General features: G+C 35.7%; 2 protein-coding genes across 2 annotated transcripts; one reads left to right on the forward strand and one right to left on the reverse strand.

Annotated features, from left to right (window-relative positions):
- Positions 1 to 23714: 23714 nt before the first annotated feature.
- Dhfr (dihydrofolate reductase) lies at positions 23715 to 42569 on the reverse strand. Its single transcript, XM_077800457.1, has 6 exons — positions 42484 to 42569; positions 42076 to 42125; positions 40485 to 40590; positions 33923 to 34049; positions 30415 to 30530; positions 23715 to 23886 (listed from the first exon to the last, which is right to left on the reverse strand). Exons 1-6 carry the CDS (start codon positions 42567 to 42569, stop codon positions 23808 to 23810), a joined length of 564 nt encoding a protein of 187 aa, XP_077656583.1. The 3' UTR covers positions 23715 to 23807.
- Positions 42520 to 234698, forward strand: Msh3 (mutS homolog 3). The gene is made up of 24 exons (XM_077800452.1): positions 42520 to 43002; positions 44705 to 44825; positions 51299 to 51519; positions 54552 to 54746; positions 56583 to 56699; positions 57104 to 57221; positions 62124 to 62269; positions 65741 to 65907; positions 109688 to 109800; positions 112632 to 112746; positions 121181 to 121265; positions 122644 to 122753; positions 141179 to 141311; positions 148900 to 149087; positions 149858 to 150026; positions 166311 to 166375; positions 168403 to 168519; positions 173921 to 174028; positions 179690 to 179801; positions 201146 to 201303; positions 217913 to 218099; positions 222498 to 222627; positions 231231 to 231402; positions 233924 to 234698. The coding sequence occupies exons 1-24, from the start codon at positions 42520 to 42522 to the stop codon at positions 234024 to 234026; spliced, it is 3633 nt and encodes a 1210-aa protein (XP_077656578.1). The 3' UTR covers positions 234027 to 234698.
- The last annotated feature ends 53660 nt before the right edge of the window (positions 234699 to 288358 follow it).

The following is a 288358-nucleotide window of genomic DNA, read 5'->3' on the forward strand; positions in this document are numbered from 1 at the left end:
TAGGCAATCTTTTAGTTGCCATATTGATGAAATAAATCATAATAGAATTCCTTAAAATATCAAGTGCTTTTAACATTTTAATGATTTTTTAACATTTTTAATTGTTGAAGTGTAGCATTTATTACAAAGGGGCATAGTTGGTTGGTACTTGTGTTTCAGAATCTTGATAAGAACCTTGTTTAGTGCAACATTTTTATTTTTACTTTCTTCCAAGCCCTATGACAATATGCATTTATCTTCAGAGACAATCATGAAGTCTTTTTTTAAATTTATTTTTTAGGTGTAGATGGACACAACACAATGCCTTTTATTTTTATGTGGTGCTGAGGATCGAACCCGGGTCCTGCCCATGCGAGGCGAGCGCTCTACCACTGAGCCACAATCCCAGCATGAAGTGTCTTTTAAATATATTTTTTCTGTGCTTTTAGTGGTAGGAACTTTCATTATAAAATTCCTGTTTTTCAATTTTAGGATTTTTTTCCTTGTGTTATTTTTTTGATAGTTTTCTTTTTTTTATTTTTTGGGTCTCTATTTTTAGCACATTAATCCTCTTAGACTGATCACGTGTCTATGTGACTGTGTGTGCGTGCATGTGAGTGTGTGTGTGTGTGTGTGTGTGTGTGAGAGAGAGAGAGAGAGAGAGAGAGAGAGAGAGAGAGGAGAGAGAGAGAAAGAGAGAGAGAGCTCTTCTACTATTCATCTGTTTTTGTTTTTTAGTTCTACTTTTGGTAAGACCTCCTCCAATTTGTTTTTCAACTTCATAGGTGATTTTTTAATTACTAAAAGCATGTTTCTAAGAACTCTTTCTTGGTACCTGAACGTTCTTTTTCTAAAGCACCATGTTCTTCTTTCACAGATAAATCTTTTTAAATCTCCTTTAGACTATTAGAAAAATCATATTAAATTTTTCATCTCTTCTTTTTATAATGTCTGAGTTCATATTATCTGCATCACATTTTCAAAACTTTGTATCTAGTAGAAAAAAGAGTCTTCAAATTTTGAGCAAAAATCTAAGAGTTTAATTGGCTGATTGGCTTAACTCAGTTATTTGCTTATTCTTGAATCAGGTACTATATAGGGAGACCACAGTTTTCCGAATGGTTGGGAGTGAATCAGCATTCCTCTCTAAATTAGACAGGATGTTGGCTCTACCAGAACTGAGATTGAGGGAAGAGTAGCCCTTCAAAGAAAACTAGAAGGCATTACTAAGGAAAGAGCCAAAGAAAGCTGGACAGACAAAAAAGAACTTGATCTTTAGGCACCAGGTGCAAGGGTTTCTTCTGCAGCAACCTACCTGACCTAGACATCAAAAGCCAATGTCTGAATTCCTATGGAGACCAGTTACTCAGAATGTCATGACATCTCAGTCTGTCTCTTGATAGCATTGCTTCTTAGAGAAGTCTTCATATTATGCCAAAGTCTGGCTTCCTGTAGCTATCATCCATGACCTAGAGGGGCTTTGGTGCACCCTTCAGAGATATGAAGGCAGATCTCATGCTTTCAGGTTCTTTCTTTTCAGACTTAACACCCTCTTTTGCTATAGCTGTTCCAATCTTGCAAAATGCTGAGTCCTTTCCTTTCGTGCTCTGTTTTTACCTCAAGGTTTATGCAGTTTGGTATAGCATGAGCAGCCCCGATCACCTGGCACCATCATTTCCACTTTCACAGTTGATTCACAGCACTTTGCTCAAAATTAGTTCTGAGTATGATCTGAGACTATGTGAAGAGTTCATTTAGTTTCTCCAATAATACGTATTGAACCTTTATCACAGCAATTTTTAAACTGTCATTGCACATTAAAATCACTAGAGAAACACAAATCCTGATGCACATACCACACCCCTGACCAAAACTGGATTGTTTGGGATGGGCAGATGCGAGCTCAGATACCAGTATTTCTTAAGCCTTCTAGAACTGGGATTCTATTGTACAGCCAAAGTGAAGAGTCATCTCTCTGCTGTATAGCAGGACTTCCTAAGAATCTAAAGTCAATGGTAACAGGCTTCCTAAAGGTAGATATTTCAGAAAATAAGTATGAGGCTTATCTCTATCATTTGCCTCTAGCTAACCATGTATGTTTTCTTATATAATTATTCATCAACTCAAATCAGGTAAAGCAATCTGGGGATAAAAAAGCTATTTGGTCATGGATAATATCAGAGTTTTTGAAAAAAGTGGTTATATTGGTACTTAGCTAAAAACTGCTTTTATATAATCTACTGTTTGGTTGACATCAAGGGGTGGACAGTGTCTGAGTTTATTTAAATGACTTTCTGCAGAGTCAAGAGCAGCATTATGTTCTGGTGGGAACTTAAGAAGAGCTTCTTGAAATTATTTTCAACCAAAAAAATGCATTCCTGTCTTTTGTAACTATGGATTAGACGCCATCTGTAGAGCTCCCGAGTTTTACAAAAAGCCTACATTTAGACTGACATTTATCTTATAATATGGCAGTAGAAAAAATTCTGAAACATTTACTGAACAAAGGTTAAGGCCAAACTTTATCAATGTGATGTTTATAGAGCATAAATCTGCACTAAAAGGGGTAGATTTATTATTTATATTTAACCACTGTGTCTATTGTATATTTAAAATCCAATATTAAATAGATTCAGGGATGAAGGGAAGGAAGGGAGGGAGGCTGAAAATTAAGGCAGAAAGAAGCCCATTGAATATTCTTAGGAGCTTTCTCATCACTTGCTGAGTTCAGAACGTTTTCCCCAATTTTTTAAAAAAATTTTTCAAACATAAAGAAAAGCTTTCAGAATGTTGTAATGACATTTGATGACCTCGTGTATGATCTAGGGTTCTCCAAAGGAACAGAACCAATAGGATGGATTGATTGATTGACTTTAATTGGCTCATACAGTCATGGAGTCCGGCAAGTGCCAAGATCTATAGGGCGAGTTGGCAAGGTGGAGAGCCAGGAGGACCTATGACTTAGTTCTAGCCTGAGTCCAAAGATCTGAGACTCAGGAGAACTGATGGTATTAGTTCCTGTCCAAAGGCCAGCAGGCTCAAGACTCAAGGCACACATTTCTGTTCAGATCCAAAAGGAGGATAAAAGCCAATGTCCCAGTTTAAAGGCAGTAAGGCAGGAAGACTTCCTTCTTACTCAGGGTAGAGTCACTGTTTTGATCTATTCAGGCCTTCAATCGATTAACCAATTCACATCAGGGAGGATGACTAGTCTCAGGAGAAACTTGCTTTTTTGGTTGACGTCTTGGTCTTCTCATCTAAAACACTCTTGCAGAAACACCTAAAAGAATGCTTAACAAGGGCTGGGATTGTGGCTCAGTGGTAGAGCACTTGCCTCATTTGTGTGAGGCACTGGGTTCCATCCTCAGCACCACATAAAAAAATAAATAAATAAAACAAGAATGCTTAACAAGAAGTTCAGCACCCCTGTGGCTCAGTCAAATCAACATGTAAAATTAGTCATCACATTTCATATTAACTTTAAATTGGTTCAAAACAATATCACCATAAACTTAGCAGCTTAAAACAACACACATTTATTATTGCACGGTTTCTGTGGGTCAGGATCCTGGGCATGGCACAGCTGGGTTCATAGAGTCTCACAAGACTGCACACAGTGTCAGGCAGGTTTTTGATCTCTTCTGAGGCTACACTGGGAAACGATTCACTTCTAAACTCACTTAGGTAGTTGGCAGAATTCACTTCTCTGTGTCTGTAAACTAAGGGCTTCAATTTCTTACTGGCTGTCAACTGCAATCTGCCCTCAGCAGCTGTAGGCTACAGTGGTTTCTTGCCTTGTAGAAGTCCCCTACGTGGGCTCTTTCTTCCTCAAAATCGACAAGTCTCCACAAGGACAGAGGGTACAGTCTTATGTACCGAGGAACATAATCATGTACATCCTGTCTTCCTTATATTACTGTTCAGAAGCAAGTCACAGATCCCATGTACACACAAGGGAAGAGGGTCACATAGCAGCACAAACACCAGAGAATATGATCATGGGAACCTCTCCAAGCCTGTGAATCATAATTCTCCGTTTACTTATTTTCATTTTTCTTTTTAAAATTATTACAAAATGTTTACATGTTAGGGGGTACCATGTGACAATTCTGCATTTAGAGTCAAGAATTGTTAGCATTTTGCATGTCTTCTTTCTCTCCTCATGTCTCTTTCTCTTTGTACACGCACACACACACCACACACACATACACATACACGTGCACATGTGCATACACACATACACACACACACCCTTTTGCTGAACTATCTAAAAATACTTGTCATGACAAAGGTACCAAAAACATACTTCAGAGAAAAGACAGCTTTTTTTTTTTTTTTAAGATGAACACAATATCTTTATTTTTTTTATTTTTTTATTTTTTTTTATTGTTGGTCGTTCAAAACATTACATAGTTCTTAATACATCATATTTCACAGTTTGATTCAAGTGGGTTATGAACTCCCACTTTTACCCCGTATACAGATTGCTGTATCACATCAGTTACCCTTCCATTGATTGACATATTGCCTTTCTAGTGTCTGATGTATTCTGCTGTCTGTCTTATTCTCTACTATCCCCCCTCCCCTCCCCTCCCCTCCCCTTTTCTCTCTCTACCCCTTCTACTGTAAATCATTTCTTCCATTTGTATTGTCTTGTCTTACCCCTCCTTTCCTCTTATATGTCATTTTGTATAACCCTGAGGATCGCCTTCCATTTCCATGCGATTTCCCTTCTCACTTCCTTTCCCTCCCACCTCTCACCCCTGTTATTGTAAATCTTCTTCTCAAGCTCTTCGTCCCTACCCTGTCCTTGTTTCCTCCCCTTATATCAAAGGAGTCATTTGGTATTTGTTTTTTAAAGATTGACTAGCTTCACTTAGCATAATCTGCTCTAATGCCATCCATTTCCCTCCAAATTCTATGATTTTGTCATTTTTTAATGCAGAGTAATACTCCATTGTGTATAAATGCCACATTTTTTTTATCCATTCATCTATTGAAGGGCATCTAGGCTGATTCCACAATCTTGCTATCGCGAATTGTGCTGCTATGAACATCGATGTAGCAGTGTCCCTGTAGCATGCTCTTGTTAGGTCTTTAGGGAATAGACCGAGAAGGGGAATAGCTGGGTCAAATGGTGGTTCCATTCCCAGCTTTCCAAGAAATCTCCATACTGCTTTCCAAATTGGCTGCACCAATTTGCAGTCCCACCAGCAATGAACAAGAGTGCCCTTTTCCCCGCATCCTCTCCAGCACTTATTGTTGTTTGACTTCCTAATGGCTGCCAATTTTACTGGAGTGAGATGGTATCTTAGGGTAGTTTTGATTTGCATTTCTCTGACTGCTAGCGATGGTGAGCATTTTTTCATGTACTTATTGATTGATTGTATGTCCTCCTCTGAGAAGTGTCTGTTCAGGTCCTTTGCCCATTTATTGATTGGGTTATTTGTTACAAAGACAGCTTTTGAAACAAATAGTTCTGTGAAAACTGGCTATCTGTATGTAGAAGAATGAGACTAGATCCCTTCCTCTCACCTGCATACAAGTCATTTCAAAAGGAATCAAAGACCTGGACATTAGAAGAGAAATTTTGCAACTCCTAAGACAAAATGTAGGGTCAATACTCCAACACAAACATGCAAGCTATGATTTCCTCAATAGGACCCCTAAAGCTCAGGAAATAATACCAAGAATTAATAAATGGGATGGCATCAAATTTAAAAGCTTCTATACAGCAAAGGAAATGAGAGCATGAGGAGAGGACAGACCAAATGGGGAAAAAATCTTCACTAGCTACTGTTCTGACAGAGGATTAATATCCAGAATATATAAAGAACTCAGAAAACTAAACACTCCCAAAACAAATGATCCAACCAATAAATGGACAAACTGAACAGACAGCTCTCAAAAGAAGAAGTACAAATGGCCAGTAATTTTAAATATATTAAATATATTTAAAATATATTTAAATATATCAGCAAAAATTTAAATATATTTTTTTAAATGCTCAACATCTTGAACAGTTAGGAAAATGTAAATCAAAACTACACTAAGATTTCTTCTCACTCTAGTTAGAATGGCAGGCATCAAGTATATAAATAATAATAAATGCTGGTGAGAATGTGGAGGGAAGGGAACATTTTTACACTGGTGTGGGATTGTAAATTACTACAACCACTTTGGAAATCAGTATGAGTTTCCTCAAAAGATTAGGAATGGAATCACCATATGACCCAACTGTACCACTCTTTGGTATTTACCAAAGAATTAAAGTCAGTGTTATATGACAATACTTGCAATTCCATGTTTATAGCATCTCAATTTACAGTAGCCAAACTATGGAACCAGCCTAGATGTCCATCAATGGATGAATGGAAAAACTAAAAGTGGCACATATACACAATGGAGTTTTATTCAGCCAAATAAGAATGAAATTATGACATTTTTTGGTAAATGGAAGGAATTAAAGAATATCATACTAAGTAAAATAAGACAAACTCAGAAAGTCAAATGGTTGTATGTTTTCTCTAATATGTGGAAGCTATAGAGAGAAGAGAAAAATAGGTGGGTCAGGATATTATGAAAATAGAAGGGAGACCAGTAGAGTAGAGGACGGGTACCATGGAAGAGAATGGGCAGCCACTGGGGAACGAAATTGGCCAACTTATACCCTTATGTTGAGTGTGTGTATGAATATGTAACAAGAAATCACATTGTTATGTGTGATTATAAAGCAACAATAAAGAGAAAAAATAAATAAGAAGAATTGATCTTATGGAAAAAAAATTATTGTTATTATCATTTCCCTCAAAATAACATTCATCTTCTAAGAGTAGTATGTATCACTATGCTCAATCATTTCAATCATTTAATAATTTCAATCATTTAATATTCAGATGATATTCACATTTCTCCAATTGTAAAAACAAGACTTCTGTAAATTTTTTAGAACTAAGGTCCAATCAGGCTTCATGTATTATATTTGGTTATGTCATTTTATTCTAGCTCAGTTGTCATGAAGTTAAAATTTTTTTTCAGTATGTCATTCATATATACAGAACAATATCTCATATATACTAGATATTGTAGCAAGCATTATAAGCAAGAAAAAGAAAATAGGTCTAAACTTTGGAAAAGAATAAAGTAAACTGTCTAAATTTACAAATAATACGATTGTTTACAAAGAAAACCCAAAAGAATCCATAAATTTAGTATTAATGAATCTATCAAGGTCTCTTTATACAAAGTCATTATGCAAAAATTATTTCTATGTTACCAACAATGAGCAAAAATGAAATTTAAAAAAGCAATGATAATACTATCAAAAAGTTCTAAATTCCCACAAAATAGACCTAACTAAAGATGTATAAGACCTCTCTTACACTGAAAACCATAAAATATTGATGAGAGAAATTACAAAGTCAAATAAATAGAGCTATTAACTGTCAAAAAATAATGTCTAAACTGGATCTGGTGGCGCACTCCTGTAATCCCCGCTACTCAGTAGGGTGAAGCAGGAAGATGGCAAGTTTGAGGCCATCCTGGGCAATTTAGTGAGACTTTGTCTCAGAATAAAAAATAAAAAAGGCTATATCTGTAGCTCAGTAGTTGAGCTCCCCTTGGGTTCCATCCCCAGTACATCCCCCACCCCACAAATGTCTAGATTCAATTAAAATCTCCAAAGGTATTTTTGTGGGAACTGACAAAATAATTCAAATTTATGTGGCACTGCAAAGAACCTAGAATAGGCAAGACAATGTGAAGAAGAACAAATTTTGAGAACACATACCATAAGATTTCAAGATTTACTATAAAGTTAGAATCATCAAGGCAGTGTTGTTTCAAGGACAAAGTGATCAGTGTAACCAGAGTCTATGTACAGGTCCAAACATATACAGTTACTTGACATGAGACAAAACACCACTGCAATCCAAAGACAGAAACATGGATTTTTCAATAGTCCTGGTGCAGGGAGATATTTCTATTTAAAAAAGAAAAATACTTGAGCGGTTGGGATTGCGGCTCAGTGGTAGAGTGCTTACTTGCCTAGCACATGTGAGGTACTGGGTTTGATTATCAGCACCATATATTAATAAATAAATAAATAAAATAAAGGTATTGAGCCCATCTACAACTAAAAAAAAAATTTAAAAACTTGATCCCTATAAGGTAGAATAATAAAATTTCTAAAAGAAAGTGTTGGAACAAGTCTTCCTGATTTAGGGAAGCATTTTGTGTGTGTGTGTGTGTGTGTGTGTGTGTGGTGCTGGGAATTGAACTCAGGACCTTATAATTCTAGGCAAGTGCTCTACCATTGGGCCACACTCTTAGCTCAGAAGCAAATATTTATAAACAGGAAACAAAAAACATAGTAACTAAAGAAAAAAAAAAAGACAAATTATATTTCACTAAAATATAAAATATTTGTTCATCAGAAGATCCGAGATACAATTAAGATAGTAAAAAGAAAGTTCTAGATTGAGACAATAGCTTCAGTGCTTATATTTGATAAAGTTCACAGATATCCAGGAAACATACAGAATTCCTCACAAATTTATTTTTAAAAAGACAACCCAAGTTTTAAAAAAATATGAGCAAAAAATTAACAGGCACCTCACAAAAAAAGATATCCAATTGGCTAATAAACTTATGAGAAGATGCTCTGCATCTTTAATTATAAGGGAAATACAAATTAAAACCACAATGACATATACACCCATCGAAAGGGCTAGAATTTAAAAGATGACAAATCCAAGAATTTTGAGGTTATAGAAATATTAAAACTCTCATTTTTTGTGTGGTTGGTACAACCATTTTAGAAAACTATTTGACATTAACTACTAAAGTTACCTTCTGCTTCCCAATGACTCAGCAACTTACCTTACCTTGTCCTCCTCTGAGGTTTATCACCAAAGAGAAAAAGAGTGTCTACTGAATGAAGCACGTGTGCAGGGAGTGTCCCTAATTCAAAACTGGAAAGAGCCCAACTAGCCACCCACAGGGAGCAGATACACATAATATGCTCTATTCCTACAATGGACTAACAGACCACTAGAAATTAATCCAGTGTGATAGAAGTCAGAATAATGATTATATGTATGTGTAGCGGTGGGGGGTCTGTGTTGACTGGGAAGGGGTATCATAGAAACTTCTGGAGTGCTGTTTTATGTCTTCAACTGGGTAGTGGTTACAGGGTGCATCTATAAGTGCATCTAATTGTGTATTTTAAGGTTATTGTACTTTCTATAGATCACTCCCAATGTTATACCACAATAAAAACGTTTTTAAAAACAAACATACACAAATCTGAAGTTTGACTCTGAATTTTCATTAATTGAATAGCCCTGTTCTCTTCTTGTCACTATCCCCTAAATGCAACCTCTTTCTTGGCTTCTAATATCATGTATTAATGTAATGTATTCATGAGCTTTATACAAATGGAAATTTATAGTATTAATTCTTCTGTTTCTGTTACTAAACATATTTGGGGGGTGGATACCAGGGATTGAACTCAGGGGCACTCAACCACTGAGCCACATCCCCAGCCCTTTTTTTTTTTTTTGCATTTTATTTAGATAAAGGGTCTCACTGAGGCGCTTAGTGCCTCACCATTGCTGAGGCTGGCTTTGAACTCATGATCCTCCTGCCTCAGCCTCCCAAGCTGCTGGGGTTACAGGCATGTGCCACTATGCTCAGCTAAGCTTTTCAGTCTTATAATGCAGTTTTAATTGGTGTTTCTCTTATTTCTAGTGATGTTGAGCCGCTTATCATATGTTTAAAGGTCTTTTTCTGTGATAACTGTTTAGGTCATATCTTATGCCCACTTGTGCTCCTTTTTTTTCTTCATTTTTCATTACTTTTTTTAATATATTGTGGAAACTGAAACTTTAAAAAAACTGTACTTTCCTGCCAAAACCACAGTCATATGTATTGTCATAGCATTGCCTGTGAATTATTCTGTATTTATTACAGAAGAAACAATGACTTTCCCTGGGTCCTTTTCCACTAAAAGACTAAAATACAGAGATTTTTGTCGGTCACAATTTTTTTTTTTTTTTCAGTGCTGAAGACTGAACCCAGGACCTCCCACATAGGCAAGGGCTCCGTCATGGAGCAACTCCCCAGTTTACATTTTGTCCTTCACTTTCATTCCCAAATGTACATACCTTGACAGATGTACAAGATGCTCTTCTCTGTTACACCCTGTTGGCCTGTCCGGTATCTATCTATGGTGTTTGGCCAACTCTATTTCATATCACTGCCAGCCCCGGAGCTCACATTCTTTAAACATGTGAATTCCCCCAGGTCCTCAGGGAGCCTTTCTCCATCTCTCTATATTCATGGGGACTTCACACATGACCTACCTCTTCTTCCACAAATGCCTTCATCCCCCTTCACCTACGCAGTGAGCTGGGCCCCCTCCCAACTGCTTCCTTCTTGCTTCCTTTCCAAGGCAGTGGGGCTCTGGGGTCCTCTGTGTCCTTCACCTCCTCTCTGTGCGACTTCAGTCTCTGCTTCGTTAAAGTCTTCCATTTCAGCTGATCTGTCTATCCATGCCTTAAATCCTTTCTAGAACGATGTTCCCTAATGCATTGCCTGTGTCCACAATGGAGATAGCCAAGTAAATTATAGGGCAGAGCAATGAGAGTTCCAGACTGGACCAGAACCCCGTGGAACACAAGAAAGACCATTCATGACTGAACTTTCCCAAGAACCTGTAACCCTACAACCATTACACACATGTGCACACACACACACACACACACACGCCTCCGGAACTTTGAAACTGTATTTTATTTTAAACCTCGGTCAGACAAATTCTTGCTTAACACCATGAATCTTTGTCAGAAAATAATGATTTTATTCAGTCCCTGTCAAAGCACACACCTAAGTGGCAGGATGGGAGTGAGTAGCTAGTTTAGGGATGTCGGTTTTGCCTTTCTATTTCAGTGAGTGAGCCTCCCTTAACTATCCCCACGTCCTCACCCCTGCACCTAGGGGTGCCCCCCATACACCCCGCCATGGATCCTTTCACTCTCATACCCACTTTCTCTTGCCCCAGTCTCAGATGCCTCTGCATTCTGACAGCTCCACACCTGGATTCCAGCTCAGCATCCTCCACTGAGCATGGGCCTGCCATCCAGCTGCAGAACCACAGCGTCTCTGCCAATTCTGGACACACCTCAGATACCACCTGTCCAAATGGGAGTTCTCACCTCCCTGCCTCTTTCTTTCCTAATCTCCTTCTCTGGGGTTCAACAACCCTCTCTTCCCCAGTCTCTCAAGCCAGAAACCTGGGAGTCAGCTTCTTATTCTTTCTTTTCCTCACTTCCACAATTAAAAGGTTCTAAAACCTGGCTGGGGCTGCTCCCCTCCTCCCCCTCCCCACTGTGGCCCCATCATTTCAGGTCCCCATCTTCTCTCCTTGATGTTGTTACAGTTCTCTCTTGACTGCCACTACTTCTGCTCTTGCCCTTCTTCTTGCTCTGTCCCTCAGTGTTCTTTTTCTAAAAAGAAAAATCTGAGATTATTCAGATTGACTATTGAGATTAATTCACCTCTCTGAAATTCTTTCGTGACTCCCCATGGAACACAGGATAAAATTGAAACTGCTTAGCAAGAAGTTCAAGATTCTACAGGATAATTTGGCCTCTACTACTTTTCTAGCTTCATTTTTCACATATTCCTCCTTAAACTTTATGTTCCAGCAATTCTAGCGGGTTTACATTTCTTGGAGTTAACCGTAATCTCTCCAATTTCCAAGGGTTGCATGTCGTTTTCTTTGCTTGTTCTATGCATAGTTCTATGCATAGTTCTTCTTCCACTACTTAAGCATCAAAAAACTCTTCCTCATGCTTCAAAGATAGGCTTAGATGTTGTCTACTCTGGAAAGCCTTTCTCAAACTTCCTCAGCCAAAGTGACTGTCCTATTTCTAAATCTTATACTCTTCCTGTTAACTTTCTCACCAATGCCATTTGCTTAAATGTTGGTACTTTAAATAAATTTTGAGTCCTTGAGTTCAGAAAGCATGTCTTTTTTATCTTTGGATGTCTAGTGTGTTTATGATTTGCAGTGAACATTGAATAGATCCTTAATGAATGAAATAATGATTGAAGAGATCTTAACATTGGGTCTGTGGGTACAAGGTGGGCTCTGTTTTTACAGACATGAGCTCATTTAATTCTGGACTCTTGATTCCATTTTGCAGATATGGATCAATTTTATTCACCCTTGTATCCCTCTTGCTGAACATAGTACCAGGAAGTAGAAACTCAACAAATACCTGCTTCTTAAATTGGGCTGCCCGAGTGAAGTATCATAGATTGAGTGGCTTAAACAACAGAAATTTGTTTCACACAGTTCTGGAGTCTAGAAATTTGAGATCAGGGTGCCAGCATGGGCAAGTTGTGGAGAGGGCCCTTTCCTTGTTTGTAGATAGGTGGCCACCTACTTCCTATGTCCTCATAAAGTGGAGAGAGAGCAAGCTCCATTCATCACCTCCTCTTCTAAGGATGCCGATCCCATTACAGGGCCCCACCTTCATGACTTCATCTAAAACTAATTACTTCTGTAAGACCAAACACCATCACGTTAAGGGTCAGGGCTTCAACATATAAATTTGGGAGTCAGGGAGGAACATAAACATTCAGTCCATAGCATTGATATTTGAGTGCATGAATGAGAACTCTGTGGGCTAGGGGAGGTATTACCATCATGTACCATTGAAGAAATGGGGTCTGGGAAAGGTTAAAACTTGTCCTTAATCACAAGCTAAGGAAGCCAAGGCTTGGCGTGCCTGCCCTGCCACATGGCATTCAGAGAGAGAAGCAGGATGCTTCTCTGGACCAGGCAGTTCATTGACTGGGGAGAAGCTTCATTCCACAAGCAGCTGTTGGGCTATTACAGGGCCTGACTTAAGAAGATGCGCTGGGTCAATCACATTAAGAATTTGAACCAAGAAACTGAAAAAATGGGGCATTAGTAGTGAGATCCCAGATAAAAACTTTTTCAGGGTGGTAGGCTGGAGTTACAAGGGGGTATGTAGACTAAATTGGGAGACCACAACTGATTCCCAGTGGAACCCTGTGGTCCCAAAGGCCTTCACATTCAGGTTCCAGTTTGTTTCTGTATAGTCTACACCCTGTCCTGCCCAGCATTCAAGGTGACGCTGGTGTTTGTTCTTTGCAACTAACGGTTTTAACAAAACTCCAAGGATTGAAGGATTAAAACCCAGGCCTTCTCTCTCTCTCTCTCTCTCTCTCTCTCTCTCTCTCTCTCTCTCTCTCTCGTTTAAAGCTCTGTTCACTGTTTCACAGCTGGAGACATTGTCTTTGTACAGATGTTAACGGAAAGCCAGGCCCAAAAAAAAAAAAAAAAAAAAAAAGCACATATTAAATGTATTTTGATGACAATAAGAAAAGCTGTAATTGTGAAGTGAGTGGGAAGAAAGAGCCAGGGAGGCAAACCAAATCCCCTCTCAATTTAAGCTAGACCAGTAGGAGGGTCCCAAGAAACCTAAAATAGGCCTTTAATGGAGTCTGTTCGCTTAAGCCTCTCTGCTTTCTTTGGATCCAAATCCCTAGGAGTTGTGCTGGCCTCCTCCTGCCCCCTCCACTTGCTGTCCTGCTTGCCCAGCACAGCGGGAGAGGGAGACTGGGGAGACGGAGTGGCTACTCAGCACGTGGACTTCCACACCTCAGGGCTGTGAGGGTGCTAAGAATACATAATGGTTTCTCTCTGCGCGTGGCCTTTTGACACACAGCTAATGAATATATGCCAGGTACAAATCGTTCTTTCCCACGAACTGTTCTGCAGGTCTCCAGCGAAACAATTACCCTGTTCCACTTAGAATGACTCAAGGACGGATCTGAGGGCTGGCTCGTGTTGCAGCCTGACTGTTTTCCTGCCCTCTTCCCTGCTTTAGCATTTGCGTTGAAAAGTTAAAATACAAAACTCTGAAGTTCTCCCACCCCACCCCACGCATCTGCATGCAGGGGCAGCTGGCTCTCCAGTCCTTCTGGTGGCAGCTGGGGACACTTTTCATGCGCTGAATGGGCAGGTTCACGATGCTGGGCAGTGACAATGGCCAGCTCAGAGGGGTTGGTTCACCCCCTCACTTCTGTGAAAAGATCCTTCTACTTGATGTTACCTACTTGGGGGTCATCTTTTGAAAAGTCTGAAAAGAGCTTATCTTACAATCAACATTTCCCAGAATCAATCACAAGCCACAGGCCATGAAAAGAAACAGAATTTGATATAAAGTGCATTCAATGTACATTATTGTTCAAAGTTTGCAGAGCTGAAGGCCAGTCATTGGAATGTTTTCAGAGGGATGATTTTTAGAAGATGTAAATACCTGAAAGCACTGATAAAAATCAAGAGCAAGTTGTCCTGTTTGAGCTAGAATTTCAGGGGTGACGATCTTAAAATTTGAGTCAATTTTTCATTTTGGAGCTAAGCCTGAAAAAAGCACTGAACTATGGAAAAAAAGTGACAATTAAGATCCAATCATAAACCCCAAACCTCCAGAGTATGGTTGTCATTCTGTTTAGACTGAACCCACAGTATCCTGATAGATGTATCTTTAAGAAAAGCATCTTGGTAGAACTGCAATGTGACTTTCGTGTCTAAGAGCATGTTGCCATTTTCCAAGAAGTTTTCAGATATGAAAGCAGAGTAACTCCAAGGAGGCATATACACAATTACATTTTCAATTACTTGAATTAAAACTATTTTTAGTTTTCTCTGTTAACGTGGCTAGCCCATAATACCAGTGATTTAATAGAACACTAATGTAGCTGTTGCTTGAAAGTATTTTGCTGATGTGGTTAATACCTACAGTCAGTTGACCTCAAATTTAGGACCCTCTAAAATATGGGTGGGCTTCATCCAATACGTTGAAGGTCTTAGGAGCAAAATCTTAGGTTTTCTGGGGAAGAAATTCTGTCTCCAGTTTGCACCATCAACTCCTGGCCAACTATCAGTCTGCTGATCTACCTTTTAGATTTCAGGCTTGCCAGTCCTCACAACTGAATGAACCAATTCTTCAAAATACACCTCTCCTTATTTATTTATTTATTATTGGTTTGGTTTCTGTGGAAAACTCTGATCAATACAATCATACTTATGTACAAGTCATACATAATAACTAATAATAAAATTATTATTTTTTTTTTTTAGTGTTTTTGGGGATTGAACTCAGGGCTTTCTTACATGCTGGGAAAGTGCTCTACCACAAAGCTATACTCCCAGTCCAATAGGTAGAGCTAGAAATTCAGGTAGGTTCAATCTGGATGAATCTGCATTCTGCTCCTCTATGAATTTGAATTTAGCACATTGACCACATTCTTAATTTTAACCCCAGTGCCACAAAATGCAAGAGAGATGGGAAGTGAGGAAGATGTTTGGGTTGTCAGGCTGCCTGGGGATGTGCACAGAAGCATGTAGGGTGTAAAGAGCCAGCAGGGGCTTTCAGCAACTGAGGCCACATGGTCACTCTTCCCTCTCACATCCCAGAGCAAGGAGCTTTCAGGAGGAAGTTTTCATGCCTGTGTCTCTGTGGTGTCGGAGACAGAACCCAGGGCCTTGCACTTGCTAGGTGAGCACTGTATCACCTGAGCTATACTCCGGCTCTGGAGTAAGTTTTGGGGACAGAAGGTGGAGAAATCTCTATTACTAATGGACTCTTGGACAAGGAGAGGCTTCCTATTCTAAACGAAAGGCCAAACAAGAATATACCTCACACAAGAAGAAATATATTTATATTTTACTAAATATAATGACATAGACAAAGGAAATATAGGTAACACAGAACTAGAATCCAAGCCCAATTTATGTCTTTTAAAAATAAAGGCTCCCTATGATAAAATTATTTTCAAGTATCAAGAATGGAATAACTTGTTTCATTTTTTATAAGAGAAATAATTCAATATCTAGTCTCTGCCCATGAGTTAATCACTTTCCTAAAATACACAGTTCTTCCCTAAAGCCTGAATTCTGCTTATGTTTCTCACAACCATTAAAGAACAGTTAACGTTAACATGTTTGAGACTTCTGTTTTCAAACACCTGGAGGACCTTCATTAGAAGCAAGATGCATTTCTAATCCACCCATCTAAATCTCTTAATCCCAGAACAAAGTCTCAAAAATTGAAAAATGAAGGAAGCAGGAGTCAAGCTGTAAGCATGGTAGATGTCTATTTTTGTTTATGTGTGGCAGAACTTGGCTACCTGTTCACCAAACCTGTTTCTTCTTTCTCCTGGCCCATAGCTAGGCTTTATTTCCCAGTTTCCTTGCAACTGGTGAGGTTATGTGACAAAGTTTGGACCAATGGAATGTAAGCAAAAGTGGTGCGTGCCATTTCTCAGCCTGTTCTCCCTGCCCAACTTTCCACACGGGGGTCCTCCATTCTCCTTCCAATTTGGCAACAACCCTGGAAACCATTGGTGAAGAAAGAAGCCAGAGCTGGAGGGAGCCTGGATCCCCGAATCACCAGCTGAAGAGATACTTATTGATCAGAGACACCTGTATTGAAGTTCATGTGAGTAATAAATAAATGGCTATTGTGTTAAGTCATTGAGATTAGGGGTCCATTTGCTAAGACAGCTACTGAGTCCTTAACCAACACAGTGGGGGGATAGCACAGTTTTTCACTTTTAACATACAGCAGAGAAGGTGTACATCAAGTTTGCTTAATCTATTGATTGGGAATGCAATTTATAGCAATGTAACTAATTAATGAAATGCCAAATCAACTCCAAATGTGGGTGCCATATAGAATTTATTATCAGGAGCTTGAATATATGATAGACATTAAATATGACATTTCAGCTCTAGATTTTGACCAGGAATTTTTTCTCAAGCACCGGATTAGTATGTTATGAGTATTCATGTGTCAGATGGTCTGAAATTTTTTTTTATCAGTGTAGAAAGTGGACTCAGTGGTAACCTAGGAGGATACATGATGGCTAGAGGTATGGGAAGGTATTTACCCTATAGGTGTTTGGCCTACACTAAGGGCACATAGCCACCCAGTACGCAGTGAATAATAGATAAGTTAGTATGGTCTCCTGCTCATAGAATATAACCAACACACGAACACACTCATACACTGCTGGTGGAACTGCAAATTGGTGCAGCCAATCTGGAAAGCAGTATGGAAAACTTGGAATGGAATCACCATTTCACCAGCTATCCTACTCCTCAGTCTATACCCAAAGGACTTAAAAACAGCATACTACAGGGACACAGCTACATCAATGTTTATAGCAGCACAATTCACAATAGCTAAACTGTGGAACCAAACTAGATGCCCTTCAGTAGATGAATGGATAGGGAAACTTTGGTATATATACACAATGGAATATTACTCAGCATTAAAAGAGAATAAAATCATGGCATTTGTTGGATAATATAATGCTAAGTGAAGTAAGCCAATCCCCCAAAACCAAAGGCCGAATGTTTTCTTTGATATGAGGATGCTGACTCATAATGACAATGGAAGAGGGGGAGCATGGGAGGAATGGAGGAACTTTAGATAAGGCAAAGGGGAGGGAGGGGAAGGGAGGGGGCACGTGGATAGGAAAGACAGTGGAATGAGTTAGACATCATTACCCTAATAACATGTATGAAGACACGAATGGTGTGAAAATACTTTGTGCACAACCAATGACTTGAAAAATTGTGCTCTATATGTGTAATATTCTGCTGTCATATAAAACAAATTACAATAAATATATAATTTAATAAAAAAAGAGCTGAGCATTGTTTCCTACTGAAGTCCCCCCCCCCAAAAAAAATAGTTCATTTGTAAATTGATTGTTTAAAACTTGAAGTTCGGGCTGGGGCTTTAGCTCAGTGGTAGAGAGCTTGCCTAGCACATGTGAGGCAGTGGATTCAATCCTCAGCACCACATAAAAAATAAATAAATAAAATAGAGGAATTCTTGTCCATCTATAACTAAAAATAATATATATATATATATATATATATATATATATATATATTGTGTGTATGTGTGTGTGTATATATATATATATATATATATATATAAAACAAACCTTGAAATTCATTCTCCTAAAGTAACATTATAAAGAGTTTCTAAAGATAATACACAAATGTTTTATAAGTCATATTGTAATATATATCAATATATCAATATCTTTATCACTCTAATTTACAAAATTTTTGAGATGCTGGATATCTTGAGGGGAGACAAAGGTGAATAATGATGGGTTCTGTCCTGAAACAGCTGGCAGTCTGGCAGGGCAGCTATGTAGGAAAAAGTAAATACTGTTAGTTGTATTCTCATTCCATCCTCCTTGCTAAGAGAGATTACTGATTTTGTAGTGTGGGGAGGCTGTATCACTCCCAGATGCTGCATCAGGACTGGCTAATTTAGACTCTGGGTAGCGGGTAAGGCCTGACATTAAAGAATCCCAAATGTGCATCTAAAGTTTAGACTGACTCTGAGTCAGTCACTGCAACCCTGTGTCCCACGTTCTTAGCTTGCTTTGCAGCTAGGAGTGGCCATGCTCCCCAGTCTGGCCACTGAAATGCAGGAGGAGAGTCTGCTGGGAGAAGTAAGATTTGGGGCAAGTTTTGATTTCTGAATAAAAGGGAAACATGTGCCTGACATTGTTCCCTTTCTCTCTTCTCCCTGTGAACACGGATTTGATCTCTGGAGCAGTAGTAGCCCCCTTGAAGGAAACCTAGAGTAAAAAAGAAGCATAGAGTAAAAAAGAAGCATAGAGTAAAAAAACCCTCAATTTGTTTTACTATCAGTTGGGTTTTCTGGGACCTTCAGGTGCAAAGTTCCTAATTACTAAAGGAGAGGAAATGAGAATAACAGTTGTTAAGCCATAACAGTACTGGGAGATAAGAAGGAAGACTTGGTGAAAGAGGTACAATTTGGAATTTGGGTCAGATTTTGAGGAATTGGTAGGATTTAGACTGGAGGATATAAAGGAGGAATTATAGACAGGAAGAATAGCATTAGGAAGGGCACAGGAGTGGCAAAGTTTGGGTCTATCTGGGGAATTTTGAAGGATATATATATATAATATATATTATATATATTATATATATATAATAGGTAGAGAGGGCAAATGGTAAGCAGTAAGTGCACAAATGTTGGTCAATGTTATCTGCAGAATGTCCTTAAGGTCAAGGTGGAGTTTGGCCTTAGTGAGGTGAGGACCATTTGGGTGAGACATTGATATCATCAAGGTGCAGTTCAGATAGCATTTGTGACCATGTTTATGATAGATTGATAGGGAGGGAGATCAGACATTGAAAAATCACCAATGTAGGTTACTCCAACAGTCCCAAGTGAGAAAATACACACCTGAACTAGATGTGGTTTTGAAAAAGTGAAAGAACAGAGCAGGGACTTGAGGCTTGTGGGAGAGGGCCTGAAGACACCTTTCTCCTGCCTTGTTAAGGGACTTTGCTGTCTTGGAATCTAGAGATGAGGTTTCTTTGTGGCTCTCCCTCTGCCTGGAGCATATGTTTACCTTCAAGGGACTTTGCTGTCTTGGAATCTAGAGATGAGGTTTCTTTGTGGCTCTCCCTCTGCCTGGAGCATATGTTTACCTTCATCCTGATTTTCAATTACCACCTCTTTAGACCTGTCAAGGCCACGCTCAAATCCCCTCTTACAAGAATCCCTGTGTTCATCGAGAAGAGAATGGATAAACAAACTGGTGCATTCATTCAATGGAGCACCATATTAAAACTCAGTAAAATGGAGACCAAGTCTCTGAATTCCCTAAGCATACAAAACCAGTTAAACCATGGAGACAACCTTGATTGCTTGATTTGAAAACATAAAGTAAACATAACTTGGGCTATTTATTATAAATGTCTATTTTTAATTTAAAAAGTGAAACTTAAGTTCAACCAACCAAAAGCTGCCAACTGAATTATTGTTCTATAAGCATGGATTTCCCAATGGGATAGACTAAATAAGACGATGCTATACTTGCAACCCAGCAATTATTTTCTTTGCCTTGCTTCTGAGTTCATCCTATAGAAAGCCTTGCATTTTCCTGGTGGCAGAGTCCTGAACCACTTTTGGTTTGGAAATGCCTGATTCATGAATTGCTGTTTGTTCAAACTCTATGATATTTAATATGCCTTAGTTTATCTTTTAATACTACTCAGTAATAAAAAGGAACTAATTACTGATACATACTACCTGGCTAAAACAAATAAATTATGGTGAGTGAAATTAGCTAGATCAAAAGAGTACATACTGTATGATTCTATTCATGTGAAGTTCAGGAATACACAAAACTAATCTATAATGACACAAAAGCCAGAATAGTGATTGACTCTGGTGTCGGGGATGGCAATTGACTGGGAAAGGATATGAAGGAGTTTTTTGGAGTGACAGAGAGAAGTTTGGGTTACAGTGGTTAAATATAGAACGCACCAGGTGTGGCAGCACACACTTGTAATCCCAGCTGTTTGGGAAGCTGAGGCAGGAGGATCCCAGGTTCAAAGCCACTATCAGCAACAGCGAGTCACTAAGCAACTCAGTGAGACCCTGTCTCAAAGTAAAATATAAAATAGGGTTGGGGATATGGCTCAGTGGTTTAGTGCCACTGAGTTCAATCCTCCCCTACCCACCCACACACACACAAACAAAAAACCCAAGTAGAATGCTACGCTTAAGATCTGTATTTCACTACACAAATTTTATCAAACAAATAAACAAATACCTAGGTGTAGTTAATGATGTGCAAACTGAAGAATGAAACATGAAGTATTACTTTGAAATACAGCAAAATGCAAGATGGGCAGCTGGCTAAATATGTGGGAGCAGAGATAGCAAGTATTAAAAATAGAATCTAGGTAGTGGATAGATGGGTGCTTACTGTACCATTCTTTCAACTTTTCTGTGTAATTAAAACAGTTCATAACAAAATGTTGGTGGAAAAATAGTATGTAGTTCAGGTTTTGCTAATTCACCTGTCAAGAGTAAAGACAGCTGGCAGCTTTGGGCAATGCTAGGCAGCTCTAAGCCTTTGTCTTGCCATGAAACCAAGTCTTCTTCCCTTAGAAGAGGACCATGACCAGTGGCTGAAAAGGGGTAGTTTCATTCAGAATTCCAGTTTGGTTTTCCTCCAGTTTTTCCTGAGTTACAGCACTGTCAGGTCTAATAGACTAAATTCCATTCTGTTAGGGCTTGTCCTGAGTGTGTGTCCTGTGACTCATGGGGCACAGAATTAGAAAGCACCTCAAATTTACCTTCCAATAATTTAGTTTTTATGTACCTTGATTATTGACTATAAAATTATTCCAAGTATCACATACTGATGTGATTTTCTCTTTTTAGTTCCAGAAAGAACATGGTTTAAGAGAAATGTCAATGTATTGTCTGAGAACATTTTGGTACACAAGAGGTCTCCTGAGGGACAGAAAAGGCTGGGACATATCATTAAAAATGATCACTAATGTAATTTTCCTTTCCACATAAATAGCCCAACTTCATGTAGATTGGTTATAGCCTTTATCTCCTTTGTGAGTGCTAATGTTTTCACTAGAATTTCTACTTCTATTCCAGGTACTCATTAAATTATGCATTTCTTCTTCTCCACAGCCAGAACATCCTTAATCACAGGGTTCAATCTTTCAGAGGTAATTATTTTTCTAAATCCTTTCAGCAGTTGGCCAACATTGCCCTCACAAAGTCATCTTAGCTAATTAGGTCATGTGCTTTGCAATTTTTTGTTTATTAACTATTAACAAATACATTTTGTTGAGACATCTATCAGTGAGGTTGCTTACTATGTCTCTGACTTCCATATGCATTTTTTTTACTATATATTTAAGAAGTCTTTAGTTTTTAATAGATCAGCAACATGTAAATCTTAAGTGGGGTGTACAAGAAATAACAGAAGCCCAGCTTTCATGAATTAGTGCATTTTTATTAGGAAAAAATTGTTTTTACTAAAGAAATACATGAACATGGGTTAGTAAAATCAAAGGGTTCTAAAGTCTTTAGATGAAATGAAAACAGTCCCTTGTTTGTTTTTTTAAAAATATTTTTTAGTTGTAGATGGATACAGTCTTTATTTACTTATTTTTATGTGGTGCTGAGGATCAAATCATGTGTGAGGCAGGCACTCTACCACTGAGCCACATTGCAGCCAGGTTCTGTCTTTTTTTACCCTTAGTTGCTCTATCCAGGGGTGCTCTTCATTCTCTTGGCTTTCTGGTAAGTACCTTCATGTTTTTTTTTTTTCCAAATTAAAATTTCTCCCAGTTTTGAAGCAAATGCATGTATTCATACATGTAAGTATTAAATCCTCTTGAAACTTATTAATGATTGCCTAATCACCTCCCCTCATCAACCTCATGTTTACATTTGCTTTATCTTCAATGAACTTACTTCTTTCCAAATGTCCCAGATTTGTCAATAAGCTATTATTTTTACTGTTTGTTTTCAAAGCAAGCTACACAGTTGTAAAATTGCCTGTGTTGGATTATATTTATTGCTAATAAATATTTATTATTTATTTGAAATTTATTTTATTGATGAACATAAAGGGCCCAGTTTGTTATCTTAAATAAGTCTTTGTGAAAATATGCACAGTTGCCCACAATCCTAATCACAGTAGATGCACCTAAGCCAGAAAATAACACTTGTCAAACTCTCATTCTGTCAACTGTTTGAAGCGTACTTTTTTCTTAGAAATATTAAAATTAGAAAATCTGTTACTACACAAAATTATTTCATTCACTAAACAACCTCTGACATTATTCTGATAGTATCTCATTCTTTTTAACTGTTGCAGAATTAAAAATAAAATTTATAGACACATTAGTTATTCATTTCTTTATTTATTGACATTTGGGCTCTTTCCAAGTTTACAAGAGAATGCTACAACAAATATTCTGGAGTCCGTCTCTTTGCTCAGGATTGAGTTCTAGATGTGGAAGATCTGGGTCCAAATCCAGAATCTTCTGAATTTGAATTGATATTGCTAACTTGCACTTTAAATGGTGGTATAAGCTTACAAGGCAGAAAATGCCATTTCTTTTGCATACCTAGTTTTCTAAATCTTTGCTAACATGATAGCTCAGACAGGTTTTACAGTGCATTTTGTAAGGTTTAGTTTCTAACTTACTGATTTTGGTTTCTAGCAATAAATATCCATTCTCAATTATCTCTTAGAATTTTTAATTGCTGCTATTATACTTGTTATTACATTTTCTTTTGCAAAGAGCAGCCCATCAATGTAGTATCTCCTGGAATCTCAATGAAGATCAAAAACAAATTTTAAAGGTCTCAGAGTTTTCCTTTTGGTAATCTCCTACTTGCTTCTTTATTGTCCATATTTGAGTTCTTAATTTACTCATTCCCTGAGTGAAAACAATGTTTATTTAGAAGTAGGATGTGAAAAAAAAAATTCACAGTTTTTAACCTTGATCTAATTTTCTTAAAAAAAAAATGAGTTCTAGCACTTCTGTTTATAATCCATTTCTGCCCTTTGGACTAATCTATCTAGCTCCTATCTCTAAGGACCCTGGTGCCAACTCATGCTATAAGTTGACTGCAGCTGTCTTGCAGATAGGTAGGCAGGTGTTAGGTACTCAGTCCAGACTTTGGGGGAGAGCCAATGAAGGAAACTTATAGCAAGAAATGCTTCCTAAATGGTATTTAATATGACCTAGTAAGACTGATGGAGAATAAAACATGCTGCTTAGAAATCATTAACCATAGATCTAAAGTCCACACAAGTCTTTTTATTCTAATGTAAAAATACAGAATTTTTTAGAGGGAGGGATAACATGAAATAAATCAGAAAACATCTTCACATTAATCAGTCTTTTCATATACTTCAAATTTGTACTTAATGCCTTTCTCCTCCTGGACCTCAGAAAGAACACCTGGGTATCTGTAAAAGAAAAAGAAGTATAATTAATCCCTCAAAAACATAGCTTCCCTGAATCTCAATCAAAAGGCATCAACAGTGATAAAGCAAGGTAAGATTTTTCTTCTTGTAGGTAAGCCACTGTTAAGGTAGACAAATATCAGGCAAATACAATACATATGCAAATAATAAGAAAAAAACCCTACAAAACTATGTATATAAATTTAGAAAATGAAAGTTGTGATTTCTCCTCCTTTTCTTCTGATTCCTAATTCTTTCCTCAAAAACTAACCACCATAGCAGTTCCCTAGTATATTTCTATTCTGTCATCAAGGGAATATGAAAATTCCTAAGAATTCTTTGTAAGTTTTATAGCTGATAAAAATTTCTTATGTAAGCAAAAGAAAATGAAATATAATCTATAGTTGTTTAAAGCAAAAACCGAAGTCATGTGTCTGGCATGGTGACAGATTCTCAATTCCTGTTTAGTCAAGAGATGTGCATCATAAGGCTCTAATTCTGCAATGTATGGCACACTGCAATTTCTTGGCTAGAATCAGGATGAATTCAATCTTTCCTCTTCCCTCTCACTTGACTCTTTACTCCCTTTAGTTTCCCATTCAAAACCCAGGTTGTAACCAATCAATAAATGGGCTAAGGAACTGAAGAGATACTTCACAGAAGAACTACAACTATCAAACATGAAAAGATGTTCAACATCTCTAGTGATTACAGAAATGCAAATCAAAACTACTCTAAGATTCCTTCTCACTCCAGTCAGAATGGCAATCATCAAGAATACAAGCAACAGTAAGTGTTGGTGACGATGTGGGAAAAAGGCACACTCATACATTGCTGGTGGGACTGTAAATTGGTGCAACCACTATGGAAAGCAGTCTGAAGATTCCTCAGAAAACTTAGAGTGGAACCACTATCTGACCCAGCTATCCCACTCCTTGGTTTATACCCCAAAGACTTAAAAACAGCTTATACTACAGTGACATAACCACATCAATGTTTACAACAGCTCAACTCACAATAGCTAAACTATGGAACCAACCTAAATACCCTTCAACAGATGAATGGATAAAGAAAATGTGGTACATACACATAATGGACTATTACTCAGCTTTAAAGAAGAATGCAATTATGGCATTTGCAGGTAAATGAATGGAGCTAGATGATATCATGCTAAGCGAAATAAACCAAAACCCCAAAACCAAAGATGGAATGTCTTCTCTGATAAGCAGATGCTAATCCACAATGGGGTGGGGGGGCGGGGAGAATGAAGGAAATTTAGATTGTGCAGAGGGGAGGAGGTGTGGTATGGGAAGGATGGTGGAATGAGATGGACATTATTACCCTACATACATGTATGATTACACTACTGGTGTGACTCTACACCATATTCAGCCAGAGGAAGGAGAGGTTGTGCTCCATTTGTGTACAATGTGTCAAAATGCATCCTACAGTCATGTATAACTAATTTGAACAAATTAAAAAAAAAGTCTCCTAAAAGCATCTCCCAGTCAATACTTAACAATCCTCACTCTAATTATTCTTTATCTGGAGGGTAACCCAACCCAACCCACACTTATGATAATAATTCACTTTTGTTAATGATAATAAATTCACTTTTGTTTGCTTGAGGGGAGGGAAAGCCTATTATCCCTCCCCCTCAACACACACACTTCTTTTTTCACAACTTAATAACTCGTCAAGTAAAAAAGTACAATGCAAAACAAAAACAAAAACAAAAAACCCCAGGTTGTCAGCTGAAGACTGCTCTGACCATTCTGCCTCCTATCAATATTTTTATGTCACTCTAGATCTTAGTGTGCTTTCTTAGTGTCCTGGAGGCTGCACCCATTTGCTCCAGTGGGGGTCAGCAGCAGCTGTTTAACATTCACTCTGTGAGTGTCCCTGGATTTGCTGTGTGACCCTATCTCCAGGCCTGACTGGTATAAAAAAGGCTTCATTATGGTAAAGAATTCTCATTATGGTAAAGAATTCAGCACTACGCCTGACCCAGTAAGTTTTCCACAAATGCTACCCATTACTACTGGTTTATTTTGTCCCCTAACTATTAGACAAGGGTGATACAGGAAAACTTTTTCTCTCATAATATACATAAACATTGCTCAGTAAAAATAAGCATTAATTTTTGTTAGCTATGTTTTTATTTAGCAACCATTTCCTTAGCTATTGCTGTCCCACTATTTTAGTAGTAGCCTCTTTTTTTTTTTTTTGAACAAATGATTTTTACTAGGCCAATTTTAAACCATAATTTTAGTCTCTTTGAAATGAGTCATGAAGAGTAACATTTACATATTTTTTTTTCATGTGTAAAATTCTCAGGAGTGTCAAGACTGTCAGTTAATAAGACAAAAACAAAGCAGTAAGAAGTTCTTTCTAAAATCATGAATAATAACACTTAAAATGACTGTGCTTTTGGCTGAATATGATCAGTAGCCATGGTATTAATGTAAATCTTCTCTGTGAAAATAAAATTTATTTCTGCTTGTTTCATTTTTCTTTCTCTAATATCTACACATTCAGTCTATTTTAATAACAGTTATAATTACATTTCCTAATCATCATTCCAAACTTTTTAAAGAGCAAACTGTCTGAGATCCACACTTGGATGCTGAGTTCAAGTCTGACAGGATTTGGAAATACCACCTATTTGTTAGGAACCACCCACCCAGAGACTCCCCATTTAGCACCTTCAGGCACCAAGAAAGCCAATAAGTAAGAATCAATATCAGATCTAAACTGACAAAGCGCCACAAGAATAACCCAGAGACGATTTGATGGAAGGTTTAAGAGGTAAACAGAGTTCCTGAAACAGTTTCCCATAAAAAACAAATTGCAGCTAAAATAAAACCAGGAAGCACAGGTGTTGGAGGGAAGGGATATAAAAATACTGTGGACAAATATGCCAGGAACTTGGACAGTCAGGAAGTAGTGGGGTCAGAAGAGGAGACATCAGTTCACCTGAAATCTACTTCCACCTATAAGGTTTTCCTGTGTCAGCTCTGGAGCCAATTACCACTTCTGTTATAGTTTGGATATGGTTTGTCCCTGAAGGGTTCACGTGTTGGTCCTTAGTGAGGTAATATTGGGAGGTGTCTTTATGGACCTTTAACTGGGGGCAGGGGGACAGGGACTACATGACAACGATGACGACCCTTGGTGGGAAGAACTCAGATTAATTAGAAGTATGCCCATGGAAGGGACTGTAGGATTCTACTCTCTCTCTGGCTTCTTATTTTGAGATGTGATCTCTTCTTCCCAAGTGTGCCCCCGCCCTTAGATTCTCACCAGTACTGAGCTGATGCCAGCAGCATGCCTTTGAACCTCCATAACTGTGAGCCAAATAAACCTTTTTTTCTAAAGTTAGCCTGCCTCAGGTATTTCATTATAGTAATGAAAACAGACAATTATAGACTCTAAAGGCCTGTTTTGGTCTTTATCTTTGACTAGGTGGTCACATGGAAGGTTTTTAAGTGGACAGCAAATTCTGTTTGGAGCTCATTAAACAGAAAACTGCTGATATAAAACACTTGGGCCTGCTGGCTGGGTTGGGCCTTCATGTGACAGTCTGAGATAGAAAAATTTCTTCCAAGATGAATGAGGACAGAGCTTGAGAGGACAGGCTAGCATAGTGTGGTTGAAAGAATAATTGCACAGAAAATGACCTATGGGAAAAAAGGCAGCAACAAAGTAAAACCATCTTATTTTGTTAATATTAACTTCTGCTCTTCGGTGTCTACCATTTGTGGCTTTATCTATTTTCTAATTTTATTCTCTTTTCATCTCACAATAGTTCTCGATGTCATTTTTATTTCATTATACTATTGCTTTCTTTTTTTTTAAACCAAAAAGTATGGTGTTAATAAAAGACTGTGTTTGAACTGAAACCTATACAAACACAAGAAAATGGGGGTCCAAACTAAGGGGTTACTGTGGGGAAAAGGTAAAAAGTGATCAAAGCTCACTTTTGGAGAGTAGGGAACGATAAGTTCTCTAATGTAGACAGATTTGGAGAGAAAGCTCTAGAATTGAGCATGGTTACAGACTTTAGGGACAAAGTACATTTACTTCGCAGGTTTCCTTTTTCTCTTCTCCTTGTTTTCCCCTTTAGAAATTCCCTCTACCCCATGTTAAGGGGGCTGTTGTGATGTTAGTACAGGCCCAAAAGTACAGAGGACCATCACAACTTGCAGTGGAAGAGTTTCCTTCAAAGACTCTTCTGAAAAACAACAGAAAAATGAACACTTTCCAGCTCATTTTGTGAGGTTAGTGTTATCCTGATACCAAATCCAGGTGAAGACATAACAAAGAAGCTCAATATCCCTTTTGATTACAAATGTAAAATTCTCAACAAAATTCTAGCAAATTGAATCTAGCAACATATAAAAAGGCTTATACACAATTACCAAGTGAAGTTTATCCCAGAAATGCAAGATTACCATGAAAATCAGTGAAGGTAATATAGTGTATTGATGGTATATTAAATTATTAATTAGCAAAAGACAAAGAACACATGATCACCTAACAGACTTAGAAAGTTACATGGCAAAATCCAACACCCCTTCATGAAAAAAATACTAGATGAACTAGAAATAGAAGGAATCTTCCTCAGTCTGATAAAGGACATGTGTGACAACTCAAAGCTACTATACTTTATCGAGGAAGACTAAATCATTACCCTCTAAGACATCTGATCTTTTCATCTTCCAGATAACATCATACTGAAGTTCTAGTCAGGCAATTAAGCAAGAAATAAAAAAAATCTAAACTAGAAATTAAACTATCTCTATTTGCAAATGACATTATACCTTATAAATAAAATCCTAAGAAATTTACTAACAATTAGAACTATTGAGTTCAGCAAGGTTGTAGGATATCAGATTAATAAACCCAAATCACTTGTATTTCTAAACACTAGCAACACACAGGAAATAAAAGGAAAAATAAAAGGAATTAAACATTAACAAAGAAGTACAAGACATACAACCAAAATTTTACTGACAGAAATTAAAGAGGACCTAAGTAAGTGGAAAGACATCACTGGCTCAAAGTCTGGAAGACTTAATATTGAAATGGTAATACTCTCCAGAGTAACCTACAGATGACACCTATCAAAATCACAACTTGCTTTCTGGAAAGATGGAAAGGTATTTAAATGAAGCTGATTCACACAGTTGTTAGCAGCAAAGAGAAAGGTAAGAAATGAAGAAAAGTTGAGTTCAATATCCATATAATGTGACACTCAGTAATTAAAGCAGAAGAGAAAATACGTAAGGTATGACAAAGTTAAACAATTGATATTTACATAAATTTATAAAAAATTTCCAAATGTAATTTTTCTAAGTAGTCACCTTTGGAGCCTAAGCAAAAGCCTGTATTTCAGCTGCTTAGAGTTCTTATACTTTTCAGTTTTCTTTAGAGTTAAGAGCTCAAGAAAAATCATTCACTTCATTTGATCCAAGGCTATTACTCCGTAGAGTAATAGACTATTATTCTAAAGCTTGGCCATCCATTTATTGACTTTGCTCTGAAGGTTCATTTAGGGGGCATTTCAAAAACAAACTCACACTCAAGGGATAATTACTAGATACAACTGAGAACATCTGAAAGAATGCTCTAAAAGCTGGTCTAAAAGGGTTGATATAATTAATCTTTTTCTCTCTATAGAATATGGCTGAAATGTGCTTTTAAACTAAAAATGTTGTGAGCTTTCAAGATTTAGCAGCCTCATGCTGGAGTCACAACTGCACAGGAAGGCAAGTATAACTTCTCTCCATCTCCACTATTGCTACCACCTTTATCTGAGTCCCCTCAACCTTCATCTGAATTACTAACTGGTCTCCTTGCTTCACTCTTATCCCCCTGCAGTCCATTCCCATAAAGCAGCTAGAACATTGTCACTCTCCTTTCAGACTCTCTAAACCTGCACCCAGTTTGACCCTTGTTGGCCTCCCCCTTGCTCCCACTGGCCACAGTAGCTGTCAAACTCAGGGAAGAGGCCAACCTCATTTCTGCCTCAGCCTCTGAACTAGCTATTTCTGGTTCCTGGAATTCTCTTCTTGCTATTACATGGCTGGCTTCTTCACATTTAGATCTCACTATGGATGTCATTCTTCTGAGAGGACTTCTCAGACTACTGCATGTCTATCATATCCCAATGTTTTAGTTCTCTACCCAACACCTCTTTTGATGACTGTCACTTGTCACTCCCCCTGACTAGAAAGTGTATCTCCAGGGGGTCAGCAATATCATCAGGCCTAGTCAACACTATTTCCCCAGTGCCTAGGACATGTCTGATTCTCCTAGGATGAACTGAATACATTAATTCTAGATTTTATTGACATCATTAAAACCTGAGCATTTCCAAGTATACTGAAGACGTCTAAAGATTCCTAACTTTATCTATATACAATAACACATTCCTACCCTGAACTCAATCTGAAAGAAGAAAATGTTCTTTCCTATAATTCTTACATAGAAAGTCCAAAAGCGCTTTAATAAGAACTTTATACTTACTCTGGAAGAAGTTTATATTTCTCCAAATCAATTTCTGGGAAAAACGTGTCACTTTCAAATTCCTGCATGATCCTTGTCACAAACAGTTTAATATGACCTGGTTGAATCATGGCTTCCTTTGAAACAAAACAAAAAAGGCATCACTTTCCTTAATCTATATCATAAGACATAGACACTCTAAGATTTTTGTTTGTTTTAGTTACGAAAGAAATGCCTTATACTAGGCCTTAAAGACTTGTTTATTACTGCCAAAGTATACTACATAAATACCCTATTCTTAAATCTGGGATCCTCTAAAATGTGCCTTAGTTACCTTAAGAATGGAACTAATCATAATCGATAATTATTATATTCTGGTCTCTAGTTTGCTTATGAGAAATACTTTTTAATTTAAGAATTCAGTTTGGTTGTTTTCCTTTAGCTGCTCTTTTAAGAGTTAATCTGGGGCTGGAGTTGTGGCTCAGCGGTAGAGCACTTGCCTAGCATGTGTGAGGCACTGGGTTTGATTTTCAGCACCACATGAAAATAAATAAAGATCCATCAACAACTAATAAAATATTGAAAAAAAGAGAGTTAATCTGAATGTGTAAGGCCCAGGGCCACCAAAAATAAATAAATAAATAAATAAATAAAGGACATTAATCCAAAGTTATCAAGTTATTTTCCAAAGAAAAACTTACATATGTATATCCATACAAGACAGTACAGTTTCATGTGATCTTGACTACTGAACACCAAGGGCCTACTCAGTATACTCATGTAAAATTTAATATTGCTTTCTTTCCTCAATACAGTAATTTAACATGTCTCTTGTTGCTAACAACTATAGCCTTTTTTGTTAAATGATTTTTCTAACTACTATTTACAGTTCTTTGACAGTTTCTACGGAAAGGATTGCTCTCAAACAAATATCTTAAACATTTTAATAAACAGTTTGAATCCTTTACAGACCCAACAAAGCAATAACGCTTTTTGTGTATTTTGCTTTGCAGTAATAACTCGATTCTCAAACATGTATAGATTAAAAGAAAAAATATTTTTATATGCCTACATACATATGTAAAATTCCAGGTGTTTGTTATTCTTAAAGTTCCAAATAAGGGAACTGAACAAATTTTATTTTGAAAACTTACATTTATATTAAACCATTGTTATCTTTGCTACAACCAAATAAATATTCTTTTTGTGTGTGTGTGTGTGGTGCTAGGGATTGAATCCAGGGCCTCATGCATGCTAGGTAGGCATTCTACCACTGAGCTACATTCCCAGCCCCTAGTAATTCTTACTATACAAAAACAAAACAAAACAAACCAAAAAACAAACAAACCAAAAACCCAGAAAAACTGAGTGGGACACTGTACAAATTTTATTTTGAATACTTACATTTGTATTAAACCATTGTTATCTTTGCTACAACCAAATAAATATTCTATTCTTTTTTTGTATGGTGCTAGGGATTGAACCCAGGGCCTCATGCATGCTAGGTAGGCATTCTACCACTGAGCTACATTCCTAGCCCCTAGTAATTCTTACTGTACAAAAAACAAAAAAACAAAACAAACAAACAAAACCCAGAACAACTGAGTGGGATTAACCAATCACAGCAGCATTTTATGTTCTGTATCAAAGTTGATGGTGTGAGGCAAACTTTCTGTGAAGAGTCAGGCAGTAAACACTTTAGGGTTTGAGGGTCATACGGTTTCTTACTTTTATAGGCAGAAGCAGCCACAGATGACACTAAACAAACAAGTGGGGCTGTGTTCCAATGAAACTTTATTTATGTGGTACTTGGGAAGATCAGCCTGAATGACTGATGAGCAGCTGTGATGAGAGGCACGTGAATAACGCAAATCACCTGAAGGCTTTATTTCCTTATACAAAAGTCATTTTATATACATGCTTTTAAGTACTTAGTGCTTATTAAAAAGTACATTTTCAAGTGATACGATTTGAGTCACTCAAAATGTGATAATAAAATGAACTTGTTTTCTAGAAGAAATTCATATGTGGATGGAAAGATTAAAGAAGAAAAATGTTCATTTCCCCTTATTACAATGGGGAAAAAATAAGAGATTGTGGAATCAGGAACATAAGAAACTGAGAGTTTTTATAATCCCTTCTAAGATCCTGGAATACCTCTTCTTTCTCAAATAATTTCAGTATATATTTTACCCTAAACCCCAAAAGGTAGGGACTGATTTTTCTTTTCCTTCTAAATGTTACCCTTTCAATAGTGCTTTTTTTGGGGAGTGGGGTGTACCAGGGATTGAACTCAGGGGCACTCATCAACATTCTCAGTCCTTTTTATTTAGAGATTTAGAGACAGGGTCTCACTGAGGTGCTTAGTGCCTTGCTGTTGCTGAGGCTGGCTTTGAACTTAATATCCTCTTGCCTCAGCACTATACCCAGGTCAAGAGCCAAAGAATTCTATTTAGTATCCTCATTTTTTTTTTTTTTTTAAAAGCTGGAAGTCAATTTGTATCAGGAAAAAGAATTCTTCTTTAACACACTATTTACCCCCCCTTTTTTTTAAAGAGAGAGAGAGAGAAGGAAAGAGAGAGAGAATTTTTTAATATTTATTTTTTAGTTTTTGGCAGACACAACATCTTTGTATGTGGTGCTGAGGATTGAACCAGGGCCGCACGCATGCCAGGTGAGCGTGCTACCACTTGAGCCACATCCCCAGCCCAACTATTTACCCTTTTGATCCGAAATCATGAAACCCTTCTCTTATGTCCTTACATTAAATGAAAATTATGGAGGAAAAGCTTTCTGCTTTTAACAAATTCATATATATCTAGTTAGTATATATCAACTAGACCCCTACTCTTTTCTCAGTGAGATTTTCATCCTGTAAGAGAAGGTACATAACAGCTTATTTAGGGCATGGGGATGGGGGTGGGGGTAGAAACTAGTACAGTGCAAATGCAAATCTTGGGGAGACATTTAGAATGATTCTTAAGCTGTAAATATTAACTAGTATTTTGAATTGAAAATAAAGTGGTATGTGGGGAGATGTTGTTTAAGGGACACAAAATTTCAGTTAAATAGGAAGAATAAGCTCCAAAGGTCTATCATGCAACGTGATGACTATAGTTATTAACAACCTTATATTGTACTCTTGAAAATGGCTCAAGAATGATTTTAAGTGTTCTCACCATAAAAAGTGAGGTGTTATATATATATGCTAATTGGCTTGATTTAGCCATTCCACAAAGTATACATATTTCAAAACATGTTGTACACAATAAGTAAATACAACTATTAGTCAATAAAAAGAAAATAGACTCATATAGACCAAACATTTTACTTTTACATTTTTATTTAGTTTATGTTGCAGGGACAAAATCAAATAATTCAGAATGACAAAATATCTAACTTTTTTAGAGATAATGTACTGTTTCTTATGCTTATGGCTTAATGTTTCCTCCCAACCTCCCTTTAAATATCAAGAGAACTAAAAGAAAGTAGGGAACATTTCTTTTTATCTGTAGATAACTCTACTTACCTTATAAACAGAACTGCCTCCTACTATCCAAATCATGTCTATTTTACTTGCTAATTCTGGCTGCTCAGTAAGTTTTAAGGCATCGGTCAGACTTTTGGCAAGAAAATGAGCTCCTTGTGGAAGTTCTCTAAAAGTAAAAGAATTACATACAATTTTTGTAAAACCCATCCATATTAATCAAATTATATGAATAGGAAGCAGTGATTATAAAACCAAAATCATCATAAATATGAATCCTTTAAAAAAAAGTATGGCCTACAATCAATACCTACCTACATTTGTACATCTAGGGTCCATATGTTAATCAAAATCACATGTGATATAAAGTCACAACAGTAGTCTCTAAAGTAGTGGCATAAAGAATTGTGAGGGGACATGAGACAACTTTCTGGGGGTTATCTTTTCTGTATCTTTGATAGGGGCTGGGTTACACAGGTATACACATTTATCAAAACTTTAATAAATGTACATTTAAGACTTGTGCACCTCATTGTAATATTTACCTTAAAAGAAAAAAAAAACTGTAGAGAAATACTGAATTCTAGTTAATTATATGTATGAAGAATAGAAGGCTGCAATTAATTTTGACATGCAAATATGAACAAGACAAAATGAACAGATGGATATGTGATAAAGTTAACACAAAAAAATGTTATTCGTAGAATCTAAGTGGTGGTATACAGCTATTTAAAGTTCTTTGTGTATGTTTGAAAATTTTCATAATAAAATATTGGAAAGAGAATGTTTGAATGTAGAAAAGTTTGCAGCAATATTCAAACTGCTAATACCTCTGGGGAGTGGAAAAAAAAAACTTTACTGTTCCAAACAAACAGAAATGGGTGAACTATTTGAATATCAGTTTTTTGCTACTTATATAATTAAAAACCCACAAGGGAAAAAGTTCAATAATTTTACTGTTTATGTGAACTAACAATCTCTCTCAACCTCCAAACCAATTATTGTTTTGGCAGGGAGGAGGGGGTCTAATTCCCTTTATAAATAAGGAAACATGCAGAACTAGGCTTTCATAGTAATTAGATATGGAACAAAAATTACAATTCAATGTCAAGGTCTTAGGCTGGTGCTTTAAAAAGATTACATAACTGCCTTTGAACTAGAGGTTATAACAATGATTAATCAAGAACTAATGGGGATTATTCATTCTCTTGGTTGCATCCTCCCTCTCCTCCTGAAATTTATTTTGCTTATTTCACTCTTTGTCATCTGGTAAAGGAGTTAGGATAGAGCAAAGAATATACTTTGACTCAGGCTAGAAAAAGAAATGGAGACCAGGGTGAAGTTAAATGAACTATCTCTTAAGAAATCAGGGCAGTCATAAGGGCTGAGTTGGACTAGGCTGTTCAGGGAGAAAACTTAGAAGACAAAATTTGGAATTGGAGAAGATAGTCTAGTTAATAAAGTACAGGACGACTGAAATAGTCATGGTGGTTTTAGTAAGTAAAGATGCTGAAGTAAGGATGGATAATAAAGATGGAGTAGAATGGAAAATGGTGATACAGGAACTGACATGAGGAAAAACTGAAAGAAGCATTCTTTTTTTATTTGTGGTACTAGAGACTGAACTCAGGGGCACTTTACCATTGAGCTACCTTCCTGAAACTTCCTAAAATTCTTCATTTTGAAACAGGGTCTCACTAAATTGTCCAGATTGGCCTTGAATTTGTGATCCTCCTGCTTAGTCTCTTGAGTCACTGGGATTACAGGTGTGTGCCACCATGCTCAGACAGGAAGCAGTATCCTTAAAGTGGGTGTATAATAGCAATATGACTTCCAAGGTGTTATAAATGGTTGGTGTGGACCTCAAAGAAAGGGGTGATAATTTTGTGAAGATTTCATTGCCCTTTGTAGTGAGTTTGCAAAAGCAAAAACCTGATTAAGGATTGGTTTCAGATTTACGTTTTAGCAAAGGCTGGAGGAAATGCTTCTGCAAAATGTTGCTAAAACATTAGTTTAGAAATGTTTCACAGGAAACACTAGACCCCTAGATGGCTAAAAAAGAACAGGCAAAAAGTCCAGCTAATGTTTGAGTCTGTTAGTCCCTTTGCAGCACACATTGTAGAAAAGAACAGTGAATAACACATAGTAAACATTTTATATCATGCCTTGTTTCAGTGCTAATTTCCTGCCTATAATCTTTCTTCAAACCAATCTAGATTGGATTTTCCAAGAAGGGAGAGCTGGTATGTAACAGTACATGTATTCTGTGTCAAGACCCATGTGGGTATTCTTGGTATCTTGTTTCTGACCAAGAGTTTTGTGATGATGAAATAATATAATGCACACAGTAGGCATTCCACTTAATATAAATACTAATCTTACGTAGGTACTATTCCTTTTTACAGGTGAGATTAAAGATGAGGGGTTAAGTAACCAATGATCACACAGCTAGGAATTGGTGGGCATGGTAGTTGAACTCCAGCAGCCTAACATTACAACAGATATTTAATGGGTGACCAGGGGCTTTAAGTGCCTGAGATACCAGGCCTGAGACATTGGGATGCTGGGGCTTAGATTAGGCAACCCCCCTACCCCATGTCCTCTGGCCTCAAGCAGCCTTATCTGATTACTCCAGGCTGCTATAGAGACCTTATCCCTTTCCACTGTGCTTGATGTGAAAGATAAGTGCATGGCAGATCAAATTCTGGCCTGATATCTTTGGGGACTGCTGGGATACTACTTAATCACAAAAGCCTCAGGCTAGAATGGTGTCTTATGTAGAATTGAGAAATAATGTTCAACTTGAGACCATTTATACTCAGCCTTTAAAAATTTGATTTCCAACAATTACCAACTGTTTGAAGTATGATCTATCCTCATGTGACCACTACAGATATTTATAGAAATTTATTTTCTGTAAATAATTAAGTGGGGAAAAAAACAGGTTGCAAACTTTTCCCAAGTGGGATTATTCTCTTTCTATAAGTAACTTGTGGAGCATTCCTTTTGAAGAGTTCTGAATCCCTACTATGCTATATCTATGTTAGATACTGGGACAAGAGATTTCAAAAACAAAACAGTAGTCCTGGCACCCAAAAGATCATGATGGTAGTCAAAAGAATTTCTCAGCAGTGGCCATAACATATGAAAAAGACACACAATGAAGATGCGTAGAGGATACTTCAGGAGTCCAGAAACAGTGCATCATCTGGGTTGGGGTGAAGAGGGAACAATGACTCTTTAGCTGGGTGTCAAAGAAGATAAAGACGTGCAAAAGCACAGAGATGACAGACTAATTTAGAAAAAAGTGGGAGTTGAAGAAAATAGTAATTTAGATAGGATGAAATTTTTGTCTCACAATCAAGGAAAAAAAGAACAAAGTGTTATATTAAAATGAAAATGAGGGGATGGGGTTGTGGCTCAGTGGTAGAGTGCTTGCCTGGCACACGTGAGGCACTGGTTTGATCCTCAGCACCAAAGAAAGAAAGAAAAAAATTATTAAAAAAAAAAAAAGAAAAGAAAATGAGAGCATGAATGTGTTCATTGTGATTTTGTTCATGTTAATATTTTCTAGAAGCTATAAATTTACAAGGTGTGGGGGTAGGAACTGACATGTAAGGTATCTTGTGAGCAGAAACTTTATATATAAAATTTCAGTGAACCTTCAAAAACTGTCATTATTAATCCACTTAGTATGTAAAGAAGTTTAGGTTTAGCAAACTTTTAGGTTTAACCTGCTGAAGGCCCCAAAGTTACTAGGTACCAGAGTAGATTTAAGAAGCAAGGTCTGTCAGTGTTTGCTATGCTAAATTTATGAGTTGGAGAGATAGGCTTTAAGAAGCAGAGAGTGTTTTAATCACTAGAAAAGATATGAGAGTGAGATGAAAAATATATATACATGATATAAAATTTAGATAACTTTCATGGATTGAAGATGATTTACAACATCTTAAATCATGGAAGATATTTTGGATTTTTTAGAGATGGTGTCAAGATGCACTGTAGTAAAAATTCTTTACTTAATTTTTGGTACCAAATACTTTAAAAACCTGCTTTGTGTGATATAAATCACAATACCACACAATTCACCCTTTTAAAGTGTAAAAATTGGTGATTTTCAGTATATTTAGAGTTGTGCAACTACCACTAGTTCACAACAAAAAGAGACCTATTAGTAGTCACCCTCTCCATCCTTGGTTCTCTTAAAAAGTCACAATTTGTCCAGAAAGCTTTGGAAAAACACTTTCCCCCATCCCTCATTAACTAAATAGTTACCACAAATAAGTATGTTTGGCACTGAATTGAGGTTACTTAGAGGATTCAATTTCTTTCTGTACTGGGGAGGAGGTTAAAAAAAAAAATTAAGTACCTTTAAAAACTTGCACAAAAAATAGTGGTTTCTGACTGTTAAACTCTGCCCTTTCGTGCAGGACCCAGCAGGTTCTCAGTATATGTGTGGAACTGGCTAACAAGCAGGGAGACAGGAGAACAACAACAAAAAAACCCTAGTAAAATATTTTACTAACTGGCATTACTGTTTCTCTGGTATGCTTGATAATAAAGACTTCAAATTTTCTCAGCCCTAAAAAAAAGTGAAATACACCAAAAAATGTTATATATACATACGTAAGAAGCAGCTAAACCCAATTACATACACCACAGGGGGAATCATAAAAAAAAAAATTAGACTCATCATTTAAGGAGAAATCCTGGCTCAAATGAACATCCTCCCCACTGAGATTTCTTTATGTTTATTTTAGTTGAAGATAGTCATAAATAAACTTGAATAGTATTCATGTTATTAAAAGTCTCTGGGAATGGCAATATACTCTGTGAATTTGGTTTCTATGAAGAAAAGATATCATCAGAATATCCTAGCAACCAGGAGAAGGAATAGCATAAAGACCAAGGCAGATGGCAGGACACATATCAATGTATTTCCCATCATCCGGAGGCAATCAATGCAAACACCCTGGTAAATCTAGTTTTTTACCTATGACATTCTAGGACAGATGTGGCAGAAAATCTCTATGAACCTGAATCTGTTAGCCTATAGCTGTGCAATTTTTTTCTTTCCAGGGTATATTAACTTGGGTAGGCCATAGTTACTGGTTATTAAAAGAGTATTTCAAGTGGTGCTGCCAAGGTATTTTGTAGATGTGATAACATCTGTAATGAGTTGACTTTAATCTGGTTAGGCCTGATTCATCAATTCAAAGGCCTTAAGAACAGAGCTGAAGTTTCCTAGAAGAAGAAATTTTACCTGTGTTGTCTTAGCCCTGGCTAGAGAATTTCAGCCCAATGGCCTGCTCCAAAGAGTTTTGGTCTCACATACAACTGTGAAAGCCAATTCCTTGCAATAAGACTGATATAAAGTGCCTGTATCCATAGTGACTCAGAAGGTTGAGGCGGGAGGATCACAAGTTCGAGGCCAGCCTTGGCAACATAGTGAGACCCTATCTCAAAATTTAAAAAATAAATAATCCTATGACCTGGGAGGCTGAGGCAGAAGAATTGCTAAGCCCAAGGCCATTCTCGATAACTTAGCAAGACACTGCCTCCCCCAAAAAAAAAAAAAAAAAAAAAAAGTTCCATATAGATAAATATTTTCCGGTTGAACCCTAACTGATACATGCAGGAAAGGAATATTATGACCATTATGATCACTGTTGTCAAGCAAGTAGTACCTTATGATACTGCACTCTTTTTGGTAACTACACTATTAGTTTAAGGAAGAATGCTCAACATTTTGATCCCAAACTTTCCCTTAAGTTTAATTTGCATTACCCCTCCACCAAAGCAAAACCATGAGGTATGGAAAATTATTTTGGTAGGTTAGGACCAATGCCACTATCAACAAAAAGAAACAAAATAGAAATCAGGATATACTACATGTGGTGTAAATGACATAGAAGCCACCGGAGATGACTTCATGGGGCAATAATTCCCTACCCTGCTTTTCGCCTAGGCATTTCTGGTGTCAGGAACTATCTACTCCATTGTTAGCAGAAACCAACTAGACATGCTCCCTTCTCTAGACAATCCCTAGAGCCATTTTCAATGCTTTAAAATATTTTACCTTCAGACACGGGGAAATGAACACAAGTGCAGTGATATTCGGGTAATCCAGTTAACTAGGAATAGCAGGGCATAAGATTATAACCACTTTTCGTCCATCCTAAAATTCACATCTTCTTATGTTTGTGTTAAGTCAACTGAAGAGATAGGATAATTGCTTAATTTTGGCAATTCCCAAAACTTGGATATTGTGATTTTATGTGAAACTAGGAAAAAGTTATTGATTACATTGTATAACTGATATTTAAGTTTATTGAAGGTTCAAGGTAACTTGCAAATCTATTACTATAGTGAGATTTAATGTTTAATATAACATTTCAAAGTGTTAAAATCCATTAGTCACTTAAGGAGCAGAATAAGTTGCCATGTGGTGTAACAACTTATTCATTTTCTGTAATCACCTTTGTGATATTAGGTAGCTTCACTAATAGCTACTTTTATACTATTTCATCTTGTCATATACTGGTATGCACTTTAATAAATGGAACATGACTTTCCTGTAGTGACTTTATGTTATAGTACTTACTTGAGTTCTCTACTGAGAACTATATTAATTCTGTCCTTTAAAGGTCGATTCTTTTCAGGAATAGAGAACCAGGTCTTCCTACCCATAATCACCAGATTCTGTTTACCTATAAAATCACATGGAAAGGATAAATATATTTTGGGACTATACATATATTTTTAATCATATACATGTAGATATTTGTCATAGTGACATCTAGTGGATTTGCTTTAAAAATATTAAAACAGCTTTACCAAAATTTACATTTATCTTTCCTAACCTAAATATAGTAATTATTTTCCCCTCAGACTTGACCCAACTTGTATCCAATATTTAATTATAATCAATTGCAACTACGTATGATGTAGTAAAGAGGAAAGATTTTGGGTTGAAGTGTTCTAATCCAATGCATTCTATCGTTATTAACCAGGCATCAATCGGAGTACTCCTCCGTCTTACTTTCCTTGGCTATGAAATAGGGATAAGAATAGTGCCTACCTCTACAATTGTTGGGGGGATTAGACTTAGAACAATGTTCAGCATATGAGTAGTTATCATTGTTGGATAATTACACTATTCATATTTGGGTACTTTGTAGATTTCCATCATCATATTTAAAAAAAAACAGTTCCTTAACAGTTTCCTCAATTTATCTTAAAACAAGTTAAGTTGAACTCTTGCCTTTTCAACATTATACTTCCACAGATAATGCTTTTGTAAAAACCTGATATATATATAGATTCCATTTTTGACTTCTCAGGAGGAAAAAAAAACCTTGAGTCAAGACATTTGGATCAAAGAAACATTAATATTATCAGATCATACTTAAGGATTCTTGAGAGGGATTTATGTCCCTGGAGCTTTCCGCTCTTGCCATTTTGTCTCTACTAGCGACATAATAGCCAATTCCAAGGGCCTTATATCTTTTATTAATGTTATGCAGCATCTGATCCCTCTGACTTTCCTTATTTATTCTGCTATTCCTCTTCCTATACCCACAAATACACGTTTCTTAGGTTTTAAGCAGGGTATTCCTCCATTTTCATATTTTTTTCTTTGTTTATCCTCTTTTCTCCCGTAGCTCAACTCACCTAGCTCTCTCTGAAATTGTCCTGGATGTCCTTACAGACAACTCAAAATCATCCTCATCACAATTGCACACCATTCTCCACTCCTTAATTCTTCTAGTCACTGAGACTCTCCCACACTGAAATGCTGAGAGTTCATCATTGATGCCTTCATGCATCATAATTACATTCCAAATAACTCATGTGGAGGATCCTGTAGCCACTCTCTTCTTCTTTGCCCCAGTTCAGGTTTACCATCTCTCCCAGCAGCTCTTCCAAAGACCTCCTTTGGCCTCCATTTGGAGAGCTAACCTCCAATGTGAAGACCTCTGTTCAGCTGCCAATTTTGCAATACCTGAACTGTACATGTGCCCAGAATTTTTAAAAAAGGGACGCTTAATGAACCTTGGGAACTTCAGACAGATTTTTAGTAAGATTAAAGATCCCAGATTAACGTGAAGCTTTCCATTTAAAACAACATTTGCATTGGAAAACTTCAAGAAAAATCCTTGACAATCCCAATCATTTAAAAATGCCTTCATTACCTTCTACTGAAGGGGTTGTCGTCATTCTTTGGAAATACTTGAATTCATTCCTGCAAGTTAGAGAAACACAGCGTTACTCAAAACATTATCTGGTTGGCTCAGGTTCTAATGCATGACAAACATTGTACTTCACAGAGGGTGGTGTTCTCCAGGCCAGGGACTTTGCCCTAGGCCAGAGCACCACAGGGCAGAGGCCTTGGCAGGGAAGCAGGATCCGGTGGGAAATCAACAATTTGGCTTTGTGCTGTAGCCATGGAGGCCACCTAGGGTCTACATGCCCTTGTCCTTTGGAACTGGCTCCAGTTGGCCAGTAGGCCCCTGTGCGTCCCCGCCCAGGTGACTAGATTAAAGCCAGTGAGCGCAGCCTTTATACCCTCACCTCCAGCCCACCTCCAGCCCGGCTGATACCTGAGCGGGGGCCAGGGCAGGTCCCCGTTCTTGCCGATGCCCATGTTCTGGGACACGGCGACAATGCAGTTTAGCGGACGAACCATGACAGCAGCAGTGATCACCCAGCTCCCCAGCTACACCCGGATTCCGCTCGGATTTTGGCGCGAAATGATAGCCACTCCGCCCTCTCTGTCTTATTTGAGGAGGCAAGGCCCCGCCTCCGCCCCGCCTCACGGCAAGGTCGCGGCGTGCTCGCTCCCGCAGACTCCCGGGAACGGCGGCGGGCTCGCGCTACCGGCTGGGCCCTGTAGGCGGGCCACCACTACCCGTCCTGCAATGTCTCGGCGGAAGCCTGTATCGGGCAGTCTTTCTGCAGCCGGCCCAGCCCATGGGAGACAAGCAGTTTTGAGCCGATTCTTTCACTCCACGGGAAGCCTCAAATCCACTTCGTCTCCCACGGAAGCCGCCGCGAAGGCAAACCACGGCTCCGCAGCGCCCTCAGCGTCCACCGCCCAGCCTCATTTGCCGCCGCTGGTGGTGGGTTCGGTCCAGGGTGGGGCGGGGCCATCGGGTGGGGCGGAGCTTGTGAGAGGAATAGGAGGAGGTGGCGACCGTGCGCGAGAATCCCCGAGATGATGGGGCCGGAAGAGAACGGGAGAGGCGGGGCCGGGGAAGCAGAGGCTGGGAAAGCCCAGCTGGGTCCACGTCGTGGTGTGGCTGAGATTGCATTACCTCTTTTTTTTTTTTTTTTTTTTTTTGCATCACCTATTTTGAGGGAATAGATTTGAGGCCAAGGTCCCTCTGGTTGTTAAGAGGAGACCTGAAGGGAATTTCCATTCTGACGAATGGAGAGTGCCAGTTGGTCTGGCATACTTGTGTCTTTTAATTCTCCCTCTTTTCTTTCCTGGACTGATGTTTGAAAAGGGGCTTCTCTCCACACGCTTGGTTGGTGACTTTAAGAAAGCTGCTCATATGTAGTTCTTAGGACTGAACAGCATTGCTGAATATTTCAAATCACTGTGGGCTGAAGCTGAGTAGTGGTCACGATGTTCAATTTGGATGGATAAAGTGTCTATAAATGCCAATGGTTAATCATTGGATACTCTGTTGCTTGCCAGTCTTTTTTTTAATATTATTTTTTAGTTATAGGTGAACACAATATCTTTAATTTATTTTTATGTGGTGCTGAGGATGGAACCCAGTGCAGCAAGCATGTTAGGCGAGCGCTGTACCTCTTAGCCACAACCCCAGTCCCTGTTGCTTGCCAATCTTAAGTGAAATAAACTAAGATTTTTTGTTTTGTCCGTCCGTCCGTCCTTCCTTCCTTCCTTCCTTCCTTCCTTCCTTCCTTCCTTCCTTCCCCCCCTTCCCCCTCCCCTCCCCCTTCCCCTTCCCCTCCCCCTTCCCCTTCCCCTCCCCTTCTCCCCCCCCCCCCCCCCCTCCTCCTCCTCCTCTGGGCTTTCCCAAGAGGGAGTCTTCCCTAGGGTACCCTGTACACTTCCCAAACTAAGGGTGTGTGGAAGGGGATTACAGACTGAATTTTAGTCACAAACCACATTTTAATGGAGTTCCAACTAACCTGCTTTAAAAAGTTCTCTTCATTTACATTTCTTTCCTATAGTAATTGCTCCTCTCTTTTCCTTTTTTTTTAAAGGATGACCTAATTTTCATGAATTCACCAAAATTTTATTTTGTGTCTACCATTTAGAGACTATTTGGTGAAGGACTTAAATTTTTGTCAGGTTTCCTGCCAATAGATAGTTCATAGTCTTGTGGCAACTTTAATGGTGAACATATTGTATTTAAACAGGACATAGTTAAATAATGATTAGTATTTAAAAAGTGATATTGTTTATTTAATCTTTGGCTCCTAATTTTGGCTTTGATAAGTACTATTTTATTTCTTAGGGGTATTTTATTTAACATGTAAGTGGGGTGAATCAGGTTTTATAATTTGAGATAAGTTAAGGCTGATTGAGTAAAGGAAGGTATTATATGGCTTAGTTTCATTTATTCTAGTAGGACTAGAGGTTCTGAGGCTCATGACCTGCCAATTTCCACCCTGTCTTTGATGGGGGTAAAAACAGTTAACTCAGGCCTTTCCAGAGCTAACAAATAATTCTATGAGGAATGGATTGCAGGGAAGTTGGTGTCATTCAGAAATAATGTTTAAATTACTTCACATACATCAAGCTTTCACAGAATAGATAACACCTCATTTTGTGACCTTTGTATGTAGGCTACAGAAGTTAACAAAGGAAAAAAAAGACCACTGGAGAAAGATGGGCCTGTTAAAAAGAAAGCAAAGAAAGTCCAAGAAAAGGAAGAAAGAAATGACTTGGTAATGCCTGGTAACCCTGGTGAGTCTGGGCGATGATTCTTCTCAGCAGTCATGGCTCTGATATTCTTGAGTTTTTCTGGACGGCAGAGAAAGCTCTTGGAGGGTTGAACCTTTGTTCTTTTTGGACAATGATCACTATTGTGCTTGAGTTTGTGGTGATATGTATAGGAGGCGAGGGGGACGCTGGAGGAGCTGGAGTTCTGCAATTTGGCTATAGTTCTCCCAACTTTCTCTTTTTTTTCCACTCTAACCATTTTTGTCATGTTTTTAAAAATGAGATATTCTTGTTATAAAAATTTCAAACAGTACAGAAATTTGGATGGTAGACAGTGAAAGACCTTCCCTTTCAGTGAGGTCTACTGCTCATTGTTTGGGTATTGTGTGTTGTTCCAGATTTTTCTATATTTACACACACATATGTGTGCACAACATAGACCCACAAATTAGTTAATTAGTAATAATTTCATAGTTTACATATTATATTATTAACAAGAAATGTTAATTAAAACAAAACAAAACAAAACAAAAAAAACAGCATTGCTGAGCTTCTGGACTTCCAGAGGTGATTTTGGGTGTAGATGATTGAGTGAGCAGATTTTTTCTAGTTTTTGGCTCCAGAGATTTTGTGATAAGAAGAGACAGGAAATCCATCTTTATTCATAATTCCCAGAACATAAAACAAACAAATTAACAAAAAGTCCCATTTCATTGAAGATAACTTGTCTATACTGCTAGAGATAATAAGTCGGATACTTATTTTTCCATATAAATGGTAAAACTTGGATTTAGGGCCAACATGAATAAGAACTAACTACAAAAATGGAGATGTATGACTAATGAGAAAAATATATCTGATAACATCTGATAATACCATAGTCCTTTTCTTTTCTGGAGGGGGCTCGAAGGAGGCATGACTTGACAGATTTGCCACTGGTTAATTTTGCATTTTCTAGGGCTCTTTGCCTTTTTTCTTTTTGTTTCATTGCTCTATATAGACCTGATTGTTCAGTTTTTCAGTAAATTCTATTAGCAGTGAGTGCTCTTTTTTTAAAGTCTGCTTTTATTCTAAAGCTTCTTGTAGCTCATTTATTCTTCCTAAAAACTTTGTTTTATTTTCTTTTATAGAGGAAAAGGTAGATGACAGGTGAGGAGAACTGAGGGCTGCCATAGTTAAGTGGCTTAACAGGGGCCACACAGGACAGTTGAGATTGGAAATTGTTGAAATTAAAATGCTTGTCATTTGTTAATTCAGGGTTACTGGGGTTGTGACTCAGTGGTAGAGCGCTTGCCTAGCATGTGTGAGACACTGGGTTCAATCCCCGGCACCACGTAAAAATACACAAACAAAGAAAAAAGATATTGTCTCCATCTATAACTAAAAAAATATTTTAAAAAATTGGCATTCAGAAGGTGGGTATCTGTTCTGTCCCAGGGTGGTTGTCATCATCGTAGTCTTCTCCTCCTCCTCCTCCTCCTCCTCCTCCTCCTTCTTCATGATCATTAAAATACAGTTCTCATACCATATAGTTCACCAATTTAATGACTTTTAAGTTGTTCTAAGATTTGTGCAAACATTATCAAAGTCAATTTTAGGGCCTTGGGATGTGACTAGTGGTAGAGAGTACTTGTGTAGCATCCATAAGGCCCTGGGTTTGATCCCTAGCACTGGGGCTGAAGGCTGTGGCAGGGAGTCAATTTTAGAACATTTTCATCATCCCAAAAGAAGACCTATACCCAGTCGCAGCTACCTTCTTTTCCTTATAACACTCTCCAGCCCTAGGCAACCACTAATCTACTTTCTGCTGTAGATTTATCTATTGAAATAATTTCATATAAATGGAATCATACAATTTGTGGCTTGTTGTATATGGTTTATTTTCTTTAGTATCATATTTTCAAGGTTCATCTGTGTGGTAGCAGTACTTCATTCCTTTTTTAAAATTCATTTTTTTTAAGTTGTAAGAAACATAAAATTCACCATCAACCATTTCTAAGTGTGCAGTTTAGTGGTATTTAGTACAATTAAATTGTTCTCTCATCCCTACTATTCATCTCCAGAACTCTTTTTTCCTCTTGCATTTCTAAAACTCTACCCATTGAATAATAACTCCCATTCTCCCACCTCCAGTTCTGGCAGCTACCATTCTGCCACAACCTGCCAAGCATCAACAAAGGATCTTGAATAGGGGTGACTGGAGATGGAGAAAAACACAAAGAAAAAGAAAACATTTTTAAGCAAAGCTAAGGCCAGGTGGGACACAGCCCTCTAATGGAGGAACAGTGACCTGGAACTAGCTCTGCAAATTTATTATATAGGGTCTCATAATCAGGAAGTTAAACTATAGGGGCATTGTAAATTGTTCAAGGCTTCTGAGTTATCAAGAGGCTTCTTTGTGCACTAAAAAGTTACAGAGATAGAAACATTTTTATGACTATCCTGCTGCACCCAGGAAGCCCACTGTACTGGAACGTCTGATAACTGTTAGCATTAGAGCCAAGTGTCAAGGCTGTTAACCTCTTTGCTTTTTGGCAAGAAATGTTTCCCAGGCTTGGCTTTTTCCAACACTGCAGGATCAGCCAATGACTATGGGTTCATCTGCTCTCCACACCATTCTACTTTCTGCCTCTATAATTTCGACTCTTCTAAACTACATTCATTCTTTTTATTTCTAGGTAATATGCAACTGTATAGATTCATCTCATTTCTTTTTATTTTTTATTTGTTCTTTTTAGATATTCATGACAGTAGAGTATATTTTGACATATTATACATACATGGAGTATAACTTTCCATTCTGTGGTTGTACATGATGTGGAATTACACTGGTCAGGTATTCATATATGAACATAGGAAAGTATGTCTCATTCATTCTACTGTGATTCCTATTCCCATCCCCCCTCCATTCCTCCATTCCCTTCATTCCTCTTTGTTTAATCCAGTGAACTTCTATTCCCCCTCCCCTATTGTGTGTTAGCATCTGCATATCAGAGAGAACATTTGGCCCTTGGTTTTTGGGGATTGGCTTATTTCAGATAGCATGATAGTCTCCAGTTTCATCCATTTACCAGCAAATGCCATAATTTTATTCTTCTTTATGGCTAAGTAATATTCCATGTGTATAGATACCATATTTTCTTTATCCATTCATCCGTTGAAGGGCATCTAGTTTGGTTCCATAGCTTAGCTATTGTGAGTTGAGCCGCTATAAACATTGGTGTGGCCTCATCACTATAGTATGCTGATTTTAAGTTTTTTGGCTATATGCCAAGGAGTGGGATAACTGGGTCAAATGGTGGTTCCATTCCAAGTTTTCTGAGGACTTTCCATTACTGCTTTCCAAAGTGGTTGTACCAATTTGCAGTCCTACCAACAATGTATGAGTGTACCTTTTTGGCCACACCCTTGCCAACATTTATTGTTACTTGTATTCTTTATAATTGCCGTTCTGACTGGAGTGAGATAAAATCTCAATGTAGTTTTAATTTGCATTTCTAAAATTGCTAGGGATGTTGAATATTTTTCATATCCGCCTCATTTCTCAATTTTTCAATTTACAAGGGTTTTTTTTTTTTTTTTTTTTGGTGCTGGAGATGGAACCTATGGCCTCATGCATGTTAAATCACATTTTTTACCACTGAGCCACATATCCAGTTTTTACAATTTTTTTATTGTGTTTTGTTTTTAAATCTGGTTTCCATAATTCATGTATTTAGAAGAAAGAGAGTCACCATGTTCAAGGATTTTTGATTTTTAGCATGTGACAATCTAGTTTTTTTTGGTTTGTTCATTTGTTTTGTTTTAATTATAGAGGGCCAATTTTCCTGTCCATTTTCTCTTGGCTAGGATTTTCTCATCATTATAGATTTCCACAGATTAGATTTTGTTGGGCCTTAGACCACTTTGAATTGATTTTTATCCTGCTTGAAGCTCATTTAAAGCTTCTTGGGTCTATGGGTTTAAAGCTCTCATCAAATTTGGAAAGCTCTTTTAGGCATTATTTTCTCAACTGCTTTTTTTCTGTTTCCTTCCTCTCTCTTCTTCTCAAAGTTTATTTCAGGGATATTGAACTACTTGACATTGTTTCTGAAATCACTGAAGCTTTGTTTTCAGGTCTTATTTCATTTTGGATAGAATGCTTTCAAATTCAGTGATCTTTTTTTCTGTAGCATCTAATCTGCTATGAAGCACTTTCAGTGAAATTTTTGTTTTAGATATTTTATTTTTTTTTTAAATATTTATTTTTTAGTTTTCGGCGGACACAACATCTTTGTTTGTATGTGGTGCTGAAGATCGAACCCGGGCCGCACGCATGCCAGGCGAGCATGCTACCGATTGAGCCACATCCCCAGCCCTGTTTTAGATATTTTAGATGTTATCTCTGAAGTTCCTTTTTTTAAAAATATCTTCAATTTCTCTGTGTGAATTATATCTCAGTAAAATGAAAAAGTATCCTTTTACCCCTCTTTTTGCTTATGTTTTTCTTTGCCTTCTCGTTATGTGGAGTGTATTTATAAAACGTGTCTGTATATATTAATTTCATCATGTCTGTCCTCTCTGGATCTGCATCATTGAACTGATTTTTCATACTTTTCACATGTCCAGCAATTGATTGAATCCTGGCTGTTTTGAATTCTTTATTATTTTCTACTGGATTTTTTATTTCTTTAGAGTGTTGTACTTTATTCTTGCAATTAGTTAACTTCCTCATGGGTCATTTTGATTGTTTTCAGGATTGTTTTTAAATTTTGTCAGAGTATGTCTAGCACTAGGTGAGCCTGTCCCTAAAGTTTCACCTTTCTTGAATCAGAAGGGTTGCAAAGTAGCAGCAACATACCATAATGCGTATTTCCACCATACAGAGATAAAAGACACTAATAATGTTAAGACATAAGTAAAAATAAAATGTAATAAATCTTTTAGGAAGTGATGAAGTTTGAGTTTTACTCAATCACAAACATATACCATGCAGTAGAGCCTTAGTACTTCACTTCTGTTTTCAGCACTTCAGCTAAAGATCCGTCTTTTGTTTTGTTTTGTGTTTTAAAAAACTACAACCCCAAGATTTTCACTGACCTACATTCTGGGAAAGTTTTTTTTTTTTTTTTTTTTTTAAACCACAGGAGGGAAATCTGTGTACACACTTAAAATATAAAAGTTTTATACGTTCAGAAATGAACAGAATATCACTTGTGCCCTCAGAATGTTCTTGCTTTCATAGGAAGGGTAAAAGATGATAAATTCATGCAATCCCAGTTCCCTTATATTTGCTAATAGCTACCTAATACTATTGCTTTAAATAGTGAAATAATATATTGTGGTACATGGTAAAGATCCAATAAATGATAGATCCCTTCTCTATGGATTGCTTGCTTATAAACAACTCCTACTAGGCAGACTGTGTACTATATAAAAATTTGAGCTTCTTATAGGAATGTAAAAGAAAAACGATTTAAAGCTGGGAGAATTAGAGAATTTCATGGAAAAGATAGCTTTGAGATGGAACTTGAAGAAAGAATACAATTTTGATACGTAGAAAGTATAGCATGTGCAAAGCTTAGAAGCAGGAAAACAGGTGTTTGAGTGGGGTGATTGGATTTCCTTGGTGAACCCTTGATGTCATTATCTAAGACTTTCCCCTTAATCTGGTCAGATTCTTCAATTAGAAACCTCCTAGCTTCCTAGGTTCTGGAGAAGCTGGGGGTGTCAGCATATAGTCAATGTACATTCCCATCACCTTTCTGAGTTGCTGCTCCATCAGCTATGCCTGTTTTGCCTTTCCAGAGCTGTCTCCCGTCTGCTGCTGAGGTGAGGAAAAGATAGTTGCCTTTAACTTTGGAGTGTGTTTGGGGGGTCTAGAAACCAAATTACTTGAAGTCAGTGCCTTTATTTTAGATCTTCCCGTATTCCATTTCCACAGTTACTGGTGCCGTAATTCCCCAGTCTCTTGATCATTTTGTGTTGCAAATAGGATTGGTCCTTGGATTTCTTAACTATTGACTTAGGACTTAGCTTGAGTTGGGTGGGCTGATTGGTGAGAGCTCATCTATTTTCCCTTCTAGCTTCAGAGATTTCATTTGCAATTGTTGCCTCTCCTCTCCTGTCTGTCCTTAAATGTGAAAACAAACTAACAAATAAAAACCAGAATCAAACTGCAGTGTAGTTTTCCTTTCTTTGTCTCTCTCTTCTTTTGTAGTGCTGAGATAGAACCCAGGGCTTTGCATGTGAGCAGGAGAAGCAAGAGCTCTACCACTGAACTCTAGCCCCAGCTTGCTACTGTAGTTATTCAATGGGGTCTCAGCAGTGAGTGAAATCAGGTGTATGCTTGAATATGCCACCTTTACCCTGAACTTGATGTTCTTTATTCCTTTATTACATTATAGTTCAGTCCATTAATGGGAATCTCCCTTTTTAGAAAATTCTGTGTTTATTATAAGTTGACATAATGAGACCAAAATACCGTGGTTATATTTTCTTCTCATTTGTTTTCCAAGAGCCAAAAAAATGTCTGAGGACCAGGACTGTCTCAAAGTCTCTGGAAAAACTGAAAGAATTCTGCTGCGATTCTGCCGTTCCTCAAAATAGAGTCCAGGTAGCACCTCTTCAAGAGAGGTTTGCAGTTCTACCAAAATGTACTGATTTTGAGGATATCAGTTTTCAACGTGCAAAGAATGCAGTTTCTTCTGAAGACTCTAAATCCCAAGTGAACCAAAAGGTATGTAATTGTTATATAGATGTATTTCCAGTTACCCAGAACAGTAGGTTCTGAAATCCTTTAGTTTCTGTGGGGTCACTGAGGACACTTGACTGATCATCTGAGTTACCTGACAGATCTTTTGTTTCACAGATATATTGTGAAACATAAGAAATTCTAACATATGGATATTCTAATTTGCTCTGTATTATGAGGGATGAATTGGTTTGTGTTCAAACAAAACAAAAAATTAAAAGACTCCCAAATTATTTTGAGCCAATACTCTTTATTTTAGAACCTCCCTTATTCCACAGTCTCTGATTGTGATATACTTACTGCCTGGATTAGGAACCACTGACTTGGGGGAATTTTTTAGATTATTGATACATGCATAATTTTATTATAGCTCTCCTTAAAGTTTTCATGATTTGCATGGAAAATAATAGATCTATCTATCTATCTATCAATGTTTTGAGGTTTCCAGTTGAAAGCTTGGTATGTATTAAGTAAACTTAGAGATAAACCAAATAAATATGTGTTTTTACTTCTTCTACTGTTTATTTTGTGACTTATTAATGGTTCCTATCATTGCAGAATCTGGTCTGGCACCATCATTGAAATCTATAATTCAGACGAATGGTTGACTTTCAACCTTAGCTTTACATTAGACTCATCTGGAGAAATTAAAAACAAAACAAAACAAAAATTGGTATTTAGAACCTTCCTTCAGAATCTTCTTTATTTGGTCTTCACTAAGAATTGTGCATGGCTATTTTCTTAGAAGCTCTTATTTTAATGTGTAGACATGGTTGATGATCATTGAATTAGAGAAATGATTTTTGGATTTATATGTGTGTGTATATATATATGCATATATATTTATTTATTAAAATTTTAATGAAATGTACTTTTTCTTAGAAAAATGATTAGGACAATAGAATTTTGCTTACAGTTTTCCCTTCCCACAAAGTTCAGATCTATGGACTTCTGTCTCAAATGGGCTACTATAGGTTAAACTCACTTATCTTAGGTCATCAGAAAAGGAAAGAATGTTTTCTTTTCTATTACCTATCAATACTGAGAAGCAGTTCACCATGGTATAGGGTGATCATTATGGATAGAAATCATAAAATCTATGAAATCTCATTTTATTAAATGGAACATTTACCCTGGGGGCTCAGTAGAGCCTATCTACTATTGCTTTGTACATAAAATGACCAACTTGATTTTTCTGTGAAATTAGAAATGATCAAATAGAAGGATTATCTAGAAGCAATATAAGGACCTTATTATAAGCAATAAGCTATTTGAGAGCTTGAAAAGACACAGATGAATGGTAAAAATCTACCAATTGAACATAATTGCCCAGTGGTCTAGGGATATTAATGAAGGGTCAACATGACTCTGGATAGGTTCTGAAATTTATTCTGATCACTCTGAATTGTCAAGACAAGGTTAAGTTGAGTTCAACATGCTGCCTCTGTGAATATTAAAGAAAATATAGTATATCTGAGAAATATTTCCACCCAAATCATATAAAAAATAAGTTGCTTAATAATCAAGTACTGAGATTTACTTGTTAGTATCCCACATGGAGAGAACTCCCCCCTCCACCCCACCTCCCAGAAGTCTGTCTTATTTAGTAAAAGAATAAGTTAAAAAAAAATGAGAGCAACTTTTTTTCTAGGAAATATATTTTTGTAAGTATTAATTAACTTTTATATTATGTAGTATTCCTGGAATTTATGTAAGAGTCATAGAAACAAAATTGAAAATCCCTCAAAATGAAAAACAGTTGCATTCTCAGATGTTACGATGAGCTACATTTCTTTGGCCATTCCTCTCCACACCTTACCATCTTCCTATTGCGAATCTTTGCAAGTTTTCTGGGCTATGTTATTTAGATAGATTGAGTCTTTTTGAAATTAATGTCTTTCTGTGCCGTCCCAGCTAAGCTGTTTTTTTTTTTTTTTTTCTTAAAAACATTTACTTGACATCCACAGAATACATGTTTCTGGGGTTTCTATTGATATGAGACTACACTGTTCTGCTCTCTGTCCCTTCCTCTTCTTCTGCTCACTAGTTTTTTAGGGCATATTTTTTATTCCAGTGGTAGTTGAGTAACTTTTTAGATATTGAGAGTGACAGTATGGCTCTTACTTAGAAACTAATTTATCCTACCAATTTGTCTCATTTTTCCATTTCTTAGTCAAGTCTAATAATCAAGGGATTATCTCTAAGCTGTAAGTTGGAATTAATTATGGTTTTATATTACAGGAAGTTCAGGATAGTAGGAGTACTAATATTGAAAATGTAGCCCAATGCTCTTTGTTTCCCAAAACTTCTTTCCCCTATTTATTTACCAAAACAATGATGATTCTCTCTTGTAATACAGATTTATAGAATATACTATCTTTTAGAGCATGCTTGGAAACATGAAACATTAAGTGCAGCTTTAGATGTTGGCATGCTTGCTGCAAGTGTTTTTGCCCAAGATTTATCCCCAGTTGACTTTTATTCATTGTATACCTGGGAATAAATAAGAAAATAAATGTTTATTAATTATAGGTCCAATAACATCAAATTTAAAAAGAAGTATATAAAACATTCAGGTTGGTTAGATTTGCAAAATTTACTTAAATACTGGCAGTTTTTGTTTTTTTGGTTCATAATTTTTTAAAACGTTTTACTTTGAAAAAATTTCAAACCTTTGTACATATTGCTTTGTACATAAAATGACCAACTTGATTTTTCTGTGAAATTAGAAATGATCAAATAGAAGCGTTATCTAGAATCAATATAAGGACATTATTACAAGCAATAAGCTGTTTGAGAGCTTGAAAAAGACAGAGATGAATGGTAAAAATCTACCAAATGAACATAATTGCCCAGTGGTCTAGGGATAATTTGCCTGAATACTACATTGTGTCTTGGGAAACCTTTCACCTAGATTTACCAACTATTAGCTTTTTGCTAATTTTGCATTTTCTTTCTCTGAGAATTTAGTATAATAGTTTATTCTTGTTAAACTATTTAAATTTTTTGGTTGCCAGGACAGTCAGTTTGGCCTATCACATAGGACTCACGAAAACTTACAGAAAACTTCTGATAAACCATCTAATAGACGATCGAAAAGCATCTACACACCATTAGAGTTGCAATATATAGAGATGAAACAGCAGCATAAAGATGCAATTTTGTGTGTGGAATGTGGATATAAGTATAGATTCTTTGGGGAAGATGCAGAGGTAAGTTGTTTTCATGTTTTTCTTGTTCAGCTTTAGATATTTTTCAATATTTTTGTTTTATTTCTTGACTTTGTGAAAAGCTAATTTGATCACTCACCCTTTAAAATGCCGTCATTTAAAATAAAACTCAAGCACAAGCAAAGTTGATGGAGCTAGACTTGTGGGGGAGAAGTGAGGAGTCCCTACTGGTATGTTACTATTTATTTTCTATGGTGCTGGGCCAATACTTTTCATCCATAAAAAGTTTATTAGATGAATCAATTGATGGATGAACCATTGCCAATGTATTTTTTTTAAACTTTTTTTTTTTTTTTAGTTGTCAGTGGATCTTTATTTTATTTATTTATATATGGTGCTGACAATTGAATCTAGTACCTCACACATGGTAGGCAAAGTTTCTACCACTGAGCCACAACCCCAGCCCACAAGCGAAAAACAATTTTTTTTTGAGATGTATGGAAGTTCTCCTTACCTTAATTAATGAATTTTCATAGCCAGATACAAAGTTAAGTTTCAATGAAAAGAGCACATTAATTCTGCCAACTACCCACAGGTCTTTGTGTCAGTCATCTTTTGATCTTAGCCTAAGCTGTATCTCAATTTAACTTGGGGGTATTTGATACAGATCAAGAAGGTTTAAAGTGAATTTGCACATTCAATGGGCAAGTAGAGGGAAGCTTTTGCTGGAAGCGGTGGTTGATTGTCATGACTACATAGTCTCAGGCCTGGTTAGGTCATATAACATCAGAACATGATGATGTAGTACATCTGCCACCCCTTGGATCGGAAGAGAAGAGTTGGCCAATGTTTTCTTGTTCGTGTTTTCTGAATCATGTTGTGGCAAAAAGGTGGTGTTCTCTAAGTTCCATTGTGTTCTGTGTTATGAAATAGTATTGACATATTTCCTGAGGTTAAGAACAGGTACGGGAGCTGGGATTGTGGCTTAGTGGTAGAGCCCTTTGCCCAGCATGTGTGAGGCACTGGGTTTGATTCTCAGCACCACATACAAATAAATAAAATTAAAAAAATTCATCAACAACTAATAAAAATATTAAAAAAAAAGAACAGATACATAGCTGGCATCCTGTAGGTGAAGGAGAGAAAGAAACTATCTAGGTTAAATGGTAAATTTTTTGACCATAGATAGTAGAGGATGATATTTTCTTGTCTTCAGTGATGGGTGAATACAGTTTAGATGTGGGTTGGGGTAAAGGAGTGAAAGTACTGGAAGAGAGTTCCATGGCTCTATTTGGTGGTATCTAAGTGTGTTCTGGAAGAAAGCAGGGAATCAGGGACTGCTTCCTGTTTTTGCATTTCTATCAACCATGCATCATTAATTAACTAACCAGTCTAGAGAGTTCTTCATGTCACTTATTAAAAGTTTCCTCTGTCCAAGTGGATTTATTATTTATGCATACTCTGTAGTATCTTCTAATCATCAGTTATTTGTATATGCCATTTGCATAGAAAATTCTTATTCCTTTGGCCTCTTCCTTTTTATATTGAATAGTCCTTACGTAAAGACAGCTCAGCACTTTTAGGTTTTGGAACATCTAAGGACATAGAAAAAGAGTTGTCATTTTTTGGAGACATTTAGAGATACAGATTTTGGCCCTGATGTCAGGTGGTAGGAACTGCCAAAAAATAGATGAGACCAGGGAATTTATATGGGGAGTTTCTTTCAAACTTTTTATTGATGTACCACACATTTAGAGAAGTACACAAATCCTAAGTGTATACCTTGATGAATTTTTAACAAAGTGAACAAATCCCACATGGAATCTTGAAATAGAAATTTATTAACATTCTTTCTTTTTTTTTTTTTTTAAATATTAGATTGCTGCCCGGGAGCTGAATATTTATTGCCATTTAGATCACAACTTTATGACAGCAAGTATACCAACTCACAGACTATTTGTTCATGTACGCCGTCTTGTGGCTAAAGGATATAAGGTCAGCTTTGATTTTTAACTTCAAGGGAGAAGGGAGGGAGATTCTCTTCCAGGGAGTGAAAACATGCCTTTAAAGTAACAGGCAGGCTTTAATGAGTTTTAGAATTTGGCATTTGAAGAAATGAAAAATGTTTCATAATTATTAATGTACCTTGATTTTTAAGAGCATATTGTTAGGTATTTACAGAAAAAAATTTTAAGACTCAGTAACAGAGTGCTTCTTAGTGATTTGTGTACACTAGTCAGCTGCTCATGGTCCTTGTTGCTTAAACCTTATATCTGGACACTGTGGACTAATTCACTTATTTTAAGTGTTTCAGAATTAATATTTAAGCATTTTGAAATGAGTTTGTTAGATTGGTTTTTCATCAGATTTGATATTAAATATCTCTTACTTTGTTGAAGGTGGGAGTTGTAAAGCAAACTGAAACTGCAGCATTAAAGGCTATTGGAGACAACAAAAGTTCTCTCTTTTCCCGGAAACTGACTGCTCTTTATACAAAATCCACACTCATTGGAGAAGATATCCTTTTCGAATAGTAATTTTTCTCTTAGTTGTTACAAGTGCTTTGTTTTAAGGTGACATTTAAAAAAAAGTCCTTTGGGAACCTTTTCGATGAGGTGAGGTGGTACAGTTACTTGAATCCTTGGATAGTGCACTAATGAAGAGGAAGGATTGATAGTAACTAAAAACAAACATTTTCAAATGTCATAGTGAAATACAAATTCATCATATACTAAGAGCAAGAAGAAGTGAACCCAATAAATGATAATGTCAAGTTAGCAATTGATTTGAAATTGTGTGTTTTCTTGGATCATTTGTGGACAAAGGTTAGGTGTTTAGGGGCTATACATTCCTTAGGATCTTCCTACTTTGAGACCTGAAAAATAATAACTTAGTAACTTAATGTGGAAAGAAAACTACGAAGTTAAAATTAAAATACACTTAAATGCTTATAAAATATAATATAGGCCATCTTCATTAATTGTTAATTTGTGAAGATTTTATTGCTTTTGAAAATGGATTGTGGGTAAAACTTTATTACTTTGCAGAAATCTTCAGTATGCCCAATGATTGCTGCCAAATTTATAGATTTTCATAAATTTGTTGTGTTAATTGAAGCAAAGTAATTTTAAAAGCAAAGTCATAAAATTCTGTTTTTAAAGCCAAATAGTTGTATATAAAATAAGGTGAGGGTGCATTTAATAATGTTTACTTAGTTTGCGTCTCTTATAATAAAATAATCTAGGGATAAAGAAGGCCTTAAATCATGTGCTGAAGTATTTCTTTTATGGTTTATTACAAATCTGCATATTTAGAGGCCTCTTAGTTTCTATGCAAATTCTGAGGATTATTTTGTTGTTTAAGATCACAAATAGTGAATAACTGTCATTCGGAGCAAACTCTAAACCATTTGCATCCCTTTGGTTGTTCTAATCTGATCAGGCTGTAAAAACATGGTAGTTTATTTTTTTCTTTTTTACCTAAGCTGAGTCTCCTACTTGAAACCCATTCGTAAAAGAGTATCCTTCCCTGCTTCACATCTGCTATGCTTATGGCTCTTTTTTTAAAAAATAACTTTTTAAAAATGAGTGCAATGGAATGTTACTCAGCATTAAAGGAGAATAAAATTATTGCATTTGCAGATCAATGGATAGAGTTGGAGAATATCATGCTAAGTGAAATAAGTCAATCCAAAAAAAAAAAAAAAACAGGGACTGAATGTTTTTTCTGATAAGTGGATACTAATCCATAATGGGAGGGGGGCGCGGGATGGAATGAGTTGGAGGAACTTTGGATGGGGCAAAGTGGAGGGAGGGAATGGAGCAAGGGGATAGGAAAGATGGTGGAATGAGACAGACCCTACTTCTTGTGCAACCAGAGAAGTGAAAAATTATGCTCTGTTAACAATGAATTGAAGAGCTTTCTACTGTCAGGTATAATTGATTAGAATAAATAAAAAAATTAGTGTGTTATGAACATACAGAAAGGCAAAATTCACTGTGGTGTATTCATATATGTACATAGGAAAGTTTGGTCATGCTCATTCCACTATGCTTCTCTTTTCCCATCCTTTTACCTTCCCCCTAAATTTCATTTCTCCACACCATGAATCTCTCTTCTATTTTTATGGGATTCCCCTTGCCCTTGCCCCCCACTCTCCATATATTTTGGTCTAGTTTCCATTAAAAAAAAAAAAATTGAATCCTTGATTTTCTGGGTCTGGCTTAATTCACTTGGCATAATGTTTTCTAGTTCCGTCCATTTACCAGCAAATGCCATAAATTCATTATTCTTTATGGCTGAGTAAAACTCTATTGTATATATATACTATTTTTTCTTTATCAATTTCTGTTGATGGGCACCTAGACTGGTTCCATAGCTTGACTATTGTGAATTGCACCTCTAAAAACATTGATGTGGCTGCATTCTTATATTTTGCGGATTTTAGATCTTTTGAACATATACCAAGGAGTGGGATAGCTAGGTGTTATGGTGATTTCTTCCTAGTTTTTTGAGGAATCTCCATACTGCTTTCCAGGGTGGTTGCACTATTTTGAGTCCCACCAACAATATATGAATGTACCTTTCCCCCCATCTCCTCACCAATATTTATTGCTATTTGTTATCTTGATAATTGCTATTCTGACTGGAATGAGATGAAATCTCCATGTCGTTTTAATTTGCATTTCCCTATTTGCTATATATGTTGACCATTTTTTCATATATTTTTTGGCCATTTGTATTTCTTCTTTTGAGAAATATCTGTTTACTTCTTTTGCCCATTTATTTATTGGGTTATTTGTTTTTTTGATGTTAAGTTTATATATATATATATTTTCTGGATATTAATCCTTTATCTGAGGAGCAGGTGGCAAAGACATTCTCCCATCTTGTAGGCTCTCTCTTCACACTCTTGTTTCTGTTGCTGTGCAGAAGCTTTCTAATTGGATGCTGTCCCACTTATTGATTCTTGGTTTTATTTCTTGTGCTTAGTGAGTCTTGTTAAGTAAGTTGATGCCTGTGCGTATATGTTGAAATGTTGAGCCTACATTTTCTTCTTAGAAGTTATAGAGTTTCTGGTCTAATTCCTGGGTCTTTGATCTAGGTCTTTGATCTTTTTTGTTAAAAAAATGGTTCTTTTTAGTTATACATAACATTAAGTTTCATTTGGACATAATTGTAAAAGCATGGATTGTATTTGTTCTAATTCAGTCCCCACTACTTCCCCTTTCCCTCTCCTCTTCCATCCCCCTATTCCCCTCATTCTACTGATATTTCTGTTTACTTATAGTTTTGTTTTAAATTAGTACCTAGTAGATAAATACATAATGGTGAGATTTCACTGTGGTGTATTCATATATGTATAGGAAAGTTAGGTCAGATTCATTCATTGTTCTTTCCTTCTCTTGTCCCATCTCCTTCTCCCTCAATCCCTTTCTTCTACTCCACTGATCTTCTATTTTCTTTGGTCTACTTTGAAATAACTTTTGTGCAGAGTGAGAGATAGGGATCAAGTTTCATTCTTCTACATATAGGTATCCAGTTTTCCAAGCACCTTTTGTTAAAATGGTCATCCTTTCTCTTTTTGGCATCTTTGTCAAGTATCATAGGACTATAAGTAAGTATATGAGTTTGTTTCTGGGTCTTCTGTTCTGTTTCATTGGTCTTCATGTCTATTTTGGTGCCAGTACCATATTAATTTTGTTACTGTAACTCTGTGGTATAATTTGAGATCAGGTATTGTGATGCCTCCAGAAATGCTCTTTTTGTTCAGGATTGCTTTGGCCATTCTGGGTCTATTATTCTTCCAAATGAATTTTAGAATTTTTTTTTTTTTGTTGTTGTTGTTGTTCTAGTTCTGTGAAGAATGTCATTGGTATTTTGGTGGGGATTGTGTTGAATCTATATGCTGCTTTGGTAGTATGGCCATTTTGATAAAATTCTGCCTATCCTAGAACATAGGAGGTCTTTCATCTTCTAAGATCTTCTGTTTCTTTTTTCAGTGTTTTCATAGAGGTCTTTCACTTCCTTGGTTAGATTTATTCTAAAGATTTTTTTTTTCAAGTTATTGTAAATGGGATAGTTTTCCTGATTTCTTTCTCAGCGGATTCATTATTGGTGCATTGGAAAGCAATATGTTGTTCTTGTATCCTGCTAAATTTGTTTATCATCTTTAGAAGTCTTCTCTTGGAGTTTTTCAGGTCTTCTAAACATAGGATAATGTCATCAGTGGACAGATAATTTGACTTCTTTTTTTCCTATTTCTATGCCTTTAATTTCCTTCTCTTGCCTAATTGCTCTGGCTTGAGTTTTATGGAATATGTTGAATTGGAGTGGTGAGAGTGGACATCCTTGTCTTATTCCTGTTTTCAGAGGAAATATTCTCAGTTTTTCTCTGTTCACTATGATATTGGCCTTTGGTTTGTCATATATAGCCTTTACAATGTTGAGGTCAGTTCCTTCTATCCCTGGTTTCTCTAGTGTTTTAAACATGAATGAGTGCTGGACTTTGTCCAATGCTTATTCTGTATCGAAATAATCATGTGATTCTTGTCCTTAAATCTATTTATGTGGTGAATTCATTTATTGATTTGTCTATGTTGAGCTAGGCTTGCATCCCCGATCATGGTGTACTATATTTAGTTTGTTTTTGAATGTAAATTTGAAGCATTTTATTAAGAAGTTTTTCATCTGTGTTCATCAGGGATATTGGTCTGTAGTTTTCTTTCCTTGATATGCTTTTATCTGGTTTTGGTATCAGGGTGATAACTGGCTTCATAGAACGAATTTGGCAGTGTTTCCTCCTTTCTTTTATTTCTTATACCCAAATTAGATGTATCCAGACCAGCTTTTTCCAGAATTAGCTTTTACCTCTTGAGAATTGGATTAATGGACTCATTTTACACACACACACACACACACACACACACGCACGCACAAATGCACACATGCACAACCTACACACATATACATTTATTTCTGATTTTTTAAAATATCTTTTAAAACTGTTTTACCTTTCTGGGAGCTTTAGGTATGTTAAAGAAAAAAATTAATTTATACTTATTTTAGTATATTTATGCTTTGATTTATAGAATCAAGTATTTTAGAATTGTTAATAATTCAAGTCTCAGCATCATCCAATTAAAGGGGGTTAATATTTGGTCATCCACAGCATCTGATGTATTCTCCTAGGGCCTTTGGAAGTGAGACAATAATAGTTACCTGTCCTCATGAACCTTACATTTTAGGGAAAAGAAGACATGCAGCTATGCTCATGGTAAATCAGAAGAATGTGCTGCATGGAAGAGTTTTGCATAGAGGAAAATACTCAGAAAATGAACCATTGTTTTAATGGAGAAAACAGTTAATATTAAACATTAGTGGCACTTCAGGACATTATTTTTCTTTAATCATTATTACATGTGAATCCTCTGATCAAGCTGGATGATGCTGTAGATGTTGATGAGATACTGACTGATACTTCTACCAGCTACCTTCTATGTATCTATGAAAATAAGGAAAACGTTAAGGACAAAAAAATGGGGAACATTTTCATTGGCATTGTGGTAAGTATTTTGTAGGTGAAAAAGGAATAATAACTGTTCATAGTATTTCTAAACATGAGAATCACAAGTGGTTTATAATGAGGATAAGATATGATATGCCTTGAAGTAGTTGAACTGGGAAGCATTGTCCTCTAGATTATACGTTACATCACTAGTTACAGTATTCTCCTATCTCAGCACTCTGTGCTATGGAAAGATACAGATAGTTTTGGTTCATATGCTTCAGGATTTTAGGGTTGAAGGTAAGTGGAGTAATAGGCATAAATGTGGACAGTGTGCACATAGTAGAATAAAACATAAGCCAGCCACATGCATGGGTAGCAAGAGTTTTCTAGATTTCCTCTACAGGCTTGAAATTAAACATGAATGATTCTAGAATATTCTATCTAGATTTGGAGAAAGGGATAGTTAGAGAAGTGATAATTGACCAATGTAAAACACCAGACTAAGTGTTAGGAATATTTGTACTCAGTGTTTCATATAAACATGGTTCGTGAATCATAGTTTTCTTGCCCTTGCCTTATGGCAATTTATGAATACATTTGCCCATTTACATGCCTACCTGGACCATGCTCAAAATCTTTTTAGGGTCTTTGACAATTATTAAATACCTTTGTCCTGTTGTACATTAAGTGAAAGCAGGGCTTTTTGCCTGAGTAATAACTTCTCTTTGCTTTTTAAAATTTCTACAGTCAGTGACAATATCAATAAATTCTTACAATCTGAATGTCTCCAGTGTGACTTTTAATACCTTATTCTCTGTTACTCTGTGCTAACTTGGCATTTGCTTAACCTGTAAGCTCTTCTCTTAGGGAGTTAGCATTACCGTGGGGATTGGATGGCTCTAAGCCAATTAGATTTTTTTTTTCTTCCTTGAGAAGCACTTTTTATCTAACTGCAGACACAGTTGGACCTATCTACAAATAGTAAACTTATTTGCTTTTAGGCTTTAACATATGTTGTATGCTATTTTATATTTACCTGAAACTCAGTTTAAAGAACAGAGTTGACAATGTATAGTTCCTTCTTAGCACATTTAGAAATAACCTCTAATCTACTGCCAGATCTAACCATAGTATGTGAAGTGGGATACAAAAATAAAATGAAAGTGGTAATTTGCCCTTTCATTGTTTTTTTTTTGGATCCTCTCTTGACCTCAGAAACTACTTTTGGATTGATGATATCCAGAGTTCAGGATATCATCAGTCCAAAAGTGGTTATAGGGTATGGATATAGGATGAATTATAGGATGTGGATATTTTCAGCTGGCTCAACCTCTCCCCTGAGCTCCAGGCTTTTGCATCTAAATTAGTATTAAGCAAGGGCACTCAGAATTTTCTGACCCTTCAAACTCAGTGGCTGAAATGGAACTCATTTTCCTTTACCTTCAGAACAGTTCTTCCTGGATTTTTCCCTGCTGTGATCAGTGTTAACCATTCCATAGTCACAGCCTGGGAGTCATCTTCGTGTACTGGCAGTGAGTCTAGAATCGAAGGCTTCACTATTGGAAAAACACGGTGATTAGGACCATTGCCTTCAGTATGGACAGTATGGTTCTAAACAGATTGACTTTAAATTTATCTTCTTGTTTTTTGGTACCAGTGATTGAACTGGGGGGCACTTGACCACTGAGCCACATCCCAGTCCCATTTTGTATTTTATTTAGAGAATGGGTCTCACTGAGTTGCTTAGCACCTTGCTTTTGCTGAGGCTGGCTTTGAACTTGTGACCCTCCTGCCCTCAGCCTCCTGAGCCATGGGGATTACAGACGTGCGCCACCATGCCCGATTAGCTTTCTTGATAGTACATACCTTATAGAATAATGAAGTTTCAGGTGTTACAATAGAAAATTGATTTCTCTGATTAAATTTAGTAACAGAATATTTGGCTGGCTGATAAGTTTGTTATTTGAACATCTTTTAAGTGCTTTTGTAAATGCATGATTATAGACTGTGGGACATAAACTTAGATATGGATCCTGAGACACTGATACTATAGATAGTATAGTATGGAATACTATAGAAAGGTTTTTGAATAGAATTAAAAGATTTTTCTTTTTTTAAAATTGTAGTCTTTTTTGAATGAAAGTATTTTTTTGATCTATGCGTGAGATATTTAAAAAATTACAAAATATTCAATGAAAAATGCATAAAATAAATTTTGCAGGGTAGCCTAAGACAGTCACCCAGGTCAGAACTATAACTACTACAACCCATAAGATCCTTGTGTATCTCTTCACTCCAGAGGTGACTGTAATCCAGACTTTTGAGGTAATAAGTTCCTTCCTTTTAGTTCTTTTTACCACTTTAATCACAAGTGTAGATATACTGTACGTATTTTTCTTTAGATCCTGCTTCTTTTGTTTCCTATGTTTTTATGTGAGATTTATTTACATTTGTTGCTGTAGGTTTTTCATTGCTGTGTCCTATTACATTTTATGGTGTACAGTTTACTTATTCTTCTGTTGGTGGACATAATGGGTTCTTTCTAGTTTTTGGTTCTACAAAGAATGCTGCTGTATGTATAAATGTTTTTGTGCATGTCTTCTACTTTATACATGCCTGAATTTCTCAGGAATATACATCTGGGGAAGGAATTGCTGATTATAGGATGTGGATATTTTCAGCGGGCTGTTTTAGAAAGTGGCTGTGTCAGTTGGTTAGCCATCAATAGCATATGAACATAGGGATTAATGATTCTCCCTTCTTTTAGCTGGTGGAGGCTGTAACTCACCCTAGGCTTCTCATAGGCATCAGTAGTATATACGAGTGTGGCCTGGGGAGTTAGACTGTGTGGGTTTGAATCCACCATTTAGTACTGAGACCTTGGCTAAGTAACTTGACATTTTTTTTTTAACCTCTTCCAAGTGGTAATATTTTCCAGTTTGTCTTTTGGCATAGGGTGATGGGGTATCTTCAAGTTATTTCATTGAATAGACTGCCTGGTTGGGGTTCATGAGAATTTGTTACATGTATATTGGTTTTTTTTTTTTTTGCAAAAATTTGCTTTTTATTTATTTGTTTATATAATTAAGTGTATTCTTGAACATTTTGGTTTTCAGATTACTAGGACCATATCACTTATTACTTCTGTATCTATCTGTACAATGCCTTATATTTTCTAAAACATTCACGTTTTTTTTCTGACTTGATCCTTACAATAGTTCTGTTAGAGAAATAAACTGACTTATTTCCATTTTGGAGGAGGAAACTGAGGCCCAAGTAGGATTTGATGACTTGTCATAGTCACTCCATCTTTGCATTAGGTCCAGGGCCTGTACTCAGGTGCCTTTTGAAACTCCCATTTAGTTTCTTTTAGTTCAGTGACTCTGACTTATGTAAATGAGTCTTGAAAAACAACAGGTTTTCAAACACTTTAGAAATGGAATGTATCATCTTTACTATTTGCATGTTTAACCATAACTGGAAGAAATTATATTGTCTGTGATATTACATTTGTGCTTGTTTTCAGGGAGTGCAGCCTGCCACAGGCGAAGTTGTGTTTGATAGTTTCCAGGACTCTCCTTCCCGTTCCGAGCTGGAGACTCGGATATCAAGCCTGCAGCCGGTGGAGCTGCTACTTCCATCAGACTTGTCAGAGCAAACAGAGATGCTCATTCACAGGGTCACTGCTATTAGGTATGTTGGCATGCTGTTTGAAGATAATGATTCTGAAACTGATTTACTGACAAAGTCAAACTTGTTAAAGTTGTTAAAAATAGTTTATAATTATAATTATATTTCAATGTAACTTAAAAAATTTTATATTTCAGCTTTTTTTCAAAATTCCATTTCAGAATTGTATTTCAAAGTAATGGAAATTTTCAAAAGAAAATTACCCGTACTGTCTCTTTAATGTAAGACTATAAAAATGATCATTTTAAAGGGGCTTCTGATATTACTTAATGCTATTGTTTGGTAATTAAGGGGCTTATGATATTATTTCAGGATATTGTTTGGTAATTTTCAGTTTCTGGAGATAGGATTCATTTTTTGGAAATCTTACGTAGTTTTGAAAATGCTTTCTTTGTGCTTTATTTTTTATTTTTCGATTTTTTAAAATTTTTATTGTTGGTTGTTCAAAACATTACATAGTTCTTGACATATCATATTTCACACTTTGATTCAAGTGGGTTATGAACTCCCATTTTTACCCTGTATACAGATTGCAGAATCACATTTGTTACACATCCACTGATTTACATATTGCCATACTAGTGTCTGTTGTATTCTGTTGCTTTTCCTATCCTCTACTATCCCCCTTTTTGTGCTTTAATTTTCAGTTCAGTGCTGCATCCAGTAGTGTCCAGTAGTTTTATTTACAAGATCTAAGGTCACATGACTTATATATGAAATGGTGTAATGGGCACTGTGGCCGTAGAGGAAGAAAATGAGTTTATTATGTGTGTCTGGCACAGTTGACAACCCAGTAGGAGAGGCAAATATGTACATATCTAACTGGATTCATGAGGCATGATACGTTACGTACCATTGAGGAGGATTCTATACTGCCACTGTGGAGCAGTGGTGAAGACCAGCAGTAGTGGTGAAGAGACCAAAATTTTGGGCTGGGGCTTGAATGAAGAGGAAGTTGTATATTGAGGAACTAGACTTTAGAATTAGGCAAGGAAGCCCATAAAGATTTTCATTGAGTAAGTCGACAAAACAGTTAGAAAATCAAACTGATTTATTAAGTGAAGTTCCATATGTTTCTTTGTCCTTAAAGTTAAGAGTGTTCATTCTATTTAAATGTAACTTCCAACAAAGTAGCTTTCATAATTTGTTTTTTGATTATAACACAGACATATATTCATTTAGAAGTTAGGATTTACAAAAAAGAAAGATAAAGTAATTCAAAATTGTAAAACCCAGAGATAACTACATTTTAGTGTATTATTTCTGTATACGTATACCACTTTTTTCATTTATGAACTTGGATTTGTATGGCAAAATCACTTCGGTATCCTTGTTTTCTTTCTTTTTGAGCCAATCCTGAGTAATTTATTCTGACGTGTGTCAAGGAACATTGAAGAAAGAGCAGATCTGTGAAGCCCCAGAAGTTTTTTTTTTTGTTTGTGTTTTTACTTTTTAAAAATTTTAAATTTTTTAAAAAATTTATTTTAATTAGGTATATATGACAACAGAATGCATTTGATTCATTGTACACATTGCAGCACAACTTTACATTTCTATGGTCGTACACGATGTAGTGTCACACTATATGTGCAGTCATACATGAACCTAGGTTAATGATATCCATCTCATTCCACCATCTTTCGTATCCCCATGTCCCTTCCCTACCGTTCCTTCCCCATGTCCCTTCCCTACCGTTCCTTCCCCATGCCCTATCAAAGTTCCCCCATTTTTCCCTTGTCGCCCCCATTATGAATCATCCACTTATCAGAGAGAACATTCAGTGGTTGTTTTTTGGGGATTGGCTTACTTCACTTAGCATGATATTCTCCAACTCCATCCATTTACCTGCAAATGCCATAATTTTATTCTCTTTTAATGCTGAGTAATATTCCATTGTGTGTGTGTGTATGTGTGTGTGTGTGTGTGTGTGTGTGTGTGTGTGTGTGTATCACAGTTTTTTTTCCATCCATCTATTGAAGGGTATCTAAGTTGCTTCCACAGTTTTAACTATTGTGAATTGAACTGCTATAAACCTTCATTAAACAAAGAAAAAGTCAACAAATAAAAATATCAAAGCCCTAGAAAAAGAAGAAAAAACCAACCCCCAAAGTAGTAGAAGACAGGAAATAATTAAAATCAGGGTGGAAATCAATGAAATTGAAACAGAAGAAACAATTCAAAAAATTGACAAAAAGATAGTTCTTTGAAAAAATAAATAAAATTGACAAACCCTTAGCCACCCTAATGAAAAGAAGGGAGAAAAACTCAAATTACTAAAATTTGTGATGAAAAAGGAAATATCATAACAGACACTATTGAAATATAGAAGAAAATTAGAAACTATTTTGGTATCCTTTTTTTTAAACTTAAAAGCTTCCCATATCTTTTGTTTATTTTGGAAAACTTCAAACATACAAAAGTATTCAGAATAGTGTAGTAAACGCTCATGAATCCATCAACTAGCTTTACCATTTCTCAATTCGGAGCTTGTCTTATTTCATCCATCTCCCTCTCTGGTTAATTTATTTTGAAGCAAATCCTAGTAAACATTATTTTATCTGCTAATATTTCAGTAGGTACTCTTGAAGGGAAAATGATTGCACAACATTTAGTTATGTAAATAGCTCATCATTTATCCATTTCCCTTTTGTTATGTTGTAATCATTTTTTTTTCAGTATTACAAATATTGCTGTGATGAATATCTATGCAAATATTTCTGTATGTGTGGTGCATCTTTATTTCCTTAAAATGAATTCCTGAAAGTAGAATTTCTAACTCAGGGGGTGATAACTATATATTTATAAAGCTCTTGATTACTTTTTAGAATTAATAATATTTATTTATATTTCCACTAGTATAGCACAAGAGGGTTCCTTGAACCCATGCCAACATTGGGGGTGATAATTTAAAGATTTTTAACCACAATAAAAGAGAATAAAACTAAAAAAAAAAAAAAAAAAAAAGATTTTTAACCTTTCACATAGGTAAAAAATTCCACATCAGGTCCCCTAATTTTGTTCTTAATTCTTTTCTGTGTTCAAACTTGAATGATTAAAAATCATAGTAAAGTTACAAGGGGTGCTGCTTTTGGAGAGCTAAAAGAATTAATCAGATCTCTACTTTTTATTTATAAGACTAGTCTTCTAGAGCTATGTTTTCAGTATTTCACATTTGACTTCATTTTTTTTTCATAATTGAGTATTTATTTGACTTAGGCTAATAGAAATTAAATTTGATCAGTTGCATTATCAGGCTCATTTTCTCTCTTCTACTTATTTCTTCAAAATAATAAAGACAAAATTCAGTACAATGTCAAAACATCCCACAATGAAGACATTGCCAAAACTGAATTTTTGTTTAACAAGAACCATTGCCTAGTGATATTCATAAATGTCCATTTATCACATGAGATACCAAAGCCTGAATTTGGAGACATTTTGGATGTTATATATGAGTTTTACCAAATTTAATGATTGCATCTGTCTTGTTTTGATTTGTATTTCTTTGGTTAGCATTGGGAGTTTATATTTTTTTCTCTGTTTAATGACCGCATGTAAGTGCTCATTCTTTTGCATACTTTGTTTATTTTCGTTTCATTTGACTAAACAGCCAAAAGTTGGTATTTCTGTGGAGTGCCTATAGCTAATTTATATCTGTGGACAGAGTGGAGCAGTGGAGATTGAAGAATCATAGGGTCAAACAGTGCAGACTCCTGTAACATAGGATTAGGTTGGAAAACTGATCTTCCCCTTAGTGACTAAGTAAATAACTCAATAGTATTGCCCTTTATTGTTCTTTTCTGGGTGATAAGTGTGCTTACCTTATGGGATTGCTGTACGGATTAAATAAGTTAATATGTTAAAGGTAAATCAGTCCTTTTCTCTTTTAACATTGTCTCTCTCCTGTTCACTCCTGGAACTCTGTCATGTTTTTTAGACCTTCTTATTTACTCTCTGTGCATGATTCTTTAAGGTCTAATTGTATAAGTCTCCATTTATAGCTGTTTTTTATATCCTTTTGAATTTTTCTCCTTCAAAATTAAAAGAATTTTGACTCTTCTTTAAAATTTTTTTTTTATTATATTTGAGTTCACTGCTTCTGCATTGATTTTAATAGACTGTCTGGACCATTAAGTCCTCCATGCCTCTAATCATATTCCTTTATTTTTATACTTAAAAAGTTCACTCCCCATACTGAAAGTACTTCATTTTTATTTTCATCTATATTTCACATTAGTCACTTTTTCTTTGTTTTACTTTACTCTGTGAGGTAAAATCTTACCATAATTCCCCCACTAAATACTAGTGGTTCCAGTTAACATCCATGATGTTTAGCGTTAGCAACCTGAGCTATAACTCCTAGACGTATTGTTTTAAACAAGATAATTTAGCCAGTTGCATAGGGAATACTTTTATTTAGGTATGAAGAAGATAACTCTAGAATTCTGCCATATTTATTACCAATAAATAATATAGCATTGAATTTTCAAATATAAAAGAATTTTTGTTTTTGGCAGTATCCTAGAACCCTCTAGAATCCCCTTTTTTCTTCTTCAGTATACGTAAAGGTAAAAAGAAGTTTTCATCAATTACTGGTTGATATTTTGTTAATATTGAAGACATTATATATTAATGCTATGTGAAAAAGACAAAAGAAATTGAATATCCTGAGGTATTAGCTTTTTTTTTTTTTGGGGTAATCTTAACATTTACCACAAGAGGTCTCCAAAGGATTTTATATCTATGAATGGCAATTTAAAAGACTACTAAAACTTTACTTCACATTTATTTTCTATCTTCAGATATAGACTTACTTAATTTACCATTTTTTAAAAAAAATATTTATTTTTTAGTTATAGGTGTACACAGTACTTTCATTTTATTTTTATGTCGTGCTGAGGATCGAATCCAGTACCTCACACATGCTACTCTACCTCTGAGCCACAACCCCAGCCCCTAATTTACCTTTTTAATGCCAGGGATTGAATCAGGGGCGCTAAGCTACATTCCAGCCCTTTTTATTTTTTGTTTTGAGACAGGATCTCGCTAAGTTGCTCAGGGCCTCATTAAGTGGCTAAGGCTTGCCTCAAACTGGTGATTCTCCTGCTTCAGCCTCCCAAGTCACTGGCATTACAGGCATGTACCACAGGGCTTTATTACTTGCTTTATATTACATTGTAATTTAGAACAAGTATTAGTCTAAGATCGTAGTAAGCTAAGCTAGAATTATTATTTCTAAATAGTGACAAGCTATCAAGTTTTCTAGGGTTGTTTATCTTTATGTAAAATGTGTTTATAAGATTTCAGCCGGGTCTGAGGGAATCAGTTATAGTATTTTGCTACCCTTCCATTTGTTTTAAGAATATATAAAGAGAAAGAAATGGAAATCAATGATTTTGAGCTCTGCATTAACCTCAGTTAAGATTGCTTTAGCTTAGAGATGTTGTATAAAACTAGTTGAGAGGAAAGCTATAGAAAGCAAAAAAAATAACATTATTATTAAATATTATTAATATTTACTAGTTCTACAGAAACCAGTTTTTGAGGCAGGTAGGGTTAAATTAAACACAGCAGATGATTCTCAATTTTATGTTTAGAGAAATGAGAGGATCCTGGGCACTGGTCTAGCCAAAGAAGGCTTTGTGGAGGAGGTAGGCTTGGATGGGGACATTTGCAGGGTGGAAGGTTTTGAATTGGAAGAGGGGAGGAAAGAAGGTATGTTGTGTGTGAATGCAAACAGTATGAACCCTGAGGCATATGGAGAAATAGTAGGAAAATGTGAAGATAGTGACAAGACTTTCCTGATTAGGGGGAAACTCCCATGTTGAGAACTGAGGAAGAAAGTGTCCCAGAGAAGCAAATCCAGGAAGGTGGGTATGGTGGACTCTTCGTGGAAAGTCAGTAAGGTTTTGGGCAATGTAAAAAAGAAGAGGTGATCCTGCTGCTTAGATGGGATAGTGAATTGTAAAAAATGAATACTTCCCCTAAAGGAAAAAGCATACATGAGAAGAATAAGATTGAGGAGTTTGGAGAATGCCAGTAGTTGGGAATAGGAGGAAGAAGAATGGAAATAGAAAGGGAGGACATAAAGAGTTGGGTGGAGAACTGGAACAAGGTAGGGATGTGGAGTTATAATTTATTTGTTGCACTGATATTAATAGTGAATTAGTTTTTTACAATATTGACTCTTATATTTCACTGAAACCACATGACATGTAGTAGTGCTAGCTTTTACTCCTCCTCCTCCTCCTCCTCTTAGAGTTTTATGGTTATACATAGTAGTTAGGTTCATCCCGATTGACTCATACATGCATGGAAATCAGTTTCCATTTATGATCCCTCATGCTCCCTCCCTTTTCCCTCCTGTACTCCCTCCCCTCTTCCATTCTCCTTCTCCTTCCCCTCTTGCATCCTTCCTCAGTGCTACTAGACTTCCTTCTGCTCAAGTAGAAGCTAGCTCTAACCAGTGATGCTTTGTGAAAGAAGGTCCTGCAGTAGTACAGTGACTTTAGCAATTTGACCTTTGAAATAAATGCTTGAACATGTCAATGTTTCTTCAAAGAAAGGGGTGTATACTGCAGACTTAAAGAAAGCATTGAAATACTACATTATTGAAACATTTATATCATCTGTGGTTTAACCCAGACCATTAGCTAACATGTTGTTTTTATATTGAAAATTTATATCATCTGAATGTCATTTATGATGACAGATACTTGATGTTACTGTTGCAGCATTTTAATTTTGTATTTTCTTATTAGTGTAACTACTAGAGACTGCTTACCAATTTGTGTTGTTGTACTTTAATTTTCAGTTTCTTAATAGAAAATGTTCAGTAGTTTTAGTCTCAAAATGAAGTTGTAGTGGGAGACTGTGTATGCTATTAACAGCAACTCTTCTGTGGACTAGCACTCTGTTATGGCTGAAGTCCAACTCTTTCTAATGTCATTATTTGAGTTTAGTATCAGTTAAAAAAAATCAAGACTTTTTGAAGGATGGGGGGAATGGAGGTTTTACTCATTAACTTGGTTAATAATATGAAATGTTATTTAGGGATCAATACTTAAGGGTACCAATTTAGTAATTGCAGTGTTCCAATTTGTTCTATCAAAGTTTAATAATCTCAATTCCTTGGGCTCATATGAGGTCATTTCAATATGATTCTTAGGCATTAGGAGCTAAGTAAATGAGGAATGCTGTTCTAAACACTGAGTAGCATACTGACATGAATAACAGATCCCTTAAATTTTATGGAAAAGTGAGGTTGGATAAAGTCAGGGCATTCTGGGAAGTGTGAACACAGAATGGAACAAGGGAATTGCAGGTCGACTGGAAAGTCAGTTGAGTGTGGATGAAGAGTGGCCAGGCACATGCTAACACATAAGAGATTCTCAGTGAGTATTTGTTGAATGTCTGTATGTTCAAGGCAAAGAGAAAGACTGGAACTTTTCATTCAGGAGGTTGGGCACTAGTGGGAATTTGTATTGATATTTCTTGAAGTTGGCCTATTCAATTCTTTTACAGGTGTTTATTATTTTGTGTTAGAATAATAATTTCTTTTACATTTGTTAAATTGTAATATAAAAATTATAGCAGCAACTCATGTTTCTTGTATAAGTGAGAAAATGTGTATTTTTTAAAAGAAAAATGATTTTTGTTAACCACATTATTTAAATATTCAAAAACCTAAAACCTAGTGATTTAGTTTATAATTTTTTATAGCAATAGAGTTAAAAACAAAACCTGAGAATCAAGTCATGCAAATATAAATAAGAATCAAGTCAAACTCATATAAGTAAGTGGTTGTTTGTTGAGAAGAATGTTATTCTTGATACTGAAAATAAACTGTTCCTCCCATTTGGAGTGGTGTACCTCAACTGAGAATTAGGCGCGTGCTCTTTCTCTCTCTCCCTCCCTCTCTCTTTCTCTCTCTTTCTTTTTTTGTCTTTATGTTTTTTAGACCAGTTTTAGGTTTACAAGTTTAGCAAAATTGAGAGGAAGGCATAGAGATTGACCATGGATCTCCAGTCCCCACACATGCATAGTCTCCTCTGTTATCAACATCTTTCACCAAAGTGGGAAAATTCTTTTCAATTCAACGTTGCTGTGCTCTATAATGCATTGTGTAAAGATTCAGTTCATTACTTTTTTCTCTCTTTGAACTATAGCTTGACTTAGGTTGTTTGCCTTCCTCTTGGTACAAACATACCACTTTTAAGACTGCTTCCGTCCCCCCCCCCCACCAATTAAACTTTGACACCCATTAAAGTGTTCTTTATTGCTAATATGAATTTTTTTTTAGTTGTAAATGGATACAATACCTTTATTTATTTATCTTCATGTGATGCTGAGGATCGAACCCAGAGCCTCACCCATGCTAGGCGAGTGTTCTACTACTGAGTCCCAACCCCAGCCTCACTAATATGATCTTAAATGTTAAGGCCAGGTGCAGGAATTGAAGCATGTAGCAGCATTCATTTTAAAAATTGGTAGTTGGGGATCTAGGACAGTGTTTTTCAAATTGAAGGTAATGAAATCAATTTGATCATTAGTAACTAACACTGACTTAGAATAGGATATAGAATAGTGCACATGTGTGGTTAGGGTGGGTATTTTATGAAATCTTTTTTTTAGTTTTATCTGTGTATAATTTCTAATTCTCTCTCCAATACCTATCATGTTTATAATGGTCCAAGAAAATAATTTAAACTTCTAATTTAATATCAGTTAAATGTAATTTATTAATGTAGTTTGGTGATTATTTCATATGTTAATTGATTAGATATTACCCAGAAGTATATTTTTAAATAGCACAACTCAAAGGAAGTGAATAATTAAAGGCTAATGAATTAAAAATTCTAGAGTTGACATGATTTGCTGATTATATGTTGCCTACATAGAATATCCAGAAGTGACAAATTATTTGAGATAATCAGAATTCAGCAAAGTCATTAAATATAAGATAATTTATAAAGATGAAGTGTTAGCAACAACTTTTTCCATGGTGTTCTAAGCAGATTTCTATTTTCCTGGTGTCCTGTTTACTTCTTTGTGATTGCTTTTTGTTGAGAGAACTTCCATTAGTTATTCTTTTAGAGGAGGTCAACTTGTGACATTCTCTTAGTTTTCCTTCATCTGAAAATATCAGTTTCTCCTTCATTTTGAAGGATGTTTTTTCCTGCCAGATATGGGATTCTGAGTATATATTCTTTTCTTTCAGCACTTGAAAAATATTATGCCACTTCTCATGAGAAATCTACTGTCATTCAAATTGATTTTCCCTTATAGTTAAATTATAGTTTCTTTCCTGCTCCTTTCAAATTTTACTTTGTCTTCAGTTTTTAGGATTTTAATTATGATGTGTCTTGGCATGGAGATCATTGGTTTTATTCTGTTTAAAGTTCACTCAGCTTCTTCTTTTTTTTTTATTGGTTGTTCAAAACATTACAAAGCTCATGACATATCATCTTCCATGCATTTGATTCAAGTGGGTTATGAACTCCCATTTTTTACCCCAAATACAAGTTGCAGAATCACATCGGTTACACATCCACATTTTTCCATAATACCATATTAATGACTGTTGTTTTCTGCTACCTTTCCTATCCCCTACTATCCCCCCTCCCCTTCTCTCTCATTTTCCCTCTCTACCCCATCTGCTGTTGTTTAATTCTCTCCCTTGTTTTTTTTCCCCCCTTTCCCCTCACAAACTCTTATATGTAATTTTGTGTAACAGCGTCACTCGGCTTCTTGAATCTGTAGATTTAATATTGCCAAATTTGTGAATTTTTCATTCATCCATTCATTCTTTCTTTCTTTTTTTAAATCAAGAGTTTTTCCTTTTAATACTTTTAGTTGTAGATGGACACAATGCCTTTATTTTATTTATTTTTTTATGTGGTGCTGAGGATTGAACCCAGTGCTTTACATGTGCCAGGCAAGTATTCCATCCCTGAGCCCCAGCCCCAGCCCCATCCATTCTTTCTTTCTTTTTGTTTTTCAGCCTGCTTTTGTCTTCTCTCCTTCCAGGATGCTGATTAAAAAAAAAAAAAAAAAGTTAGATTTTGTTGTTTTGGTTGTGCAGGCCTTGAGGATTTCTTTTTATTTTGGTTTATGTTCTCTGCTGTTCAGATTGGGTTATGTCATTTGTTTGTTCCATTTTTCTGGTTCACTGATAATTACCTTTGTCCTCTTTGTTCAGCTATTGATTCTATCCATTATGCTTTCTGTTTTGGTTATTGTATTTTTCACTTCTAAAATTTTTGTTTAGTTCTTCACTATGTCATCTCTTTGCAGAGAAGTTTTCCTTGCCTTGGCTTTTATCTTTCCATTTGCTTCAGGCATATATGTTTTGCTATTAAAGCATTTTTCATTGTGGCTGTTCTGAAAGCTTTGCCAGATAATTCTGACAATTCTGCCATCTTAGTGTTGACTATTGATTATCTTTTTCAATCTAGTTTGAGATCTTCCTGTTTTTTGGAATGAGTGATTTTTTATTCCTGTGCTTTTAAGAATCTGGATTTTATTTTTATTTTTTTTTATTGATTGTTCCATACATTACAGAGCTCTTGATAAATCATTTTTCATACATTTGACTCCATTGGGTTTTGAACTCCCATTTCTACCCCAAATACAGATAGCAGAATCACATCTGTTACATACTCAAATTTTTACCTAATGGCATATTAGTGACTGTTTTAATCTGCTACCTTTCCTATCCCCTACTATCCCCCCTCCCCTCCCCTCCCACCTTCCCTCTCTGCCTCCTCTGCTGTTGTTCAATTCTCTCCCTTTTTTTCCCCATCCCCCTTGCCCATCATAACCTCTTATTCTTTTGTGTATCTTTGAAGGTCTCCTACCATTTGCATATCCTTTCCCTTCTCTCTCCCTTTCTCTCCCCCCATTTGTCTTTGTTTACTGTTAGTCTTTTCCTCATGCTCTTCCTTCCTGTTCTGTTCTTAGTTGCTCTCTTTATATCAAAGAAGACATTTGGCATTTGTTTTTTAGGGCTTGGCTAGCTTCACTTAGCATAATCTGCTCTAGTGCCATCCATTTCCCTGCAAATTCTATGATTTTGTCATTTCTTAGTGCTGCATAATACTCCATTGTATATAGATGCCACATTTTTTTTATCCATTCATCTATTGAAGGGCATCTAGGTTGGTTCCACAGTCTAGCTATTGTGAATTGTGCCGCTATAATCATTGATGTGGCTGTATCCCTATAGTGTGCTCTTTTAAGGTCCTCAGGGAATAATCCGAGAAGGGCGATAGCTGGGTCAAATGGTGGACCCATTCCCAGCTTTCCCAGGAATCTCCATACTGCTTTCCAAATTGGCCTCACCATTTTGCAGTCCCACCAGGAGTGTACAAGTGTACCCTTTTCCCCACATCCTCGCCAACACTTATCGTTGTTTGACTTCATAATGGCTGCCAATCTTACTGGAGTGAGATGGTATCTTAGGGTGGTTTTGATTTGCATTTCTCTGATTGCTAATGATGGTGAGCATTTTTTCATGTACTTGTTGATTTTGATTGTATGTCCTCCTCTGAGAAATGTCTGTTCAGGTCCTTGGCCCATTTGTTGATTGGATTATTTGTTATCTTATTATTTAATTTTTTGAGTTCTTTGTACATTCTGGATATTAGGGCTCTATCTGATGTGTGGGGGGTAAAAATTTGTTCCCAGGATGTAGGCTCTCTATTTACCTCTTTTATTGTTTCTCTTGCTGAGAAAAAACTTTTTAGTTTAAGTAAGTCCCATTTGTTTATTCTTGTTGTTAACTCTTGGGCTATGGGAGTCCTATTAAGGAATTTGGAGCCCGACCCCACAATATGTAGATCATAGCCAACTTTTTCTTCTATCAGATGCAGTATCTCTGGTTTGATATCTAGCTCCTTGATCCATTTTGAGTTAACTTTTGTGGCTGGCGAGAGAAAGGGATTCAATTTCATTTTGTTGCATATGGATTTCCAATTTTCCCAGCACCATTTGTTGAAGATGCTATCCTTCCTCCATTGCATGTTTTTAGCCCCTTTATCAAATATAAGATAGTTGTAACATTGTGGATTAGTCTCTGTGTCCTCTATTCTGTACCATTGGTCCACCCGCCTGTTTTGGTACCAGTACCATGCTGTTTTTGTTACTATTGCTTTGTAGAATCTGGAATTTATTCAAGCCTTCTGATTTCTGTGATGCTGCCTCAGCAGGATGGAGGTGTGCTGACTCATTATTGACAGGTGGGATAGAAGTGTGGGTTCCCTAAGTGGCTCTGTTGTTACCTGAGAGAAATGGATGCCTCTTGTTCCTGCTGAGTGGGGTGGGAGTTCCAGTTCCCCATATGGTTGCCATCAGTTCTCTGACATATCATTGTCAGAGGGAGAGGAGCCTCATTACTGTTGGGTGGGAGTGGAAGTCCATGCTCCCTACATGGGCTCCTCAGATACCATGGGGTTCAAGGGCTCCTTCCTGGCCAGTGAGGATGAGAGTCTGGGTTTCTACTTGTGCTTCTCTGACATAATTAGCAAGGGGTTTGGAGTGCTTCACGTCAGCCTGATGAGAGTAGATATTTAGGTGTCCCTTAGTCACTGCTAATACAGGTAGAGGTGAGACCATAGGTTTTTATGTAGACTTTGGTTAGGTAGAGTAGTTATTGTCTAAAAGTTTTCTCTTTTTAATCTGACTTTTCCTGTGTGTTTATCTGGGGACAATAGATTTTGTGGGACTTTTTTAGGGGATGGGGATCTGTGCCCCCTTGACCTTTCTAGATTGTCAGCTGCTTAACTCCAATTTTGGGTTAAATATGAAGAATAAACCTTGTGCCATTCCTCAGATTCCAGGTTTCTCAGCTCATCCACATTTTCTCTACCTTTCAGAGTTGTCTTAGTTTTTTGTTGTGTTCTCTTGTTTTTTCTTGGCAGCACTGGATATTGAACCCAGGGCTTGTATGTGGTAGGCAAGTGTTCTACCACTAAGTTACACCCCTCACCCTCTAATGTTTGTTTTTTATGTAACATATAGGAAGCTGTACTTAGTGGGAGGAATAGAAATAAGGAAAATACATCTGTTCCTTCTTCCTGGAGCAGACATCCTTTGGTCACAATCTTATTTTAGTGCATAAACTTTTTTTTTTATGTTCTTTTTTTTGTACCACAATTGAACCCAGGAGCACTTAACCACTGAACCACATCCCCATCCCTTTGTATATTTTATTTAGAGCCAGAGTCTCACTGAGTTGCTTAGGGCCTTGCTAAAATGCTGAGGCTGGCTTTGAACTCACTGTCCTCCTGCCTCAGCCTCTCAAGCTGCTAGGATTACAAGCATGCACCGCTGTACCTGGCTCTTTTGTGTATACACACACACACACACACACACACACACACGTGTATTTAGTTATTGATGGACCTTTATTTTATTCATTTATATGTAGTGCTGAGAATCGAACCCAGTGCCCACACATGCTAGGCAAGAATTCCACCACTGAGCTATAACCCCAGCACACCCTTTGATATTATTTTAATCTAAATAAAAATGAGTGCTTGGATAATGCCAATTTGTAAATCTTTACTGCAGTAAAATTGAATTTTTGGGTGAATCTGATTAAAAGAAAATTTTCTTTTTTTTTTTTGTAATTTAAGTTGCTTTTTGTATTTTTAGAATCACTTGAAGTTTAAGCATGTTAGTTTTGGGTTTTTTTTTTTTTTAAAGAACAATCAGTGGGGAAAAAATTGTTGTCTCATTCTTGGTGAATTTAAGCATTCACAAAGTAATAGTAAAATTTTGCTAGCTCTCCATCAGGTGATTAGGTCATATCACCTTCTTATAAAGTTTATCCTTTCTTGTTTATTGGACACAAAAAATTAAGTATTAACATTAAAAATCAAAAGTATGTGAATGAACCTCAATACCAAGTAGACTCATGGAGCCCAGAGAAAGGCATAAATCATGTACAGAGCCCTTAGTTGAAAGGGGAATGGCCCTAAAGTAGGAAAGGTGCCAGATTGAGTTACCCAGGGCATTGGCCACCACAGGTAGAGCTGTGTTGCACCTGGTTTATGAACCTGATAGAATTTTAAGTGGTTTACAAATAAGCATTTTTTACTTTTGTAGTTAAATATTTACTTAAGATATATTAAAAACATGTAATTAGTGAATCAAACCTGATTTCATAAATTTTTATGGTGTAGAAAGATTCTTACACTGGTATTTGAGTTAAAAACCTGAGTTGATTTAACAAAAACTCTCAGGTTAATGTGACAAATGTGACATTATTGAAGATGGGGGGGGATGGCTGAAATTAGGGAATGTATTAGAATACATGGTGGGACAATCTATGTCACATTTACCTGCTTGTTATTTAGTTTCTGTTTGTTTGTTTAGGTTACATCTAATATAAATTGGACCATTGTTTGAATATTTTAAAAAATTCCAAAGTCATGGCATAGAGAAAGATAGATGATGATTTCCTGATTTAAAAGGGCATTTAAGTACTTGAAAATGGGCTGTTCTTCATTGGCTCTCCTTTTTTATTGGGATATTTTATTCTAGGGCTGGGTATGGATCAGTGGTAGAGTGCTTGCCTAGCATGCACTAGGCTTTGGCTTTCATCCCTAGTACCACAAAAGAAAAAAAAAAAGAGTTTAAGTTAATTTTTTAAACTTAGATGGCTAGCAGTAAATTCTAATCAATTATCCTTTTAAAATTATTTTATTTTTGGTATTGGAGATTTACTACTCAGGTGCTTTACTACTGAGCTACCTCTCCAGCCCTTTTTAAAAATTTTTTTATTTTGAGACAGGGTCTCACTAAGATGTTGAGGCTGGCTTTGAATTTGCAATCCTGCCTCAGCCTCCTGAGCCTCTGAGATGACAGGTGTGTACCACCACTCCTGGCTCTTTTCCTATTAAGAAAAGTTTCAGTCTTGACAGATAGTTCCAGTAGAATCTCATTTTACTGTTAATCCTGTGAGTTGAATATTATTATGTATTCATTCATTTAATCATTCTTAGAAACATTTATTGGGTGCTGTGTGCTAAGTTTGTTACTAGGTGGTAAAAATGAATATAATTCTTACCTTTTGGAATACTTATAGTCTAGAGAGGAAGGTAGGAGTGGAAACAAACCAGTATGGAAGTATTGATTGTTAAGGTTTTAAGAAATTCTTCTAGCATGGGAGCATCAGGGTTTGCCCAAAGGAATCAGGCAGAGTATCCCGGAGGAGTATGGTAGAACTGAGACTGGGAAAATTATGGCCAGGTAGATGGAAGTCGTGGGGAGTAATACTCATACGGTTAGGCTGTTCTGCATGAACATGGTGACCTGAGGCAAGACAGAGGTGGACTTTGGAGAAAAAAGGTGTGGAAAGTAGTTAAAGAATCAAGATGAGCTCCGAGCCATGGTGCATGCCTGTAATTCCAGTACCTCTGGAGGCTGAGGCAGGAGGGTTGTGAGTTCAAAGCCAGCCTCAGCAAAAGTGAGGCACTAAACAACTCAATGAGATCCTGTCTCTAAATAAAATAAAAAATAGGGCTGGGGAGTGTTCATGAATTCAATCTCTGCTCCCCCCCCTCCCCCCCAAAAAAAGAATCAAGGAGAAAGAAACAGTGGAGGGGCGAGAAGACAAGGGGTTGGATATGGGGTTTTATGTGAAAAAGACTGAGATGAGATGGATGGTGATGGGAATAGTATCATAGTGATCTTTTTCTGTCCCCAACACCTCTCATAGTAGCTCACATACAGTAAGTACTTTATGTGCTTGATAATGAATGATTAAATAAGTGACAGTTTGAATAAGGAAAATAATGGATCTCTCCTTTTTGTTTGTTTTTTAATTTTTTTTAAGTTGTAGATTGACACAATACCTTCATGTTATTTATTTATTTTAGCATGGTGCTGAGGATCAAACCCTGTGCCCCGCATGTACCAGGCAAGTGTTCTACCACTGAGCCACAACTTCAGCCCTCCTTTTTATTTAAGAAAAATGATTTGCCTTTTATAAACCTAGAAAGTTTGCTGGATTAGCTAGAAATTCATACATAAAATATGTGTGATGATCAGTGTATAGTTACATGGGATACATATAGTCAACTCATTTACTTCTCTTGGGAAGACCATTTTAATTTCCTATCATTTTCTTTCCATTATTTTCATTCTTTAAAGTAAAAAATTACTTTAAATTAGTTTAAGCATTCTGACATTTTTTTAAGATGTTCTCTTATAGTATCTATTAATGGAAGTTACATGGTTAAATTATGATTAAGGAGTTAAGTAACTATTTTAAAGATTGATGTTGATCATAACTGTGCCTCAGTCCCATCTCTGCCACTTGAATTTTTTTTTTTGTTGTGTTCTTAGGAAATCATTTTTTTCTCTTTATATTCTAGTTCATCTTCTTTTTTAGAGTAGAAAGTAATTATAAAGTTGAGTTCTTTGTTATTTTACTTTATTATGTTTATTAAACTATAATTTTACTTAGCTGTTTAGAAAATCCAGAATTAAAAACTTGTGTTAGCAGAGATGGTAGTGGATTAAATAATAGAAATAAATTTCATACACAGTAGGAAAATGCTTGTCTCTAGGAAAGCACTTTGAGAGGAAGTATTCTAAAGAAGTATTAAAAATCTGTTTTATATGGGGAGTGCTCATCCTTTTAAAAAATGATATCTGTTTCTTTCCAAGAGGAAGTGCCATTGTATTTTCAGTAGTTTCCTTGGTATTGATTTCTTTTTGCATACGTAGCTAGTGCTTTAAAAAAAATTTTTTTTTAGTCGTAGATAATACTTGTATTTTGTTTGTTTATTTTTTTATGTGGTGCTGAGGATTGAACCCAGTGTCTCACACATGCTAGGTGAGCACTATACCACTGAGCCACAACCCCAGCCCCTAGGTAGTGCTTTTAATAGGCATGCTTAACTCATATATGAAAATCCAGATTTTAAAACATAATAAATTAATAGATGATTGTTACTCTGTAAGAATGTTTGCTCTAGGGTTCATTTAAATAATGAGCTTCTTTCATTGAGTAAATCATCTTAGTAATATATCTACTTGAAAAGAATAAATGGGGTGTATAGGCAGTACATTTATTGACAGGAGTTGAATAGGAAGAAACAGCATTTGAGGAGCCTCCAGGAAATGATTTTACTGATTACTACAGAGAGCTCTGAGGGGCGGGGGTTGGGGATGTTCACCCTGCTTGAACAGAAATTTCAGAAGCAGTTGTATGAGGTGTATAGCATTTGTTTTACTAATTCTACTGGACTTTTGTAAATGCACCTGTTCATTTAGGGTTGAAAATTTAATTGCACAGTCTCCTCATTAACCAAAGCACTTTGTCCCTTAAGGTTTTTCTCAGAGGTTTGTGTTGTAAATCTTAATATCCTGAAAGTATGCCTTTCCAGTCTACTGTAGAGAGTTTTATTTATATTTAATTTGCAAAAAATAGTTTTAAAAATTAGTCATCATTCAGCCAGGCATGGTGGTGCAGGCCTGTAATCTCAGAGCCTGGGAGGTTGAGGCAGGAGGATTACAAGTTCAAGGCCAGCAAGTTAGTTAGGCCCTGTTTCCAAATAAAAAATAAAAAAAGATTGGGGATATAGCTTAGTGGTAGAGTTCCCCTGGGTTCTGTCTCCAGTACTGGGGGAAGAGGGGAGTACTTTTAAATCATTTATGTTAGCAGCAAAGAAAGTCCTACATTAGCGAGAAGGAGGAAGGGAGGCAAGAGAATATGTTGGGGAACGAATTGGAACAAATTATGTTATGTGCATATATGAATATATCACAGTGAGCACAATTATCATGCACTGATAAAAACAAAAATTTCTACACTAAATATCAAAGTAGTTTCTATCACATCAGGTGAAGATGGGGAAACTATGAATTGCAAGGTGGGGCTGAAGGAAGAAAAGTGATGTCAGGAGATGAAGGGAAAAATGGATTCCCTACCATATTCCAGTTACACTGTTTCTGGTTTTAGTAACTCTTACACAAGCCTGTGAAGCAAATGTAGTTATCCTCATTTTACAGTGAGGGGCAGAAGTACTGAGGTGTTAATCCTCTTCCAGAGTTATAAGATCATGTAGGGAGTAAGTGGCAAAACTTACTAGATCCCCCAGGAAGAGTTGACCTTCTACTCTCATTAGGATATAACCTTATATCCATATAAAAGGGTAGAAATCCCCTTGTAATTGAACTCTTAATGCAGTTACCAGCTGTCCTCAGGATGTCTGTATTTCTAACTTTTTTTTCTATTTCTTCTTTATTGCTCAGAGAGGTTCCTTTCCCTCTGTTCCCTTCTAGCAAATCTTCCTTTTCCTTTGTCTTAAGTGAAAGACTTGCTTCAGAGCTCCTCTGTGCCTGCTTATCTTTGTGGACTTAGCCTTGTCTATCAGTCTTTTTAGTGACTCCTTCCTATCAAACCTCCCTGCTGAAAGGAGATTTCTTACTAATTTCTACTGTTTGCCCCTCATTACTCTGAGATTATTCTCTTTTGTTTTCAGGCCGGGAATTTCTTCCTACTCCCATCCTGTGTGTGTGTGTGTGTGTGTGTGTGTGTGTGTGTGTGTGTGTGTATGTGTGTATGTGAATTCTTTATAGCCTCTTGCCCAAGGCTTGATCCCTAAAGCGGCAAAAATGTGTGAAGTTCTGATAGATTTTTTCCTTACAGTTTTTCTTCCCTTTCTTGTTAATAAAAATGCCTGTCTGGTATTTGATATTCTCTTTCTCTAGTTTGACTTAACATACATAACTCTGAGGTTGATGATATTTTCTCAGGTTTGCCAGAATAATCTAGTACAAGTTCCTAGAGTCTTTCTCTGAACAACAGCACGAACTCTCTCTTCCTGTGTACCTTCAGCTCTGACCAACTCTTCTTGGCCAGGCAGAGCTGGGCTTTGTACCTCATGGGAGTGGACATGGATCCTGGAACACTGTGTTTGGTGTCCTCCATTGTCCCCCAATCCTAGTATGAAGGCTGGTTGAGAAGACTGCATGGTAAATGGGTCTGCATGGCTTCTCTGATGGCCACCCAGGGCCATGGCTGGCCCCAGGGTTGGTCCCTCCTGTTGGGAGATACAAGAACAGAGGAGTGCTAAGTGACCTGTAGATCTTTAAGATGGATTGTCTCTAGCCAGGAAGGTCTGCTCCTGAACCATTAGGGCAGTGCTTTTCCAACTTGGTCACACATCATTAGTGGATTATGGAACAATTTCGTGGGTTGTAGTTACCACTTAAAAAAATGAAATAGGATATTATAGAGTTGATGATATTTGAATACATTGTATGTAATAAGCCTGAGGGTTTTTTTTAAAATTTGTTTGTTTTTTTCTTTTTGGTACTGAGGATTTAACCCAGGGGCACTTTACTACGGAGCTACATCCCCAGCTCCTTTTTATTTTATTTTCAATTTTGAGTCAGGGTCTTACTGAGTTGCTTAGGGCCTTGCTGAGTTGCTGAGGCTGGTCTTAAACTTGGAATCCTCCTGCTTCAGCCTCCCTAGTCACTGGGGTTACATGTGGGCTTGCTAAGCTTGAGTATTTTTTCATGAAATTCCCCTCATCCCCATTTGCTGTATATCCCAATCCTGACTTTTACCCAAGAAAAAATTGCTTCCAAAAGGACAAATTGACTTTTGGATATTTTGGTTTACAGTAGATCAAATAATGTATTCAGACAGCACATTAGCAGGTAATGTTTTCCTTTACTTTTAATAAGCTCCACAAATGTTCATTGTAAATTTACCCTGAATCTTACTGTTATTTAAAGGTCCATGACAGTTGGCCAGTAAGGGCTCCCAAATCCATTTGGAGAGACAACATGAATACAGATTGCTCCAGCACAAAGTAGATTGATATAGTTTAGTTCCCTAAACTAAACTAAATGCTAAAGAACTAAACTAAATACTAAGACCACAGAAGTAGCGAGTAAATTTGTCTAGAGCAGCACTGTTCACTAAAAATATAATGTATTCCACAAATGTGAGCCACATGTATAATTTAAAATTTTCTGGTAGTTACATTAAAAAGGTAAGAAGAGAGGTTGGTTAGAGATGGTGTTTGGACCCTAGCAGTTTACTTCCAGAGGTCCAGTTCTTCATAATTAAGATGGGTTAGTGAGTACACCATGGCTGATCAAAGTTAAGCTCCTCTAGAAAAGATGCCTTCGGCCATATTGAAGAAAGAAAAGGAAACTAAAAATGTTGAGCAGAGGAGATGGATCGTGGAGCTAGTTATTTCCTCTTGAAAAACTTGGCATCAAGACAAGAGGCTTGATTTCTTGCATGGTTATGTGTTCAAGATATGATACATCAATTATAGAAAATGGGGTATACTTTGGTGACTGTGATGGTTGATTTTACACATAAAATGACTAGACAAAAGGGTGCCCAGACATTTGGCCAAATATAATTCTGGGTGTATCTGTGAGGGTGTTTCTAGATGACATTAATATTTAAATCAGTAAACTGAATAAAGATTCCTCTATCTAATATGATGGCCCTTGTACAATCAATTGAAGAACTGAATAAACAAAAAGGGCTAGGTAAGGGAAGTGCTTCCTGGCCACCTGAACTGAGACATTGGTCTTATCTGGCCTTCAGACTCAGACTGAAATGGCAGCTCGTCTTGGATCTCCAGCCTGCCATCTTTTAGACTATAACTTATACTCTCCTGGTTTTCAGGCCCTAGACTTGGACTGGGAACTGCACTTTGGCTCTCCTTGGTTTCCATCTTGTCAACTGCAAATCCTAGAATTTCTCAGCCTCCATACTTACATGACCCAATCCCAGTCTAAAGTAGGGGAGTTAAGAATATAGGTACCATTTTCACTACAACTATCAACTGTTGAGATTTTAGAAGGAAGTAGTTCACAGGCTTTTTTGTTTTATTTTGTTATTGGTGCACTGCAGTTGCACATAATGGTGGGATTATCATTACATATTATTTATGTGTACAATATAACAATATAATTTGGCCAATATAAAATAAAAAGAGAGGTTGGGAGTATAGCTCAATGGTAGAGTGCATGCTTAGTGTGAAAGGCATGCTTAGTGTGAAATTATATTCCCTAGCACATATTTCTTTTTTTTACACAAAGTAAAAAAAGAAACAGGTAAAATTAATTTAATAAATATATTTTGTTGAATACAGCACAAGTGTTATCATTTCCACATGTAATTCTTTTACATGCTAAGTTTTCAAACTGCAGTATGTGTATTACACTTCTAACATATCTCAGTTCTGACTAGTGACTTTGTAGTTGCTCAATGTCTGCACGTAGTTTATACCTACTAATTAGACAAAAGTAATACTGAATTAGACAGATTTTTGGAAGTTACACTCCACAATAAGAAAAAAGTTTTTAGGTGAAATGATTGGTATAAAATAGCTCTTATATTATGTGACTAGTACTGATACTAATTCATGTAATTTTTATAACAACCCTTTGAGATGGTTACTAGTATGTCTATTTTATAAATGAGGAAAGAGGAGAGGTGAAGTAGCATTATCTATCTATGTATCTGGAGAGCAGAATAATAACCCCAAAGATAGCTACTTCCTAATTCCTGGAATGTGTGACTTTGTTAGGTTACGGGACAGAGGGAAATTAAGATTGCATTTGGAATTATGGATGCTAATCAGCTGACCTTAAGATAGGGAGGTAATCCTGGTTTATCCAGGTGAGCCCATTTAAACAAGAGTCCTTTAGATATGGAGCAGCGAGGTGGACGAGGTCAAAGTGATGTATCTATCTTACTTGCCCACACTGGCTTTGAAGATGGAGGAAGGTGCGAGAAGTCAAGTCCAGGATGCAGGCTGCTGTGGAAGCTGAAAATAAATTCTCCTAGAGTCTTCAGAATGGTATACCTTGAGATTATCCTGGTGAGATTGGTGTTGGAATTCTGACCTACAGAATTTATTGTCTTGCAAGGTAATAAATCTGTGTTGCTTTAAGCCACTACCTTTATGGTTATTTGTTACAGGAGAATAGGAGTAAAACACTAGCAATAGGTATAGGCACTAGGTAATGATGTAAAATGTTTTTAATATGAGTCCTGGGTTTGAAAAACTTTTGTTAATTGTTAGCTATTTACTGTAATTAAGTCACATCACTACTTCTCTTCCTTAGGGGTCCTGTTTCTTCTACTACATTTTGAAAAACTGGTTGAAAGATGACTGGTGTTGAATACTATTTAAACAGACATAATTTTTCTTGCCAATAGGAATATAAATATGAGTTTTAGTTCTGACTGAAATAAATGAATATTAGTTTGAGCAATTTCTGGTTACTAAGTTAGGTATCATTTATGTATATATAAATTACCTTGTAGGTAAGTATACTTTACTGTCTTTTATGTAACTCTTAAGTATCAGCCTTTGATATTACACATTTACTTGTGGGTGATTAAATTGAGTAAGATAAGAGATTAAATTGAGTAAGATAAGAGATTACCTACCCATACAGAATAAAATCCTATTTCTTCTGCCTTTTAGAGAATAGCCTGGTCTGTGGATTGCCTCTCTCCTACTTGCTTATTCCCACAGAGTGACACATAGCTTAGCCTCTTTTCATATTCTGTCATTTTCCTGGAGCTCCAAAGGTAAGGAATTCCTTAGGTCAATTCCAAGGTCCTTACACATTGAAATATGTGCTTCTAGGAGGAGAGAAGCTCCCTCCTAACATACTTCCCTCTGTACTAACAATGTAAAGATTTTACTTCAGGGATGTGTGTTTTACTTACTCCTTTCATTATCCTTTGTAGCTTTGTCAAAATGCTAATATATCACAATATTCTGTGCAGATATAAAGACTGACTTTTTTTTTTTTTTTTTGGAAGTACAGTTACTGAAGTGTACTGGTTGAATGTAGAAAAGAATGCTAGATTTTTCAGAAGTCTCCCCCACAGGGTCTTCTGGGACCATGGTGATGTGAAGTGTTTGTGGGTTTCTGTCTTCTAACCTCAGAAGGGGAAAACTTAAGCTTCTCGTACTGGGTGCAGCCTGGGCTCCAGGTGCTTAATTGGTGCAGTCTCATCTTCCAGACTCTCTGTGGCTTAGGAACTGGTATGATTTTCCTGCTTTTGTTCTCAGAGACTCTAGGCTGCTGCTGATTGCTCCTATGTGATTACAGTTGCTTTTACTTGTAAAAGTCTTTACAGGTAAAAATTAGGTTTTAGAAATAAGGTAAAAAAAAGTTGTTGGTGATTTTGTTTTCCAGAGAGAACTTCACTTGCAGACCTCTAGGTTTTTTTTTTTTCAAATTTTATTTTGATTTGATGCATTTAAGTAAAAAGTTGTGCAAAAAGGCTAAAATGATTCACTTTTCAAGTTTAACTTGCAAACTGGTATAAAGTTAGCATACACCTGAGGCCACAAGTACTGCATGCTTTCTCCAGCCTGATCTCATTCCTCTCACTCTGGGCTCTAGCTACACTAGACTAATTGTTGTATTCTACAAGTATCATGTATAGTCAGTAGCAGCACAAAACAGTGGTTCTGAGTACAGAGGCTGGGGTAGATAGCTTGTACTTGGATCCTACTCTCCTTACTTATTCGTTGTAAATCTTAACCTCCCCGTGCTTTGGTTTCCTTATTCAAAAGCAGGTGTGTAATTATTTCATAGAGTTGCAGTAACCATTAAGTGGCTTAATACACAGAATAGGCTGAGAACAATGCCTGGAAACTTGTTAAGTGTTCAGTAAATGTTACCTCCTGCTTTCATCACTTGTTTTTCTATCATTCTTAAGCTATTCTCACATGGTTGTTCCAGGTTTTTGCTATGTTTATTTCTTAAAATATTCTGTATTCTAATAGTCATTGCTTTCATGATTTTTGCCCAAAAATGTCCAGCTATGGTTCTGACTTTGCCTGCACATTGGAATCATCTGTAGATAGTAAAAGATACCAAGGCATGGTTATTTTCTTTGTTAATCATTGTTCTTTTGCAGTACTGGGGATTGAATGCAGCCTTGTACATAATAGGCAAGCATTCAGCCACTGAGCTGCATCCCCATCCTTTTTTGTTTTCAATTTTGAGGCAGGGTCTTACTAAGTTGCCCAGGGTGGCCCTGCACTTGAGATCCTCCTGCCTCAGCCTCCTGATGAGACATGAGTGTTTAGTTTGTGATGGAGGTAGTTTGTAGTAGCTTGTAAAAGCTGATTATTGTATTTTCAGGAATTTTATATCAGATTGTTGAAATATTGATAGCTTGAAATCAGCCATTGTAAAAATATTCACACTCTCAAAATTGGTACATGTTGTCATCGCACTCCTCCCAATGTGCTTGATATTGTAGTGATGTGTTTGTGATTACTTAGTAGATATTGACCTTTCTAGTAGGGTGTATTAATTTGGTACGGCTGTTGTAACAAAATAATACCAAGTAGGTGGGTTAACCAAAATTGTTTCACACATCTGGAGGGCAGAAGCCAAAATGAAGGTGGTTAGCAGTGTTCATTCTTCCTGAGAGCTGTGAAGGAAGGATTGGTTCTGGGCCTGTCTCCTTAGCTTGTAAAGTGACAGCCTTCTTCTATGTCTCTTCACATTGTCTTCCATGTCCGTATTTCCCTTTCCAGTCATCTTGGAGGAACATCAATTTGCTAATGTGTTTTTTTTTTTTAATTCATTATACTATGAATTCCAGACAATCTATTGATTTTTTTTTCTTTAAGAAGCTCTTTCTTGGGATAATATCAGAATTAGTATTTCTAGAGAAAAATATTAGTTTAGAAAGATTATATCAGAATGTTTATTTCTATGTACAAATATGGTACAAAATGCACTAATAAAAAGAGAAATTTGTTATTTTAGGCTGTTTGAAGCAGTCATGAGCTTGTTAATGAACTTGTGAACTTGAGACACATAATCTGAGTGAAGTGGTCTTGATTTTGTGTCTTACTGAGAAAATGCTTTTAATCATGCATGAAAGAAATCTTTGAGATGGATTTCCACTGATCTGAGAATGTTTTAATGTTGATAGTTCCCTTCAGGATTATGAAAGACTGTAGAGTTTTCAGAAAAGTCTGGGATTTTTTTTTTTTTTTTACTTTTTCTCAAAGGCAAATATAATGTCACATATGATTTTGTGATTTTGCTATTGAAAAAAAATTTGTTTGAACTGCTGGGAGAAAAAACAAATTTTTAAAAATTTAAATTGTATCACATACAAAGACATGTAGTAGACATTCATAAATAGTTAACTATCATAATTTCAAAGCATATGAGTAGGGAATGTCCTTTTTGAAGTTAAGTATTTTTCTTCAGAGTGAGAGCTACTACTAACCATTACTTTTTGCTCAATAAATACTGGAATGATAATCCTATTCAGAAGTATTTGGAATACATATTTGCCTAGGAATTTTCTCATGTTATTTTTTATGTTTTTTAAAAATAGAAAGTCTACCTATAAATTATATATAGCAAATTCCAAAGCTTTATTTTAATCAACTTTAATTAGGTATAATTTACATGCAATAAAATTTACACCATTTAAGTATGAGTCAATCAGTTTATCACATATAACCCATCAGTAAAACTACCACCCCAATTAAGATCCAGGACATTTCCATCTTCCCCCACATTCTCTGTGCTGCTTTGCACTTGTTTTCTCCCCACACCACCTTGTACAAAAAGCAGCTACTGATCTGATTTCTGTCACTAGAGGACAGTTCAGACTGTTATAGAATTTCATGTTAATGGAATCATTACAACATGTACTCTTTTGTGTCCTGCTACTTTCACTTGGCATAATTCCTATCAGGTTCATCCATGTTGTTAAGGGTATGGGACATTTGTTCATTTTTATTGTTCAGTAGTATTGCATTTTACAAATATACCAAAATTTGTTCATCCATTCACTTGCCAATTTGTTTCTAGCTTTTGGCTATTTTCAATAAAGCTGCTAAGAACACCCTTGCATTAGTCTTTTCATGGACATATGATTTATTTGGGGTAAAGACCTAAAAGTGGAATTGCTGGATTGTGGTATTTAATTAAATAGGAAACAGCCAAATTATTTTTCAAAGTAGTCCCTCAGTTTACCCTTCCTCTGCCAGGTGTGAGAGTTGTAGTTGCTCTACCTCCTTGTCAGCTCTTGCTATTGCTGGTCTTTTTAAGTTTAGCCATTCCAATGAATATATAATAGTATCACATTTTGATTTTAATTTGCTTTTTCTAGATGACCAGTGATATATTCATGAGCTAATTGGCTATTCATTCATGTGTCTTCTTTGCTCATTTAAGACTTAGATTGCTGTGTTGTGTTACTGAAACCTTAATACATTCTGAATAAAAGCACTCTGTTAGATACATGTATTATGGATATTTTCTCAGTCTGGTGCTTGCCTTTTAACTTTTTTTATGATGATCTTGGAAGAACAGAAGGTTTTAATTTTGATTCAGTTAAATATATCAATTCTTTTTTTATAGTTAGTACTTTTTGTATCCTAAGAAAACTTTGCCTCCAATAAGATCATGAAGATTTTCTATTTTTTAAAGTATTTTTTTAGTTGTAGATGGACACAATACTTTATTTATTTATTTATTTATTTTTATGTGGTGCTGAGGATGGAATCCAGTGCCTCACATATACTAGGCAAGTGCTCTACTACTGAGCCACAACTTCAGTTCCTCTTTTATATTTTCTTCTAGAATTTTTTTTCTTTTTTTAGTTTATACTTTTATGTTTAGACCATTATATGTTTTGACTTCATTTTTGAGCATCATGATATGAGAAAGAGGGTTGAGGTTCATTTTTTTTTTATACAGTTACCAATAGTGTCCATACCATTTATAAAGAAGACTGTTTTACCCACCTTCAAAGGCTTTAGTTTGAATTTGACTTTGAAAAGTAGCTTAAATTTTATGTTCCTGTAGTGCATATTTTAGACATTGACTTTTTAGAATGCCATTTTAAAAAGTTTTCTTTGGGTTTTCCTTGTTTGTTTTAGAAATTATTTATTACATATTAGAACTGTACTATGGGATAGGTTCCACCATGCCAGCTTCTCCCTTATGGGTCCAACTGGAGATGAATATAAAATAGATGATGGTGATGATGATGAAGAAGAAGAAGAAGAAGAAGTAGAAGTGTGTGTATATAAACAAGCTAATGGAATTTGTGATACATTTGGGAAAGCACATAAATATCATAAACTGGTACAATCTTAAGTAACCAATATTAGAGTTTAACAACTCTTATCATTAATTTTCTTATGTTAAACTTTAAAAATAGCCTTAATATAGATAAGCCTTTCTGTACCTTCGGTTTTCTCATATGTAAGAAATGATACTGAAATGACTTTTGAATAACTACTTTTGTTTCTCCTTGTACAAAGAAAATGCTTTTGAACCTGTGAAAATGTTTTGTACCTGTTTCAAGGCATTTTAAACATTAGAAATAGGTGGTATTTTGGGGAGAGACAGTATAGTTTCTGAAATCACAGATGAGCAACTTTTCCTAGCCTTTTTCTTCTGTTCCTTTTGGAGAGAAAAGGGTGCTACTGAGAATATTCCTGCTTGCTGGTGTTTTCTTTTACCTTGTGCTTGTCCTGCCCAATTACATCTATTCTATAACCCTCTCCCTTTTTTCCCATTGATCACATGACTAACTACTCCCAACTCTTGTTCTTAAATGACAATAATAGTAGTAACAATGACAGCAATTGCTGATACTGAGTATTAGCCAAGGATTTATATTTATTTACTTAAAGGCTTTATATATATTGACTGAGTTAATCCTCATACTCTGGAGAGAGAAGCCCATGTTATCTTTTTTCTCCCCATGTTATCTTAAAGCAGATTTTACAGATGAGAAAACTGAAATGCAGAGATGTTAAGTGACTTGTCTAGGATTATATAATCATTATGTGGCAGAACTGGGATTTGATCCAGACTTCTTGGCTCTGCAGCATGCTTGGTTATATAGCCTCTCAGGAAGAACAAGGAAATGACTATTCCCTCCTGTCTCCTCTGATTCTGGAAATTTCAAAGGAGTAGTTTTATAGCACAATTAACGTAATTTTGGTATTGTTTCTTGAAATTTCTTTTTTTTTTACCATGCACATTCCAGTTTCTCTCTTTCTCTTTCTCTCTTTGTCCCTCCCTCCCTCTCTGCCTCCCTCCAGCCCTCTCTTTCTGTTAGTAAATTTTCTGGGGGGTGGGGTGGGGTGGGGACTGTACTTAAAACAAACTAGCTTTGACCTGTAATCCTAATGACTGAGGAGACTGAAGCAGGAGGATCGCAATTTTGAGGCCAGCCTGGACAATTTAATGAGACCTTGTCTCAAAATAAAAAATAAAAAGGACTGGAGATATAGGTCAGTGGTAAAGTACTCCTAGGTTCAGTCCCCAGTACCAAAAGGAAAAAGCCAGCATGTACAGGAGAGAGCAACACGCAGCCTTGCGTGTGGTTATTCTTCTAAGAAAGTAGCTGAGAGGAGGTTCATGGTGCTGGGGGTATGGTATGTGTAGGTGGCTGGTGAAAGATTTGGGATTGTGATGAACTGACAGATAAAGAAGGATGGGGTTGGGCTGGGGTTGTGGCTCAGTGGTAGTGTGCTTGCCTTGCATGCATGGGGTGCTCGCTGGGTTTGATCCTCAGTACCACATAAATAAATAAAATAAAGGTATTGTGTCCATCTATAACCTAAAACTGAAAAAAAAAAAAGGATAGGGTTTAAAAATCTTTTTCAAGGCAATTCTATCCTTAAGATTTCCAAGATCAAGGAAGAAGCTTTTCTTGAAGTTCTTGAAGACAGGAAGGAAACCTTCCCCTTCAAGTTTTTTTTTTTTTTTTCCCTTCCCTTTCCCTTATCTTCAAAGTTTGAGAACTCTTTTTTTCCCTCTGCTTGATGGAAGGGGAATCCTTCAGGTCTGCAGGATCTCTGACATGTACTCTGTTTTCTGGTTGGGTTTTTCTGAAGAAGATGTACCACCTGAACCTCAAACATTCAGTGGTAGAGTGCTTGTCTATGATGTATAAGGCCCTCAGTTTGAACCCCAGCCCTGTCAAAAAGAAAAAGAAAAGAAAACTCTGTAATTTCAAATGAGCCCTTACTGAAATTGTTTTAAGTTAAAAATGAATTTATTGGCTCATATGAGTGAAATCATATGGCAGGATGGCGCCAGCTGCTTGCTGTACTCCACACTTTCAGGTTCAAGCCCAGGGAAAGGAAAAATATCTTTTCTGAGCAGCTGCATAAATTCTGTAATCTATGCTTTACTTTTTAATTCTCTCTTTTAGTAATCAGTTTCATTTTTTGAATAAATTGTGTATTCTCAGATTTTAAAAACAAAGCAGTTTTAAAAGGATATAAGGTAAACAGTTTTTCTTCTAGCTTGTCCCTTTTGTCATTTTAAAGGGCCTCTTTATTCAGTTTAATACTTTTTGTTCTGAATTTTATCTTTCTGATGATAAAATCTGGGCTTATGCTTTCTTTTTATTTGCACTTGCCTAGTTTATACAGGCATTTTTTCAGCCATTTTTTATTTTAAATCTTTCTGAATTACTTTATTGTGAGGTATGTTCCTGTTTATAGCACAAGAATTATTATTTTTTTTTTGCAATCCATTTCAAGGTTAATATTTATTTATTTATTGGCCATTGGGGATTGAACCCTGAGGCCCTCTACCACTGAGCCATGCCTCCAGCCATTTATCTGTTTATCTATCTATCTATGTATCTATCTGCCTATTTATTTATTGAGACAGAGTCTCATTAAGTTGCAGAGACTTGCCTTCAAACTTAGGATCCTTTTGCTTCAGCCTCCCAAGTTTGTGGGATTACAGTGTGCACCACCATGCCAGGCTACTAATTTTCTCTTAGTAATGGGTGTAGCCCATTTCTTCTATTACTGTATCAGATATATTTGATATTAATTTGTCTATATTATTTTGTATATGTTTTATTTTTGTATCTTAAAGAATTTTTCACTGTATGGTTGCTGATGTTGTGGGGTTATTCTGGTATTTTTGTTCTAGTACTTATTATAATTTCACATAATGCCATTAGTCTTATAATAAAGTGGTCATAGTTCTGTACTGTGAGCACTAATAAACTTAATGAATTTCATACTAATTCTAGTATAGAGATATTATAACCATGTTACAGTGTGTGTCTCTTAATCAAGAAGTCTGTTTCATTCTGCCTTCAGAGGAGAGAGCAAATTACTCAGCCAGGAAGCTTGGAACTCAGTCAGGATTATTATTATCAATAAGTGGGCTGTCAGAAGAGGCCTTGTGAATTTTTCCAGAGTAGACTGTGAGCCTTTAATAAGACTCTTTTTATCTATAAATATTAGTTTCTAAAGTCATCACGAATCATAAAATTTGTCAACTGATATTTGTTCACAGTTGAACCTTGGCTAGGCATCTCTGAAGCTGGTCTGTTTTTTGATACTGAAAAGTCACCAATTTTATGTCCATTTTGAAATTAAAATATATTATAGATCTGAAGTTCTCTTGTAGTGTGGGCTCCATACTTATTGAGAGTTTTATCACCATTTAAGTTTTTAAAACAATATATTTGGCAACAGAGGCATGTTACATATAAAAAGGATTCAGTTCTGTTGGCATATCCTACTTAATAACCGAGACCCCTTTCCTGATCTTATCCGGCTGTCTGGGCCCAGGGAGGAGCCTACCTTCTTTCAGCCTTCTGTCCACTCTGGACAGAAGTAGCCTCTGTGGAGGATGGTAGAGGAAAAGCGGTTTTAGACTTTTTAGACCAAGTCAATTATACGACTATAGATGAATTCCTTAATTTTTATTTGGTGGAAGGTGTTTACTGCCCACCTTTCATAGAACAGTTGAAACAGACTATCACTGGGGTATGTTCTTTAGAGAGTTCCATTTTCATTTTCCACTATAGTCCTATGATGGCTGTCAGGTAGGCTAGTATATCAGTCTGCAGTTTATGTGTTACTCATGCAGGAAACCTGTTAAAAATGAAATTGTTCCCTTCCCTCTAACTTTCTGCTGAATTAAAAACATATTTGGGGTGTGGAATCTGTGCCTTTGATGTGTACTACAGTCATGTGACTCTGATATAGGCCTGCCACAGACTATACAGTTTGAGGAAATTAAGAGTTGACAATTCTGTGAGACAGTTTTATCACCATTTAATCTTTCAAAAACAATACATTTGGTAACAGTCAGGTGTGTTACATGTGAAAATGATAAAGTAGAGATTTTACTAAAACAGTTTTACAAAATTCTGGTATTTCTTATGTGCAGAATTTCTAATAGATTTTTTGTTCTAAGGAGAAGGGCATTAGAATTTCCCATTTCTTTAATTAAGAAGTCCGGGAAAATACAAATAGGAGATTTTATAACTTTAACTATTTTGTGAAAAAAATATTTGCATGAGGATGTTTAATATACAGATTATGAAACAATGATTTTAACATTCTTGTAAATGCTTCTACGAAAGCCTCAAGGATAACTGACAAGTTCAATTTTATCAAATTTAATGGGTTTCTAAATCCTTATCTGCTTATCAAACAGAATCTTAATTAGAACAGTAATTGAGTAACCAGCTGCCTCTTGTGTTCACTCTAGGAACTTTTATGAAAACATTGTGGAGTTCATGTAAGGTCATTCATTGTTTTTTGAGTTGCTAAATAATAACTTTGTTGTAGACTTCTAAAAATCCAGGTATTAAGGAAATCTGTAGGAAGATAAACATTGATAGGAGCTTTGCTGTAGTTAATCTGATACTCTCTTCTTAGTGGGTTAAGGTAGGGAAAACAACAACAACAACAACAAAACCCTTCTTCAGTACCGCAGATGGGAGAAAATCTCCCCTCTTAGGTTCTTCCTCCATGAGCTTATGCCTGCTTAGACTGGTAGGAGAACTGGGAAAGCCCTCAGAGCTGGGTGCTATCGGTTTCGATATTATTAATCTGTATCTCTTTGTGACTTTGGACATTGTACTTAATCTCTTAAAGCTCAGTTTACTCATTTTTAAAACTGAAGTGCTGCTGCCTGCCTCAAGGGAAGAAGGATTGTGGAACTTGTACTCATTTATTCATTTAGTTGTTCAGAGTAATATTACACAGATTGAGTACCTCTTCTGTACTAGGTACTGTTTCAGGCATTGGTACAGCAAAAATAAAACTGCTAAAAGACCCTGTGCTTGTGAATTCTAGTGAAGAATGCCATTTTACACTAGGTGATTGAGATAGATGTCACTGAGAAGGTAACTTGAAGACCTGAGGAGGATGAGGATGTCATGTGGTTATCTAGGAAAGAACATTTTGGGCAGAAGGAAAGTAGATGCAAAGTCCCCGAGGTAAGGCCTTAGCTGTGAGTGTTATTAGAGCAGAAGGAATGAAGGTGAGTGTAGAAATATATGAGGTTAGAGAAAGTGATTGGGCCAGATCAACATCTAATGTTTAAACCACTACCACTACCACTACCACCACTAGTACTACTACTGCTATTACTACTACTACTACTACTACTACTACTACTACTACTACTTCTTTTTACTTAGCCCTATTAAAAAAGCAGGTCTTCTGAGGGCAGGGGGTTTTATGTGATAGAGAATTCTGAATATGCAACTTGGAAATTCTTTTCCTGTTCATAGTGGGGAATGCAGAGCCACTGAAGGAATCAGAGAAGGAAAGTACAGCTCTCAGAGGAAACTTATGCAGGGGCTTGAGGGGTAGAATGTGGTAGATGTTCCACAAGTATCTGTTGAATATTTCTAAATGTTACTATTTTGTTATTCATTATGAGTCCAAAGAGTAATTGGTAGAAATGACTGTGAATGTTTAAAAAGCATTATATGGACTATTTTTTGGAATCATGTTGATTAATGAAAAATGCTAATTGTTTGCCCCACACTTATTTTTCAACTGCTTCCTATTTTTTCCCCTAATTGTGGAAAATTCCTCAGTGCATTTTTATTTAGGAATTTTTTCTTCATGACTTATTTTCGATTGAAAGGTTGATTCTTAATTAAAAAATAATTTGTTTAAATGGAACATTTTTTATTATTTTATTTTGTGTCTAATAAAATATCTGTATTTTTTGGAATAATTTTTATTTATATATATTAAACATATAGAAAAATGCACAAGTCACACAGGCATAGTGCAGTAAATTTTTAAAAAGTGAATACACCTCTGTGCACAGCATTCAGATCAAGAAATAGAGCATTGTGAATACCCCAGAAGCCTCCTTTGTGCCCTCCCTGATATTTTTTTTTTTTTTTTTTTTAGAACCAGGGATTGAACCCAGGTTGCTTAACCACTGAGCTGCATCTCCAGCCCTTTTAAAGATATTTTATTTGAAAACAGGGTCTTGCTAAGTTGCTTAGGCCTTGCCAAGTTGCTGAGGCTGACTTTGAACTCATGATCTTCCTGCCTTAACCTCTCCAGCTGCTGGAATAACAGGAGTGTGCCACCTCGCTTGGAATTTGTGGCCCCTTTCTGTCACTGCTGTCCCTCAAAAATTCTACATATAAATTAATTTTTCCTGTTTTGATTTTTATATAAATGAAATTATACGGCATATACTATTTTCTGGCTTCTTATGTTTTTGAAATTAAAAAGTTATTCTCATTGCTGCCTGAATGTCCTAAATTGTGTATACTATGATGGGAATTTTGATCATTTTTCACTTGGTTGATTACCAATAATGCTCCTATAAACTTTCTTGTACTAGTCTTTTGGTAAATTTATGTTTGCACTTTTGTGAATGTAATTGCTAGATCATGGGATTTGTGTGATGTATTTATATTTAGCAGATATGGCCAGTTTTCCAAAGTCGTTTTACTTATACCCCAGCAGTATATCAAAATTCTACCTGTTTTACAGATGTGATATCGTCAGTTCTTTAGCTGTTCTCTGAGTGTGTATTGGTGTCTCTTTGTGGATTAATTTACATTTCACTCAAGACTCATGATAAGGACCCTTTTTTCCTTATGTTTATTGGCTGTTTGGTATCCTCTTGTGTTTCTCTAAGTTACCTGTTTTTCTACTGGGTTGTCAATTCTTTATTAATTTATGGGTATTCTGCTTATTTTCGCTATATGAGTGAATTAGTGGGATATGTTTGTTGATATTCTCCTTTTCTATAGCTTACATTTTTCATCCTATTTAAGTGTTAGATTATATACAGATATAGTGATTTCTTTAGTGTAGTCCAGTTGATCAGTGTTTTCTTCTAAAGTTTGTGCTTTTTGCACCTATTTTGATATCATAAATATATTCCTTTCTATTTCTTTTAGACACTGTGTTATTTTACTTTTACATGTAGATCTACTGTCCATGTGGAATTGACTTTTCAGTATGTTTTGAGATTGATTTCCTTTTCTTCCACATGAATGTCCAGTTGATCCGTTATCGTGTTATCACTCCACTGTAGCATTATAGTGACTGTATTTATTTCTGGATATTTAGTGTTATTGTTAAAGTTATATAGTATTTTCTACTTGTTTATTGTTGTTCTATAAAATTCTGGTGAATTTAGTGTTTTGCCTTCATGCTAGTCATTTTGGGCTGCTCTAACAGAATATTATAGACTGGATGGCTCAGAAAACAGAAGCTTATTTCTCATGGTTCTACAGGCTGGGAAATTCAATATCAGGGTGCCAGCCTGGGTTCTGGTGAGGGCCTTCTTCTTGGTTTGTGGATGGCTGTATTCTTGCTGTGTCTTCACAGAACATAGCAGGAATAGAGGAAGCAAGCTTACTTCTGTTTTGGAGGGAGCACAAACACTCAGTTTGTAGTATAAATTCAGTGGCCTTGCTAAATTTGGATGGTGTGATTATAAAATCTTCTCAATGGTTTTGTTTTTTTCTAGTCCCTATACTTTTATTTTGTATTCTTACTTTACTAGCTACATCTTCTAGGTTAGCCCTGAGTTTGAGTAGATATTAGTATAGCAGTCATAGTCTTTTCCCTTTCAGACCTAGAATTTAGTGGGAATGTAGGCCAGGAAACACTAGCATAAATGCTATGCTGTCAAGTGCTGTGTGCTTAATTCTTTAAGCATAAACTTCAGAAATTTTAGTTACTTTTAATGGAGCTGCAGTACTCTCCTCTTATCTGCAATTTCACTTTTCATGAATTTTATTAACCACAGTCAACTGCAAACCAAACATAATAAATAGGTGACTTCTAAATTCTAGAAATAATTCATAACTTTTTAAAAAATATTCATTTTTTTAGTTGTAGTTGGACACAATACATTTTATTTTATTTATTTATTTTCATGTGGTACTGAGGATCGAACCCAGGGCCTTGCACATGTTAGGCAAGCACTCTACCACTGAGCCACAACCCAGCCCAATTAATAAGTTTTTTTTTTTTTAAAGAGAGAGAGAGAGAGAGAGAGAGAGAGAGGGAGAGAGAGAGAGAGAGAGGAAGAGAGAATTTTTTTTAATATTTATTTTTCAGTTTTTGGCGGACACAACATCGTTGTTTGTATGTGGTGCTGAGGATCGAACCCGGGCCACACGCATGCCAGGCGAGCGCACTACCGCTTGAGCCACATCCCCAGCCCAATTCATAAGTTTTAAATAACTTTTCTTATAGTATCTTGTTATAACTGTTCTATAGTTATTATTAGTCATTGTGGTTAATCTTACTATGACTGATTTGTAAGGTGAATTTATCATAGTTATGTATATATTGGGGAAAACATAGGGTTTTAGGGTTTGCTGCTGTTTTTGATTTCAGGCATCTATTGGGGGTCTTGAAACGTTTTGCCCATGGATAATGAGGGAACAACTATATTTGAAATTGTCATATTTAACCTACTTCTTAAACTGAATATACTAAACATGCTTTGCTTTCTGGTAATTATTCAGGATTTAGGTCATCATTAAGATTATTAGTTATTTAAGTACACTATTATAGCCTATCTTCAATTTCTGTTACTTGTGACTCATCTCAACCCCCTAAGCTTTTGAGTTCTTCTTATATACCAACCTACTCTTAGACTCACCTTATAGTTTCAGGTCATACATATAATCAATTTTAAGATGTCGATGTCAGTATTATTCAGCTTTTGGATTCTGTATTAATTATTTTTGTCTCTAACCATGTTTTTAGTATCTTTCTTCCTTAACCTTTCTTATTTTCTGTTTGTGCTCATAAGAGGAACACAAATTTATTGTCATTATGATGAAACATTACTTTAACATCTGCCTTGTAAGCTATTAAAAATATTACTAGAATAGTGCCTCCAAGTTTATATGACCAAAGAAAAATTTTTACAGTTATTTCTGAGGTATTTGGTAAGTAAGACTGTATATTTATGATGTTCAATAGCTTGATATATGTGTACATCATGAAATGAGTATGACAAATTAACTGACATGATTACTTCACAGTTACCTTTGTAATTTTGAGGTAAGAAAATTTAAGAAAATGTTAACATTTGATTATAATCACCAGACTATACCCACAAACCATAATTCTTCCTGACAAACTGAAGTTTGTCCTCTTTGACAAGCATCTCCCCTATTTGCTGTCCCCTTGTACCTCCAGCCCCTGGCAATACCATTCTACTCACTGCTTCTATGAATTCAGTTTTTTTAGGTTCTGTGTATAAGTAAGTCTCTCCCTCCCCTTTCCCCCCCCCTCTCTCTATATATATATGTCATATTTTATTTTGTTCTTCTGTAGATGAACACTTTGATTCCATACCTTAATATTTTAAATAGTGCTACAATGAACAGGTGAGTACATATATTTCTTCAAGCAACTGATTTCCTTTGGACGCATACTCAGAAGTGGAATTACAAGATCGTAGTGTAGTTCTATTTTTTAATATTTTGAAGAACCTCCGTACTTTTTTCCATGACTATTTCAATTTATATTCCCACTAGCATTGCTAGGGTTCCTTTTCTCTACATATTAGCTGATACATTTTTTTGGCCTTTTTAATAATAGCCTTTCTAACAAGCGTGAGATGATGTTTCATTGTGATTTTTGATTTGCATTTTCCTGATAATTAGCAATGTTGAGCATTTTCACATATACTTGTTGGCCATTTGCATGTTATGTTTTGAAAAATGTCTGTTTGGGTCCTTTTCTTGTTTTTTTAAATCTGGTTAATTGTTTTTTCTTACTATTGAGTTGTTTGTGTCCCTTATATATCAAAATACTTATAAATCCAGAGCAATTGGTAGTTACCTATGAGATAAAATGAACTTTTAAAGTAAAAAGTGGTTTCAGAGATAATTAAATTTAGGAAAACCCAGTAAAATTATAATGGTTTACATTTGTGTTATTTGAAAGAAATTTAAAATATGATACAAATGTAGGAAAGAATATGATACAAATATAGCAGAAAGCCCTGGGACCATCATCCAGGGCAAGAAGGGAATGTGCCCCTCTCTGTCACAGCCCTGGGTAACCTTGATTCTGACTTTTCATTGTTATCACTTTCCTAATTTTCTTTGTAGTTTTGTCACCTGACTGTATACCCCTACAGTTTAGTTTTGCCAGTTTTTTTTTTAAAGTGTCTTTTACAATCTCATTTTATCTATGGATTCCTTCTCTATCTCTTGCTAAATAAACTCAATTGTTTTTCCTATGGAATTTTCCACAGTCTCGATTTTGATGGTTGCATCTTTCTGGAGTTTAACATGCTCCTCTTTATTTTCTGTAAGTTGGTAGTTGAATTGAGAAGCTTGGTTGGTTTTGGATTCTTGTGGAGGAAACCAAGACTACTTTACAGACTGCCTTCTAATGGAAAAATATAATAGTGATTGTCTCTTTTTGTGAATTGAGTAGCTGGTGATACTTGCTGGTAATTAACTAGTTTTGCTTTTTAAAGTATCATTATGGACTCATAAGTCCATAATGAGTTTTTTTTTTTTTTAAAGAGAGAGTGAGAGAGAGAGGGGGACAGAGAGAGAATTTTAACATTTATTTATTTTTTCTTAGTTCTCAGCGGACACAACATCTTTGTATGTGGTGCTGAGGATCGAACCCGGGCCGCACACATGCTAGGCGAGCGTGCTACCGCTTGAGCCACATCCCCAGCCCCCATAATGAGTTTTGATTCATGGTGGTTGCCATTCATCCTGATGCTCAGATCAGCCCATAATTGGGTAATGAGAACCTCTTCAAGTTGGTTTCTATGTCATTTTGCCATGACCCTAGTATTAGTTCTTTTGCTTTTTTGTGTAATAGGATAGTCTAGGCTTTCTTAAACGTTTTTTTATCCCATTCCTAGAATTAGTCATTTCTCTAATAAGCCCTTTAAGTAGGAAAAAGTATTTGAAAATGATAGTCCTTATAATAGGACACTCCTTATTTATTGGTTATTATTCCTAGGCCTCTTTAGTAGGAAAATGTAGGATATAAACATATTTTATAGATAAATAATACAAAGAGTTCAAAAATACTTCTGATTCAAACTTAGGGCTAATGGGTTTTTACTTCTTCAGTCTTACATCTCTATCTCCTTTTTCTACACTGAGGTCCTTATGTAAGTACTCTATCTAGTTCTATTACTAGAATATCAAATACTTAATATCCTTTATTTCACATATAACATTTTCAGTGTAATAATACAAATATGACCACAAATAGTGTAGATTACTGAAAAAGGTAAAAGCATGCTCTTCCATTTCTTTCTTCTGTCATAGTCGTAATGTATCTGCTCTGACAGTGCATGTGCCTTCTTCCTTACAGTCTTCATTACATCTTCATTGAGTTCTTCAAGCAAATGTGCATTAAATCCTTATCACCCAATTCTTATGTCTCTCTAATCATTTTGTTTAACTGAAATTCATTTTCTAGAAAAGTAGTTCTTAAACCCTTGTGTGTGTTAGAATTATCTGGAAGATTTGTGTGTCAGTCATCCTTCTATAGCTATGACCAAAATACCTGACAAGAACAACCTAGAGGAGGAAAAGTTTATTTTGGGCTCACAGTTTCAAAGGTGAGGCTGATCCTATTACTCTTGGCCTGAGGTGGGGAGAGTTTAATGTCAGAAGGACATGGCAGAGGAAAGCTATTAGCTTATGGCAGCTTGGCAGCTGGGAAGTTAGAGTGAGGAGAGGGAAAGAGGGCGGGGGTGGAAGAGAGAAGGAGAGAGAAGGGAGTTAGGGGCAAAATATAATGCCCAAGGTCACTCCCACAGTGACCTACTTCCTCTAGCCATACCCCACCTGCCTACAGTTTACCACATAATCAGTCCATTCAGATTATTAATCCATCAGTGGACTAATCCACTGATTAGGTTACAGCTCTCATAATCTGATCATTTTACCTCTGAACTCTCCTGCATTGCTACACGAGCTTTTGGCGGATACCTCATATCCAAATCATAATAGCTCATTAAAGTACTGAGTGCTGGGTCTTTCCACTCCCTGAGATTCTCTGATACAGTGTGTGGGGATAGGGCCTGTGAATTCACATTTTTGACAAGATCCAGGTAGCGATGAAGCTACTGATCTGGTGACTGCACTTTACCATTGCTTTTGCCTTTATGCATGAAAAGGAGGGAGGCCAGATAGAAAATTCTAGAGTTTGTTTCTTTGTCTTAGTATGTTACTGTTATTTTCTAGCATAGAACATTGCTAGAAAAGTCTGGCCGTTTTTCTTTATTTTATAAATGACTTCTCCTTTTGGGTGGATATAATTTTCCAGTTTATTTTTTTATGGTGGTCATTCTGGGTTGATTTCCCCAGATTTTCTACCGTATGCTTTCAAATGCTTTTTTTCTACTTATTTGCTTTGCCCTTCTCTTCATCTTTGAGTCTTAGAAGCACTTTTTATACAGTTTTAGATCTTTTGGCTCTTTTCTGTAGTTTTTACTTTCAATCTTTTTAGTTTTCATTTTTATTCCTTTTTGACTGACAATTTTTCCCTCTTCATTTTCTGTTTTATTATTTGTAGCATTTATTCAGTTTTGTTTTCCTTCCAGTCAGTCCTTCATTTCTGAGATGATTTTTTTTCTTTTGTGTCTAATTTTCTTTATCGGTTTATTTCTAAGTTGTTATTTTTTAATCCAACTTGTTTTTGTAATGATTTTTTGTTATGGCTATGGACATCTGCATCTGACATACTTCTTTTGTTTGTGGATATATTATTCTGCTTATAATCCTTTTTGACCTTGATCCTTTTCTGTTGCTTATTTTATGTGACAGTAGTTTTCTTGAACTGTTAGAAGAAAAGCATGGCTCAAATAGCTTTTTCTAACTTCCTTGCTATGGAAATGTTTTTTTTTTTAAACTTTTTTTTTTTAAACTTCAGGTGCGAGGTGCTATTTATAAACCATATAGTTTACATTGTAAGTACAGAGTTTGAATTGTAATAACTCTACTAATTATCGTCACCATCACAGTGAAAGTATGGAGCAATGCTTTTACCCCAATAAACTTTCTCAAGCCATTTTGCAGTTGGTCCCCTTCCTTTGCAACTGGCCCCAGGCAATTATTAATTTTTGTCCATTTTGCCTTTTCTAGAATTTCAAATATATTGAATCTTACAGCATGCAGTCGTTTTGGTTTGATTTCTTTCCTTAGTGTAATGTTTTTGGAATTTGTTCATTTGCCATATTCGAAAATGTAGCAGCTCACATCTTCCCCCTCTCTTCACCCTGTTGCCCTGAACCCCTCACTTTGGGTTCTGTTCACATGAGACTCTCTTCAAAGTGTGCTTTGTGCAGTTTTGTGAGTTTATATGGCCTAGTGGTCTCTCCACACCTTCATGTGGATTCATGTCAGTACACAGCTTCCATCCTCAGCTTCAGGTCTCAGAATGTCTTGCTGTACTTTCTCATGAGCACCCAGTTGCTATTTTGTGGAGGCCCTGTTTTCTTACTGTTAGATTCCCTATTGCTTCTCCCATAGGGCTATGGATAGCAGTGTGTCTTGTTGTCTTGTTCATCCTCACCTGCTTGCATTTTGAGTTCTTAGGGATATCTTTAAATGCAATTATATTGTATATATTATCTATGGACTTCTGTTTGACTATTCAGTTCTCTGTTTGCATGGTAGGATGGAGGGAGACTAAAATATGTTGTTTTGAATGTAAGAAGACAAAATTGAGTAATAACATTTTTATTATATAAAGTAGCAAAAATATTATAAATATTTCTTGAATTTATAAAATGATACATCCATTTCTACTTATAGTATTGAGGAAGGAGGGAATGTGTTGTTTTGTGATGTGGCATATCCATTTATGTCTTTTTGAATTTTTATACATGTCTACCACATTATTGTTTATTATTTTATTATATATATACCAAGTATGGAAACCCGACCCATGGGTACCATATGTCCACATCAAAATTTATGTGTTTTTGTTAATTTGTTTTTGTCAAGTAGAAACAAATGTAAAAAAGCTTTTGGTTTTATAGTCATAAATCTTCCTTTTAGAGTATTAACCTTGGGCTGGGGTTGTACCTCAGTGGCACAGTGCTTGCCTAGCACATGTGAGGCACTGGGTTCGAATCTCAGCACCACATCAGTCAATCAATAAACAAAATAAAGGTATAGAATATTAACCTAGTTGTTAAGCATAATAAAAGTATTATACTATTGTTTATTTAGTACAAGACATTGTAGTTGAAATTTTAAACCAAATCATAGAATATCCTTGTTCAGAAGAAAAATTGTAAAAAAAAATAAAACTTAGTTTAGCATGGTGCTAGGGATTATTTCAAGACTTCCTTAAATTTTGTGTAGGGAGCCAAAGAAGAAAATTAGGTAACTTAAAAGAGCATCTTAATGTTGATATTTTCTAACATCTAGTAATCTAGTTTTATTTTTATAAATATTTTCATATTTTTAGAGATACCGATATTACTATACAAAAGAGAGGCTTGTAAGGCAATTATAGATAATTCTTTCCTGTCATCTAGTTTCTATTATGTTATTCACTCTTAATTTTATCAATCCAGGTCATTAAGCATCATTGTGCTTCAGTGTGACTTATCTGATATTGGGCCCAAAACAATGAGGGTTTGTTTCAAGCAAAGACAATAGAGAAATGTGTATATATTAGGAGTGAGCAGAATAAAAGTATTATATTTATTGAATATAATAAATGTCAGAGATGTGTAAAACCTTCATGGAGAAAGTTGTAGCACATATCTCAGATACTGATACCAAGCCATGGATATGGAGACACTGTGGTACTGATATAGAGATGGATAAAAAGATTAGCAGAACAGGATCTAGAAGCCAGAAACAGGCCACCCTAGAGAGTAATATGAGATACAGTAGAGGTAGCATCATAAATCAGTAGGGAAAGATGTAATGTTGTATTAGTGGTGCTTTGATCATAAAGTAATCATATGGAAAATCAAATTGTATTTCTAACTGCACAACATCTGCAAAAATAAATTCAAGTAAATTAAATTTAAAAATCAAATATTGTTTTACTAGAAAATGTAAGAAATATTGGAATACTTAGAGTTATTTATTGTTGTTATTTTAGAGTTGGGTCTTGTTGTGTTGTCTAGACTAGTCTCAGGTGATCCTACTGCTTTAGCTCCCCAACTTAGGAGTATTTAAAATAAAATATTTTAAAAATATATGCCAGTCTTTATGTATAAATTATAGAAATGAAACATTGAGTGCAAAATCAAGTTGCATAGTTATAATAAAGTACCACTCATAAAATTGAAGACATGAAATAATATAATATGTTGTAAAGTGTAAAAGTGTACATCAAATTCAAGATAGCGCTGCTTGTGAAAATGATAGATGAATATGGTTAGAGAAAGAGATGTGAGGCTGTAGCTGTATTGAATATTTTATTATTTTTAAATAAAAATGTTTTCAAGTAACATGACAAACTTAACACCAAATGACTATCAAACAAAAAAATGGTTGAATAAATAATGGCATTTATGTACTATGAAATATTTTCTGACCATTCAAAAGAATAAGTTGTAGATAAGTCACCTTATAGGTGACTTATTGCTTAGCAAAGAAAAGAAGTTTCAGAAAAGGGTGTATAAAGGCATCTCGTTCTTAGAAGATATATGACATGTATGATATGTAAGTGTATGATTTATTTCTGTATCTGTTCATATGAACAGGAAAAATTTGGAAGACTTCATTGTAGTCTGTGTAAACAGACTGTGTAAACATCTGATAACAGCTGTGGGAGTGAGGTGAGAAAAAAGGAGAAGAGAAAGAGGAGGGAATTTGGAATCAAGAAAAATAGAAACTGAAAAAGCACAGCGCAGCATGGATAGTGTGATTTTTTTTTTTAAATGCTCGTGTTCAAATTTTTGTTTATGTTTTTAAAAACATAGAACCAAGTTATTAAAAGATTGAGAGTTAACTTGATGGGAATTTATTATATTTGACTGGAGCTGTGGTAAAAATGGACTTAGCAAAATGTAAACCAGAGATACCCTTCAAAGACTGCATTAGTCAGTGCTATGTTCTGTTGCTAGAGACTCTAAACAAATAATGTAATCAAATTAAAGTGCTTTTCAGTTTTTTCCCTTCATACTTATTAACACAACTCATCCTAATTTCAGCTAGTTCTTCTTTTTGATAATAACAGATATAAAGTCATTATATCTCACATAGTGTATTAGGTGATAAAAAAATAAGAGTAGATAAAAAGTAATAATTAAGTCATTTTTATGAAATGGGGACTTTCACAGGGAAACTTTAGATCTTATTCTTTCTCCCTTTCTGTCTTCAGTGTGGAGGTGAATAAGGAATGAATCTATTTCATTTTTCAGGGGTGGCCACGCCAAGGTCTTAATACAGATAGAGATTAGCAAAATGTAAACCAGAGATACCCTTGCTAATGGATACTTCTTTGAAATTTTCATTTTTTCCTTTCAGCATGCGGGATGACAGAATTCGAGTAGAAAGAATGGATAAAGTTTATTTTGAATACAGCCATGCTTTCCAGGCGGTTACGGAATTTTATTCAAAAGTTGTAGATGACATCAAAGGTAAATATTTTATACATTTAAGCAATGTGTCCTCAAATTGTACTGATTTGAGCTTTGGATAAAGATGTGAGTATGACCTTCAATTTAATGACAGCTAGGTAATGACCAGAAATAGAGGGAGCAGCTGAGGGAAGAGCTCCTTTACTTGAGCTCATGAAGAACACCACTGTAGCATTTCCCTCATCAGTTGTAACCATTTAGTTACTTGCAGATTAATTGGAGTAAAGGGAGTTGGTGACCAACTTTTCTTTTCACTCATCTTTAAAGATGGCCTATTATTATCCTACAATTGTACAAAATGTTTAGATAAATATTCTCATGTAGGCTAGTGTTTTCAAAGATTGGTTGCTAGAATTAAAATACACTAGTGACAGGGTCTAAATATGTTAGGTAACCATTACTTGTCTAATTCACATCTCCTCTGTCATTAGTGTTTAATTTTGTCTGTACCCTTTAGTCCTGCCAGTTCAGTTATGTTAGGGGCCATTTTATGGATGGCAAGGTGAATACACATTCTTCCTTGGCATAGATTTGGCCTTTCTCCAGTCCTCACTGGACCCCATACTGGCAAGACTTACTCTTGTCCCAAGTTGTGGAGCTTTCATCGTCAGCTCTTACTCCTAACCCCCACTTAAGCTGCAGTGTTGTGTTAGCATTTCCTTCCACTTGGACCATTAATGTGTGTTAGTGTATCCCTTATAATCTCATGTTTTGGCCAAATTGAATCAGGTGTCTCAGGTTGTATCCGTCTTCCAACATCAGGATGCAGTATCATCAAGGATACCATAATCCACTCTAGGCATCAGATTCACTTGAAGGACATGGGCAAGAAAACAGCCTGCTTATGGAATATGTATTCCTCTTGGTGGGATTCCTACTCACAGTAGTCTTTGCAATAGTCCATCGTGCCATTGGGAGCTTAAGTTCTCTTCCTTCACAAGGAGACTCATATCTGGTGGGCACAAGAGCCATCCTGACTTAAAGCGCCATACTATCCAGGTGTCTCCTTCTCTTGCTGGAGTCTCTGCAAAGGACATAGGTTATAAAAGTCATTGTACTCAGGAAAGATCAGTACTCTGGAGTTGAGTATTTATAATTCTTCCCAGGCTAGATGTAACTCAATAATTTCAAGTTAATGCTACCTCATAGTGCACTGGCACTCCTTCTTATCAGGTTTCTAGGGGAGCAAAGCTAGAAAGTTACAAGAAAATCAGCTTTCAGTAGAAGGCAAAAGAGTGTTGTTAGCTCTCTGTTTATACCTTGGTTTTGTAAACAGCTATCATTAAAAATAATAAGATATTATATATAGTAATACAAAATTTTGTAGAAAATATTTGGAATAATTTTTAAATTTTTCTTTAAAAATTTAAAAAATTCAGTTTAAAGTTTAAATTTAAAAAGGTAAATTCTTTTAAAATTTCCTTAATAAACATTTAAAAAATGCTTATTGCCAAAAGTCAAACAGTTGTTTATAAAGGAAAACGTAGAGCTGGAGATGGAACTCAATGGCAGAACACTTGCATAGCATGTATAAGTCCTTGGGTTCCATCTCCATGAAAAGAAATAGAAAAAGAAAAAAGTAGAAGTTTATGCCCTCAATCTTGTCCCCTGCCCTTGCCACTTATGTGACTGAAGGGTAATCCTTAACAATTTGGCTTAAGAATTGTTGTATGAGTAAATCTACCTGTATATACGTACACATTCATAGTTTAAGTTAGTGTGTCAGAAGGTGACACATTCTAAAAAGAAAACGAGGCATGGAAGGGTGTTGAAATTTTAAATTGACTGCTAAAGGAGGGTCTCCCTGAGAAGATGGTACTTGAAAAAGATGAACAAAGAAGAAGTTAAGGGAGAAGCTGTGTGAAGGAACAGTAACAGTAAGTACAAAGGGTACCTGACATGTTTAAGGAATAGCAAGGAGTCTGTACACTGAAACAGTATCTGAGGGGGAGAGTATTAGGAAGTGAGCTGAGCAGTAGGAAGGAGTTAGAGAGCAGGTCCCAGAGGGCTTTGGAGGTCACTGGACTTCTATTGTCAGTGAGTAGGGGGATGTTGGAGGATTTTAAGAGGTAGTCTAATGATCTGAAGCACATTTAAAAAAAAATTCCTTCAGTGGCCATATTGACTACTTGCAGGGTACAAGATGAAGCAAAGAGACTAGAAAAGAAGCTTGTGTAATATTTGTAGTGAGAGATTAGGATGATCATACAACCTACCCTTAGCAATATGTTTTGGATAGCCTTCTGTATCTGTTCAAATAGCTGTAAGTCATTCCTTTTAATAGGTACATAGTAATTTGGATTTACCAAAATTTATTCAACTCTTACCCCTATGGATGTTTATTTAGCTGGTCTCTAGTCCCCCCCTCCCCCACTCTTTGTATACACATCTTGGGATATTTCTGATCCAGAGAGTTGAACATTTTACATTTTGAAAAAATGATCTGTTCTCCAACAAAAGATTCATTCCACCATTAGAAAATGCCCTTTTTGGGCTGGGGCTGCAGCTCAGTGGCAGAGAGCTTGCCTAGCATATGTGAGGCATTGGGTTTGATCCTTAGCACCAAATAAAAATAAACAAATCAAAGCATTCTGTCCATCTGCAGCTACAAAAAAGAAAGAAAGCGAGAAAGAAGAAGGAAGGAAAAAAAAGAAGAAAAATGCCCTTGTTTCCATGCCATAGTTTTTGTAATCACATTTTTCCAGAGGGCAAGTTGAAAAGATACTGTCTAAATGATGATTTCAATAACTATAAAACAAATTTTATATAACTTAAAATTTATTTTTAATAGTAGTAACAATGTTAATGAGGTTATATATTGTGTTGTTTAGATTCTCAAAGGTTTTCTGGCATCATTAACTTGGATAAGCCTGTGATTTGCTCTTTGGCTGCCATCATAAGATATCTCAAAGAATTTAACTTGGAAAAAATGCTCTCTACACCTGAGTAAGTACTTTCTCAAAAGTCAAATAAAAGAAAGAAAGAAAGTTGGGATCATATTAAAGACATTTTATAAATAGAATTTGGTAAATATACTCAAGAATTTTACCTGCTACTGACAGAATATCGTACTAGAGTACAAGGATGAACTGCTTGGTATTGTTGTTGAAGAATAATAACAAATATTAATAAAAATACTGTTAGGCTGGGTGTGGTGTGGCACTCCTATAATCCTAGCTACTTGGGAGGTTGAGGCAGGAGGATCATAAGTTCAAGATCAGCCTGGGCAATTTAGTGAGATCCTTTCTCAAAATAAAAAGAACTGGAGATGTAGCTCAGAGTTAGGGCCTAGCATGCACAAGGGTTCAGTGCCTAGCACCTTTCCCCCTACACACATGCAAAAATATTGATAGAATTCTGTCATTATATTCATGATAGCTATTTGATATATTTTTACCTATAAAACTGTGTTAATACAGTTCATGCTAACTATATTAAGAAAATATTAAAAGGCACGCATAAAAATCACCACTCTTCTAATTCTTGGTTTCAGTTCTTATTTTATAGACCATAAAGTTGAAGATAAAAGGGTCAACTGCTAACACAGACAGTGTTTTACAAGAGCAGTTAGCTTTGTAAGTTTCAGAAATTCCAAAGCTGACAATTGACGTTTTGGACAAATACTAGCTTAATCAGAGGTTGATGGGGAGAGTGGAAAAAAAGGCAGGTACCCTTGGAATATCATGATGTCTTTGCTGTGTGTTTTCCTAAGTGGTGTTTAATATCAGATTATCACTTATCTGGAAAAGTTTTGTCCTGTTTACAAACAAAAATGGCCACCAATAGGAAATTTGATTTATTGTGTCACATTTACGAAATGTAATTTTACACAGCAATGAAAATGATTGAACCACATGATCAATATTAAAATTTTCATTAGCAGTATACTGAGCCAAAATCAAGTTGCTGAAGCACACAGCCCATACATTATATGAAATTAGAAACATCTAAAACAGAACACAGACATATTTAGGGAAGGTATAAAGACATGTATGGACATGAACAACAAATTGAGAAGAGTGGTTTCCTACAGTGAGAAGGAAGGAAAATGACAATGGCTGGCAGGAGAAATGCATAGTGGAGTTCTTATGAATTTGTTTTTAACCTAAGTGTTCTATTAACCTATACACATTTTAATGTGGCTAAAATATTTTATTAAAAAAAGTATCAGCCTTATATTTTATGTCATTAGATTCAACTTTGAGCTTTAAAAACATTTTTAAAAAATCCATCTGTATGGCTGATTGTGTTGGATCCTTAAAGAATAGGTGATAAGCCACCTACCATTTGATATGTTCTTGGTAGAAAGCCTCTAAGTAAGTCAAGTCAAATTAGTGACCTAGCTTGCCTGTTACGATTTGCGTTTCTGTCCCAACATCACCAGACAAAAAAGTATTACCACTGGAATAAAGAAACCAACTTTGTTATTTTTAAATTAAGCTCTGATGTGTTTAGAAGTAGTTGAATTTGGGCCTGAAAGATTGTATCATCTTATATTTAAAAAGTAAAGATATCACTAAATATTAATAAAATCTAATATGTCTGTGTGTACTGAAATTTATAAAGCTTATTTTTAAATGACCTGAAGGCAAATCTCTTGATTAAATTGGGTGAAAATGAAGTTCTCTCCACACATGTTTGGTGGTGGTGTTTGTTGTAGGATGATCAGGAAACTGGCTCTGCTAGTGGCTATATGTCTACCTGCTGGATAATTCCATAAGCCAGAGTCAAAAAAGACATGAAATGCTCCAGAGTGAAAGATCCCCACTTTGTGTATATTTCCAGAACCTTGTAGGTAATCAGTAAGTGTAGAATTAATGAAAAAAGGAAGGAATTCCTTATCCTGGAGAGTAGACTTGATTGTAAATTGCAAAATGTCATTGGAATTAGAATTCAAGATTAAAATGAATAAAGATGGTAACCAAACTGGTACTGTTGTTTTGTTTAAAGGTGATTACGTTTTATAGGTGACATGTAATTTTACTCTGAAGATAATTCCAAAAATGTAATTCATCAATACTTATATTTTGGAAAAAGAAGAAATTCTTACAGTGATTACTTTGGGAAAGTAAATATTCTCCTTGTGTATGAAATTCAGTTGTATTACTTTATAATCACATATTATGCTGCTGAACTTTTCAACTTTTGGTTCAATAGCAGTGTTATTAGGGGAAAAATAAATTTAACTTGAGTTTCTTTTTTTGGTAAATGCTTTCATGAAAATTGCAGCATATATCATGAAAATCTTAATATGCATTTATTTAAAGATCTTGTGCCTTTACAGTGGAATTTAAGGTAGTTTGAGAAAATGCATCATGTCAGGAATTGTTCCTGAGAATAGGTAAAGTGAGGGTTTATTTAAAAAGACAAATTTTTAGGTTTAAAAATTGTTTTGAGATTTTAGGTAGGTTTGTTCCAGAGCAAAATAGTATAATAGAATAAATAACATATGAGGAATATTAGTTATTGCTACAGTTTGGATGTTGAATGTCCCTCAAAGGTTCATGTGTTAAAGGCTTGGTCCCTTGCCCATGGTGCTGTCGGGAGATGGTAGGACCTTTCAGATGTGGGAGGAAGTTCATCAGGTTGTGCCCTTGAAGGGAATACTGGGCATACCCTTGGCCTCTCCCTCTCTGTCTCTTTGCTTCTGGGACCCTGTGCAGTGAGCAGCTTCCTCTGTCATGTATTCCTTGCCATGATGTTCTCACCCAAAGGCAATGAATCCAAGTGACCATAGACTGAAACCCCTTAAACTGTGAGCCAAAATAAACCTTTCTTCCTTATAAGTTTATTATCTTATGTTTTTTTTTCATAGTAATAGAAGGCTGATGTAGTTATTGTGACAGTACTAATCTGATTCCTAAACTTATGAAATTCAAAGGAATTGGCTTATTTCTTGTTGGAAATGATTTTTTTTTTTGTCATTTTGGATGACTTTTATTAAGATTGGTTTAGTCAGAACTTCAAGGAGGCTCTGGAAATTTTTAGGAAAGAATAAGAAAATCCATCCAAGATGAACTGTCAAACTCTTTTATTAGAAAACTTCTTATGATCACAGAATAATATATGGTGAATACTTTCATTAGTGAAAGTAGATTTAATATATAAGCTACTTTAATGACATCTAATGGATATAGTCCAGTGATGCTGTTAATCATCCTAAAATCATAAGACCTGCCACTATAAAAGAGGATTATTTTGCCTTAAATATCACTCAAAAACCAAAGACAACACAAGTAAAGAAACTACAGACCAACATTTCTTAAGAATAAAGCACAAAAATCTTCATCAAAATACATGCAAATGGAATTCAGTGATATATAAAAAGGATTTGGGAATATAAATTTGGTTTACAAATCCCAAACCCAATTCTTGTAATATGCTTTGTCAGTAGAATAAAAGACAAAACCTATACAGTCATTTCAATAGTGAGGAGAAGCTTTTGGCAAAATGCCAAAAATATTTTTCATATTAAAAAACCTGAAACCAAAGGAATTTCCTTGACCTGAAAAAACATATTTATAAAACCCTCATAGCTAACATTATACTTATTGATGAAATTATGAATGCTTTTCCTCTAAGATTAGGAACATGATGAGGATGTCTTTCTTACCACTTCTGATCAGCATTTTACTGGATATTCTGTCTTGGAGTACCAGGCAAGAAATGAAGTAAAAGGTATCCAGATTGGGAAAGGAGAAGTAAACATGAACTTGTGTGTAAAAAGTCCTAAAGATGCCAAACAACCATTAGAGATATATAACATATGAATTCACTGCAGGATGTGAAATAAATAGTAAACTATACTGTATTTTTACATACTTGTAAGTAAGAATACAAAAATAAAAATTAAGATTCATTTACAATAGCCTAGAAAAGAATTAAGATGAATTTAATAAAAGAAGTACAAAACCTATATTCTGAAAACTATAAGACATTGTTGCAAGAAGTTAAAGAAGAACTAAATAAATGGAAAGGAATCCCAAGTTCATGGGTGAGAAGACTTAATATTGTTAGATCAATTTGGGGAATATTATATCTTATCAATTCACTGCAGTCTATGAAATTCCATCTGGTTTCTTTGCAGAAATTGACAAGCCCATCTGAAAATTCATATGAAAATTTAAGTACTCAGAATAATTCTAACAGTTTTGAAAGAACAGAGGTAGAGGACCCAAACTCTTATTTCAAAACTTACTACAAAGGAGAATTGCGAGTCCAGAAATAAGTCTATGCACTTGTAGTCAACTGATTACTGGCAAGGGTGTTAAGATAATTCAGTGGGAAAAGAATATCACCCCCTGCATCTTGTGTGACCCCACCAGTACAGGACTCTTGGAAGCTTGTACCCATTTGCCTCCTTACTTTGCCTCATGTACTTTGTCCCTTGTCTGAATTTGCTTTGTGCTCTTCACATTAATAAATCATAGCTATTAGTACAATTTTATGTTGAGTTGTGTATCTTCACAGCAAATCATTGAGCCTGGCAGGGTTCTTGGGGACTGAACATATACCTTACTTATTTCCCTCTCTAATGTATTTATTGTCAGCATTTAGGAATGGTGTCATTCATTTAATTAGAAGTGCAAATACTGTAAGACTGTAGTTTTGTCATATAATGCAGTGTATAACTTGTCAACTGCCCAAAAGACAGATGATGAACTTATGAGCTCTGAAAACCATATATAGAACTATCTTCTGCTGTAGATTCTATATGTGACGAGGTGGATTTTTTTGGTCTTTATTTCTATTTTTATATGATATTTAAATGATGGATCTTTCAGATAAGGTCTGCTCCTTTACTACCTTTGTCAAAATTAGAAAGATTAGCTTTTGGAGGTTTTGTTTGTTGTATGTTTTCCCAAAAAAGTAGATTAAGAGTGATAGAGAATCTTTAATTTCCCTGGTAAGCTTTTGGCAAGGACATTTTCCTCCCATGTACAATTTGAGAAAGAAAAGCATCTGGGGTTGGGGTTGTGGTTCAGCAGTAGAGCACTTACTTGCCTAGTGCGTGTGGGACGCTGGGTTTGGTCCTTAGCACCACATAAAAATAAACAAAATAAAGGTATTGTGTCCAACTACAACTAAAAAAATATTTAAAAAAAAGAAAAGCATCCTTTGTGTTTTTGGTGTCTGAAATACTAATGAAGTATTTTCCCATGTTACTTATAAGATTTCTTTTCAGATTTACACAGTGTGAATTTCATTCAGGCATTATTTATAAGGTTCATTTCACAGCACCTAAAATTTGGCTTCTTCCACAATTATAAATATTTTAGAATTGCTTGAATATTTTAGGTCATTGATCATATACTGTTGAATACCGACAGTGCTGGCACATAGTTCAAAAATATATAGAATTTCTCATGGAAATCAGAACTGACAGAAGGAAATTTCTATTGTATTTGGAGGGAAGAGTCCAAGTCCAAAATATTATCGATTAAATATATTGAAGCTCCAAAAGCATGGTTATTCTTTGTAGCTGCTTGATAATTACTGTTCCACAGGAATCAGTATTAAGTTAATTTCAGATCAAACAGTGGTTGATTTCTTTTCTTAAAATCGGCACAGATGTCAGTTTAAGGAAATAGTTTCTCACTGCATCTAATTTGAAATGTGAGTACTTGTTCAGTTAGGACAAAAAGAAAATGAATGACAACAAAGCAACCCAAGGCCAACTAGCCAGATAAAACCCTGATTGATATAACACATTAATATTGTTAATGAAAAGAAACTGTCTTTGTAAAGATCCAGGATTATGAGCTAACCTAAGCCAATTTGCTTTGGTCATAGTTACTGATTTCTTTTTGATACTATAGATATTGAAAGTCTTCAGTAATTGTTTGTAGATGAGAGTTCTAAGCTTCCTTCCCCATTCCCTTATACCAGGCAGTATGTTGGTCCAAACCAAATTTTGTCACATGTATAGGGACATTTTGGCAAGTGAACACTAAAATAGGCATGTAAAATCTTCTCTGGTTCAGAAAATTCTCTTTTTGGTATCCTGGCAGTGCCTTGCTTCAGCAGTTCACTTCAGACATACATGACACATAATAGGAGCAGGAGTTCACTTTTAGTTAGGGTCAGTTGAGATTTTGGAAGGAATGGAGGATGTTTTCAGAACCATAAACCTAAAACATCATCCCTAGGGATGGGTTGTTGGTTTTTCTGGTTTATCAAATTCTGTCCATGTGAAGGTGTGGGCAATTAAGTGGTGTTTCAGTTAATGGTTTACACATTTGTATGCCATTTATTTCACCAGTGAAGAAAGATTTCTTACACCTCTGAGATAAAGAGAGCTAGCAGAGATGCTGGATTAAGGCTTCTGGGTTAGTTTTTCTTTCATTTTATCTGCTAAGGTCTGAATGTTCATTTCCCTCCCAAAATTAACGTTAGGTTGAAGCCTAATCACCAGTTTAGTAGTATTGAAAAGTAGAACCTTTAGGATGTGGTTAGGTCATGTAGTACACTTATAAAAGAGGTTTGAGCAAGTCTGTTTGTCCCGATCACCATATAAGGTGGGCATCTGTGAGGAATAGGCCCTCACCAGACTAACTGTGCCAACTCCCTGGTCATGGACTTCCAGCCTCCAGAACTGTGAGCAACAAATTTCTTTTGTTTATAAATTACTCAGTCTAAGGTGTTTTGTTAATAGCAGCCGCAAATGACTTAGGACACCAAATAAGCATCCTTCTTAAGGTCTGTGTTGGATTAGGGCATTCACATGTTAACTCCTTATCCCCAGGCCATAGTTAGTTGAATTAACTATGGATAAAGGGTTCATATCTACATACAAGAGTATCTGGTTAGATACCAATTCGGAGTCTAGGCTGTCAGCCCTTCCAGTTTAGATCTTTAGCTAGAGATTTGTGTGAACATCTTTCAGCTTCCCTAATTTCACTGCCTAATTGTTTTTGCCTGTAAATTATATTTTATTTTACTTCAGTCATTTTTGAGGGTTTACTGCTCAAAGGGAAGGAAAAAAAAAACAAACCAAAACTGGCTTCCTCCTAGGAAAGTGGCAGACATTTGCTGGGCATCTATAGTCTGCTAGGTGATTGTACAAGATGAGTAAGACATAAATAAATAACCCTTGCCTCCAAGGAACTTAGATTTATTAAGGAGGTTAGAAATACAACATAAATTGCTGAAATTCAAAACAAATTAAATTGACTCCTATAAGAGAGAGAGAAAAGCCACACATACCTGCCATCTATCAGTTTTGGAATTGCTGCCCTTTGAAAATCATTAATAGGTTATCATCCTTTGCAAAGTAGATCAAACCTGTTGCAGACAAATTACACTGCCAAAGAACAGTGTTCAGTAACTAGGCAACGTTCCTAACATGAAGTAAGTTGTTTCTCTTTTCCAGGGCTGTGGGCCTTGGTTGGGGGAGTCATCTAGAAGAAAAGGGATCTCTCTATGAATACTGTTTCTTTGAGCTTTGATTTTTGGTTATATAGATTCCTAGATGAGGACTCAATTCCATAACTGGCTACGGAAACTAGATTCTTACTTTAGTCTCATTTTCAGCGTGAGAAACGCTGTTAGGTTTGACAACGTAACACTAATGCTTTCCTTATTTAGTTAAATGAACTGCCATTATTTTTCTACTCCTTAAAAATAAGCCATCAAGTCTGTTAAGTGCTATTGGCAGAAATGTCTGATTGACTGATAAAGGAAATTGAATTGCTGTAATACATTGATTAAGACTTCTTAACATGAATTGGAATTGTACATACATTTATTATGTTGCATTTCCATTCTCAAGCCTATTTGAAATTTATTGAATTTTAAATTTAGTTTTGGGTAGTTATGGGGACATAAGGAGCACCGAGAGTTCTTTAAGCTTAAGGAAATAACTTTTGCTATTCTTTCTGTTTTATATTTATAAACATTGGCAACCTTAATGAGTATTGTTAATTATAGAGTAAATAACATTTGTTGTACCTATCAGATATTGAGTACAGGCTTTTAAAGTGTTTATCAAGATGAGGTCATGCTAAAGAATAAAGAAACAGTTTTAGTATCTTGACATATTTTTCTAGCTAATTGCATAGCTTTTCTTAAAGATACCACCACATGTTTTGCTAGTGATAAAAGACTATATTTAGTTCTATTCCTGGGGAAATGTAAAACAAAAACAAAATATTGTTACCATTGCTTTCCTTTCATGTCCTTGCTTTTGATGTTAGATCAGCTGTCCTCTTGGAGCAGACACTGTCCCAGTAAAACTTCATTTTGCTCCTTTTGGTTTGATTTTCTATAAAAATGCTAATTTTTATCATAGTGTTACTGTATTGTTTTTGGTTCCTAAATTAGTTTTTAAAGTTTCGTACGCACTTTATATGTTGGCTCATTTTATTTCATTCTCTCACAGGAATTTCAAACAGCTGTCAAGGGAAATGGAATTTATGACAATTAATGGAACAACATTAAGGAATCTGGAAATCCTACAGAACCAGGTCAGGTACACACAAAGGCTAGTTGACTCAAAATGGTTTTGAAAGAAACATTTAGAGTAAGGTAGCAGTCTGTTTTTAGGAGTGCAGATGGAAATGAGCAATAGTGTATTCAACTGCCTGCTCTGCTTGTCATCTGATAGTTGATTTTTGTATCCTCATTCTATATAAATATTTCTTTGGGAAGGTATCAGCTTTGAAAATTAATATGAAGTAGATTTTTGTGGCATCTGGTTGAATATATTTTTTCCTACATGCCTTTGACTCTTTGTTGAACTGTTTGCACTGTTCAGTATTATCAGCATGTAGAACAAGTCATTGTGATATTCAGCTTGACTATAGGATGCATCATATCTCACATCACAAACTTTCATCATTGTTTATTTGGCCTTTGTTGGTGAATTATGAAGATAATGCAGACTTTAAAATTATTATTTTCATTTATTAAATTATCACTGGAAGGTGAGACATTATATTGTAAAATTAGTGTTGTAACAAAGTGATAAATAAAAACCAATTCCAAACAAAGTAACAATTTCAAATCATTTGGTTGAGTATTAGAAAATCTGAATCATCTGAATCATGGTTTTTAAAACTCTCCAGAAATACATATTACTGTTGCAATAAGTAAATACTGATTTTTATTCTCTTGATATTTGGGTCTGCATAGTATTACCTAGTTTCTTCCTTTTTGCAGTCTGTCCTAGTGTACTCCAGCCAGACTTGTTTTTACTCATTAATAATTTTATCATTGTTACTGAGTTATCTAGGGTCTGCACATCAGTCCTTGCAGGTCTCATTAGCTCTGCATACTGCCCATGATAGGAAACAAATAGCAGGAATGGAAGGACATTCCTTGGCTGTAGAAGTGCTCCTGTCCCAGTCCTGCAGGCACAGCTCCAGCATTCCAAGCTTTCTTTTTTTCCTGCCACATCTTCCCTATTCAAATCCAATCAGTTCTGAAATCCAATTCCTGAGGCAGGAGTCACCTATAATCCCAATATCCTTTAGGATCCTTTCTATTGTCAGGACTTGAGTCATTATAGAAGCAGAAGGTGCTTGCTTTGCCACTTAACTTTGGCCTCCCTTTCCACAGAGCCTTCTGATTAACTAATTTTTAGTTAACCAAAAACTACCCAGATTTTTCTTTTTTCTGTGATAAATATCAGTACTTATCTTGTGCGAATGTGTGTATATATCTATGTGTATATGTTTTCATTCATCAAACATCAAATGGACATTTCTTATGGCCACACATTATGCCAGACATGTATAGATTTAAAATTGGAATAGATGGAATAATTAAGGTACATGAACAACTAATGATTTGGCACAAGTATAATTGTCTAGTTAAAAAAAATTGTTTTCTGATCTTTCTTAGACTGATATGAAGACCAAAGGAAGTTTACTTTGGGTTTTAGACCATACAAAAACTTCATTTGGGAGACGGAATTTAAAGAAGTGGGTGACCCAGCCACTTCTTAAGTTAAGGTAAAAGGAATTGTTTTTTGTGTGTTTAATCTGATATTATAAAATTGTGAAATTAAAGTTGTTAGCCTCCTTAAAAATCCAGGGTTACCATAACTTATGAGAACACAATTTTAAATTGGGGAAAAATTTCTTTTATAACTGGCAATAAATTATCTAATAGTTTGAAGATTTTTTTCCTGTATCCTCAAGAATGAACCTGCTTGCAGATTGAAAATGGGTATGTTGTCAAGGGACAGTGAGTTATCTAGTTAGTTTGGGTTATCACCAGCAAAAGGAGCAGGGGGAGTAGGGCTAGAGGGACTAACTGTGCCTTTTATGGAGGGCTTTGAAGGTGATGGTGAGGAGTTGGTAGCCAGAGCCAGTTAATTCAGTGATTCTGAGCATAGGGGTGACATGGTCAGTGCTTGGCTTATAGGAGGGAACTAATTGACGATGCGGTGGTTAAGTTAGCAATTGGTAGAGGGGTGCTGAGGACCTGAGTTAAAGCAGTGATGGCTTTTCTGCTGAAATCCAAAGCAGGTGAGACTTTTAGGAAAGTAAGAATTAGTAGACCAGGACTCCTTCAGGGAAGGTACTTGAGTCAGGTGCCTGAAACACAGTGATTTTCACGTATGTCTGCACATTGGAATTGTGGGAAGCTTCGGATGCCTGTGTCCAACCTCAAAGATTGTGATTTAACTGGTCTCCATTGTGGCTGGGCAGTTGGAATTTATAAAAGTTCCCCATATGACTCATAAACAGATAAATGTAGGAACTCTAGCCTACAACAGTGCTGACACTTGACAAGAGTCCAGTTTATGCTTACTGAATATATGTTCTTCTTGAGCTCTTTATTATGTATTTAATATTCAGAATCACTCTCTGAGGTAGGTCCTTAAAATGAGGAAACAGATCCAGAGCACTTATCTTATTCAGTGTTTCACAGGTGGTAGAGGGAAAGCCCAGATCAAATTCCATCACTGACTCTATAGGCTGAGGGACACTAGCCATTGCTCCACGTGGCTGTACCAAAGCATGGTGTGCTGGTGAGCAGTGTGGCTGTGTAACAGCCCTGTTGGCTGAGTCAACCCCACTAGGCCTCAGTGTTCTCACCCTTGAAATGGTAAAATTCCTCCTTACTGGATTGCAGTAAGGGATAAAATGAGACAATAATCCTGACCACTGTTTTTGAGCTCTTTATCTCATACCAGGCACTCTGCTGGGGGGCTTTATGTGTCTTTTAAACCTCACAACAGCCTCACTAAGTAAATGCTATTATTAGCTCCATTTTACTTGAGGATTAGTAAGATAGGGTCACTATCTTCAATAAGGGAGAACAGATGTTGTTGGTAATAAGCTCTAAGACACATTGATGATGAAGATTACCAAATCACTTCAGTCACTTTGATTTCCTTTCATGAAGACTTTAAGACATCAGAAATTTACAAAGTAAAGAAGAAACCCTAAAAGTGGAATTATCTCCTTTAGTTTAATTTTCTGATGAAATGAAATGACAATTTTGAGATGAATTCAAGTAGACCATGTTTGTCTGCTCTTTGGGGACTGAATCCTGTATTCCCTGGTATCCTATTTTCTGAGGAAGACTGAGAGAAAATATGCCAATAAACACTGATGCTTTCAAGTGTGAAGTTTATGCTGGCCTAATGCTTATATTTGCCAAAATTTTTTTTCCCCTAGATCTTGGTTTTAAAACTTTTATCCTCCCAATCCATTAAAATCAACTTTAAGGTCTTGAGGGTATAGCTTGGTGGTAGAGCACTTGTCTAGCATGTGCAGGACCCTGTTTTCACTACCCAGCATTGCAAAAACAAAACAAAAATACACATACAATAATTCCAGTTAAATCCTCATGGCTCTCGCAACCTATTTCAAACAGATGCCTAGAAAAAAACCATCAAGTCTTTAGACAGTGGCTCAGCTATAGTTTTATTATTGTTCTCTCCCTCCGTCTCTCTCTCTTTAACACCAATCTAAGTGCAGAGCTGATCCACATCAGTGCTTCCTCCAGGCAAGCATTTTGCCTTTGACACTGACAACAGCCAAATGTTAGTTAAAGGTCTGGTTTTCTTCTGGAGTGAGATCATGGAACAAATAATGGGTGACAAGGGAATTGAGCAAGATAAGGCAGATCTCCCAAAGTTCTGCAAGATCCCATTGTTTGTCAGTCATCTGTGAATTCTCTTTAAGTCCTTTAAGATTGTTTATTTTTAGCCTCTTCTAGCTCTCAGGGCTACAACATAGTTCATAAATCTGGGACCAAGCGTTCAAGTTTCAGAAGATTTTCCACCCCACCACCTTTTTATTCTATCAAATGGCTTCTTTGGTACAGAATTTTACTAGTGACTTTTAGAAAGTATAAATGTTTTTTGCTTTATTGACTATTAGACCTACTGAATTTACTGAAATTATTGAGACTATGTTACTGATATTGTATTGGCATTTACAAATAACCTTTTATTTTTCTTATGTGTAATGGTTGGTAGTTTTTATGTATTCTGATAATTTTAGGCAAGAAGAGGCTCCAGTGTGGTTTATTGACTTCTTATAATAAATGTCACATTGGCTAGCTATTAGTCTGTCCTAAGTCCTTTTAAAATTAAATCAATTATATTGAATTCATTTTTAAACTGAGTTTTTCTGCTTGTTTGAGTTGTGATGGCTTTGTCAGTCTTCTTTTAAATAATAATAATTATTATTTATTTTTTTTTATAGTTGTCGTTGGACAACATGCCTTCATTTTATTTTATGTTGTGGTGAGGATCGAATCCAGTGCCTCACAACGTGCCAGGCAAGCGCCCTGCCACGAGCCCCAGCCCCAGCCTTGTCTTTCCTTTCTATATATTTGCTTTATGTACTTTACTGGCTTAATGAAAAGCCCAAAATACAAATTATGCCTGTAAATATTGATTTTCAATGAGTCTGTACCCCAGGCTCATCTGTGATGTATGGGACGGGTCTTTTAAATAATATTTTAGGTAAAATAATTATTTCCAAAACATATTGGATTATCTTAGAATGATCAAAGTTCTGGCCTTGTGACTCAGTGATAGAGCACTTCCTTTTATGTACAGAGCCTTGGGTTTGATCTCCACTACTGGAAAAACAAAACAAATCAAAAAAGTATTCAAGATTCAGTAGCATAATGCTACATTAAAAATATTGATTAAAAAAAAATGGTATCTCAATGTTTTGAATGACCAACAATAAAAAAAAAAATAAAAAAACAAAAAAACAAAAAAAAATGGTATCTCCTTTGCTACCTGCTCCTCCCATGTTGACATTTTCCAGAGTTCTCTCTTGGGGCCTCTTCTCACTTCTCACTATGTAGGACCTTGTCTGTGGCTATGACTTCTCCTGAAACTCATGTGCTGATGACTTTGTCACCCTTTTCTCCAGCACTCCAGACCCACATATCTGTTAGGACATTGGTATCACAGGAAATGTTCAAGTTGACTGTGCAAAACAGATTGCTAACAGAATTTCCCTCAATAAGATAGTTGGTTTTTTTCTTTCTTTTACTGTTATCTTTTCCTCCCCCCGCCCCAACTCTCTGACATGCTGGGGATAGAACCCAGAGCCTTGTGCATGCTAAGCAAGCACTTTACCGCTGAGCTATATTGCCAGTCCTGAGATATTGATTTCTTAGAAATGTAGCTATATGTTTGCATGTACACATGTGTATGTTCATGTGCCACACACATGCGTGCACACTCACACCCAAAACAGTAGACTATTAATCATAAATCAGAATCTGAGAAATCAGTTCCTTCCCTTACAGTTGATGAATTATTTGAACAACAATGAAAGTACTGAATTCCTGTTAAGAAGTAATATTAAATTATTTTGCCTTTTTGTAAATTCACTGTTTTATGAAAGGAAGTTCAAATAAAGCCTTTAGTGTTTATTGAGGAAATTAAGCATTTCCATGCCTCTTGTCTTGCCCTTCTCCATTTTCACTCGGTACTCCTCATTCATTTTAAAAATAATTTTTATGGGTGCATGATAATTATATGTGATATCGCACCCCTTTTATGACGTTCTCATATTTGCATAATGTAATTTTATCAATTTTATTCCTCAACCCCCCCTTCCCTCCCGTCTTCCCTCCCTCTGACTCTTTTTCACTATCCTATTGATCTGTCTTTTTTGCCTTTTTTCTCCTTAGCTTCCACACATGAGAGAAAAAATGATCCTTAACTCTCTGAGTCTGGCTTTAATAGAGTATATATATGATTATGTTCCTCCTTGCTAATTACAGTTCTTACAACATGCTGAGATATAACTTATTTCAGGAACTTGGCACAGTTGATTCTCTTTTTTAAAGTAGAAACTTCTACCCATTTTTTTTTTTCTTTCCTAGTTTGCTGGCTGCTTCCTCAGCATCTCCTCTGCTCTCTGTTTATCCTCTGTGTGTCCTCTGAATGTTGGAATTTCCAGAGCTGAAACTGAGGAGTTTGGTGACTCTCTCAAGACCCTCAGCTCCTTTGTGAAGTCTGCTTTTCCTTCCTCCCTCTGTGGAAAATGAACTCCTTTAGATTTTTGTTCTCCTTTTTACCCTCTGCCCACAACATGCACACAAACTACATTGGGAACTGAGTCTCAAAGTGCTTTGAATATAGTCGATAATCAATAATCATGAACAAATGAGTCTATTTGAAAATCTTAGTAGTCCAAAGACCTTATTTTCTCTGTAAGAGAAGACATTTCTCTAAGAAAATTGATTTTAAAGAATTCTTAGAAGAGGCAGTTTTCCTTTATATGATTCTTTTAGTGCTATAAAATTAGTTGATAAAAACTACTTATTCCTATTTACTGAAATAATTGCTTAGCCAAGTATGAAACATTGTACTTAACACTGCAAGAAATGTGTGGCAGCATCTTGTGTTCTTTCCACATCTGTAGTGGTATTATGGTAGAAGTTACTCAGACAAAGTCACATAACTGAGGAAGAGAGCAGACTGGGTGATAGGAAGGTACTTTGTTCTGCCTTTAGATGTAGCTGGTTTTAAGTATTATATAAAAGGTTCAATTCACAACTCTAAACACATTTGGGTTGAAATTTACTTAGAAACATTTGGGGGCACTGTGATTTTTCTTTTCCTCGGTTTGTTGATACCTCTTCTTAATCTCTGCCTTCATGGTCATATGGTGTTCTCCCTGTGTGCGTGACTCTTCACATGGCATTCTGTTAATAAGGACACAGTCAGATTAGGGGCCACCTCATTCCAATATGACCTCACCTTAACTCATTACATCTGCTATAACTCTATTTTCAAATAAGGTTCTGGGGTTGGCATTTCAACTTACCTTTTTTGGACGTACACAATTAAACCTACAACAAATAGGTTTATCACTTCAAATCTTGTCACCTTTTGGCACAGGTAGATTAAATGTACCCATGTCTTAAATGGGAAGAAGTGTTTTGACTGTCATTTAAATATTTTGCACATTTATTCAATTTCTAAAGTGAGTTTGCAAAAACCATTGAATTTTGTAAATTAGGAACATTCTATAATTTTGTGCCTATGGTACAGTTATCTGAGAAATCATCTTTTCATCTCATCTCATCTTTGTTAAACATCCTGGACTATAGTTTTTCAGGTAAACATATTTATGTAAAATGTTACATTGATTTTAGGAGTGAGAAAGGAGTGAGGTTCATAACTAAGATTTCAAGAAAGAAAAATAGCCAAGATAGATTGGGAGAAGAGCTGAGGTGAAAGAGGCAAGATTTGTCATTCTGTGAGCACATCTCTTTTTTGGAGAAGCTCAGAAGGATCAAGGGAGTGGAAAGAAAATGGCAGGGTGGGAAATTAATCTATCACTGTGCTGCATTTTTAAGTCAATATTCAACTATCTAAAAATAGAGCTATCTATTTTTTCTGTTTTATAAATGAAGAAACTGAGACTTAGGTTAATTGTCCAACATTACCCAGCCAGGCACTTAGAGGCCTATTTGAAAGCCTATTTTTAGAGCTAAAGAAACTTCAGCTTGAGTTCTGATTTCTTCATTTGTATACTTTAGTTTCTTCACCTGTAAAATGGAAATTATGACATCTACTTCATCCAGTTGTGAAAAGCAGATGAGACAATATATATAAAGGATTATTATTGATCCTAGTATCAATTTTTATAGTCAAGAAAATATGTGTGGTCTTTGTAATACTAAAAAATTGGAAGCAGCATATTTATTAATGGAGGAATGGAAAGTAAATTATCTGGCCATATATTGTAATATCATATAATAGTTAAACAAAAAGACCTAAATCTATACATATCAACATGAATGAACCTAAAACAATTATATAGTACATTAATATTATCACTTATTTAAATTTTGTAATACATTGTAATATTCTATTTTGATTAGGGTTTCATACAGAAATGATAAAAATATAAAAACAAGAAGTAGAAAGTATGTTAACTGGCATCAGGGATGCAGGTGGGGTGATGCACACTCATGCATCACTTAATGCTGCTGTGTGTTCTGAGAAGTGTGTGGTTAGGCAGATTTGTTATTGTGCAGGCATCATAGAGCCTGTTTACATGGACCTGACTACACACGTGGGCCATGTGGCTGTCCATTTGGGATAGCTCTGTTACTTCCAGAACTGTGATGAACAAAACAACATGAGATGAAGATAAGCACAGGAGAAAGTGTTGCTATCAAGAGACAGGGTGTGCACAAGGTGTATGAAGAGGCCATGTACTGATTTATAGTAAACTTTTTTTTTTTAATAAGTAGATGGAATACACTCTAAAATAATGATTAGGGTATAATATATACATAAACCAGTAACATAACTGTTTTCATTATCAAGTATTATATACTGTTCATAGTTGTATGTACTCTATCTTTTTACCCCTCACAGTGTACTAGGTTTGTTGATACCAGCTTCACCACAAACACATAAGTAATGTGCTACACTATGACATTAGGACAGCTATGATGTCAATAGGAATTTTTCAGCTACATTGTAATCTTATGGAACCAATATCATATATGCAGTCCATCATTGACTAAAACATTGTAATGTGGTACATGACTATATGATGTTTTACTTTTAAGAAATAATTTTATGTAAAATACATACATATGCATTTTTGGGGGGTTACTGGGGATTGGACCAAGGGACACTTGACCACTGACCAACATTCCCAGCCCTTTTTCATATTTAATTTAGAGACTGGGTCTTGCTAAATTGTTTTAGGGCCTTGCTAAGTTGCTGAAGATGACTTTGAACTCATGATTCTTGTGCCTCAGCCTCCCGAGCCACTGGGATTACAGGCATGTGCCAACACACGTAGCATAACTTTATTTTATTTACGTATTTTTTATGTGGTGGCGAGGATCAAACCCAGTGCCTGGCACATGCTAGACAAGCGCTCTACCACTGAGCCACAATACCAACCCCTATGCACAATTTTTTTTTTTAAGTGACACTGCTGCTGCACCTTCACTAGCATCATAAGTAGGTCCCTTTGTTTATCTATGTGGAAAGCCTATATTGGACCTGAGGGCATTTGATCTCTACTACATTTTGATCTAGAGGATGGGGATACAGTCACAAGATGACCCAGCTACAGGGTTCCTGTGACAGCAGGAAAGAGGCTGGGTGCTCAAGTAGTTCTCTTGGATCTGTCTAGGCCCATTCTCTTCCTGAATCTGGTACTTGTCTGTGTTTTCTTCTGCCTATTACTATAGTCCAGAATGTAAGAAGAACTGTGATTGACTGGAGCTGACCCCATGCCTTTGTCCATGCTGGTAGAGTAGATAGAGTCTCTGTGTGGGTCCCTTCTCAGAGTGATGTGACAGTTAGTGTCTTTGTAGGGTTAGGCATGGATCACAGCCTTTCTTTTTTTAATTTAATGCTCTGGACTTGACTAAGTCTTGGGAATTTAGAGAGATCAACTTCATGTTCTGATTAACTAAGTATTCAATATATTTGTTAACACTACAGGCAGTACATTGGTTAGGGAGGCTAACTTCTAACAAAAAGACCGCAGTAGAGTGAAAATTAATTTTTTTCTTTGCATAAACATAAACTATCCAGGACCTTTCCAGATTGGGAGTGGGGTAGAACTCTCATCACACAGGTATTTAGAAACTTCAGGAGCTCTGCTGTCATAAATACGGCTTCCAAGGTCATCCTGGGCACTGCCATCCAGCCAATAGAAGGAGAAGGAATGAAGGGTATATGTTTTTGTTTTTGTATGATCCAGGTCTTGCAGTGACATATATCTCTTCTGCTCACATCCTCACTGGCTACAATCCATTCTGATGGTCACACTTCACTGCAAAAGAGGCTGACGAATGTCATCAGCTTGTTTGTCAAGGAGGAAGAAGAAATGTTTAGTGAACACCCAGCAGTCTGTTGACAAATGGCTTTTCCCCCTTTGTTGTTGTTTCAACTCGATAGTACATTTTTTTTTTAGAATTAAAAAAAATCAGCTTATTTAAATTTTTAAAACTTCACAAAAGTTGGAAAGCTTTAAAGATGTGAAAAATTACATAATGCAGTGTTTGCCTCTCATACCTGCCCCATATCTGCCTGGGCCCCCTGGCCTGTTATTTTGTTGTGTGTCCCTCCAGAGGTTTTTTGTTTTGAAAAGAGAAAAAGTAAATAGGCATATATATTCTTTTCCTCCCTGTGACATCACTGGGGCCATAATATCCACAGTGCCCTTATCTGAGCTTTCTCTTAATAATACAAGATAGTTATTTTGAATTTATATTATTCAATCTCAGTGACAAGATGGAGTTCTATTCTCAGGGAATTTTTTATCCACTTTGGAAAAGTATAATCTACAGGGAGGAGAAGGAGGTACAAGTAGTGAAAGCTTTTATGTCTAAAAGAAAACACCTGTTACACACTGTATATCTCAATACTACAATTAGAGGAAATGAAGAATGCTTTTATACTTCAAATTCTATTTTTAGAAAACTGCTTAAGAGAATTAAACATGCTAAGTTAATTCCTGACACTTAAATCACATACATAATTAAAATTAAGGGACTAGAAGATTGTTTGTATTAGGAATTAGCGCCTTGACTACTTTTTTGGTGTGATTTCTAAAGCACTAAGTACATTTACTGGTAGCTACTTCTTTTGAATAATTAAATGGCTCCTATTTTGGTAATCCCATATGTTTGGAGTATTAATGGTTGTATTTCTAATTCATTACCCTGACCTAAATGATGAAGTAATAGAAGGTTACATATTTCCTTCCACTTAACATTTAATTTATATCAGCAAAACTAAATGCCACTTTTAACTCCCTGGAACTATTTGAAATTAACGACTCTGAGAGGCTCTGTTTATTCTTTGTGGTTTCCTATGTTCCATGAGTCTGCTATCACAGTGTTCCCCATGCTGACTGTGGTTTACTCAGCCTGATGGGATGCATTCTTGCTCATAAATGGAAAGGGAGCATGACAGTGGCACATAACTGAGAACTGTGATTGACTGGAGCTGACCCCATGCCTTTGTCCTTTGCTCTGTAACTGAATGAGTGTGGAAAGGGGAATAGCTTCTACCAAGGGGGGAAAAATGAATCTTAGGGCTATAACCCAAATGCCTTCCCTGTCAACACAGATATATTAGCTAGCATTTATTGAGACACACATACTAGGAACTTTGAGCTGCCCTCTGCTTTTTTCTACAGTACTGGAATTCTCAGTGAGATCTAGAACAGCTCAAATGCTTACAAGAAATGGCAAATTTCATTGGGGCTAAGGAGGAGGAATACAGGAGAGATGGAGAAGGAGATAAATTATTTTCTTGGCTCTCCTGCTTTATCTTTCTCCACCTTTATGCCTTTATTAGGGATTTTCAGAATATTCTTCCCCTCAGAGTGCTTCCTATGGGAGAACTTCATTTCCTGTCAACTCAGTAACATAAAAACCTCCCTAATGAGAAGTAACTAAATATGTTGGAAGTATAAAGAGTTTCCTTTTAGGACATAGCTGAGCTTGTATATAAAAATTAATGGAGGAACTCAGGGAGCAGACTAGGAAAGGAGTGGAAATGGTGAATTGGCTGTCACTGCTGCTCTCTTGGCCTTTGCAGACCTTGAAAATCAGGATTGGGTTTTAATTACTTTGTGGGAGACAGAATACAAGGACTTGGGTCTGTTTAAGTTAGGGAAACTTAGTACCTCATATTACCATAAAGCACTATAATTTCAGAGAGAGCTGACAGAGGTTTGTATTTTGGCTGGTCTCGTCATGTCACAGGGAATCGTTTTCAAGAATTCTTAACCCTAGGTCCTCTCTCACAGGTTTACAGTTCCAGATTACAGAGTCTATGTAGTCTGGCAGTTTCCAAGCTGTGAAATTTACTTAATGCAGTTTTGATTGTGCCTCAGACAAATATCTAGTTACCAAGTTAAAAGAAATACAAAAGAGTATTAAAAAATGAGAATAGAAAAAAAAATTAGCTAGGCCCGATACCATATACCTCTAATCCCAGCAATGTGGGAGGCTGAGACAGGAGGATTGAAAGTTTGAGGACAGCCTTAGCAACTCAGTAAGACACTGTCTTGAAAAAAGAAAAATAAAAAAAAAGGACTAGGGATGTAGGCTCAGTGGGAAGGCACCCCTAGGTTTAATCCCCAGTTTCTAAAAGAAAAGAAAAGGTGGGGGGGCTGGGGTTGTGGCTCAGCGGTAGGGCCCTTGCCTTACATGTGTGAGACCCTCAGCACCACATAAAAATAAATAAACAAAATAAAGATATTGTGTCCATGTATAACTAAAAAAATATTTTAAAAAAAGAAAGAAAAGGGCTTGAGTTGTAGCTCAGTGGTAGGGCTCTTGCCTCGCACAAATGAGGCCCTGGGTTCGATCCTTAGCACCACATAAAAACATAAACAAATGAAGGTATTATGTCCATCTACAACTAAAAAAATATTAAAAAAGAAAAGAAAAAGACAGAATAATAAAATATACCATCAAAAGTGTTCAGGTTGATTTTAAAAAGAAACCTTTTTATTCATTTCACTGTTTGTTCTTTTCCTGTCCCCTCCCCTTCCCTTTCCTTCATTCCCCTTTGTTTACTGCACTGAATTTCTATCCCCACTCCCCCTTACTGTGGGTTAGCTTCCACATATCAGAGAAAACATTAATCTTTGGGTTTTTGGTATTGGCTTATTTCACATAGCATGATAATCTCCATATCCATCCATTTACCAGCAAATGAATGTGACATAACTTTGTACATATATGACTATATCATAGTGAATCTCACTATCATGTACAGCCACAAGATTGGAAATCCTAATTAGAATAAGGTATATTCCATGCTTGTATAATTATAGCAAAATGGACTCTACTGTCATGTGTAACTATAAAGAACTAATAATAATAATAAAAAAAGAAACCATCATATACAGTTTAAAAACAATGGATGGTTAAACAAGAATAGATGCAACAGTGGAAATGGGTGGTTCAATATCCCTTATCCAAAGTTCTTGGGATAAGGGTTCTTGGGACAGAGTGTTTCAGATTTTTTTTTTTTTTTAGAAAATTTGCCTTTACGTAGTGATACATCTTCTTTTATAAATACCTCATACCCTGTAGCCCAAAGATCATTTACATAATATATTTATTTTAATAATTTTATAATAATTTTATGCAGGAGACAAAATTTCATTATATGACATTTTCTACTTCTGGCATCCTGTTAGTATTTGAAATGTTTCATATTTTTCATTACTTCAGATTTTTGATTTTTCAAATTAGGGATACTCTACCTGTATAAGAATATGTGAAAGAATTACCTAGAATGTAGCAAACTGACAGTGTGATAGAGATTGAAAGACAAACCTAAGTAGTCAAACATAGACTTCATCAGATTTCCAGAAAAAGAAAAGAAAATTAGAATGGGAAGAAACCATATTCAAAGAGATGATAAAGAAAGAGAATTTTTTCATAATTCATGATAGATGTGAATTCTTAGATTTAGAAAGCATAACATATCCAAAGTGCTATTGGAAAGAAACAAGAAATCCACATTTTGCTAAATCATAGTGAAACTGGATAATGCTACGTTGGAGATAAAAATCTTACAGAGAGCAAAGAAAGATCATCTGAAAACCAATTAAAATTATATAGCTGATTCACCTCCTAATTTCTTTGTGTTTCTTTTGCTTTCCTTTGGTGACTTCTTTTGAATTTGTTATTTTTCATTTTCTAACTAGTACCTTAGTACTTTTGTGTTTGTTTCTATTATTTGTTGTCTCTGTTGATTCTTAATCATCTGTTTTCTTTTTATGCTTGGCTGTCTTTGTTTATGTACTGGTCATATTATTTGGAAAATTATTTTGGGGAATAATGTGAAGAATGGAATGAAGGTGCTTTTCTCTCAGAGAGAACTTTTATTTGCTTTTACCAGGTTGTTGGAGGCATTACTAAAATACCAGGGATTGAACCCAGAGGCTCTTAACTACGGAATCACATCCCCAACCCTTTTTATTTTTTATTTATTTTTTAATTTTGAGACAGGGTCTCACTAAGTTAATTAGAGCCTTGCAAAGTTCCTAAGGTTAGCCCGGAACTTGTGGCCTCCTGAGCCGATTGGGGGGACACTGACACAGATGTGTGCTGCTATACCCAGCTGGGACCATCTTCATTCAAGTTCAGTGTCTAAACTTTTGTAAGGACTAAAACAAATGATGCTAAACACAATCAAAAGTTCACCCTTACTACAAGGCTCATTTTCTTTTAAATTTTTTTAGTTATAGATAGACACAATGTTTTTATTTTGTTTATTCATTTTTATGTGGTGCTGAGGATCAAAACCAGTGCCTCACATATGAGAGGCAAGTGCACTGCCACTGAGCCACAACCCCAGCCCTACAAGGATCATTTTCATAGCAAAAAGTTCTAGCATGTCTTTTCTGTACAAAAGTAGCTTAGGCTCCTGAATTATTCCTCTGGGGTTTTGCTTTTTTAAAAAAAAATTTTTATAGAGTTATTATTAATTACCATTTTGTTAGTTTCTTGATGCTTTTATGAGGATAGTTTTATGTTTCATCTTGTGAGTGGGAGGGATGGTCTGGAAGTACCTATTCCCACCATTACCAGAAACAGAATTCACATTGCTGTTTTTCAAAGACTCAGATTTGTGTACTAAACCTGTAATGAAGCGTAGCTGTCAAAAAACTATTCTGTTCAATGAATTGTACTCTGCTGGCAAAATATTGCCTCATTAGGACATGAGTAATGAAAATCCTTTAAAACTTGTTGGATAATTTGTAATTTACCACATGTAATAATTCAGAATAGCTCTTTAGAATATAATTTCATTTAAAAAAATGCTTTTTCTTCATGTCTGCACCATTTGAACTATATCTGTGGATGATAGTGCATCCTGTTACCCAGTGTGTTGCTTCCTTTCCCTCCCTCCCTCCCTCCCTCCTTTCCTCCCTCCCTCTCTCATCTAACCCATGATAGCTGCTTTTATTTGTGTGTCCTTAATATGTCTTGAAACTGCTTTCCATTCCCATATCCTTTCCTCAAGTTCAGGCCTTCAGTGCTGTTCTGGGTTTCTGAAACAGCCTTCTGTTCCTGCCACTGTTCTTAAGCCTCTCCAAGCTATTAGCGTTGGTTCCAGTTGCTTCCAAGATAGTCACAGCTGCTGTTTGGCCTGATTGCTCATGTGGCCACACTTACCTCTCATGTTCTTTGGTCACATTTCCTCACCCTCACTTTCCATTTTCCACTAATTTTTATTGTTCTTCACTCAGACAATAGCTGTTCCTGGGAAGTCCACCCAGACCCTGAAAATTAGATGTACCTCCCTGTGTTCCCATTGAACTTGGATCATAGCTCAGTTATAATTTTATCACATTGTTATAATTAATTTTTTTAAAATTTGTTACTTTTTGTCAATACAGTACAGCTTTTTACAGTAGTCAGGGCTCAGAAAGTTCATAGTGTGAACATTAACCACCTTCTTCAGCCAGTTAGTTCTTAGATACTTAGTATAGTTCATTGAACAAATGAATGGTGGGCATGAAAGGCAAATTAGATGGGTGCAGGTAATAATGCTTGGGTCTGAGGAAAACACTAAGGACGTGTGGTTCATGTTTCTAGTAGAGGGTTATTTAGATAGTACGTTTAGTCATATCAATGACCATTGTATTACTTTCTGAATTGAGTTTGTTAATTTCAGTTATTTGTCTTTAAAGCAAACCTTTCAGTAAAAAATGGAAATCCAAACAGTCCTTCTAGCAGTTTTCATTTCAGCTGCTTCTCTACAAATACCTTTATGTTTGAAATGTGGTGCATCTCCCAGGCCTAACTGGTAGGTACAGACTCCATCACTGACAGTAACTATAGGTCACATGGTTTTTTAAGTGACACACACAACAGATACTAATGTTATCACCCAGTTCATCTCTAAATGTGAAGGACTCCAGTGACACCTACAACTAGTCCTTGGGTCTTTCATGGTAAAGAAGAATCTTTGTTATAACCAGGACATCATAACCATTGTTTTTTTATTTTTTATTTTTGGCTTCTGGAATGAAATGATTCAGATGCCTTCTTTTTGTTTGTTTACATTGTTTAGTATCACACTTGGAATAATATCTTTATCATCATTTATTGGATAGTGCTGCTTCCTATTCTGTTGCTTGTCAGACTCACCAAATCTCTTAATACTAAAATAAGGATTCCTGATTCTGGTGGCTGACATCTACTTTATTAGAATTTCTTGGAAGATCTTATAACTACTTGTTATTTAAAAATAATTTTAAGGTATGTATTTTATTTTTAAAAACTTAGAAGTCATTCATTTACATTCTGATCTGCATAGAGGAGATAAAAGTGGAATTAGAGCCACCCCAATGATGAGCAATTTGTGATAAATGGTACCATACATCCTTTCACTCTCCCCCCATTCATTTAAATACCGATAATTAGTAATAACTTGCTTTCTTAATGTGTATTTTTAAAGTGTATTACCTTTTACAGGCTAAAATTTAAAATTTAAATCTGTCGCAACATAATGCTTCAAATTATCACTATCAGATCATACTTGAGATTCCAGGACTAGTTCTCCTTACTTAATCTTTCCTTGTTCACTTTTCACGAAATACCTGTCTTTATATCTATGTGTTAAGGTTTGTCTACCCAGAGTTATTTCCAAACTTAATTTTTGGGTACAATTTCTCCCTTTCTTTTATGATGATGATGATGATGATGATGATGATGATGATGGAGGCAGTGAATATTTAATGAGTAGTTTGTATGCAGACAGCACTGTACTAAGTGTTGGCATATATTATTGAATTATTATGACACATAGAGTTAAGGCCCATTGTTGTTCTTATCTTTGATGGAGAAATTAGGGCAAGACTAAATAATTGGTCAGTGGCAGAGCCTGGATTTGAACCAAGGTCACCTGCCTTCTAAGCCCAAATTCTTAGCCTCTGAGCTATTACTTTTCCTAGAGGAGGCTGTTTTGAACCCAAAATGATTCGTGGTACAAATGATGCTTTTGCCTACACTGATACTAGGTTAGAATAAAAGTTACTCCCTTTTTGCTTTTGCAGGTTCCCAGCCAAATCAGCACAACCTTTTTAGTCTCTAAGATATTTAGTTTCATATCTCTTAAAATTTTTTTTAGCAGAATTCATAAACATGACTTAGGTTTTTCTCTTTCTGTATTTCAGAAAATATTTAATTTTAAGACAGTAGCTCTCTGTGTAGGCTGTCTTATACATTCACAGATGGCATTATTTTATCTGTCCTTAAACCATCTGTAGCATCAGCCTAGTCTATTCCAATTGGTGTCATCTTACATTTATGCAGGAGTGAGTTATTAAAGTAAAACTTTATATTTATATTGCATTTTGGGTAAATGTTAGAGTAAAACATTGATTTATTTTATCACAACAACTATGCAAAGAAAATTTAATTTTTTAACCTCATCTTGATTTATTTTATATGAAGTCTTCAGAACTGAATTGAATTGAATTCAGCAACTATTTATTGAGCACATATTGTGCTCCTGGAATTGTGGAGATAAGTTTATGGTCCAGCAGGAAAGACAATGGAGTAGTAAATACAATTGAAGAAGAAATACAATTATGATTCTCATTATGAAAAACCATTTCAGAGGAGTGGATAAAATGGAGTTTCTTAGGGAAAAGGGAGAGTCTTCCAGGCAAAGTAAGCAGCAAGTGGGAAGCTCTGATGTCAAAGCTGACAGAGTGACCAAGATAGTAGAAGATGTTCAGTCTCACTGGTACTTAGAGTGGGAGGCAGAGAGTGACAGGTTTTTTGAGGCAAGACTTTACATATAAGTAGGGACAGATGCCATGTAGGTCAATTAAGGATTCTGGATTTGAACTTAAGATTAATGCAAGTTATTGATGAACCTAAAGCAGAGGTATGGCACGAACAGAATTGGTTTTAGGAAGACACCTCAGGCCTTTCTTAATAGGGACATAAGTAGATGTGGGAATACGGATCCTCAAGAAGAAGACATGTGAGTTGGTTCGGGGTTGGCGGGCTCTCTTGGACCACTTCTTGCTATACTGTGTTGTTGTTGTTTTGCTGGCAATGGCAGAAATCGACCTGATATTAGATGTTGTGTTTGACTCTCTTGAAGTTACAGATAGCTCTGTATTATTTTTATTTTGTAAAATCTTTCAGGAAAGTTGGGAGGTTATTTTAGTAGACATTGAGAAAAATGATTTTGACTTACTTAGATCAGCGTAATGGCATAGAGATGGAAAAAGTGGATAGATTCCAGGGCCAAACTGTTGAGAATGGAAGAGCCAGTCTAGGTGTATACAAAGTTCCATTTTATTGATGTCTAATAAAATTTTATTTGTGTCCTATGTAAGAAAAAATGGAACAAAAATGAAACCTGGAGTTAATATAGTAGCTCTATATTGTGCAAGGCATGACCTCACGGTGCAGTTACAAGGATAACGGAGATATAAGCATTCTGTTGATTGGAAAGTACTGGATCTAACTGTCATCTAGGTGATATCCTGCTGTAAGGTTTGTTCATCACATGAGTGTGTGATAGTAACAGAACTTCAAGTGACAAACATGTTTATTTAGTGTCTGATGCCTCCACTTCCAAAAAAACATCAATTCATTCTTTGATCCACTTGCTTATTTGTTTTTAAAAACTTTACTGAGAGTCTATTATGTGTTGCGACCCCTCGCCAGTAAGGGAAACACGACACAGGATTCTTCTTTCAGCAGTTTACTCAGGACCTTTGAATCATGATGAGAAAACAGGAACAAGAGAGCGAGCGGTCGGTCTGCCCTAGCTTAAGTACCCAGCCCCGCCAATGAATTAGTACCTTGCGGGAAAGTCTAATAGGTACAGCACAGCGGAAGCAGGCCAGAGCCCAGCCCACAGCCTTACAAGGAGTTGTTTACTTCTAACAACTCCAACCGCTAACGAAGCGGAAGCAGAGACCAGCACCATATTCATGGTGCGGTCGCCGGCTCCCAACAATTATCCACCAGGCCTGTCTCTTCATCGCAGTCTTTAATATCACAAGTGGCCATATACCTAGTGCAGACCTTTTATGTTTATAAGTACTTATTGAGACATATCTCATTTAGGATACATTTACTCAGGTTGACAAGATCTCACCACTTCTTCCCAAGTGGCCTATTTACTCAGTGTGTAGCCATTGATAAAATCCTGTGACCCTAATCTTCCATGTCTCCTGATGTCATGTTCTCTGCACTTTATATTGCTATTCTGCAGTCTTTGCTCAAGCTCCATTTTGGTTGAACATTTGGTTGGTTCAATCATCACCACCCCCACCAAGGCTTCCTGTTACTCATTGTAGGCTTTTCTTATTAAACAGTGTAATGCAAGCTGTTATAGCAAAGGCAGCCTTAGTCTCAGTGGTTTAAGTACATTAGAAGCTTATTTCCTGTTATCATAAATTCATTTGATAACAGATGTGAGAATAGAGGGTTTTCTGCTTCACTCATGCACCCAGGCTGATGGAGTTAACATGCTGCTCAAAAAAAGTGCTTTGAACTCAACATCTAGCTGTCAGAGTGAGAGAGAGTGAAAATGAATATGAACACTCACATAGGGAGGTTTTTACAGGCTAAGGATTAGAAGTGGCTGGCATCATTCCTACCCACTCTTCATTACTCAGGTAATGACCATAGCTAACTGCAGGGGAGGCTGGGAAATACAGTCATATGTTTGCCTTGTGAACCAATCTGTGCCACACCAGCTCCTGACTTTTCTTCTGTGGTACCTGCTCTTGATTTTAAATGATAGGAAGAAGCAGAGAAGGACTAGAGATAGGAAAGTATCTCCTTTATACTTTTCTAAGTGGCTGTGTCATGGTCCTGGACATTAAAATGGGAAATGTTTACGTTCTGAATTCTAACATATCTGATCATTGCTATTATTCTATTATCACAGGGAAATAAATGCCCGACTTGATGCTGTATCTGAAGTTCTCCATTCAGAATCTAGTGTGTTTGGTCAAATAGAAAACCATTTATATAAATTGCCCGACATAGAAAGAGGACTGTGCAGCATTTATCACAAAAAAGTAAGTGTGATAAAAATCAAATTATAGCTTATATTGTGCCCTAATATGAGGATACCAGATATTAATGGAACATCTTCTGATATTTCTGTATTTTTATTTTGTAATCTTGCAAGTAGCATGAGAGAGTAGCTAAACCCTCAGAAATCTGAATGTACAAATTAAGGTTGTTTAGTTTTTACATTTGTAAAAAGTAAAGTTTTGCCACTTTTTAAACTACATTAACATATATAGAAGTCCTCCTATTATAATGCAAGATATTCTGTTTCATCCTCAAACTGCAAACCAGTATCAAAATGGGAAATTTACTTAGTCCTGCTACTTGAGAAAAGAGATGCTGTTTTTCTTTTGATCTTAAAACAACTTATTTTTTTACTTAACCAAAGCATTAAATGTAATATTTGTTACACTGGTATGACATTGGTGAAGCTGTTAATATGCAAACAAATTTGGATGTTGAAGGTGAGTAAAACTATTATTTTGTTTTATATCATTAAGTTTCACAGCCTAAGTGATAGAGCACTGATGAGTTTTCCTCAAGGGAAATCATTTTATTTTATCATCAAAATATTCTTGAAATGTAAAAAGTGATTAATTCATTATATTTATAATAATTGTTAATCAGGTAGATTTTTAAAGTGTATTACCTTTTGCAGAGTCATTCATGTACAATATATTCTTTGTTCCATGTAACAAAAACTATGACACTGAGAAGATATTATTTTATAACCTTTTAACTGCTAAGAAATTGTATATATTTATAATGTTGTAACAGCTTGTATTGCATTGGCTTCTATGGTGCTACTGAGAGAGGGTTAGTAACTTGCTAGTAAGTGACAGAATTTATGTTTAAACCTAGGTTTCTTCACTGGGTTTTTAGTGGCTGTCTCTTTTGGGTGCTACTATGTTTGACGTAGTTGTCTTGGCTACCCCATTGCCTTTTTTTTTTTTTTTTTTTTTAAATGTGGTTGCTTCTTCACAGGCAAATTTTATTTTTTGCCCAAATGTAAGTACTTGTCAATTTAATAATTTTATCGTAGAACAATTTCTATAAGCCCCAGTTTTAGAGTGACCAATTTTCCTTTAATGTTTACTTTCTTAAGTACTTCTTTCTCCACAAACTTTTACTAGAATGATAAGTACTGCCTCTTAGAACATTTGTGGTGTTCAAGAGGACTTATGTAACTGTTCCATATGCTTCGGCTAAATTTGAAAACAAAGTACAAACCAGATTTGGGAATACTGATCCTCAGGAAGAAGACATGTGAGTTGGTTCAGGATTGGTGGGGTCTCTTGTTGTTGTTTTGCTGGCAATGGCAGAAACCATCCTGATATTAGAAAACGTTGTGGTTGACTCTCTTGAAGTTACAGAGGGGTGCCAAACCATCTGTTATTTTGTGTCCTTGGCCAGTGCCTGACAATCAGTGCAGTACTACCCACATCAGTCAGCAAATCTCCAAGTACCTTGCTTTCACTATTTGAGAGGATTCACTGAATGATTTCAGAGATTTTTTTTTTTTAATTTTCTGAAGAGAAAATAGGAGCAGAGCTAAAATTCTTTCAATTGCTAATCTAACAAGTAAAGTCAAAGTGTCTGTGGCATCAAGATTGCAGCATCATTCTATGCTTCCGTGGTTTCTTACGCCTTGATCCTCTCTTTAAACTTCACTTTGATGCTTGCCTTTCATTTGGTTTATGTATTTATAAAAGCATCCAAGCTCTAGTAAAAGTTCCAAAATAATTCATTTTAAAAGTGACCAACATGCAGTGCAAGAACGAGTTTCATTTTGGAATTTCAAAATATATTTTACTAAAGGAACTTATGACTCACTTAGAAGCTGTTTCTTTTTGCTGTTTTCATGTTTACACAAGAATATGCCTCAAGATTTGTTTGAAAGGTGAAAAATAAAAATGATTTTATAGCAAACCAGCTTTAGAAAGGCTTAGCACTTTAAACCATATTTTTATAGATTAGTTAGCAGACTTTTGGAACACACCATCAAACACATATCTGTTCTTTATTACTACATTACTCTAAGTAAGCTTCTATAGACACCCAATAATGAGTGCTATCCTGGGTACAGGTTGTGCCAATTATGTGATATTCACAAAATGGTAAGGAACACTGGCTATTATTGAAGTCAGACATTTAGGTCTGGTGGCTGTATAGAAAGTGCCATTGGAATTTGCACAAATAGGTGTTTTTATGGTAATAAAGATAGAGAATCCTAACTGGCCTGGTCCTGGGATAAAATCAATATTTTTTTAAAAAAAATAATAAAACTTCAAATTCAAATCTTGTAAAATAGTGCTATTCATAGGAACCCCTACTAACTTTGCTCAAAATTTGTTTTGTAAGAAAGTGATAAATGATTCCTAAGGTTGGTGACTACATTTAAAGATTATAGCACTTTATGGATCAAAGACGTCAAAATTAGATCAGAAACCCTGTATATGCTAGAAGAAAATGTAGTCCCACACTTTAACAGATCAGCCCAGGAACTGACTTCCTTAACAAAAAAGAAGCCTAAGAAGTAAAATCAATAGTCAATAAATGGGACTAAAAAAACCTCTTTACAGCAAAGGAAACAATCAAGAGTATGAAAAGAGAGCCTACAGAATGGGAGAAAATCTTTGCCACTTGCACCTCAGATAGTGCATTAATCTCAAGGATATACAAAGAACCCCAAAATTTTAACACCAAAAAAATAAAAAACAAATAAACAATTAATTCAGTCAATAAATTGGCTAAGGAACAGAACAGACTCTTCACAGAAGAAGAAGTACAATCAATCAACAAATATATGAAAAAATGTTCAACATCTCTAGCAATTAGAGAAATGTAAATTACACTGAGATTTCATCTTACTCCAGTCAGAATGGCAATTATCAAGAATACAAGCAGAATGTAGGGAAAAGGATTCCCTCATACATTGCCGGTATGACTGCAAATTAGTGCAACCACTCTGGGAAGCAGTATGGAGATTCCTCAGCAAACTTGGAGTGGAATGACCATTTGACCCACTCCTCAGTATATACCCAAAGGATTTAAAATCAACATGCAATAGTGATGCAACCACATCAGAATTTATAGCAGCACAATTCACAACAGCTAAGTTATGGAATCAACCCACATGCCCTTCAACAGATGAATGGATAAAGAAAATGTGGTATATATACAAAATGGAGTATTACTCAGCCATAAAGAAGAATGACTTTATGACATTTGCCAGTAAATGGATGGATCTGGAGACTATCATGCTAAGTGAAATAAGCCAGTCTCCAAAAAGCCAAAGGTAGAATGTTTTCTCTTATGTGCAGATGCTACCCCACAATAAGGTTGGGAGGGGAAGAACAGAAATTCAGTAGATTAGACAAAAAGTGATGAAGGGAAGGGAGGAAAGAAAGACAATAGAATGAATCTAACATAATTTTCTTATATACACATATGAATATACCACAGTGAATCCCACCATTATGTACATCCACAAGAATGAGGTCCTAATTAGACTAAGATATATTCCATGCTAGTGTAATTTTATCAAAATGGATTCCACTATCAATGTAACTAAAAAGAACCAATAAAAAAATAAAATGTCAAAAAAATAATAGCACCTTAAAAAGTTGAGAAAAGAGTGTTTTCCAGAATTTTGTGGGTGTGAATAAACTCAAAGCCACATTTTCAGTGTGGCGCTTGGGCTGTAGTCTTTGCAGTGCTGTGAAGCTGTGCCCCTGCACTTGTGGGTCTGTTCTGAAGTACTCCAAAGAGAGAACTTTGCTGCCAGAAGTGGATCTGAGCAGCTGCCTTGGGAACCTATCCTCAGCCTTTCTGCAGCTCTTTTGAGTTCTTTGCATAAGAGATGTCAGAACAACCTGCCTTGTGCATTTAGGACTTCCTTGCAGAGCACTTCAGGTTTTCACTCTGTTCCTGTGGCTGACTTACCTTGGAAACAGAGCTTACCTTGGGAAGTGAATTCCTTTCTTGCCTCTTAGATTACAGTAATTACAAGAACTATTCTTTGAAAATTGTGTTTAAGATGTTTAGTTTTTTACTTTTGTTTGAATTAATTGACTAGTGCCTAAAAAGCTTCCAGGCTCCATACTTATACAAGCATTCCAACTTCCTTATTAGCAGGTGGTATTTTTCCCAGTATGCTGGGGCCTTTCTGGGGAAGAGATGCTTCATGGTACCTTTTGATCTCAACTTTAGTTCAGTTGGACCCTACTTATTTCTCTTCATAAAAATTTGTGTTTTTTTAAAGAGAGAGAGAGAGAGGGAGAGAGAGAGAGAGAGAGAAAGAGAGAGAGAGAATTTTTTAATATATATTTTTTTTTAGTTTTTGGCGGACACAACATCTTTGTTTGTATGTGGTACTGAGGATCGAACCTGGGCCGCACTCGTGCCAGGCGAGCGCGCTACCGCTTGAGTCACATCCCCAGCCCCTCTTCATAATTTGTTTAATCTCATATGGTTAATAATTATCTTTTAAAATAAATATTTAGCATTAATCCATTTTCTGTATATTACTAAGTGTGCCTTATCATGAATTTAACCCTAAATTGTCTTCTTATAATAAGATTAATTTATTTTCATTAAATATTCAATTTTTTTCTTGCAGAACTGTCTTCTATAGCATTCTGACTGATCTGTTCTGGTTTGGTTGCTACGTCCTTGAATTCCCTTTACTTCTCTTTAGTTGAATCTTCTGCTTTTTGTATTCCATGTCTCCCCGTTAGTATATGCCTTCATTTTCATGTGTTATCCTGAGAAGCTTCCTGAAAAAGGGTGATGGAAATAAATGTTTTTCCCCCCCTATTCTCAGACTTGATTGGTAGTTTGGCTAAGAATAAAATTCGAGGTTATAAATTATTTTCATTCAGAATTTTGTGTTATACCAGTGTCTTTTAGTTGCGCAGTATGAAGTCAATGTGATGCCTGATTCTGTGTGTGATCCTCCCTGCTTCCTTTAGAAATTGAAAAATATTCTCTTTATTCCCAGTCTTCTAAAATTTTGTGATGATCTGGCTTGATTTAGTTCTGTTTTTATCCATTGTGTTGTGACATTCTGGTCCAGCAGCTTAAATCCTGAAATTCTGGAGGATTTTCCTGAATTAATTTTTGATGATTTCTTTCTTTCTGCAACTTTTTTGTTTGAATTGATGTTTATCTAATTTTCTTTTGTGTTTTCTGTTTCCCATCTCTATACTTTTGCTTTACTTCCTTGGAGATTTCATCATCTTCTGTCTCTTCTGTTGAATTTTGTCATTTCTACTGTCATAGTTTAGAATTTGTGTGTGTGTGTGTGTGTGTGTGTGTGTGTGTGTGTGTATTGGTCTGAATGTTCTTTTAAAAAAATCTTCCCATTTTTGTTTCATGGTTGCAGTGTCTTCGGTTTTATTGGGGTTATTATCAAATTTTTAAGTGTCTTTTTCCCTAATTATATAGGCTTACATCCTTCTAAGAATTATTATTTTGGTCTTTACATTTCATATTAAAATGTTTTCTCAAGTATCTGATCATTCTTTTTAAGAGAGAACTAGAATGTTAATGTGAATACCTATGTAGTCGAATGGCATATTTTACAAAAAAAGAGGAAAGACCTGTAAAGTAAACTTAGCTTGGCTATTTATTGGGAGAACTACTGCTATAGTTACCTTTAGAGTTTTCCTGTTGAGATACCTCTTTTCCTGATGAGCTAATAATGTTCTGGGAGATGGAGAGGGACAATGTGGATCTCAACATCCAGTTTGCATTTCTTTAATCCTCTACTTTCAGTGGTACCCTCATCCTTTGCTGGGTCTGATGCTCATCCAGATACCCCAGGTTACTTTTTCCCTGGAATAGATCTAGACTTCTTTATAAGGCAGTGAAGTATTGGTTGCCCAATAGCATAGAAAAGTATAAGGGATCCAGGGATTTAATTGTTTCTTAAATGGCTCTCAACTAATTCTTCCCTACTCTAACCCCTTCCCACCTGCAAAGATCATGTATGTACCACCTGGAATTTTTAGGATTCTTGGTGTAAATCAGATTGTATCTCAGTTTTACATAAGGACAACTTTAGAGTCAAAACATTTTGAGACTTGTTGCTGATGTCTTTGAGTCATTCTTATGGTTTTATGCATTCTGAAAAAATGTTTTGACCATAGTTCTGACATGGAGAGAATTTAGATGCATGGGTTCATCCCACTGTCTTTACCAGAAGCTTCTATAAAAAATTATTAATGTGTGTTTAAGAATTACAATGGTATAGCAGGGTATAAAGAATGAGTCTTCCTGTACTACCTCCCCATACCTACTACCTAGAGGTAACCAGAGTAAGTTACATGTGTGCCCTTCTAGAAATATGTTTTTATTTTTAATGTTTAGAGAATAATTCATATCATTTAAAGATAACAAAGAAAATGTTGCTGTCTAAAGATATAAAAATATATATGTATATGATATAAGCATAGTATTTATTTAGTATATGTTGAAATTATAGGGTTCTGTAGCAGTATATACAGGTTTCTTATTTTTAAACTGTTTCATAGTATTACATTGTTTTGAGTTTTTCCTAATAAGATCCCAATTGATGGACATTTGTTTTTATATTATTATAAAAAAATCACTACTCTAAATACAGAAAAACACATATTTTCCCACTACTTGAGTACATTTTGAAATAAATTCTAAAGAACTGGAATTGCATAGTGCACTTTTTAATTTATTAAGATATGTGTACTTTTTAATTTATCAGGATATCCCAAGCTATTCTTCAAAAAGGTTATGCTTGTACTTTTAGTATTAGTTTTTTTAAAACACCTGTGTGACCTAGACTTTTAAATCTTTGACATTCTGATAAGTCACAGACGCTACCTTGTTGTTTCAGTTTGTGCATCTTTTGTTCTGTATAGTTAATCGTGTTTGTTAGACATTTTTTTCTTATGAGCTACATATTTACTTTGTTTAGCCATAAATCTTTGGATTATTTATTTTTTTTTCATGTCAGTTTGTAAGAGCTCATTATATTTGGGAGAAATTTGTTCTTTCACTGTCATGTCTTGCAGATATTTCCCTTAGAACTGTCCTTCATGTTGTTGATATTGACCATATAGCAAAAACAAACAAGCAAACAAACAAAATATGTTGTAAACATATATTTTAAAATGGAAATTTACCAAATATTGGCTTTATTATCCCATACTGAAATTATCTTCTTATTGCTTTAAAATATTTTGTTATGTAGTATTTAGCTAGGAGCCATAGTGCATGCCTATAATCCCAGAGACTCAGGAGGCTGAGGCAGGAGGATCATAAGTTTGAGCAACAGCATCAGCAACTTAGTGAGACTCTGTCTTGAAATACAAAATAACAGCGAGGGTTGGGGATGTAACTCAGTTGTAGAGTGTCCCTGGGTTCAATACTCATTACTGAAAAAAAAAATTGTATAGTGTTTAACCTCATTTAGAAACTAGCAGTGGCATTTTATTTGGACTAAATAGTTTAGAAATTTTTCCTTTTTTTGATTCTAATTTTAAAAAGATCACTAAGTAAACTTCATTTTCTTGTACCTTATGCTGTGTAGATTAAAAATATTCCTGTTTTCAGTGTTCTACCCAAGAGTTCTTCTTGATTGTCAAGACCCTGTATCATCTGCAGTCAGAGTTTCAAGCATTAATGCCTGCTGTTAATTCTCATGTTCAGTCAAACCTGCTCCAGACAGTTATTTTAGAAGTTCCTGAACTCCTCAGTCCAGTGGAGCATTACTTAAAAATACTTAATGAACAAGCTGCCAAGTAAGTACCAGTTCCTCAGTTCTTCCTTTCCATCAATGAGAATTTATCTAATACATTTGCTATTTGATGTGTGGATTTTCAGTCTTTGCTAGAGTACTGGTAGAAGGTGCTTGAGTGCACATGTACTCAGTTAGAAACATGATTAGATACTGAAAGTTTTACATTACAGCTGGAAGTTACACTTTATTGTCTAAACTCAGGCAGTTTATTACGTAGGACAGTTGTACTGCTTCCCCAGGTGTCAGATGATAAAACTATAAAGCACAGGCAAACCAAACAGTAGCAGTTTATTAACTTGAAAATGGATGTCAGATGGCGTCATGTACTCATTTCCCAGATATCCATTGTGTACTCATTTCTTAGATATCCAGGGATGATCTGTCTTATATTTAGATTCTGTAACAGCAAAGTTATCTTTTAAAGGATAATTATTTCACAGTGCGTCCCATAAAGATTTCCATATTTAAAAAAAAATTTGACATTTACATTTGTCTTTATTTTCTGAATAGGCAAATGACTCTTATTTAATTTTTTCTCTTGGTTTCACCATGGGAATCATGAATTTGTAAAATTAAAATTATATTATGGTAATTTTGTCAATCCTCAGAAGTTCAGAAACATCCCCATAAATACTTAGTGGCAGAACTGGCATTAGAACCACATTTTCTTGACTTCTAGCACTACGGTCTTTTATCATGCTACAAAATAAAATTGATAACTGTTCTAATAATATACTTAAATATATGTATTTGCATTTTTTCATATTTCAGAATTGGGAATAAAACTGAATTATTCAAAGACCTTTCTAACTTCCCTTTAATAAAACAGAGGAAGGATGAAATTCAAGAAGTTACTGACAAGATCCAAATACATTTGCAAGAAATACGAAAAATATTAAAAAATCCTTCTGCACAGTATGTGACAGTATCAGGACAGGAGGTAATGTCAAACATGAATTTATTTTGCATCAGCTTGCCTTAAGTAGAGAAGCTATTTTAAAATGTAAATAAAAATCTGAGGATAGGATGTAAATATCATTTTTTCAACTTTTTTTTTGTTCTTTGGAAATAAAAATAAATTGTTTTGATAAGAAATATTTTAATAATGATATTTTATTAGTCTTTTGATAAACTTATGCAACTTAATGTTATATGTGTTTTATTGTTATCTGTTGGAATTATATTATGGAAAACTTTGCTTCTTATATAAGTAGTAATTTAGAGAATCCACTTGTTCTGAATCCAGGACATAGAAGTCATTCTTTGATCCTAGGCTTAGAGAAAATGAAATGATACCAAGTGGACCATGTAATGTTGATTGGATCACACAGTGATTATTAAACGATGGTAGTTCTTTCTGAAGTTAGTAGTATAATTGCTAAATGGGGGAAAATGCACTCATACTTTGCTGGTGGGACTGCAAATTGGTGCAACTAATCTGGAAAGCAGTATGGAGATTCCTTAGAAAAGTTGGAATGGAACCACTATTTGACCCAGCTATCTCACTCCTTGGTTTACACCCAAAGGACTTAAAATCAGCATACTGTAATAACATAACCACATCAATGTTTATAACAGCACAATTCACAGTAGCTAAACTGTGGAACCAACCTAGATGCCCTTCAATAGATGAATGGGTAAAGGAACCGTGGTATATATACACAATGGAATATTACTCAGCCATTAAGAAGAATGAAATTATGGCATTTGCAGGTAAATGGGTGGAGTTGGAGAATATCAAGTTAAGTGAAGTAAGTCAATCCCCCAAAACCAAAGGCTGAATGTTCTCTCTGATAAGTGGATGCTGATCCATAATGGGGAAGGGGGAGGCATGGGAAAAATGGAGGAACTTTCGGCAAAGGGGAGGGAGGGTGGGAGGGTGCATGGGGGCAGGAAAGATGGTGGAATGAGATGGACATCATTACTCTAGGTACATGTATGACTGCAAATATGGTGTGATACTACATCATGCACAACCATAGAAATGTAAAGTTGTACTGTACTGCAGTTGTGTACTGTGAATCAAAATGCATTCTGCTGTCATATATACCTAATTAAAATAAATTAATTTACAAGTAAAATAAGATTGAAAAACTATATTTAGTGATTCTGTAACAATATTGTGGTACTGTTTATTTTATTTTATTAATTCTTTTTTATATATGACAGCAGAATGCATTACAATTTATATTATACATATAGAGCCCGATTTTTCATGTCTTTGATTATATAAAAAGTATATTCATACCAATTCGGGTCTTCATACCTGTACTTTGGATAATGATGTTCATCACATTCCACCATCATTTCTAATCCCATGCCTCCTCCCTTCACCTCCCACCCCTTTTCCTATCTAGAGTTTGTCTATTCCTCCCATGCTCCCACTCCCTACCCCACTATGAATCAGCTTCCTTATATGCACAATTCAGGAGCCACTTGTCAAAATAAACGAACTTTATTTTTAGAACCACACATCCCAAACAAAACAGCTCCTCAGGAAAAACCTTCAGAGCCCAACTGCCACCACCGGCTTCCCACAAGCCTCTAACCTCCCCCACTCCTCCTGCTCTTGAGGCTGATTGGCTGGGTCGCGTGGGCGGAGCCAAAAACGTCCCCCAACGAGTAGCTCCGTAGTCTGAAAGGGCGGGGAAACAGCCCAATGAGCATCACCGCAGAGGAGCCAATCAGCTAGAAGTTGCTGGGGCCGCTGTGAGCTAATCATCAGCTGGCAGTCTGAAAGGGCAGGGAAACAGTTCAATGAGCATCACCGCAGAGGAGCCAATCAGCTAGAAGTTGCTGGGGCCGCTGTGAGCTAATCATCAGCTGGCAGTCTGAAAGGGCAGGGAAACAGTTCAATGAGCATCACCGCAGAGGAGCCAATCAGCTAGAAGTTGCTGGGGCCGCTGTGAGCCAATCATCAGCTGGCAATCTGAAAGTTTGCTGGGGCCCCTTCGGCTGTGGCTCTCAACATCTTCCCCTCTCTGTTTAAACAACAAGCATGTGGCTTGGGGACCGTGCCTGCCTTAGGTTGTCCAATAGTACATATAGTCCTTACCCGGTATCGGATGAGCTGACCTCAAGGCGTCAGCCTCCTGTCTTAGGTTGGTACCATTGCAATTGGATCTTACCCATCACTGACTACAGGTCCAGTATATAGCCACGCCTGTGGATAGGTCTTTGTACCAGCAGGGGGGGGAGGGGGGGTGAGGTTCTTTGCCTCACCTTTGTTGGCCCCCAAATTTTAGCTGAACAATCATGACAAGCAGAAGGGAGGAAGATACACCAAGCCAATTGACGGCTCCTTTGGGAAAAATTGTACCACCGATGACATCATCAGCAAGAATACCCCAACACTACCACAACAGATAGTTCACAATGCATACAGGTGAGTTCACAATGCATACAAGTGATACATAGTCCAGGCAGGTTCTGCAAGCAGTTCAGTGATGGCTATTGCAGAAGCTGTAGATTGGTTTTATCTTTGTCTTCACCAGCACTGGGATGAAGATAGGAATTCTGGCAATAATGGCTAAAGAAAAAATTATGTAACATTCCAGAAGGCACTAAAAGAAAACAAATTTCTTAACAATTTACATTGTCTTCACTGGCACTGGGATGAAGATGGGAATTCTGGCAATAATGGTTAAAGAAAAAATTATGTAACATTCCAGAAGGCACTAAAAGGAAACTATTTTCTTATCAATTTACATTATCTTTTTTTTTTTCTAAGAGAGAGTGAGAGAGGAGAGAGAGAGAGAGAGAATTTTTAATATTTATTTTTTAGTTCTCGGCGGACACAACATCTTTGTTGGTTTGTGGTGCTGAGGATCGAACCCGGGCCGCACGCATGCCAGGCGAGCGCGCTACCGCTTGAGCCACATCCCCAGCCCAATTTACATTATCTTGAATAGAATTATTAAATATAATGAAAAGGAAAGGTGAAAGTAAACAAACAGATCTATTAACCTTCTTTTTTGTTCACATATTAAAACAATCCTCAACAGTTGTTTACCCAATTTAAATTAAACCATTTAAATCACATGAATAAAAAAAAATTTGGATCCATTTTTTCATGAGCGCTCATCATATAAGATATATGGACATACGTACGTACAAATAGACAACATAAAACACAAGTGTGCACACAACACATAACATAATAGTAAAGGCCTTATAACTTTTTACAGGTGAAATCTCCATTGCAATGTTTAAAAACTCTATAGTCAAAAAAATAGAACTGATCAGCAAAACATTAACCTAGGTCTGTATGAGCTCAAAAAACAAAATAGAACTTTATGATGTGGGAAAGGGCAATAATAAAATAGATATTGAAAAAAGCATCCTGGTTCTGTCGCATATGTAAGGGTAGCCAAACTGGAGTTCTGGATATCAGCTGTTATGGATTTGAGCCAAATCATCTTCTTTTTGGTCTGTAGAAATCGCTTTAGTTAATCTTTCTGGAATCCAAATCGGCTACTGTTCTCCCTGTGGAAACACATAAACAGACCCCCGACTCCAGACAATTATTGGGTCAGGACCTTTCCATTGTCCTGTTAGAATATCCTTCCAAAGTACCTTGGGCTTATGTACATTTTTTGGACACATATGCCTTTCTGCAGCACTAAGTCCTGATGAATCCAAATTTAAAAAGTTTAGAGAAAAAGGGTTATTTTAAGTTTATCTTTGAGGAATATATACCCCTTCCCAATTCCTTCTTTTTGCTTTAATTTTAATACGCACATTTTAATAGTTTGATGAGCTCTTTCAACTATGCCTTGTCCCTGTGGATTGTATGGGATTCCTGTTACATGAGTAATGCCAAATGTTGAGCAAAATTGTTTAAAAGAGGTAGAAGTATAACCAGGGGCATTATCTGTTTTTAACTGTTTTGGAATGCCCACAGTGGCAAAATTTTGTAAGCAATGAGCTATAACATCTTTAGTTTTTTCTCCGGCATGAAGGGAGCCCATCAAAAATCCAGAAGAAGTATCAACTGTAACATGCAAATATTTTAATTTTCCAAATTCTGGCAAGTGTGTGACGTCCATCTGCCAAATATGGTTAGGTATCAATCCTCTAGGATTGACTCCAAGATTAACTTGTGGTAAAAAGGTCACATAATTTTGACATTGTTTTATTATTTGTCTAGCTTGTTCCTTAGTTATTTTAAAACTCTTTTGTAAAGTATTAGCATTGACATGGAACTTTTTATGAAAATTTGTAGCTTCTTCTAGTGTAGAGAAAATATGTATGTCATGTGTAGTTTTATCTGCTAAATCATTGCCCTAACCTAAAGGCTCCAGGTAATCCTGAATGTGCCCTGATATGTCCTATAAAGAACGGATCTTTTCTGTCCCAGATTAGACTTTGTAGAGTGGAAAGCAAAGAGAAAACAGTAGAGGAAGGGGAAATCCTACCAGCATCTTCAAGGGATACTATAGCATTAACTATATACTGACTATCGGAAAATAAATTAAATACAGAATCTTTAAACATCACAAAAGCTTGTAATACTGCATTAAGCTCTACCTTTTGAGCTGATTGTTTGGGTACTAAAAATGTAAAAGTTTGATCAGGTGTAACTATTGCTGCTGTACCATTATTTGACCCATCAGTGAATATATTTGGAGCATTCATGATAGGTGTTTTTCTTGTCATCTTTGGAAAAATTACAGGATTCAATGACCAAAAAGACAATCAAGGATTAGATGGTAAGTGGTTATCAAATGAAACATTAGATTTGCACATGATTATTTCCCAAGTATTTAACTCATTAACTAACTCATCAATTTGATCCATAGTATATGGAGTAATAATTTCATTGGGAGAAATTCCAAACACTCCCTTTGCTGCTTTTATTCCTTTGAGTATTAATTGTCCTACAGCCTCAGGATACCTAGTAAGAATAGTGTTAGGAGAATAAGATAAATGTATCCATAATAATGGACCTTCTTGCCAAAATACTCCTATAGGAATATTTTTTGTTGGTAGTACAATAAATAATAAAGGCAAACTTATATCAATTCTATCCAAATGCATATTTTCCATATATGTTTCAATAATTTTTAATACCTTTCTTGCTTCAGGTGTTAACATTCGGGGTGAATTTGGATCTGATGGACCTTTTAGGATATCAAATAAAGGTCCCAACTCTCCTGTTGATATACCTAGATAAGGCCTTATCCAATTTATGTCTCCTAATAACTTTTGAAAGTCATTAAGTGATTTGAGTTGATCTACTCGTATTTGAATTTTTGGTGGACGGACCATGGTTGAGGATAATAGAACTCCTAAATAATTAATTGGAAAATTTAATTGTACTTTATCTATTGCTATCTCTAGATTATAATTTTTTAACAAGTTTGTAAGTGTGGCATAACATTCTAGCAATGTGTTTTTATCTTTGTGTGCTAATAATATATCATCCATATAGTGAAATATTTGTAGTTCAGGATTTTGATTTCTAAGTGGCTGGATTACTTTGTTAATATAAATTTGACACATAGTTGGGCTGTTAACCATCCCTTGAGGGAGTATTTTCCAGTCATATCTCTGATCAGGACCTTCATGATTCAGTGCAGGGATAGTAAATGCAAAATGTGGACTATCCTCAGGATGAATTGGAATTGAAAAAAAAAATCTTTAATATCTATAACTAAAACATAGCAGGTTTTTGGCAAAGCAGACAATTGAGGAATCCCCGATTGAGCAGGTCCCATAATAAACATTTCATTATTAATGGCTCTTAAATCTTGCAGTAATCTCCATTTACCAGATTTCTTTTTGATGACAAAAATGGGAGTATTATGGGGAGATACAGAAGGTTGTATATGTCCTTCTGCTAATTGTTGTTTGACCAGGTCATGGGCTGCTTGTATCTTTTCTTTAGTCAGGGGCCACTGAGGAACCCATACTGGTCTTTCTGATTTCCAAGTAATTTTTATTGTCTCAGTGGCCCTTTCTGAAAATCCAACCCAATGTGTCTCTGTTCCTTCATCTATTTGTATTGGTGCTGCTATACCTTGTTCTTGTTTTTCTAATCTTTTTTCTTTCCTAAAACCTTGTCTAGCTATAATAGTGGGTGCATTTTGATTGATGTTATTTGTTAATGTCAAACCTAATTGATCTAGGACATCTCGTCCCCATAAATTTACGGGAAGATGATCCAATACATATGGCTGTATAGTTCCTTCACATCCTTCAGGATCCTTCCAATCTAATACCATTGCACTTCTATGGAGATTAGTCGCCACTCCTAGGCCTCGAAGCGTTTGAGTGGCTTCTTGTAATGGCCAATGTTTTGGCCATTCTTGACGAGAGATGATGCTAAGGTCTGCACCTGTATCCAGTAGCCCATTAAATTCATGTCCTTGAATATTTAGTTTTAGCATGGGGCGAGAATCTAAATTTAAAGAAAGCATAGCCCAATCTACACCTGTGGAGCCTAATCCCTTGGAACTTCTTCCTAAAGTACGACTGGAAAATTTATCATGTAGGCTGGGTATTATTAGTAACTGTGCTATTCTATCTCCTGGTGAAATTACTGATATACCCTTTGGAGAACTGGCTATAATTTTTATTTCACCTTTATAATCGGGATCAATTACCCCAGGACTTATCATAAGTCCTTTTAGAGTAGAAGAGCTGTGTCCCAATAATAAGCCTACTGTTCCTTTGGGAAGAGGTCCTTTTACCTCTGTGGGAATGATTTGAACTCCCATCTCTGGAGTTAGTACTGCTTTTGCAGAGGCACAGATCTCTAACCCTGCGCTCCCTCTGGTTTGTCTGATGAGGGATCTGATGGACAATGTGTCCTGGGCACTACCCTGATGGGGTTGCTGGGTTCCTCCAGTGCTCTGTATATTTGTGGTTTTGGGCCCCAGAGCATTGGGCCCCCCTGTCCATTTTTTGGCAATGGAGCCCGATATCTTTCTCCACGATATCGTGGATAAACACCTGGTCCTTGTTCGTTTTTTGATAATGGAGTACCCTCTATGGTGGTTTGAGAACGGCATTCATTAGCCCAATGTCTCCCTCTATGGCATCGTGGGCAAATACCCGGTATTCTATTCCTTTGATACCTAGTTTTGTTAAACCCTCCTATGGGGCAATTCCTTTTAAAATGTCCTGTTTGTTCACAATTGTAGCATGTTCTTGGCCTTTCATCTAAAGCCTGTTTTACTGCAGCTGCCACGACTTGCCCTTGTTCATTAATGTCTCTGGCATCTAAAGCCTGTTTTACTACAGCTGCCACGACTTGCTCTTGTTCATTAATGTCTCTACATAATTTAATATATGTGTTTAAATCTTCATGTTTCCATGGTCTAATGACTTCTCTGCACCAACGATTCGCTTGCTCATAAGCCAGTTGTTTTATTAATGGCATTGCTTGTTCCGTATTCCCAAAAACTCTGGTAGCTGTTTGAATAAGCCTATCTACAAATTCAGCGTAAGATTCATTAGCTCCTTGTATTAGCTTAGATAATTGACCTTGTAAACCTCCATGTCCTTGTAAAGTCTTCCATGCCCTAACCGCCTCTGCAGCAATTTGTGCGTATACGCCAGGATTATATGCAATTTGTTGCTGCTGATCCTCATAAGGTCCCTTTCCTAACAACATATCTAGATTTCTCTGAGGATAACCTGCTGCTGCATTTCGCCTAGCTGTCTCCTTGCAAAATTCCTCATTGGCAACCTTCCATTACACGTATTGTCCTCTATTTAGCACAGCTTTACACATAGTAGCCCAATCTGCTGGTGCATGTTCAAGTTGTTAATGGATTCGACTAAGCTTATAGTGAAGGGTGCTTGAGGACCATAAGTTGTTACAGCCTCTTTTAGCTGCTTCACTGTTTTGAAATTTAAAGCATGGTGAATTCGCTGCCCTCCTGCCTCAAATACAGGGCATGTTAATATTTGAGATCCTGTCTCAGGATCCCAACTATTAACTGCAGGGGTTGGGGGCCTCCCAGCATATGGAGGTGGCCTTGTTAGTTGGACACTTACGTCCTCTGGTGATAGAAATGTGTTAGTAGCAGTCTCCTGTTGTAACTTTTCCCCTGATGGCTTTTTCTGCTCTAAACTTTCTTCTTCTGTCTGACTAGTTCAAGAGACCTTCTCTTTTACTTGAATCTTTTCCTCTGTCTAACTTGAGAGACCTTCTCATTTATTTGAATCTTTTCCTCTGTGTGACTAACTTGAGAGACCTTCTCTTTTACTTGAATCAGTATGTCTTCTCCTTCCTCTACCGTTGTCTGAACTGAAGGCTTTGGACTAAGGAAACAAGATATGAACGTTCACAATGGCAATGTGCCAACTGGTAGAGTCCCTGGGCTTTTCTTTTCTATTCTTTTTAAATCTTGACCATGATGGTTCCATTGTGATATATTTAACAACTCCTCCTTAAAAAGCCATGGGCTACATTTTTGTATTGTATCAACGTATGCCCTGACTGCTCTTGATTTTACTGGGATGCCTCCTTCCTCTAACAATTTACTTAACACTCTTTCGGTTTGTTTTTTACTAATTTCTGATCCCACATTTCTACTATAATACAACCTAACAAGATAACACCAAACAAAACCGAGACAGAATGAAATAAAAATGGAACAACAAAAAATCATTATAGCCTTTCTATCCTCCTGAAATGTCCATCCATCCCTTCTCCCTATCTGTTCCTCAGACGCATATAGTTTTTCCTCAGATGTGAGCGGTTTTTCTTCCATCTCACTCATCTCCAGGGACAGGCAACTTAAAACAAAAGTGAAGCAAAAGAAAAGAGGAATCTTAAAATGGCTACCCATCTGCTCGCCCTGCCCTAAGGGGCGAGCAGTTTACCTTATCACTTACCTTCAGTCATTCCCCGTGCGGCCCACCAAGTGCCGCAGTCTGGCTGGGCACAATTCAGGAGCCACTTGTCAAATGAAACGAACTTTAGTTTTAGAACCACACACATCAAACAAAACAGCTCCTCAGGAAAAACCTTCAGAGCCCAACTGCCACCACCGGCTTCCCACAAGCCTCTCAACCTCCCCCACTCCTCCTGCTCTTGAGGCCGATTGGCTGGGTCGTATGGGCGGAGCCAAAAAAAGTCCCCCAATGAGTAGCTCCGTAGTCTGAAAGGGCGGGGAAACAGCCCAATGAGCATCACCACAGAGGAGCCAATCAGCGATAAGTTGCTGGGGCCGCTGTGAGCCAATCATCAGCTGGCAATCTGAAAGTTTGCTGGGGCCCCTTCGGCTGTGGCTCTCAACACTTATATCAGAGAAAACATTCAGCATTTTTTTGCGGGGGGGGGATTGGCTAACTTCAGTTAGCATTATCTTTTCCAGCTCTAACCATTTACCTTCCAAAGTCATGATTTTATTCTCTTTTATTGCTGAGTAATATTCCATTGTGTATATATGCCACCTTTTTTTATCCATCTATTGAAGGGCATCTAGGTTGGTTCCACAGTTTAGCTATTGTGAGTTGTGCTGCTATAAACATTGATGTGGCTGTGTCCCTGTAGTATGCTGTTTTTTAGTCCTTTGGGTATAGACCAAGGAGAGGGATAGCTGGGTCAAATGGTGGCTCCATTCCCAGTTTTTGAAGGAATTTCCATACTGCTTTCCATATTGGCTGCATCAATTTGCAGTCTCACCAGCAGTGTATGAGTGTACCTTTTTCCCCACATCCTTGCCAACCCTTACTGTTGTTTGTCTTCATAATAGTTGCCATTCTGACTGGAGTGAGATGATATGTTAGAGTAGTTTTGATTTGCATTTCTCTAATTGGTAGAGATGATGAGCTTTTTTTCATTTTTGTTGATTGATTGTATATCCTCTTCTGAGAAGAGTCTGTTCATGTCCTTGGCCCATTTATTGATTGGGTTATTTGGGTTTTTTTGGTGTTTAACTTTTTGAGTTCTTTATATACCCTAGAGATTAGTGCTCTATCTGATGTGTGGGGGGTAAAAATTTGCTCCCAGGATGTAGGCTCTCTATTTACCTCACTGATTGTTTATTTTGCTGAGAAGAAACTTTTTAGTTTGAGTCCATCCCATTTATTGATTCTTGGTTTTAATTCTTGCACTATAGGAGTCTATTAAGGAAATACTTGGTGTTTTCAAACAGGAAAACACCAAATATTGAATTGTGTCTCTTGGTTGTATTATTCAATCATGACCTTCCAAAGTAAAAATAACGCAAGGATTACTCTTCTTCCTCTTTGGTGAAAATGAGATGATCACAATTGCTTTAATAATGTTAATAGAGGATATAAAGTAGCAGAGTGGCTTCTTGGTATTACAGTGGGAAAGCCAAGTGTAAGTGCCAGTTCTACCAGTTACGTGCTCCTTGACCATGGAAGAGTCAACTGTGCCTTGAGACTAGTGTGAAGATCAATTAAGTTAAAATACATCAAAGTGCCTTCTAATCATAAAATATTACTACTGAATTTTAATGTGTTGACAATAATAGTAATATAGTTGCCATTTATCAAACATTTGTTAAAGTCTTGAGTGTGGCAAGTGTTTTACATGTATTATCTTACTTAATTCTTATAACAACAGGAAAAGAAAAAGGGTTATTCTAGTTTTACTGGAAAGAACCATGAGGTAGGTAAGTATGTTACCTAAGAGCAGAAGGTCAGTTTCAGCCCAGGTCTGCCTGGCTTCAGCTATCATGTTATTATTTTGTTTCACTCAAAAATGTTAACCCAAGGAATTATTAATACCTGAGATATTATTTGATAAAATTAAGACATATAGAATCTGTATAATTCAAACTAAGATAAAACTTCAGTCTTGGGATGATGGTCCTGGATTCAGTTGACAATTTTTAAGTAAACATGGGTGAAAAATCTCGAGAATTTATAAGAGATAGTAGATTGGATATTCATTATGAGTGCAGCATTGAAGTTTAAGGAATAATACAGAATGGAGATCAAGAATTTGTATTACAAATGATTCAGAAGGAAGAGAATTTATTTATTCTTTATGCCTTTAGTCAGTCAAGGTGATGAATTTGAGGAAGGAAATTTTTTAGTTATGAACAATGGGATAAATTTTTGTGTGTTTTTTAATAGTTTACTCTAGAATTTTATTAATATATTAATGAAGTACTATTTTGTAAATTTTTTGAGAAATAATGATTCTGTTCAAATACCAGATGAATTCTAAATATTTACAATTGTTACAAATTTTGTTTAAAAATGGATTAAAAGAATTGGCAAATTAGAGACTATTAGACGATTAAGACCAGACCATCAAATATGCTTATATAATTCTGAGAGAGGCAGGGAGGAAAACTTACTTTATGTATATGTATGCTTCTTATTTTATATCCTTCCATTCCATCTGACAATTTCCATGCATATAGCTTTTGCCACTAAGTTGCTTAGGCCCTCTCTGAATTGCTGAGGCTGACCTCGACTTTTTAATCCTCTTTCCTCAGCCTCCCAAGTCACTGGAATTATAGGCATGAGCCATCACATCTGGCATTGGAAATAATTTTCAGGAAAATGTTTATTAATTCAGAGCATGCAACACATTGAAATATCTGTTTAGTAGGTTTAAAATATGGAAAACATTCTCTTTTTAATCTTCTAAATAAAAATAATTGAATATTCTTAAGAGAGTGAGAAAAAAGCAGAGAGGGAAGGAGAGGGTTAACTGTAGTTTTGGAGAAACAAGCAGATTCTGGAGTGAGTTAAGAATTTCAGCAAACCTAGCAATGATGTTAGGCCGGTGATACCACAGGCTGTGGTTTGAGAAACACTTGTCATTAAACCAAGACAGAATTGGGGCCAAGGGAGAAGAATGTGAGAGATTGCTAGAATGAATCCAGGCTGACTTTTCTCATTTACATATAAGAAACACAGTCAGGAGCTGTAGTGCAGGGGAAGTTGCTATGAGAACTTTTTAAGGTTTCTGGAACATGTGCCGTTTTCCAATGTTCATTTTCTTTTTTTTAGCAATAAGTCTTAAACAAAGGCCTGCCTGCTTATTCTTAGAATTCCTGAAAAAGGAAATAGCTAGAAAGAATTGTCCTATTCTATAGTTAACACAGACGAGGAAAAAAGCCAAGTGGATGACAACTTTGAAAAAGAACTTGGACAGAAAATCCAAGGATATGGGAGTAATGTGAGTGCAGCATGTGACCACAGGGGCTTAACAGATGAGAGGTCCCTTTGGGCTTTCCTTTCTCTCACTCTATTTTCCATCCAGTATGGACTGTTTAAGTGGTGGCTTTCTGAAGTGATGGTGGCCCCTAGAATAGACCTGTGATATTCACACACTGAACAGTTGTGATCCAACTATTCCAAAGGTGCTGTTGGTTTTTATTAACTTCAGAATTTCCAACATTTCTTAGGCAGTGACTCCTATGAATCTCTCAGTATGGATCTGAATGTTTCCTTCCCAAATATCAGTGATCCAGTGTGTTTCTCAATTTTGCTGTTTGCAGGAGGGAAAGGGAGGGAGAAGGGGAATAGCATGGATGGTGAAAGGAGACCCTCATCATTATACAAAATACATGTATGAAGATGTGAATTTGGTGTCAACATACCTAATATATAATCAGAGATATGATAAATTATTGTATAATGGTGTATTAAGAATTGTAATGCAAAATAAATAAATTTTTTAAAAAAGAAAATTTTGCTATTTGCCTTTGGCACTGTTCTTCCCAGATTTTTTTAAATTAATAAAAATGAACATTTATTCTGTTATTATTAAATTATATATAGTAGCACTTTGCATATTGGAAATTACTGTACAACTTTATTTTTTATCTTTTTATTTGTTCTTTCTAGATATGCATGACAGTAGAGTGTACTTTGACATATAATATATATACATAGAATAAGTATAACTCATCCCAATTAGGATCCTGTTATTGTGGTTTGATATGATGTGGAGTTACATTGTCCATGTATTCATATATAAGGATAGGAAAGATATGTCCAGTTCTTTCTACTATCTTTTCTGGTCCTATCTTTCCTCTCTTCCTTTAATTCCCCTTTGTCTAGTCCAATGAACTTTTAATATTCCCCTAACCTTGTTGTGGGTTAGCATCCACATATCAGAGACAACATTCTGCCTTTGGTTTTTTGGGACTAGCTTATTTTAGTTAGCATGATAGTCTCCAGTTCCATCCATTTATTGGCAAGTGCCATTATTTCATTCTTTTTTATTGCTTTGTAATATTCCATTGTGTATATGTTATATTTTCTCTGTTCACTCACCTAGTTGATGGGCACCTCGGTTGGTTCCATAGGTTGACTATTGTGAATTGGGCTGCTATAAATGTTGAAGTGGCTGCATCACTGTAGTATGCTGATTTTAATTCTTTAATTATAAACCTAGGAGTGGGATAACTGGGTCAAGTGATGGTTCTGTTCCAAGTTTTCTAAGAAATGTTCATACTGCTTTCCATAGTGGTTGCACCAGCAATGTATAAGTGAATCTTTCCCCTACATCCTTGCCAACATTTATTATTACTTATATTCTTGATAATTGCCATTCTGATTTGGGTGAGATAGAATTTCTGTGTAAAAATGCCAAAGTGTAACAATGAGCCCCATCATTATATATCATTATAACGCACTAATAAAAATAGGCAAAAGGAGGAATAAAAAGAAAGTCAGGCATGGTGGCACACACCTGTAATCCCAGCAGCTTGGGAGGCAGAGGCAGGAGGATCGTGAGTTCAAAGCGAGCCTCAGCAACTTAGCGAGGTGCTAATCAACTCATTGAGACCCTGTCTCTAAATAAAATACAAAAAAATTGAGCTGGGGATGTGGTTCAGTGGTCTAGTGGCCCTGAGTTCAATCCCTGGTACCAAGAAAAGGAAGGAAGGAAGGGAGGGAGGGAGGGAGGGAAAAAGGGCGGGCCAATGTGTCTTCTCATAGAGCATGTTAAAATAGCAAAATTTAATGTAGTTTAAAAGTGATCTTATCTTTCCTATTAATTATATTTATTTTGTGGCTGTTTTCATCAGTTACTTTTTTATAAAATTTTGTTGTTGACAGTGGACCTTTATTTTTATTTTTTTATGTGGTGCTGAGTATCGAACCCAGCGCCTCACACATGCTAGGCAAGTGCTCTACCACTGATCCACAACTTCAGCCCTTCTGCAGTTACTTTTTGTAGTCACAGGGCTTATTAAGGAGTCTTTACTGTTTTTCTAATTTTTATTTTTTAATTAGTTACACATGACAGTATAATGACCTTGACATATCATACATTTGAATCAGATGGGATATAATATCTCATTTTTCTGAGTATACAGGTTGCAGAGTCACATTGGTCATGCATTTACATATATACACACAGTAATAATAATGTCTGTTTCATTCTACTATCCTTCCTATCTCCCCAGCCCTCCCCTCCCCTCCTATCACTTCTCTCTACCTAATCTAGGGTAACGTTATTCTTTTTTTTTTTCCCCTCACATCTTTATACATGCATTTTGTATAACATTGAGGGTCTCCTTCCACCATCCATGCAATTCCCTTTTTCCCTCCCTTTCCCTCCCACCCCTCTTCCCTATGTAGAGGTAATTTTCACTCTTAACTGTATAACTCAGTGTGGCAGATTTGAAACTGCATATTAATTTATTTCTGTACAAGAAGACATCCCCAAAAATTTTACTAAGGGTCAAAACTCTTTAAAATTAGCCCTTAATTTCTATTATAATTACTGTACAAACTATTGTGTTTCTATTAATGGAAAAATAAACTCTTAACCAGGTAGATAGTAATAATATTATGAATATCATAAATACATGAAGTTATATGCATATCATAAAACTGTTAAATGTGAAAAAAGTTCCCATAGCCACCTCAAAATAAATGATGGCCACAGAGCTCTGTGATTCATTGTCATGAAAAGATATTTTTAAAAATTTATGTAAATACTAAAATTCCCCACTCCCCCAAGAATTAAAGGACACTGAGACGAGGTGACTTGTAACTAATGCTAAACATGAAAGATATGATAGAAAAGCTTGCTTTATGGCTGGTTTCAGAGATGCTTGCTTATCTGTGGAAGCTATAAAGATAGGATTCCTATATGTGAAAACATAAACTCTTATATAGGAAGAAATATCTTCTTTCAATAGTTGGAGGAGTCAAGGAATTTTTTTTTTTTTTTTTTTTTTTTTTTTTTGAGTACTGGGGATCTGGGGATTGAACTCAGGGACACTTGCCCACTGAGCCACAACCCCAGCCCTATTTTCTATTTTATTTAGAGACAGGGTCTCAATGAGTTGCTTAGTGCCTCGCTTTTGCTGAGGTTAACTTTGAACTCGGGATCCTTCTGCCTCAGCTTACCAAGCCGCTGGGATTACAGGTATGTGCTACCATGCCCGGCTGAAGCCAAGGTTTTTTGTTTTTTTTTCTTTTTTTTTTTAATTGGTTGTTTACAACATTACAAAGCTCTTGACATCATATTTCATACATTAGATTGAAGTGGGTTATGAACTCCCAATTTTACCCCAAATGCAGATTGCAGAATCACATCGGTTACACATCCACAATTTTACATAATGCCCTATTAGTAACTGTTGTATTCTGCTACCTTTCCTATCCTCTACTATCCCCCCTCCCCTTCCCTCACATCTTCTCTCTCTACCCCATCTACTGTAATTCATTTCTCTCCTTGTTTATTTTCCCATTCCCCTCACAACCTCTTATATGTAATTTTGTATAGCAATGAGGGTCTCCTGAAGCCAAGGTTTTTTAAAAGGATGCTTTTAGAGGATTTGGGTTTCTTCAGTAGAAACTATTGGGGGGAAAAATCCTCTTCTGTTCAGAATAGGGGAGGAATCATTTCTCAAAATAGTGTTAACACCTAATAATTGAATATTTAAAAATTTTATATACTTACAAATTGAATCTTACCTGAGTAATAGAATTCTTAAGTGAATACTAATAAATGAAAGATGTTATTCATGAAAAATTACCATTCATAGTATGCATACAACACTATTATAAACATTAAAACTCCAAGTTACACCTTTATTATAAACTCTTTGCTCAATACAAATTGTACTTTATCATAATTAGTCAGATTTTATTGTAGTGACACATATATAAACTTTCCCAAGAACAATACTGGATTTATTTCAAATATTTAGAAAAATATTTATTAAACCTGTTATACCACAGTTTTGAGGAAGCTTTAAAAATACTTAATTGGTACTTATTCAAACATCTAACTATTCATTTGTATTTATTTTAGTTTATGATTGAAATAAAGAATTCTGCAATATCTTGTATACCAGCTGATTGGGTTAAGGTTGGAAGGTAGGTTTAAAAGCAATTTTTTTTTATACCTTTAGTTATAATGACGTCTGTATACCTCTTTGCTACCAGACTGTTAATAGCGACAATCTTGAGAATAAAAGCAAGTTTCTCCCTTGGATATTCCTATGAAATTTTTAACCAAAGAGATAATTGTAGCAATTTTTATCATTGATTTAAAAATATTTTTCAAAGGTATATCTTTGTTTTCTTTCTTTTTTTGTAAGTTTCCATTTTATACTTGTAGGTTATTGTACACAAGGAAAAAAGGTTGCAGAACCTTCAATTGTAAGATTAATTTGGTTGCTTGAACTTCTTGATGAATCTGTGCCTGACATTTCTTTTTAGAAGCTGAAATTTCATTTTCTACCTCACTGAACTTCACATTTCTTTATTCTTAATGCTTTCCTTGGCACATAGTTATAATAGTTCTTTACATCTTCTTTTTGTAGCTTATATTTATATCATGAATCGATGATATAAAAGAATCAAAAACAAAATTAGAGAACCACATTGAGATTCTGTATTTTCTCCTTGGTTAGCATTAATCTTCCAGAGGGGACTCACTTAAAATAATATTAAAGCAGTGTATACTCCTGTGAATAGTATCCGTTTTGGATTATTTGTTAGTGCTGTTATTAATAAGTTTGAATGAATCTGAGATGAAAATTTTTTTATTTACCTAAAACGGTTTTAGAGAAACAAGTAGCGGGTAAACATATAAAGGAACTTGGTTAAAGATGAAGGGAAATTTTGACATGATATGTGAATAATTATTAATTATTTTAATTAAAAAAGAAAACTATTTATTATCCATTGCCAGAACAATAGATGCCGAAGGCACATGCCTGGGTTTGTTTAGCTCTGATACCATCTTTTTTTCCTGTGTTATTAGAGCTGCACTATAGATATGAGTATTGCTGATTTGGGGGAATTTTTGTTTCTTTGTTGGCCTGTTTTCCTTTATCTACTTTTGCTCTGTATTACAGCTAATGAATGGCAATATGTTTTATGAAGAGACATTACTTGTAATCATGTTAGTCTACCTAGAACACTAACTGAAATGCCTCAGTAAATGAATTTTACCAGAAGAGAAGGCTATGATAAATGTTTGCATAGAAGTCTAGATGATGTAATTTAAAAGCAACAAGGAAAACATAAATCAATGTCAGCATTTGTGAACATTCAGTGGTAAATTGAATGAACAAATAAAATGGTTTGGGGAAAGTTCATTGCCATTTTCTTCTGGTCATCAAGGTCTTGACATAATGACATATTAGAGTATTATTAGTTGGATTTTGAAAGTGAAAGATCCACACCCGATGAGCAATATGACAAATGAAAGATAACTGGAGCAGTGTATTGCAGGAGTGAGGTAGCAAGCAAAGATCAGAGCTCACCCTCATCTTTTCTGCTTGAAGACCTATCATCCTAGTAGTGATGACATCACTTGCAGTAGCAGCCACCTAATACTTGTTGAGTACTCACAACTAGGTACTCTGTTAAGTACTTCTCTTTCACCCTATAGAATAGGTAGATACTATTACAGTCCCCATTCTACAGCTGAGGAAAGTGATGTTTAGAGAAGTCCATTCTGTTTGCCCAAAGTCACAATAGTTGGTCAGTGGCAAGATGGAGACCTTGGCCTAAAGTCTTTTCCTGTTCTTCAGCCTTTGTCACCTTACTTTGCTGTATTTGCTTCTCATTTTTTTTTTTTTTAGGTGAGCATTATCACAGTATAATTTAAAGGAAAAAAAAGCTTTTTTTTTTTGCCTATGAAACAAGAATTCTAAAGTCTGACTTTGCCATACAGTTTGAAATACATTTTAAAAAGCTTCCTGAAAAAGGTCATATTCTTAGGAATCAGTAGTTCAGGACCATAAAATAATTAAAGAATGTTCTCTATTTACAGCTATTTACTTTCAAGGTTCATCAGTGAATAATAAATAACTCCTTTAATTTTCTGAAGTGATGGCATTGCTGATTCTTATAACCTTGATTTCATATTTATGTTTTTCCCCCTCTTCTAGCACAAAGGCTGTGAGCCGCTTTCACTCTCCTTTTGTTGTAGAAAATTACAGACATCTGAATCAGCTCCGGGAGCAGCTAGTCCTTGACTGCAACACTGAATGGCTTGATTTTCTAGAGTGAGTTTGCAATGATAAATATAATGTGACTTTTTGCTATGAGAAATAGACCGGAAAATCTTTCCATCAAAAAGAAAAGTAGAGATTACTGCTTGTGACCTGCTATAAAATAGTTGAGTATTTGTGTTCTTGAGTTTTATTTTTAATCCATTGAAACATAAGCTTGTTTTAGTCTTTGGTGAGACCAAACACACATTATTGTTTCTGCACTAACATTTTGTTGTTAATAATGTTTAGTAGAGTCACTTTGAAATTCTACCTTGGAATTTACCTTTCTTATTAAAGACTTCGTGTCTCTTTCAGAGATGGACAGGTTTGGGCTAGTTGCTTTGTTTTTATTATCTCCATTTAATTTTTTTTTAATGAATTTATTATGTTTGTTTGTGTGTGTGTGTGTTTGTTTATTTATTTATTTAATGTTGGGCTGAAGATCGAACCCAGTGCCTCACACATGCTAGGCAAGTACTCTAGCCCTTAGCCACATTCCCAGCCCTCCATTTAATTTTTTAAAAAAATTTAACAGCCTGTGTTTTTTTTTCCTGCTTGTGGTTTTGAAGATGTTTAAGTCTACCAGAAAGTTGAAATGACCACCTTTATACCCTTTGTCTGAATTTATCAAGTTTCAACTTTTTTTTTTAAGGGGAGAGAGAGAGAGAGAGAGAGAATTTTTTAATATTTATTTTTTTAGTTTTCAGTGGGCACAACAATTTTATTTATTTTTATGTGGTGCTGAGGATCGAATCCAGTGCCCCGTGCATGCCAGGTGAGAGCGTAACCGATTGACCACATCCCCAGCCCCAAGTTTCAACTTTTTGCTGCATTTGTTTTGTATCTCTCATATGTATTTAATGTATATATATTATATGTATATAAAACACATATATATACACACATTTTTTCTGAACATTGAAAGTAAGTTTTAGACATCATAATACTTTATCCTTAAATAATTAAGCATAAGTCTTCTCAGCATAAGAACATTCTGCTATATAATCTTAAAACCATTACCATACCTAAGAAAAATTAATATTAAGAATATGTTTGAATGTCTTGAATTTCCTGAACACCTCCCATCTCTTATTTTTCTTTTTTTTTTTTTTTTTTGTTTAGTGGTACTAGATATGAACCCAGGCATGCTTTGTCACTGAGCAACATTCCCAATCCCTTTTATTTTGAGACAGTCTTGCTAAGTTGCTGAGGCTGCCCTTGAACTTGCAATCCTCCTGCCTCAGCTTCCTGAGTTACTGTAATTACAAGCATGTGCCACGATGTCCAGCCCCTCTCCAATTTTTAAATGAAAGATCTAGTTAACTTTCACACAATGCATTTGGTTATTATGTTTCTTTAGTCTATTTGAATCTGTAATAGTTTGCCACCTTTTTTGTTTTCATAACATCACAAAAGAATATGATACTTATGGTATATTATTAAATAAAGAAAATGATATAAAATAATATTGAAATATGACACAACTTATGTGTATATTCATATAATGCACAGCATATAAACATATTTTTAAAGATAGAATGCATATATATGCTAGTGTATTAATTATTAGTTTGCTTATTGACCATATGTATATCTTAAAAGATATATGTGGACACACAAACACACATACAGTGGCCTTTAATTTGCAATGGGATCACATTCTGATAAGCCCATCCTAAGATGAAAATATCATTAAGTCAGAATACAATTAATTAAAAAATACAATTAATTCATCTCATAGCTTAGCATATCATACCTGCAACATGTTCAGAACACTTACATTAGCCTATAGTTAGGCATCTTGACAGAGTATCACACCACATATTACTATCCTGAGAAAAAAATCAAAGTTCATTCAAAATATAGATTCTACTGAGTGGTTATCATTTCTACACCATTGCAAAGTTGAAAATTTATAATTTGTACCATTGTAAGTTGGGGATCTTCTGCTGGTAGACTCACGATGTTAACTGATTAGTTCTAGATAGTGAGATCAGTAGTGATACTAAATCCTCTATTTTGCCAATACATGATTTATTACTTTAGAACTTTATATAATGTGCATATATTACTTTAAAAATAAAGATGTGCATTAAAGTTTTTATTAAAAAATGTTGCATGAATTTAGCTAGAGCATTTGCAGCTAGAGCCCCATTTAAAAAAAAACATTGATTGTTATGCACACTGTTTATTGAGCTGCCAGATGGTGTGAATATGATATCATAAAAAAAAGATTAACCTCAATGAACCTGACATCAGAGGATTGAATACCAGCAGTAAGTGTATTATCCCTGACTGAGGTACTAACTGTTGTGCATTAGTCATATTACTTTTGATAAAAATGCTGCAAAACAATCAAGGCTATAAACACTGCTGCCACTAAAATTCTTTCTCAAAACAGGTAACTCTTTTATATTCTGGAAGATGAAATCTGGATTTTGAGTAATCTTCTCAATTGCAAATTTGTTAAATTTTCTCAGATAATAGTTCCGATATTTTAGAAATGAATTTGAAAGTAAAATGTAAAGTATTTTTTATTCATATTAGCCCCCAATATTTCTGAGCAACATTTGATAATAAACTTCTCTAGTCATCATAATAGCTTTAAGTATCTTCACCTAATTCCCATAGACCCAGCAACCTCTTTTGGCCAGAAATTAATTCACTGTGCTTTGACTTCAGCCTTAAATTTATTGTGATAAGGTTGCATAAACTTGATCTTTAGGATTGTTATCTGAGTTACCCATCTTTCAGCTTGTTGTTTTTCTAAGTATGGATTATCTTTGAAATTTGGTAAGGTGTTGAAAAATAGAAAAAAGCCAATAAATCAAACAAGACTTCTTTAATAAGAGTAATGATGATGTTTAAAGTTTATGATAATTTTCATTTATTCATATGCCTTATTTTATTCATCATTGACATGAGAAAGAACATTATTGTCCATATCAAAATAATTATCTTATCCTTTATTTCTTTTTGTGTTTTATTAACTGAAATTGTACCCACTGAAAGCTATGTTTATTCTTTACATCCTGGAAATTAGAATATTATGAGAGACAGTTACCTTCAACCCTGAGGGTGCTGGGTAGTAACAAATCAGGGTGGCTTGTACAAGATCTGAGTAGAGAGTGAGAGTAAAAAAAAAACTTAGTGCCAAAATTCTTTGACACCCATGTCCAGAAAGGCAAAGGTAGAAACATCAAATATGACTGCTCTCTAGTAAGAGAGGGTCCCAGGATGAGAAAACCAGGGCTATTTGTTATTAGGACAGGGATAGCATAGTCCAAGGGGTAAATGAGAGGTCAGCTTTCCAACCAGAGCCAGCTCAGGAATAACAAGGCACTGTTACTGGTCAGCCACCTTCCAGAGTTAGGGCCTTACAGCATATGGCATCTTCACAACTAGGAGGCTTGCTTATGTATGTATGTATGTATGTATGTATGTATGTATGTATTTATTTATTTTCCCCTCTTTCTATCCAGTACTGGAGATGAACCCAGGGACATTCTAACTGAGCTACAACCACAGATCTTTCTCATTTTAGAGAGAGAGTCTGGCTAAATTGCTGAGGCTGGCCTCAAACTTGTAGTCATCCTGCCTCAGCCTCTGAGTTGCTGGGATTATAGGTGTGCACCACTGTGGTGGGCTACTAGGAAGCATTTTTAAGGTGGCATCTGAGGACTTCCTGACTGATACTAGGGATGCATTCCCACTGTGTTTGGGATTTACAGGCTCTTAATTCATAAATTATATGAATTACTGTTAATGTAATTCATATAATTTATTTTGATGAACTTTAATTCAGTGAGAAGTAGGTAATTAATTATGCTTTGTCTATTCAAAGAAGTGTACTGTGAATATATTTTTTCATTTCACACTTAGTCAACACAAAAATAAAGCTAAATACTTAAAATGTTCCCAGTTTTCAGAAAATATCATTTTCATAGAATATCATGATAATTCTAGAAAAATCCCAGAAACAATTTTTTTAAAAAATCAAAGACAGTGATCATTTATAGGAATAATTGATCATTGTAATAACAATGGGATATCCTTTTAAGCTATGAAGCATTCTGAAAATGTTTGGAGTTAAGTAACAAATAGACTAAATCTCAACATTTCTGAAAAACTCTTTTTAAGAGAGGTTTTCCAATGTAACTCCTCCCTCCCTTTCATAGCACCATATAACAAAGAGCTCAATTTGAATCTTGGTGTTGCTATTTAATAATTGTGAGACTGTAGGCTTTATTGCTTTAATCTCTCTGAACTTCATTTATAAAACTTAGGTAATTAAACCTACCTTGATGGTTGTTATAAAGAAATATAGGTGCCTTTCTTAGTCACTGGTTAGTAAATATTGATTTTTCACTTTGACTTTTTATTGGACCTTCTTTGTAGTTAACTTAGTTATCATTATATTCCCTCATTTTCCAATCTTTGAAGAATTTGAGGCTTATCATCACCTAAATTTAAATTTTTTTAATTAAATAAAAGTTGTTAATCCCTCTTGGAAGCAGAATAATTATTGTAAGAATTTAAGCTTAGTTATATATTTTATCTTAAAAAGACAATTCATCCTATGCATTTTAAAAAAATAAGTTTTGGATCCTTTTTGTAGTATAATTATATCTATTTCAAATATCTATAACAGATCATTACAAACAGATGTTCACAATTTATATGGTATGGTACACATTGAAATATAATACTATGATACAAGGTAATTGGGCACTTTAGGAAAAACAACAAAAACACCTGTACACATTTCTACACTTTTCCTGACCAAGTCTTTTAATAAGTCTTTTAAGCTTTTAGATCACCAGGTATTATAGTTTAACTGGCCAAAGATTTGAGACAATGACTATTTTCTTTTAAAATACAAATCTAAAATTAAATTTTTATAAACATTATTCATAGGATAACTGAAAAAAATTACTTTTTCCCCTTGCTTGTCTTTAACAACTACTTATTACCATATCTATTCTATGATAAGAGTGTGGAGTAGACACTAGGGGTACAAAATAGGTGAGTCTGCCTTTGAGAGGCTTCCAGTTCAGTGTGAGAGGTATTGAAATTGTTATTTTAGGTTTGGATGTTCCTGTATAGGAGGAGCCCAAAGGGAAGCTCACCTGTCTGAGTAGCTTATGATATGTTGGAGCTTAATGCAAATTATTTCTTATATATAAGTTGTTCATTATATATAAGTTGAAATATCATAGTCAGATGAAATGTATAGTATAGTATAAATAGTAGGTACCTGTATATACAAGGTATATTAAAAATAAAGGTAGTTCAACCGAGTTCCCATCTGTCTTACTTGTTAGGTGTACTGCTTATTTGGGGGGTTCTTACATTAGCATAGCTCTTACAGATCTAAGACATTAACTTGATCATTTTGTTGTTGTTTCTATAGGAATTTCAGTAAACATTATCACTCTTTGTGTAAAGCAGTGCATCACCTAGCAACCATTGACTGTATTTTCTCCCTGGCTAAGGTCGCAAAGCAAGGAGATTACTGCCGGTAATATCTTTTATCTCTTCTCTTTATCATTGCTTCAGATGAAATTGCATTATTCAATTAATTCTAGTGTCTTTATTATAAAATATTGCAGTTACTCAAATGTGTCAGATTTTTGGTAAAGTGAAATGTCATACACATAAAGCTTGATTTGAAAAATAACAAATTCCTTTCTTCTTCCACCTATTAGTACAACGAAAGCAGATGTTTCTAACTCTAGAAATGAATGTTATATTTCTAATTTTTAAGTTTATGTGGTCAATATATTGATAAAGTTTGAGTACCCCTTTCTTATGTTGACATTGATTTGAAGACTTTACATCATTTTAAACTTTATAAAAGCTTGATTAGGGCTAGGACTGTGGCTCAGCAGTAGTGCACTTGCCTAGCATGTGTGAGGCACTGGGTTTGATTTCCAGCACCACATATAAATAAATAAAAATAAAGATCTATCAACAACTAAGAAAAAAATTTAAAAAGAGAAAAGAAAAGCTTGATTAGCTAAAAAAGGATTGAAGGAGAATGGACATTTCTGTGATTTTTCTCTGTTCCTCCTGAGAGCCCAAATTCATCCCATTATTCTTTATTGGCTTTTAAACACTCCAACATGGTTTATTCTCCTTTCCATTGTGGATGTTAGTATGAAATAAACCTAACTTTAAATTTTAGCTCTAACTTTTAGGAAAATTTTTGTCTTCCAAAAGCTTGAGGGACACACACACACACACACACACACACACACACACACACACACAAATATACACACTCTTCAGAAGAGTTAAAAAATATTTAGCTAATTGGCTTATTGTGGGGACTAAAAAGAAAGCCTATATATGACAGTGCCTAGCAGTATCTATTACCTACAGAGTTCTTAGTAGGCAGATTTTGCTATTTATATTCTTTCATGTTTTGGTTTCTTCTTGTCACATTAGAGGGATTTGAAGGTACACAGATTTGCATTGTCAGTCAGTTACCAACAGGCATTTTAGAACTGAAACAGTGCAGTAAATGGGAAGGAAGGGAGTAGAATTATATATATGTCATCTGTTATAGAAGGCTTAGAGTCTACAATCAGTTGACTTTTTGAAAGATTGAGGATTGAATCCAGCTTTACTATTCAACTATGTGTCCAGGCTTTTTTTTTTTTTTTTTTTTTTAATTTTGAGACAGGATCTCACCTTGCTAAGTTGCTGAGGACACTAGCAGTCTGGTGTTACTTAATTCCAATCATGGGTCGAGGTAATGTATTCTTCTGTCTGATGAGCAGCCCTAGCTATTTCAGTCCAGCACATATCTGTCCACTGTTCTCAGCCCACTACCTCAGAAAGCAGCCAACACCCATAGGGGAAGACTGGCTCTTCCATGGGCCTTGGTCCTATCCCAGGTCCTACCTGGTAATTCTTTGCTGTCTTGTTAGTTTTTAGGTGCCTTTGGGTAGCTCTTTCCTATACTTTGTCTAGCTTTTCTCCTTGGCTCAGTAGGAAGATTGTTCCAAGTTACCTAGTTTGTCAGTGAAACATTTTAGGACATTTCATTTTGGCATTTCACATATCAAAAACTGCCCAAATTGGGCACTGCATATATTAAGAAGAATCAATCTAAAAAAATCTAAATAAATTATGCCATAATCTTTCATAGTCTTATCAATCTCTTTTTTGGCAAAAATTAAACTGAATGTAAATAGCCATGAAATAGGAGATTTCTATCTAAAATTCATTTTAAATAATACATAAGTATCTGAAGTTTGTTTTTCTTAAATTTCCAGCTTATTGAAAGACATTAGTGCTTTTGAACTGTTTTATTTTAATTCAAATTGATTATTTGACTTTATAATTGAAATCTTTTCTAAACACTATTAAGATCTTTTTATTCACTATAGTCTAAAACTTTAGGCAAAAGTTTTTATTCTAGGGTCTCTTAATCCAATTTATATAATGAATATTATACTGTTTTAACTAATGTAGATTATCTTGTTTCTCTGGATCAGTTGAAATAGAAAGATGTAATTTTAAAAATATAAAGTAAAATAAATAAATTTGTTCAAGTTCACATGGTTCATTTTTTTTTCCAGGAAATGCCTGGATTTTCTCAGTTCTTTCCCCCTTGTGGCCATAAAATATCATTAATATGCTTTTGCCACTTTTCTAGCTATAAATATTCTGTCCTACTGTAACATCCCAGCTCCATTGATTATCCTTTACTGTATTCTACCAGGAAGTGTTTTATCATTATATAATTTTGATAGCAACAGAATAAGTCAGTGAAGCAGAACAAATCACTCAAAATTTTGTCCTGAAGTGAAAATCTTTTTGGGAATCACATATCAATGTCATGAATGTGATATAGTGATTTCACTTGGCAGAGCACCTAGGATTTTTTTTTAAATTGATATCACAAGTGTTTCGTTTTTTTTTCTCTTGTAGTAAATTCATAATCCATCTAGAGAAAAATCCTATGTTAGAATTATACTCTAAAATCCAAGAACTGTAATTTTAATGTTCCTCTCCATGATGATGTCAAATTATTTACTCAGGAGATACCTAAGTCACTTTCTTTGAAAAATATGAGAGTATTTTCTTGAGATTTTATTAGCCAGATATATGAAAGAAGAAGGATGTTATGTATTTAGGAAAATGGTGTTTCTTGGCATAATAAGTATGTTCTGAAAGTCTTCATATATAAAGTTCTGGGTCAGACAACTTGAGGAGGTTGTTCGTAGGATGCTATGCTGAAAAACACCAATACATGGCCAAGAAACTGATGAAAAGATGTGCAGCATTAATAATCAGTAGTTACAAATTAAAACGATGAAGGTAGCAGCATTCACCCACCACATGGTCAAAAATTTAAAAATTTGAATATATCAGCTCTATTGAGTGTATAAAAAACAAGTCAACTTTTATATCCTGCTGACACAAAAAAAGTAAATTGGTAGAACTTCTCTTGAATATTGAAATAAAAAGTATTCATACCCACTTCAGGAATTTTCCCTGGCTTAGAGAAACACTTGGACACATACACATATAAGGTTATTTATTGCAGCATTATTTATAATAATGAAAACTTGGACACAGTGCACAGTGATAGACAATGACTAACTTATTTATGCAGCAACTTCAAAAGAAAACTGAAACTCTGATAATAAATGATCCTTAATTTTCAGCATACTGTACTATCAGGGTTCATTGGACCTAATTTCAGTTTTTTAAGGGTTTTCCAAAGATCAATGAAAAAAATTATCTTTTTTTCATTTAAAATGGAGAATAAAACTCATTATGTCTTATATTTATCATGTGGGTCCATTGGACCCTTTAATCAATCTGAGATAGACTTTGAGATCTTTAGTGAATTTTGAAATATTTATTATTTCAATATCCTAGGGGCTATTTCACATTGTTTTCAGTTATTCCAACTATGATATAAAAGCCTAAAATAAAAAGAAATCTGAAGAGTGATAATGCAAAATGAGGGAAAAAATATTACCTTTTTGTTTTCTTATCATGTTGCTCAAAGTTTGCATCATCTTTGAAGAAGGTATAAAAGAAAAGCGCAGGTGCTAAGGTTGTAATCTGCTGATAACTTTCATTGGGTAGAGTTGAGAATTCAGAAGTTTTCATCTTTCACCTATAATAAAAGGTAAAACAGTTGACAAAGGACCATTTCACAGTTAGTAGGTTAATCAGAAGATGAAGAGAAAGATGGTGTTCTAAATACTGTTGACAATAAGGCATCTCCTATATAAACAAAATCTGCAATTATAAATGCTCATATTCAAATATAAATATTTTTAGTCAATATTATTATTAAAAGTTGATGTGTCAATAATGTATTTGTAGGGCAAGATAAAATATGCTATCCTCATCCAGTCATTCCATATGAAGCATTTGTCATGTAATATTTAGTGACTAGAAACTGGATAATCCTGTTTTGTTAAAAGACATACATCATGGTTTTCTGTCTTTCATTGTAGTTGTTCACCAAAATTTACTTGATGCAGTTTATAGGTGAACAGGCAGGAGGAGATTGAAAAGAAATGGATGCTATAGAAATGAAAATATTAATTTGATTAATTATTCTAATTGGTGTCTATAAATCTAAAAATGAAAATGTTTTGTGATTATGGAACAAAAGAGTTTTAGCTCTCCTTCCAGAAAATTATCAGTTTTAGGTAGTTTTGAATGCATTTTTGTCTCTGAGAATATGAGAAGAACCAGAACAAATGAACTAGAAACTATTAGAAATTATTAAAATTTGGAATTCAGTATTTATAAATGAATGTATTCCAGGTGCATGCATAAAAGTTGATAATGCAGTTATATTCAGAATGTGTTACCCTATTTCAGTTATATAAACCTTGAAAACCAGAAAGCTATGAAGTAAAAATGTGACATTTGCCAGTTTTAAATTCTTTCTAAGGGTTTGGGGGTATAGTCCAGTGGTAGAACACATGTCTAGCATTCATGAACCCTTGGGTTTGATCCCCAACATGCCAAAACAAATAAGCAAACACATGTACACACACATATATAAGATACATATAATAATCTGTAAAATGATTTATAAAATGGACTTTAAAATATTAAAAATAAGAGTCTATTGGATCAGATGATATTGGTCAAATTGATTTTCTTATGTGTACTGATGGTTTAAATATACTGTTGAGTTCAAAATTTGTACAATGTTATATTGCAATATAACTTTTTTTTAACCAATATGATGTGTCTATAAACATAAATTTATAGATGAAGGTTGGGAATAGGAGACACCAAACTGATCTCAGTGATAACATCTGGGGAGAAGTCCCAGCAGGGCTGGCTCAGGGGACAGGATAAATAGATAATACTGATAAGATATAATGGGTGATAAGATATGAAGGCTTGGAAAACTGATAAGATTCACAGGCTTAAAAAAAATGAGATGTCTTAAAGATAGGCATCTCATTCTCAGATGAAACCTTTCTCACTTAATTACTCCTTACAAATTCTTTGACCCCCATCTACACATTATTTTACTCTAGTTAGGCTCCTCTCTACCCTGCCTCTTTTTTTCTTCTTCTTTCTTTTTTTAAAGTGCTGGGATAAAACCCAGGACCTTGGAAATGCTAAACACATACTCTGACACTGAACTATGCTCCCATCCACCCAAAATAATATTTATATAAAAAAAGTGAAAGATATAAATGATCATAGAAATTAAACAGAATATGAAAATTTTAGATCATTCTGTATTCAGTCCAACACATGAGATTATTAAAACTAAGATAATTATTAAATATAGAAATAATTTTATATGATTTACTTTATTATGCTCATTACTGAAAATAATTCAAGTAGTGATAATCTGAACTGTTACTTTTAGTAATGAAAATATGTTTGATCTTAAACAACAATAGAAAAATAAAAAGGGTCGTGAAAAGGTCATCTGTAGTCTTGGAGCCATCAGAAGATGGCTAAGTTTGTGCTTCAGCGCACAGTTATTCCCAGTTATTATTTTATAGTTAAAATTCTACTTTTATACTCAAAGCCTTATTCTGGCTCTTAATGTCTATGTTTAAGGTTTTGCTGTCTATCTTAGTAACTGGGTACTGAAATTTTTCATGCTGAGAGATTTTTTTTTAAAAAGCTATTTTCATGCCTATAAATTGAAATCTAACTTTTTTTGCAGGCCAACTTTACAAGAAGAAAAGAGAATCATGATAAAAAATGGAAGGCATCCTGTGATTGACGTGTTGCTGGGAGAACAGGATCAGTATGTTCCCAATAGTACAAATTTATCAGTAAGTACCACATTTTAAGAAAAAATAAGTAAAAGATGATAACATTGATTCCAGCTTTTTGGAATATCACATAAGTATTTTTTTAATATTTATTTTGTAGTTATACTTGGACACAGTACCTTTATTTTATTTATTCATTTTTATGTGGTGCTGTGGATTGAACCCAAGGCCTCGAACATGCTAGTGAGCCCTCTACCGCTGAGCCACAACCCTAGATCCATAGATATTTTTTCCCCATAAATATTTTTTATAATTTAAAATTATCCAGGTTTTAACTTTGGCTTTAAATGGACTAATGCTGGGTATAGTTTCATATTCACTATTAAGTATGGAATTGATTCAATTTCCAATGAAAATTTATTCATAGATGGAAAGATTTAGCAACTAAAGAGGATTATCTTAGTTCTCCTAGGTAAAACAGTAACAATATTTACCAATACCCAAATATGCTGATGAAATTGGAATCACAACAGGTTTTTGTAAATTCCTATTATCATATAGTGTTATATGCTTTGTCCTGTGTTCAACTATATTCAGATGCTTTGGGAAAAAAGATAAAACAGATGCTTCACCTCATTTCCATGATAATTTTCATTATATGGGCTCGAGTTCTCTATAGAACATTAATGACCCTACATACTTAACTCATTTAGCACATACTTACTGAGTGCCTCAGGTAGTTAAGTGAGTATTAGGAACAGAGAGTAGTAAGCTATTTGAAACTCTTCCCTGCCCTTGCAGAGCCTTGGCCTAGCAGAGAAGATGGGCGGATGAATATAGAACAGCTTAGTTTGTGCCAAAATGTTGTTAATCAATGTGTTCTGGGAACAGGTAACAAGTTGACCTAACCTAGTGTGGGAAATATGAAGAAGGTTCCCCAAGGTGACATACAGACTGAAGAATGAGTCAGTGTAAGCTAGGGAGAAGGGGGGAAATATGCTACATAGAGGAACCAACCTGGCAGAGACTGGAAGTAAGGCGGACCAGGGTGAACTTAAGGAACTGAAAGATATTGAGTGAGGTAAGAGCACAGAGCATAAGAAAAGATGTGTTTAAAGATAAGGAAGAGGCCAGTTTACTTATAGGTTTTGTTCAGAAATGTACATTCTTAAAAGATTGGGAATACTAGCAAGAGAGTGAATTGGGAAAAATATGAATTGTGGCAGGTGTGTGAGTTATATTGAAGTTACATTATCAGAGCTAAGCAGAGCCAAATACTAATGTGATAAGGATAGATTTTTATCCAGTAATACTGTTGTAATAGGGAAAAGAGCCCAGCATGACTTTGACTTGACTAATTTGTGCAGAGGCTAAAGGGAGAATGAGAAATTGGCAGGGGAGTGAACTGAAAGGGGTGGGGTGAGATTGGTTAATGTGAAACCTGTCTGAATTTGTTAACCTGTACTTATGCCACAGTTCAGAGAGCTAGCTCTTATTCCTTGAGAAGACAGTCTGGGTGGTAAAAGATATATATATCTCAAAGAGGCAGAGAAAGAATTTAGAATTGTAAGCTTTCTAAAGTAACTACTCTAAGAAAGGCCTTAGTGGTCTATCTGCCTATCACCAAGTTTGTGCTGGAACAAGTAGTAAATTCTCCTGGCAGCACTGTATTTTCTCAGACACTGTAAGAGAGTCTGGTTCTTCTAAGGATGCTGTCTTGAGCTGTTGAAAACTATGCTAGTGTTCACGTATTTTTAATGAGGAGAGTGGACTAAATTATTTGTGTTCAGAGTTTATAATTATTGAGGCTGAAGTTGAGACTTAGTTGAGAAAAGGGCAGTGGTGCTGACTAGTGGTTGATCAAGGAGACAGCCTTCATCAACATTAAAATAATGTGCGATTGGGGTCAAAGAATATGTAAGGAATAATTGAGAGATTATATCTGAGAATGAGATGCCGGTCTTTAAGATTTCAGAGGAGGTATTCTTTTGGGTGATGGTAGGATCTAGGTAAGCCTTGGAAGGTGGGTAGCAGAAGGAAGAAGGTATTTGGAAATGAGCTCAAGAAAGAGAATGTGGGAGTCATCCATGTGAATGTTGAGATTGTCGAAGGTACCAAGGGATCTTTTGTGGAAGATGATAGTGATCCAGGTGTCAGAGATTATAGGGCATGGGCACTGGTGGCATAAGGTTTCTAGGTGCCTTCAGTGAAGATAAGCAGAAGTGGTAAGGCCTAAAGAAGCAGAGAAAGACTTCTGAGTCCTAAGTTGCATTGGGTAGGTTGTGGCTCAGCTCCCAAAGAGAGGACTGCAAGGGAGTTTCCATCTAAGTCAGTGTATGAAGGAAATGTTAAGCAAATGGTTAAAAATATACAAGTATCAAGAAATATTTCTGAAGACAATGAAGAATTAAGATGTAGAGGGGCAGTCAGATAGTAGACCAGAACTTCAGGGAGTTGGGACTATTACAAAATATTCCATCTTGGACCATGACTAAGGGGGAGAGACATGTGGCATGGTGAATTTGGCTGGTCACAAGACTGGTAATCTAGTTTCATGTTGCATTTGATATTATACAAAGGCTTATTGGTAGTTTGTAACCCTATTATCTTAGTTGGTTCAGGCTGCCATAACAAAACACAATAGATGGGATAATTTATAAACAACAGAAATTTATCTCTTGTAGTTGTGGAGGCTCAGAGGTCTAAAATCGAAGTCTCGGTATCTTGTGAGGCCCTGTTTCCTGGTTTGTAGATGCTGCCTCACTGTGTCCTCACATGGTAGAAGACTTCACAGATCTCTCTTAAGCCCTCATGACCTAATCACTTCCCAGAGCCCCCCCCACCTTCTAATGCCATCATCTTGGGAGTTGGAATTTCAGCATATGAATGTGGGGGTGGCAGGGAGACACAAATACTCAGACCATGGCAATCTAAGGACCACTGTCTGTAAATTGTTTATTCTCATTAGAAAATTTGTCTATTAATATATCAAATAAGACAATAAGTACTGATCCTTTCATTGTCTTTAGAAAGACATAATTCCCTTTTCAGTTCCCATAATAACAATGGGTATAACTTTTCTTAAGTAAGTAATATAGTTTCAATAGATAATAGCTTGGTTTATATTTAACTTATTAGTCACATAAAAATCTTTTCCTGTTACTGGGTTCCCATGGCCATCAGCTAGATCCCAAGTATGTTATTCTTGACCCACTGGCCGGCCTGCCTGTCTTCCTTCCTTCCTTCCTTCCTTCCTTCTTTCTTTCTCCCCCCCCTTAAAAAAAAACACTACATTATTACTATTTAATTCAGAAAGATTTGAAGAACTAAAATAACCTTCTAATTACAAGGATGTTTTAAAGAAATATTGCACTCATATTTAAATCTTTACAAAATAAATGGAATGATTTTTTTTTAACCATCAGGCACCTCAGAATATTCCAGAATATTCATTTCTTTTACATATGCTTTTTCTAACTCGAGTAGGAGTTGATATAAAACTGTTGCTATGGTGAAATGTATTCTATTTTTCAGGGTATAAATTTATATATAGGGATAATGTTGAGAAAGAACTTACTATGTGAAATTCACTGTATATTATGGCTATTAATTTATAAAATATGCCCTAAAAATAATTTCCTCAAAGTTGAATGGCATTGTTCCTTTGATAACCATTTAGTTTTAAGAAATAGTCTTCCATACATTATAAATATAAATTATAAATATAATTGATTTTCTGGATTCTGTATTATATGAAATTACTCCAGTGCTACTGAACAAACCAACTTTCTGCTCACTTTTCTTCTCCCCATTTTAAGAATGCTTTTTAAGCCCCCTGCCCCCACCCCCACTTTTTCTTCTTCCATAATTCATTCTGTAATCTATGTATTATATTGATTTGGCAGCTTCTGGATCTTCCTACCTTCATCTTGCCCCTCTCCAATCACTCTCCACTCTGTAGACAGCCACAGGGCCTTTTCTAACCTGTCATATCATTCTCCCATTTGAATCCATGCTATATGTTCCAACCATATAGACTTCTTACACTTCCCAAGTATCTGTGGGACTTGGCAGATGGTATCTGCTGCCTGGAATGTCATTTTTCTCCACCTCCCCTCTTCTCACCCACACTCACAACCCACTCCACCCCACTCTCTAGCTAGCTCCTGATAATTCTTCCAGTTTTGTCTTGGATGTACCTTCTTACATGAAGCTTTCCTTTACCGAGGCTGGGATGGGCACCCCAATCTCATACCTACCTATGTTTCTTTCTTTGTATCTATCCCACTAAATTATAATTTCTCTTTTTTCATTTGTACTTCCCAGCAGACTATAAGCTTGAAGAGAACGAGGAATATTTCCCTCTTTTTGTAGGTGTAATTTCAGTATTAATCACACATCTCTAGCACATAACAGGAACCTAATCAGATTTGTTAAATAAGGATTAAATAGAAGCTTCAGCAGTCTCCAAGTCTCACTTTAAAATTTTGCCTTTTTGTTCCATAAAATGTTACTTTTCAGGATACTATGGGGTTTGGGTCAGGCTGGGGGTGGGGAGGGTTTCACATTGCAGAATAACTGCCCTGTAGAATTAGAAGAAAAATTTTGGATTTTATAGTACAATATCTCTTCAGACTTGTGAATAAAATACATCCCAGAATAAGGAAATAACCTTCCATAGGTTGCCCAAATTGGATAGTCTTAGACTCTTTCCCCAAGCATAGATGTATTCTACGGCAAACCAGTGCTTTCCAAACTTTTCACTTCACTGAACCTAGAAAATGGTAATATTTTGATGGTTTACTGGAATCAAAGGAGAAGGTAGAGGTTGCTCAGAGCCAAAGGAGATTGGCCCAGAGGATGTGGTCACCCAGCCCCACCTGCCACCTTGAGGATTAATTGGTCAGAGTCTTGACACACCTCTAGCACTATGAAAAAACAAGACATACTCCTTGGGAACCTTTACTATAAGACACTGCAGTCTCAACCCTCTGTGATTGTTTGTTTATTAAACCAAACAGCTTTCTTTCTATTAAATAGATTTTGATAGCAATTAAAATTGAGGATTTGTTTGTGGAATTCTTTTGTTTTTAGCATAAGTAATACAATTCAACTTATTCAGAAGGGCAGTGGGGGTGGGACTCAGTCAAATGTGCAGAGTAAGAAGATTCCCAGGAAGCACTTTGAACCCTGTAGATATATCTACCCAGGGGAAGTTCACAGTCTGGATGTTATAGAGCTAGGACAAGGTGGGCACTGGGATCCTGGTCCCAGTTGTTTCTAAGATCAAGAAGTGGCCTGGGGCTTTTCTATCCCAAGTGCTGTGTGTGTGACACATAGTAAGTATTAATGTATTTGTTAGTAATGAGTGTTTGAAGCTGGTAAAGATGAGGACAGGCTTTCCAGTTTCTTCTTTCATCCTAGTACATGTATACTTTTAGTTGCCCCAGAAATGCTTGCTTTGGTTATAGAAGAACTAAAAGACTAATTATAGTAATATTAATAAACTGTTGACTATTTGTACCTAATTACCAAGCAGAACAACAATAATGCATACCATAAAATACATCTAAGCATTAAGCTTAATTTCATCCTGTGGCTCAATTATTCTCATAGATTCTGCTAGAAATGTGCTTTTCATATGGCATGGTTATTGGATTATAAGTCCAAGGATAAAAGTTAGAGGAAATATTATGGTAATTGAGCACTGTGTTCTATGACTTCTCTCTTCTAGTGTCCCTCCCTTCCTTCTTCTGAAACAGTGAGATAGAAAAGATGATTTGTATGATAACTGATTTCTTTTCAAGTGTTCTAACCTATGCTGCTCTTTGCCCGGAATGTTTCTTCTCCTCTCTCTTACCCCCTCCTTTGATTGAACTCCTATTCATTCTTGAAGACCTAATAGAATACTCCCTCCTTCTTAGAGCCTTCACCATTACTGTAGCTAGAAATAATCTTTTTCTCTTCTAGCACTTTCTTCTGGTCATGTACTACTTTTTGGCTCCAGGGATAATGGAGACGTGACATGGTGATAGGAGAAATAAATTCAAATCTTGTTCTGTTGTTTTACTGTCATGTTAGGACATCATACTCCATGGGATTTAGTTTCCTCAACCATAAAATAAAGGGTCTGGACTGGGTACCAATCAGGTCTCACATCCAGTGGAATGTCAGGTGGGCAGCATTCAGGGGTCAGAAGGATTGACATCTCAACACACAGCCAGTGCTGCTCTCCAGGCTTGTGGTCCTCTTTTCTGTTTCTAGGTCTCTCTGGGCTAAATAGCAAAGATTTTGGCCGAGAGCTTATCTGGAAGAGGCTTTCACTGGAGAGTCTTTCACTGTAACCTGCCCTTGATTGACATTTTCAGAGAATAAAACATTTTGAAACTGCCAAATTTTTTCAGCGGCCTGCAGCTATTATAAAAATAGTTCTACCATGATTGTTCCTTAAAGGTAGATGTCAATATCTTTACCTGTCAAGGAAGAAAACATTATTTGCAGAAAATTAGCTGTTGCTCAAGTTTTGGAAATTAACTCATGACTATCTTAAACTTTTTCTTTTCTTCTGTGTGTCTTCTGACTTCAGGGATATTATGACCAACTATCATCTAGTGTACCCAGTGGTGGATCCAAGGACCCTGACATAGAGCACTTTTCTCCTTACTTAACAGCGGCTAAGTGACTATGATTCTCTGTCATTGAATAAGGGTCCCCTTTAAAACATCTGTCAGAGGATGAACTTCAGTTAACATTCCAAGATTTCCTACTTAGTATTACTGGGCAAAATATTTCTCCAGGCTTTTATTTCCTCACCTGTAAGACAGGAATACAGTAATTCTAGTATTACCCTGTCAAATTGTCATAAGAACTAAATGAAATGATACAAAATCATTAACACAGTGCCTGGCACTCATTAAACTGTGATTTTCATAAAATATTTTAAGGTTTACCTTTTATTTTTTCAACTTTTTAAAAATGTTCTCCTCTACCACATAACGTGGCATTTAATGTTGAAGTTGCTTAGTTATCTCAAGTTTAGATTCACTGTTTTGATTCTCAGTGAACAATATTAAGATCTGATTGACCGATGCTATTCAGAAAGACATCATCCATACAAGGGTAAAAAGTTTACAGAATGTACTCCTAACCTCTTCACGGGCTCACTGAGGTAGTACTCTCTAGGTATCATCTAGAAGGTCATTCCCTGAGGTACAGTACTTCCAACTTCTGTTGGCTGTCCTTTGTTAACTGATTCATCCATTCATCCCTCTGTAGTTTCTTGAGAAATCGCTCTGTGGCTCTGTGTGTGGCCTCTTGGTGCCTTGCTCAGGTTTAGACGCTACCTAGAACAGTCCAGTTGGCTCTCTCCTAGTTACTCTGGCGGGCTCAAGTGGATGGAGAGGTGGTTTGGCTATCTTTTGGCTTCTGGGTATTTTGTTAGAATGCTTACTTATACTAATTGGGCTTCAGACATATTTAATATGTCTTTCAAATCAGGGTGTCGCAAATACATATGGCTTTGTGGTATTCAACAATATAGATATATCATAATTGCCTTGAAAATTGCTTTTATCTTGCTGTTATAAAAAATTATGCAATCGTGCCTCAAAATACTCATGGTGGAAAACTTGGTAAAACCATAGGGAAAAACAAAACACATCTAGGTAATTGGATTTTTCCCCATTTTTGTCAATAATATGGTTTTTCTTTGTTACTCATTAAGTGATATATTTCTCAATGAATAAATAATTTCTCTTGAAGTTATTTATTGTCATATCTAATTTGATCAAAACTAACTTTTCAGGCAAGACAGATGGCAGCAGATTATATTGGTTATAAGTGTGTCCTCTCCTAATTTAAGTGTTAAATAATCTCTCTGGATCTCAGTTTCTTTACCTAAAAAATGATGATAAATGAATATACATTTAAAATGATGCCTGGCATAGGGCAAGCACTGTATAAATGAACTTATATTTTTAGTTAATTAGCAAAATAAAATAAGTTGATGCTTATAGCCTTGGAAAGCTGGGTGGGTTTTTTTGTGTGTGGATTTTTAAATAGAGGTGGAAAGGGAACTACCCCCCAGATGTACCCCATTCTTCCCCTACCCTCCTTCCTGTGCCAAGACAACTCAGCTGATGCCTGATATGGCACCTGCTATTTCCCATCTCTCTTTTGTCCAAGGCTTTCCCAACTCTCTCTGAGGCTGTAGAGGCTATAGTTCTCATAGAGGGAAACTCCAGGAGAAGGACAATAGCTGCTATAGCTTTGTGAGGCCAGATGGGTGCCAGAACATGCCAATTCCACCACAAGGGAGCCCCGATTTGGCCAGGAGACCATGTAGGACTCTTGTGGTACCCATGTGGGACTTCCTGGACTAGAAAGAAGGTATAGGGGAACATGGACTAGCCCTCCAGTTTCCTTAAAGAAGGGCCACTGATGGTTCTGGAAGTTGGAGGGTTTTGGTCAACTGACTCTTATAGGAAATCAATCAAAACTCATACTGAATGTAGCTCTGCTACATGACCAGTAGACATCTGCTGGTCCAAGCATGGGTCATTAAATTATTGGATTGTGTCATGGTCTAGAGTAAGGATATCAGATTTAACAAGTAAAAGTATATGATACCCAGTTAAATTTGAATTTTAGATAAATAATTAATAGTTTTTAATAACTATGTCCCATGCATTGTTTTATGCTAAAACATTATTTATTATCAGAATTTCAGATTTTACTAACATCCTGTATTTGATCTAGGAACCCTAGTATATCTAAAAGGACTTGGTAGAGGATCCAGGATGGTAAGAGTGGCCTTTATTTAGCTCTGGGAATTGCTCTTTAAATTTTAAATTTTACCCACTGGCTTAGCTTAGAGATGGATAAATATCCCCCTAATCCCATTCATATTTAGGATTATGGTTTAATCACTTCAGTGATTTGAAGAGTCTAAAGAACTTCAATACATATTATAAATGTTCCTCTTAAAGGCTCTTGTAGTTTATACTAACACCCCAGCAGTATTGAGTGAAAATGTGGGAGTGAGGTAATTAATTTGACCTTAGTTTGTGTATGATTGGCAGCCCTAGTCTTTGTTAGCCTTCAACAAATTGGTCTTTGGGGGCACTGTCACTAGAGTGAGGATAGAATAACTTACCTTATAATATTTGTTTTCTAATATCCTGGATTATAAGACCCACAGTAATCCATCCACAATCTCCACAGGGTAAGTTTTTGTTTGGAGTTTAGTTTTTCATCCAATAGCTTTCTTCACTTTCATGTTTTAGTAGAAGCCAAAGCACAGCACTGAGTGTCTGGGGTCTCTAAGTATCCAAGCAACCATGTCAGTGGCTCTCCAAGTTGTAGCCTTTCAACTTAACTTCTGACTAGAACAGCAGAGTGCAGTTCAAAACTGGTGTTTGGATCTGGAAGCAAACATGGTAGTCATGCTGGCATTTTAGAAGGCATGTTAGATATGAGCTTCTCCATATACTTGTCTTCTTAATATTATTTTTTGACTTTTGAAGGACCTAAATTTCCCATAAAGTACACAAAGCAATTTTAAAAGACATTAAATTTATTTACTTGAGAATTTGAGACACTTCACACATTAAGTGTATTGAACTCATAGAACTTTTAAATGAAAATATATTAAGTGTTAAAGGAGATTACTTAGAGTAATTTTTGTCTTTTTGCTTTCAATATGATGCCTTTTGAAGACCAAAAGTGTTAATTTTAGTGCAGTGAATGTTAGTCCTTCCTTTTATGAGTGAATGTGTTTCTTCCTTGAGAATGATGTTGATGATGAAAATCATAGAGGGGTTGATGTGGTAAAGATGGTGATGGAGTTATTTTGGCACTTGTTTTCTCTCTTTTTTCTTTTAAACACAGGCATGACAGGTTTTCAAAATTGAAGTAATCAGAAACTAAAAAGGCATGTTACAGATTTTCATGAATGTGTGTTATTCTGATACCCACAGAATGCCAGCCCAATTAACACTACCTGATGCATGTACTCACCGCTCAACGAATTGCCTGTTTTTTAAAGATTTAACTTTGTATGAATTTTGTTTGTGTGTGTATATGTGTGTTTGTGTTTCATATATATATATATATATATATATATATATATATATATCTCATATGTTTACAATACAATTATATATGTGTTTTAGAGTATACATGTACACATAAACATGATTTGCCAGTTACATAGAATCACATATCTTTCCAAGATCGGAGTTTTTCTGTTTATTGTTCATGGTATTTGGGATAGAGTTGTTTTAAAATGTAATGTACTTGGTTAATTGTATAATTTGTGGATAATATGGACATTTCTGGTCCTGTAGTTTAATCCTATTTCTTCCACAAAATACTTTTTTTTTCACATTTAGAATTTTTGGTCCACCTATACTGGATAAACCTCTAGGGTATGATGTAGTAGATCACTCTTATTGATTTACCTGTTGTTACCAATCAATATATATATCACCTGGTTTCCCAATTTTCTAGGAATATCCATCATGTGAAACATTTATGTGTTGTCATGGTTTCTTTGAGTATCTTTTTTCATACTATATGGTTCTGTTTTGTTACTGCTACCATATCATATCATTTAACAAATATTGAATATTTCTCCATTGATATGGGGCTATGTTTATATCAATATGTATTTTTATACTTTTTATCTCATGTATACTATTTTAATAACTTTAAATAAATTTATCATACAACTTCTTTTAAAAAAAGAAGAAGAAAGAAATTCTTTTAATCTCTGAGGTTGTAAAGATACTCTCCTGTAGGACTGGGGTTGTGGCTCAGTGATAGAACACTAACCTAGCATGTGTGAGGCCCTGGATTCAATCCTCAGCACCACATTAAAAATAAATAAATAAAGTAAAGGTATTGTGTCCATTATAACTAAATAAAAGTATTAAAAATAAAATACAATAAAATTTAAAAAGATACTCTCTTGTAGTAACTTGGTAAAATTTCATTTTCAGATTTAGAGTTTTTATCATTATATCTTTCTGTATGGATCATCAGGTATTCTACACCAGTTTTTCAACAATTCATTCATTCCCTATCAATATACAGAATTATTAGTCACATATTAAGTTTCCATGTTTTTATGGGTCTGTTTGGGATACTATTATTTTTTACTGCTTCTTTTTGTGTTTGTTTTGTTTTTTTCCCTAAGCCAGATCACACAGTCTTACTTACTGTAGTAAAGTAATTATCCTTTACATCTGAAAGGGAAAGTTCTCCCCACCAGTTATTCTTCTAGTAGCACTTGTTGACATTTCTTTTACATTTAAACTTCTCCATTTCATTTTAGAATCAACTTACGTACTTTTTGGTTGGGGAAAGGTAGGCACAGGATTGATTTTTAGATCAGTTTGGGAAATGGTTGATGTCGTTACCTTGATACAGATATGACATGTGAATATGTCATGTACTTCCATGAATGCTGTGTGCTTTTGTTTTTCTTTTTATCTTCTCAATGAAATTTTAAATTTTCCTCTACAAAGATTTCTGTATGTTATTAGATTTATTGCTAAATGCTTTCTTTTGGTTCATAGTTCATATCCTTTTACAATTATGTTTTCAATTTATTTGTTACTCTTACAGAAAAATGCAGGTGATTTTGAAACCTGATTTTGCTATATCATGAGTCTAGCTGCTTTGCTAGATTCTCTCATTAATTATAATATTTTTTCCTAGAATTCTCTCATTAAATATAATTTTTTTTTCTAGAGAGTCCCTGTTATTTTCTTTGTAGATTATGTGACCTGTGAATAAGGATAATTTTGTTTCATCCTTTATAGTCCTGAGGCCTTTAATTTCCTTTTTTGCCATGTTATGCTTTCTGGGACCTCAAAGAAAATGTGAGCATCCAGTCTTGATTGATTTAAAGGAAAGGCTTCTAACATTTCACTATTATGTCTGGAGTTTGCTGTAGGGTTTAGGTAGATACTCTCTACCTGGTTAAAGAAGTTTTTAAAGGGTCATTTTATTCCTTCAGTCATTCACCACTCAGTGGTATGTAGTGTAAAGGACAGAACTATTTCCCAGCTAAATAAACATTGTTTAAATATTAAAACTATGAAGTTTAAATGCGTACATAATATTTTCTCTTATGTACAAAGAATTAATATTGGCATATTAACTGGCTCCAACTCCTAAAGTTCAATTGAATTAGATATTATATCATCCTATAATAAATGTATAAGAAATAAGAAACAAGTCAACAGTTTCTCTGAAGTTCAGTATAAAAGAAAAATACCATTCCTTTTGTCATTGGGAAATGTCAGACTTGCATATTCACTTTGGATAATTCATCCATTTAGCTAACTTGTACACAACTTAAATTCAAAGGAGAGTAACACTGCTATATGTGTAAGTGCCCTACACATAATTTCACTTAATGAAACTCAACAAATAAGTTTAATTTCTTACTTTTACATTTGACTTAGGCCAAATTTATTTTCATTTCCTATTTTCCATTTCCTTTAGTTCATTCCTTCTGTTTCAATTAATTAGTGTATCATATATTGGGAATTTTTCTTAAGGTGACTGTTTTAAGTATGTTATATTTTTAAGCAATAACAATTTACAAAAACTGTGATAGCATTTATAGTTTCAAAGCAATTTCATATTTATTTTGAGCTTCACAAATTCACGTAAGGCCAAGATTTCTGGATTTACTCAATTTTACAGATGAGGAAGTGAGGTGTAGCTACTTAATGACAGTGCCAGAAGCAGAAGCCCAGATTTTTAGCACTAATGCTAGGGTGCTTTATCACTCTCTTATTAAAACAATTTATTAAACTAAGGTTTTAAAAAGTACCTTTTCAAATTACTGATTCTCACTAGATTATTTAAACAGTACGTTTAAGTAATCTTATCCCTCAAGGCATTGTGGGAAGTTACCAGGCTTTGACAAGGCAGAAGTTGTACGTTTTTTCTGTGTGAGTGTGGTGGCCCTGTGCAGGCAGCTCCTTTAACAGTGTGGGCACAGTTCAGGGAGTCTGGGGATGGCACCTGCCTCCCTCCTTTGCAGTATGCTCCCTGGCATCCTTTTCTTCCACTCTCCGTTGTGTACTTTTCTCTATTGCTTTATTTCCGTGCAGTGTTCTCAAAGTTCCAAAACCAAAATGTCATTGAGAAGTTCTGTGAATTTTTCCTAAGTTATGCATATGTGTTCTTAAAAAGTTACTTGAATGCTCCTGAGGATGATCCATGAAATAATTATTCTTTTGGTTTTTGATGATTTAGTACTTCTTTTGATATTGGATTAATCTTTATTTTTTTCACCCAATTTTTATTACTTACTGTAGCACTGGAAAAATGGCAGTGACACAGTTTCTCTTATTGAATTTTTGCATCCAGCAGGCATTCATCAATATCAACTATACAAGGTATAATTGTTTGTGATTCCCTAGACAAAGCCATATACCTTGCTCCATAAGAACTTATTAGTTTCTAGATTGAAAATTGTGACAAAACCCTGTCTTTTGAGGAGTTCATCATATCTACATTTAAAAATCAAGTTACTTTTTTAAACACTAAACTACTTTAAAATGTCATTATAGTATAAATGACATCAAAACACTATTCAAAATGTTTGAATAAGACATAATAAATTATTAACATCTATAAAACCCAGGGAAGAGTCTATTTATGGTTTTTAATTACAGTTTCACACTAATATTTTGGGAGTATATCCCTCCCTTTCAACAGTCAGACTCTCCAATATGTCATTATTATTTCTTCTTCTTCTTCCTTTCTCCCTCCCCTCCCCTGCCCTCCCCTTCCCCTTCCCTCCTCCCCCTCCCCCTACTCCTCCTCCTGAATGCATTAGGATTGATACTTTGTAATATTTACTTCAGGATTTTTTAAAGTAAATGAAGTATTACAGCCATAGCTAGGGTTGTACCTAATTAACTGCCATCCCTTTTCCTCCCTCCTCACTTCCTACCCTCTCTGGTAACCATTATCCTGATATCCTTATGTATGGCTTTTATTCTTCTATTTGACATATGTGTCTACTAAAATATATAATTATGCTTTGTGCATTTTTCAATGTACATAAATGTCCCTCTGAGCCTATACTACTGTGTTCTCCATCACAAATATTGTTTAGTAATTATAAAAGCAGATCTATTCATTTTTCTAATGATAGAAAATAGATTATTTCTTTTTCTATTATGAATACAAACTATATTGCATGAATAATCTTATAAGTGATGTTTTTATCCCTTGTGTATTTTTCTAGGGTGAATATTTTAAAAAGAAATTGCTGGTCATATATACCAGTATACAGAATTTTTACCAGTCATTTCCAAATTGTTTTCCATATCTTTGCCAACATGCTACGTAAAGTGACTTTTCACCTTTATTATAATCTGATACATGTGAAAAATTATCTTTTAAAATTATTCCTTTTTAAATTTTTTTAGTTGTTGATGGACATTTATTTATTCATTTTTATGTGTGCTGAGGATCGAACCCAGTGCCTCACACATGTCAGACAAGTGCTCTACCACTGAGCCACAACCCCAGCCCTTAAATTTATTCTTTCAAAAATCTCTATTCACATTTCTTTATTCTTTCTCTTTAAACTTATTTTTACTTGATTACCATTGCCATTGTATACTTTATTCTTTATTTATTTTAGTATTATAATTATATATAATATTTGGTTTTATTTTGACAAAATAATACTGGTAAGGAATTTGATTTCAATTCCTACTTTCCCTGTCACCTCCCTTCTTATGTTTTTTCCCCTCTACTGGTCTTCCTTTCACTCCTTTATTTATTTTTGATTTGTGCTTTCTACCTATACATAAAGGTAAAATTCCCTGTGGTACCTTTATGTATGCATATAACATGATTTTGTTATATTTATTTCATATATCCTTCCCTTTCCTGTCCTTCCTCTCTCCCTCTCATTCTCTATCTTCTACCCCTCTGATCATCCCTATATAATTATATCTGATTCATCCCCCATCATTGCCTTCTTTCCCTTATTTGGCTCTAAGTTCCACATATGAGAGAAAGCATTTGACCCTTGATTTTTCTGAGTCTGGCTTATTTCACTTAGTATGATATTCTCTGTTTCAATCCATTTAAGTTTATTTTTAATTGACACATAAAAACATAAAAATTATACATATTGATGGACCATGTGAGATGTTTTGATACATTTGTACATTGTGTAATGTTTAAATCAGGGTAAACATGTCTGTCTCCTCAAATATTTATCATTTCTTTATGGTGAAAACATCCAAAATCTTTTCTTCTAGCTTGTTGAAATACACAGTAATATTACTGTTCCCAGCCTTTGGCAACTACTATCCTATTCACAATTTCAGTGAGCTCAGCGTTTTTAGATTCCACATATAAGTGTGATTTTGGTACCAGCTTAGTTCACTTAACATAGTGACCTCCAGTTCTATTCACATTGCCACAAATGGTAGGATTTCATCCTTTTTAATGACCAAGTCGTATTTCATTGTGTAAATGTACCACATTATCTTTATCCATTCACCAGTTGATGGACACTTAGGTCGTTTCCACTTTTTGGCTATTGTGAATAATGTAGCAATGAATATGGGAGTGCAAATGTCCCTTCAAAATACTGAGTTTGTTTCCTTTGGATGCTTACCCAGTGTTCTTTCAGATAAGTAAGCAATTGCTTGTAGGACTCTTGAACAATGCTGCTGACTACATTTTCCTTTCCTTGATTATTAATATGCTTTTTGATCTTTTGTGTTTCTTTCTCATCAAAAATTCTATTCTTATCCTTTGCCCATTGTTCCGTTGGTTTGGTTTTAGTGTCATTAATAGGTAGGAGTTACTTTTGTATTCAGGATATTATTACCTTTTTGTATGCCTTTTTATTTTGTGTTTGGTGATTTCTTTTGACAATGATTTCCCTTTATGATTTATGTGTTTTCCAGTCAAAGAATTCACTATGACTATATCAGATTTTATAATTTCTATTGATGCTATTGTACATTTGTGTTACTTCCAGTTTGAGGCGATTATGTGAAGTACTGGTGTGAACAATCATTTACTTATCTTTTGTTAAGCATCATATACATTTCTCTTTAATGTGTACCTGAGGACAGAATTGTATTATTTTTCTATTTTATTCAATAAATCATTCTCTGTTTTGATGTTATTAATCTAATCTTCTATGTTTTCTTCTAAAAGTTTTAAGTTTTACTTTTCACATTTAGTTCCTTCATCCATTAAGAATTGACTTCCAGGACTTTGTGTGAGAGTTAGGCCTTGCTCCTTTTCCATTTGGATACCCAGTTGTCCCACCATTGTTTGTTGAATATTGCATCTTTTTTGGCTGACTTGTAATCTCACCACTGATGACATGCACCAGAGTGGCATCTATAGATTTGGTTACTAGGCTTTCTGTGACTGCTCTGTCTGCATTTTTCTAAAGTTGTACCACAATTTTATTTCCTATAGCTTAATAATAAAGTCTCCCTCCCAGTTGTACTTCTTCAAAATTGTATTGACTTTTCCTTGATTTTTTTTCTCTATCAAATAAATTTCAGAATTAGCTTCTGGAATTATATTGCTTTTTAGATTAATTTGTGAGAATGACATCATTTCCATTCAAAACTAACCTTTATTGAAATGTAACATGCACAGATTGGTATGTGTCCAGCTTGGTCAGTTTTTACAAAGTTACTCAAGTGTCCAACATCCACATCCAGAAATAGAACATTAGAGTAGAAATGGTGCCCCTTCTGGTCAGGGGAGTTCCTTTGAGTACCTCCTTGCTCCCTTAAGGTATTGTTGTCCTAATTTATTTTACCATATTTTAGTTTTGTCTGTTTTTGAGCTTTGTAAAAAATAGAAACATACAATATATACTGTGTATTTTTTGATCCAACATTAAAAAATATTTTTAGTTATAGATGGATACAATAACTTGATTTTATTTATTTTTTTATGTGGTGCTGGGGATCAAACCCAGTACCTCACATGTGCTGGCAAGTTCTCTACCAATGAGCCACAGCCCCAACCTGCCCCAACATTGTTTTTGTCATTCACAGATTTTCCATGTAGTTTATTTCCATTGTCATATAGAATTCTTTGTATGAATATATCACAGTTCATCTGTTTCACTGTTGATAAACATTGGAATTATTTGCGATTTGAGGCTATTTTGAAAAGTAATGCTGTGAACAATCTTTCACGTACCTTTTGTTATTTATCATTTACATTTCTCTTTAAGATGTGCTTAGGAGCACAATTCTTTAGCTGTGTCTGTTTTAAGTTTTAGTAGATACTGCTAAGGTTTTTGTTTTTCAAAATGACATACAATTTATTTCCTCAACATCTTTGCCAAAATATAACATTGACAATTTTTGTTTTTAAATTTTAGCTGTACACATGGAGTTGTGGTATCTTTTATGATTGGATTTGTACTTTCACTTTCCTAATGATCATTGAAGTTGGACACTTTTGCATATTACTAGCAACCATTTGTATATCTTCTTTTGTCATTTTCTTTTTAGTTTCTTCTTTTGATTTATATATAATATTTGCACATATATATCATATATATATGATTCAAGTACTTGGAAAATACATAATGTAATGGTACCTTCTGTTCTTTAGATTTTCAGTCTATTAATGGTACCATTTGATAAACATAACTTCCTTATTTAACGTACTCCAATTTTTCAGTCTTCTCCTTTATAGTCCTGTTTAAGAAGATCTGTTTAAGAAGTTGTTGCTTACATCAGAATCATGTGTTATTGTCTGATAGCCCTAATATTTGTTCCTGTATTTCAAACCTATCATCTTTCTGGAATTGATTTTTGTTTACTAAGTAAGATAGAGAATCAAGATTTCATATTTTTCAGTATAGACATTCTTTGACCCAGCCCAAGTCATCAAAAAGACTGTCCTTTGTCAGAGCAGCATTGTCACCTTTGTTATAATCAAGGAATGATATACATGCCAATCTATTTCTAGATTCTGCTCTCTTCCACTGCTATAGCATTAATTATTTTAGCATTATTAATTAGTATAGCATTACTAATTATATAGCATTACAATATTGAGCCTTCCAATTCATGAACACAGTATCCTACTTCATTTAATTAGGTATTCTTTAATTTCCTTCCATAATAGTTTTATAGCTTTCTGTATAAAGATCTTACTCTCTGTTAGGTTTATTCCTAGATATTTGACTTATTTTGATACTTTGGTAAATTGTTTGATTAAAATATATTTATTTTTAATTACTTAGTGCTAAAATGTAGGGGTTAAAGTTGACTTTTGAATACTGAACTTGTATCTAATTTGATTTCACTAAATTAATTTATCAGTTCTAATCATTTTTGTAAATTTCTTTTTGGGAACACAACCATATGAATAATAACAGTTTCATTATTATCTTAACAATTCTTAGAACTTTTGTATCTTTATCTTATTCTTTTCACTAGTAAATGTTGAACTTTAATGCTTTCTCTGTATCATTAAAGATCATCAGATAATTTCCTTATTCTGTTAGTGCAGCAAATTCTATTGATTGGCTTTTGAATATTAAACTAATCAACCAACCTTGAATTTCTCAGAAGCTCTATACCTGGTATTTGCTTATTAAAATTTTATTAAGGGGTTTTGCTTTTTATATTTATAGGTAAAATTAGTCTTAAATTTTTCTTTCTTGTAAAGTTCCTGTCAGGCTTTGGTATCTATATTATATTGATTGGCCTTATGAAATGATTTGGGAAGAGTTTCCTCTTGTTCTATTATCTAGAATTTTTTTGTAATATTAGTGCTATTTCTTAAATGTTTTCAAGAACTTAGTGGGGATGTTAGCTGGGTTTAAAGATTTTTTGGTGAAAGGGCTTCAATTACAGGTTTAGTTTTTTAAATACAGGATTATTAGATTCTCCCCTTTGGTATCATTTTGCCATTTTAAAAAAATAAATATTAGCTTTATTTAAAATTTTAAAAGTATTTGGTTATACCAGATATGTGGTTGTTTATTCGTAGGCTTATTATTTTTTAAATCTCTGCAGAATTCATTTTATTTTTATCATTAGTTTCACCATTCTCATACCAAACTTTCTTCCCTTTTCTTACTATTCTAGGCTCTTTCTGATTCACTCAAGTTCCATTAGTGGAGATTCATTATGCCACATGTTGCTACAAGAGAAGAAATTACACAGGAAGAACAGCATCTCTAGTACAGTTTGACATCAGGGAAAATTCGAATGTGTGGCTAATTAGCTTTAGGGATGAAATGCCCCCTCCCCCCAAGTGCTGAGATGTTATAATGCTTTATTTTGATCCCACATTATTTTCATGAAGATCCTCAGCTCCTCTTTCTCTGCATCTTTTTGTTACTTCATTACTAACTGCCCTCTTTATCCTTGGCATATGTATTTTTTCATATCTTTTGTTTCCTCATAACTTTTCCTCAAAGCAGTGCTTTGTGGCCTGTTCTGTGATGCTTTACAAGTTCTGATGCACTTATTAGCTGATTCAATCTTTCTATAGTTTCCAGTTAACTTCTAAGGGAGTGTTTAATTGGCCTGTTCTGAGAAGAGCTTTTATGCTAGACTCATTAACCAGTCAGAAGTTGGACCAGGTAGGTGTGGCCAAGGTATGGGTTCACATAGCATAGAGTATGGGTGCCTTGGGATTACTTCTCTGCAGAGGGCTGCAGTTGAGCAAACTCCCTTAGCAGAGTCTATACATGGTATGTGCTATAATCAATTAATACAAGGAAGGTAGAAAATTAGGTCATCTAAGAGCTGTAGCTCATCTACCTCTGCCATATATTTTGGTAAAATGCCAATGAATAATTAAGTGCTGACAAAACTCACATCTAGAATTGATGTTGGAAATTTCTTTTAATAGTCTTCTACCTATGACTGAAAAATCTATGTACCACTAACACAAAATATGGTCTTGGGTATAGTTTTTTCTTTCTTTTAATTTATTTATTGGTTCTGTTTAGTTATACAAGACAGTAGAATTCATTTTGACATAATTATAAAGCACAGAATAGATCTTATTCTAGTTATAATGTAACAGAGGCCACAGCCAGCATCTCATTGGGGTGTTCATTTTTCTGCTGAGGAGGATGTAAGCCACCTGAAAACTTAAAGTCTAAAATAATTAATGAAGAACAAAACACAAAGAGTCAGAAGTATTTAGAAAAGTGGAGATCTTGATACATCCAGTCCAAATAATAGCTGGAACCAGACAAAGGAAAGATGGCTCCTGTGGTTTACTTAAGGGATACATCAAAGACAGGGGTAAGGTTTCAAGGGCAGAGTCATGCTTCCTGATGTCTTGAAGTCAACAGGTTGATTGGCATCTTGGCAGGTTACACCCATCTCAGGTGCTGTGTGGGTCACGGCAGAGCAGAATAGAAATTCACAATGTCTCTGGGCAGTTGACTAGAGAAAATGTCCACTGGTCATTCCCAGACACCAGGTGTTTCGATCCCAGTAGGCTTCCATGTGACCTACACGCAACCCATGGACGGCTTGTGACAATAATGCTTATAGTTTTAAGATGGACAGATGGAAACTGACAGATTTTAAATAAAAGCAATATGAAAAACACTCAGATAGGCAGATTAAAGAATGTCTGATGAGTTCAGCTTTCTCTTTATTTCCTTTTTTAATACCTTGAAACAGCTATGTGTACTGAGTTCACTTTTCTGCAATAGCGTTGTTCAGGCTGGTATTTATTTTGATATATATTGCTGATTGGATATTATTGTTTCCCAAAAGTTCCTGCATTGGAACCCTTGACCCCAGAGTGGTGATATAAGAAGCAGTGGAAGCTTTAAGAGGCGGGGCTGAGCAGCAGGGGGTACAGCTCAGTGGTGGAGCACTTATTTAATATATACAAGCTCTGGGTTCAACCTCCAGCACCAAAAATAAGAAGTGAGGCCAAATGTTAGGTAATTAGGCCAGTGAGGCTATTGCTCCCAGAATAGGTTAATACTGGTCTCATGGAATGAGTTAACTCACACAAAAATGTTAGTTATAAAAAGAGATGTGGCCCCTACCAGTCTCTGGCTTCCTGTCTTGTGTTAAGATCCCTCTGGCTTTTGCTCTCACCATGGTGATCCTGTCCACTATGAGGCCCTCACCAGACCTGAGAAGAAGTCAATGCCATGCTCTTGAGGTTCCAGAACTGTGAACTAAATAAACCTCTTTCCTTTACAGATTACCCAGCTAAGACATTTTGTTATAACACTGGCAAATGGATTATACAGTAACATATTTAAATGTCACAAAGGAATGTTTTACCCAATGAATTCCCATTTATGGGATAAATTATGGACATTACATAAAAATCTTTCTGGTATTATAATTGAAATTCCTTTTTGATTTCAGGAGGACTCAGAAAGAGTAATGATAATCACTGGACCAAATATGGGTGGAAAGAGTTCCTACATAAAACAAGTCGCATTGATTACTATCATGGCTCAGATTGGCTCCTATGTTCCTGCAGAGGAGGCAACAATTGGGATTGTGGATGGCATTTTTACAAGGTAAAAATACTAGTTCTATTAAATATACCTCTGAAAATAAATCAAACTCACATGAATTTTCTTTTTATGTGTGTTTTTAAAATAATCAGAGCTGAGTAGCTTAAATCGTTTCATCATGTATCTTAATACCAGAAGAGACATAGCAGGCCATTTTGCCCAGTGTTTTTTAAGTTATTTTAATTTTTGAATTTTTGTTATGGTATTAGAGTAACAAATTTAATAGAGAAAGAAGGGAAAATGAAAAGGAGAAAAATCATCTCAGGCAATATTTCTTCTCAAAGGTGGTTGGGAAGAAATAGAGTTATCAAGCAGAATATAAGTGTTTGTTAATACTTGGTAGGATCATGTCTGCTTTGTCTGAAATCTGGAAAATGTATTGAAGAAGAACTAAATGGATCAGAGTGTCTCAATCAATAGCCCAGTGAAGTAGTCTGTGTGAGATAATTGGTAGTTTGGACGAAGTTTGTGTGGCTAATTTAAGTGGAAAGGAGTCACATTTGAAAGATATTCAGGAAATAAATCAATAGGACTCTGATAGATGGGAGTGTGGTGGCTGACAATGTTAGAGGTGACAGTGGTTTGTGCATCTGGGTGGAGAATCCTGGCATGTACTGGTAGAGGGTCTTAGTCTCTTTTCTGCTGCTAAAACAGAATACTACAGAGTGGGTAATTTATAAAGAAAAATAAATTTATTTCTTACAGTTGTGGAGCTGGGAAGTCTGGGGGCAGGGGACAAGGCATCACTTGGTGAGAGAGTATAGGGGAATTTTATCTTAGGTCTATCTTCCTCTTCTTGCATAGCTACCAATTCCATCAAAAAGGGGAACATTCTCATGAGCTCATCTAACCATATTTCTTCCAAAAGGCCTCCTCCATATATATATTAGAATTACTTGCAGACATTCAAGGAAGCTGCTGTGTGTGCAGCTAGATAGAGTTCAGAGGGAAAAGTCAAAGGTAACAATATGTTTGTTGCCAGCCCTCTTCATGTTAAGTGATGATAGAAGTTCTGAGTGTACATGAGATCGTTTTGGCAGAGAGGATAATGGAGAATGATGTTTCAAAACTGATTCTTAGAACTGCTGAGATTTCATAGCTACATTAGAAGAGAAGCTTGAAAAACCACAGAGGAGTAGTAGCCAGAGAGATAGGAGAAAACCAAGGGCATTACAGTGATGGTGTCAGGGGCAGGGGAAAGGGTGCTTTAAGGAGGAAGAAGATGGGGCTAGAGATGTGGCTCAATGGTGACCGTTTGCCTAGCATGTGCCAGGCCCTGGGTTCAATTCCCAGTGTTGTAAAAAAAAAAAAAGGAGGAGGAGGAGGAGACAGCGGAGGTAGCCAGCAGCGCTGAAAGGTTAGGTAAGGTGAAATCTAAAAGAAAAGCCACGTTTGGTCTTAGCTAAGTAGATGAGTTTACAAAGATACGTAAACCTTATCTTTTTAAAATGTGATCACACTAAGCATTACTATTGTGTAACTTGCTTTTGTTTTTTAATATGTGGGGGCTATATTTCCCTATCGGTTTATGTAGATTAGTCTCCTGCTTTTTAAGGGCTTCAGTGTCTCTACAGTACAGACATTCTTTGATCTCCTTAATCTGTTGAGGGCTGCTCTCTAGTATACAGGGCATGTTCCCTGTCCATTCCTCTTTCCCCTACTATCCACTTGTTATCATTGGAAAGGAATCTGCGTGAATCATTTACATTATGGCCCTAGGATTTTACTAGGATATAGTTTAATATTATCCCCTTGTAGTTTTCATTTATTATTAAATAATTCAGACATCTAACATTCCCCTCTGCATATATGACCCTTCTAAAGAAATAAAGCATTACTGATACAATTAAATCCCTAATCCTCCCTAATCCCATTGCCCTGTACCCCATTCAGAATAACTAACCGTTTGTCCTTGACTTTGGTATCATCCCATGAGTTTCTCTATATTTTTACCACAAAAGTATGTTTTTGAAACAATGCATTTGGTGTGTGTTTATGTGTTCTGTATCAAACTATTCTTCAAATGGTTTTCACCCTCAGTGGTATATTTTTGAAATTCATCTTTATGGGTACATATACTTCTAGTTCATTAATTTTTTTCCTAATTATTATACTTCATTGTATGCATACACCATAGTTTGCCCTATTCCTTGACTGTTATTCACCATGATTACAATTTCTTACAAATATAAACAATACTGGCACTTGTCTTGTATGTGTCTCCTAGGGCACATAAGTGGGTTTTTCTGAATCTAGGTTATATCCAGAAGTAGAATTGCTGGATTGTAAAGAACATGCATCTTTCATGTTCTCCAAGGAGGCCATACCAGTTTAGAATCAGCAGTGTGTAAAAGTTTGTCCTCATGCTTAAAATTAAATTAGAATAAGAAAATACCCTTTGATGATGTTTCTATAGATTCTCCAGATTGCTCATAAGGACATTTTTGTTTCTATTATTTACTGTCCTTTACATGAAGTGCCATCTGGTAGATTCTTGTTGTTGTTGTTGTTGTTGTTAATGCTAGGGTATATTTTTCTCTCCATGTGCATACTGTGCCTATTTACAAAAAAGATTTGAAGTAATTTATTGGCGTTCCTTGACAAACTGCCAGGCTTCCTGTTATCAGCCAATGGTTTCTTCCTCTTTAATTCCTTTTTGTCTCATCTGCCAAGACAGAAAGAGCTAAATTCAAGGCTCAGGTGTGGAAACAAATTTGGTTTTGTTTCCCCTTCTTTTTACAAAGGACTATTTCTCTAGTGTGGTTCTTAGAATATATGCTTGTTAAAAATGGTCCTTTCTAAGCTTGAACACATCTTTTTAATTGGAATCTTTAAGGCAATACCCAAGAACATTTTAAAATATCATGCTAAAATTTCTGTCTCAAATTTGAGAACCTACTTGTTTGTGTTATAATATTAATTTCATGTTCCTTATAATTCTTCCATTAGAAATATGTTGCTATTCTAAATCACTTTAATCACTTGCTATTCAAAAATCCTGTTTGTAGTCAATGGAAAAATATTAAAATCTAGCAGAATGAGATTCACATAAGAGTTGGCTCCAAAGTATCATTAAATTATTTTTATTTGTTTTATTAACTGGACATTTAGAATACTAGATTTAAATTTTTAGGTTCCATAATTATTCATTTAATGCCTACTGTGTGCCATGTAATATACTATAAGAAATAGTGGATAGATGAAAAGGTGTATATAGTGAAAAGGTTAAGGATCTTCTTTCTGAATATTGTCACATCATGAGTTTTTTCCTGAATACGATTTTTTAAATTTTTTTCTTTTAATATTTTTTTTAGTTGTCAATGGACTTCTATTTTATTTATTTATATGTGGTGCTGAAAATCCAATCCTCACACATGCTAGGCAAGTGCTCTACCACTGAGTCACAACCTCAGCCTGAATAAGATTTTTTTTTTTTTGAGGTAGCATTTTGGCAAACATATAGTTGGCTCTAAGTGGTATATTTATATTGGTGTATGGTGATATATGCACTCGTGTGTGAAATATTTCTAGGTGCATATTTCTGAGGATTATTAACATCTTTTGAGTTCATAACTGAGATAAGACCTGTAATTTCCTATCCTGATGAATGCACACTTAAGCCTCATGCAACATTTTTAGACTCAGTAATCAAGTTTTAGAAAGGCAATGAATTATTAGGTTTGGGTAGAAAGTCACGTGAAAACTCAAAACACTGGTTCTGTTAGCAATATTTATTTTTATTTTATGCTAACTAAATGTTGGAAGAAAGGGACATTTGCATTAACTGGCCGGTAGTCAACAGTTTTCATGCTGTGCTCCCCAAATAAATTTCTTCTTTTGGCTGCCAGCTTCAGGGACTGTAGTGTACTTAGAATGGCACTAGGATGTTTATCTTGAAATAGAATCGGAAGGTAATATAGTCACTCAAGTGCTTAAATTAAATTATTTTAAATGTTTGCTTTTGACTGTGTGGAGAATAACTAATTTGTTCAATTTAGTTTAATTCAGCAAATATTTATTGAGCACCTATTATGAAGTATTTGTACTCTATTCAAAATATACTCTTTGAAGACAGAAAGAAATCGACTTGAATCAGTGCAAATCAGAAGAAACTGGTAATAAATATTCCCAATCAAAACCACATGACAATTGACATTTTACTAAATGAGTAAGTTGTTATAATTTTATTGGCATCAGAAATGTCACCTTATGAATACCTGTGGTTTATTTAGTTCCTATAGCTATGTGTAGTAAACATGAGATATCTCTCATCATGTTTTTGATGAGAATATAGTTGTATATATTGTCTATTATGTGATCAAAGTCACCTGAAAATTTGTTTTTTTGTTTTAAATTCAGATCCTAGGCAAAACCTCTGAATAGAGACCCCCTCACTCCCCACATAACTGTTAGAGTGGGTATGATGAAGAGGGGACTCTATGAATCCCATTATTTTTGAAAATTTTATGTTTTGGGAGCAGTTTTAAGTTCACATCAAAATTAAGAGGAAAGTGTAGAGATTTCACCATGTCCCTGTTCCTGTCCATGTTAGCCTTCCTCATGATGAGCATCTACTGCCAGTGTAGTTCCTTTGTTACAGTTGATGAAACTACTTTGGCATATCATTGTTCCAAGTCCATAGTTTACAGGAAGGCTCTACTCCCTCTTAGTGTTGTACATTTGTGGATTTGAGAATCAACAGAGACACCACCCTAAAATCTTCTCTTTTCTACTTATTCACTCCTCCCTCTCCCCAACTGCTGGTAACCACTAGTCCTTTTAAGTTGTGTTCATAGTTTTGCCTTTTTCAAAATGTCAGATAATTGGAATTGTATATTGTGTAGCCTTTTTGCTACATAGATTTCCTTCACTAGTAATAAACATTTAAGTTCCCACCATATCTTTGGGGCTTGGTAATTCATTTCTTTTCAGTGTTGGATAATAGTCCATTGTCCAGATTACCACAGCATACTTGTCCATTCACCTGCTAAAGGATATCATGGTTGCTTCTAAGTTTTGGCAATTTTGAATAAAGTGTAAACGTGTAAACATCCAGGTGTAGGTTTTTATGTGGACATAAGTTTTTAACCTCTTTTGGTAAATAATGAAGAGCAAGGGTCATAGGATAACTATGTTTAGTTTTGTAAAAAAACAAACTACCAAACTATTCTCTAAAATGGTTGTACCATTTTGAACTGTCACCAGCAATGAATGAGAGTTCCTTTTTCTCCATAGCCTCATCAGCACTTGGTGTTCTGGACTTCAGCCATTTTACTAAGGGTATAGTAGTATCTTGTCGTTTTAATTTGCATTTCCATTATGACATGATTTGGAACATCTTTTCATATGCTTATTTGCCACTTGTATATTTTCTTTTTTAAGATAAGGAAAGTTTATTTATAATAGAAATATGTAAAGTAATAGTAACAAAATTAAGATGGCCTGTGGAAGTGTGACACAGTGGTAAAGTACTTATCTAGCATGTGTAAGGTGCTGGGTTTGATCCCTAGTATTACCAAAAAAAAAAAAAAAAAAAAAACATCTAAAATTAAGAAATCTTGTTTATTTTTTTCTGAAAATATTTTTGTTCTGCATTAGAATTTTTATATTATTGTAAATTAACAACTTTAAGTTGCATAAATGTATGGGGTACAAAATGATTTTCTGATTTATGAATACAATGCATAGTCATGAAATCAAGCTAGTTAACATATCCATCACCTCAAATACTTGTTTTTTTTTAGATGAGAGCACTTAAGATTTACTCATTTAGCAATTTTGAACTGTGCAGTACTTTATTATTAACTGTATTCACCACACTGTTCAATAGAACGAAAAAAAAACCATATTTCTCAGTTAAGATTCTGTACCCCCACCCCTTCTTTTAAAATAATAGTGGGATTGAACCGAGGGGTACTTCACCAATGAGCTACAATCTCAACCCCCCTCCCCTTTTTGAGATTGGGTCTCCATAAGTTATTTAAAGCCTCACTAAGTGACTGAGGCTGGCTGATCTTTAACTTGAGATCCTCTTCCTACAGCCTCCCAAGTCACTGGTATTACAGGTATGTGCCACTAAATTAGGCAGATTTTGTACTGTGGCCATCCATCTTTACATTCCTTGCCTATTTTAGCCTCTATAACCACTATTCAACACTGTATCTATGAGTTTAATTGTTTTGAATTTCACATGTAACTGAGAGCATGTGGTATTCTTACTTTTTTCACCTAGCATTATGTTCTTCAATTCTATCTATCTACATGGTCACAAATAATAAAATTTCCTTCATTCTAAAGGTGAATGATATGCCACATTTTCTTTATCCATTCATCACTGCTGGTTAGCTAGCATAACCATTACATGGGCATTAATAAGAGTGCTGCCACAGTAGGCATCTCTTTAAAAATTATTTCAAATCCTTTGGGTATATGCCCAGAAGTGGTATTGCTGGATCATATGGTAATTCTATTTTAATTTTTTTAGGAGTCTCCAAACAGTCTTTCATAATAGCTGTACTAATTTACATTAACACCAGTCATGTGCAAGGGTTCCCTTTATTTCACATCCTTGCCAACACTTACTTTTCATCTCTTCGATGAAAGCCATTCTGACAGGTGTGAAATGATATCTCTTTATAATTTTAATTTGCAATTTCCCTAATGATTCAGTAATGTTGAATATATTTTTCACATATCCTTTGGCCACTTGTATGTTTTCTTTTGAGGAACATCTGTTCAGATTCTTTGTCCATTTTTTTTTTAGACGTTAATGGATCTTTATTTTATTCATTTTGTTTATATGTGGTGCTGTGGATCGAACCCAGTGCCTTACACATGCTAGGCAAGTGCTGTACCACTGAGCCACAACCCCAGTCCCTTTGTCTATTTTTTAATTGGGTTTTTGTTGTTGTTGTTGTTTGTTTGTTTTGTTTTATTTCTATTGAATTGTTTAAGCTCTGTGTTTTGGATATTAACCCTTTATGGGATATACAGCTTGCAGATATCTGTCCTAATCTATAGGTTGTCTTTGTACACTTCTACTTACATCCTTTGCTGCGGAATCTTTTTACTTGACATAATCTTACTTGTCTATTTTGCCTTCATTTTTGTGAAGAAAGCTGGTTATTTAACCTGGTATTTTCTGTTTTTCTGCCTTGTCTTAACATAATGATACAATATAATATAAAATGGTCTTAAATGCATCATTTCTGATTTTTTAAAAATAATATATTTTTCCAGTTAGACAAGTAATACTTGTTCATTGTGCAAATTTTAAAACTATAGAAAAGCTCAAAAAAGGAAAAAAATGTAAGTCACTTATAATTCTGCTACCTGAAATCATGTTGTTTAGGCCTGTGCTCTTCCAGGTGTTTTAAAATGCACATATATAGTGGTACGTTGTGCTTTCATTGCCCTAATGTTATGTTTAAGTGCCTCATAGATTTACTATTTCACATTTTCATATCTTTCAAATACTATTTGGTATCTGCATATCTTTTTCCTTCCCATTCCTACCCTCCCATCTGCCATCTTTTTAAAAAATTAGAGTACTTTATTATTTAGTAGGGTTTTCTTTACCTTTGTATAATTTACATAATATCCCCAAAGCAAGAAGCTTAGGTATCAATACTAGATAGAATTCTGCATACATTTTAGCAAAGTGAAATAAATGGGAATATCTTCAATTTCAGAAAGAAAAAAAAAGCTAACATTTTTAAAACCCTCTTATATACAGGTCAGATACTACTTAGATACTAGAATAATTCAAATTCAAAAATAAATTCAAAAAGAAAATAAAAATAGAGGTTACTAGGGATTGGGAGATGGGAAAGTAGGAAGTTATTTTTTTAATGGATGTAGAAATTCTCTCTGAAAAGTTCTAGAAGAAAAGAGTGGTGATGACTGAATAACACTGTGAATGTATTTAATCCCACAGAGCTCTTTACCTAAAAAATATTATAATGGGAAATTTTATGTATGTTTTATCATTATTTGTTAAAAAGTAGTTGATATCAAGGATCCTATTGCTTTCATTTAATGATTTTAAACTCCAAGTACTTACCATTCCATATGAGAAATCAATTTTGGGGCTGGGGATGTGGCTCAAGTGGTAGCACGCTCACCTGGCATGCGTGCGGCCCGGGTTCGATCCTCAGCACCACATACAAACAAAGATGTTGTGACTGCCGAAAACTAAAAAATAAATATTAAAAAAATTCTCTCTCTCTCTCTCTCCCTCTCTAGAAAAAAAAAAATCAATTTTGCCTCTGTTGTAGTATTTCTCCCTTATACCGTTGCTAAAGGCTCAGAAATAGTGATTTGAAGAGACAGAGCCCCCCCCCGCCGTTTGCTCTGATTGAGAAATACATAGATCATGATCTCATGAAACAATTCCTAATTAAATTTTTATGAAAATATTCTTGATTTTAGAAATTGACTCAAAAAGTAATAATTTCTTCTCTCCATTTATGTTTTATTAAGCTTTGTTGACCTATATAAGGGTTATAGGCAAGCAGGGAGTAGGGGGATTAGAAAGATTAGTCAGCCGCCACTCCTAAAAATATCAGTGATTTTTTTTTTCTTAATCACATAACTGTAACCTTCTGTCTACTCAAAGCAAACTAACTCTAAGATAAAATCTAGAAAAGGTATTTCTCCATTTTTTGCTATATTTGAATATATACCCAAATAATTACATGTATCCTAGAATTCCTTAAATTTCAAACATCTTTTAACATTTAAAAAAATTTCTGAATCATTGTCTAGTAATGTCTTGTGATTTTCAATTTAATACAAAATTATCGAACATCTTTTAAAAATTATTTTAAATTTTATCCTCCAAAATATTATTTCAGGCATTTTACTGAGACCCATAAAATATAGAAGAATGATAAGAGAGAATGTTATCCAAAAATGTTCACTCAAAGAGAAAATAAGGATAGAACATAACGTAAATGTCAAATTACCTTATGTAATAAAGTACTATTCAGTTTTCTGTTATAAAGTACTATTCAGTTTTCCAGTAACCACACTAGGATAAATAAACTATACAATTGTTAAGAGGGAAGTTCACAGAAAATATTTTTATCAATAAACAATTCTCACAGTTGCAATTTACATACTTCCCTATAGCATCAGTGACTGGTTCATGAGCCAGCATTTCTACAGTGTCTGCTAGACATGTTGTCAATTTATCATCAGGTAATTGGGAAAAGTAGAATTGTAATAGAAATTGTGTTGGCTTCTAATGCGATGACTTTCAAACCATTCTACATGTGATGCAGAGTTTTTATGTAAAAATTTCATTCAAACAAAGGATTTAATCACAGCTAAAAAGATATTTGAAAACCACTGGCCTAATAAAAGTATCAGGATCACTGAATAATAAAAATACATCCAAGATCCTCTGAAATCTGGGCTGGCCTTCTTAAGATCAGAAGCCTGTAATACCGTGAGACACATTGGAGTAACTCAAAACATCCCAGCACAGGAATCGGAAGCTGCCACAGATTAGCCCTGTCACCTTGGCAAAGAGACATGACCTCTGAGATGTCTTTCATCCCATCTCATTAGTTAAAATGAGAGTATAGCATGATTACAAAGAACTTGGCCAGCACTAAGGCTTTTTTGATTCTCATTTTGCAAGTTCTTTGCCATTGGGCTCTTCCTTTCTGTTAAAGGAGAAGGACCATTGAAGAAAGGAATGACCAAATTCTTTGTAGCTAATGTAGCATAGAAAATAAAAATCAGGGGATGTGTGGAGCCCTGTGGAGAGCAGTCCCTTTTTGTTGCTTGCATTCCCCTAAATCAGGGAATATTATAGGAAAGTTTAGTGAAAACAAAGGCCTTGGATGAAAGGTGACCGAGGGGCAGTCTTGACTTTGATGCTAGGTTGTCAGAAGCATCTACAACAACTGGTGGTCAGCAGTTTCAGAATCTAAAGAAGGGGCAGGATGGCAAATGGGTGATCTGTTAGTCTTGCCAGTGAGGAAGTCTTTGAAGATGTAAGCAAGGGAGTTTGGATAAGCAGGAGGATAAAAACAAAATAGGTGATAGCATTTAAAAAATTTACTTTATTCGAATGGGTTGAACTTTATCACTGACAATATGGGATAAGAAAGCCATTTTTCACATTCAGTAGGTCATTATAAAAAATTAAATTTGAAATCCCTTTTTAACATACTGTTTTTTAACTGAGCCGAAAATGTGAATACTGTCGAGGCTGTGTGCCAGTCTTTAATTACTAAGTTTCACATTATGGTAATAAGTTTTCTACGAAAACATTGTTACTTTTTTAATATCCCATTAAAATTGAGAATCTCTCATGTTTCTTAGGATCATGTATTGTAATTTTATATTTTTAGACTAAACTCAGCAACAGTATACAGGGATGCTGTAATTTTTATGGAAGTGTAAGGGGAAATTATAAATTTAAGTTCTTTTGTTTCTTGTAAATTTTCCCACAAATGATCAGTAAGTTTTTTTTTTGTTTTAAACTTCAATTTTGGACATTCACTAAAATGTTAAGTATTGAGAGATTTGGTATTAAGTAAATTATAGTTTTGAGAACAAATAATTCATATAATCATGGAATTATTGTCCCATCACCTTGTTGTCAACCATTGGTTAAGAGCAAGCCACACATACTCATGGGGAGGGAGATCATGCAAGGAGGTGACATAGTATGTTTCTATCATTTCCCAATATCAAAAATTCTAATATACCAACTGTATTAGTTGCTTTGTTTTTCATCATGGTATATATTTTCTCTTACTCTTGAGCATTTGGCTTTTCCAACTTTTCATTAAATAGCCTTATGAAGAACATATTTGTACATGTATTTTTTCGCACATCTGGGATAATTTTCATAATGATTCCTAGAGTGAAATTTATGGGTTATGAAATATATTAATAGACGCTGCTACATTATCTTTTGGAAGATTGTAACAACTTTTAATCTCATAAAAATACCCTTCCATCCCCACACTTGGTTATTATTCTTTTTAATCTTTGCTAATCAACATATAACTTCATTCCTGTTTGAATTTGTATGTTTAAACATCTTCACAAGTTTCTTTTGCAAATTGACTATGTCCTTTTCCTATCTTTCTCTTAAAATATACACCATTTTGTTTTGCTTTGTGAGACTCTTTATTTTGGGAACATTAACCCTTTGTCAAATATGTTACAATTTTTTTCTCAGTTTATAGCTTACCTTCAACTTAAAAAAATATTCAGTATATGGTTGTAACTTTTTTTTAATAGTTATCTTTTTTTATTCATTCTTTTTAGTTATATATAATATTAGGATTCATTTCAACATAATTATAAAAGCATGGAATATAATTTTCTTTAATTCAGGCCCAGTACTTCCTCTTTTTCTCTGCTCCTCCCTCCGTATCTTCTCTTCTCTTTGCTCCACTGATCTATTTACTTATAGTTTCTTTTTTTTGTTAGTGCCTTGTGGAAATACATAATGGTGAGAGTCACTGTAATACACACACACACGTGATATATATGATATATACATATATATATATCATATATATGATATATATATAAATGAAAGTTAGGTCAGATTCATTCTACAGTGCTTCCCTTAACTCATTCCTTCTCCCTCCCCCACAATCCCCTTCCTCTACTCCATTGATCTTTCTTTTATTTTGATGGAAACCCCTCTCCTTTGTTTTTTCTTATTTTGGACTAGCTTCTGCATATCAGAGAAAACATCCAGCCTTTGACTTTCTGGGTCTGCCTTATTTCACTTAGTGTGATAGTCTCCAATTCCATCTGTTTACCAGCAAATAACATAATTTCATTCTTCTTTTTGGCTGAGTAATACTCTGTTGTGTATATACCATATTTTCTTGATCCATTCACCTGTTGCAGGGCACCTAGGTTGGTTCTATAACTCGACTATTTTGAATTGTGCTACTATAAACATTGATGTGGCTGCATTACTATAGTTTTGCTGATTTAGTTCTTTTAAATATTACTGAGGAATGGTATGGCTGGGTCACATTGTGGTTCCATTTCTATTTTTTTGAGGAAATCAAAAAGTTACTGCTTTCCAGAATGGTTTCACTAATTTTTAATCTCACCAACAATGTTTGAGTGTACCCTTTTCCCCACATCCTTTCCAACACTTATTGTTATTTGTATTCTTAATAATTATTTTGACTGGAGTGAGATAAAATTTCTATACAGTTTTAATTTGCATTTCCCTAATTGTTAGAGATGTGGAATATTTTTTTATATAATTGTTGACCATTTGTATTTTTTCTTTTGAGAAGTGTCTCTTTAGTTCTTTTGCCCATTTATTTATTGATATGCAAGAAGTTTTGGTATACAGGTATATTTATGATTATACATATGTGAAATATAATCATATATATTGCACATATGATTATATGACAATGCATTTTCATTCATGTTTATGCATTAATATTATATAAACTTATGTAACTATGCTAAATGGGATTATGTGTTATATTTATTAATCAGCATATACATATGCTAGATAATTGAGTATTATTTTATAGGTTAAAATCTGTATAAATCTGTGTGCTATTCGCATATTATATGATTTGAATTCCTACAATAAATCATATCAGCAATTTTCTTGAGTTCTTTGTATATTCTTGATATTAATGTCCTATCTTAGGAACAGGTTGCAAAGATCTCCCATTCTGTAGGCTTTCTTCACACTCTGGTTTCCTTTACTGTGCAAAAGCTTTTTAAATTGATGCCACCCACTTATTGGTTTTTTTTATTTTGTTTCTTGCACATTAAGAGTCTTGTTAAGGAAGTTGGTTCCTGTGTTAACATGGTAAAGTGTTGGGCCTACATTTTCTTGTAGCTGGTGCAGGGGTTCTGTTCTAATCTTTAGGTCTTTGGTCCACTTTGAGTTGACTTTTGTGCAGGGTGAGAGAGAGGGGTCAAGTTTCATTCTTCTACATATGAATATCCAGTTTCCCCAGCATCATTTGTTAGAAAGGCTCTTTTCTCCAACATATGTTTTTGGCATATTTGTCTATTAAATATTTATGTGAGTTGGTCTTTGTGTCTTCTATTCCATTGGTTTTCATGTCTGATTGTGTAGCAACCATGATATTTTTGTTACTATAACTCCGTAGTATAATTTGAGATCTGGTATTGTGATACCTCCAGCATCTCTCTTTTAGCTCAGGGTTGTTTTGGCTATTCTAGTTTTTTTATTTTTCCAGATGAATTTATAACTACTTTTTACAGTTATATGAAGAATATCATTGGTATTTTTATAGGGATTGCATTAAATCTGTATAATGCTTTCGGTAGTATGGCCATTTAGACAATATTAATTCTGCCTATTTAAGAACATAGGAGATCTTTCCATCTTCTAAAGTCCTCTTCAATTTCTTTCTTCATTGTTCTATAGTTTACCTTATAGAGTTCTTTCACCTCCTTTGTTAGGTTAGTTCCTAAGTGTTTTATTTTATTTTTTAGGTTATTGTGAATGGGATAATTTTCCTAATTTCTTGTTCAAATTCGTTATTGGAGTATAGGAAAGCAATTGATTTATGCATCAATTCTTGTATCCTGCTTCTTTACTAAGTTTATCAGCTCTAGAAATCTTCTGGTGGAGTTTTTGGGGTCTCTTAAACATAATATCATGCCATTAGGAAACAGATATATTTGACCTCTTCTTTTCTTTTTCCTATCCCTTTATTTTCTTTCTCTTGCCTGATTGCTTTGGCTAGAGTCTCAGGGATTGTGTTGAATAGGAGTGGTGAAAGTTGGCATCATTGTCTTGTTCCTGTTTTTAGAAAAAATATTTTCAGTTTTTTCCCATGCAGTATGATATTGGCCTTGGATTTGTCATATATAACCTTTACAATGTTGAGATAAGTTTCTTCCATTCCTAGTTTCTCTGGTGTTTTAAACATGAACAGGTGCTGGACTTTGTCCAATGTTTTCTATTAAGATAATCTATGTGATTCTTGTCCTTAAGTCTATTTATGTCGTGAATTGCATTTATTGATTTTCATGTTGAACCAACCTTGTATCCCGAGATGAAACCCACTTGATGATGGTAGTGTGTTTTTGTATGTGGTGTATATATATATATATATATATATATATATATATATATATATTTGGTGTGTGTGTGTGTGTGTGTATATATTTTTTTTTTTGGTGTGTGGGAGAGCATTGGGAATTGAACCCAGAGGTACTTTATTACTGAGCCACATTCCCAGCCCTTTTTATTTTTTTTATTTTGAGACAGGGTTTCACTTAGTTTCTTAGGGTCTAAATTGCTGAGGCTGGCTTGGAATTTGCAGTCCTCCTGTCTCAGCCTCCTGAGTCCCTGGAATTACATTGGAATGCCATTGTGCCTGACTGCCAGTATTTTAATAAGATTTTTGGCATCTATGTTCATTGAAGGTATTGATTTACCCTTAACTTTTGCATTATGTGTTTTTTGCTAAACACTTGGTTTGGTACCATGTACATAAAGCCACCTATTCACCTATCCAAAGATTAAATTTCATCTAGTTAGCTTGGTATATTTGTAATTTCTATTTTTCCATTAAATTTTTAAATCCATATACCTTATTTTAGAATATAGTTCAAATAAGGACATATTTTTTTGAAATAACAAATCACCTAGTATAATTTTTATTGATTGATCATTCATTTTTTTCCTCTCTAATTTGAAAACTTTAATATACCAAACATTTTATATGTATATGTGTATATCTGCCTACGAATAACTTCCCCAGAAGTAACATATAATTCCTGAAATTTTTAAGTAAACCACTCTATTACTTTACTGTTTTTACAAAACTCTTAAGAAGACTTAAACTTCTGTATTAAAATCTTCTTTTTTTTTGGAGGGTGAGAGGGACCAGTGATTGAACTCAGGGGCACTTAGCCACTGAGCCACATCCCCAGCCCTATTTTGTATTTTATTTAGAGACAGGGTCTCACTGAGTTGCTTAGGGCCTTGCTAAGTTGCTGAGGCTGGCTTTGAACTCATGAACCTCTTGCCTAAGCCTCAAGCCACTGGGATTACACACTATAATCCACAGGTGTGGACCACCTGTATTAAAATCTTATCCAGTTCATACATTTTTTCCTAATTCCTGGGAATTGAAAATTCAGAATATTTCCCTCATCATAGCATTTTATTGTTGATTAAAGATTTTTTTTTTTTTTTTGTCAGCTCACAACCTGGCCGGAATTAAAGCAAACAGTGGCAAATAGAGATCCAATGTGATTCTGAAGAATATAGAGTTGTTTCAGAGAAAAGAAATTTTAACTTACTTGTTTTATGGCAGGAATGAGACATTAATAAACACTGAAAGTTGAGGCAGTATTTGAACTTTGAACAAATATTTAGAATGTTCTTAACTTAGCATTTCAGAAATTGTTTTATATTTATTGATTTTAAAATGGATGACATTGTCAGTGAGTAAACATTTCTTATTAATTCCATCATAGATATAGTTCGAGTTTCAAAAGTAATCACCAGAGCAGTTCTAAGGTCCCCTCCCATCTGGGGACACTTTGTCTCCTCTGCTATTGTAGGGCTGAGACCACACATCTGATGAAGGCTCACTTTCACTATGAGTTGATCCAGAAATGAAAGGTATATTATGGTGCTATAGGTCATGTGTGAAGGATGAGCTCTATTTACTTTGTGAACTGTTGAAGCAATACAAAATTGATGAGGAGATTTTGCAGAGAAAATAGTTCCCAGGATTGACACAAAGCTGGCTAGCAGGTTAAAGACTTGAATTTTAGATTTTGCAATTAAATAATGACCTTAAATGGTATTATCTAATTATTCCTTATTCTTCTTTTCAGATTCTTTTTGCACTTAATGTGTGTTCTCCCAAAAGTGTCTGTAAAACATTATTGCTTCTGGTGCTCTAGAAGAAATTTTAGGGGTCCATAGTTAAATGAGTTAAAGAAATGCTATGAACTAGACCCATCTTTAAGAAATACAATGTGTAGTTGAATATTAAATGCTCTAAAAAGTCTTACTGGAAAGAAACCCTTAAGTCTTTTAGACCCGTTTCTTGACTTCTATAGGAACTGTGTTCACATTGGGAACCTCTCTGAGCTGCTGTCCAAGGTTACTAATCATCTATAATTCTAGTTCTAGTAAAAAGTTTTATTATATGTAATGGGTTATTTTGTCCATGGTACTTTAATTTGCAATAACAATGTGGAATTTTCTTCAAAACAACCCCACTCAAACCCCCCACCTTAATTGTACAGGATCCTACTACTCATGGATTTTTAAGTGTGACAACAATGAATATTAAGACTTTGCTTTGGAATAATTGGTAGAAAGAAAGCAGGGTCAGGAGTTTTCCTACTTTTCAGGAGTTCTTTTCAATATCTCATTCCTTCCAGAATGTTTTTACAAGGTGCAATTTGTTTTTAGGTGCTCTTTGCATCCAACATAGGATTTCTTTTGTTTAATAAAATTTTAGCTATTGTTGGCTCAAATATCTTTAATAGGTCCCTAGAGAGCTTTTATATTTATTGTTCATAAAATAAATTTTGGCTTTATAATAAGAAAGTTCCAAGGAAAGTCAAGGTGTTTTCATCTTACTTATAGGATGGGTGCTGCAGACAATATATATAAAGGACGGAGTACATTTATGGAAGAACTGACAGACACAGCAGAAATAATCAGAAAAGCAACATCACAGTCCTTGGTTATCTTGGATGAATTGGGAAGAGGGACGAGCACCCATGATGGAATTGCCATCGCTTATGCCACCCTTGAGTATTTTATTACAGATGTAAGTATCCTACATACTTTTTAAAATTAATTTTTTGTTAATATTGTTTTTACTTGATAAGTTATAATAGTGTACATTTATGGGATACATTATAATATATTTTGATATATAAACAATGTGGAATAATTAAGTCAAGCTAATTAACATATTTATTACCTAATTTTTTTGTGGTGAGATATTTGAAATTAGTTATTAGTTTCAAAATCTTAGTTATTTTGAAATATATAATAGGTTATTATTGTCTGTAGTCATCCTTCATGCATACCCTTTTTTATATGGATGCTACATACTATACAAAATTATTATCTTGACCTCCATCTCCAAATACACAAAATTACCATTGTTATAATTTATCTATCCCTGTGACTGATCATTCGAATGTTTTACTCTGTACTTAGACTGGCCCTAAGTAAATTTCATAGTTTTGATAAGTCTTTCTTCCTTTTGCTATACCTGGTTCTAGGAGAAAGGCCTCTCTGGCAAGATTCCCACCCATAAACTGTATCTATCTATCTATCTATCTATCTATATCTATATCTATATATGTGTATGTGTGTGTGTGTGTGTGTGTGTGTGTTGCAGCTGGATCAATACTTTTATTTATTTTTATGTGGTGCTGAGGATCGAACCCAGTGCCTCGCACGTGCTAGATGACCACTCAACAGCTGAGCCACAACCCCAGCCCCATAACTCTATCTTATTATTGTTGGCAAACTAAATCAAGAGTAGGGATCACTCACCTAAGCCATTTGCTTGAGGAAAGACAAAAAGACAGTGCCTACCCTGTGAAATGTTTTTCACTGATGTCCTAGAAGATCTCAGTGTAACACCTTTGGTCTCATCTCTGTCTCTCTCTTGTTCAGTAACATCACTCCTTCAATGCATACTTCTTTATTCAGAGTGCATTTCTAAGCACCTTGGTGTGATACTCTGTGTTCAGCTCTCTACCCCTGTCATCTCTCCCTTTTTTATTACTCTTTGTTCATTTTTTTTATTAGTTACACATGACAGTACAATGATCTTGACAATCTTTGCTCATTTTGATCTCTTTTTCTCTCTTCCTCCTAGCATCTGCTTCTTCTTCAGCCTCATGTCTTCTTCAGCCTTTCTGTTCCTGTTTTACCTTATATTTTCTTATTCTTTTGTCTCCATCTTTCCTTTATTTTCATCTTTCCTCTCTTCCTTGAATAACTAATAAAAGCATATTTTCAAACTAAAATTCCTCTTTCTTTTTTAATCTTTTGTGACTCTCGGTTTTTGGGTTGTTTTTAAAGTCTAATTTTCCTTTCTTCCCCCTTCCCCCCCTCCCCCCCACAGAAGATAGCTGTCCTTCGGTCCTTAAGAACTCCATTCTTTACACTGCTTTAGGAGGGTCATGGGGCAGCATCTGTGGTCTTAGTTGGGCTGGGTTGTTTGGCTTCACAGGACTGATTCCTTATTACCTTGCTGTGAATGGCACAAGTGATACAATAATGTACAGTCATTGGCCACATACATAATAACCTTTCAGTCAGCCAGCTACCAAACAGATGATCCTGTAAAATTATATTGTCCATGACATCTTTGCCATCTTACTTTGTGTATGTATACTTGAAGATATTCACAAACTGAACAGATTACCTCATGATAGGTTTCTCAGAACATATTCTCTTCATTAAGCAACATATGACTGTAGTGTCACAGCTTGGAAAGCTCCTCAATGTCATAGACAGTCACCATGGAAATATCCTTGATGGCTATAACCTCTACTGTGTATCACATAAATGGACTTAGTGGTTTTATCCTTCGGCATGCTCCCAGTGATTGCCATTTGTGCAGCAAACAACTGCACATGGCCACAGTCCTTTGGCATGAGTGTTGTTCCTTCTTTTCCATGTCATCCTAGAAGTGAAGACCCAAGAGAGACCCAGATTTTATTTTATTAATTTATTTAGATTATATAGATAATGATGGCATGTTTTCTCCTTAATAAATACTTTGTATTATTCTTTTTTTAAAAAAAAAAATTCTTACTTATTTGAAAAACTACCTTAATCATTATGGAAACTACATATAATGGAAATTTGAATAAACTCCCATTGGTGCCACCCAATCCACATTTTAAATGTTGATTTAAGAATCTTTAGGAATAAATTATGACAGAACTGAACTTGGTACCCTAGAGTTGGATTTCATAGTTTCTGCTAGATAATACTGTTAGTATGACTGTGTAATAAATTATGACCTCAAACTTAATGTTGTAAAAGGATTCTCCAGAAACAGGAGACTTAACCTTTAAAAAAAAAAGATATTATTTCTTAGAGAATTTTTAGTTTCACAAGAAAATTGAAAGGAGATTGACACAGAGATTTCACAGGTGCCCCTGTCCCCACCCTTTCACAACCTCTACTATTATCAGTATCCCACCAGAGCAATCTATTTGTTACAATTGATTAACATGTAAGTATCACCTAAAGACCACAGTTTACCTTATGGGTTTGGTCAAATGGGTAATGACATATATTCACCATTTTAGTATCAGAGTATTTTCACTGCCCTAAAAATCCTCTGTTTTTGCCTTTTCATTTCTCTTCCTGGAACCCAGTAAACCATTAATTATTTTACTGTCTCTGTACTTTTGTCTTTTCAGAATGTCATGTAGCTAGAATCAGACAGTATGTAACCTTTGTAGACTGGCTTCTTTCACTTAATAATATGCATTTAAGTTTCCTCCACATCTTTTCTTTTCTTGATGCCAACTACTATTTCATTGTCTGGGTTTATTACAGTTTATTTATCCATTCATCTACTGTTGTATATCTCAATTGCTTATAGTTTTTGGCAATTATGGATACAGACACTGTAAACATTTGTGTGCATATTTTTGTGTAGACATGTTTTCAACTCCTTTGAGTAAATACCAAGGAGCATGATTGCTGGATCCTATGGTAAGAGTATGTTTAGTTCTGTAGGAAACTGTTAATTTGTCTTCCAAGGAGTCTATACCATTTTTTGTTCCCATTAGCAAAAAATTAGCATTCCTATTGTTCTGCATCCTGGGCAGCATTTGGTATTGTCAGTGTTCTTGATTTGGGCCATTCTTAGAACATTCTTAGACTTTTTCTGCTATGTTATCTTCTAGGAGTTTTATAGTTTTGTGTTTGACATGTAGGTCTGTGATTGATTTTGAGTTAATTTTTGTGTAATATCTGGGTCTTGGTTCATCTTTGGCATGTATATATCCAGTTATTCCAGCATCGTTTGTTGAAAGGAATATCGTCGTTTCATTGTGTTGGTTTTACCACTTTCTCAAAGATCAGTTGGCTCTATCCATGAGGGTCGATTTCTAGACTATTAATGTTTTATTGGCCAATTTGTCTAATTTTTTCACCTTTGCAACAATGTTGCTGTAGTTGTTTTAACTTTATTTTATTTACTTGTTTTTATGCAATGCTAAAGATCAACCCAATACCTCACATATGCTAGGCAAGTGCTCTACTATTGAGTTTCAACCCCAGCCCTACTACAATGTTTGGATTGCTGTAACTTTATAGTAAATCTCAAAGTTGAATGGCATCAATCCTTCAGTTTTGTTCTTTAATACTGGGTTTTTCAGGTTCTTTTGCCTCTCCATGTATACTTTAGAAATAATTTGCTGATATCCACAAAATATCTTATCTGAATTTGTTTGCTATTGCATTAAATCTTTATCAAGTTGTGAAGAACTGACATCTTGACAGTTTTGAGTCTTCCTACCAATGTGATTTATCTTCTACTTATCTAGCTTTTTTTAATTTCATTGGAGTTAAATAGTTCTGTCATGTAAATCTAGCGCATATTTTGTTAGATTTTTTTTACCCAGGTATTTAATTTTGGGAGTACTAATGTAAATGGTATTATATTTTTTGTTTTAAAAATTTACTTCTTCATTGCTGATATGTAGGAAAGCAGTTGACTTTTTGTATATAAACTTATATACTGCCACTTTGCTATAATTACTTATTAGTGTTAATGTTATAAAAGACAAAAAAGAGGATGGAAAAGAGCATTATTGGGACATTCAGGAGAAAATGTGGACTAAATATCTTATAATAGTAAGCTTCTTGAGTGTAATAATTTTATTCTGGTTATATATTAAACTGTTTTTGTTCTTAGAAGATAAATGTAAGTTTTTAGGGATCATGTCTGCAACTAATTCTCAATGGTTCAGGAAGAAGTGTGTGTGTGTGTCTTTAGGGAGAAAGGAAGGAAGGGAATATGACAAACTATTAACAATTAGTTGTTTAGATAAAGACTATATTGTATTTTCTTGAAATTTTTATGAAGATTCGAAATTTTTCCAAAAACATTGAAGAAAAGCTTTAATTAAAGTAAAATTTAAAAATAAAATAACACTTACTATATATCTTATTGCTCTAGGTGAAATCCTTAACCCTGTTTGTCACCCATTATCCACCAGTTTGTGAACTAGAAAAAAGTTATGCACAACAGGTGGGGAATTACCACATGGGATTCTTGGTCAGTGAGGACGAAAGCCAACAGGATCCAGGTATGAGATAATCCTGCAGTAGGTATAATACTGGTTTTCATGTTTGATAACTCAGATTTTATAGGAATATGAACTTACTGCTTATTAATAATGAAAGTTATGAATGTCAGTTATAAATAGCATTTGTCCAAATTCATTTCCTCTGAGCTTTGGGTCAAGCAAAGTATGTATTTATTTATTTGTTATCTTTGATTTCTTTTCTGATCCTCCTCATGAAGTGGCAACTCTTTTTCCAGATGTAATGGTTAAAGATGAAGGTGACATTTAAGGTTCCTCTTTGTTCCTTATATTCTTACATGATTCTTACCATCCCAGGAAAGATGCCTTGATAGTCGAGTGCAGAATATTATTAGTCGCCTTCAAAAATAACTAGTATTTTCCTCAAACTATTATTTAACATTAATTACTCACTAAGGACTATATCCTATACTGGACATGTATTTTATTTTTTTATAAGGAAACTGAATCTCATTCAGGTAAAGCAGCTTGTTCATGTCAGCCATATAGGTAGGAGCTAAACAGCCTAGAATCCATGTTTTTTACCTCCAGGTCCTCTTTACTTTCACTCTGCTAGCTCTCCAGCAGGGGATCCACAGTATTTTTTCTGGACTTTGCAGTTATTGCTACTGTCACAGAAATGAGACATTTTATGAAAAAGAATACCATTAGCTAGTAGAAATAAATTCAAGTTCCTTAAGTAATCTAGTAGGCTTTAACATATGTATATTTTTTCCTATCTAGTAGTAGTTTTTTTAAGCTGTCAGCCTGTGGTGCTTTGCAAAATTGGGGAACTATAATGGATTTTCCATTATCCAAGATACTCCAAAGTCCAAATTTTATTTTGGAAAAGTAATAAGAACAAACCTGAAAAAGAAATCAGGCAACTGGCCCAAATAAAACAAAGTACTAGACCTAAGATAAATTTAATGTTAGACAATTCCTGCCTTTTACCACCAGGCAGACTTGAAAAACACATCATAAATTCTCTCATGGAAGTAGTTTCAGATCTATTAATCTGCATCCAATATGACAGAAGAAGACTTATAAGCTAAAACCCATGAGACAAATAAAATAAAGTTCACCAGCAGGGAAGAAGCAAAATCAGTGCCACTAAGCATTTGATGTGAACTGACTGCTAACCTAGAGCATTATCCCTTCCCCTTAAGTGTTCTGGCATTTTATCTTATTGATTTAAAAGTTTATCCATGAGCATGATTCTTAAAATGAAATGATAGTAAAGGCTTCTGCTAACAAGTTTCTGTCCCTTCACTCCATGGCCCCCCCAACCCAAGTCCAAGGCCTTTGAACTCATTCTTCCGTTTCTGTCATATTTCCAAATAATTTGCATGTTTTCTATCCCTTGATCCATCAGCTTGACACATAATTGATGGAACTCTCATTGTGTTAGTTGGGACTAAGCCTTCCCTTCCTCTGATCCCCTCCAGTATAGTCGTTCCACATTTTTTCTATTTCATTCATGTATGTTGTTTTAACTGTTATTGCAGAAGAAATATTGTCTACTGCTGAGCCAAGTATGGAAGAAAAGTACATTTTCTTTTTTTTAAAGGCTTCTATTTTCTTAAGGATAAGAATTGCTTCATTTCTATATATGTGTTTTGTTGTTTTCTTTGAGTCTGTAGCTGAATCTTCTTCTACTCTCCAATACCTTTATAAAATGTCTCTCTACACATTTTCCCACATAATTGAATCTATTTTTCCTGCTGGAGTCCTTCCTGCTGGAGCGCTTTGTCCTCCTATTCATTTGAACAAGTTGCTTTCTGGGCCTGCCGCACAGCTATTGTCCTAAGGCTGCCTTTGTCCTGGGAGTTCTCTAACCCTCCCTTCTGTGCATTTGATTGCAAGGAACAACACAGTGGACTCATAGTGGCTCAAACAAAAGATGATACTCTATGTAATCTCACATTACAGGATCCTGTGAGGAACATAGGACCTCCCCCTTCCTCCTCTTTGCAGTTCTCTAGTCTGTCTTCTTTGCCTGGCTGACTCCATCATCAGACTAGTGGCAAGATTGTTGCAACTCTTTTAGGCATCTCATCCAGAATTGACCATGTCCACCAAAGGAAAAGGAGCTACCATTTCTTCTATTTTATCTTATTATTTTATTTTTTAATTGTTAAATTTTACTTAATTTTAATTTAGTTGTATTTATTTGATATGCTAGGAATTAAGCCCAGGGCCTTTTGCATGCTAACCACCCACTCTGCCACTGAGTTACACCAGCAGCCCCTCCTATGACTCTTTCTGAGAAATGAGGGAACTTTTTCTGAGTTGCCTTTTATTATCTCATAATTATCCCATCCCATTTCAGAATTGAATCACATCTTCATTGTCGTTTTTGTGTGTGTGTGTGTGTGTGTGCACGTGTGTGTGTGCGCGCGCTGGAGATTAAACCCAGGGACCCTGTACCATTGAGCTACACCCATGGGCCTTTTTATTTTTTGTTTTGAGGCAGAGTCTCCCTAAATTGCTGAGGCTGGAATTTACATCCTCCCTGAGTTGCTGAGATTATAGGCAAGTGCCACTGCACCATGATACATCTTCATTCTTTTTTTTTTAAATTGGTTCTTCTTAGTTATTTTGATAGTATAATCCACTTTAATAAAATTATATAAGCATAGGATATCTCTTATTCTAATTAGGACCAAATTCTTGTGGGTGAGCATGACAGTGGGTTTCATTTGGGTATTTTCATATATATAGGAAAATTATGGTAGATTTGTTCTACTGTCTTTTCTATTCTTTTGTTGTTGTTATTGTTTGTTTGTTTATTTGTTTATTGCACAACTATTCAGGCAAAGCTTTAATTGAGGGTAAAAAAAAGAAAGGAAAAGGGAGCTTTACAACCAGGTGAAGGGAGCAGCTCTGAGTGAAAGAGAAGTCCCCTTATTTAAACCATCTAAGAGTTGTAGACATGATTATACCTCATTTCCAGACAAGTGTGCATCAATGCACATCACTTAATAACAAGAACATAACCACACTGAGCACTTGTAAATGAAAATACAAACTATTTTTTCTCTACTGTCACATTCAATATAGCACAAAATATTTCATTTTTTATATATTTTTTAGTTGTAGATGGACATAATACCTTTATTTATTTTTATGTAGCATTGAGGGTGGAATCCAGTGCCTCACACATGCAAGATGAACATTCTACCACTGAACCACAACCCCAGGCCCTCATTTCTTTTTTTTAAATTTGTTCTAATTAGTTGTACATGACAGCAGTGTATCTTTTGGTTCATTGTACACAAATGGAGCACAGCTTTTCATTTCTCTGGTAGTATATGATGTAGAGTTGCACCATATGTGCAGTCATACATGTACCTAGGGTAATGATATCCATCTCATTTCATCATTTTTCCTACCCCCGTGTTCCCACCCCTCCCTCTGTTTTGCCCAATCAGAGTTCCTCCAATTTTCCCATGGTGCCCGTTTCCCCCATTATGGATCAGCATCCACTTATCAGGGAGAACATTCAGCCTTTGTTTTTTTTAGAATTGGCTTACTTCAATTAACATGATATTCTCTAATACCATCTATTACATGCAAATGCCATCATTTTATTTTCTTTTAATGCTGAGTAATATTCCATTGTGTGTATATATAACACAGTTTCTTTATCAAATACATTTATATACATCAGTGATGAACCCTCTGGAAGAGAAATTAGGAAAACAACCCCATTCACAATAGCCTCAAAAAAAATTTTTGGAAATCAATTTAACAAAAGAGATGAAAGACCTATACAATGAAAACTACAAAACACTAAAGAAAGAAATTGAAGAAGATCTTAGAAGATGGAAATATATCCCATGTTTTTGGATAAGCAGACTTAATATTGTCATAATGGCCATACTACCAAAAACCTTATAGAGATTTAATGCAATTCCAATTAATATCCCAACAACATTCCTCATAGAAATAGAAAAAGCAATCATGAAATTCATTTTAAGAAATTAGAGATCCAGAATAGCCAAAGCAATCTTGAGCAAGCAAAATGAAGCAGGAGGCATCACAATACCAGACCTTAAACTATACTACAGAGCGATAGTAACAAAAACAACATGGTATTGGCACCAAAGTAGACCAGTGATACTAAATAGAAGACACAGAGACAAATCCACATAAATAGAGTTATCCCATATTTGACAGGTGCCAAAAACATGTTAGCGAAAAGATAGCCTCTTCAATAAATGGTGCCAGGGAAACTGGAAATCCATATGTAGCAAACTGAAATTAAACCCCCGTCTCTCACCTTGCACAAAACTCAACTCAAAATGGATCAAGGACCTAGGAATTTGACCAGAGACCTGCGCCTAATAGAAGAGAAAGTAGACCCAAATTTTTATCATGTTGATTAGGTCCTTAACAAGACTCCTAAAGTGCAAGAAATAAAATCAAGAATTAATAAATGGGATGAATTTAAACTAAAAAGCTTCTTCTCAGCAAAAGAAACAATCAACAACGTGAAGAGAGAGCCCACAGAGTAGGAGAACATCTTTACAACACGCACATGAGATAGAGCACTAATTTCCAGGATATATAAAGAACTTAAAAAACTCTACACCAAAAGAATAATAACCCAATTGATAAATGGGCTCAGGAGCTGAACTGACAACGTCACAGAAGATATACAATCAATCAACAAATATATAAAAAAAAGTTCAACTTCACTAGTAATTAGAGAAATGCAAATCAAAATACTCTTAAGATTTCATCTCACACCAGTTAGAATGGCATTTATCAAGAATAGGAGCAACAATAAGTGTTGGTGAGGATGTGGAGAAAAAGGTACACTCATACATTGCTGGTGGCACTGCGAATTGGTACAACCACTCTGTCTTTCCTATTGTTAAGCCAGTCCTTACAAGTGAGGATTGCAAGAATGACTTTGATTTGCCTAGATTAGTCAGGATCAACATTTGGAGCTGGATATGAGGACACTGTCCCCTGAGTTAAATGGTCATGGAGCTAATTCCTTATACTAATATCAGGGTTTTTATTTTTTTAGAGGTGGAATAGGTTTTAGGTAGGGCTTGCTGACATCAACTGAACAAGGTAAAATTTTTGAGACTTTGCATGAATGAAATGTCTTCATTGTACCTTCATATTTGATTTGTCATTGAGCTAGGGCTAGAACTTGAGGTTAAAATTAATTTTCACTCAGAATTTTGAAGGTTGATTTATTGTTCCCTTCCAGTATTGCTCCTGGCTATATCTATGCTTCATCTGATAGCCTGTTAGTCCTAATCTAATTCTTCTTCTAAGTTAGAGGTCCTTCCTTAAGTCATCAGGAAAGTTTCCCCAAGTTTCTTTTAACTGGCTTCTAAAATGTTCCCTATTTCTGTTGATGTGGTAGATAAAGTAATGGACCAGCCTTCAGGAAACCTGTGTTTTTGTCTATTGCAACCTATAAAATCTTAGACAAGTCAGCTAACTTTATCTATCTTTAAATTTTCATGAATCTATCCTAAAAGTGTCTTCAGGAATTATTTGATCATCAGCACACATCTTTTTAATAACTTTTAAGGAAGTTTGTCTTCAAAATAAATATTGCTATTTTCTTATAATAAGCAGAAACTTGAATTATTACATTCATTAATTTTAAAAAGAACCAAATATGTTTTCAAAATATCCACTTTAGAAAGGGGCATAGCTCATCAGTAGAGTCCTCACCAAGAACTTTTGTTGTGAGGTTATAAAGAAATGAGTTGTTTTTATTTATCTTCTCTCCTCCCTGGTTCCCTCTGCCTCTGTGTCTCCATCCTATACACACACCTCCACTCAAGGAGAATAAAGGAGTCTTGAGGCAAAACATAATGAAAAGAGGTCCCCGAGGTGATTAAAAATGGCCACATTCTTTACCTGGTGTGAGAACTACAGTAGTTAATACTATGGTGGATACCAGCATATGATGACAAGATTTAGTTTGTGCTGAGGTATGTGAAGGAAGGCATTAGGACAGTATAATATATTATATAATTTAGCTGTGGTTTATAGCTATTGTATAACATGTCTGTGTGTATATATGTGTGTGTGTGTGTGTGTGTGTGTGTCTAGAGATAGAATAGGTTTTCAGACTTTGTATAAATGAAAATGTCTCCATTATACCTTCATATTTGATTTATAATTCAGTGAGGGCTAGAATTTGAGATTGAAAGTCATTTTCACTCAGAATTTTGAAGGACTACACCAAAAAACATTTTGCTTTCTTTTGGTGGCCTGCTGCTGAAGCAAAACACAATCATCCAGGTTTGCAGACACTGGTTTCTGCATACATGTGTCTTCCCTAATCTGTCCCCACCCACTTCCTCACCTGTTCTTTGTGTTCCTTAAGTTTCATTTGAAGCAAATGTTATTTTTAGTGGTTTGTAATACATGTTGGAGTCTGTGTACTCCTGAGCACATCAGTATTCTTTTTAACTCCCACTTCTAGCAGCCACTCTTAGAAAGCTATTATTTGTCTGCTGCCGAGTTCTTGGAGGAGGATAAGGAAAATTCCATTGTATTTTTTTCACTGTTGTGTTCAGTCTTTTTTTTTTTTTTCCTCTTTAGTGATGAAAAAATAAAAGCATACACATTTGACAAATGAAATAAGAAAAAGCTCTTGATAAGCTTATAATCAGTGCTAGGGTCACAAAATCATTATAAATTGGGTCCATTTTGGACATTTTTGCCACACAGTACAGTTATACTGAATTTTATTTAAAAAGCTGCATAATCCTGAAGTGCATTAAGTTTAACAAAGATTAAACTGTGTACAGTTTTATCTTCATATTATTGTACTTCATTATATCCCAGTTCTTTAAAAGTTTTAAATTCATGCATATGTATTTGTGTGACATACTGGGTTCCCTGGGAATCAGATTCTGAGGTTTGCATTCAGGAATTTTATTGGAGAATGTCCTTATGATCAACCCAGAGGGCAGGACTGAGAAGTATTGTGCAGGGTTGGGTCTTAGGCTTTAGAAAACTCAGCAGAGAGCTCGGAGGCTGGGATGGTCCCTAGGAATTACCTCACCTTGGAGTTATAGGGCAAGGTCTTTATATACCCTTCATTAGTTAGCTTTATTAGTTTGAAATAATTTGAAAACAGTGTATAATAAATCATATAGTGGCTTAAAACAACAAAACACATTTATCATCTCTTCATTTTCATGGTTAGAATCCAGGGGCAATTTAACTGAGCACCTCTGAGGTCTTTCAGAAAGCTACATCAAGGTACAGCTTAGGACAGCAGTCACTGGAAGCCTTGATGAGGTAAATGGCTTCCCAGCCCTCCTACAGCTTTTGGCAAACTTCAGAATGCAGAATCTACTTAAGCTCACCCATATGGCTGCTGGTAGTCCCTCACTGACTACTGATGAGAGTAGTTTGCATGTGAGCTTCTTCACAGAGCAACTTACAGCATAGTAGCTGGCTTTCCTCAAAGCACGCAAGAAAGTAAGAGCGGCCAAGACAGAGGGCAGAGTCTTGTGCGACCTAATTTCTACAGTGACATCCTATCACTTTTTATCATATTCTGTTTGTTAGAAGTGAGTCAGTAGGTTCAGCCCACACTCAAAGGGAGAGAATGACACAAGGGCATGAGCACTAGAAGACAGGAATCTTTAGTGGCCATGTTAGAGGCTACATGCCTATCCCTATAGCAGCCAGTTATTGGATGCCCACTACCCCAAGAAAAGAGTGTACCCTTAGTGAAGCAGCTCTCTTCAGCTGCAGTCATTCCCCTACAGAGGCCCAAAGATAGGGTTGCAGGCTAACAATCTTCCTGGCTAATGATAGCTGGGGCATAAACTCTTCAGTCCTAAGTGGGATCTAAGTAGTACTCAATAGCCTCCACTTCAGTATGTATAACTCTTGGGCAATCAGAATAGTTAATAAACCAGAACTTTTCAGTCTTATTATTTAGGCTATGCAACATGTAATATTTCCTTATCTGTTTTAAAAGGAGAAAGAAATTATGTTGTATCATGTATCAAAACCATTGTTTTTTGATATAGAAGTTCAATTAAAATTTTGCAACAAATAATTGTTAAAAATTGTTTTAAATGAGTAAAGATCTTAAATGCAAAAACATTTTTTTAAAAAAAATGTTTTAGTTGTAGTTGGACACAATACCTTTATTTTACTTATTTATTTTTATGTGGTGCTGAGGATAGAATCCAGCACCTTGCCCGTGCTAGGCAAGGGCTCTACTGCTGAGCCACAGCCCCAGGGCCTTAAATGCAAAAGCATTTTTAAAACACTATTTATCATTTTTCTAGATATGTAAAATTGATTAAAGTACCTAGTAAATGGTAGGGACAGTAGATTCTTTTTCAGATTGTAAATTTTTTTTGTTTTGTTTGTTTGTTTGTTTAATTAGTTACACATGAGCATATAATGATCTTGACATATAATACATTTGAATCAGATGGGATATAATTTCTCATTTTTCTGAGTGTATAGGTTGCAAATTTTAATAGAATAAAATTATAAGAACTTACATCTCTTCTTTTGTCCCCTAATATGTCAATTTTCTGGTGTGATTTTGATCACCCATTGTTTTGTTCTGGTTTGTTTTTTTCCCATAGGTGAAGAAGAACAAGTGCCTGATTTTGTCACTTTTCTTTATCAAATAACCAGAGGAATTGCAGCAAGGAGTTATGGACTGAATGTGGCTAAACTAGCAGATGTTCCTGGAGAGATTTTAAAGAAAGCAGCTTATAAGTCAAAAGAACTTGAAGAATTAGTAAATGTGAAAAGGTCAGAATATTTGTGCTGCAGTTTTTGGTTTATAATGAAACCTTCCAAGTTGCCCAAAGAAAAGGATTATCCTATAAAGTTAACATCAGATCTTCTTTTAAGCACATCTTCAAAGATTCTCAAATATTTAATTACAATGAAGTGAAAACAGTTCTTGGCAAAACTTAGGTGAATTCAGTCCATGTTTATCATTTTCAGTTTGTCTTTATTGATCAATCAGTTCTTGATTAAGGTGCAACATTGTTTTTCAGTCATTTCTTTGAAGAATTAAGTTAACTCTATGTATGACAACGTATTAGCTGCTAAAAGCATTCAATTCTATACAGTTACTGAAAGAAACTTCAATATTTAAAACCACAGAGGACTACTTTTATTCATAGATTTCATTCAGATAGGCAATGATTACATTTAAAAATGAAGAATTCTGTCAGAATATGAATGAAAATAATAGTATTATGTGATCATGGACTCACCATGTATCCACATATCACTTGTTTGGGGAATTGTTTATGACAAATTTTTCATTGTAAGCTGGCTTCTGTCACCTAAAATGTTTTTTTTTTTTCAAAGATAGAGGTGTGAGAGAGGGAGAGAGAGAGAGAATTTTAATATTTATTTTTTAGTTCTCGGCAGACACAACATGTTTGTTTGTATGTGGTGCTGAGGATCAAACCCGGGCCGCACGCATGCCAGGCGAGCGCGCTACCGCTTGAGCCACATCCCCAGCCCCACCTAAAATGTTATGTGAATGTTTTCTACCTTTTCACCCTTGATACCCAGCTAGTAGGTAGTCAGTATATAAGTTAATCTTAATATATACCTGTTTATACTTCAGAAGAGAAATGGTTCTAAGAAAATATCATATTAGTAAATAGCACATTATAGCCTTTTGTATCCTAAATATAAATTGTAAAACAACATAAGCTCCCTGTCCTCCTGCTCCTGTGCCTCTGCTTTGCCTGGAGAATGTCATCTGCTGGGGACAGGACAATACTGCCCTGGTTGATAGCCACATGACCATGAGTGGACAAGATTATTGATCAAATAGAAAGTCTTGGTTGGCCACCAGTGGTCCCTGTGTTACACTCCAAGCATATTAATTAATTCTGCAACTCTTTACCACATGTCAGTATTGAACTATTATTATATGTAGTATTGGTTGAAAATTAAAGAACAGTTGCTAACTTCTGTTCTGAAGTGGAGTTGTGCAGTGCAATCAGCTTCTCTCTCCATTTCCCTCCCCTGGTTCTGCATACCTTGTAATGGTGTGATGGTTGTGTTGACCAAGTCCAGAATACTGGAATGCTGCAAATGACACTTAGCCTCCTCTGTTGACACTCTCTCTAGATAATTTCCATAGTGCCAGATCAAAAGCAAAGTGGCATCAATAGTTTCAATAATTTTCTGTTACAAGGCAAATTAATGTAAAAGTTTTCCAGAGAGCAGATTTTATCTATGAGAATTTAAAAATAAACTTAGCCTTTAATCATCTGCAAATTCTAAATCCTTTCTTGTCATCTTTGTTATTATTGTTTTTTCCCTAAAGAAAGCTGTGCTACAAAGGATACATGTACAAGCTGGCAATATTTAGTTTATATTTGTTGCTTTCTACATAGCCTATAAAGCAAAAGCAAGAAAATTCACACATTGCTTATAAATATTTTCACTCTTCTGACTAGTGTGAGGCATTTATAAAGTTATCTTGATAAGATCAGAGAATTATTGAAAGAGGTTGCATTGAAATAAATCAGATAATTTATCTGGACACTATTTGTCTTGCCTTTTTGCTGAAATTTTGTGCCTTCCTGTGGATTTTTTACAGTAGTTAATATATATTGAATGGTTACTGTGTGCAGAGACAAGTGTGAACAGTCATTTGTAGCAGCCTGGACACTCACTCATTACTGTTATTATTGCTTTATGTACATTAAATCACTTAAACCCTGGGACAACCTTGTGAGTTGGGTAGTTTAGAGAAATGAGGCCAAGTGAGGGAAAGAATTGACCCAGGGTCACACACCTAATTGGAGGAGGGGCAGTGATTGGAACTCAGGTTCTGCAGCTCCAGACCCTGAATACTTACTTAACTGGGTTGCTATTCTGCAGGAAAAATTTAAGTCTCAGTAATGCTGACATTTTCCTCTTTCACTAGCCAGCTTTATTTTATTAAATCAATTCCACTTTTGGAACTCTCAGCAGGAGTGCTTTTGTTGTCAGGTACAGATAGGCACACACACACACACATACACACAGTCCCCCTCTGGCAGAGTTAAGAGGGGAGGAAGTTGCACTGTCCCCTCTCTGCAGGGAGGGATTGTAGAAGGTCACATGGAGGCAGTGGTGATCTATAGCTTCAATTCCTTATTACAGCAGCAGCTCTGCAAGGTTGGTGCTGACACCATTTCCTAACATGGAGCCTGCTTGGTATTATAATGGCATAGGTTTTTCTTAGCTTTCCATGAGATGTATTGTCCCCGACAATTTCATTTCTAAATTAAGTATGTTGTTTTTTTTTCTCCAGGAAAAGGCTAAAGTATTTTGCAAAATTATGGACGACCCATAATGCAAAAGACCTTCAACAGTGGACAGACGAGTTTGAAATGGAAGAAATACAGACTTCCTGATTGAAATGAAGACTACTTTTTGAACAAAAAAAAAATAGGAGAATTAAAAATACAAACCGTACAAAATAACTTTCCAGTAACAGCCCATCTTTGTGTGACATGTGAGCATAGAATCATGACCATGGCATATTCCTTGGGAAGCAGACTTCTTCCTCTTGTGAAGAAAGTGTTTTTCAGGTTTCTGACCTACTGCATCTTTGAAGGATAAACACTTTTGAATATTAAGGCTTCCGTATGAAAATTAGAAAATTCCCTGAACACTGAAGTTTCACATAAAGTCAAAATCTTCCAAATAAAGTCTACAGTGGTAGAACTGAATACATGAACATTTGGAGAGTGATACAAAATTTTAATTCATATTTCTACTTGATTCATTTCAGATAATTGGCAACAGGGTAAATCTGGCAGAAATCTACCTTTCTTTTTGAACTAAAATAATTTTATAATGCCACCAGTTTATTCACCATGAACATAAGCAGTTTTGATAAGAAATAGAACTTCTAAGCTTTTAGAAACGAGTGCACAGAGTACAGAAAGAATAAGAACATATGAGATGTAAAGAGTTAAACATTGTAGTTAGTCTTAAGATTGTTGGATGAAATTATTTTGTCATTCATTCAAGTAATAAATGTTTAATGAATACTTGCTATAGATTATGGTATATCCTGTTGAATTCAGACATTGTTCAGTTGTCATTTTTTAGATTTAACTGTGAAACCACAGTTGCTGCTCATAACAAAGCAATATTTAGAACAGAACTTGCTTATGTTGCTTATTATTGTCCGGTCAACCGATATAACACTCATGTGAGCTCCTTAGTGTTGAACTGTATAGCTTTCTTGATTCACAGTAACACTCCCTCCCTGCCAGATTAGGGTGACACATGCTCAACTATGTCCCTGGGTTTTTTTCAGCACTTACAATCTGGCTTCTCGTATCCATGTGTTCTTTTGGTTTCTAAATATGTAATTCGTGTAAAGGCTCTCCATACTATTTCCCACCCATTTGTTATTCCTGCTCAGTTAAATTTCTTCCCCACATTTGATGAGCATACCTTTAACCCTTTCTAGATTGTTAATGACAGTGACCCTAACAGAGACCCCAGACTCAAGAGTCAATACAGTGTCTATAAGCTGACAAGAGTGTTTTTGTTGCCTCTTTTAGTCACTCTCACTTTAACTCTCCAATTCCCAACCTTTTGGAGTCAGGGAATACTGTTCCTTGGTTGATTCCACCCCTCCAGAAATACTAATGTGTAGTGAAATTATCAAAAATTTCTCAAAGTAGAGTCAGGTTAAAATGTACTCTTCAAATTTTAAAAAGAACAAGATGATTTCAATACTTGATAGGACTGTGAATGTTTTACATTATTTCTAACAAGATTTGAAAGATACTGTTGTAACTCTACTGTCAGGCCAGAGAGAAAAAGAGTTGAATCCAGCCATGTCATGCACATGCCAGAGGGACACACAGGGACAATCGGTCGCTAGTAATGTCCAAGTAGACATTTGAGGACAACTCTGCCTCTGACTGGGCCAGGGTTCAGGCCAGCATCAGCATTCAAACAGACAGGGATACCAGGAGCAGTGGCAGGGCACACTGTCTGGCAGCTGACAGGGTGAAACATTGCAGGTTTCACATGCTGGATTTTCCAGCATGAAGCAGGATATCAGCCTGCCAGCTCGAAGTAGATCAGGCCCTGCTCCACACCAATTACTGAAGATTACACTGAATCCCTGTCATAAAGACTACACACATGCCATGGAGATGCACAGGAAAGCTGCAGTCCATTGAGTCTGTGTTCAAGATACCCGACTTCAGAGCAGCAGTTCTAACGTTGCCTATAACGAACATTCGAGGGAGTGGGGTTGGAGTATATTGCCCGGAGTCATATTCTCTCAGGCTCAGGTAGGAGCATTGAGCCTGGAAGCTAAGTGTCCTCAATATTTCAGACTGAGGCTGATGGCTAGTGTACAAAGGAAAGTAAATTGGAAATGATATATTCAGTGACTTGGCTCTTTTAGCCACTAAATAACACGTTAAAAACTGATCATTCTACAGTTACAACCACCAGATTCTCAAAAACCTAAACATAGACCCGTCTGTTCAGTAACCCCAAAATCAAAAAAGAAAAAGGTCAAGGCTGGGGCTATAGTGGTAGAGCATACACAAGGCTCTAGGTTCAATCTTCATAACCACGAGAAAGAGAGGGAGACAGAAGAGGAAAGGGAAAAAGGAAAAGTCAAACATTTTTAACCAGTTTCAACTTTGACTTCCTGCCGTTTCATCTCTCATCAACGCTATCTGTGCTTACTGTTTTTAAAATATTTTCATTGCATTAGCTTTTTGTAGCTGTGACACATACATGAGGAAAAACTTAAAGGTGGAAATTAATTTTATTTATTAAGAGGTTTCCATCCACAGTTGGCTGACTTCTTTGCTTTGACCTGAGGTGAAGCAGAACACAGTGGCAGAAGGTTATAGTGGAGGAAAACTGCTCAGCTCTTGGCAGACAGGAAACAGGGGAAGGTGTTCCACACAAGAAATACCCTCCTAGGGCATGACCCCTGAGACCTACTGACAGCAAGGCCTCACCTCCTAACACTTCCACTACCTCCCCCATATGCCATCCAATTATTAATACCATCAGTGAATTAATCCACCAATGAAGCCAGAGCCCTCATGAGCCAGTCACTTCCCCAGAGCTCCACCTCTGAACATTGCTATTGGGGAACAAGCTTTCAACACATGAATCTTGGGGGATACTTCAGATCCAAACCATAGCACTTATAGCTACTAATAACTACTACGAGAATATTTTTTAAATCCATAATTTTAAAAAGAGAAAAAAAAGGAAAGGAAAATGAAAACTGTTCATTTTAAAATTTTTAAAGAAAAAACGTAAAGCCCTAAGCATTTGAGTTATCCATTCTATCTCAGTGGTTCCCTGTTCGAAGTATTAAAATCATGATTTCAGGGCTGGGGTTATGGCTTAGCGGTAGAGCACTTGCCTAGCACGTGTGAGGCCCTGGGTTTGATCCTCAGCACCACATAAAAATAAATAAAATAAAGGTATTGTGTCCAGTTACAACTAAAAACAATATTTTTAAAAAATCATATAATTCCAAGTTACTACCTGAACCAAGGGAGGCTAGACCCAAGCTTAGTATTTCTTTTTTTTTAATACATTTTTTTTACTTGTCAATGGACCTTTATTTATTTATATGTGATGCTGAGAATCAAACCAGTGCCTCACACGTGCTAGGTAGGTGCTCTATCATTGAGCCACAACCCCAGTCCTCAAGCTTAGTATTTCTGAACAGCTTTGTTGGCATTAACTTGCATACTGTACAATTCACTCATTTAGTGTATACAATTAATTGGATTTTCCTTTATTCACAAAGCTGTACAACTGTGAATCAATTTGCGAATGTTTGGGAATCACCCTGGAAAAGAAATCCTGTGATTAGCAATCACTTTTCATTCATCCCCAAGATCCCTGGTCCTAAACAACCACTAATCTGCATTTTGTCTCTATAGATTTGCCAATTTTGAACATTTCATACAAAGGGAATTGTACAATGTGTGGTCTTTTGTGTTTGAATTCTTTGACTTAGAATAGTGTTTTCAATGTTCATCCATGTAGCACAAGTATTTCATTCCTTTATATTGATTCATTCTGTGTTCATACCACATCTTATTTTTAACATTCATCAGTTTATAATCATTTAAATTATTTCCATTTTAGGCCATTTTTAAATCTCTGAACATTTTATAAGTTTCTATGTGATAAAGCGTATAGTAGTATTTTTTAAAATTCCCCTAGTAATTCAAATGTGCAGTCAGGTTTGTGAACCACTAATCTCAGTAATTACGAATGACTACACAATATTTAAAATTGGGCTGATCATCATTTGTTCCATCTCTCCTCACTTTATCTGTTGTTTAGGACATGGCGTACAATAGATATTTGTTAAAATAGAAAATAAAAACAAACACTTTCAAGTCAAAAACTCAATGAAAAGATGCTTCTTTTCATTAACAAGGCACCATTTTACTAGGGATTCAAAATCCATAAAAAATATACTCTTTTTTTGCGGGGGGTCTGGGGGGTTGTAGATGGACTCAATACCTTTATTTTATTTGTTTATCTTTTTATGTGGTGCTGAGGATTGAACCTGGGACCTCACATGTGCTAGTCAAGCACTCCACCACTGAGCCACAACTCCAGCCCCCAGAAGTGTACTCCATCTTAAAACAAAAAAACTTTTTTGTTTTTTTGTATTCTGACAATTTGTCCCAGGTTTGAGCCTGTTGTCCTGGTGGTAAGGGGCCTGGTGAAACTGCCCACTGAGTGAATTCCAGAGAAAGACTAGACTGAATCCAATGTGTTCTACAAATTAATGTTGATTTTTTGTAAGTTCCAAGATCAATATTAATTACTGCTGTGCTGTGTAATTATAAAAGTGTTCCTGGCTATTTTCACACCAAGTATATGAGTGGAGCAAGAAAGAAACTGTATTAGCACCATCTGTGCTTTCTGACCTTTTGATTAAGACCAGCTCCTCTGTAGAACATTGTAATTCATTCCCATGATTATTGTTAAGTTTATTAACACTCAGGGAAGCTTTATTAACATAGTTTTGCTGGTATTTTTATTAAAAGCCTCTTTTACTCAGAAGTGTCCTGTTATATAGTTACACTCATGACAGATGCTGTTTAATCAGTCTCTAGCATGATAATTTTTTTATATCTTTAAAAATCCATTATTTTCCTTGTTCATTGGATAAACTGATTTTCCCCAAAAGACCTACCAATTTTTTTTTTTGGCCTGTTCTTGGTAAATGCTTTATATTGTAGAATTTAGAAACTACAACTCTGCTAATTGGTGTGTTAGCTCCTTACCACCTAGTCTATTTTTGAGACTGAATCCCCAAAGATAACTTGTCATCTGCCTGTTTCCATGAAATCCTGGTGAAGAATGTGCACCTCCATGACTTCATGAGACACATAGCAAGGCTGTCTCTTGTAGAAATGCTTATTGAGCTTGGGAGTAGGAATCCTTTTTTTCTAGTGGTTTTGTATTTTGTTCAAATCCTTTCTTCATTCCCTTTGGCTATCTTTTAAAAAAATATAGAGACCCTTTTCTCAAATTAAAAAAAAAATAAAAAATAGAGCTGGGATATGACTTAATGGTTAACCATTCCTAGGTTCAATACCCGGTACCAAAAAAAAAAAAAAAAGCCTATATATTTTTTCACAATAGTCTTTTTTTCCCCCTTGTATCAGAAATAATGTGTATCATTTTAACTTCTGTTCAGGTTCAAGCCCCTGCTCCTTATCCCACTTCCATGAACCCCCATGTAGGACTTGGGATGTACCTTGCAGCCCTCTATCAGAATCACTGGGGTTTTTTAATGCATATTTCTGGGACCTACTCTAACTGTTGAATCAATCTCTGAGTTGGGACATAGAATTATCAGTCAATGTGAGTTTCTGTCCTCATTTCCCTTTCCCTTTCTCGTCTCTCCCTACTTGGTCATGACCTAATCTTCAAAGAAATTTGCTAAAAATTCCATTCCTTGGTTCATCCCCTCTTTCCATGATTCTGTAGAGCCCAGAGAGCTTTATTATTTTTTAATAGACTATTTCTTAAAACAACTTTGGATTCATAGAAAGATTGGAAAGAATTGAGTGTTTCTGCATCCTGAAAGTGGAGGTCATTTTTCAAAGTTGAAAGTGAGAAGACACATAAAGCTGCATGTGCCTTTGAGGGGAAGCATTGAATGTGGAGATGATCCCACAAATAAAATGTTTAGAAATGAAAAAAATAAGAACTGAGAGTTTCTATATATTTCTTATCCACATACATAGCCTCCTCCAATATCAGCATCACCACCACAGTGGTATATTTGTTACAGTTGAACCTGCACTGATACAGCTACCAACCAAAGTCCATAGTTTACCTTAGTGCTCACTCCTATACTTTGGTGTTGTACATTCCGTAGGTATGAACAATTGTATAATGACATGTACCCGCCATGATAGTGTCATACAAAGTAGTTTTGCTGCCCTTTAAGCCTCTTCTCTGCCTGTTCATCTTTCCTTCTCCCTAAAGTGGCAATCACTGATCCTTTCACAGTCTCCATAGTTTTGTCTTTTCCAGAATGTCAGATAGTTGGAATTATACAGGATGCAGCCTTTTCAGACTGGCTTCTTTCACTTAGTATTGTGCATTTAAAGTTCCTCCATGTCTTTTCATGGTTAGACAATCCATGTCTTCTTAGTGATGAATAATATTCCATTGTCCAGCAGTCCAAGTTTATCCATTCACCAACTGAAGGACATCTTGGTTGTTTCTAAGTTTTGGCAGTTATAGATAAAGCTGCTATACTCATTCTTGTGCTGGCTTTTGTGTGGACATAAGTTTTCAGTTCCCTTGGGTAAATACCAAGGAATGAAATTGCTAGATCATGTGGTAAGAGGATGTTTAGTTTTGTAAGAAACTGCTGTCCTCCAAAGTGATTTGCCATTTTGTGTTGCCACTAGCAGTAAATGAGAGTTATCGTCCTTGCCAGCATTTGGCATTAGCAGTGTTCCAGACTTGGGCCATTCTAATAGTGTGCAGAGGTATCTTTTTTATTTACATTTCCTGGTGAAGGATAACATGAAACATCTTGTGATATGCTTATTTTCCATTTGCATATATCCTTTGGTGAGGTGTCTGTTAAGGTCTTTGACCCATTTTTACAATCAGGTTAGTTTTCTTATTGTTGAGTTTTAAGTGTTCTTTGTACATCTGGGATAACAGTCCTTTATCAGATATGCCTTTTGTAAACATTTTCCCCCTGTCTGTGGCTTATCATATTCTCTTGACAGTGTCTTTACAGAGTAGAAATTATTAATTTTAATGAAATCCAGCATTCATTCTTTCATGGATCATGCCTTTGATATATCAAAAATTTCATTGGCATGCCCAAAATCATCTAGATCTTCTCCTCTGTTATCTTCTTAGAATGTTATAGTATGCATTTTACATTGGCTCATTTTGAGTTAATTTTTGTGAGGGTATGAATATATATTTAGATTATTTAAGGGAGTATTTTTTAGAGAACTTTTATAAAATTGAGCAGAAAATACAGAGAGGAGGACACTATTTTCAAACTGTGTATCCTAAGTGATCACTATGCAGATAAAGAATCAAACTTGAGAAGCATGACCGTAGTGCCTTCAAATTGTTATTCATCAGAAGAAGCCACTTCTAAAAATAATAAATAGTGGCCCTTTAATTTCTTCAAACACTTTGGAGTTCTTTTAAACAGAATATCAAGCAAAAGCAAGCATTTAAAATTGCAGTTTTGTGTTACGAGATTTAAAAGAATGCCTCAAACTGTTCATAAATTCTGGTATTCTATATTCTAAAGAGTATTCAAACTAACATATAACATTAACAGGAAATATTCTAATTTCCTATTTCTAACTAAAATGTAACATTATCAGGAAAAATATTCCCACACTTAACTGCTTAATGACCTAGAGCATTACAGTTTTCTAGCAATCAATAGCTTTGATATCAGTATACAGGCTAGGTTTCTAAGATGTTCTTTCACTGTAGGTACAAAAACATGATGGACCTAGAAAAGGTTTGTTGATAGGCCTGGTAATTGAGTCATGCTTTGTAATCAACAGGCAAACAAGACCCTCTGTAAATGAATGGTAATCAACAGTGGGTTAGCCTATATTACAGTCTTAGATGCTCCTGAAATAGCCACTCCTGTGGCAGATAGAAATTGTAGGAAGGAACAAGTGAAAAATACCAGCTTTTTACAAAAGTTAAGGACCAGAGATTTCAAAGTATCCAGTTGAAATGTAAATAATAATAATAATAATAATACATTTATAACTTGCAGGTGAGTCTAGGTAGTCAGTTGCAAGATACCTAATTATATTCAGGCAATTTGTGACCAGCCCTATAGAAGAAATAAAATGTCATGTAAATGGCCAACAATAGCTATGACCTTTTTAAACTAAAATGATCTCTCCAGAATGGTCATTTATCATAAGTTCATTGATCTAAGTGAAAAATTGCAAGCTTAGTTAATATTGATACATTTTTAAAGTTGCAAGAACAGAAACACACTAGAAGATACATCAACAAGGAAAGCAAACAGCAGCCTCACCTGGACTTGGAAGAAGAAAAATTGTAGTTGTTTTCAGAACACAGCTTAGTTCTGTGTCTGTTGTCTTTCATCAGCATCACTGCTCTGTTATCTCCCTGTTCAGTGGCTCTTCTGCCATGATAGTGAATCAACTTCTTTGTCTTTTGCTGCTTCTGCCATTGCTGACTCTGCTCCTCTTGTTTTCTGACCTTATGATATCCAGTGGCTTGTACTTACTGTCTTGTCTCCAAGTGGGTCTGTTCCTGTCTCACCTTCCAATTTCTTACCCCCTTTGTCCTCTTCCTGTTTAAGAAGGCAGGTCTGAGTGACTAGGGGTGTAGTTCAGTGGAAGAGCACATGCTTGGCACACAAAAACCCAGGGTTGAATCCCCAGGACCAAAAGTAACTAAGAAAGAAGGCAGACCTGATTGGTTCAGTTAATATGGTTGTTCCTGTTGGGTAGTTTTTGTCTTGGGCCACCTCCTGGGCAGTGGCTAGCCTGGAAAACAGCAACTTTTATATTACACAGCCGTCTATTCAGTCCTGTCCACAGTGGCAGCTTCACTTCACTTTGAAGAAGCTGTGAGTTTGGCAGCAACTCTGAGCATCAGTACAACTGATTGATCTGGTGTCAAGAAAGTGCTCAAGGTTTGTGCAATATAAGAATACACTGTGGAATTGACCTTCCAGAAACAAAGAACCTGGGGAGTTCAGCCAAGTATGTCTAAATTCATGAAATACATGAATCAGAACATTTTACACAATCCACTTGTAGATTCAAAATTGAAGGGAGTAACTAGAGTAAGTGAAAAAAAATCTAGTCAGTATGGGAAAATATGAGAATATTTTGCCACTACCATAATATAGACTTGAGAAATGTTAGTGCTTCCATAAATAATTAAGGTCTTTAAACGGTGAGTACAAAATTAACATTGAGATGTATATGTAAAATGACCCATTAAAACTTTCTGCAATTTTAGGAGAATGGAATAAGACTAGACACTATGGGAAATAATTGTGCTAATGATAATGGGAAATACCTATACTAAAAGAATTTAAGTCTCTGTTGAATGATTATAAAAAGAAAGAGAAACTACCCCTGGAGGTCAAGCTCATGGCCTAGATCCACCTATACGAGCCTGTGCAGATCCCAGGCTCACAGCAGCACCCACGGGTGGGGCAGACACCCACCAGAGCCTAACCTTTGGCACAGGACTGCCCCTTCTAACCAACAGACTACCAAGGGAGGTCAATTCCAGAGGCTCAGATCCACCCACTCCAACTTGCACAGGACCCAGATCCAGGATGCAGTAGCATTCATTAAAGGACAAAGTCTGGAAGCCAAACATCAAGGTGAGGTACAGACAATCTGCATGGGTACTGCAAGAACACAGGGAAGAAATTGTAATATCTCAAATTCACACTGCAAGAAAGGAAGGCACATAGACAACATGAAAAACACAAGGGAGTAAAGTGCCCCAAACAAACCAGGACACTATAATAACAGAACTTATGGACAGTGAAGTTGGTGAAATGTCAGAGGAGGAGTTCAGGAGGTTCATAATTAAAATGATCTGTGAATTAAAGAATGACCTAAATGAGCAAATACAGGCAAAAATTGATCACTCTAACAATGAGAAAAGAGATCAAATAGAGGTAGCAAAAGATTACTTCAAGAGAGAGAGAGAGAGATTCAAGAAAAAAAACTGAGAAATTCTTGAAATGAAGGATACAATAAATCAAATTAAAAACTCAATAGAAAGTATAACCAACAGACTAGATCACTTGGAAGAAAGAATGTCAGATAATGAAGACAAAGTATACAGTCTGGAAAATGAAGTTGACCACACAGTGAAGATAGTTAGAAACCATGAACAGAATATCCATGAATTATGGAAACCAGCAAAAGACCAAATCTAAGAGTTATTGGGATAGAGGAAGGCACAGAGTTTCAAACCAAAGGAATGCACAATCTCTTCAATGAGTTAATATCAGAAAATTTTCTAAGCATGAAGAACGAATTGGAAAAATCAAATACAAGAGGCTTACAGGACACCAAATGTAAAAAATTACAACAGATCTACACCAAGGCACATTATAATGAAAATGCCTAGTATATAGAATAAGAATAGAATCTTAAAAGGCACAAGAGAGAGGAAACAGATCATATATAGGGGGAGACCAATTCGTATCTCAGCAGATTTTTCAACCCAGACCCTCAAAGCCAGGAGATTGTGGAGCAACATATACCAAGCTCTGAAAGAAAATGGATGCCAACCAAGAATCTTATATCCAGCAAAACTAAGCTTTAGATTTGATGATGAAATAAAAGTTTTCCATGATAAACAAAAGTTAAAAGAATTTACAACAAGAAAGCCTGCACTACAGAACATCCTCAGCAAAATATTCGAATAAGAGAAAATGAAAAACAATGATGAAAATCAGCAGAGGGAGGGATTACACTAAAGGAAAATCTAATCAGAGGAGAAACTAAGTCATGCTAAATACCAAAAAATAAACTAAAATGGTTGCAAATACAAATCATGTCTCAATAATAACCCAGAATGTTAATGGCCAATCAAAAGACATAGACTAGCAGATAGAACGAAAAAAAAAAAAAAAACCCAACAATAGGCTGCCTCCAAGAGACTCATCTCATAGGAAAAGACATCCACAGACTGAAGGTTAAGGATTGGGAAAAATCATACCAATCACATGAACTGCAGAAGCAAGCAGGGGTTTCCATTCTCATATCAAATAAAGTAGACTTCAAGCCAAAGTTAATCAAAAGGGATAAAGAAGGATACTACATACTGCTCAAGGGAACCATACACCAACAAAACTTAACAATTATAAATATATATGCCCCAAACAATGGAGCATCTACATTCATCAAACAAACTCTTCTCAAGTTCAAGAGTCAAATAGACCATAACACAATAATTTGGGGGAACTTTAACACCTCTTTCATTACTAAATTGATCTTCCAAACAAAAGCTGAACAAAGAAACTACAGAACTCAATACTACAATCAATAACTTAGACTTAACTGACATATATAGAATATTTCATCCTTCAACAAGAGAATACACTTTTTTCTTAGTAGCACATGGATCCTTCTCTAAAATAGACCATATACTATGCCACAAAGCAGCTCTTAGAAAATATTTTAAAAAGTAGAGATCTACCCTGCATTCTATCAGATCATAATGGAATGAAATTAGAAATAAATGATAAAATAAGAAATAAAATCCACTCCAACACCTGGAGACTAAATAATATGCTACTGAATGAACAATGGTCTACAGAAGACATCAAGGAGGAGATGAAAAAGTTTTTAGAGGTGAATGAAAACACAGATACAACATATTAAAATCTCTGGGATACTATGAAAGCAGTTCTAAGAGGAAAGTTCATTACATGGAGTTCATTGCTTAAAAGAAGAAAAAGTTAACAAATAAATGACTTAACACTATATCTCAAAGCCCTAGAAAGAGAAGAACAAATCAACACCAAAAGCAGCAAAAGACAGGAAATAATTAAAATCAGAGCTGAAATCAATGAGATAGAAACAATTGAAAAAATTAACAGAACAAAAAGTTGGTTCTTTGAAAAAATAAATAAAATTGACAGACCCTTAGCCATGCTAACGAAGAGAAGGAGAGAGAAAACTCAAATCACTAACATAAGTGATGAAAAAGGAAATATCACAACAGACACTACAGAAATACAGAAGATAATTAAAAATTATTTTGAAAATTTGTACTCCAATAAAATAGAAAATATCTAAGGCATCAACAAATTTCTAGAGCCATATAATTTGCCCAAATTGAAGCAGGATGATATATATAATTTAAACAGATAAATTTCAAGTGACGAAATAGCAGACACTATCAAAAGTCTACCAACCAAGAAAAGGCCAGGACCAGATGGATACACAGCCGAGTTCTACAAGACCTTTAAAGATGAAGTAATACCAATACTCTCCAATTTGTTTCAGGATCTTCTAATTTTTGACTAGTTATCTGGACAAACACATGTGTGGCATTCATATTCCTTTGAGGGGCTGGAAGTGAGAAGGTCTGACCAACTCGAGACTTCCATACTCACTGAATCAAGATTTCTGTGCCCATGGCCCTGAGAATTGGTGATTAAAATGTCCTACCAGGAAAAATGCACCTATTCCTTTTTTCTCTACTTCCCTATGCTGTCCCTTCTCTCTTGGTGAATAATTCACAGCTTCCTGTGTGATGTGCTTTGTACTTGCCTGTACTCATCACTCTCTCATGTGCCCTTACCACTCCTTCATCCATCTTACTGTCCCAAATCTGTGATGTTCACTTCTCTAAAATCCCTCTGTCCTGGCTTCCCAACGAATCCGAATTTGTTGGGCAACTTACAGCTTTGAGTAGAAAGGGGATCTTGGCTTTTCTTCACTAAGTTGATTGCCCTCGGGAGGTGTGTGTTTATGTGTATTATAAATCATTAAGTTTAATTTTATTTTATTAAGAGAAGGATCCAAAGGGAATGAGCACGGCCATTTTCATGACTTCTGCTATTCAACATGGTAAGGAAAAGATACTCTCCTGACTTATGTCTTCTACCTGAAATGACAGTGTGCAGAGATGCCACTAAGCCACCTTTCTTTAGGTTCAATAGATACTCATCAAACTGTCACAGTATATGATGGCATTCAACTGAAGCTCTATGGTTCAGTGCCAACAGCACTGGACAGTCCACAGACCACTTCTGGTGCTTGCCCTGCCATTTACTATCTTTAAAAATGTCATAAAGATTTCTTCTTTGATATAAAGGCAAGGCACTTTAAAAATCTTCAAGCACTGGGGATTGTATTGACCAAGATTTTAGCTGTAGGCAATAGAGCACACTCTGCTAGCTTAGGAAGAAAGTGATTCACAATAGAGTCAATTTAGTTTTCAGGATTTCTCAGCTGGGAACACACCTAGATGTGTTAATGAAGAGTGATATGGCCAGGACAAATGTTCCACTGCACCTCCGGACTGTGCCAATAAAAAGTCCATTGCTGCCACTTTCCTCCTGTCCCTAAAGATAATGACCAGACATCAGATGCTCTGCTATAACTTGCAGAAAAACCAAACTCCCAAGATGATACCTGCCTAAGGAGCCACATGGTCTTCACCTTACAAAATTTTGTTCTGCTTCCTGGTCTCACATAGACATGTCCAGGAGAACAGCAGTCCCATTCAGAACCTTGGCTTCAAGGGAGCAGGAGAAATACAGATTTTGACATCTAGCTCTTGTCCACAGAAAGGGATGCTGCAGATGAGTTGGAGACCTATTGATTTTGAGCCAATCTGCAGTATCTGGAAAATAAGTTAATTTGTTTCTACTTGTTATTGAATTTTGTTTCATTGTGGTTATAAAATATCATCTATAATGTTTCTACTCAGAATATTATTACATATTCTGTTTTCTAAATGATACAATGAACACATGAATAAAATGCACACTGCCTATTATTATAAATGAAGTTTAGCTGGAATACAGCCAGAACCATGTGTGTTCCCTGTGGCTGCTTTAGCACTATGGTTGAACTGAGTGGTGCCAAAGATCATATGGTTCACAAAACCCAAATATTTACTATCGATGGACTCTTGTAATAGATTCTATACAAATTGGTATTAATAATATTCTCTGTTCTGTTTTATAATAATTACTTTAACTATACTACAATTTGAAGATTCATTATATAATTTCCTACTCAGATTTGTTTAATCTGTCTAAAGCTGGGAATGATATTAAACTGGATATTTCCTTATATATGAAGTTTTTGGTATGTATACTTTAGTGAGATGTCATTTATTGCATAAAGAATTATGACAGATATCTTTTTTATGGGTTATAGACTTGTAAAGTGGCTCACATTTTTCCACGTGAGGCTTCTCACCTTCAATTTAAGTTTGCCTGATATTAACATGATTAAACCACTTGGGATTTGAGTTTGTTTTAGTTACACAAATCCTTATATTTTGTGAGTTGTAGTGATTTAGATAGTCTATCTTATAGATAGTAGTCTTGGGATTGCCTTAATAACTGAAAAAAAATGTTTAAATTTCTTTTTCAAAATCATCACAGAAAAAATATTTGGTGTCAGTTCTCTTACACCGCCTTCTTCCTCCCTCCATTTTCTTTTTGTTATTGATAATATATTCTGAAATTTTCCTGGCTCTATTATCATTAATTCTTCTCTCTCTTTTTAACATTGTTTAGCTTTCCTTCCAAAAAAATTTTAACAAATCTATTTCTATCCTTATTGACCACATATTTTTGTATTTATTTTTCCTTTAACTAAAAATAATATTTATTTCCAGCTTTTCCGTCCTGGAGCTCCTATGAGTTCTTTGTTCTGATGCATTACCTTAGCTATATTTTATCTTCAACAGTATTTTTAGAAAAGAGTTCATGGTTGCGATGTTTCCTGAATTCTTGTGTATGTGGGCATGGCTTTCTTTGGCATGTTTGGGTGAGTGGGAGTGTGGCTCTTCAGAGTCTCATTGTTTGATTCCAACACTGTGAGCTTTGCTTCATTGCCTTTTGGCATCTGGTGTTGCTGAGGAGAAAAGTGGGGTCAGTCTGATTTATTTTCCTCTGTGACATTTTTCATATGTATAGATACTCTTTATTCTTTTTTAGTATCTTTAATCATTTAATTTATTTACTGTATTTTGATGGTATCAGATATTAAATTTAAAGTCAAAGTTATAAAATGCTTTTTCCACATTTTTATTGGTGTATTATATTGTACATAACAATGGTATTTGTTGTTCCATGTTCATTAGTGCATACAATATAGCTATAATTTCGCCAATATTACTGCCCATCATTTCTCCAGTATTCTTTATTCCAGATATTCTTTATTCTTAAACTCCAGCAACATAATCAGAATTTGTTTCATTGATAACCACATTCTGTTAACTCTTACTGTACATTTTGAACCCTTTCAGTCTGCTTATTCTAGCTTTCCTTTCATATAGGAAAACTTTATATGTTTGAGCATGTTTTTTTTTCCCTTCTCTTCTTTAGGAAATTGTTACCACACACGTTGACTCTTTCAATGACATGGCATTTAAAAAATAATTACAGACACTCTGCATCTGCTATTATTTTCATATCCTCCATTTTTGTCCTTTTCTCTGTTCATTTGTTCTCCTCAGATCTATGATAGCATAGAGAACATTTCCCCCTAAAAGTTTATGTTTCAGAAAGAATGTTTCAAAGGCATAGTCTGCATTTATCTCTTTCATATTTTAACCCTTTTCTTAATTACATAAATTATTTTTGCATAGGTTATATACCTTTGTTTTTCTTTTCTTATCCTTGAACGGGGGCAGTTCTACAAAGACCTGCTATTTGTCCAGTGTAGGAACATAAGTATTAATTCTGCCTTTTTTCTTATGTTTTTGTCTTGTAAATTTTATGCACTCATTCGGGTTTTTTTTTACCCCCCCAGGGGAGGTAGGCAAGGAGCAGTAATGTTGGACAGTGGGAAATCAACCAGGTATTTCATTTGCAAGCACAAAATCACCATGTCTCTTCCATCTCCCATCACTGGGATGTGTTTAGTGTGGTGTGAGGAGAATGGTGAACAACCCTGAGTTTCTGTGCCCACTGACCAGGAGTTGCAAGACATTGTGGGGCCCTGTGGCTCACAGGACATTTGTTTAAGATTCAGTCTTATCTATTTCCATTCAGTCATCTTTGCATTTCAGTAAGCTGGTTCCCTCTGCTCCTTATCTCCTAGCCTCTCTCCCTGGTTAGGAAGCCAAATAGGGGAAGATAAAAGTGGCATGACCATTAGATATTAACCATATATACTGTATAATTCCATGTGTGTCAAGTGCAAATGGAAGCAAAACCCATCTACACTGTTAGCCTTCCTTGATGAAAGAGAAGGCAGCCTTCTGTGGCCATGGTAACATCTTGAGATGATGTTAATGCATAGTGTGTCCACTTGCTACATGTTTCTGTGTGGCTACAGTTCAATGAGAAGGTTGGTTTCCTTTAAAAGCAGGCTGACGGGTCATCTTCAAACCTGCTTCCCTTCAAGCTGTGTATAGAAATGGTGCTCTTGCTGGGATTTTCCGTGCTGCCGTCTAACCACATCCAACATCAGCACCATTCACAGGGCTCACACCACCCTATTCCTAACCTGTATCCTGCTTATGGTGAGACAGGATGTATGTCAAATCTCAGCATCCTTTTTCAGCTTCTCTGGTCCCAATTTCATTGTACTTAAATGTTTTTCAGAGTCTATTCAATGGAATTGTGGCTTCTCTGATTTCATTTATAAATATTTTCTTCTCATTCTTTGGTACTATTTATTCTGAGTTTCAGTTGGTGGGTAAAGTAGAGTGCTGCAGTTCATGTCCCTCCATCTTTCCTGGAAGACATCTTTTTTCTTAAAAATGATTGATTTGAGGCATGATTTTAACCCTAAGGCTATTCTTAGCCATCCTTTGGGACATCAGCTTATTTTTTAAAAATAATAAGTTAATCACTATTTCTACTGGTGAATTTTTAAAATAGGTACCCAATTCACGTTTCTGAAGACTGCAAGGTGTGTTGGTAAGAAAGCCTTTGTTTATGAATTCCTTGTTTGTCCCCTACTGTCTCTTTGAAGCTACAACTTGTGTAGAAGAGAGAGCAACACACAGGGTTTTTTCCTTGTATGTAAAACATGCAACTAATTATTATAGTGTTGTGAATTTTAATGATTTTTGTTTTGTTTATGCTCTGAGGTATACTTCTTGTGAAAGTTGTAATTTTATGAGTCAAAGTGAAGTAGGGCTTTAACAGTTTCTGTTGACCAAAACCAACAACAATAACAAATCTCAATGATAAGGAAATCTTAGCTCTACCTTGGGAGCTCACAATTTGTATTGATCCTAATATATTGATAATTACTTCAACAATATCTAATGTTCATAAAAACCAAGAATATCATATACTCCTCCTCCTCCTTCTCCTTCTCCTCTTCCTCCTTCTCCTTCTTCTCCTCCTCCTCCTCCTACTACTATGTATATTAAGGTAAATTTACCTTACTACCCACAGCTGTAAGGTAAATGATTTTTATTTAAAAAGTATCTAATTACTGTCCTGCTTATTTTCTCAACTATATCTTGATTGAGGAAAATCACCATGTTGCTTAAAAACTAAAATAAGAATTCATAATTTAATTTCCAGTTAAAATGGAGTAAGCACACACCATTTTATCTTTCCCAATGATTATGACCAAGACCCTGGAAAGAAAACATAAAGAAACTAAGAGTCTCAAAAGAAAATAATAGCAGGCAAATTGAGGTGGAAAATAAAAATGTGAGGTATGATTGACAAAGTGGTGAAGTCCTGGGTTTGTGTTTTTCTCATCCCTCATCCCCTGGCCTAGGCTCAAAAGCTGAACTGCACAGTGGGTGTGAACAGAAAGTTCTAAGAAACACTCTTGTCAGAACCAGGAGGGAAGATCCCCCATGGGACAGATGTCATCTAGGAAATCCTCTGAAGGTTTTTCTCTTCCAAACTTACCCCAAGTCAAACCCCAGTCCCTCAGCTTCATTCTTTTCTTAGCCAAAATTTAATTAACTTTCATTATTAAGTTATTATTTTTGTTATATTCACATGAAATTTGCTGATCTATGGGCTGTCTTTTTTAAGATCTGTCTCCTTCCTTGGAAAGGTAAAATAATTGCATACTTCTTTTAGTCATAGAATTGAGAGAGAGAGAGAGAGAGAGAGAGAGAGAGAGAGAGAGAGAGAGAAATTCTAATACAGCAAGCATTTGGCCCTTTGTTCCCTTATTTATGAAGTTAGGAAAATTGCATTACTTATAATTCCATGCCATATCTTCCTTCACTATGACTCCTTTTTATAAATCATTTTTAACCTGAATTTATTTATTTTGTTTTTCCATTTGTTCTTTTTCATTATACATGACAGTAGATCAGCTTCATTCTTGCAGTGACAGAGGTGGTACTGGTGGCTGCAACAGCAGACGCATGGACACCTACCTAAAGCCCTGAGGGGAAAATGCCCTCTCTCTAACCACAGGAATGGGCAGATAGAGCTCCATTATTTTTTTTCACTCTCTAGTCTTAAACACTTTACAACAGAGGTGGGTTCAGCCATGAAAAGTCACACTATAGTGCAAGGAGATTGGAGCCTTGAATGTCTAGTTTTCTAGCCAGGCAACAAGAGGAAGAGGTTCTTGGCAGCAGGAGAGTATGAGAGAGGGAAATGGAGAAAAAGATCTTGTTAAGCTGTGTATAAAGTCCTTGGCTCAACTCCAGATGCTTAAGCATGGAACTGACTCAAAACAAAATATCAAAGGTTCTAAGAACTAGCTACAGTGTGGATCACCACCAGACTGATATCTGGATGGCATACACATAAGGTCGCTCCAAGTAGCACTGCACAGGCCTTGAAAATGCAACTGATATTAAAACCACAGCCCAGGGAAGGCACATCAGAACCTGGTTTGCCCTGAGCCAACTAGCTTGATCAGCAGCTAAAGCAACAAAATAAACATTGACCAAAGGACTTGAACAAAACTCAGAAACTTACAAGATAAAGTGTTCAGGAATATCCAAAATTGCACAACCTGTAAAAAGCCAGGAAAAAACTCAAAAACTCACAAGAAAGCACCAACTACAAAGTGGACTTACTAGCGATGACTTTAAAGCAGCTATCATTGCAAAGTTCCAGGAAACAAGAGAGAACACTCTTAAACATAAAGTTAGAAATTCTCTTCAGAAAAATAGATAGTATAAGAAAGAATCATAGAGAAGAGGGAATGAGGATTTGCTATTCAATGGGTTTAGAGTTTTAGTCTTGCAAGGGGAAAAGATTTCATGGAATTGGTTGCACAATAAATGTACTTAGTATATAGCCTGTTAAAAGGTAATAAATATTATTTTTTGTTGAAAAGATAATAAAGGAATACTTTGAGCAAGTCTATACATAAAAGTTCAACAACTTATAACTTAGCTTTTTTTGTTTTTTATACTGAGGATTGAATCCAGGAATGCTGTATCACTGAGCTACATCCCCAGCTCTTGTTATTTTTTGAGACAGGATCTCACTAAGTTGCCCAGGCTGGTTTCAAATTTGCCATTCTCCTGCCTCACCCTACCAAGTGACAGGGCTTACAGGCATATGCCACCATACCCAGCTCAACAATTTTAGATAAAGTGGATTGTTGTCTTGACAGATAATTAGCAACCAAAGCTCCCACAAGAAGATATAGATAATCTGAGTAGTCCTATATCCATTAAAGGAAATGAACTTTTAACTAAAACCTTCTATCAAAGAAAATTCCAGTACTAGATTTAAGGAAGAAGTTATACTAACTCTATACGATCTCTTCCAGAAAATAAAGAAGGAAGTAATAATCATTTTCAATTCATTTAAAGAGCCCACATTGCCTCAATATCAAAACCAGAGAAAGACTTTTCAAAGACAAGACAATCTTGAAACAAACATAAAAATTCTCAGCAAAATAATACAAACTAAATCCAGAAATATAGAATCAGAAAAATACATTGAGACTAACTTGGAGTTTCAGCCAGGAATGTGAGTGTATTCCCACATTAGAAAATCAATGTAATCGCCATATTAACAAAGCATAAAAAAGCATGATATATTGTCAAATGATCAATATGTCAAATGGAGGCATAGTTGACAAAATTCAACATTCTTGGTGAAACACAAAGCAAAACAAACTAGGGTTATAAGACCACATCCTTAACTTGATAAAGGGCAACTACAAAATGCTGACAGCCAACACCATTCTTCATGGTGAAGGACTGATTGCTTTCCTCTGAGACTGAGAGGAAGGCAAAAATATCTGCTTTTAGCATTTTTATTTTTTTTTAATTTTTTTTGAGAGAGAGAGAAAAGAGAGAGAAAAAAATTTTAATATTTACTTTTCAGTGGACACATCTTTTATTTTTATGTGGTGCTGAGGATTGAACCCAGCGCCCCGTGCATGCCAGGCGAGCGCGCTACCGCTTGAGCCACATCCCCAGCCCAAGCATTTTTATTTAACATCATACTCGAAGGCTTGGCCAGTATAATAAGGAAGGAAATAGAAGAAAGTGACATACAGATGTAAAGGGCAAAACAAAACATTATCTGCTCACAAATATTGTGATTGTCTATGCAGAAACTCCAGAGGAATCTACGACAAAGCCATAAAAACTAGTCAATTTAGTGTAGTAGGCACACAGGATATATGAATAACATACAAGCCAATCAGATTGCTGTAAGCAGTGAGCAATTAAACTTCAAAAAGTTTTAAAGAATTTCTATTTATAACTGTTTCCCACAAAATGAAATAGTTTGATTTAAATCTAACAAGATGTTTGCAGAATCCCTATGTAAAAACTAGGAACATTGATTAAAGAAATCAGTGAAGATCTAAATAAATGAAGAGAAACTATTCATGGATTAGAAGATTTCAATATAGTTAAGATTTTAAATCTTCCAAATTTATCTATAGTTTTAGTGAATTCTAACCTAAATCAGCAAGATTTTGTTATAGCTACAGACAAGATGGTTTTAAAATTTATATGAACAGGCAAAATGATTTTGAAAAAGATAGAAGACTTCACTTACCTGATTTTCATAGATACTCTACAGGTATGATTATTAAGACAGTGTGATGCTGACAAAAGAGTAGCCACATAGATCAATGGAACAGAGCAGAGTCCAGAAACAAACCCACACAAATATAATCAATTAATTTTTAAAATTTTTTACACCTTTATTTTATTTATTTTTATGTAGTGCTGAAGATAGAAAACAGGGCCTCTTACGTGCTAGGCAAGTGCTCTACTGCTGAGCAACAACCAGCCCCGTCAATTCATTTTTGACAAAGAAGAAAAGGTAGTTCTTTAGAGAAAGGATAGTCTTTGCAACAAATGATGTTGGAACAACCGGGCATCCATATGCATAACAATGAACCTGATGCTGTACCTGACTGCAAAGGAATTAACTCCAAATGGACAACAGACATAAATGTGCAATGCAAAATATAAAATTATTAGTAGAAAACATTTCATGACTTTGGATTAGGCAAAGTTTCTTTAGGTATGATACCAAATATCATTTTATAAATGGATAAATGTGTCTTTGTCAAAATTTAAAAGAAAAAATTTTGATTTGCAAAGTACACTGTTAGGAGAATGAAAAGATCAGCTATTGAGAGGCTGGATGTATTTTTCAGTGACCAGGCACTTGCCTAACATGAATGAGGCCTTGGGGTCAATCCCAGTACTGAAAAAAAAAAAAAAAAAAGCTTTAAACTGAGAAAAAATGTATTCAACAAAGAACTTGTAGCCATAACATAAAAAGAACTCCAAAAACCAGCAAAAAGGAAAGAACTCAATAAAAGAAAGAAAAAAAGATGTGAACAGTCACTTCACCAAAGAAGATTTATGAATGGCAAATACATGAAAAGATGTACAACATCATTGGTTACTAGAGAAATGAAAAGTAAAACTATAAGATACCACTGTACATCTATAACACACATCACATCACACACACACACACACACACACACAAACAAACAAAACTAATAATACCAATACCAAGTGCCCATAATGGTATGGCCCAATTGGCCCATTGTTGGTGGGAGTGAAAATGGTATAGCTGTTTTGCAAAACTGTTTGGCAATATATGTAAAACATACAGTTGCCAAATGATTGAGCATTTGCATTCCTACCTATTTGCCCAAGAGAAATGAAAATATTCACACAAAACCCTCTACATAAATGTTTATAGCAGCAAGATTCATAAGAGCTCACAACCAGAAACAACCCAAATATCTTTCAACTGGTGACTGGCACACTGTGGTACCTGTATATAATGGAATACTTTTCAGCAACAAAAAGGAAAAACTGTTGATACATAAACCAACATGGTTAAATAGCACATGTATTATGCCAAGTGAAAGAAACAATTGGCAAAGGGTTACACACGCTGATTTTATTTAGAAGACATTCTAGATATAGCAAGCTATATATAGGAAGGAAGAACTGAGTAGTCATTGTGTGGAGTCAGAATTTGGGGGATATAATAAAGAAACTTCTGAGATTTCTATATTCTGATTATATGAGCGTATGCATATATTGAAACACATAGAAGTGTACTTCAAAAAGCAATTCTGGCTGTATATAAATTTAAAAGAAAACAAACATTTTTTAAAACAGTGAGATTCACTTTATTTGTTTACCCTAAATGATTAAAGTTAGCATAATTTTATTATTAACAAAATAAAACAAAAAAAAACCCCACAAATTAAATGCTGGCAAGGATGAGGAGAAAAAGGAACTCTTATATAATGAAAATCATTTCTGATATATTATCACTTTTGTTACTTTAACAGTTAATAAAGTTTAAAAGGAAAGAAATTCTGACATATGCTACAACCTTGAAAATAAACCAAGTTAAGTAGGACAGTCATAGAAAGACAACTGTTATAAGACTCCACTTAGTTGAGGTGTCTGGAGTAGAAAGTTCATAGAGACAGAGTGTGGAATGGTGGTTGGGGAACAAAAGATGGAGAGTCAATGTCTGAAGTGTTTAGAGCTTCTGTTTGAGACAATGACAAATTCTGAAGATGGATACTGTATGTCGGCACAACAGCATGCATATTATTAATACCACCAAACCAAACACTTAAAAGTGATTAAATGGTAATTTTGATGTTATATACATTTCATCTCAATTTCAAATTATTAGGATGCATAATGTTACTTAAACATAGGTCTTGATTTAGAAATGCTAGGGAAAATGTTCAAGTTCATTTTGAGTTCTTTGAAGAACAAAAAAGGTTAATCTATTAACTGTTTCAAATAGTCCTATATGATTTCTATATGATATGTTTCCGTAGAATTTTTGTTATTCACAAAACAAGTGAAAATAAGCAGTAAACTCAAAAAGCTTGCTTCAAATTCTTCCATAAAGACACAGGAAGCAAGAAAAGCAGTTTCCTCTCGTTACTGCAGGGGAATTATAAGGTAATAGCATAACTGCCTTCATTCTCATCCCTTGGTACAGGGGATGTATGTTCAAGAAAGAGAGTTCTGGGAGAGAGTTGCTTTGCCAGGAGTGTACCCACTTGCGTCCTGGGAGAACTAGGAACAGAGCTTTAGAAGGGGCAGGTTTTACCCCCAGTTTAAACTAGCTTTTTAATAATAAAATAATTACATTATGATTTTTCCCTCAAGTCCTGTGTGGTTAGGCTGTTGCAATTGTGCCAGAACTATCCCTCAAGTCAGCTTAACTCTATATAAAATGGAACAGGAGATGTTGAGAGGATAGTTAAAAGTCTTTTCCATGCTACGAAGGGATTCAACCTGAGGGAGGAAAAGAGAGAAACCAGGAAATGGGATTTTTTAGTGGCTGTTTTAAATAGGTTTTAATATCAGTGTATTGTTTGTTCTATTGGAAAATTTTAATACAAAAGGCTAATGACACATGATGTTGTACATGGACTTTGTTTTCCAGGCATAATGTCACCATAGGACAAATGGTAAAAAGTCTGCCTGTTGTGCTTTCGGTGACAACAATAAAACTCAAGCAAGGCTGCAGTCTTACAGAAGCCTAATTGGTGAGTCACAAATGTGCATGACTTTATCGAAGTGAGTACTGGCTAAATGACACATCCATCTTTTTGGTGTGGTCTCTCCCTGAGCTTGACTTCCTGCAGGAGGATCATACCTCCAGGACTGTTAAACATTGGTATGGCAAAATGGCTTGCTCTGAGCAATAAATTGTGAGCACAAGAGACATATGTCACCTTGGAACACAAGCATTAAGAACCAGCATCTGGTTAACCGTGTCTTTTAGTCCTTTGCCACAAACCCAACAATATCCCAGGCAGAACCTGCTTCATGAACCTGGGTCTATATGTGGAGCAGAGTTATCACTGATCTGTATAGACATGAAACGTGATGAGTAAATAAGCCTTTGTTTACCTGCAGTTGTTTGTTCCTGCAGCATTACCTCAACCTATCCTGATTATTGCATTTTTTTTCCTAGGAAAATAACAGCAGCATTTTAAATATTTATGTAATTATATAACATTTTGCTTGGGCTTCTTAGTTACATTTTTACTCTTTCCCCAAAGCCAAGTTTACACAATTTTCTTTTTTTCCTCTTGAAAACAGAATCTCAACTTCATTCTAGCTACAACTCTAGCAATGTGTCCAGCTCCAATCCAAACATTTTTAGTCAATCACTATTCAGTTTCCCCCAGAAAGTAATTAGTCTAGGGGTGTATGTATGAACAACAGTCCTGAACAACCAGATATAAGGGGAATATGCTCAAGAGTTCAGGGGATGTTTTCCTTTAAAAAAAATTGTTCTTTTTAGATACACATGATCTTATAGTATATTTTGACATATTAGACATACATGGAGTATAACTTATTAGGATGCCATTCTTGTGGTTGTACATGGAGTTTCATTGGTGGTGTATTCATATGTGAACATATGAAAGTTATGTCTGATTCATTCTACTGTGGATGTTTTCCTTTCTGGTATGCAAAGGTAAAGCCTTTTTAAAATCTACTTCCCTCCACTTTCTGCTTTGCAAACTCTACTATAAGAAGTGATGCTTGAGCTCTGCCATGATGATAGACACTTGCACACCAAGAACAGTGGAGCTGAGAACTGAAACAGCTGCAGTCCTTGATATCACTGAAGCCCCAAATAATCCTTGGGACTGCCTAGCTAGACCTCTTAGTGAACTGTCAGTGTCCTAATAGTTCAAGCTATGTGTCTGATTTTTCTCTTTCTTGTTGCCAAAAGCATCCTGCCTGATACATGTGTAGAAAAAGCATTACTCACTTGGTCTGTTTCACAAGGGTTCATTTTTATGACTAGATAAGCCTTGGATTCACCAATTCTTTAAACAGCCATAATGAAAATCAAGGGAATTTCTGGGGAGGGGGAAGTGTTAGTTAATTTGACTACCCTGGCACAGCTTAGATGGAAACGCTCAGCTCCTTATGGTTGTTTGTGGTAAGTTCTTATATCTCTAGGTGGTTCTAGAAGCTCCCTTGGCCTGGGTTTTTCCTTAGGTGTCTACCACCAACTCCAATGTGCATTTTCTCCAACAGAGAACTGTGAGAAAAACACAAGCCAGAAGAACTGCCAATGCTGTTGTCTTAAGCCCTTTTTTATTGAACCCTAATGCTGTGGTATAAATGATTGAAGGGCGGCTTCATGGCTTAAGCTCCAAATGCTGCTTACTATGTGTGTGACTCTTCTGAAGCAAGGGCATCCCCCACTCTTACCCCTACTGTCACAAGCAGCAGCAGCTACCACAGGGAAAATCATGGATTCAGGCAAGTAGTTCTGCATCTAAATGCTCAACATAAATTTGGTCTTTTCATAACTTCTTGGAGCAGTCTCCATTTTGGCATTCTGTTATCATCCATTATTTCCAGATGTTCCTTGTTTTTTTTCACACTAGTTTTCTATTTCGCAAATCACGTGTTGCTACTTTTAACCCTTTTTCTTATGTCTGTGCTTGTTGATCCTAGAAAAGAAATCAGAAATGTGATCGGTTTTTCATTTTTCTTGGTATTTTTTCTTTGTTGTCATAACAGTGTGGTATCTGGACTTCATGCAGGAGCGTTACTTTAATTTCAGGTTTCTGGAAACATACAACAAATACCTCAGATGTTCTAGCACGGCTTTCCTTTTACATATATTTTAATTTTGTGAAAATGTTCTTTGGATACTTGGGGTCCCTTTTTATTGTCTATGCCTTTATGTACTTTTTAAAACCTTATCAATGAAAGAGAAATATACAAAACTTGTCTTGCAAAGCATATACTGTTTCTTAAATCAAACTTGGTAGCTGCTACAAATTTCTTTTTTCCCTAAGAACAGTTAAGCTGCTGTTAAGGGAATATGGTGTTTTTCTAAATTTTCCAAATTGATCTTCATCAAAATAACTTTTATTTTTAGTTTGTACTATCCCATCTTAATTTCTTTGGTATAAATTAGGTAGCAATTGGCTATGAGGTTTTTGCGTTTTTGTCCACTTTCTCCATTTTATAGTCAGAACATCCCTATGTTGAGTTTTGCTGCTGCTGGACACCTATGAGTTCTTAGCATTCTTTCTTAGATTTATGCCTTGAATTAGAAAAACTTCACTACAAAAACCTGTTTCTGCACATTGCCCGTAAAATTTTCTTTGGATGGATCAATGCACCAAGCTTTTACAGAGTTTAATGGTTATTTCAACTTGTTGATTTTTTTGTGGGTTTTTTGGTTGGAGCATTTCCATCCTTCCATCAGCTTACAAAAACCTTGAAACATCTGTGCTTGGGAGAAGGGTGGTGGTTACATGGAAGTGAAAAGCACATTTAACTGCTTTGTTGCTGCATATCATGTGGCATAGAAAGTCAGAGGCCCTCAATGTTCCAGGCAGCCTGTGGTGTACAAATAGCTGTATTCTAACAGTCTGTGTGCTAGCTGGTTATTTCAAATGCATTTCCCCATGGAAACAAGGTTAAGAGAAGCACTTAGGTTTCTAGGTTAGTTCATAAAAGCTTATTTCACCCAGAATATAACTAAAATTCTGTGCATTGCAATGAATAAAAGCGGAGTATTGTTGTAATACCCGTAACCCTTAAGTAGTCAAAAAGCAACATGAATAAGAGAGAAGCTTTAAAAAGCATATATTGATGCTGATTGTCAAGGGAAAACAAATTTAACTAGATGAGGATACAGAGAAATACGTTTCTCACAGGAACAATGGGAGGACAAATGGTTCTAGTTTTATTTATTATATCTGTTTCTTTTTAAATAAAAATAAGTAGCTTGACATAGTTCTAAACTATTCTTCAATAAGTATTTCTTTTTTTAAATAGTTGGGTGAAAGATGTTAATATTAATAAGTTTAAAGAAATGAAAAACATCCTGGTTTTCTTCTTGCTTGAGAAAGTTATATCAAAGACATTTAAAAAAATTTTTTTTTCATTTGGCTGGACACAGTACCTTTATTTTATTTTATTTTTTTAAATTTTTACTGGTGCTGAGGATCGAACCCAGTGCCTCATACATGTGAGGCAAGTGCTCTGCCACTGAGCCACAATCCCAGCCCTCAAAGACATTTTTTAATTAATTAATTTATTTTATAGTAGAACACATTTTGACACATTGTACACAAATGGAGCACAACTTCTCCTTCCTCTGGCTGTACCCAGTGCAGAATCACACCAGTAGTGTGCAGAGTCACACCATAGTGTAATCATACATGTATATAGGGTAATAATGTCTGTTTCATTCCACCATCAAAGACATTTTTTTTAGATCCTTTATCAGCCTTGATGTCAGTCTCCTTTGGTCCTTTCATTAATTGGTTGGGTGAATGAATATTGATTGTCTTCCGTGGCAGGTGCTGTTCTAGACTCTTGGTGGGCAAAGAGACCAAAGTCTGGCTGGTTAGTTTGTAGAGAGACTGAGCAACATCTGCGGGAGAGACTTTCCTATGAAAATGCAGCCAGAAAGAAGGTGAAGGAGGAAAGGAATTGCTGAAGAGGTGGATGAGAGAAAGAGTTTGTGAGAAGGAATGAACTGAGTTGGGTCTGGGAGCGGACTCAAGGGAGATAGCAATTCCAAAATGTTGGACTCACCGGGAGGAAGAAAACAGGGAGAATTAAGATCAGAGGTAACCCAAGCCAAAGGATGACTCTCCCCACCCCAAAACAACTTCTTGAGACCTAAGGTAAGACAAGTGAAGACGGGGTGGGGAGCCAACTTCAGCATATGGGAAGGGACCATTTGTCAAGATGGATGTTAGAAACTACAGACCACAGTGAATGAAAAGATCAGACTGATTTGGCAGAAATTTTGCTCAGATATATTCCATGCTTTCAAAGGTGAAATTATAAGGGATAATTTGGGAAATGTCCAGGGGTTTCAATTCAGACCTATTTCTGCACAATAATTCTCTGAAAAGACACAATAAAATGCTATTTAATGTTTATTATAATGTGATAGTGTGTGATTATAAATTGTCTGATATATTTGGAGACAGAGTTAGGAAAAGCCAAGAAACCAGGACCCTAGAAGAGAGTTAGTAAATTAAGAAGTAGAGGTAGGAGATAGGCAGGAGCTGAGCTCATAACTGATACCTCGTGCACTTCATTCCTAGTTTCCTTGAATTGCATGTATTTTCGCTGATATAGTCTCCTTTTTACTTTAAAGAGTCCTTGGCATTTGTTGTAAATGTGTTTAAAGGAATACAGATTCACGTAGTTAAACTTGTGCAGGTCCCTGCACCCCTAAAAAGATGCCCCATCATGTAAAATTCCCACAATGGTTCAGAGAATCACAGGGATTAAGAACAGAGACTGGGGCTGGGGCTCAGCAGTAAAGCACGTGCCTCACTCACACATGTGGGGTGCTGGGTTCAATCTTTAGCACCACACACACAAAATAAATGAAGATATTACAAAATATATATATATATAAAAGAAAAAAGAAAGAATAAGGACTCCAGTGAAAATGCTTAGATTTGAATCCTCGCTCAAATGAGTCTTTTCCTAGCTGTGTTTTGTGATATTGGATGAGTTATTTACCTTCTCTGAGTCCCAAGTTTTCATATTGAATATTATATAATAGTACCTAGATCATTAGGTAATTTGAAAATTGAGTAGGTCAATAGATATGAAGCTTTTAGAAAAATGCTTGGCTCCAACTAGTGTTAGCTTTGAAAAGCAAAACAAACACAACAATATCTTTTAGTAAAATTTCTGTACAAGTTGCTCATATTGACAAAAATAACATATTATTTGTTGCCATAGGCATATTCATTTGCCTTCAGAAACTGTTATAGGTTAGATATTAGGTGTTCCCCAAAACTCATGGGTGAGACAATGCATGAGGGTTGAGAGGTGAAATGATTGGGTTATGGGAGTTTGAACCTAATCAGTGCATTAATCCCCTGATAGAGATTAACTGGGTGGGAGCTGTAGACAGGTAGGGTGTGGCTGGAGGAGGTGGGTCACCAAGAACATGCCTAGGGTATAAATTTGTACTTGGTAAGAGGAGAAACCTTTCTCTTTCTGCTTCCTGGCACCACATTGTCCCCAGCTGCTTTCCCTTGCCTCGTTTTTTCGCCATAATGTTCTGTCTCCCTTAGGCCTTGGGGAAAGGAGTTGGCCATGTATGGATTGAGACCTCTGAAACCATGAGCCCCAAATAAACTCTTCCTCCTTACAATTGTTCTTGTCAAGTCTTTTGGACACAGCAGTAAAAAAGCTGATGAAAATAGGAATGTTCTACTAAATGCTTGCTATTTGCAAATGGTCAGAAGCTGGCTCAGCAGCTCTGGCTCAGCCTACTTCTTAGCACCAACTGTCTGAGGAGCTCTAAACCTGGCTCACTTCAAGTCTTTGATGAGACCAAATTTGTTGGTCACACTTTGCAATGGTACTTTTAGAAACTGCATATGCAAGTGCTCCAGGTCTTCCTACTCCAAGACGGTGATGACTTTTATCTGTATGTGGATGACGCTAATTTTCTTTTAAGTAAGTCCATGGAAGAGGAAAGAAAAAAGGAAGGGAAAAAAAAACCTTTCAGAACTTTCTCTTTCTTTGGATGGCTTCCTTCTAGCAGATGTGAAGTGGAGCAAAAAAAAAAAAAAAAAAAAACCTGTCTCTCTAGCCAGGTCTGGCCCTGCACAAGTCAATGGTGTAATCAAAGTTCATCCTCGGGGCATTTCCTACCTGAGCTTTAACCTGTAGCCAGATCCCTGTCACTGCACATACCAGTAACCTCCCTCACCCTCAGCTCTGTCCCAAGGACATGTTTTAAATATTTATTATGTTAGAGGGCCAAGGTACAGCTCCCATGCTATGAGTAGTCCTGTCCCTACCTCTTCTCCCATGGGGGGGGCTTCCTCTCCTTCCTGTCTTTCTACATTTAGATAAAATAGGCTTAATTTCAGAAGGATATTTTTTTGGGAGGAGGAGTCCCCAATAATGTGGCAAACATTAACTGGAATTTTTGAAAAATCAAAGCTGGGAGAGGAACAAAGATGGGAAAAAAACAAGAGCAAAATAGAGGGGGAAGCCACAGTAGAGAAGCCATGAGAAAAGGAGGGGGAATGAGCAGAACAGAGAGCTACGGCTCTGTGGTTGGTAGCATGAGAAACAAGTTGTAGGACTGAGGGAAGGGTTCACTGGCAGGTTTAGGAAGTCTGGTAGAGAGGGTTCCATAATTTATTAATGTATATTTAATAAATTTATATTTAATTAATTACCAATAATTAATTATTGTGAGAAATAAAGCCAGAATTTAAACCCTGACATTCTTACTCCAGTGTCCTTACTATACTAGTTGTCTACGTGTCATAACAATATCACATAATGCCACCTGTGACAGATATATGTTTATATATATTTATATATAGAATAGGAAGGACATTTGGGAAATATACTTAAATAAAAACTGGCTTTAGGAACAGGGGAGAAATTCAGGGAAGTCACGTGGCAGAGGTGGCACCTGACTTGAGTCTTGAACCAGGATAAATTAGTCATGGAGTGTGTATGGATGACACCACAAGCTTAATCTTGCAGTGCTAGGGGAGATCTGAGGTGCTCAGATACTTTCCCCTCTATTTCTCAGATTCTAACAGGTAGATAATGGACTCAAAGGTATAAATGAGGACCAAAGCGTGAGGTTTATCTAATTCCTTCCATTGCACAGAGCTTCCTGGTAGAATTTTAGAAAATGCAGTTAGCACGAGAGATCAGTCATGTTGCTTTCACAGTCCTGCATTTCAGAGATGACATTTCAGTTCAGATGCTGGATACAAGACCAATAGTCAACAAAAATACAAAATCTTTGAGAAAATCTTTCCAAAATAAGTCCACTAATGAATAAAAATACTTTATAACCAAGAAGAATTTGTTCTAGGAATAAAAGGTAAATTTAGCATTTGAAAACTAAGCAATGTAGTTGGTCATGTGAAAAGACAAATAATAAAAACCATATGATAAGACTTGGGGTGTAGCTCAGTGGTAGAGCATTTGCCTATCACACACAAGGATCTGGGTTCAATCCCCAGAAACACCAAAAACACCCATATGATCATCTGAATAGACACTGAAAATCATTTGTCAAAATGAATTTATTCCTTTCTTCTTGCTATTATTTTAATTGTATAAATAAATGGGGTATGGTGTGATAATCTGACACAAAGTATACAAATATAATGATCAAATCAGAGTGGTTAACATATTCTTCTTTTAAAGCATTAAAATTTTTTCACTAACATATAATAATTGAAACCATTTATGACATACAAACAATACATATATATGTATATATATATATATATATATACACACACACACACACACATATATATATATATATGCTGATCAAATCACATAATTAATTTTTTTCACCTTTTTATTGTTATTTCATGTTTGGAGACACAGAACTCCTTTCTCTATATAATAGATTACTATGAACTGTAGTCCACTCATTGTTCTGTAGAACACTGGAACTTAATACTTCTTCCTAATTGTATTTGGGTACTAGTTTTCTAGCCCCCTATTTCGTACCATTCCCAGTTACCAGTAATCAGTATTATACAACCCGACTGAGTTTTTATACAACCACATAAGAGAGAGAATATCTGGTATTTGTCTTTCTGCATCTAACTTATTTCACTCAACATATTGTCCTCCAGTTCCACCTGTTTTGCTACAGATCATATCATTCCTTTTTTTTCCCCTAATGTGTGGCATTTTTTAATATTTATTTTTTAGGTATAGATGGACACAACACAATGCCTTTATTTTTATGTGGTGCTGAGGATTGAACCCAGGTCCCGCCTGTGCTAGGGGAGCGCTAATATTCCATTGTGTATATCTGGGTGTCACATTTTCTTCATTCAGTCATCTGCTGATGGACATCCATGTTTGAACTCTTGTGAATAGTGCAGCAGCAAACATGGGCACACAGGTGTCTCTCTGATAAACTAACATCATTTCTTTTGGCTTTAAACCCAGCAGTGGGATAGCTGGATCATATGGTATATCTATTTTTAGCTTTTTGAGGAACCTCCACACTGTTCTTTCTAATAGCTGTACTAATTTACATTCCCACCAACAGTGTGTTAAAGTTCCCTTTCCTCGAATTCTTTGCTAGCATTCACTATTTTTTGCCACTTTGATAATGGTCATTCTAACTGTGGTGAGATGGTATCTCTTTGTGGTTTTGATTTGCATCACCCTGATGATTAGTGATGTTGATCATTTTTTCATAAACTTTGTGGCCATTTGAATTTCTTATTTTGAACAATTATCTCTTCATACTATTTGCTAATTTATAACTGTATTGCTTCTGGAATTTTTGTTATTAAGTTTTTAAATTTTCGTATATATTTTGGCCGTTAGTCCTCTGTCAACTGAATGGTTTGCAAGGCCTTCCCAGTCTGTGGGATTTTTCTTCATCCTATAATGGTTTCTTTTGCTGTGCAGAAGCTTCTTAGTTTGATATAATCTCATTTATTTATTTTTACTTTTGCCTCCTATGTTTTAGGGGACTTATCCAAAAACCATTTGTCTATACTGATGCCTCAAAGTATTTTCTCTATGATTTCTATCAGTTATGTTATAGTTTCAGGTCTTACATTTGTATCTTTGATCCATTTTAGTCTATTTTTTAGTACCAGGGATTGAACCCAGGGGTACTTAACCACTGGGCCACATCTCCAGTCCTTTATTTTATTTAGAGACAGGGTTTCTCTGAGTTGCTAAGTGCCTTGATAAGTTGCTGAGGCTGTCTTTGAACTTTCTTTCCTTCTGCCTCAGCCTCCTGAGTTGCTGAGATTACAGCTGTGCACCACTGGGTGCCCGGCTAGAGTCTACCTTTGTATAGGGTGAGAGGTGGAGATCCAATATTAATCTTCCATACATGACTATCCTGTTTTCCCAACATAATCAAAATATTTTCCCAACATCATCAAAAATATTTATTATTATTTGTATTCTTAAAAATTGCCATTCTGTCTTGAGGGAAATGAAATCTCAATGTAATTTTTATTTGCATTTCTCTAATTGTTAGAGATGCACATTTTTTTTCATATATTTTTTGGCCATTTGTGTTTCTTATTTTGCAAAGTGTCTCCATTTTATTATTTTCCCCATTTATTAATTGGGTATCTGTGGGGGTTTTGTTTGTTTGTTTTGTTTTGTTTTTTTGTTGTTAAGGTTTTCAATTTTTTTATATATTCTGGATACTAATGCCCTGAGGAGCAGGTGACAAAGATTTTCTCCCATTTTGTAGACTTTCTTCATGCTCTTAATTAAGAGCCTGTTCTTTCCACAATATATATTTTTAGCACCTTTGTTGAGAATCACTTGTCTGTAAACAGAGAAGGTTATTTCTGGGCCTTCTATTCCATTGGTTTCTTTGGCTGCTTTTATGCCAATATCATGCTATTTGTAGTATACAGTGAAATCAGGCATCGTAATACCTCCAGCTTTGTTCCCTTTGTTTAAGATCACTTCAGATAATCAGGGTCTTTTTTGCTTCTGTATGAATTTTAGAATTGTTTTTCCTAGTTCTGTGGAAGAATGTTATTTGCATTTTAATGAGGATTGCATCAAATCTGTAAATTGCTTTGGGTAGTATGGACATTTTAAATAATATTAATTCTTCCAATCCATGAACATGGGAGATCTTTTCCTTTGTGTGTGTGTGTGTGTCCTTTTCAATTTCTTTTATCAGAGTTTTATAATTTTTCACTGTAGAAGTCTTTCACTTTCTTAGTTAAATTTATTCCTAGGTATTTGAATTTTATGACTATTATGAATGGGATTCCTTTTGTGATTTGTTTTCCAGTAATAATGATTGCTGTATAAAATTGCTACTGGTAGCTGAGTGCAGTGGTGCACTCCTGTAATATCAGTGGCTCAGGAGGCTGAGATAGGAGGATCTTCAGTTCAAAGCCAGCCTCAGGAATTTAGCGAGGCCCTCAGAAACTCAGTGAGACTCTGTCTTTAAATAAAATATAAGATAGGGCTGGGGATGTGGCTCAGTGGTTGAGTGCCCCTGAGTTCCATCTCTGGTATCCCGCTTCCCCCTCCCCCCAAAAAATGCTACCAGTTTATAATGTTGATTTTGTGTCCTGTAAGTTTACTGAATTTGTGTGTCAGTTCTATCGTCTTTTAGTGGGGTCGTTAGGTTTTTTTAAAAATAGAATCATATTCACAAACAGGGATAATTATACTTCCTCTCTTCCTATTTGTGCATTTTTCATTTTTTTCTCTTGCCTAATTGTTCAGCTAAGACTCCTAGCACCATGTTGAACCAGAGTTTTAAGAGTGCCATCCTTGGGCTAGGGATGTGGCTCAGCGGTAGTGCGCTCGCCTGGCATGCGTGCGGCCCGGGTTCGATCCTCAGCACCATATACCAACGAAGATGTTGTGCAACGAAGATGTTGTGCAACGAAGATGTTGTGCAACGAAGATCTTGTGCAACGAAGATCTTGTGCAACGAAGATCTTGTGCAACGAAGATCTTGTGCAAGAAGATGTTGTGCAACGAAGATCTTGTGCAACGAAGATCTTGTGCATCGAAGATGTTGTGTCCGCCGAGAACTAAAAAAAATAAATAAATATTAAAAAAAAAAAAAAAAAAAAAAAAAAAAAAAAAAAAGAGTGCCATCCTTGTCATGTTCCAGATCCTAGCTTTTCCCCACTCAGTAAGATGTCCATTGTTTATGGTATAGAGCCTTTGCTATGTTGAGGTACGACGTAACATAATTTAATTTGTTCCCAGTTTTTGTTATAAAAGGATGTTGAATTTTGCCAAATGCTTTTTCTGTATTTATTCAGATAATCCTATTATTTTGTTCCTTGTTTTGTCAGCATGATATATTGCCTTTATTGATTGTGTACAATTGAACCATCTTTGCCTTCCTAGAATAAATCCCACTTGATCATGATAAATGATCTTTTTGACATGCTGTTGGATTTGGTGTCTTAGTATTTTATTAAGGATATTTGTATATATGTTTATTACAGTTTTGGTCTATATTTGTTATATTCTTGTCTGGTTTTAGTGTCAGGGTAATTCTGGTCTCATAGAACGAAATTTGGAAGAAATATTTGAATCAGTATTATTTTTTCCTTGAAATTTTGTTAGAATTGAGTCATGAAGGTATCTGGTCCTGGACTTTTCTTTATGGGGAAACATTTTGTTAGTGATTGAATCTAACTAATTTTTATCGGTCTGTTTAGGTTTTCTACATCTTCAGATTCAATTTTGGTGGATTATATGTGCCCAGAAATTTATGTATCTTCTAGGTTTTCCAGTTTGGAGGTGTGTAGTTGTTTGTAAGAGTCTCTAATGATTCTTTGTGTTTCTGTGGTATCAGTTTAATGTCTCCTCTTTCATCTCTAACTTTTTTTGGAATTTATTTCCCTCACCCTTCAGTCTAGCTAAAGGTTTGTTGATTTTGTTTATCTCATTTTCTTTTTTATTTGATTCTTTTTAGTTATACATAACACTAAGATTCATTTTGACATAATATAAGGGCATGAAATATAATTTGTGCTAATTTAGTGCCCAGTACTCCCCCTGTTCCTCTTCTCTTTCCACCTTTTTCCTTCCCTGTACTCTACTGGTCTTTCTGGTACTCAATTTTGGATATACATGGTGTTGAGATTCACTGTGGTGTATTCATATATGTACATAGGAAAGCTAGATCAGATTCATTCCACTATTATTCCCTTATCCCATCCCTTCTTCCTCCCTCTCAATCACCTAGTTCACTAATCTTGCTTCTATTTTAATGGAATTCCCTTCTTTTCCCTTTCACACCACCCCCTTATTTTGAACCAGCTTCTGTTTTCCAAAGAAAACATTCAGCCTTTGACTTTTTGGATCTGCCTTATTTCACTTAGCATAATCGTCTCCATTTCCATCCATTTACCAGCAAATGGCATAATATCATTCTTCTTTATAACTGAGTAATATTCCTTTGTGTATAGGTACCACATTTTTTGATCCATTAATCTGTTGAAGGACACCTAAGTTGGTTCCAAAATTTGACTATTGTGAATTGTGCTGCTATAAACATTGACATAGCGGCGTCACTGTAGTATGCTGATTTTAGATCTTTTAGATATATACTGAGGAGTGGGATAGCTGTCATATGGTAGTTCCATTCCTAGTTTTTTGAGGAATCACCATACTGCTTTCTAGAGTGGTTTCATTATTTTTCAGTCTCAACAACAAAGTAAGAGTATACCTTCCCTGCCACATCCTCACCAACATTTATTATTATTTGTATTCTTAATAACTGCCATTCTGACTTGAGTGGAATGAAATCTCAATGTAATTTTTATTTTCATTTTTCTAATTGTTAGAGATGCACATTTTTTTCATACATTTTTTGGCCGTTGTGTTTCTTCTTTTGAGAAGTGTCTCCATAGTTCTTTTACCCATTTATTAATTGGGTTATCTGTGGGGTTTTTGTTTGTTTTGTTTTTTGTTGTTAAGGTTTTCAAGTTCTTTATATATTCTGGATATTAATGTCCAATCTGAGGAGCAGGTGGCAAAGATCTTCTCCCATTTTGTAGGCTTTCTTCATGCTCTTAATTGTTTTCTCTGCTGTGCAGAAAATTTGTAATTTGATGCTATCTCACTTATTGATTTTTTATTTTATTTCTTGCACATTAAGAATCTTGTTAAGGAAGTTGGTTTCTGTGCCAATATGCTGAAGTGTTGGGCCTACATTTTCTTGTAACAGGTGCAAGCTTTTTTTGTCTAATTCCTAGGTCTTTGATTCATTTTAAGTTGACTTTTGTGCAGGGTGAGAGTTAGGGTTCAAGTTTTATTCTTCTACATATGGATTTCCAGTTTCTTTAGCACCATTTGTTGAAAAGCCTATCTTTTCTCCAACGTGTGTTTTCAGATAACTGCATTTATGTAGGTTTGTCTTGTGTCTCTGATGATCCTTTGTATTTCTGTGGTATCAGTCATAATGTCTCCTTTTTCAACTCTATCTTTGTTTGGGCTCTCTCGCTCCCCACTCCCACCCTACTGCACCGCCATGCACACAGTCTAGCCAAGGGTTAGTTGATTTTGAAAACAAAAACAATCAAACAAAACCCTTAACTCTGTTTCATTGATCTTTTGTGTTATTTAAATAGTCTTTATTTGTTTGCTTCTGCTCTGATTTTTGTTATTTATTTTCGCCTACTAATTTTGGTCTTGAGATACATTGTTAGGTTGTTTGACATCTTTCTACTTTTTAATTTTTGGGTCCTGGGAATTAAACTCAGGGGCACTCTACCACTGTGCCACATCCCCAGCCCTATTTTGTATTTTATTCAGAGACAGGGTCTCACCGAGTTGCTCAATGCCTCGCTTTTTGCTGAGGCTGGCTTTGAACTTGAATTCCTCCTGTCTTAGCCTCTGGAGCTGCTGGGATTACAGGCGTGGGCCACGCCTCTCTACTTTTTTAATGTAGGAGTGTAATGCTACAAACTTCCTCCTTCGTACTGCTTTTGCTGCATTCCGCTGATCATTTAGTAGCATATTACATCTGCATGAATTTGCATGATTTCTGAAGTTTCTTTTGTTATTTACTTCTAGCTTTATTCCATTGTGGCCAGCAAAGATACATGATATAGTTTTGATTTTTAAAAATTTGTTGAGAATTGTTTTGTGGCTTAATGTATAGTCTATTCTAGAGAATGTTCCATGTACTGATGAAAAGGATGTGTGGTTCCACAGCTATAAATGTCTTTTATACCCATTGGATTCATACTGTAGTTTAACTCTGATGTTTCTTTAATGATTTTTTGGTCTGGATGTTTTGTCCATCAATAGAAATGGGGTGTTGAAGTTTCCCAATATTGTTATATTGGATTCTTTTTCTTCCTTTAAATCTATGTTTGTTTTTTTAAATTGGGGTGCTCTGGCATTAGGTGCATGTAGAGTTGTAATTGTTATATCTTCTTATTGAATCAATCCATTGATATCATTATATAGTGAACTACTTTTTTTTCAGTTTTTGTCTTTAAGTCTACTTTGTCTGTTATAAGAATGGCTATTCCTTCTCATTTTTGTTTTCCATTTATCTTCTTTCAGTCTTTGTAGAATATCTTCCTCCATCCTTTCACTTTCAGTCCACATGTTTCTTAATTAGTGAAGTGACGTTTTTTTAATTATTAATTTTTTATTTGTATATGACAGCAGAATGCATTACAATTCTTATTACACATATAGAGCACATTTTTTCATATCTCTGGTTGTATACAAAGTATATTCACACCAATTCGTGTCTTCGAACATGTACTTTGGATAATAATGTCCATCATATTCCACTATGATTTATAACCCCATATCCCCCCTTCCCCTCCCACCCCTCTGCCTATCTAGATGATGTGACTTTCTTGTAGGCAGCATATCACTGACTCTAGTTTGTGTATCAGTTCAGCCAGTCAGAATTAGGAAATTTGGTCCACTTACATTCAAGGTTATTATTGATAAGTAAGAACTTGTTCCTGTCATTTGTTAGAATTATTGTTTGTTTTGAATATCCTTTGTTCTATTCTTCTTCTGTTGTTCATCTTTGTAGTTTTGTGGTTTATTGTATTGATAAGGTTTGATTCTTTTCTATTTCTCTCTATGTGTCTATTCTTCCAGTGGATTTAATGCTTTCATATGTTTTCATAATGGTAATTATCTTTTTTTTTGCTTCTGAATGTAGGATTCTCTTAAGCATTTCTTGCGAAGCTGGCATACTAGTGATGAATTCCCTCAGTTTTTGCTTGTCTTGAAAATTAGTTTTCCTCCATTTCTGAAGGATAGCTTTGCTGTGTGTGGTATTGTTGGTTGATAGCTCTTTTCTTTCAGAACTTGGATATCTGATTCCATTTCTTCCTGGATTGTAAAGTATCTGCTAAAAATCCATTGTTTTGGCTAATGGAAAGTATCCTTTCTATTAGATGTTCTTCTCTTCCAATTTTTGGAATTCTTTCTTTGATTTGTATTTTTAAAAAATATTTTTATTAGTTGTTGATGTTGTTGATGGACCTTTATTTATTTATATGTGGTGCTGAGAATCAAACCCAGTGCCTCACACATGCTAGGCAAGCTCTCTACCACTAAGAGTTTGACTATAACATGCCATGGTGAGAATATTTTCTGGTCATGTTTATTTGGGGTATTATGGACCTCCTGTACTTAGATGTCTATATCTTCCAAGATTAGGAAAGCTTTTAGTTATTATTTTATTGAGGTTTTCTACTCCTTTCCCCTTTACTTTCTCTTTGGATATGTGAATATTTGCTTATTTGATGGTGTCCCTAAGGTTTTCGAAGCTGTCTTCTTTCTTTCTTTCTTTTCTTTCTTTTTAGTGTGTGTGTGATTGATGTTTTATTTTGTTTTTCTGAGACATTTTTAAAAACCTGTCTTCAGGGCCAGGTTTGTGGCTCAGCGGTCTAGCGCTTGCCTAGCATGTGTGAAGCACTGGGTTTGAACCCTGGCACCACATAAAAATAAAAACAAATGAAAAAAAAACCTGTCTTCAAATTCATATATTTTCTTTTTCTGCTTGATCTAGTCTTTTGAGGCTTTTGACAGTGATATTTCTTTATTTGACTTATTGAACTCTTTGTTTCCAATATTTCTGTCTGGTTCTTTTTCAAGATCTCTCTCTCTCTCTCTCTCTCTCCCTCCCTCACTCCCCCCCTCCTTCCCTCCCTCATGAATTTCTTATTCATATCATACATTTTTTCCTAATTTTGTTCAACTGTCTGTGTTCTCTTGAATCTCCTTATAATCATTCTTTTTTATTTTTTTTGGTAGTACTGGGGATTGAACCCAAAGCCTCACTCATGTTAAGTAAGTGCTCTGCCACTTAACTATATCTCCACTTCATTTAAAATAAATTTTTGTCAATATAATTTGATTCATCAATTTAATCATTTCATCAATGTAATTTTCTTTGGCATTTGTAGAGAATTATTGTCTTCTTTTGGATGCATATGTTATCTTTTTTTCATTTTTCTTTGACATATTGAAATTTAAACATTTGATGGATCAGTTATCTCTACCATTTTTTTAAAATATTATTTTTGGTTGTTGATGGACATAATGAAGGTATTTAATACCTTTATTTATTTCATTTTTATTTGGTGCTGGGGATCGAACTCAATGCCTCACACATACTAGGCAAGTGCTGTACCACTGAGCCACAACCCCAGCCCCTCTACCATATTTATAAGGTGGCTTTTGTAACAAATGGCTTTCTTCTGAAGACCATCTTGGGATATGCTGTATTTCCAGCTGGGCACCATAGCATAGTCTCCCTATATCTTCCATGGTTTCAATTAATGGCTTTGGGTACAGTGCATGCTGGGATAGCATCAAAGAGACCCACTGTATCTGAGGGTCATGGGGGCATGGGGATACTCTAGTGGTCCCAGTGGGCGTGGTGCACACAGTAGCTGGTTTTCTCTGGCAATGCTGGGGAGACCTTTGCTGCCTGCAAGAGCCTGTGGCACTGACAGCTCCAGCAGTTGTGGGGAGCTGCAACATCTGTCCTCAGTCTTGCCAGTGGCATGGGCTCACACAAAGTGCAGGAGGAGCTCACTCAGAGTGCAGGGGGAGGTGGCAGCAGGAAACGACCATGTCCACTCTGCAAGGCTTACTCTCAATCCTGGTAGTTACACAAGCCCACCCATGGCTCCAGGACCCAGAGGATAATTGTCCTGGTCTCTTAGTTCTTAAGAATGACACCCCTTCATATCCTTCTGGGCTGAAGCACCTGTCTCCTATTGTGCAGGGCACCCTATGGGATTGGGTGCTGGAGTCACAGTTGCTCCTGTGTCATGTTGGATTCAGGAGGCTGACTTCCCCTGTGCTCATGTGATGGATTCTCTGTGGGCTCTCAGGAATGGGGATATGCAGAGGTTTCTGATCCCTAGAGCAGTGTGAATTTGTATGCTAGTTCCCTTCTGAAGATGGCACCTAATTATAGATGCCTGGGTTTCGGGGTTTGACAGGGAGATAATGTGAATTCCTTCTCCAAAGCAAAGCTACTATGCAGGCTCTAGGTTGCTCCTAACTGGGCTGCAAGCCTGTGATGACCATGAAACTAGTGGCTAGTATTACTAGATTCTGAGCCAATGGAATTTGCTTGAACTCTCCCATTCACCCTTTCTAGAGTTCTCCCAGTTAGGGAGCTAAAGTCACAGTTTCCTGGGTACTTTTTCTTCTTCTTTATATCTTGCTGTTCCAGGTCTCTGAGTCTTGCATAGTTCCTGTCTCTCCATTGCTGAATTCCAGTATTTTCTCCCAGTTACTGACCACAAAATGCAGGTATCCACCTGCTGCTTTGTTTCTTCTTTGTGAAGAGGTGAGTGCTGGGTGGACTCTTCATCCATCCCGGAATCTCTGAATTTGTCCCAATTCAACATCCATTCATGGTAAAACCTTTCAGCAAAGTAGGATTAGAAAGGAACTTCCTAAATCAGACAAAATGTATCTCAAAAAAATCATGACTAATATTCTTACTTGTAAAAGACTGAATGCTTTCCCCGTGAAGTCAATAACAAGGCAAGAAGGTCTGCTTTACTACTTCTGTGCAATTTCATATTGGAAAATAAAAGGCATACTTATTGCAAAGGAAGAAATTAGTAGGTGATGTAGTTGTCTTTATAGAAAACCCAAAGGAATTTACAAAAAAAAAAAAAGTCCTAGAGCTAATAAGTTAGTTTTTCGAGTTTTAGTATACAAAGTCAATATACAAAAACCAGTTGTATATAATTTTACACAATTCTTTCATAAAAAATAAAAAATTAAAGGCTAGTGCCATTTACAATACCACTAAAAAGAAAATACTTTGGTACAAATCTAATAAATGTATACAATATATTTATACTAAAACTACTAAACATTTTTGAAGGAAATCAGTGGCCTAAATACATGGAGAGATGCTGTGCACAGGGCTTGAAAGACTCAGTATTGTTCAGATGTCATTTCTCTCCAAATCAATCTACAGATTTAACACAATTACAACCAAAATCATACCGAGTATTCTTGTACATATTGACAAGCTGATTCTAAAATTTACATGAAAAGGCCAAGGAACTAGAATACCAAAACAGATTTTAAAAAGAACAAAACTGAGTGATTTGATCTTAAGGCTTGCTAGAAAATGACAGTAGTCAAGATGATGTTACTGGCAAAAGGATAGACACAGATCAGTGGAACAAAATGTCCAGAAACAGATGCCACATGAATATAGCCAATTGATTTTAGACAAAATTACAAAGTCAATTTAATAGGGAAAGGATAATACTTCAAGAATTTGTGCTGTAAAAAATGTATATTCATTTGCCAAAAGACAAAAAGAAAAAAGAATTTACAAATACTTTACTCATGTCTTATAGAAAAATAGACTCAAAGTAGATCATAGTCTTAAATGTAAAACATTAAAATTAAAACTTAGAAGAAAACATAGGAGAGAGTCTTAGGACTATGAGTTAGGTCAAGAATTCTTAGATATGACATCACAACATGACCCATGAAAGAAATTTTGGGTAAAATTGGGTAAATTTGCGAGTTTTAAGAAAAGTCAATATACAAAAACCAGTTGTATATAATTTTACACAATTTTTTCATTAAAAAATAGAAAACTAAATTAAAGGCTAGTGCCATTTACAATACCACTAAAAAGGAAATACTTAGGTACAAATCTAATAAATGTATGCAATATATTTATACTAAAACTACTTCACAACTGAATTTTTTTACATTTTTACACAACTGAAAATTTTACAAAAATTTTACACCAACACTTTTTAAGGATTCCAATTTCTCTACCATCCTTGCAAATTCTTGTTATTTTCTGTTTTTAGAAAAAGCATAACCATTGTAATGATGTGAAGTAGTATCTCATTGTCATTTTGATTTGCATTTCCTAATCATGTTGAGCAATTTTTATATGCTTATTGGAGATATATATATATATATATATATATATATTTTTTTTTTTTTTTTGTGGTGCTGGGGATTGAATCCATGGTCTTGTACATTCGAGGCAAGCACTCAACCAACTGAGCTATAGCCTCAGCCCCAGTATATATATTTTTAACAAAGGTCTATTTGAATCCTTTGACCACTTTTTAATTAGCTCAGCTTTCATCGTTCAGTTATACATGTCATTTATATATTGTAGACACCAGACTCTTAAAAGACATATAATTTGCCTGAGGGTAATACTCAGTGGTAAAGCATGTGCAATACCTTTGGTTTGATCCTCAGCACAAAAAGGAAGGAAGGGAGTAAGGAAGGGGAGGGAGAGAGGGAAGCATGATGGTGCCTACTTATTGTTCTAGTTATTTGGGAGGCTGAGGCAGGAGAATCATTTGAATCTGGGAGTTTGAGGCCAGCCTATAACACAAAGTGAGAACCATCTCAAACAAGAAAGAAAAGAAAAAAAAAAAATATATATATATATATATATATAAAATTCTGTAGAATTAGGAGTTTGGCTGGACTTTCCTAAATGATAGAAGATGTCTTTGTTATTTATAGGAGGTACCTAAGGTCACACAATAATTTTTGCTCTGGAGATAATTCATGGTGGGCTCCTTAAACTAAAACAGACTGAATCACTTAGATAAAAATCATTGAATCAGTTACCTTTATTATGATTAATGGAATTATATTCCTTCCCATTCTACATTCAATTTTAGAGACACTATAAATTGTGTTTAAATAAAGGTTTACAATTGGCAAATATGGTAATTTCATCACAGTCTTTTGGAAAAACCCTTTATATATTAAAGACAATTTTTGTCACCTTAGTCCAGGAAAAAGAAGTCAAACTCTAAAGCTCTCTTTCAATTTATTTAACTATTCTGCTATCTATTCTATTTTTGTTTGTGGTACTGGGGGTTAAACCCAGGGACTCGGGCATTCAGGCAAGCACTCTATCACTGAGCCACATGCCCAGCCCACATATGTCCCTTTTTAAGAAAAAGCTTTGATGTTTACCTCCTCCTCCTCCTCCTCTTCCTCCTCCTACTCTTCTTTTTTCTCTTCCCTTTCCCCTTCCTCTTCCCCTTCTCCTCCTTCTTTGCAGTTTTGGGAGTTTTGGGGTCTCTGCACATTGACTATGTCCTTCTAAATTATAAAGACTGGCTCTAATTCATATTATATAGCAATGCCTTAGTTCAGTCTGTTATGAGAGGCAAATATGCCTTTTTCATGTAAGGAAAATGTTGGTTTGGATTATAGGTGCAATCATCCAATAACATCAGTAGGAAGCATGTATACTTGACCTCTTCCATCTGCTTGTTAGACACTCAACATTCAGCAGGAATTGCTGTCTATAGAGGAAATAAAACCTGTGGTTTATCTGGTGAACAGGACAACTTCACTGGGTTTTGAAGGACATTTCCTAGTTTCTGCTAACAGAGCCATCCTCCTAGCTCTGCAGTGCTGTCCACTCTGCCCCCCCCTCCTTTATTTTTCTTGTTACCTGGGCAACATGATGACATGGTTTTGAACACTGAGTCTTCCGGATACAAAGAAAAAAACATCAGTTTAGGTGCACGTGGCAGTTTAGTCTGATGATTGCAGTAGATTCTTGTGAATTTCCAATACTTTGACTTTAATCCCTTTGCCTTCAAAGATTGATGAAACTGAAATTAAAAGATAGCAACAAACTGACCAAAGGAAAAGCCTGTCATTCATGTTTAACATCTCTGAGGGATCCCTGTGGAACTATGATAATGTGAAGGAATTTAAGAGGTTTTTAAGTGCTTTATTGGTGCATTATAATTCTACCTAATGATGAGGTTTATTGGGATATGGTCATGCATGCACACAACATAATTTGCTCAGTTTTATTCCCCAATACTTACCTTTTTCCCTCCCATTCTCCCTTCCCTTGATCCTTTTCATCTACTCTACTGGTCTTCCTTCTATGTATTTATGTGTAATTTAAGTTGGTGCATTATAATTGAACATAAAGGTGGAATTCATATTATACACTCAAACACGTGAAAGCATAATTTGGTCTATTTCATTCCCCAGTTCCTTCTCTTTCCCTCCCCTCCTCCCTCTCCCTGGAGTCTCCCGCCTCTACTGTAGTGATCTCCCTCATAAACAGAAAGGAGTTCTACTCAGCCATAAAGAAGAATGAAATGATGTCATTTTCTGGTGGTAAATGGATGGAAGTAGAGAATATGGTGCTAAGTGAAATAAGCTAGACTCACAAAGTCAAGGGTTGAATATTTTCTCTCATATGCAGAAGCTAGAGGGAAAAAAAAGAATAAAAGGGAGGGAGGGAGAGAGAGAGACAGGCGGAGGATAGAGAGAGACAGGGACACACACAGGGAGAGAGAGAGAAAATATGAGGTCTTATGTGTTTTAAAGAGAGCTCTTTATTATTAATCAGTTCTTCCTAGGTAGTAGATGACTGGAATTTTTATTTTATTCATTATATTTTTATACCATCTTTTTTGTGATGATTTAATTAGGGTAAAATATAACAAACATTTTTTTTTAATTAGATAATTTGTTTCAACTCTGGAATAACTGAAATTTTTATCCATAGGATAATCTTTGCTGTGATTTGCAACACATGGGGCGTGATGGAGGAAACACACTCTGGGAATCTAAACTGCTTTTTAAAAAATTGAATACGAAATCATACTTTGTTTCTGTTAATGTCTATATAACCTCTCACTCCCCTCAGCGTTTTCTCAGGTTGGTCTCTCAGCCTTTATGGATGTCAGTTTTCTGGTCTGTAAAATGAAGCAATCCTTACTTTGTTGTGAGGTTTAAAGCACTCCATAGGGTGCCTAACACATTACCCTACATTTCTTTTCACTCCTTTTTGCTGTTAAAAATCAAATCTCAAAATACTTTATTACCATGAAAAATAGACTGCCTTCCATCTCCCCAGTCGATGTTTTCATTTTGAATGGAGGTTTCTCCAATCACAAAAACAAGCATTAGACATTGTTGGAGAAAGAAGGCACAAAGATGGGTCCTGCCCAGGCAAGATTTTTTTTTTAAGAGAGAGAGAGAGAGAGAGAGAGAGAGAGAGAGAATTTTTCAATATTTATTTTTTAATTTTAGGTAGACACAACATCTTTATTTTATTTTTTATGTGGTGCTGAGGATTGAACCCAGCGCCCCGCGCATGCCAGGCGAGCACCTTACCGCTCGAGCCACATCCCCAGCCCCAGGCAAGATTTTTAATGCAATGGAGACCGCAGCATACCCAAATTTACCTAGATTCAATGTCACTTATGTAAATAATAGATTAATGGATCAGTGTGCTTTCATTTTGTTGTTTTTAAAGGGGACTTAGAGAGCAAAGGGAGACTTGGATTGCTGTTAAGGAGATTTTTTAAAAAATTCTGCTATCTACAATCACTATCATTTTCTATTAAAAGGATATCTTAATTCCTAGAATAGGAAAAGCAAAATATGCAGAACAAAGGAGGATTCTTTGATTTTTTCCCCCCCAGTGCTGGAAGTTGAACCCAGGGCCTCACACACGCTAGGCAAGTGCCCTACTGCTATGCTACATCCCGAGTCCTTATATTTCAATAAACACAATTATATAACAAACATACTACATCATCCTAATTTTTCTCTTTTTAGAAAAGACCACTGAAATTTTTTACAAACCAATTTTTTGAGAAGCATCATCTAAATGACTTCCTAAATGTTATTCCTGCAAAATGACATATGATCACATTTTGATGTTTTTGAAATAAAAATACAGAGAAGTGCTACTGCACTTCATTGTCTGAGCAGGGACCCACCAGTTACTCTAATTGGACTATTCCAAAGGTCCAGGCTTCAGGACAGGCTTAGACTGGTGCCATCTTTGGAGCTGGGTGTGGCCCAGAAGTCCATCTATTAAAAATGCCTTTGATACAGAACTTTAAATAGTTTTCCCCAATTTTTTTTCTTTACTATAGAACCATCTAGGAAAGAAAATTCTCAAGGGATACTGTTTTCTGTCATATAGCAAAGTTAGCAAAAAAGTTCCAAAGGGGCTTACTATCTGGAAATTAAAAATTTCCTAACTTCTCAATATCTATTCAACTGTGCTGATCCTATTCAGCAAAACTCCCACTCCGGGGGCTATAGCTGTAGCTCAGTCTTAAATGGCAGGGTACTTGCTTAGCACGTGTGAGGCACTGGGTTCTATCTCCAGCACCACATACAAATAAGAAATAAAATGAAGGCATTCTGTCCATCTACAACTACAAAAAAGAAAATTAGAAACAAACAAAACAAAACAACCCTCCCACTTCAAACACACTGAAGCTCATTCTGTGCAAACTTGCACAAATCCAGCTTTTTCCACATTTTGATTTCAAAGCAATTTCAATATTTATTTTCATTCTCTAACATAGCAGTGAGTATATCTTAAAAGTTCCCATGATATTTTAACTTTATTCCCTCATTAATCTGAAAAGCTACAGTAGAAATAGGAAATAAAAACAGAAGAACTAAAAATCAACTCTTTAACTTCATACAACAATATCATTAGAATTGAGAGTGGAGGCAATCATTAGAGTGGGGTATGTCTTAGTCGATTCCCGTTGCTACAACAAAATACCTGAGACTAGGAAATTTACCAACATTAGAAATGTTATTTCTCACAGTTCCAGAAGCTGGGAAGTCCAGGCTAGCAGATGTGGTATCTGGTGAGATCTGTTCTCTGCTTCTAAGATGACACTTCGTTGCTGTGTCTTCTGGAGGGGACAAATGTCATGTCCTCACATGCTGAAAAAATGGAAGGGCATTGAAGGGTTTGGCCAGTTCCTTTCAGCCTTTTTGTAAGGGCATCAGTCTGGTGTAGGGCAGTACCCTCTTGACCCTATCACCTCTTAAAGGCTCCAATTCTCACACTATCACGTTGAAGTTCATGTCTTAACACATGAATTTTGGAAAGACTATACATTCAAACAAAGCAAGGAAATTTCTCAATTTTCCTTAGATGCTATTTAAAAGTGAGGCTTAAGATATCACCAAGATGTTTTGTTTTCCATAAAAGCAGACTACAATCCTGCTCCCTTGCTCTTCCACAATTACAGTGCTTGCCAATTTGTATCTAAGATTAAAATAACATAAACATAGATGTACTCTGTGAGTGAAAACCTGCTGGGTTTACCAACACGAGCTAATTTTGTCAAAAATAGTGATCACAGCGGTAGACATCAGCACCATAAGAGTCATATAAATAAACTCATTGGCAGTTAACTTCACATAACACATGCAAACGAAAAGCAACAAAAGTAACTAAAAATGTATATGTGACACGGTATAAAAACTTTCAGGTTTGCACTTTCTGAAGTTATTTCTTTGAGCAGCCCAGTGAATGTGGATTTCTGAAGCTTGCTTTCTAACTCTGGTTCTCATTGCCTTCTTAATAAAATATCACAAAATTTATAGGCTGGGTCAAGATATAGAGATTGCTACTACACAGAGACTACCATTTTACAAAATGATGTGCATTTCAGGGCTAATTTTCACATTTGATTCCAGCTCTAAAGGAGAGCAGAGCTGTAATTTGAATGAAATATGACTATTGAATCCTACAAAAGAAAATGAAACACACTCCAGGTGCCAACTGCCAGGCAATGTTTCTGGCTCCAGAGGACAGCCTAGGGCAATGCCAGATGGTCCTTCCCAGGAAATTGAGCTTGTCCCCAGCATAGGGAGCTTGAATGACTCTATCCCACAGGAAATGCTTTATTGTCTATTATCACCAACCTGATGAGAAATAAAAGATTGACGGCGGCAATAGCTAGAGAATGATCATAGAAAGAAGTCTGTTAAGAAATGATTGAGGACTTTGCTGAGTTTCTTGGCATTTTGGCTGAGACCAGGGATTGGGGGTGGAATAATGATAGTGAACTAATGTATGCATGTTATGTGCCCAGCACTGTGTTAAAAATTTACATTCATTAATCTTTATGACAACCCTGTGAGGTCAGTATCCTTGTTATTATCAGTCTCATCATCGCTACTTGCCTTCAGATATGAACATCAATGGATGCATTTCCATTGAATGGTGAGGTGCCAGCTCACCATTGGTTGTCCAAAGTCTTATATCCAGCTTTAAAGTCTGAGATTGATATGGTGAATACTAGCACCAGGACCAGCCTAGTGCTTGTCTAAACCAATATGTCTAGGTGTGCCATCTTTACAGGGTTTGGTGGTTCCATTGTGGTTTGATCTTGCTCAGATGACATTTGTTGGGAGTTTGTCTAACTTGCTTTTTGCTTCTCAGGTACTACTGAGGTGTCTCACTTAGGCTTGTCTCCTAAAGGTACATCTCTATAACAATTCTGCCCACAGCCCTATCAAATTTCCTTGTGTCACTGTCCATAATAATGTATCAGGAACGCTATCTTTAGGGCACCCCCTCAAATAAGCAAAGGTGAGATTAGAAATTTTAATTATCTGGTGGGCTTTGAGGCAGCTAATTTGGAGCCTAATTTATTAATATGACCAACTCTGAATTTATCTTTATTCTCTCATGTAAGACCTATTTTGATAAGTTCAGAGGCCCCTGGAAATGAGATCACATATCCAGAGAGCTGAGTTAGGAGAACATACTGTGGTTCAGGCCAGCAGATTCTCTTGGACCCATAATCCCCAGAACATTCCCCTGCCTAGTCATTGGAACATTTTCCAGATACTGAGGGTGCACTTCATTCCCACCATGCTGTGACACTTAAGCTCAGGCAGAGAAACTGACATATCTGGAGTGCACTCACATTCAGGCTCAGGGGAATGTGGATTGTGGCCATATAGAGTTTTATTCACTTAACAGAAAAGGCTAGCTTTTCACTGATTTCTAGCACAGAGATGAAGCTTCATTATGGATCATAGAGTCAAGACATAAGTTTCCTAAAATCTTTGCCAGATCTTTGTCACAAATATTACCCTATCCCAAATAAGTGAAAATGACATGCAGTTCAATACCATCACATAAGGAAGGACAGTTTAGACCCCAAATCATCAAATTACTACCTGAATAAAAATATAAATGTCAAAGATTTTATTTCTCCTGTCCTTTGCCCTTCATTTCCCTTCTACCTGACATCCCACAGATGGCTTTAGTTTAGGACCTTCAATTCAAATGATACATGCTTTGTTTCTGCTAACAACAGGATTATGTCCACTCGTCATTTTTTTCAGTGGCTTCAGCGGTGACTTTCTCTTCTGTTGAAAGGGCCTTTTAATTTTCATGCTGCTGTAGAGGAGCCACAGCGAGTCTTGAGAAAATTAAAACATAAAGTGAGCCAAACCCTACAATTTCTAATATTATTTGGGCAACTGAATTCCTACATAAATTCTGAAAGCTGATAGGCAGGGTCAGGTCTATAAGTTGGCTGAATATGGGGTCTGCAGATGTAAGAACAGGGACTCATTTGAGTCATAGTCCCTCTGCCTTGCACTTTTCCCCAGCAAAGACCCTTTTCTCTCATGTTCAAAATCAGGTTTCTTCTCTGATGGTCTGAGACCTGTGGTTTCTGGTGAACTTTAAAATGCACTCTATAGTTAGAAATAAGAATAGGAAAAATAGTAAGGATAACTAAAGGACTAAAGGTATGGAAATTATCAATTACTACACTTTTCTGTAAAGTTATGTATTCAAGAGCAGTTGAGTAATTCTCTTGAATCACAGCTAGCAAATGGCAGAGGTGAAATTTGAATATGAAGCCCCAAACAAGAGCCATCTTCCAAAATCCATGTGTCTAAAAGTTTCTAAAGACTATGCCTTTGGTCCAGGTCCTATGCAACACCCTGTAGGGACAATAGATCCATCAGCTATGATCACTCTTCAAAATTCCACAATCTGGCTGGTGAGATAAACTATAAATACATAAAAATGATTGAATGTTGAAAAGAAAGTTGTCATATTTTGAGATGTTGCTAGGAAAACAAATGGGCTTGTCAAGTACATCTTGCCCTAATTGCAGAAGGAGTCCATAGGAGGCTGGGGAGAGGAATCGGGTTCAGTATAGGGATGCCTTAGGAGAAGAAATAGAGTTTCATTCACTTAACAGAAGAGATTCCATTTCTCAGAGTTGTCAGGAGGTGGGCTTCTCAGGTAAGAACAGAGCCAATATCAGGGGTCAGGTCAGTCAGAGCAGCACACTGGCACACAGGGCTGGGGCTGGACTATAAAGATTCTTGCAAGATAGTTTAAAGAGCTTTAGTCCAGTTTCTGGACTAAAGTCCAGTTTAGTCCAGTTTCTGTTGCTATAATAGAGCTATAATTTATAAGGAAAGAAGTTTATATGGCTCATAGTTCAGGAAGCTGAAGTCCAACATTGGGCAACCACATCTCGCAAGGGCTTTGTGCTACATCATAACGTGGTAGAAAAGCATAAGGAAAAGCAGGTATAAGTGGAAAAGACAAAACCTGAGGAGTAGCTTTACTTTATAACCGTTAAGTCTTTTTTAAATTTTTTTTTTTTTAGTTGTTCATGTACCTTTATTCTATTTATATGTGGTACTGAGAATCGAACCCAATGCCTCACACATGCCAGGCAAGTGCGCCACCACTGAGCCACCCTGATAACCATTAATTCTTGTGGTAACGAATCCAATCCTCCAGGAGTGAGAATTCACTCACTCCCTGAGAACAGCATTAACCCTACATGCAGATGGAGCCCCTTTGACCTGAACACTTCCTAAAGGTCCCACTACCTTGAAACACTGCTACATTAGGGATATACTTCAATGGGGGAAAATCATATTCAAACCATAGAAGATATTATCCTCCTGTTTATCAAGGACCACTGAATACTTTGGCCAGGAGACAGACTATGAACACAATGATCCCTTTGCTCAACTACTTTACAGAGAATGGCAATAAGAACTAAGTTATATTTACCTTCTGTGTAGCTGTACACACACACTGTAAGTCAATCTTTTATTGAAATATAACACGCATACAAAAAAGTGCACACACCATAAGCAAATAGCTTATTGAAGTTTTACACCAAAAATAAATGTATAGGCAGCACCTATATCATTATTTAGAAGAATACCAATACCCTAGAAATCTGTCTCATGTAGCCTCCCAGTTAGTAATTCCCCAAAGGTAACTATTCAGATTCCCATCACCAAAACATTAGTTTTGCTTGCTCTTGGATCATACAGTACCTTCTCTTTGGTGTTGACTAAAGCAGGTATTGGGCTTTTGTTCTTACCGTAATGTTTGCCAGATTCATTCATGTTCCATTCATGTCTTCTATAATTATACATACTTCATTTCATTGCTGTATATTATTCCATTGTATGAATATACCATAATAGATTGATCTATCTGTTTTAATGTTGATTTTTTTTCCTCTCCAAATTGGGGCTAGGATGACTAATGTTGTCATGAACTTTCTGTGCCCAGTATATTTAGCAAATCTCTCTGCAATGAGGACAGTCCCGGGTTATGAGCACTGCCTCTCTAAACCTAATTGCCCACATGCTTTGCAGCACCAGCATGTGACCTAAGCTCTGCCCTTAAACATGCTTTCCCATACTTTAGTTTGAAGAGAAAAAAAAAAAATCATGGGGAAGAGAGATGGAGAATGGCTAGGGGACCTTGCACTGGCTAGGTGTTTTAGTCATTTTTTTTTTTTTTTTTTGCCGCTGTGACTAAAAGACCCAAACAGCACAATTGTAGAGAGGAACAGTTTATTTGGAGGCTCATGGTTTCAGAGGTCTCAGTCCAGGGACAGCAGTCTCCATTCCTTAGGGAGGCAGAAAACCCAGCAGAAGTGTGCAGCAGAGGGAAACAGCTAATCTAATGACTAGGAAGCAGAGAGACTCCACTCTCCAGATACAAAATACACACTCCATAGCCACGCCCCCAATGAACCACCTCCTCCAGCCACACCCACCTGCCAGCAGTTTCCACCCAGTGAATCCCTTCAGGGATTCATTCACTGGTTAGGTTAAGGCTATAGCCCAATCATTTCTCCTCCAAACCTTCTTGCATTGTCCCACATGTGAGCTTTCGGGAGACACTACATATCCAAACCATAACACAGGGGTGGAAGGGCAGTAGTGGTATCCTCTGGAGGCCCGTAGCAGAGGAGAATGTGCGTCCAGGAAAGCCTGGGAAGGCCCAACCCAGACCCCCAACCTAAAGCCCGATTCTATCACCTTCACCAGGATTCCTTCAGCCCCTTTATTAAATTCCTATTCTGCTAAAAGAACCTAGAGTGAGCTAGGTGTAGTGGAACATGCCTCTAATCCAAGTGACTAGGAAGGCTGAGGCAGGAGGGTGGTAAGTTCGAGGCCTGGTGGGCAACTTAGTGAGACCCTGTCTCAAAAAAAAACTCCAAAATGGCTGGGGATGTAGCTCTGTGGTTAAGCAACATGGGTTCCCCTGGGTTCCATCTCCAGTAAAACAACACACACCTATAGTGGCTCTCTTATTCCTGAAGAGAAGGAACTATGAGAACAGGTAAGCCCCATTTGATAATAAGGGACCAGGAGATGTAGTGTCCTTTTGGAAAGATGAACAAACCCCAGAGAGTACTTGAAAGCATCAGTTCTAGAGCCAGACTGCCTGGGTTCAAATTCTGATTCTATGACTTATGAACTGTGTGCTTCTGGGAAAATTACTCAGTCTCTCTGTGCCTGAGTTTCTTTACAGTAGAAAAGTGATAATAATAAAATGTAAATCCAAAGGTTGTGAGAATAAAATGAGTTAATTTATGAAAGCGAAAGCTTGTTCTGGACAGCAGTATCTGTTTTCTGTACCTGAAATGAAGAATGGGCAGGGTGTAGCTGACAGGCTTAGGGTCTTGCCCTATAATCTGGGATTCTTACAGGTTAGTTGAAGGCATTATTTTTGGGGTCATTTTAAACACCCAGAGAAAGAAACTTCTTTGAGGGATACAAAAAAATTTATTTAGCAGATTTTTGCCTCTGAGGCAGGAATGTCCTTAATTTTGTGGGTAGATGAGCTTGCAATAAGAAAAGTCAGAGAAAATATCAGAGACCCCTTGTTGTGAGCCAGGATTGGAACCTACATGGTAGTGGGGTATGTGCTTTGTCTTCAGAGATT

This window comes from Urocitellus parryii, chromosome 1, assembly GCF_045843805.1.
Source record: "Urocitellus parryii isolate mUroPar1 chromosome 1, mUroPar1.hap1, whole genome shotgun sequence".
Lineage (NCBI taxonomy): Eukaryota > Metazoa > Chordata > Mammalia > Rodentia > Sciuridae > Urocitellus > Urocitellus parryii.

Excerpts from the sequence above, each read along its gene's own strand:
- Msh3 (XM_077800452.1), top strand. The coding sequence starts at position 42,520 with ATGCCCATGTTCTGGGACACGGCGACAATGCAGTTTAGCGGACGAACC. Across the intron at positions 51,520-54,551 it reads AATCCCAAGTGAACCAAAAG|GACAGTCAGTTTGGCCTATC; the intron begins GTATGTAATTGT and ends TTTGGTTGCCAG. Across the intron at positions 112,747-121,180 it reads AAAATGCTCTCTACACCTGA|GAATTTCAAACAGCTGTCAA; the intron begins GTAAGTACTTTC and ends ATTCTCTCACAG.
- Dhfr (XM_077800457.1), bottom strand. The coding sequence starts at position 42,569 with ATGGTTCGTCCGCTAAACTGCATTGTCGCCGTGTCCCAGAACATGGGC. Across the intron at positions 40,591-42,075 it reads GACAACCCCTTCAGTAGAAG|GTAAACAGAATCTGGTGATT; the intron begins GTAATGAAGGCA and ends GTGATTTTATAG. Across the intron at positions 23,887-30,414 it reads AAATATAAACTTCTTCCAGA|ATACCCAGGTGTTCTTTCTG; the intron begins GTAAGTATAAAG and ends TTTCTTTTACAG.